This window comes from Salvelinus fontinalis, chromosome 2 (assembly GCF_029448725.1).
Source record: "Salvelinus fontinalis isolate EN_2023a chromosome 2, ASM2944872v1, whole genome shotgun sequence".
In the NCBI taxonomy this organism is placed as follows: Eukaryota; Metazoa; Chordata; class Actinopteri; order Salmoniformes; family Salmonidae; genus Salvelinus; species Salvelinus fontinalis.
This window is the reverse complement of record NC_074666.1, coordinates 36,757,492-37,045,849: the sequence shown is the minus strand read 5'-3', so window position 1 is coordinate 37,045,849 and position 288,358 is coordinate 36,757,492. Positions and strand designations below refer to the sequence as shown.

At 42.2% G+C, this 288,358-nt stretch overlaps 3 protein-coding genes across 5 annotated transcripts; 2 read left to right on the top strand and 1 right to left on the bottom strand.

The window, feature by feature from the left end:
- The first annotated feature begins 66,155 nt into the window (after positions 1–66,155).
- Positions 66,156–176,833, top strand: LOC129818091 (polypeptide N-acetylgalactosaminyltransferase 10-like). The gene is made up of 12 exons (XM_055873658.1): positions 66,156–66,663; positions 100,318–100,423; positions 100,822–100,960; positions 109,791–109,957; positions 152,332–152,517; positions 152,713–152,896; positions 158,106–158,223; positions 165,193–165,300; positions 171,274–171,495; positions 171,863–171,979; positions 173,028–173,177; positions 173,562–176,833. Exons 1-12 carry the CDS (start codon positions 66,505–66,507, stop codon positions 173,724–173,726), a joined length of 1,821 nt encoding a protein of 606 aa, XP_055729633.1. The 5' UTR covers positions 66,156–66,504; the 3' UTR covers positions 173,727–176,833.
- Positions 176,834–183,402: 6,569 nt separating this feature from the next.
- Positions 183,403–233,841, top strand: LOC129818076 (dehydrogenase/reductase SDR family member 11-like). 3 transcript variants are annotated; one of them, XM_055873647.1, is made up of 9 exons: positions 215,679–215,683; positions 215,796–215,834; positions 215,954–216,006; positions 220,199–220,408; positions 231,294–231,388; positions 231,605–231,734; positions 231,921–232,013; positions 232,127–232,192; positions 232,932–233,841. In XM_055873647.1, exons 2-9 carry the CDS (start codon positions 215,810–215,812, stop codon positions 232,971–232,973), a joined length of 714 nt encoding a protein of 237 aa, XP_055729622.1. In that variant the 5' UTR covers positions 215,679–215,683; positions 215,796–215,809; the 3' UTR covers positions 232,974–233,841. The 3 variants fall into 3 exon arrangements, with proteins under 3 accessions (XP_055729606.1, XP_055729614.1, XP_055729622.1); XM_055873639.1 differs by having other exon boundaries at positions 213,438–215,888; XM_055873631.1 differs by lacking the exons at positions 215,679–215,683; positions 215,796–215,834; positions 215,954–216,006 and adding an exon at positions 183,403–183,761.
- A 1,908-nt stretch (positions 233,842–235,749) lies between these two features.
- si:ch211-283g2.1 (sodium- and chloride-dependent GABA transporter ine) lies at positions 235,750–264,275 on the bottom strand. Its single transcript, XM_055873618.1, has 13 exons — positions 264,070–264,275; positions 262,572–262,706; positions 262,040–262,250; positions 249,040–249,172; positions 248,644–248,778; positions 247,545–247,648; positions 247,278–247,402; positions 246,942–247,054; positions 243,653–243,793; positions 242,976–243,075; positions 242,802–242,902; positions 242,543–242,710; positions 235,750–236,860 (listed from the first exon to the last, which is right to left on the bottom strand). The coding sequence occupies exons 1-13, from the start codon at positions 264,215–264,217 to the stop codon at positions 236,732–236,734; spliced, it is 1,743 nt and encodes a 580-aa protein (XP_055729593.1). The 5' UTR covers positions 264,218–264,275; the 3' UTR covers positions 235,750–236,731.
- Positions 264,276–288,358: the final 24,083 nt, after the last annotated feature.

Sequence of the window (288,358 nt, the reverse complement as noted above, 5' to 3'; positions counted from 1 at the left end):
AATTCAGAGTGTGACTACTGCCTACTGAAAATGGAAAAATACTGGAAGTCAAATATTGGCGTTTTCTTTTTTAAATGTGCTGAACTGTCTGTCACGGTGACTCGGTTGCGGAGTAGTTGACGCATTTACACTGCAGACAACTTTCACGTTTCTCCCACCGGAGAGAAGCCACTGAGAGTTTACCAATGAGAGTCAAAACTAGTCCAACTGTGGGGTAACTCAACAGTTTGAGGGAGGTTTTGTGAGTTGAGCAAGGTCAACAGTGCCATGCAGCACTCCCCGTGCTTCTCCAAGGTAGTAATGAAGCGTGGGGTTGGGTGAGAGGCTGCTATGACAGCTCCTGCTGCTGCCTGTAGCAGTGCCCCTGCTACCGCACGAGACACACACCCACGCATGACTGCACAACACACACATACACACGCACAGACGGACGCGCTCGCTTACACACATACATACACAGCCCTCAAGATCAGCCCTGGTGACACTGAAGCAAATACATATTCAACACACTCCATGTATGACTCTATAAAGATGCATGCACAACTTTGGGATAGGGGTAGCCAATGAGGGGGTATGCATATGTAATGAAGGCATATGTAATTATCGCTGTTCTAAATGGCACATTGTTCTGTATATGGTGGCATTCTGGAATGTCACAATGAATATGGAGACCCCTGTAAAACAGGTTACCTGAAGTACATGCATCATTACAGGATTTTTTCTCTGGATGTTTTCAAAAGGGTTCCATTAAATATTGTTGATACACTTCAATAAGGAACAATATGAAGATACTCAGTGCTATGGTAGGCCGTCATTGTAAATAAGAATTTGTTCTTAACTGACTTGCCTAGTTAAATAAAGGTTAAATAAAAAAACATTTAAAAATGTGGACTGCCTTAACATCTACCACTAAATCCATGTGACCTTGAAGTGTATCTGGCCATGACAGACTCACATATATAAAGTCTCCCACCTGAATCGCAGAGAGGTGCGAGTAAACAACTTGAGTTGTTGGCGTTTCCAGGAAATTGAAGGTCAGCAGCCATTGCTTTCATTGCAATCTGTCCATCAGCTAAATGCAAATTTTTACAGAGCAGTTAAAGTCAGCGAAAATATATGCTTTCAAATCCTCCAATCTGTTGACAGGTACGTCTATTAAATTACACCTTGACCTTATTGCCGCCACACTGGCAGTCAAAAGTCATGACAGCAGGCAAATTCCACCTGACCATTGAGTCACAGTAACTAGGTTTCTCCAAAACTGCCTCTGATGCAGCTGATGGTCATTTGTAGCCTATCAAACTTGCTAACAACCAGTCACTAACGTCTGATACTCAGTGCTTTATTGTCCCTCAAATCATTCTGACATCAATGCAAATGTCATTGAAAATCAAATTAAACACTTGATTAGAGCCCTGGCATTCAGAGTTTGAGTGGAATAGGATCACCTGTTGTGCAGCAAAAGCCAGCTCCTCATAGCTGGTTGATGCATGGAATTAAATAAGTGTTCATATAAGCAATGGTGTAAAGTACTTCTGTAAAAATAGCCTACTTTAAAGTATTACTTAAGTCGTTTTTGGGGGTATCTGTACATTACTGTAAAACTTTTTATTTTACTCCACTACATTCCCAAAGAAAATAATGTACTTTTTACACCATACACTTTTCCTGACACCCAAAAGTACGTGTTACATTTTGAATGCTTAGCAAGACAGGAAAATTGTCCAATTCACACAAGTGAACATCTCTGGTCATCCCTACTGCCCATGATCTTCCGGACTCATTAAACACAAATGCTTTGTTTGGAAATTATGTCTGTGTTGGAGTGTGCCCTTGCCTATCTGTAAAAAAAGTAAAACATTTGTGAGGTCTGGTTTGCTTAATATAAGGAATGTGAAATGACGTTTCCCTTTACTTTTGATACTTAAGTATATTTAAAACCAAATGCTTTTAGAATTTTACTCAAGTGGTATTTTACTGGGTGACTTTCACTTTTACTTTAGTCATTTCTATTAAGGTATCTTTACTTTTACTCAAGTATGACAATTAGGCCCTTTTTAGAATACAGTGCATTCAGAAAATATTCAGACCCCTTGACCTTTTCCACATTTTGTTACCTTACAGCCTTATTATAAAATGGATTAAAAAAAAACATTTCCTCATCAATCTACACTCAAAACTCCATAATGACAAAGCGAAAACAGATTTTTTGAATTTTTGCAAATGTTTTTTTTTGTGGGCCAATCAAAGAAATACATTTTTTTCACACGTACAGTAGATTAGTAGGCTATATTTAAAGGCCATATTAACTTGAGAATCATCGCAGTGCTTGAGGCGTCACTACAGACCTGGGTTTGACCCGGGGCTGTGTCGCAGCCGGCTGCGATTGGGAGACCCATGAGATGGCGCACAAAAAATGTAATAATAATTTACAAATTGAGAATCGTCTGATGAGTGAGCATATTGTCAAGTGCTTGTCAAATTGTGAATGAGTGACTGATGAAGTATGTGCAGCATGCACAAGAAGCATAGCAGTGCTTGCCTTTCATTTGACTTTTTTCAAATCATCATTAGAGTTGCATCATGCAGCCTTACAATCTAGTAGAAATCAAAACATATAGCCTAACATTTCTATCACAACTAAAGTTGCATAAATAACTTTAATTAAGAATATAGGAGGATCTATTAGTTGTTAACCGCTCAACACAGAATAGTCATATGTACACACTCCCTCAGAAACTGTTTGGGAAAAAGATTCTTTCTATTTTATTCAGTTATTACTATAAATTATTATGGCATAGCCAAATCAGGGCCAAACATAAGGATGACTCAGATGATGGAATTATATTCTTCTGAATAGGCCTAATTTTCTTCATACCATAATGTTTCTTAAGACCTGCCTTAAATAAAAAATTGATTTATTGTGAGGCTATTAGACTTTTAAAATGTATCTGTTCCAAAGGTCCACCTCAGTGGCTTGTAGGCTATGCGTGGACCTGGAGATACTAAAAGTGTTTATGTTAATTAACAGTCAATTACCATGAGACCTGCAGCTATTTGCATGACAATCAAAAGTGTCATTACTTCCACAGCCCTACACCAACCAGCCGCACACGCCCACACACAACCTTTTCACCATGGACCAAGTTGGAGAAGTATGTGGTCAAAAATGCTGCACTACAGTGAAGAACTTTGCTGGTACTTCACTATGTCATGTTGCAGAGATGGATGGAAACACATGAAAACGCATTTGCATTCGCCACTGTCTGTTTTATATAACGCCATTTCATGACTTCATGACACACATTTCAGATAAACTATTTAGGATTCATCGTGCATTCTTGTAAGTGCTTGTCTCTGAGATCCAGATACTGTATGAAAAGGCCATTGTTTAGAATTTTTTAAGATCTGAAGTGATGGCACAGCCATAGAGCTGCAGACACAATAATATTTACAGTTGAAGTCGGAGGTTTACATACACCTTAGTCTAATACATTTAAACTCAGTTTTTCACAATTCCTGACATTTAATCCTAGTAAAAATTCCCTGTTTTAGGTCAATTAGGATCACCACTTTATTTTAATTGGCGCACAGATCCCTTTAGCGGGATCATTTTCGTCAACATCCGGTGAATTGCAGAGCACCAAATTCAAATTAAATTACTAAAAATATTTAATTTTCATGAAATCACAAGTGCAATATACCAAAACACAGCTTAACTTGTTGTTAATACACCTGGCGTGTCAGATTTCAAAAAGGCTTTACGGTGAAAGCAAACCATGCGATTATGTGAGGACAGCTCTCAGCAGACAAAACATTACAAACAGCTAGCAGCAAAGTAGATTGGTCACGAAAGTCAGAAAAGCAATAAAATTAACCGCTTACCTTTGTTGATCTTTGTATGTTTGCACTCACGAGACTCCCAGTTACACAATAAATGTTCATTTTGTTCGATAAAGATTCTCTTTATATCCAAAAACCTCCATTTAGTTGGCGCGTTTTGTTCAGTAATCCACAGGCTCGTGCGGTCACGACGGGCAGACGAAAATTCCAAATAGTATCCGTAAAGTTCGTAGAAAAATGTCAAACGTTTTTTATAATCAATCCTCAGGTTGTTTTTACAATAAATAATCGATAATATTTCAACCGGACGGTAGCCTTTTCAATAGAAGAGAGAAAAAAGTTCTCGCTCCCGGCACGCGCGCAAGCACATCTGAGGACATCTGGCTATCCACTGACGCAATGTGATCATTCTCGCTAATTTTTCAGAATAAAAGCCTGAAACTATGTCTAAAGACTGTTCACACCTTGTGGAAGCCATAGGGAAAGGAATCTGGTTGATATCCCTTTAAATGGAGGATTGCAATGGAAAAGAGTAGTTTCAGAAAAACAGCGCTTCCTGGATGGATTTTCCTCAGTTTTTTGCCTTCAATATCAGTTCTGTTATACTCACAGACAATATTTTGACCGTTTTGGAAACTTTAGAGTTTTTTCTATCCTAATCTGCCAATTATATGCATATTCTAGCTTCTGGACCTGAGAAATAGGCAGTTTACTTTGGGCACATTTTTCATCCAAACATCAAAATACTGCCCCCTAGCTTTAAGAGGTTTAAGAATGTGAAATGTCAGAATAATAGTAGAGGGAATGATTTATTTCAGCTTTTATTTCTTTCATCACATTCCCAGTGGCTCAGAAGTTTACATACACTCAATTAGTATTTGGTAGCATTGCCTTTAAATTGTTTAACTTGGGTCAAACTTTTCGGGTAGCCTTCCACAAGCTTCCCACAATAAGTTGGGTGAATTTTGGCCCATTCCTCCTGACAGAGCTGGTGTAACTGAGTCAGGTTTGGAGCCCTCCTTGCACGCACACACTTTTTCAGTTCTGCCCACACAATTTCTATAGGATTGAGGTCAGGGCTTTGTGATGGCCATTCCAATACCTTGACTTTGTTGTCCTTCAGCCATTTTGCCACAACTTTGGAAGTATGCTTGGGGTCATTGTCCATTTGGAAGACCCATTTGCGACCAAGCTTTAACTTCCTGACTGATGTCTGGAGATGTTGCTTCAATATATCCACATACGTTTCCTACCTCATGATGCCATCTATTTTGTGAAGTGCACCAGTACCTCCAGCACCAAAGCACCCCCACAACATGATGCTGCCACCCCCGTGCTTCACGGCTGGGATGGTGTTCTTCGGCTTGCAAGCCTCCCCCTTTTCCTCCAAACATAACAATGGCCATTATGGATAAAACAGTTCTATTTTTTTGTTTCATCAGACCAGAGGACATTTCTCCAAAATGTACGATCTTTGTCCCCATTTGCAGTTGCAAACCGTAGTCTGGCTTTTTTATGGTGGTTTTGGAGCAGTGGCTTCTTCCTTGCTGAGCGGCCTTTCAGGTTATGTCAATATAAAACTTGTTTTACTGTGGATATAGATACTTTTGTACCTGTTTTCTCCAGCATCTTCACAAGGTCCTTTGCTGTTGTTCTGGGATTGATTTGCACTTTTCACACCAAATTACGTTCATCTCTAGGAGACAGAACTCCTTCCTGAGTGGTATAACGGCTGCATGGTACCATGGTGTCATGACTTCCACCGAAGGTGGCTCCTCTTCCTGTTCAGGTGGCGCTCGGCGGTCGTCGTCACGGGTCTACTAGCTGCCACCGATCCCCTTTTCCTTTTCTGTTGGTTTTGTCTTATTGGTTACACCTGTTTCTTGTTTGGGGTTTGTTTAGGGCTATTTAAGCTGGTTATGCCCACCTGCTTTTGTGCGGACTTGTCTCTCTGTTCGGTTTTGTGGATGTGTTATTTTGTATTTCTCCGGACTGTTTGTGTCCTGTTTTTGGGCCTGTCATTTTATGCGCCTGGTGTTTTGGCGTGACCTTTCTTTCACCGGAATAAATACAGTTGTCCTTAACCTTCTGCTCTCTGCGCCTGACTCCGCACCCACTTCTCCTAGTCACGGAACACATGGTGTTTATACTTGCGCACTATTGTTTGTACAGATGAACATGGTACGTTCAGGCGTTTGGAAATTGCTCCCAAGGATGAACCAGATTTGTGGAGGTCTACAATTTTTTCTGAGGTCTTGGCAGATTTCTTTTGATTTTACCATGATGTCAAGCAATGAGGCACTGAGTTTGAAGGTAGGCCTTGAAATACATCCACAGGTACACCTCCAATTGACTCAAATTATGTCAATTAGCCTATCAGAAAATTCTAAAGCCATAACATCGTTTTCTGGAATGTTCCAAGCTGTTTAAAAGGCACAGTCAACTTAGTGTATGTAAACTTCTGACCCACTGGAATTGTGATACTGTGAATTATAAGTGAAATAATCTGGCTGTAAACAATTGTTGGAAAAATGTATTGTGTCATGCACAAAGTAGATGTCCTAACCGACTTGCCAAAACAATAGTTTGTTAACAAGAAATTTGTGGAGTGGTTAAAAAACTAGTTTTAATGACTCCAACCTAAGTGTATGTAAACTTCCGACTTCAACTGTATATTATAAGATACTCCTGCTAAACCCTGAGGACTGAACTCCGTTTTCTCTCTCTCTCGCTCTTTTCCCCTTCTCTCTCTCCCTGACTGTGGCTTATCAAGACAGTCGTGAAGAGGGCACGACAACACCTTTTCCCTCTCAGGAGACTGAAAAGATTTGGCATGGGTCCTCAGATCCTCAAAAAGTTATACAGCTGCACCATCGAGAGCATCCTGACCGGTAGGCGCTACAGAGGGTAGTGCGTACGGCCCAGTACATCACTGGGGCCAAGCTTCCTGCCATCCAGGACCTATATACTAGGCGGTGTCAGAGGAAAGCCCAAAAAATTGTCAAAGACTCCAGTCACCCAAGTCATAGACTGTTCTCCCTGCTACCGCATGGCAAGCGGTACAGGAGCACCAAGTCTAGGACCAAAAGGTTCCTTAACAGCTTCTACCCCAAGCCATAAGACTGCTAAACAATTAATCAAATGGACATTTTACATTGACCCCGATATTTGTTTTTACACTGCTGCTACTCACTGTTTATTGCCTATGCATAGTCACTTTACCCCTACCTACATGTACAAATGACCTCGACTAACCTGTACCCCCGCACATTGACTCTGTACCCGCACCCCCTGTATATAGCCTCGTTATTGTTATTTTATTGGGTTACTTTTTTATTCTTTTTTTACTTTAGTTAATTTGTCAAATATTTTCTTAACTCTTTCTTCAACTGCATTGCTTGTAAGTAAGCAATTCACGGTAAGGTCTACACCTGTTGTATTCAGCGCATGTGACAAATAAAGTTTGATTTAATTTGATCTCTGTGTGTGTTTCCAGTCGCCCAGCCTCTCCCTCCCCTCTCCTACCTCTCCCTGTCCTGGCCAATGATTCAGCACTCCAGTCACAAAGCCTTCTACTGCCTCCTAGTTATCAGTAATTGCTTCCATAATCTTCACATCCAGGCCACAATTTGGCTGGCTCCATATTGCCTAGCGCTAGGTTGGCAGCTGTCCCTTTATCAGCATCCAGATCCCGCCCTCCTCCAGTGCCCCGCCAGGTGACACAGTAGTGACACAGTCACACACACAGATCTGAATGGACAATGAGGTGTTAACCAGGCTCTGTGCTGGGCCGGGCTGGACTGTCCTCTGACCATGTACCAGCATGAAAGTTTGATGAGCTGTAGGATAATATGTCTTTGATGGTACAGAATTCAGGTATAGCTGCAGACACACACATCCATACACTGAGTATACAAAACATTAAGAACACCTGCTCTTTCCATGACATAGACTGACCAGGTGAATCCAGGTGAAAGTTATGATCCCTTATTGATGTCACCTGATAAATCCACTTCAATCAGTGTAGATTTGTATTTGTATTTATTATGGATCCCCAATAGCTGCAGCCAAGGCATCAGCTACTCTTCCTGGGGTCCAGCAAAATTAAGTCAGTTATACAATTTTAAAAGCATTACAACACATTCACAGATTTCACAACACACTGTGTGCCCTCAGGCCCCTACTCCACCACTACCACATATCTACAATACAAAATCCATGTGTACGTGTATGTATAGTGCGTATGTTATTGTGTGTGTGTGTATGCATGTGTCTGTGCCTATGTTTGTGTTGCTTCACAGTTCCTGCTGTTCCATAAGGTGAATTTGTATCTGTTTTTTAAATCTAGTTTTACTGCTTGCATCGGTTACTTGATGTGGAATAGAGTTCCATGTAATTATGGCTCCTCCCATAGTCTGTTCTGGACTTGGAGACTGTGAAGAGACCTCTTGTGGCATGTCTTGTGGGGTATGCATGGGTGCATTCAACATGTCAATACAAGTAGTGATGAAGTCAATCTCTCCTACACTTTGAACCAGGAGAGATTGACATGCATATTATTAACGTAAGCTCTCTGTGTACATCCAAGAGCCAGCTGTGCTGCCCTGTTCTGAGCCAAATGCAATATTCCAAATGCAAAGTCCCTTTTTATGGCACTTGACCACACGACTGAACAGTAGTCCAATGTCATGACTGACCACGAGAATCCAAATAGGTCAGATCAGGTTTGCAATGAATAACTTAAAATCAGACCTCTTTCACTCGTGGAGAGGGGAGGAAAGAACTAGTGGAGGAAAGAACTCACGTCATGGTGTAAATCAAGGGAGAAGATTTAGGCCTGTGCTCTCTAAATTCACCAAAGGAATGTGCTTTGTCTCAACAGACCTTTTCGCCGCTGAAACTCTAACACGTTCAAAAGCAAACACTGGGATATATATATCAAACGTAAAATGTGGGGAATGTTCAGAGGCGATCTCTAGAACACTAATGTCATTTTGTTTGTTATTTTATGATGTCATTAATAATGTTATAAAGGAAATAATGTAACTTGGAAAGTACACACACAACATAGATGACGTTTCCATACTATGGGTTGTGCATGTAATATTTTTATTTTTTTATTTTTTTATTTTACCGTTATTTTACCGTTATTTTACCAGGTAAGTTGACTGAGAACACGTTCTCATTTGCACGACCTGGGGAATAGTTACAGGGGAGAGGAGGGGGATGAATGAGCCAATTGTAAACTGGGGATTATTAGGTGACCATGATGGATGGTATGAAACATGATTAAAGTGTTTTTGTTAAGAGAGGGATGTGATTTGAGAAGTTATAAGAGATCATTGTTTTCCATAACTTTGCAGAGTGAGAAATCACCGCCCCGAAATGAGGTCAGGGAGCGTGCCAGCCTGCCGGAACCTCTCCTTTTGAACAAAAGGTATAAATGATGGGTTCAGCAATTAACACATTAGACCAGAAAAGTGTGAAGCTGCAGCTGCGCGTTTAAAATAGTTTGAATCTCAACACGAGGTGGAGACGATAAACTCACCATCAGGACAATCACTTGTACGGTTGATTATCTGTCCTAAGTAAAGTATCTTCGAAAGCAAATTTAAGTAGGACCATCCTGTTGCTCTGCTCAAACCATCATAATATGTTACTCTCATCACCCCACTGGGGAACCATCGATACGGCTGGCTAGCCTATCTTCAAAGAAGCATCTTCAAGAGCGAATGGAAGGAAAATCAACTCTGTCGTTCTGTTCAGGACTACACGACAAGTCACCAAATACCGGACAACTACGAAGAAGGACAACAGGAGTTGTTTGAAGCATTTCGGACAATCAGGGCCTTACAAGTGTGCCACGGAAAGGCCCAACTCCCTTCCCAAGGCTGCCCCATTCACCAAGAGATCTCCGGCGAACCCAGTCATTTCATGCAAATACATTCATGATTTCTTGCTCAAAGCGGGCGGCGGTTCGTGTGCAAAGTATTTGGTTATTGTAGGTGAGAGTAGTTTCTGAATGTGGCATTGTTAAGTGTCTCCGTCCTTCTCTCTCTCCCTCTCCATCTCTTCTTTAACAAGCATCCATGTTGTTGTCATTCCGCTGGGGATCTGTTTTCAGCGTATTACGTCTCTGGTCAATAACCGGTGCAGAGTGTGTGTGTTTATTCTGTGTTCCCATTTAATTAGCTAGTAAATAAATAATTAAACCAATTTGTGTAGTTGTGAATCATAAGTAAGGCTAGGGTTTTTGCAGATGCAAGGACGTTATGACTGTTCAGAATGGTGATATGATACGAGGTTATGATGAATAAGTTGACTGTTAATAAATGTGATAGGTAAAGACCTTTTAAAGTTCAATTCGGAGGAATTCCTGATTCTACCTGGATTATGTTGGAGAGGCTTCCTTAAAGAACACCCTCTGTGTTTTATCCACAATATAACAGGAGGTGTAAAGCCAAAACACATACGTTTTTCCAGCAGCAGACTACGATCGATAATATCAAAAGCTGAGCTGAAGTCTAACAAAACAGCCCCCACAATCTTTTTATCATCAATTTCTCTCAGCCAATCAGCATGAATTTCTGTAAGTGCTGTGCTTGTTGCATGTCCTTCTCTATAAGCGTGATGAAAGTCTGTTGTATGGCTGTTTACTGTAAAATAGCATTGTATCTGGTCGAACACAATTTTTTCCAAAAGTTTACTAAGGGTTGGTAACAGGCTGATTGGTTGGCTATTTGAGCTAGTAAAGGAGGCTTTACTATTCTTAGGTAGCGGAATGACTTTTGCTTCCCTCCAAGCCTGGGGGAACACACTTTGTAGTAGGCTTAAATTGAAAATAGGAGTAGGAATATCGTCCACTATTATCCTTAGTAACTTTTCATCCAAGTTGTCAGACCCCGGTGGCTTGTCATTGTTGATAGACAACAATAATTTTTTCACCTCTTCCACACTCAGTGGCCTCCCGAGTGGCGCGGTGGTCTAAGGCACCACATCGCAGTGCTAGCTGTGCCACTAGAGATCCTGGTTTGAGACCCATGGGGCGGCGCACAATTGGCCCAGCATCGTCCGGGTTAGGGGAGGGTTTGACCGGCAGGGATGTTCTCGTCCCATCGCGCACTAGCGACTCCTGTGGCGGGCCGGGCGCAATGCACGCTGACATGGTTGCCAGGTGTACGGTGTTTCCTCCGACACATTGGTGTGGCTGCCTTCTGGGTTAATCGGGCATTGTGTCAAGAAGCATTGCGGCTTGGCTGGGTTGTGTTTTGGGGGACGCACGGCTCTCGACCTTCGCCTCTACTGAGTCTGTACAGGAGTTGCAGCGATGGGACAAGACTAACTACCATTTGGATTCTACAAAATTGAGTAGAAAAAGGGGTAAAAAAAATGTATGTGTCAAGTGTAGCATCTGTTTGCTCCTCATTACACACCACGGACCAACACATTATTTACATCAACAACATAGGAATCACTACAAAACGTATATACTATATTAGGCACAGCCTTTGGAACTTTGGTTTTTCTAGATATGGCTACGCTACTATATTGTGATCACTACATCCAATAGATATGGATGCTGTTTTCAAGCTAATTTCTGCTGTATTAGTAAAGATGTGAGGATTTCATTCCTGTGCTGTTTGTAACTACCCTGGTAGGTTCACTGAACCAGGTTGCCGGCACTGGTTACAGTTTGAAGCTTTTTCTTGAATGGGCAGCTTGATGAAAGCCAGTCAATATTTAAATCACCCAGAAAATATACCTCTCTGTTGATATCACATACATTATCAAGCATTTCACACGTTATTTAGATACTGACTGTCAGCACTTGGTGGTCTATAGCAGCTTCCCTCAAGAATGGGCTTTAGGTGAGGCAGATGAACCTGTAGCCATATTACTTCAACAGTATTTATCATGAGATCCTCTCTAAGCTTTACAGGTGTCACGTTCCTGACCTGTTTTCCTTTGTCTTGTATTTATTTTAGTTGGTCAGGGCGTGAGTTGGGTGGGTTTGTCTATGGTTGATTTTCTATGTTGGGATTTTTGTGTTCGGCCTGGTATGATTCTCAGAGGCAGCTGTCAATCGTTGTCCCTGATTGAGAATCATACTTAGGCAGACTGGGTTTCACGTGTGTTGGGTGGGTGTTTGTTTCCATGTTTGTGTTTTTCACCACACGGTACTGTATAGGTTTCTGCACTTCGTTTATTTGTTTTGTAATTCAGTGTTCAGTTTTGTTATATTAAATCATTATGAACACTAACCACTCCGCGTATTGGTCCGATCCGTCTCGCCTTTCCTCGTCCGAGGAGGAGGACGAATGTGAAAGCCGTTACAACAGGAATGTGGTTCTGAATATATAATATTTAATACAGCAACACCTCCACCATTTGTCTTTTCTGTAAAAGTTATAACCTTGTATTGCTACCACTGTATCATCAAAGGTATTATCTAAGTGAGTTTCAGAGATAGTCATAATATGAATATCATCTGTTACTAGCAAATAATTGATTTCATGAACCTTGTTTCTTAAGCTTAACGTCGGCTATTTTGAGCAATTTTCTTCTGGAATGCTTACTTGATTTCACTGCTTTACTGGGAAGCTTAGCAGAAGTATATATGCTCATGTTATTTATGTAAGTGCGGGGTGAGCTTCCTACTAGGGCACACCGCCTCAGTGCTAACAGTAAGAATCTGGTTCATAGGCACATGATTACTGCATACAATAGCTGTAGGATCAGCAGAGGTATTCAGTTAGAGGGACATAAATTAGGTTATTTACATAGTGTCTACCGACACCCCTGTTATAATGTACATTTGATGAAGCATTATGACAACTCAGCATCATGGTAGAGATTAACTGAGCTGGGCTTGGGTCATTGATAAGTGATTGTCTCAACGCAGCCTTATAATGCTGTCAAAGGATCCAGGAACCCAAATGATTTGGGTGGATTCCATCCTCCTTTTAAAACGTGTTTGTTTCCAACAGGTATCGAAATTGTCAACAAAAGTTACACCCATTGAGCTGCAATAATCACTTCGCCAGTTGTGAAGAGAAATAAACATGCTAAGGGGTTCATTGCCACGATTCTGAGATGGCACAGGGTCAGATATGATGGGTCTTTTATTAGTGTCTAGCAGAGACTCAATCAGCTCTTTAAAATCCAGTTTCAACTGTTCAGAGCTGCCCTTCATAATGTCATTAAAACCCACATGGACTAGGATAGAATCCTTTTCCATGTCCTGACATCGTACATTCGGGAGCAGCTTAGTAATGTCATTTACTCGAGCTCCGGGATAGGACATTGTTTTTGCACCAGGAACAGTCACATTTCTTACCATGGAGCTGCCCAAAATCCTGGCTGGCCAGAAGGACGAGGATATTCGCTCACTCCCACGCTTCACAGGATTCTGAGAACCATTTATGGATGGACGAGAGACAGGATGACTTGAGCCCGTTGCTCCCGGCGCCTGGTGCAGGAGAAGCCCCGCTCGTTCCAGAGCAGGGACGGAAGGTTGCCGACGTCGACTTCGAAATCGTAGGAGTAGGTACTGCAGCCGCAGACACAGGTACACCAGTGACGAAGGTGCAGGAAGATCAGGCTCCAGAGAAGCTAAACTATTTTTTGTTTGTATCCACTCCGGGCCTCTCGTTGGGAGTGTAGACTGATTTGCGGTAGCCGCTGTCTTCAGCTTCCACGGCTCATGACATGCGACCACCATTGATTGCCTTGTTCCTCTTGCTGTGCTCCTTCGACTCCGCTATCAGATGGGGGAACTCCGGGCAACACCGGCCAGTCGGATAACGACAAACGAGAAGGCGGAGATGCATCCAACAAGCGTCCAGCCACCAGTGTAGAAAAGGTCAACATTCCACTGAGAGTTTTCCACAGTTTCTTACGTAGGCTGGTGACCTGCGTGATCAAGGAAGCCACCTCAAGCCTATATTCCTCGGCAAGCAAACAATTGCCGCATTGGAACTTTGAGTGATCCGGTTTGTCCCGAAACAAAGCGTAGTAGACACATCTCCTACAGCGCGGGAACCGTTAATTTATTTCTCCAGACAAAGAGGGCTCCATTGCAAAACTCATCTGGGAGTAGGACTAACTTCATTAGCTTGATGAGCTTAGCCGCTCTGTCAAGCAGGCTTTAACCTGTCTGTTCAGCGGGATTCCTGGACAAGAAATAGTGGTCCTAGCTGTTAAAAACAAACCGCGTTGCGGAATCCACGCAAAGCAAGTTTGGTAGATGAAGAGGGGGAACCAGGTTAAAGAATGATTTTTAAGTCTTGAGACATGGATTGTGTATGTGTGCCATTCAGAGGGTTTGAAGTGCCTTTGAACGGGGTATGATAGTAGGTACCAGGCGCACCAGTTTCTGTCAAGAACTGCAACGCTGCTGGGGTTTTCACGCTCATCAGTTTCCCGTGTGTATCAAGAATGGTCCACCACCCAAAGGACATCCAGTCAACTTGACACACCTGTGGAAAGCAATGGAGTCAACATCACCAGCATCACTGTGGAACGCTTTGGACACCTTGTAGAGTTCATGCCCCGACAAATTGTGTATTGTTTAATGCATTGTTTAATGGGTTTCAGAACAAAACATTCCAAGCATTCCAATGTATATTTTTTATTTATTTATTTATTTAACCTTTATTTAACCAGGTAGGCAAATTGAGAACACGTTCTCATTTACAATATCAGCAGGAGGGCGTTACAGGTGCCCTAAAGGGACAAACTAGAAAATCAATACACCTTTGACTGCTCTCTGTGTGTAGATCCTGGCCAGCACAGAGACACTTTGTTAAAGAACCATTCTAAGAACCACCTTATTCTGCCCCTTTTGCCAGAGACACAATGTGAGGATTGATGATGACACATGTTGGAAAGGGGATTGGTGGTTGAGCATAAAGAAAGATCATGAAGTTCATTGAAGATGGGAGGGCCTCCCTCAGAAATCCTGTTGGCACGCATTATTTTACTTAACTGCCACATCAGCCTTTACAAATGCCTGTCTTTATGTACGGCCCGCATTATCAGAGCCACATTGTGATCGCATATATGCTAATCTCAGGATTTCCAGATACAGCAACAATATCCACTGTGTGAGCCATTCATAAGAATTGGAGGGAGATTTAATAAATATGGTCTCTAATCCACATTGGAAGAGAAGATACAATACAACAGTAATGCTGAGCTATAATGACTAGTTCTGAATGACACAGGAAAAATGAAAAACTCTCCTTATCTAGATTTGACGGTTTGGGCCTGAGCACAGCTGTAGAGGATAGAGGCCAATATCACAGTAGAAAACCACAGGTCACTAAATTAAGCTAATCAGTGTCCCTGTTGTGTACGCCCCAACACATCTATTTAGAATCTCTGGACCAAACCACATAGAATGCCTTGCATATTATATGGTGAGGTATAATCACATCAATGAGAAATCCAATGCTCCAACTTCACTGTAACAACTTTATCGGAGCCAAAACTATATTGTATGATGCTGCGACATTCCAAGTGGTTTTTGTGGGAGTGGTGATAATAGCGAAAATATGCTGGAATACATGCACCCACACGCACGCACACACACACACAGACACCTGTCACTACAATGGAGCACAGACTGAGCACTGAGGAGAGCAGCTGACACCGTCACAGAGTTAAGAGTCAAAAGCCACAGGGATATAATTTTAATGATTCATTAGTTGATTAACATATCTTTTCACCTAAGATTCATCCAGATGTTGAATACATTAGTTATCTTTGATAATAACCAATCAAAAAACCTGTGCATACAGGTAATAACTTCACAACAAATGCACTGTAACGGCACATTTTGTAAACTATCAACATAAATTGCTGCACGCACGCACGCACACACACGCGCACTCACACACACACACACACACACAGCAGAGCTTGACACTGGGAGATCTGGGTAGAGTTGGAGGTGGGCCGGCATCACATGGCTTTGATGAATAATAGATTGAAGTTCAATTTAAAACATGTTATATTTACAGTGTATCCCTTTTCCCGGTGGAATAGACAAGCAGGTAGGAGGGGGATATGTGCAAGAAGGCGCTGGAGTGTTATTTATCTTCTATTCTTCTCCCCCCCCCCCCCCCCCCCCCCCTTCTCTCACTTTCCCTCTCTCTGGGTTCTCTCTCAGTGCATAATTACATGCCTGCAGACTGATGTTTACAGAGGATGATGGCCGGAACAGAAGGGAGAGTATCGGGTGAGAACCCAAACTCTCGGCGTCAGCAGAAAAAAAAGAGCTTGAAAGAGTAGAACTGGATGAGGAAATGTATTTTACATTTTTGTAATTTCACCTCATTCAGAAATGTCAGGCAATATTTTGATGGCAGCCTGACTTTGTGGGTTAATCAGTACCAAATCCACTACTGCAAAACAAATTTACTCTGAAATCATCTTGCAGGAGTAGCAAAGCTTATTACAATGTGTGAACAGGTGAAAACCAACTCTTATGCAGTAATTCTGTAGCGTGACGGTGAGTGGACTGTTTTGATCAATAAAGAAAATTTGACTGTATGAAGGTGGGTATTAAAATGACGTATAGTCATATCAAGGCACATTTCTAACAAATGGGTATCAACCCTGTACTATTTCCTGTGATGAATGTCCAATGGACAGTGTTTCTGGGGAACATCAATCTAACATCAATCTTAGCATTCAGGTTGATGTTTGATTGTTTCCTGGCCTCAACAAGTCCTGAAATCAATATTAACCACGACATGAAAGATTCATATTTTATATGCTTGCATTTAACAACATGTTTTATGTTATATGTACAATATGTATATTTCAATAGACTACACCTAATATAGAATAGAAGAGGCATTTGAATTTCATTGAATTTTACTGAATTCAATAACATTTCCTTTAATTCAAATTTGAATAGCAATTCTGTATCCTGTTTACTACTTAAAATTCAAGAATTGAATTGGAATTTATGAGGCATTCTCAATTCAATTCCCAATTGAGCACAACCCTTGTAAGAATGCTAAATCCTATCATGTTTTATAGTCAATATATTATGACTTCACCCATTTTCAAATTATTGTTTCCCTTTCTGCCCTTTGTAGCTGTACAGTGCCCACAGGTCATCGTCACCCACTACACTCATAGCCTTTTTTTGTTATTTTTTGTTGTTGTTGATTTTATTTCCACAGTCCTCCCCCGGAAGAAAAAAATAAATAATAAAATGAATTCCATTCCCACCCCCAAGAAGCCCCCAACAACCAAGAGAATGAACTAAAGAGAAAAAAGGAAAAGACTGAAGAAAACAGCAAACAACAAAGCAAAAAAAATTCAACAAAATAATACATTTAAAACAAAGGACATCAAGGACAACTGAAATCATTACAGCAATGCCTACTTGATATGTTAGTGTGCATGTCTGGCATTATTACATGAATGTGTGTGTTTTTGTATGTGTTTATTTGAATGAGAGTGTGTGTATATGCATGTGTACAAACACCTGCACAGCATCAGCCTCAGGCAAACCGGCATTAGTTGTAAAAACACTGCCACTTAGTGTCATTCAAATGTACTTTTATTATGCTTTATTTGGACTTTTTTCCCCCTTTATCTTTTGACTATCAGTCTGTCTCTCACACAGCAACTCCACTCCCACTTGTCTCCAATTCCACATACAAACCCTCAGCTTCCCTCAGCCCATCCCATCTATCTCTGCTGGCCACACACTTCGTGTTTCTATGCAACACATATCTTTCAACTTTGCTATGATGTTTAACGTATATTTTCAATATATCTAATCGAGTAGAATCTACAGATTGCGTGTTGAAGATAAATACTTTTACTAAGAGTATTAGTATATTAATAATTGACTGACCCGGTCTCTCCAGATCTCCTAACAGTACTATTTCTAGGGTCAATTTTAGATCAATGCTATGCATTTTCAGCCATTCCTGAACCTGAGACCAGAAACAGGCTACCTGAGGGCAATACCAAAATAAATGGTCTATTGATTCTGTATCCTCACAACAAAATCTGCAGAGCTTCGATGATTTTATGCCCCAAATATTCAACATTTTGTTGGTGGCAAGATTTCTATATAATAATTTTAGCTGAAAAACACGAAGTCTTGAATCTTGCGTTGTTTTATATATAACTCACACACCCTGTACCATGGAATCGGTACATCAAAAATCTCTTTCCAACTATTTTACAATCTGTATGGCACAGTTGTTGACATCCTGGTCCTCAAATGAAACTGGTATACTTTCCTATTTATGCTATTTTTATTCCTCCGCCAGTTTTGATCCTTTATATTGGGCAGACAGACCAGTTCCCTACCTCCTCCTCCATTTTTGGGGCAATTCTATAATCAATTGGTTGTAGTCTTGGATTGAGCAGACCTTCCCGTACAATTCTGATGACTTCATGAAGGACACAACTCTACCATTACAATATCATTTAAAAACAAAATACCCTTTTCAAACATCTTTCCCATAAATACAGGTATTTTATCAACCAGCACATTTGAGTTCAGCCATAATATTTGTTGTAATATTTGTTCTATATTTTCAGGGGGATAAAATTGAAATTGTAGCCAGCTCTGCAATGCTTGTTTGAAAAAGACGGATACTTTGAAAAAACTATCATTTTCAATTAATCGAAAATGAGACATGGCAATCTGCACAAAGGCAAAAAGGCCATTTTTAAACAATGGATGAGCTTTTCTTATTAATCTACTTGAGAACCATTTAGGGTTGAAATAAAACTTTTGAATAAGTGAAGCTTTTAGAGAGAGGTTTAGTGCTTTTATATTTAATCATCTCAACCCACCCAATTCATATTGTCACGACTTCAACCGAGGCAGGCTCTCCTTCTCGTTCGGGTGGCGCTCGGCGGTCGTCGTCACCGGCCTACTAGCTGCCACTGACTCTTTTTCCTCCCCCTCCTTATGTGTTTATTTGTATCACCTGTGTTCAGTTAATTGTTAATTAGTGTGGCTTTATTAGTCAGCCAGCCCGTACGCTTCTTTGTGCGGGATTGTTTCATTGTGGCTTTTGGATTTCGGGAGTGGATATTATTATTGTGGACTGGGTTCGTTTATTCGTGTCGTTAGACCGTTGTGTGTGACACCCAGTATGTCCGTGTTGGACATTGTGTTTGCAAGTTGAGTATTAAAAGACTCAACATATTGAAGCTCTGCTGTTCCTGCGTCTGACTTCGCACCTCCCGACACTCAGATCGTTAAACATATTCATTATATAGATAGGCTCGTTTTATTTTGTCTTGTTTAGCGTCCCAGATAAAGCGAAATATTTTTTGCTCATGTGATTTGAAAAATGTATCATCAGGAGTAGGCAGCGCCATAAGTAAGTGAGTAAACTGAAATGACTAAGGAGGTAATCAGGGCAATTTTCCCATAAATAGACAGGTATTTACCTCTCCATGGTTGCAGGATTGTAAAGGGTCGATGTGCAGCAGGTGGAACGGAGTCAGGCGCATGACACAGAGGATGAGTAATAACGGACTTTTACTCAAGACGACAACAAAATAAATTCCACGCAGGGAAAACAATCCAGCTCACAAAATAGTAGCGACAGCTAAACACAGAACAAACACGCACAAAACCATGTGGGAACCAGAGGGTTAAATAGAGAATAAATAATGGAAACCAGGTGTGTACAATAAAAACAAAACAAATGGACAATGAAACGTAGATCGTGGCGGCTAGAAAACCGGTGACGTCGACCACCGAACGCCGCCTGAACAAGGAGGCATCAACTTCGACGGAAGTCGTGACAAGGATCTTGCTATACATTATTTTTACCCATTTTATAAGAGAATTACCGAAATTGAAAAAAATCAAGGCATTTATAAATAAAATACAGTCTTTATCAAATGCCTTTTCAAAATCCGCTATAAATACCATTCCTGGCTTCTTATATGTTTCATGATCTATTATTTCTAGTAGTTGTCGTATATTATCTCCAATGTATCGTCCATGGAAAAAACCTGTCTGATCAGGATGAACAATACCTGGTAAAACCCTTTTAATTCTGAGTGCTATGCACTTTGCTAGTATTTTAGCATCACAACATTGAAGTGTAAGAGGCCTCCAGTTTTTTAGATAGACCGGGTCTTTATATTTGCCACCTGGGTCTTGTTTTAATAATAGAGAAATCAGACCTTACTGCTGAGTACCTAACAGACTACCATTTCTATAGGAGTAGTTAAAACAATCTGATAATGTAGCTTTTAGGATATAAAAAAATACTTGATATACAGTGGGGAGAACAAGTATTTGATAACCTGCAAAATCGGCAGTGTTTCCTACTTACAAAGCATGCAGAGGTCTGTAATTTTTATCATAGGTACACTTCAACTGTGAGAGATGGAATCTAAAACAAAAATCCAGAAAATCACATTGTATGATTTTTAAGTAATTCATTTTCATTTTATTGCATGACATAAGTATTTGATCACCTACCAACCAGTAAGAATTACCGTCTACAATTTTATCCCTGATGTCCTTACACAGCTCTCTGGTCTTGGCCATTGTGGAGAGGTTGGAGTCTGTTTGAGTGTGTGGACAGGTGTCTTTTATACAGGTAACGAGTTCAAACAGGTCCAGTTAATACAGATAATGAGTGGAGAACAGGAGGGCTTCTTAAAGAAAAACTAACAGGTCTGTGAGAGCCGGAATTCTTACCGGTTGGTAGGTGATCAAATACTTATGTCATGCAATAAAATGAAAATGAATTACTTAAAAATCATACAATGTGATTTTCTGGATTTTGGTTTCAGATTCCATCTCTCAAGTGTACCTATGATAAAAATTACAGACCTCTACATGCTTTGTAAGTAGGAAAACTTGCAAAATCGGCAGTGTATCAAATACTTGTTCTCCCCACTGTATATCAAGTATTTTTTTATATCCTAAAAGCTACATTATCAGATTGTTTTAACTACTCCTATAGAAATGGTAGTCTGTCAGGTACTCAGCAGTAAGGTCTGATTTCTCTATTATTAAAACAAGACCCAGATGGCAAATATAAAGACAAGGTCTATCTAAAAAACTGAAAGAGACCTTGCATTACTCTAGAGACGGCTTCACTACAATACAAATGTACTCCGTACAATATGTTATTATTCCCCAATGCCCCTATTTTGATATCTTCCCCTTGCTTGTTGTAAACATATATAAACTTGTAGACAAATACATAAAAAATTTAGACAAACAATAAACACATTAAATTATAAATAAGTTCTCGACAATAGAGAGAAAAGAGCGAGATTGTGTGTGTATGTATAAGCAAGCATGTAGTTGATTACGTGTGTGTTCATATCCACTTCATAATGTTCAGATATTTTAAACAGTTCCCATACCTTCTTTTTTTCCGTAACCGGAAGTCCTTGTAGAATTTAGTACAGCCACAGTGTTATGGATGCTGTCTCGGAATAGCTGTTCATCTATAAAGAGTTTGTCCACAATGATAAAGGGACACCTACCATCCATCCTTTGTTGTCTTTGTACCGGATACAGTCTCTTACGACGTTCATTTATCTCCTTTGGAAATTGAGACCGAATTTGGTCCTTTTTAGCTCCCTTCCTCTGCTTTTGATCAGCTCCTTTTGTTGGTAGTGTTCAAATTTTGCGATGATCGGTGGAAAGCCACCTTGTTTACAGTCTCTATAGGAAGTTTCAATGCGGATTTCATGAATTCTCTGATCGCGCCCTCTGGATTATTGAATGTGTCCCCAGGAATACCAGAAAAAAATGGATTTTCACGCATGCTACGACTTTGTATGTCTAGTAGCGTCTCCTTCATCACCCTGTTTTCCCTGAGTAGACAATCCATGTTGGAATCGTGGATTTTTACCTTGGCTGTGAGTGTCTTGTTTTCTCTTTGGAGCTTGAGAATTTCACTCTGGCTGAACTCCAAACTCACCCTCAGCCCTGCTACCTTCTCACACAACTTTTCCATTGTTGCATGGATTCCAGCCAGAGCACTAGCCTCTACCTCAATGTTAAGTAAATCGTCCGTGTCTGTAGATTAATCTGTTTTTCTTTTCTTTGTCGGGTTAAAGTTATTTTGTGAGGTGGTCGGATCTTTCCACGAAGGAGTATGCCACGAAGGAGTAACGTAAAGCTGTTGGTACTCGTCAATTTCCCTCAGGATCTCCTTGGTATCCAGATTGGCTCTATACTGCAACCAGTTGTTTTACGAAAAGATAACAATGAGTCTTTCCCACGACGACGACATGTGTCTGTAGTACAGCCAGCTAGCACTCGCGGAATCCACGCAACAACAAAAAAAGGAACATAAACTTGCAGTCCCAGCTGTAAAGGCTAACCGCGTTGTGGAATCCTTAGTAACAAAACTTTAGTTTGGATTAAAATCGATTTAATGAAAAAGTTTTAATGTAAACATCAAACCGAGTGTAGACAGTACAGTGTCCTGTTGCGCGCTCTGACGTCTCTCTCTTGTCTCGTAACATAATTATATTCCTACACTCATAACCTGTCGGACACTTTCCCCGGGAAACATTATTTAAAGGAATACAAGTTATTTAATGGAACACAAGTTATTTAAAGGAAGTGTATAAATAACTATCCAACTAAAATTACATTTCATAAAACTTTCAACACGTGATAAAGAAAACTTTTAAAGAACATAAAAATGTGTTCTATGAATGTTCTTGTAACATCAGGTATTTTTCACCCTAAAATAAACATTGTTTAATCATCTGCACAACTTTTGAGATGTACCCACAATGTTCACACCAGACTGTTCCCATAACCTAATGAAACACTCAGGGAACCTTTAAAGAACAGACGAAATGTGTTCTGGGAACATTCTTGCAACATCAGTGTCACGGCTCTCGTCATAATGCGGATCGGACCAAAGCGCAGCGTGGTAAGTGTTCATGATTTTATTAGATCACAAAACACTCGAACAAAATAAACAAGAGGGAAAACCGAAACAGTTCTGTAAGGTGCATAAACTATACAGAAAACAACTACCCACAAAACACAGGTGGGAAAAAGGCTGCCTAAGTGTGATTCCCAATTAGAGACAATGATAGACAGCTGTCCCCGGCCAAAACATAGAAACAGAAAACATAGAAATAAAGAAACTAGAATGCCCACCCTAGTCACACCCTGGCCTACCCAAAATAGAGAATAAAAGCCTCTCTATGGCCAGGGCGTGACAATCAGGTGAATGCTTTTTACAAAACATTGTATAAGGATCAGCACGACTGGACATGTTTGTGCTATGAGAAGATATGTTGCAACCTGTTGAATGTTCTGGAACTTTCACAGAACCCGTTTTTGTTTGCTGGGAACATTTTTGTGAATTTTAGGAGAATATAGAACATCTTGGATTTCGAATGTGATGTTTGAGGGAATTATTTAAGTGATAATGCCTGAGAAGCTGGTGTTTGGAGCATATATCGCAACGGGTATTGTTAGTCCCGAGACGAATTCGAGGGCCGACAAACCGTGCCAATATATCCTTCAAACACAGGCTTTGAGGGCATTAACAGTTTTATTCAACGGTTTACCAAAATATTCCAATAATGATTGACATATTTTAATTAAAAACGTTATTTTTATTAATTTATTCATACTATTTCATCCGTCCACAAGTTATGGTTCCGACACAAATCTAGGGTTGCAAGAGACATGACCCAGTTGTTCAGTCTTTTTGTTCTGTATCTATGGACGTGACCCAGTCGTTCGTTCTAAATGTTCCATTGCCATACTGGCTGGCAACGTTCTTATCCCTTGCTTGCTAGCTAGCCAACTACAGCTAATTTACAGTCACGTCAAAAAGTGCAGCCAGAATAGCAGCAAAGTATCTGCATTTGCATTTGTTTAAGCTGTTTTCTTGTGACATTTATTTGGATACATCCATAACAATGAGGTAATAAGGCGCGATTTCACCTGGCATAGAAAATGTACTCACTCATCAGGACACTGTTGTTCAGAGGAGCTAGCCAACCACACAGCTACAGTAACACAATCATTTCAAAACTGAAGTTGCGTTTTGTTTTACCTTTTTTCAATATATATATATATTTTTTTATCCATAAAAATTATGCCAGCTGATTCATGATTTCGACTGGCTGAGAAATGCTGCCTGCCTATCTGTCTTGGCCCGACTCCCAACACATTCATTACTATGGGACAGCAGGAGATCGAATTTGAATATTAAAACAATGAAGCAAATGTCAGAGAGACAGACAGCAAGTTTTATACAAATCTCCACTGTTGAAAACGAAATGTTAGTCTAAAAGAAATGTGAAATAATGTCAAGATGCTTTTTATAGTGGAGATCAAGTTTATAAATTGCCTGGCTGGGCTGATGAGACAGTGGATTACGCAGTCAGATGGAACAGAGTACATAGGTATTTGACGCCATAGATCTAGCCGAAATGCGGTTTCAACCAATCAGCATTCAGGATTAGACCCACCCGTTGTATAATAATCACTATCACTCCGTTACTTCCTCCACCTGATATTTGTTTTTGCATCAGAAGCTGTTTATGTTGACTGAGTACAAGACAGCATCATTTCCCCTGTGTCATGCTCTTTCAGAGAGCTCATAGGAGGAGGATAAATAAAATAAAAATGAACTTTCTTTTCCATATTGGTAAAGTTCAGGAGTAGCTTGCCTAAACATAGTCTCTTTATTCAGAATGCTTTAACGTTGCAAGAACATTTCTGTGTATCAGTTGTTAGGACTTCACCTGATGGAACCAAAGAAACGTCCCCTCACCCCAAAACATTTTTTCATTACACATCACGCCTTGGTACTTGTTGCCGAGCCAGTCAAGGCCCTGATTGGCGAACCACTGATCCAGTCATAGCTCTTTGTCTATTGGCAAGGTTAGAGATGCTTTAAACATATAGTGTATTCAACTATTTGACATACATTATTATATTATGCATGTACATTTATAAAGCAATTATTCTTTAACTGTCCTCACCTGGGATTTGAATTCACAACCTTCACGGTATTCCAATTTTCCTGCTACGCCAACATGTCCATGTCATGTATCGGTTAATCTGACTATTCTCATCATTGATTTGATTGACTTATTTCAGCAATTTAACGGCTTTCAGTATAGTTGTCTAATGTTGGTGAGGTGAGGCATGTTAACCTGTTTTAACGGTACTCCTGAATCACTATGTATTTTAAACAGAGCTGAAATTGACTTTGTTCTGTGTATGTTTGGTGGGAAGTTGATGGAATATTATTCTAGCCCTCAGAAAATTGGACACATGAATGTTCTTGCAATGTTCCCATGAAACATGTCTAGAACATTAATATCTTATGTTCTGAGAACTTGGCAACCATGTTCTGTGTATGTTTTGGGGGGAAGTTGATGTAATATTATCCTAACTCACAGAAAAGTAGACACGTGAATGTTCTTGTAATGTTCCCATGAAACATGTCTAGAACATTCATATCTTTAAATTCTGAGAACATGGCAACCACGTTCTAGGTATGTTCTATTTGACATTAAGGTAATGGTCTCTTGCATAGCCACGGGAAGTAAGAGTGCTGAGGGTGCTGCAGCACACCCTGAAAAATCAGATTTAAAAAAATCGGAATAAAAATATATATATATTGTTTTGTTTTTTTACAAAAGTAGTGCGCTGGGCCTTTACTAGTCATGTATTAGTGGACCACTATAGTTGTCTGTAAAGCGGGCCACACTTTTTTTGCCTAATGTCTTGTACACCCCACTATATCCCCAGCAGCAGCATTAGGTAGAAATGCAGACCCAGTGTGATAACCTCGAATCAGAGCTCCATCTGAAAGAAATGGACATTTGCCAAGAGGAGTTAATTAGGGTAAATAATAAGATGCAATCAAGCAAGTACTTCAGTTGTATAGCTTTAGGAGGAAAGGATGAAGGAGGGTGTCATTTGCTACCTCTAAGTGCATGGTAACTGAAGTGCTCCAGACAGAGTATTTTTCATGGAAATAATTCCATTGCTTCCTTTAATTTATTTATTTGTTATTTCACCTTTATTTAACCTGTACTGCTCTGGCGTTCCGCCAGCGGAACTCCTCCCACATTCCACTGAAAAGGCAGAGCGCGAAATTCAAAATATATTTTTTAGAAATATTTAACTTTCACATATTAACAAGTCCAATACAGCAAATGAAAGGTACACATCTTGTGAATCCAGCCAACATGTCCGATTTTTAAAATGTTTTACAGCGAAAACCGCACATATATTTATGTTAGCTCACCACCAAATACAAAAAAGGACAGACATTTTTCACAGCACAGGTAGCATGCACAAAGCCAACCAAACTAACCAAGAACCAACTTCATCAGATGACAGTCTTATAACATGTTATTCAATAAATCTATGTGTTGTTCGAAAAATTTGCATATTTCAGGTATAAATCATAGTTTACATTGCAGCTACAATCAGAAATTGCACCGAAAGCAGACAGAATAATTACAGACACCAACGTCAAATACCTAAATACTCATCATAAAACATTTCTGAAAAATACATAGTGAACAGCAAATGAAAGACAGGCATCTTGTAATTCCAGACAGTATTTCCAATTTCTTAAGTGTTTTACAGCAAAAACACAATATAGCGTTATATTAGCTTACCACAATAGCCAGAAACACAAGCCATTTCCCAGCAGCAAAAGTTAGCGATCGTAACAAACCAGCAAAAGATATATCATTTTTGACTAACCTTGATATGCTTCATCAGATGACAGTCCTATAACATCAGGTTATACATACACTTATGTTTTGTTCGAAAATGTGCATATTTAGAGCTGAAATCAGTGGTTATACATTGTGCTAACGTAGCTACTTTTTCCCACAACGTCCGGATATTTTTCTGACACTTTTTCTGACACACATATTCTGACCAAATAGCTATTCATAAACATAACTAAAAAATACATGTTGTATAGGAAATGATAGATACACTAGTTCTTATTGCAATCACCGTGTTAGAATTCTAAAAATAACTTCATTACGACATAAGGCTTACGTTATGGCGAGCGAGTGCCCAAAACCTGGGAGCAAAACTAATAGTACACAGTTCGACAGATATATGAAATAGAATCATAAAATGGGTCCTACTTTTGATGAGCTTCCATCAGAATGTTGTACAAAAGGTCCTTTGTCAAGAACAATCGTTGTTTGGATTTAGAATGTCCTTTTTCCCTCTTGAATTAGCAAGCGCACTAGCCAAGTGGCGCGAAGCTCTCCTTCCTGAACAAAGGCACACAACGCAACACGCCTAACGTCCCGAATAAATTTCAATAGTCTAATAAAACTATATTGAAAAAACATACTTTACGATGATATTGTCACATGTATCAAATAAAATCAAAGCCGGAGATAGTAGTCGCCTATAACGAAAGCTTTTCAGAAGGGAATTCCAGGTCCAACCTCGCGCTTTCCAGAAAACAGAAAATGGGTGACACGTCATTCCAAGAGGATTTATTCCATCTCAGACCAAGATAAACACTCCATTTCTTCTCTCACTGCCTCTTGACATCTAGGGGAAGGTGTATGACGTGCATGTATACTAATACGTTTCATGCCCATTTATAGGCAGGACCTAGAACAGAGCATCGATTTCTTATTTTCCACTTCCTGGTCAGGAAGTTTGTGCCAAATGAGTTCTGTTTTACTCACAGATATAATTCAAACGGTTTTAGAAACTAGAGAGTGTTCTCTATCCAATAATAATAATAATATGCATATAGTACGAGCAAGTATTGAGTACGAGGCCGTTTAAATTGGGCACGATTTTCCCCCAAAGTGAAAACAGCGCCCTCTGTCCTCAACAGGTTTTAACCAGGTAGGCCAGTTGAGAACAAGTTCTCATTTACAACTGCGACCTTGCCAAGATAAAGCAAAGCAGTGCGACAAAAACAACAACACAGAGTTACACATAAACAAACATACAGTCAAAAACACAAAAGAAAAGAAAAATAGAAAAATCTATGTACAGTGTGTGCAAATGTAAAAGAATAGGGAGGTAGGCAATAAATAGGCCCGAGAGGCGAAAATAATTACAATTTAGTATTAATACTGGAGTGATAGATGTGCAGATGATGATGTGCAAGGAGAGATACTGGGGTGCAAAACTGCAAGAGGGTATGTAATAATATGGGGATGAGGTAGTTGGGTGTGCTATTTACAGATTGGCTGTGTACAGGTACAGTGATCATTAACCTGCTCAGACAGCTGATGTTTAAAGTTCGAGAGGGAGATATAAGACTCCAGCTTCAGAGATTGTTGCAATTCGTTCCAGTCATTGGCAGCAGAGAACTGGAAGGAAAGTCGGCCAAAGGAAGTGTTAGCTTTGGGGATGACCAGTGCAATATACCTGCTGGAGTGTGTGCTACGGGTGAGTGTTGCTATGGTGACCAGTGAACCGAGATAAGGCGGGGCTTTACCTAGCAAAAACCTATAGATGACCTGGAGCCAAATCAAATCAAATCAATTAAATGTTTATTTGTCACATACTCATGGTTAGCAGATGTTAATGCGAGTGTAGCGAAATGCTTGTGCTTCTAGTTCCGACAGTGCAGTAATAACCAATGAGTAATCTAACCTAACAATTTCACAACAACTACCTTACTACCTAACAAGTGTAAAGGGATGAAGAATATGTACATAAAAATATATGAATGAGTGATGGTACAGAACGGCATAGGCAAGACGCAGTAGATGGTATAGAGTACAGTATATACATATGAGATGAGTAATGTAGGGTATGTAAACATTATATTAAGTGGCATTGTTTAAAGTGGCTAGTGATACATTTTTCACATCAATTTTTCCATTATTAAAGTGGCTGGAGTTGAGTCAGTATGTTGGCAGCAGCCACTCAATGTTAGTGGTGGCTGTTTAACAGTCTGATGTCCTTGAGATAGAAGCTGTTTTTCAGTCTCTCGGTCCCTGCTTTGATGCACCTGTACTGACCTCGCCTTCTGGATGATAGCGGGGTGAACAGGCAGTGGCTCGGGTGGTTGTTGTCCTTGATGATCTTTATGGCCTTCCTGTGACATCGGGTGGTGTAGGTGTCCTGGAGGGCAGATAGTTTGCCCCCGGTGATGCGTTGCGTTTTGCAGACCTCACTACGGTCATGACGTTGGCCTGGGGGTAGGTTTATGACAGTCATAAATACCTCTCCCCCCCTTTTTCCTCTCTCTATCCTACTGATGTGACATTTGAAAACCCTTTGGTTAACATAGAGATTCTGGGAACATCAGAAGGTGGGGGGAAATTAACTATATTCTGGTAATCCGAGCAATTGAACGTATGCGGTGGTACTTAATGAATATGTTGTCAGTTCGGTTGTCATCTGAGACATTCTCATCAATGATAGGATGACATAAACTCTACAGTGGAAAGTCTGCACATTGTAGTTATCGGAGTCACATGGAATTGTTGTTCAATTTAAATGTTTGAATATAAAATTATTGGTGAAGAGATGAAATGTAATTTTAGCTTCCAAATGAGAGATTTGGGTTTTCATAATGTAAGGGCTCTGCTCAATCAGTGGCCCGCCCCTGTGAAGAGACACGGGTTATAAAACTTTTCAAACACGCCCTCCTCTCCCTTCCTATATAAAGCCTTGACGACAATATAACCTCCTGTTCCAAGTCCGTGAGGTCTGCAGCCTCTGCATTAAAAGGACTAACATGTCAACTACAGAACTAAGCCAACCTCAGAGTGAGCTTTGGTTGCGAATGGTATGAACTTTGAACTCTTATTCACTACAGAAGTGATACCTCCTAGCCGTTGAGTTAGCAACAGCAGCTGCAAACGTGGGCTAGGAAAGAACAGACAGAGTATTCCGTCTACCACACAACGACGTTACTACAACGTATCCAAATTACCACCAGAGACATTCTTCAAAGGACAAAGGACTCGGTTGGGCAACACGGCCTTCCATCTACCACCAACCTACCGAAGCGCAGCTCAGAGTATATATTTATTGCATTTTCCTTTTCCAAATGGGCGGTAATTTAGAATGCATAAGATACTGTATTTACGATAGCATGGCTTCTCCCTTTGTTCCTCAAGTCTTCCCGCTCTTTCACTCAAACCCAGTCCTCTTTTCTTTTGTGTAAACAGCTGTCATATCTGTTCCATCCACTAGGGATGTTTTCCTTTATGACGTAATTTGTATGATTCATTCTGTGTATATGTAATTCTGTGTGATTAGTTAGGTATTTAGTAAATAAATAATTTAACCCAATTTTGTATTGCTGATTCAACTTGTTAGCCAGGGTTCGTGAAGATAACTGTCACGTTCCTGACCTATTTATGTTAGTTGTTATGTGTGTTAGCTGGTCAGGACGTGAGGTTGGGTGGGCATTCTATGTTTTCTGTTTCTGTGTTGGTTTTGGGTTACCTGGTATGGCTCTTAATTAGAGGCAGGTGTTTGGCGTTCCTCTAATTAAGAGTCATATTTAGGTAGGCGTTGTCACAGTGTTCGTTGTGGGTGATTGTCTCCTGTGTCCGTATGTATGTTCGTACCACATGGGACTGTAGCGTTTGTTTGTTTCGTTTCGTTTCGATGTCGTCTGTTTCCTGTACGTAAGTTTATGTTTAGTTATGTAAGTTTATGTTCAGGTTTTCGTCAACGTCGTTTTCTTGTTTTGTAGTTTGGAAAGTGTTTTGTTTCGTTTCGTGTTGCCGTCGCATTTATAATAAAGATGGCTTATTTCCCAAATGCTGCGTATTGGTCTGAAGATCCTTCTCTCCTCACCTCATCCGAGGATGAGGAGAGCGTCAGCCGTTACAATAACCAAGAATTTACAACTTTCAGATGAGACTGAATTAAGGTGACGATTAATATTGACTGCTATTGATGTAAAATATTACTAGGTCTTTTAAGAGTTTATTCGGAAGATAACAGCTCTATAAATATTATTTTGTGGTGCCCCGACTTCTAGTTAATTACATTTACATGATTAGCTCAATCAGGTAATATTAATTACGGAGAAAGGATTTTATAGAATAGCATGTCATATCACTTAATGCGGCATAGCTAAAGACACGACACTACCTAGCCAGTGGGTTTGGCGACGGATATGTAGTGAGGGCCAGCGAACGAGAGCATACAGGTCGCAGTGGTGGATAGTACAGCGGAAGTCGGAAGTTTACATACACATAGGTTGGAGTCATTAAAACTTGTTTTTCAACCACTCCACAAATTTCTTGTTAACAAACTACAGTTTTGGCAAGTCGGTTAGGACACCAACTTTGTGCATGACACAAGTCATTTTTCCAACAATTGTTTACAGACGGATTATTTCACTTATAGTTCACTGTATCACAATTCTAGTGGGTCAGAAGTATACATACACTAAGTTGACTGTATTTCAAGGCCTACCTTCAAACTCAGTGCCTCTTTGCTTGACATCATGGGAAAATCAAAAGAAATCAGCCAAGACCTCAGAAAACAAAATGTAGACCTCTACAAGTTTGGTTCATACTTGGAAGCAATTTCCAAACACCTGAAGGTACCAAGTTCATCTGTACAAACAATAGTACGCAACAATAAACACCATGGGACCACGCAGCCGTCATACCACTCAGGAAGGAGACGCGTTCTGTCTCCTAGAGATGAACGTACTTTGGTGCGAAAAATGCAAATCAATCCCAGAATAACAGCAAAGGACCTTGTGAAGATGCTGGAGGAAAGAGGTACAAAATTATCTATATCCACAGTAAAACGAGTCCTATCTCGACATACCTGAAAAGCCGCTCAGCAAGGAAGAAGCCACTGCTCCAAAATCACCATAAAAAACGCCAGACTACGGTTTGCAACTGCACATGGGACAAATATTGAACTTTTTGAAGAATTGTCCTCTGATCTGATGAAACAAAAATAGAACTGTTTGACCATAATGAACATTGTTATGTTTGGATGAAAAAGGGGGAGGCTTGCAAGCTGAAGAACACCATCCCAACCGTGAAGAACGGGGGTGGCAGCATCATGTTGTGGGGGTGCTTTGGTGCAGGAAGGACTGGTGCACTTCACAAAATAGATGGCATCATGAGGCAGGAAAGGTATGAGGATATATTGAAGCAACATCTCAAGACATCAGTCAGGAAGTTAAAGCTTGGTCGCAAATGGGTCTTCCAAATGGACAATGACCCCAAGTATACTTCCAAAGTTGTGGCAAAATGGCTTAAGGACAACAAAGTCAAGGTATTGGAGTGGCCATCACAAAGCCCTGACCTCAATCCTATAGAAAATATGTGGGCAGAACTGAACAAGTGTGTGCGAGCAAGGAGGCCTACCTACCTGACTCAGTTACACAAGCTCTGTCAGGAGGAATGGGCCAAAATTCACCCAACGTATTGTGGGAAGCTTGTGGAACGCTACCCGAAACATTTGAGCCAAGTAAACAATTGAAAGGCATTGCTACCAAATACTAATTGAGTGTATGTAAACTTCTGACCCACTGGGAATGCGATGAAAGAAATAAAAGCTGAAATAAGTCATTCTCTCTTATTATTTTGACATTTCACATTCTTCAAATAAAGTGGTGATCTTAACTGACCTAAGACAGTGAATTTTTACTAGGATTAAATGTCAGGAATTGTGAAAGACCGAGTTTAAATGTATTTGGCTAAGGGGTATGTAAACTTCTGACTCCAACTGTATATGGGGCTTTGGTGATAAAACGGATGGCACTGTGATAGACTACATCCAGTTTGCTGAGTAGAGTGTTGGGGGCTATTTTGTAAAGGACATCGCTGAAGTCAAGGATTGGTAGGATAGTCGGTTTTACGAGGGCAAGTTTGGCGGCATGAGTGAGGGAGGCTTTGTTGCGAATTTGGAAGCCGATTCTAGATTTAATTTTGGATTAGAGATGCTTAATGTGAGTCTGGAAGGAGAGTTTACAGTCTAACCAGACACCTAGGTACTTGTAGTTGTCCACATATTCTAGGTCAGAACCGTCCAGAGTAGTGATGTTAGTCGGGCGGTCGGGTGCGGGCAGCAATTGGTTGAAGAGCATGCACTTAGTTTTACTAGCACTTAAAAGCAGGTGGAGGCCACGGAAGGAGTGTTGTATGGCGTTGAAGCTCGTTTGGAGGTTTGTTAGCACAGTGTCCAAACTGTGACTCAGTTCAGACAACCAGTCAAAGTTAGAACGGTTATTGTAAGCCCTTTTGCTCCTGCATCTGTACTGCGGTACTGCATCCAGGCTGGCCAAAATGAACGTGGGACAACTTGGATGCAGGTTCTGCAGTGAAATATTTATTCCCGTCCATTCACTCTCCTCGGGACAGTGTGATTTTAATGAGAGCACTGTCTCAATGGGCTTAACCAACCTTTGTTTTCTTGCTCTTAGACCCAGACACACACACAAACTGACACCTTGTATTATTGTCTTTTCTCAGCCCTGAAAATGATCAGTGTGCAATGATTAATGTTGCTGTCCTTTTGCTTTAGAGCTGATGCCCGGGCAGGAGAGAATCAATGCAAAATCATTTGAGAGAGATTATTTTTTCATTCATTGCAGAATAGCCACATTAAGCAATGACAAGAGGGAACTGGACTTGGTGGAACAAAATTTGAAATTCAAAGAAATCTATGACATGGTAAACCGGGCGTCTGGGCAAATAACTTTGTTTATTTGGCAAAAGTGCTAGACTTGTGTACAATCAAAATCAGCATGTCTTTTGGTTTACCCAATTAATCATTGTCTCAGTAATATAAGATACTTATTTAAACATTTAACATTCATTCAAGTTAACATTTGTTGTAATCTAGATATGATTGAATTCTAGCTGTTGTCTTCAACTTCAATTAAATTAACTATTTGGATAGTTGCTTGTTTGTTTGGTATTCATCTGTGTTTGTCTGTTCTTTCTCTGACAAAGTTTCTGAAATCCTTCACTGACCAAAGTTCTGCTAACAAGACCCTGGAGCAGACTCAGCAGAGGACTCTGACTGGTCCACCATATATATTGTCTGGGTTGCTGCTGTTGTTTATTGCTTAGGATCTCATGCACAGAATGTTTGACTCATTCTTGTGTAACAGCCTTTTGTTTTCAAAGGTCAGTTGGCAGCTTGTGTATAATAAGGTGGATTATTCATGTTCACCTTGTCTAGGGCTTCTAAATGTTCCCAATTACAATACCCACTGCACTGGGGGTTTTGGATTGCCTGCGGCGTCATATTCAGCTGGCAACACTATATGGATTCTGTTTTACCATTCCTGTTGTGCCCTTGTCAAACTGCCCCCAATATACAAACACACTGGCGGGCAAACTATTGGAAATATTGATAATCACTTCTTTACCTGGATTTATTAAATTTGGAGGGATGGGGAGAGAGAAAGAGGGAAGGGCAAGGGAGGGAGAGAGAGTGACCATTGTATAGCCAATCCCCTCTAAAATGACGCTGAGATCGATTAATAAAATGGAATGGAACATGCTGGGGATTGACAGTGCCTTCAGAATGTATTCACACCCCTTGACTTTTTCCACATTTTGTTGTGTTACAGCCTGAATTTAAAATTGATTACATTTAGATGTTGTCTCACTGACCAACCTACACACAATACCCCATAATGTCAAAGTGGAATTATGTTTTTAGAATTATTTTTTACAAATGAATTAAAAATGAAAAGCTGAAATGTCTTGAGTCAATAAGTATTCAACCCCTTTGTTATGGCAAGTCTAAATAAGTTCAGGAGTAAAAATATGCTTAACAAGTCACATAATAAGTTGCATGGACTCACTCTGTGTGCAAGAATAGTGTTTAACATGATTGAATGACTACCTCATCACTGTACCTCAGTTGAGCAGTGAATTTCAAACACAAATTCAACCACAAAGACATGGGAGGTTTTCCGCAAAGAAGGGCACCTACGGTATTGGTAGATGTGTAAAAGTAAAAAAGCAGACATTGAATATCCCTTTGAGCATGGTGAAGTTATTAATTACACTTTGGATGGTGTATCAGTACACCCAGTCACTACAAAGATACAGGTGCCCTTCCTAACTCAGTTGCCGGAGAGGAAGGAAACCGCTCAGGGATATCACCATGAGACCAATGGTGACTTTAAAATAGTTACAGAGTTTAATGGCTGTGATAGGAGAAAACTGCGGATGGATCAACAACAGTTACTGCACAATACTAGCCAAAATGACAAAGTGAAAAGAAGAAAGCCTGTACAGAATAAAAATATTCCAAAACATGCATCCTGTTTACAATAAGGCACTAAAGTAAAACTGCAAAAAAATTGGCAAAGAAATTAACTTTATGTTCTCAATACAAATTGTTATGTTTGGGGAAAACACAACACATCACTGAGTAGCACTCTTCATGTTTTTAAAATACATGGAATCGAGCTAAGCACAGACCAAATCCTAGAGGAAAATCTCTGTCTGCTTTTTAACAGACACTGGGAGACAAATTCACATTTCAGCTGGACAATAACCTGAAATTCAAGGCCAAATATACACTGCAGTTGCTTACCAAGACGACATTGAATGTTCTTGATAGTCCTAGTTACAGTTTTGACTTAAATCGGCTTGAAATCTATGGCAAGAATTGAAAATGGCTGTCTAGCAATGACCAACAACCAACTTGACAGAGCTGCTACTCTCTGTCTATTATTTATGCATGGTTACTTTACCCCTACCTGCATGTACAAATTACCTCGACTAAGCTTTACCCTCGCACATTGACTCTGTACCGGTATCCCCTGTATATAGCCTCGTTATTGTTATTTTATTATGTAACTTTTTAAATATTTTTTAAAACTTTAGTTAATTTAGTAAATATTTTCTAAACTCTATTTCTTGAACTACATTGTTGGTTAAGAGCTTGTAAGTAAGCATTTCATGGTAAGGTCTACACCTGTTGTATTCGGAACATGTGATAAATAAAATTTGATTTGAAATAATTTGATTTCAAAATAAAAAAATTAAGTGCAAATATTGTACAATTCATGTGTGCAAAGCTCTTAGAGACTTACCCAGAAAGACTCACAGCTGTAATTGCTGCCAAATGTGTTTCTAACATGTATTGATTGACCCAGGGGTGTGAATACTAAGGTAAATTAGATATTTCTGTATTTGATTTTCAATAAATTTGCCAAAATATCTAAACATGTTTTCACTTTGTCATTATGGGGTATTGTGTGTACACGGGTGAAGAAGAAAAAAATATTAAATAAATGTAACACAATAAAATTTGAAATAAGTCTGAAAGTATGTGTAACGACTGACGCTCTCCTCATCCTCGGACGAGGTGAGGAGAGAAGGATCTTCAGACCAAAACGCAGCATTTGTGAAATAAGCCATCTTTATTATAAAATAAGATGGCAACACGAAACGAAACAAAACACTTTCAAAACTACAAAACAAGAAAACGACGTTGACGAAACCTGAACATAAACTTACATAACTAAACATAAACTCACGTACAGGAAACAGACGACATCGAAACGAAACGAAACGAAACAAACAAACGCTACAGTCCCATGTGGTACGAACATACATACGGACACAGGAGACAATCACCCACAAACAAACAGTGAGAAATGCCCTACCTAAATATGACTCTTGATTAGAGGAAAACGCAAACCACCTGCCTCTAATCAAGAGCCATACCAGGCAAACCAAAACCAACATAGAAACAGAAAACATAGAATGCCCACCCAACCTCACGTCCTGACCAACTAACACACATAACAACTAACATAAATAGGTCAGGAACGTGACAGTATGAATACTTTCTGAAAGCACTGTAATAGACTGCGCTTTCTCTGAGGTAAAAATAAAAACTCTTCAGAGCAAGAATCACTGTAGGAGAAAATCTATGTCTTGGCCTGAAACCAGCTGAAAGGGAAAAATACGTTTGAAGATGAAAAGGAATGCAAAGAGAAACCACACTTGATGGTTCATTGAGTACTAAAACATTGATGTCTTTTGACCTTTGCATTTGTGCGTTTGAATCGACTGGGAAATATGTTCCCCTCAATGTTTTACTATAATTATACTCTACATTTTTGTTCTGTATCCCTATGTGTTGGTGTGACATGCCGAACAGTCAATGACATCTCATGAGTTGAAAAGCAATATAATTTCGGGCCATGAATAAATAACGGATTTCTAAAAGCCAGCCCAGGGAAACGATTTGGGATTCATGTTTTGGGAAAGTGTATTTTAAGACTCAGTCAGCGAGACGATTAAAGTCCTTAAAAAAACACAACAAGGAGTGACAAGGGAAGGAAATTAGAAAGCTCAGGGCGGTGGACATTCCCACAGAGCTTATTTATAAGAGACACTCATTGCGGTAATGAACAGTTCATCCTTCTGCCTGCTACTGATGAGAGACAGCGAGAGAGTGACAAAAAAGTAACAAACTGTACAATGTGAATCTGGACCCTCACACTAGCATGCAAACAGCTTAGTTTGTTGACAAATCTGTCAGTGTTGTCAAAACATATATTATTTCACTGACAATATCACTTTCAGCTTCTCATAGGTTGTCATCATGGCTCATGTGTTTCTAAGGACACGATCCCTTCCAAAGTCATTACCATCGCTTGCAGCATATTTATACTGTATGGTTGGCTCCCCAACAGCTGGGGGGTTGAAGTCAATGCAAAGGATCTATTAAGATGTACTTCAAATATAAAATGAAGACAAATGATGAAATACATTGAGCATATTTTCCAATGAAACTTGTTTCCTAGCGCAACCCTAAAAGGCGCTGCATGGTCAATCTGTAGTCTGCACTGGCCGTGCAGCATTTACGGTGCTACGGCATCTGCAGAAGTCAAGGCATTCATAGTTCTTGCGCATCAAAAGCAGCGCAGAGCTGTTGTTAAGGAAGTTGTCAAGGAAGTGAGTCTGTGTTCATACAGGATCTCCCGCCCCCGCCTACCGTCACCCATTCATGTCGATGCAGAGCTGTACAGAGCTATATGGAGCCCTCCGCATTGTTACAAAATTTGGGAGGCGCACGGCAATGCGGTACAAGCTCAATTTGGCCTCTGCATGCCCCAGGAGACTCAGCAATTGCGTCACACCCGTCATACGTCACACCCTCCATACGGACCCTCCAACAACATTTTTGGATCAAGCAAAAACGGGCTTTCATCCTTGAGAAATTATATTGTCCCTACATGCTATATCTCCTGATGTCTTTAGATTGCTCCCAGATGTGTGAGCATTAAATGCACATCACACCTGGGCAAGAAACAAGCTTCCGCATAAGAGACAGACTGATAGGCTTTTGAATTCTCTCCTACAGAGTAATCTATATGTAATAAATGGCCACACCCTTACTATAGACTGAATTTTATTGATGCTAGGTCTGGAAGTAGGTGAACCTCAATGGATAGTGAAACACAGTAATGAGCAAAGATGAGATGAACAAGATGAGAGCAAAGCAACATTGCTGAAAAATACACATTTTCACTCCCAGTGTCCTATTCCCTTACCTTAAGCCAATGATAATGAAATTAAATCTGTTCGATAAGACAGGAATCAGCAATCCCAGTATTTGGGCAAGAGATAGAGAAGCTAGGAAAGTAGGAAGGCTCTCCAAAACATACCATTAATTTTTTATCAAGCACTGATCAAACACCACCCCATTCAATGTCATAGCCCTGCCTGAGACGAGAGTTATGAAATGTGAAGACTTTGAGGTATGGAAAGAGAAATATGTCACTATTGTATTCTGTACGGTATTTGATCTGGGGGTAGAGGGGAACAGGAGAAGGATAGACTGAGGGAAACGAGAGAACAATTTAGTGAGTGACTCACAAAGGGACAATCCAGCCACAAGGATTGCGTTCAATCGATCACCATGACGACTCTAGCGAACAAAAGATAAGAGCCTGTCAGTCCAACAGCTCACCTTCACCTGCTTGAGCTCCGTGAAAGACCTCCAAAATCCTTGAAGCATTAGCATAGCACTTCTTAACTCTGTGTTTGTACCTGTTATGACGCATAATAAAATCTATTTTAAAGATGCACTATGCCGAAATCGCTCCGTCATTTCCTGATAGCAAAAATTTGAATACTTTTGCCTAATTTCAGTTTTTGTGACAAAATAAGCAAGTAGAATGCATTCGGAAAGTATTCAGAACCTTTGACTTTTTACACATTCTGTTACTTTACAGCATTACACACAACACCCCATAAAGACAAAGCAAAAACAGGTTTTTAGAAATGAAAATTATAAAAATAAAAAACTGAAATATCACATCTGCATAAGTATTCAGACCCTCTGCTCAGTACTTTGTTGAAGCAACTAAAGTCTTCTTGGGTATGACAATACAAGCATGGCACACTTGTATTTTAGGAATTTCTTCCATTCTTCTCTGCAGATCCTCTCAAGCTCTGTCAGGTCGGATGGGGAGCGTTGCTGCACAGCAATTTTTAGGTCTCTCCAGATATGTTCGATCGGGTTCAAGTCCGGGCTCTGGCTGGGCCACTCAAGGATATTCAGAGGCTTGTCCCGAAGCCACTCTTGCGTTGTCTTGGCTGTGTACTTATGTTGTTGTCTTGTTGGAAGGTGAACCTTGGCCCCAGTCTGAGATCTGGAGCAGGTTTTCATAAAGGATATATCTGTACTTTGCTCCATTCATCTTTCCATCGATCCTGACTAGTCTCCCAGTCCCTGCCACTGAAAAACATCCCCACAGCATGATGCTGCCACCACCATACTTCACCGTAGGGTCTGTGGCGTTCTGCATTAGTATCGAATAGCCCCCGTGATATGCAACTTTTCAGGGAAGTTAGGAACAAATATACCCAGGCAGTTAGGAAAGCTAAGGCTAGCTTTTTCAAACATAAATTTGCATCCTGTAGTACTAACTCCAAAAAGTTCTGGGACACTGTAAAGTCCATGGAGAATAAGAGCACCTTCTCCCAGCTGCCCACTGCTCTGAGGCTAGGAAAAACTGTCACCACCGATAAATCCACTATAATTGAGAATTTCAATAAGCATTTCTCTACGGCTGGCCATGCTTTCCACCTGGCTACCCCTACCCGGGACAACAGCACTGCCCTCCCCTCTGCTACTCGCCCAAGCCTTCCCCATTTCTCTTTCTCCCAAATACAGTCAGCTGATGTTCTTAATGAGCTGCAAAATCTGGACCCTTACAAATCAGCCGGGCTAGATAATCTGGACCCTTTCTTTCTAAAACTATCTGCTGAAATTGTTGCCACCCCTATTACTAGCCTCTTCAACCTCTCTTTCGTGTCGTCTGAGATCCCCAAAGATTGGAAAGCAGCTGCGGTTATCCCCCTCTTCAAAGGGGGGGACACCCTTGACCCTAACTGCTACAGACCTATATCTATCCTACCCTGCCTTTCTAAGGTCTTCGAAAGCCAAGTCAACAAACAGATTACCGACCATTTCGAATCACAACACACCTTCTCCGCTATGCAATCTGGTTTCAGAGCTGGTCATGGGTGCACCTCAGCCACGCTCAAGGTCATAAACGATATCGTAACCGCCATCGATAGGAAACAATACTGTGCAGCCGTATTCATTGACCTGGCCAAGGCTTTTGACTCTGTCAATCACCACATCCTCATTGGCAGACTCGACAGCCTTGGTTTCTCTAATGATTGCCTCGCCTGGTTCACCAACTACTTCTCTGATAGAGTTCAGTGTGTCAAATCGGAGGGTCTGTTGTCCGGGCCTCTGGCAGTCTCTATGGGGGTGCCACAGGGTTCAATTCTTGGACCGACTCTCTTCTCTGTTTACATCAATGATGTCGCTCTTGCTGCTGGTGATTCTCTGATCCACCTCTACGCAGACGACACTATTCTGTATACTTCTGGCCCTTCTTTTGACACTGTGTTAACAACCCTCCAGGCGAGCTTCAATGCCATACAACTCTCCTTCCGTGGCCTCCAACTGCTCTTTGTCACGACTTCGACCGAGGCAGGCTCTCCTTCCTGTTCGGGTGGCGTTCGGCGGTCGTCGTCACCGGCCTATTAGCTGCCACTGATCCTTTTCTCCCCCTCCCTATGTGTTTATTGGGCGCACCTGTTTTGTATGAGGGTTAATTAGTTGGGCTTATTTAATCAGCCGGCATACACGTTTCTTTGTGCGGGATTGTTTGTTTGTAAGTGGTGGTGTTTGTTTCGTGCATCGTGTTTGCTGTACTGTTTTCGTATTCCCCGTGTCTGGGGGTTGTTTAAGTGGTCACCCAGTGTGTTAGTTGGGTGGCCTAGTTTTCTACATGTTCATTAAAGAACATTTGGTTATTGCACCTGCTGTTGCCTGCGCTTGACTTCCACTCCGACACCCAGGCCTTACACTCTTAAATACAAGTAAAACCAAATGCATGCTCTTCAACCGATCGCTGCCTGCCCCTGCCCGCCTGTCCAACATCACTACTTTGGACGGCTCTGACTTAGAATATGTGGACAACTACAAATACCTAGGTGTCTGGTTAGACTGTAAACTCTCCTTCCAGACCCACATCAAACATCTCCAATCCAAAGTCAAATCTAGAATTGGCTTCCTATTCCGCAACAAAGCATCCTTTACTCATGCTGCCAAACATACCCTTGTAAAACTGACCATCCTACCAATCCTCGACTTCGGTGATGTCATTTACAAAATAGCCTCCAAAACCCTACTCAATAAATTGGATGCAGTCTATCACAGTGCCATCCGTTTTGTCACCAAAGCCCCATATACTACCCACCACTGCGACCTGTACACTCTCGTTGGCTGGCCCTCGCTTCATACTCGTCGCCAAACCCATTGGTTCCAGGTCATCTACAAGACCCTGCTAGGTAAAGTCCCCCCTTATCTCAGCTCGCTGGTCACCATAGCAGCACCTACCCGTAGCACGCGCTCCAGCAGGTATATCTCTCTAGTCACCCCCAAAACCAATTCTTCCTTTGGACGCCTCTCCTTCCAGTTCTCTGCTGCCAATGACTGGAACGAACTACAAAAATCTCTGAAACTGGAAACACCTATCTCCCTCACTAGCTTTAAGCACCAGCTGTCAGAGCAGCTCATAGATTACTGCACCTGTACATAACCCATCTACAATTTAGCCCAAACAACTACCTCTTTACCTACTGTATTTATTTATTAATTTATTTTGCTCCTTTGCACCCCATTATTTCTGTCTCTACTTTGCACTTTCTTCCAATGCAAACCAACCATTCCAGTGTTTTTTTTTTAGTTTTTATTTTACTTGCTGTGTTGTACTCACTTCGCCTCCATGGCCTTTTTATATTTTTATTTATTTATACATATATCTGTTTGCCTTCACCTCCCTTATCTCACCTCACTTGCTCACATTGTATATAGACTTATTTTTTATCTTTTTCACTGTATTATTGACTATATGTTTGTTTTTACTCCATGTGTAACTATGTGTTGTTGTATGTGTCGAACTGCTTTGCTTTATCTTGGCCAGGTCGCAATTGTAAATGAGAACGTGTTCTCAATTTGCCTACCTGGTTAAATAAAGGTTAAATAAATAAAATTTAAAAAAAAACCGCCAAAGCCCCCACCATTTCTCCTTCACCCAAATCCAGATAGCTGATGTTCTGAAAGAACTGCAAAATCTGGACCCCTACAAATCAGCCAGGCTAGACAATCTGGACCCTCTCTTTTTAAAATTATCTGCCGAAATTGTTGCAACCCCTATTACTAGCCTGTTCAACCTCTCTTTCGTATCGTCTGAGATTCCCAAAGATTGGAAAGCTGCCGCGGTCATCCCCCTCTTCAAAGGGTGTGACACTCTAGACCCAAACTGCTACAGACCTATATCTATCCTACCCTGTCTTTCTAAGGTCTTCAAAAGCCAAGTTAACAAACAGATTACCAACCATTTCGAATCCCACCGTACCTTCTCCGCTATGCAATCTGTTTTCCGAGCTGGTCATGGGTGCACCTCAGCCACGCTCAAGGTCCTAAACGACATCATAACCACCATCGATAAGAGACATTACTGCGCAGCCGTATTCATCGACCTGGCCAAGGCTTTTGACTCTGTCAACCACCACATTCTTATTGGCAGACTCGACAGCCTTGGTTTCTCAAATGATTGCCTCGCCTGGTTTACCAACGACTTCTCAGACAGAGTTCAGTGTGTCAAATCGGAGGGCCTGCTGTCCGGACCTCTGGCAGTCTCTATGGGGGTGCCACAGGATTCAATTCTCGGGCCGACTCTCTTCTCTGTATACATCAATGATGTTGCTATTGCTGCTGGTGATTCTCTGATACACCTCTACGCAGACGACACCATTCTGTATACTTCTGGCCCCTCTTTGGACACTGTGTTAACTAACCTCCAGACGAGTTTCAATGCCATACAACTCTCCTTCCGTGGCCTCCAATTGCTCTTAAAAACAAGTAAAACTAAATGCATGCTATTCAACCGATCACTGCCCGCACCTGCTCGCCCGTCCAGCATCACTACTCTGGACGGCTCTGACTTAGAATACGTGGACAACTACAAATACCTAGGTGTCTGGTTAGACTGTAAACTCTCCTTCCAGACTCACATTAAGCATCTCCAATCCCAAATTAAATCTAGAATCGGCTTCCTATTTCGCAACAAAGCATCCTTCACTCATGCTGCCAAACATATCCTCATAAAACTGACCATCCTACCGATCCTTGTCTTCGGTGATGTCATCTATAAAATAGCCTCCAACACTCTACTCAATAAATTGGATGCAGTCTATCCCAGTGCCATCCGTTTTGTCACCAAAGCCCCATACACTACCCACCATCGCAACCTGTACGCTCTCGTTGGTTGGCCCTCGCTTCATACTCGTCACCAAACCCACTGGCTACAGGTTATCTACAAGTCTCTGCTAGGTAAAGCCCCGCCTTATCTCAGCTCATTGGTCACCATAGCAGCACGCACTCGTAGCACGCGCTCCAGCAGGTTTATCCCACTGGTCACCCCCAAAGCCAATTCCTCCTTTGGTCGTCTTTCCTTCCAGTTCTCTGCTGCCAATGACTGGAACGAACTGCAAAAATCTCTGAAGCTGGAAACACTTATCTCCCTCACTAGCTTTAAGCACCAGCTGTCAGAGTAGCTCACAGATTATTACACCTGTACATAGCCTATCTATAATTTATCCCAAACAACTACCTCTTCCCCTACTGTATTTATTTATTTATTTAGCTCCTTTGCACCCCTTTATTTCTATTTCTACTTTGCACATTCTTCCACTGCAAATCTACCATTCCATTGTTTTACTTGCTATATTGTATTTACCTCGCCACCATGGCCTTTTTTTTGCCTTTACCTCCCTTATCTCACCTCATTTGCTCACATTGTATATAGACTTATTTTTCTACTGTATTATTGACTGTATGTTTGTTTTACTCCATGTGTAACTCTGTGTTGTTGTGTGTCGAATTGCTCCGCTTTATCTTTGCCAGGTTGCAGTTGCAAATTAGAACTTTTTCTCAACTAGCCTACCTGGTGAAATAAAAAAATAGTAAAGTGCCAGGTTTCCTCCAGACGTGACGCTTGGCATTCAGGCCAAAGAGTTCAATCTTGGTTTCATCAGACCAGAGAATCTTGTTTCTCATGGTCTGAGAGTCCTTTAGGTGCCGTTTGGCAAGCTCCAAGTGGGCTGTCATGTGCCTTTTACTGAGGAGTGGCTTCCGTCTGGCCAGTCTACCGTAAAGGCCTGATTGGTAGAGTGCTGCAGAGATGGTTGTCCTTCTGGAATGTTCTCCCATCTCCACAAAGGAACTCTGGAGCTCTGTCAGAGTGACCATCGGGTTCTTATATAGACAGGTGTGTGCCTTTCCAAATCATGTCCAATCAATTTAATTTACCACAGGTGGACTCCAAGTTGTAGAAACATCTCAAGGACAATGGAAACAGGATGCACTTGAGATCAATTTCAAGTCTCATAGCAAAGGGTCTGAATACATATGTAAATAAGATTTTTCTGTTTTTAATTTTAATAGATGGGCAAACATTTCTAAAAAACTATTTTTTTTTCGCTTTGTGATTATGGGGTATTGTGTGTAGATGGATTAAATAAAAAACATTCTCATATATTTTAGAATAAGGCTGTAACGTAATAAAATGTACTTTCCGAATGCACTGTATAGTGTAGAGAATCCTTGTACCATCTAAACCACTGTTAAATATATTTTCCATAAACAAAAATATTGTGTTTTCAGCTGTTTGAAGCGGTGTACAAAACTGAAGAACGGGAGGCATAGAAATAGCAGATCTATCACTTCCTAGACATGAGAATGGTGTGGTCGCCCAAATAGTTATATGTTCCAGATTTTAGTGAAGAAAGGTTAAGAAGTTGAGAAGGTTTAAACTCTTAGTTATGCATAAGAACACCAAGAGAATACATAACCAAAAGTTTCTCTGTCTCAAAAGCTTCTCTACTTTTCACAACACGAGGTACTTGAGAGATAACTCCATTCCTCAAAATCTCACAAAAGCCTTTTAGAGTCTCTCCTGCACTGCTGGTGGGAGAATAATAACCAAGTAGTAGTGCTATAAAACGAAGCTCTCTCACACAGAAGCATACATAATACATCAGCCTGCATGGCCAAGTTCATCCAGCAATTTCATCAGCCATTTCCCTGTTGATCACGACTCCATTACAACACTTTCAGAGTATAAGGACAGCCTGAGGCCTTGTATGGATATTTAACTATCACAGTAGAGAGTTTAGAGATTGTAGGCTAGTGCTAGTCCATCTACCAAGAAGAAAGTGCAGCGAAGTAATGGGATGCAATTATGTCCCCTCTCCTCCTGGGATGCATCACTCAAGTGGAACATGGCACCGTATTGATTTAGACATAAAAACGAAACAATGAGCATCAATATTCATGACGAGGCCTGTACATACTGTCAACCCACTGCTGTTTAAAATGCTGTATGTTTAAATGTCAGGCTGGTTTTTAATGGCTACCTTACAGTTTGGTTCTCAAATAAAAAAATACAGAAAAGCAATTTCTCATTAAATGTCATAAACTATGTAAAAACCTACCTTGTTCACAACAATGAGATCCACTCTTTCTCAATTTGTTTTATGTTCAACCAAAAGACACTCCATTGTAAAGGTAACTGACAAAATAAAGGAAACACCAACATAAAGTGTCCCTTAGAGTTGACCCCGCAGAAATTCAATTAGCATAATAGAAACATCCACATAAAAATATGTCTGTTTAAGCTTGAGAACTGTTTTTGCATGGGCTGCATCTCAATCCACCGATGTCGGCCAAGAGCAGTGTTGTCAGACCAGGATACATCACAAAAATCGGTCTTCTCACGAAAATGCCTGTAGCGTCCAAACGGTTTGGCCTACAAACTAATCCCCTCTACGGAAAGATGAGACTCACGAACACAATAGTGTTCTCCGTTTTGCTCTTCGACCCCTACGACTCCCACAAGCGTCACAGGACTTGTCTGAAGTTAGTACCGCCGATCTGCAAACTTCTGTCTGTAGCATCTGAACAGTTTGGGCTACACACTAATATTACCCACCATTGAAAGGTCAGACTCTCACGAACATTTGCTCTAGGACACCCACAAGCCTTGTCTGAAAGTAGCCTGATACCAGTTAAAGAAATTAATGTAAGTATACAGTATATGGAAGTGTTCTAAAAAAAAGTGATTAAAAATGAGTTCAAAAATATATTATACTTTCTTGACATTTCTTATATCTCTCTATTTAGGACAGACACTTACTTCCTTTTGATTTATTTACTGTTTTGCATGTATGAATTTATTATTCAATGCGCTTCTATGGGCTAATAGCCAAACTCAACGTTTAATTAATAATTTTGTTATAAAAAAAAATTATACTTACATGAGTTCTAAAATTCAAAATAAAATAGCTATATGAGCCTTGGTATAGCCATGTTAAAACAACTCCCTATGTGAGCTTAGTAGAAACACAGCCCCGGGCCCTTAGACCTTTTAATAAGGTGCTGGGTCACCATGAGCCAGAACAGCTTCATTGTACCTTAGCATAGATTCTACAAGCTGGAACTCTATTGGACGGATGTGACACCATTCTTCCACAATAAATTACATAATTTGGTGTTTTGTTGATGGTAGTCAAAACGCTGTCTCAGGCGTCACTCCACAATCTCCCAAAAGTCTTCAATTGGGTTGAGATCTGGTGACTGAAACAGCCATGGCATGTGGTTTACATCGTTTTCATGCTCATCAAACCATTCAGCCAAAATAATGGTAATCATGGTAACCAAAATAATGACCTGCCCAGCATTTTTATACATGACCCTAAGCATGATGGGATGTTAATTGTTTAATTCATTCAGGAACCACTACTGTGTGGAAGCACCTGCTTTCAATATACACTGCTCAAAAAAATAAAGGGAACACTAAAATAACACATCCTAGATCTGAATGAATGAAATATTCTTATTAAATACTTTTTTCTTTACATAGTTGAAAGTGCTGACAACAAAATCACACAAACATTATCAATGGAAATCAAATTTATCAACCCATGGAGGTCTGGATTTGGAGTCACACTCAAAATTAAAGTGGAAAACCACACTACAGGCTGATCCAACTTTGATGTAATGTCCTTAAATCAAAATGAGGCTCAGTAGTGTGTGTGGCCTCCACGTGCCTGTATGACCTCCCTACAACGCCTGGGCATGCTCCTGATGAGGTGGCGGATGGTCTCCTGAGGGATCTCCTCCCAGACCTGGACTAAAGAATCCGCCAACTCCTGGACAGTCTGTGGTGCAACGTGGCGTTGGTGGATGGAGTGAGACATGATGTCCCAGATGTGCTCAATTGGATTCAGGTCTGGGGAACGGGTGGGCCAGTCCATAGCATCAATGCCTTCCTCTTGCAGGAACTGCTGACACACTCCAGCCACATGAGGTCTAGCATTGTCTTGCATTAGGAGGAACCCAGGGCCAACCGCACCAGCATATGGTATCACAAGGGGTCTGAGGATCTCATCTCGGTACCTAATGGCAGTCAGGCTACCTCTGGCGAGCACATGGAGGGCTGTGCGGCCCCCCAAAGAAATGCCACCCCACACCATGACTGACCCACCGCCAAACCGGTCATGCTGGAGGATGTTGCAGGCAGCAGAACGTTCTCCACGGCGTCTCCAGACTCTGTCACGTCTGTCACATGTGCTCAGTGTGAACCTGCTTTCATCTGTGAAGAGCACAGGGCGCCAGTGGCGAACTTGACAATCTTGGTGTTCTCTGGCAAATGCCAAACGTCCTGCACAGTGTTGGGCTGTAAGCACAACCCCCACCTGTGGACCCTCATACCACCCTCATGGAGTCTGTTTCTGACCATTTGAGCAGACACATGCACATTTGTGGCCTGCTGGAGGTCATTTTGCAGGGCTCTGGCAGTGCTCCTCCTGCTCCTCCTTGCACAAAGGCGGAGGTAGCGGTCCTGCTGCTGGGTTGTTGCCCTCCTACGGCCTCCTCCACGTCTCCTGATGTACTGGCCTGTCGCCTGGTAGCGCCTCCATGCTCTGGACACTACGCTGACAGACACAGCAAACGTTCTTGCCACAGCTCGCATTGATGTGCCATCCTGGATGAGCTGCACTACCTGAGCCACTTGTGTGGGTTGTAGACTCCGTCTCATGCTACCACTAGAGTGAAAGCACCGCCAGCATTCAAAAGTGACCAAAACATCAGCCAGGAAGCATAGGAACTGAGAAGTGGTCTGTGGTCACCACCTGCAGAACCACTCCTTTATCGGGGGTGTCTTGCTAATTGGCTATAATTTCCACCTTTTGTCTATTCCATTTGCACAACAGCATGTGGAATTTATTGTCAATCAGTGTTGCTTCCTAAGTGGACAGTTTGATTTCACAGAAGTGTGATTGACTTGAAGTTACATTGTGTTGTTTAAGTGTTCCCTTTATTTTTTTGAGCAGTGTACTTTGTATCCCTCATTTGCGCACGTGTTTCCATTATTTTGGCAGTTACCTGTATTTCTGAGTATCAAAAAAGGCAAAGAGCTGGGCCATGTTCAGGTGCCAAACGTTGTGTAATGTTGCAGATAGGAATGTAATGAATAGAGCCAATGTGAATACTTTTTCTGCATAGTCTATTTCTATCTACATGTTCCAAAACATAACATCCTGCTGAACGAGCCCCTGGAGTAGCCTTCCAAAGCTGTGACCATGCGCAATGGAGAGCACCCGTCAATATGGACATTCCACATGCTATCCCCTCATTAGTGCCAGACACAGTTTGCAAGTGTTTGCTTATGTTTGTTCATGTTGCTATCGCTAAACAAACTCCACAGTTGTTTTACAAAAGACCAGATGTGAGTAGAAATGTTAATAGCCTATTGTTTTTAGAGTTTACATTAAAGTTACATTGTATCGCCAACCTGTACTCACCGCCGCAGATTGTTTGTGGACTGATTTAAGATTGTCTTTGTTGAGGGGTATTTTCCTATTATCATAATTCGATGAATGTGATATTATGTCCTGATATGTTGACATTTATTATTTTTGGCCCTTTAAATTATAACTATTAAAGAGCATTGATTATAGAGTGAGATATTCATTTTAATTTATAAAATACCTGTTAGGTGCATTTTGGAATATTCCAGTGTTAGAGGTTGTGCTTTTACTTCATCTGAGCGTAGTGACATGCTGTCCCAGGGATCTCTTTTAACTTTAGCTGTGTAAGGAATTGTTAACACTGTGTCCCACTACTCCTGATGCTTCACACCCGTTGACAAGACTGCCTAGGGTCCACTATCTTACAAAAGTCTAATTCCAGTCTATCCTTAAACCATTTTTAGACCATCCAAGTCTGTCTTCATCTGAAACAGATCTGTCCAGATGTCTCCAGTAAATTCCAATCACCTGCTTAATTACATTTTCGCTCTCATTTTACATGAGTGTGGATAGTGTCCATGCATGTCCATATGGTCCAGATGTTCCACTCTAGTATAGCCTCTTCCACGCATGAATATCTATTTGGTTATGGGGATAATGGGCAAGTGCCCAGTATGACATTTGGGAGGTTTTATAACACTGTCTGATATATTTGTTGTTACTTTAAGTAAGGAACCTCTCTCTGGCTTGAGGGGTATAAGATGATAGGAGAGTGAACAGAAGTGGGATACTGTAACTCATGTGTAGGGCCAGTCCAGGACAGGAGTTTTTCCTGGTCAGATCATGTGGTTAGGAAACATTTCTGTGTCTCTCTATCCTGTCTCTACCACATACCGTTGGAAATACACTTTGAAATAATCCTGAAATCAATTCAAAATCAGTCAACTGTGACCCTCTCCACATACATAGCACTTATACTTGACTGGCAGACATATTTTGGGGGTGAGCCCAGGTTAAACAAAGATTATTCACTCTGCTCAACTGAGTGGACTCCTAAGCCATAGCATGTTTGATGTTTCCCCCACTTTTCTATTTCCGTCAGGGCATACATTCCACTCACATCCACTGACGTGCCAGTCAGAGTTGTGACAAATCAATCTGTGTAATGTCTTATTACATGGATGAACTCTTGAACCACAGAATACGAATGATTTACATGGATACAGCAGCATCCCCTCTCTTCTGCCCATGTCAAAAGCTCACAGTGGATTTCAGCAAGGCCCTGGGAATCAAGGTAATTTGCTGAACATCAAAGCAGGGGAAATGTTAGCATCATTATCCCCAAGTGGCAGTTACATCTGATTGAGTCATGTACACTAAAATCCATTACCAGTGTTAATTCTGTGACGGGCGGGAATTGAGCCCCCTCTAATAACCAATTAGTCAGAACCATTCCTGTCTCAATGGATAGTCCTGCAATTGACCAGGGGTCAAGTAAACAAACCAATGCTTTGTTTGAGATATATTCATTTGATTAGGACTCAAACACAGTCAAGGTAAATTGAACCAGCGTCAGCTAAACTAACATTGAACGGATACATGACAGTCTGGTCTGTGCAGCGTACAGGGTGTTCTTGAGGTGTCCTCTAATCACTGATCCTCATGCAATGGGTAAGATAAGGAAACATGAATAATCAAAGGTGAAGGACTTACATATGTCAGTCAGATCTTGAAGTGTATATTTGAATCCCCATCTTCTGGAGAGACCATATTCTGTGTGCTGCACTCATAGGTTACACTAAGCATGTTCCATAGCTGGCTGATGTACACAACAATGATGTAATTACATGTTCCTCCTCCCTTCATGCTTGATATTTCATGGTTTCTGTGCATGTTGTATGTTTGAGTAAGTATGTATAAATAACCAAACAATATTGCAAATGTGTGTTTCTTCCTCAATGAAGTAAAGACATGTAATCAACACATGCAATTTAGTTGAATCAGCAATTGAAAATCCCCTTGAACCAACACTGGAATCTGATTACTACCCATATATAACTGCCATCTTTATAATACACAGCAATGTGGGGCTGCTGAAATTATCCTAACCCATTGAACCTATTCCATAAAAGACACAGCCCTGCATGATTGCAAAGAAATACATATACACAAATACACACAGAGCAGCAGATGTTCTCTTTTGTCTCCTATGCTTACAAAATAGACGTGATGCCTGATGCCTTGCTTTCAATCTGATCCTTAGCCCCTAACATTGACTTGAGCACAGCTGCCTAGTCCCTGACTGGATATTGGACACTGCACTGTTGTTGTATTATAGTGAAATGCCTGTTGTTTGGACCGTGGATTGGAAATAGACTACTTTCTTTTGCAAACTGCATCTGTTATTGCTCAGTTTATGGCATGATGCCAAATGTGTGGATTTAAAAAATATATATTATTATCCTCTTAATCATTAATAATAGCCTCCAACATCACGTGCTGGGGATTTGAGAAATATGGCACATGTTAGTGCTGCCCCTTCATCTGAAAAACACAGAGTAGGCAAATAGATTTCTGATGTTTACAAAGAAAAAGATAATTCTATCTCACTAACCACATTTCCATCCACAGTTCTTATGCGAGTGAAGTAATACTGTATGAAAAAATCACGACAGCTGTGATAGAAACAGGAAGTGTCGGTACAATTTCATAAATGTCCACAGACAATTTGTTTGTTCGACATGGTGTATCGGTAAAATTAATTATGAGACAAATTGAGGTGGAAACGATTTCTTGGGCAATTGTTGATAGAATAGCCATGATATTGTTGAGGTAAATTTGCAGTCACGTGATGCTATATTGTGTGGTCCTCCCACTAAAACATGAAAAAGCATGCACAGTGTATTAGGCTACAGAGCAAATAAGTAAGAATGAACTTTACATTGTGGTGAAAGTGGAGGGTGACGAGCTTGATGCTCCTTTCCAATAAATATCAAGGGTCATAATTTGTATGCTAGTAGTGACATGATGATCGGTGCTTAGATGCCAATTAACTAATAAAAATGATCTTACTCTATCCTTCTCATCATATAACCTAACCTGTCCACTTTATCAGCAAACTGTTGTCAAGAGAGCATGCTCCAAGTTCCCCATTCATAGCAACAGTTTGTGTGACAAAACCATCAATTGAGTGGAAAATGCAATGGAAAAACATTAAACTTCTGGTTTTTATTCGGTACATAAGAACTTTAGCGCACAAATGTTTTTTATGTGCACTGTCATCACACACAACCTTTAATCTCCAACATGTCAGTTTGATGGAAACAAACCTCTAGTGGGAAAATGTGCAGATTCTTTTCTGCAGATTTTATAATATTTGCATGACAATCTATCGCAAATTGGATGAAAACCTAGCTATTGACTTAGGCTACAAATGTTGGCGCAAATGTTGTAAAAAAAATGGCAAAGTTGAATTTATATCCCTCTTTTGATTAGGCGACATTTTGTGGTCATTTTAAGGTCACAGTCTTCTTTTCACCACATTAAACACTTGATTTACTTAACAAAGGCATATCTTAATAGGTCCTACATACTCGACTGGCGGACCACGGATCAGATCCGGACCCAGAACGGGGTGAATACGTTTTTGTTATTATTAATCGTTTTATTCGGTTGGGCTTCGACGCCTGGTATCATATAAACACACATAAGACATTGAAGAATTTATAGAATTGCAGGAAATTAGCTTTAAAACAGAAAATGTGTCACACCCTGATTTGTTTCACCTGTCTTTGTGATTGTCTCCACCTACCTCCAGGTGTCTTCTGTTTTCCCCATTAGTCCCCGGTGTATTTATCCCTGTGTTTCCTGTCTCTCTGTGCCAGTTCGTCTTGTTTTGCCAAGTTTCTCCTAGCTCCTATTTTTCCCAGTCTCTGTTTGTTCCTAGCCCTCCTGGTTTTGACCCTTGCCTGTCCTGACGCCGTATCCGCCTGCCTGACCATTCTGCCTGTTTTGACCTCGAGCCTGCCTATCCCCTCGTACTGTTTGGACTCGGACCTGTTCACTGAACCCCTGCCTGTCTTGACCTCGAGCCTGCTTATCGCCTGGTACTGTTTGGACTCTAACCTGGTTTATGAACTCTCGCCTGTCCCCGACCTGCCTTTTGCCTACCCCTTTTGGCATAATAAATATCGGAGCTCAACCATCTGCCTCCTGTGTCTGCATTTGGGTCTCGCCTTGTGCCCTTATAAAATGTTCTCTCCGCCAACAAGAGGGTTGTGAACAGTTTGCGGTCGCATGGGTTGTGAAGTTGGGGTTTGTTAAACGCCGATAAATTACATTATCCACTTTTTCAAATAGTTATTGAGTACCCAAGTAAAACGTGGTCCAGGTAGGTCATGGCATAGCCCAAGTGAGAGGGGAGGTGGGCCTTTTGTATTTTGTTCTCTATTGCTCCTCTATTGTTCCTCAAGCAAGGGGGTAGGCCAGTGACATCACGGATTCTCATCAGACCAACTTTTGAATGTCCTACTTCTTGAAGTTTGCAGTTGTGTCTAAAAAACATATTTAGTTCAAAACGTACCCTTTAGTGTGTACTTTACTGTATTTATATTTGGGATATCGCTTTTCAACAGTAAAAGTTCAAAGGTTCAAAGGTTCAAAGGTTGGTCTTTAAGGTCTTCTGCCATTCATGAGGCAGATCAGAGGGATGAGAGAGGATAATGATAGGCTACTCATGACAACATTTACAGTTGTTTAACTTTTGTTTTGACACATTTGCCCAGGAAAAAACAACCACATGATTCTTTACGTAGTTTACAATTACCAAAATAAATGCTTGAATTACAATGTAACATTATCAGTAGCCTTCTAATGTTTATAAATTGCAATGAAGTGGCTACAGAAATGCAATGACAACCTGTTAAAGGCCCAATGCAGTCTTGTGTTTTTGTCATATTTGTACAATAGCTGATGAAACATGGTCAGTGTTATTTCTTGATAGTTGCTGGTTGAAAATACAATCTACACAGGACCTTCTAATTACCAGGTTTTGCATGGGTTGGGTTATGGCCTGCCTGGTGACATCACCATAAATTTAACTTCTCTAGGGTATGGGGCAGCATTCGGAATTCCCAAATTAAACTGCCTGCTTCTCGGGCCCAGAAGATATGATATGCATATAACTGGTAGATTTGGATAGAAAACACTCTAACATTTCCAAAACGGTTAGTGTCTGTGAGTATAACAGAACTGATTTGGCAGGCGAAAACCTGAGAAATTCATTCAGGAAGTAGGATTTTTTGGGGTTTTGTAGTTTTCTATTCAATGCCATTATCCATTGACTTAGGACTCAAATTGCAGTTCCTATGCCTTCCACTAGATGTCAACAGTCTTTAGAAATTGTTTCAGGCTTGTATTCTGAAAAATTAGAGCGTAAGAGCAGTCTGAATGAGTGGACCCTGCCGTGTCACAGAGCTTTTTTATGCGCGCGACCGAGAGAGTGCCTTTCATGTTTACCTTTTATATTGACGACGTTATTGTCCGGTTGAAATATTATCGATTATGTAGGCTAATAACAACCTGGGGGTTGAATATAAACATCGTTTGACATGTTTCTATGAACTTTACGGATACAATTTGGATTTTTTGTCTGCCTGTTGTGACTGCGTATGAGCAAGTGGATTACTGAAGAAAACACGCGACCAAAACAGAGGTTGTTGGATATAAAGTGACTTTATCGAACAAAAGGAACATTTATTGAGTAAATGAATGTCTTCTGAGTGCAACCATATAAAGATCATCAAAGGTAAGGGATTAATTTTATCTCTATTTCTGACTTGTGTAACTCTTCTTCTTGGCTGGTTACTGTTTGTAATGATTTGTCTGCTGGGCTATGTTCTCAAATAATCGCAAGGTATGCTTTCACCGTAAAGCATTTTTAAAATCTGACACTGTGGTTGGATTCACAAGAAGTTAATCTTTAAATCTTTAAATGTGAAATATGTTTTGTTTTCTGAATTTTTATAATGAGTATTTCTGTATTTGAATTTGGCTCCCAGCAGTTTCACTGGCTGTTGAAGAGGTGGGATGCTAATGTCTCACGTACCCTAGACCAATAACAAAGACAGTTCCAAACCTCTGACAATAACAGCTAGTTTTCATGTTACATATTCCTCTCACTCTGGGCCCGGTCTCCCAAAAGCATCTCAAGGCTAAATGTATATAGTTCAAACGATGAACTTAGCTCTTAGCCTTTTGGGAAACCGGGCCCTGGTAGATTGATCCAGACTGTGGTTAATGCACTGCTTTGGTGCCCTTCCCCTCCCCACTCAGACCGCTCCCAGACAGTCTTAGCAAAATTATTGGTTGAGAAATGTTTTTAGCTAAAAAGCAATTTTTGTTTATTTTTGGCCATTTTAATGGAGAACAGTAAGGCATTTTTTAATTGTTACCTAGAAATGATTTGATATCGATATACAAATGGCTGCATCGGGCCTTTTAAAGGTATAGTTCGAGATTTTGTCAATGAAGCCCTTTATCTACTTCCCCAGAGTCAGATGAACTCATGGATACCATTTTATGTCTCTGCGTTCAATTTCAAATTAAATCAAATAAAAATTATATTTCTCACATGCGTCAAATACAACTGGTGTAGACTTTACCATGAAATGCTTGTTTGCGAACCTTTCCCAACGATGCAGTTAAAAAATAATGATGAAGATAAAATAGTAACAGAAGAGGAGTAAGATCAAATACACAAGAATGGAGCTATATACAAGGAGTACCAGATCAATGTGCAGCGGTATGAGGTATTTAAGGTAGATACACTACATTCAGGCAGGTAGCGTTCTCCTGGCAGCCGCTAAACCCAGATTCGTCCTTTGGACTGCCAGATGGTGAAGCATGTCTAATTACTCCAGAGTCCAACGGCAGCGAGCTTTACACCACTCCAGTTGTCACTTGGCATTGTGCATGGTGATCTGAGGCATGTGTGTGGCTACTCGACCATGGAAACCCATTTCATGAAGCTCTCGACGAACAGTTCTTATGCTGACGTTGCTTCCAGAAGCAGTTTGAAACTTGGTAGTGTGTTGCAACCAAAGACAAACAATTTTTACTCGCTACGCGCTTTAGCACTCGGCGGTCGGGTTCTGTGAGCTTGTGTGGCCTACCACTTCATAGCTGAGCCATTGTTGCTCCAAGACGTTTCCACTTCACAATAACAGCACTTACAGTTGACCGGGGAAGCTCTAGCAGGGCAGAAATTTGACGAACTGACTTGTTGGAAAGGTGGCATCCTATGACAGTGCCATGTTGAAAGTCACTGAGCTTTTCAGAAAAGGCCATTCTACTGCTAATGTTTGTCTTTGGAGATTACATGGCTGTATGCTCGATTTTATACACCTGTCACCTGTGGCTAAAATAACAGAATCCACTAATTTGAAGGGCTGTCCACATACTTCTGTATATACAGTGCATTCGGAAAGTATTCAGACCCCTTCCTTTTTCCACATTTTGTTATGTTACCTTATTCTAAAATGGATTAAACATTTTTTCTCATCAATCTACACACAATACCCCATAATGACAAAGCAAAAAGAGTTTTTTAGAAATGTATGCAAATGTATTAAATATAGGGCCTCAAGAGAGGCGCAGTGGTCTAAGGCACTGCACCGCAGTGCTAGCTCTGCCCCTAGAGATCATGGTTCGAGTCCAGGCCCTGTTGCAGCCGGCTGCGACTGGGAGACCCATGGGGCAGCGATCAATTAGCCCAGCGTTGTCCGGGTTGGGGAGGGTTTGGATGGCAGGGATGTTCTTGTCCCATCGCGCTCTAGTGACTCCTGTGGCGGGCTGGGCGCAATCTAAGCTGACACAGTCGCCAGGTGTACGGTGTTTCCTCCGACACATTGGTGCGGCTGGCTTCCGGGTTAAGCGGGCATTGTGTCGAGAAGCAGTGCGGCTCGGCTGGGTTGTGTTTCGGAGGACGCACAGCTCCCAAGTCCGTACTGGAGTTGCAGCGATGGGACAAGACTGCAACTACCAATTGGATACCACGAAATTGGGGAGAAAAGAGGGGAAAAAAATATATAAACTCAGCAAAAAAGAAATGTCCCTTTTTCAGGACCCTGTCTTTCAAAGATAATTCGTAAAAATCAAAATAACTTCACAGATCTTCATTATAAAGGGTTTGTACACGGTTTCCAATGCTTGTTCAATGAACCATAAACAATTAATGAACTTGCACCTGTGGAACTGTCATTTAGACACTAACAGCTTACAGACCGTAGGCAATTAAAGTCACAGTAATGAAAACTTAGGACACTAAAGAGGCCTTTCTACGGACTCTGAAAAACACCAAAAGAAAGATGCCCAGGGTCCCTGCTCATCTGCGTGAACGTGCCTTAGGCATGCTGCAAGGAGGAATGAGGACTGCAGATGTGGCCAGGGCAATAAATTGCAATGTCCGTACTGCGAGACGCCTAAGACAGACCTACAGCGAGACAGGACGGACTGCTGATCGTCCTCGCAGTGGCAGACCACGTGTAACACCTGCATAGGATCGGTACATCCGAACATCACACCTGCGGGACAGGTACAAGATGGAAACAACAACTGCCCGAGTTACACCAGGAACGCACAATCCCTCCGTCAGTGCTCAGACTGTTCGCAATAAGCTGAGAGGGGCTGGACTGAGGGCTTGTAGGCCTGTTGTAAGGCAGGTCCTCACCATACATCACTGGCAACAACTTTGCCTATGGGCAAAACCCACTGTCACTGGACCAGACAGGACTGGCAAAAAGTGCTCTTCACTGACAAGTCGCGGTTTTGTCTCAAGAGGGGTGATGGTTGGATTCACATTTATCGTCGAATGAATGAGCATTACACCGAGGCCTGTACTCTGGAGCGGGATTGATTCGGAGGTGGAGGGTGAGTCATGGTCTGGGGCAATGTGTCACAGCATCTTCAGACTGAACTTGTCATTGCAAGCAATCTCAACACTGTGCGTTACAGGGAAGACAACCTCCTCCCTCATGTGGTACCCTTCCTGCAGGCTCATCCTGACATGACCCTCCAGCATGACAATGCCACCAGCCATACTGCTCGTTCTGTGCGTGATATCCTGCAAGACAGGAATGGCAGTGTTCTGCCATGGCCAACGAAGAGCCCGGATCTCAATCCCATTGAGCACGCCTGGGACCCTGTTGGATTGAAGGGTGAGGGCTAGGGCCCTTCCCCTCAGAAATGTCTGGGAACTTGCAGGTGCCTTTGTGGAAGAGTGGGGTAACATCTCACAGCAAGAACTGGCAAATCTGGTGCAGTCCATGAGGAGGAGATGCACTGCAGTACTTAATACAGCTGGTGGCCACACCAGATACTTTTGTTATGTTCGTTCAAATATTTACACATGTTAAGTTTGCTGAAAATAAACGCAGTTGATAGTGAGACGACGTTTACTTTTTTGCTGAGTTTATATAATATAATTTATATCATTTTATTAAAAATAAAAAACAGAAATATCTTATTTACATAAGTATTCAGACCCTTTGCTATGAGACTCGAAACTGACCTCAGGTGCATCCTGTTTCCATTGATCATCCCTGAGATGTTTCTACAACTTGATTTGAGTCCACCTGTGGTAAATTCAAATAATTGGAGATGATTTGGAAAGATCCCACCGTTGACAGTGCATGTCAGACAAAAAAAACAAGCCATGAGGTTGAAGGAATTGTCCGTAAAGCTCCGAGACAGGATTAGGTCGAGGCACCGATCTGGGGAAGGATTGGAGGAGCATTGAAGGTCCCCAAGAACACAGCGGCCTCCATCATTCTTAAATGGAAGAAGTTTGGAACCACCAAGGCTATTGGCCGCCTGGCCAGGGAGGTGGAAGGGCCATGGTCAGAGAGGTGACCAAGAATGTGATGATCACTCTGACAGAGCTCCAGAGTTCCTCTGTGGAGATGGGAGAACCTTCCAGAAGGACAACCATCTTGCAGCGCTCCGCCAATCAGGCCTTTATGGTAGAGTGGCCAGATGGAAGCCCCTCCTCAGTAAAAGGCACATGACAGCCCACTTGGAGTTTGCCAGAAGGCACATAAAGGACTCTCAGACCATGAGAAACAAGATTCTCTGGCCTGATGAAATCAAGATTAAACTCTTTGGCCTGAATGCCAAGCGTCACGTCTGGTGGAAACCTGGCACCATCCCTATCAGGAAATATGTTGGTGGCAGCATCATGCTGTGGGGATGTTTTTCAGTGACAGGGACTGGAAGACAAATCAGGATCGAGGGAAAGATGAACAGACAAAGTACAGAGAGACCCTTGATGAAAACCTGCTCCAGAGCCCTCAGGACCTCGGGCTGGGGCGAAGGTTCACCTTCCAATAGGACAATGTCCCTAAGCACACAACCAAGACAGTCTCTGATTGTCCTTGAGTGGCCCAGCCTGATCCTGGACTTGATCCTGATCGAATATCTCTGGAGAAACCTTAAAATAGCTGTGCAGCGACGCTCCCCATCCAACCTGACAGAGCTTGAGAGGATCTGTAATCGCTGCCAAAGGTGCTTTAACAAAGTACTGAGTAAAGGGTCTGAATACTTATGTAAATGTGATATTTCCGGGTTTTCTTTTTACAAAAAAAACTATTCTTGCTTTGTCATTATGGGGTATTGTGTGTAGATTTATGTGGGGGGAAAAAACGATGTAATCCTTTTTAGAATAAGGCTGTAACAAAATGTGTAAAAAGTCAAGGGGTCTGCATACTTTCCGAATTCACTGTATAATGTATGTACATGAAGGCAGTGTAAAGTGACTAGGCTTCAGGATAGATATTTAAGAGTAAAAGAAAAAATATTAAGAACAGAGTAGCAGCAGCAAATGATGAGTCTATTAATGTGTGTATGCAGTTGTGGAAAAAGTACTCAATTGTCCTACTTGAGTCATTTTAAGTTTTACTCAAGTAAAAGTGAAAGTCACCCAGTAGAATATTAAAAGTATTTTGTTTTAAATATAATTAACTATCAAAAGTAAATGTAATGCTAAAATATATTTAAGTATCAAAAGTGAAAGTATAAATCTTTTCATATTCCTTATATAAAGCAAACCAGACGGCACCATTGTCTTGTTTTTTAAATTTACGGATAGCCAGGGTCATGCTCCAACACTCAGACATAATTCTTTAGTGAGTCCACAAGATCAGAGGCATTAGGGATGACCAGGGATGTTCTCTTGAATTGTTCTGTCCTGCTAACAATAAAAAATGTAACAAGTACTTTTGGGTGTCAGGGAAAATGTATGGAGTAAAAAGTACATTATTTTCTTTGGGACTGTAGTGAAGTAAAAGTAGACAAATATAAATATTATAGATACCCCAAAAATCTGCTTATGTAGTACTTTCAAGTATTTTTTACTTAGGTACTTTACACCACTGTGTGTGTGTGTGAGTCTACGTATGTGTGTTTGTGTTGTGCCGGTATGCATATGTGTGTTGTGTGTGTGTGTGTGTGTGCGTATGTAGTGAATGTGTGTGGGGTTTGTGTTGGAGTGACAATGTAGTGTGTGTGAGTGAGTGTGTATACTGTATGGTGTATATATAACATCTAGTGAGTGTGAGTAGGGTCAGTGCAAGATAGAGTCAGTGCAGATGGTTTTATAACCATAAATTGACTCTTTAGCGGTCTGGCTATTTAGCAGTCTTATGGCTGCTTAACCCTAGGGGGGTTAAGGATTGGTGTCCCGCTAGTTTCCGGTGAAACTGGAGGGCGCGTAATTCAAATAAATTCAAATAGTTATTATGGATTTGAAACATTTAGGTACATATAAGTGTCTTATATCGGCTGAAAGCTTACATTCTTGTTAATCTAACTACACTGTCCGATTTACAGTGGCTTTTATAGCAAAAACATGCCATGCGATTGTTTGAGGACGGCGCCCCGCATCAAAATATTTTTCCATCGGCACAAGTTTCATACATTCACAAATAACGATTAAATATTCACTTACTTTTTGAAAATCTTCTTCTGATTTGTCATCCAAACAGACCCAGCTATAACATGTAGTGTCGTTTTGTTAGATAAAATCCTTCTTTATATCCCAAAAAGTCTGTTTAGTTGGCGCCATCAATTTGAGTAATACACTGGTTCAACATGCAGAGAAAGGAATTCTAAAATCTACCCCTAAACTTTGTTTCAACAAGTCAAAATAAGTTTCTATTTACTCCTCAGATACCCTAAAATGTAATCAAAGGAAAATAATATTTCTTATGGAAAGAAGTATGTTCAATAGTAAACCGATTTTAACAGGTGCGTAATGTCTTCATGGTGCGCGCAAACACGAATTTCCAAGACTGTGTCCTTCTGCTAAAACTGATATTTCTTATAAATTTTTTAAGTTACAAGCCTGAGAACTTGAACATGGCTTCCACAGGATGTCAGCAGTCTATGTGAATTGCATCCAGGGAGCTAATTTTCAATATGACCTTTCTCTTGAACTTCTAAGAGGATGGTCTCTCAAAAAACAAACATTTCCAGTTGGTCTTTCTTTGGATTTTCTCCTACCATATCTATTGTGTTATATTTTCCTACATTATTTAAACATTTCTTTAAACTTCAAAGTGTTTTCTTTCCAATGGTACCAATTATATGCATATCCTGGCTTCAGGCCTGAGCTACAGCCAGTTTACTTTGGGCATGTTATTCAGACAGGACGTGGAGAAAAAAGGAGAAAAAAAGTCAATTTGTCCATTTTCTTTCCTTCTTAATGTGTTTGAGCCAATGAGTTGTGTTGTGACAAGGTAGGGGTGGTATACAGAAGATAGCCCTATTTGGTAAAAGACCAAGTCCATATTATGGCAAGAACAGCTCAAATAAGCAAACAGAAACGACAGTCCATCATTACTTTAAAACATTTTCTATAACTTTGAATGTTTCTTCAAGTGCAGTCGCAAAAACCGTCAAGCACGATGATGATACTGGCTCTCATGAGGACCGCCACAGGAAAGGAGGATAAGGATACGTTCATTAAAGTTACCAGCCTCAGAAATTCCAGCCCAAATAAATGCTTCACAGAGTTCAAGTTACAGACATATCTCAACATCAACTTTTCAGAGGACACTGTGTGAATCAGGCCTTCATGGTCGAATCACTGCAAAGAAACCACTACTAAAGGACACCAATTAGAAGGAAAGACTTGCTTGGGCCAAGAAACACGAGCAATGGGTGCTTTGATGGTGACACGGTCTGTGATTTATATAGAATTCAAGGCACACTTAACCAGCATGGCTACCACAGCATTCTGCAGCGATACCCATGTGGTTTGTGCTTAGTGGGACTATAATTTGTTTTTCAACAGGACAATGACCCAAAACACAACTCCAGGCTGTGTAAGGGCTATTTGACCAAGACGGAGAGTGGTGGAGTGCTGCATCAGATGACCTGGCCTCCACAACCCAATTGAGATGGTTTGGGATGAGTTGGACCACAGAGTGAAGGAAAAGCAGCCAACAAGTGCTCAGCATATATGGGAAGTCCTTCAAGACGGTTGGAAAAGCATTCCTCCTGAATCTGGTTGAGAGAATGCCAAGAGTGTGCAAAGCTATCCTCAAGGCAAAGGGTGGCTACTTTGAAGAATCTAAAATATATTTTGATTTGTTTCACACTTTTTTGGTTACAACATGATTCTATATGTGTTATTTCATATTTTTGATGTCTTCATATTATTCTACAATGTAGAAAATAGTAAAACAAAGAAAAACCCTTGAAAGAGTGGGTGTGTCCAAACTTTTAACTGGTACTCTATATCACATTGATTCTTGAAGAATATAACTTAAAAATGCCTCATGAGCTTAGTTTAACTGTCACACTCCATGAGAACCTAAAATATAAGCTTGTTTTTCTCTAATGTTTGTAAACATTGTAAATGTAAACACACCTGTATATCCTCATAGCATGGTTAAAACAATCATTTTGATATCATGGTTGGTCAGTCCTTGCATCTATAGCTCTGTCTATTAATCTGAGAGTGGTTAAATTTCTCCAGGCCCATCCCTCAGCTCTTTACCAAAACAGAGGCTGGTGCGGCCGATTTGTTATTGTTTCATCTGTGGATTTTCCCTTTAAACAGCTTCATTTTATCAAGATATCAAAGTGTCACCAACAAAAAGGTAAACAATAGGCCTGTAGAAAATGCAGCATATGGCATTCATTTTTTCACATGTAAATAGCACTTTTCCGTAGTGCTCAAAGCATGCCATTCCATTAGCGCAGCATTTATTTTTCAAATCAATGAGCCCAATCAGTCCTCATGACTAATAAGTTATTAGTTTCGGGGTTATGCTCAGGTAAAACAACTTGGCTAATCTATACTTCCATATTTCCAAGTCCTATTCTTAAAGATCAAGGGGTATAACATTTATTGGAATGACTGGAATTCTGATAAACTTTGTTTTTTAATGTAAATATATAATTTAATTGTATTATTATATGTAGTAGAAAGTAATGGGTTAGAAGAAGCCTACATAACCAACCCATAAAGTAAAATTTAACATCCATATATGGCCAGATATGTAAACTTTAACATTGATTTATCCTGCAATAGATGTTGTTCAATTGGTAATATACATGTTTGTCTTCCTCTAATGCCTCTTAAGTAATCCAAAAGTAACGGAATGTAATCAGATTACGTTACCACATTTGGGTAATCCAAAAGTTACTGATTACAATTTTGGACAGTTTACTAGTAACTGTAACGGATTACATTTATAAAGTAACCTACCAAACCCTGCCCACGTATCCCAAACACAGAAAATAATCACAAATTAACTTCGAGCTACATTCACAGATTTAACATTACCCAAATTTTTATTTATTTTATTTATTTTACCGTTATTTTACCAGGTAAGTTGACTGAGAACACGTTCTCATTTGCAGCAACGACCTGGGGAATAGTTACAGGGGAGAGGAGGGGGATGAATGAGCCAATTGTAAACTGGGGATTATTAGGTGACCATGATGGTTTGAGGGCCAGATTGGGAATTTAGCCAGGACACCGGGGTTAACACCCCTACTCTTACGATAAGTGCCATGGGATTTTTAATGACCTCAGAGAGTCAGGACACCCGTTTAACGTCCCATCCGAAAGACGGCACCCTACACAGGGCAGTGTCCCCAATCACTGCCCTGGGGCATTGGGATATTTTTTAGACCAGAGGAAAGAGTGCCTCCTACTGGCCCTCCAACACCACTTCCAGCAGCATCTGGTCTCCCATCCAGGGACTGACCAGGACCAACCCTGCTTAGCTTCAGAAGCAAGCCAGCAGTGGTATGCAGGGTGGTATGCTGCTGGCAAATGATGTTCTATCCAGCCTGAGTCTACACATGGGTCAGTCAAAAGGCAGGGATCCCCTTTCTCTCTCCAATGTCACTCCCACTGGGCCAGAATCATAATTTGCATGACCATCAGGGTGAGGCTTGGACTCTGAGGTCTTCACCACACCTGCTACCACAGGTAATTCATCCTCACACTCGTCAGGTTAAATTTCTGAGCCATCAGAGACGGCACAGTACGGTTTGTATTACCACCATTTCTCCTCAACACACATCTTACCTCTGCACTTGGCTCTTCTTCGCTGTTCATAACCACGTACATACATTCACCACGCTCATGCCGGGCCTTCATCCGCTGTATTGTTTGCAGAACACACACTGATGGCCTTTCTCCAATACCCAACTTCTGTTCCAATGTACTTGTCTGGCTTTCTCTGGCTTCTTCATGCTTGCAAAACATGGCTACTCTGTATCTTAGAGCAATGTCCTTCCTGCACAACCATTAGAATGAAAACAATCACTTGATCCGGAGAAAGCAAGCTGCTCTATCCGCACTGATTGGTAAAGTAATTTAATGTTGATTTCAGAGAATTAACAATATAAACTGTTACTTTTTTGGGGTTCAAACTGGTTCAGAGTTTATTTTGCTAGTCGGAACAGTGGAACTGGAGAAAAAAATTATGGTTCTGTTCAGAATGAAACGATTGGAAAATAACTTTGGTTCCCTCCCGATTCCTGTAGTCTATTCCTGTAGAATTCCAGTCTTTACGCTAATGCTAGTTAGCATTGATCTCGAAACTACCTCTAACTTCCTTCATACTGGACACAGATACATAAAAAATATTCCACAAGTTTATCTGACTCTGGGGAAGTAGACCAAGGGCTTCATTGCCAATATCCCGTTAGGGAGCTTTGTGAAGACATCCATTTTAATGTCATAAAGGAGCCAGGGTAAGTGACCTTTTTTATTTCTGCAGGTCTGTAGGTGATTTAATATAATCATTGTGTTGTTGCACAGTTATGGTTCGGTTGGAATTCAAATATTGATTATTGGGACTCCCTAAAAACACACCACTTTGATACAGGTTTGACCAGAAGTGACTTTTCCTAGCAGATTAGGAGAGGCGAAGCAGAGGTTTTACTCAACTGAAAAATGTCCACAAAAATAAACCCACAAAGTTAGGAATTTTTGTAGAGGTGTCAAATGTGGTCAACAAATTTAGCTAATTTGCTATGTGAGGATTGATCAAACAGACGTTTTGTAATGGTTAGGTTGTTACAAATGCACTGACATACGTGGATGCACGTGGCATTTCAGCAACTTTATATTTGAGTTATGCCTGTTGTCATAGAGATAGATAGAGGACTCATGGATATAACCTGTTTTAGCATGGACGTTGCCATTGAGGGCTTCCACCCTTGTAAAGTAGTCAAATGGGTGGGGATTCCTTGGGAGCAATCAGCCAATGAAGAACGCTCATGCTGTCAAACAGACTATAGTAGCTCGGAGTCCTCTATATCTATCTCTATTGTACGTTATCATGCGTATCTACCCTTTCATTGGCTAGAATGGTCCCACCTGATCTCGCCTGCCTTCCATATTTGTATTTCCATTGTTAGAGCGGTCACTTGACTATCTTGTCAATATAATATACCATCTTTGTTACTAGTCGCCAACATTCCGGAGCATGTCTTTATTAACTTCATTATCGTAACCTGCTACGAAAAAGTAACTTCCACTCGTAGCTGTATTGAAGTAGTTTGTTTTTATGGAATCTCATCATTTTAACTACAAAGAATGCAAAAGTCTCCTTCCGTTTTGTGATCCCCCAACCAGGATATTGATGAACTCCCCCTAGCGGAAGTGCCCGCAGCTCAATAAGCTACATCGTTCGTTTGATCAGAGTGAATTTGTGAAAGTTGTTTCCACTGGGAAGGAGCTGCCTGGGAATACACTGTCGACAGCTTTCTCGCATTTATTCTGGAGAAATGAGGCGGAAAGAAAAACGTCTACTGCAGTTCGCAGGGTTGCTTATAGCGGCTCTTCTTTTCCTGCCGAACGTTGGTCTGTGGTCATTGTATCGAGACCGAGTCTTTGAGAACTCGCCAGAAATAGTGGAGGGACCGGGTGGCATCCTTCAAATACAGGTAAGGTTGTCTAGTACACGGTTTGGCTGGCTCGCGCTGTTAGTGAAAACACTTCTTGACTTGGTGTCACTGACTGTCTGATCACGTTGGAAATGTACGTAGCTAGTTAGCTGCACGCATGTAAAATATTTGCTATTGTGCGACAACATTAACTGTCTAACGTTAGCTAGCTTGTTAAACATGTTGACAATGTGAGGCTTTTTGGCAGCAGGTTCTTAAATTGTCAATTGGCTAGCAAGTTTCTACATGACTTAATGTGTTCTTGCTAACGTTACGTGTGACACTGCTTGTCACCTCCTTTTCAATGACATTAGCTAGTTTGCTAGCTAACTAGTTACGCTACTTTACCAATACAGCTCTTCTTTAGGAAAAGGGGCATGTTGTCGCCAAAGTCGAGCTTTTCAGAAGAATGTGGGAGGATAATGCCAGGTAGGTACGCTGATGGATTGTGAAAAGGCCACGTAGCAGTCAGGAAATAGCTGTGTTACAAGTTACAAAGTCTAACGTTCGTTATACGAAAGGAAGTTGTGATATGCAGCAGACAGTAGTTCACATTGGTTGTTGAGACCTAGCACAAAGATGCTGTTTTGAAAGAATATATTTCTGCGTGGTTCTGTAAGCTATTTTTACTTGTATTCTACAGGCTGCACAAATGATGTCACGTTCGTATGGTAATGAGGAAACCTTCAAAATAAAAGCCCACACTTCATTGTGGATTAGTCATTCAAAAGATGATTAATTTTAATCAATGGGCACTTATTGTGCCCTCAAGAAAAGGCAATAAGTAACCCAAATCTAACTGGCTGTAGCTCAGGACCTGAAGCAAGGAAATGCATATTATTGATACCATTTGAAAGGAAACACTGAAGTTTGTGGAAATGTGAAATTAATGTAGGAGAATATAACACATTAGAGCTGGTAATATTTATTATTATTTTTTTTTACCGTCTTTGAAATGCAAGAGAAAATCCATAATGTATTATTACAGCTCAGGCACAACTTAGATTTTGGCCTCTAGAGGGCAGCAGTGAATGTGCAAAGTTTAAACTGATCCAATGAACCATTGCATAGCTGTTAAAAATATTTTTATCAAAACTGCCCAAATGTGCCTAATTGGTTTGTAATAACTTTTCAGGTGAATAATTGTACACTCTCCTCAAACAATAACATGGTTTTCTTTCACTGTAAAAACTACTGTAAATTGGACAGTGCAGATAGATTAACAAGAATTTAAGCTTTCTGCCCATATCACATAAGTCTGTTTCCTGGGAAATGTTTTGTTTGTTACTTACAACCTCATGCTAATCACATTAGCCTACGTTAGCTCAACCATCCCGTGGGGGACACACACCGGTCCCGTAGAGGTTAAAGTTGGGTAGGAAATAGTCAGTAGGGTCTCTACTAGCACAGCATGTACTTTCAAGGAGCCTACCATTACTCCTAAAGGTCAATTGTGATACACAATCATAAAGCCCTTTACTTTCATATCACATCAAAATAATTTCATAACGGAAAAATATACACTTACTGTACACTGTTTTAACCAGCTTTATCACAGTTGCTGCCGACAGTATTTTTCAGTGACACATTCTGGTGGCCTTCTTCCTTTACACACTAGTGTTCGGAGCATACTAGATAGCTAATTAGCACAGTTGGTGCCTCTGTTTAACGCAAACACTCGCTGTAACATGGAGGAATGGCTGTGTGGGAACACTAACACTATAAAGGTGTGTATCAATTTAAACTTTTGGTTTTAGAAAATTATTTCTTGTCGATATGAAAGAGAAGGTCCTTATGCTTCCAAAACTGTACAGCAAGTGATGGGTGCTAATGTTCAGACTGAGAGTTGTGACTCTTAACAAAACACACCCGTACAGAAGAAGCCTTTGTCCAATGACTTTTATGTGTAATATAATGGACCTGAGAATCATCAAGGGCTAGGTCTCTACTAACCAAATTTGTTCTCCACCCCTTCGATAGCCCCCAATGCAAAACACAAATATACTCTACATGGAATAGAACTTTTCTACCTGTTTCCGCTACAGTGCGGTGTAAAATATTCAGTAGGGTTTCTGCTAACCAAATATGTATCGTTTTGGAGGGAGACTGTCTAATAGACATGCATTTAGTCCTGCATGTTATATTAATTCCAAAACAGTAAATTAATATACTGTTGTTTTGAAACTGCTAATTTTTTTGGGGGGGTGGTTGCTTACCCTGTTTGCTTCCAGTGTGAAATAAAATGTAATTAAATTCTAGATCTCAAATAATCTTGTCTTGCCCTATTGGAGGTGCCAGATGTGATTTGTTTCAGGAAACTTGCGGGACACTACTTGTTTAGTTAGCTACATGTCTAAGCAAAAGACTTAACTATGCAAGTAACCGTTTCAATAGAATGTTCATGATGTCACTGCAACAACTATCAATAGCCAGAGTGAATATACCAGCTACGTCTATCTATTCCTATTTCAGAGCACTCTTGTCTGTGTGCCAGAGCGCAGAATAACTGACGAATTTACAAATGCTCAATACCTGTTGAATATGGCTGGTGTCAGAAATACATTTCTAAAAAAGCTTAATTAATTTGTTGCCAGCAGCACAGTTAGTCACCAACGCTCTAGATAACATAAAAACAGCCTTACCGGCTCTGCTCAGGCGAGTAAAATGGTCAGTGATCTGTTCTCTCATTTGTGTCTGGAAGTCGCTAGCAAGCTAATCACCAGCAGTCTATATTAAACCTGTTGCCCAGCACAATAGACCAATTTAAGTTTAGCAGACTATTGAGTAATTTGAAAAACATGTTTTATTAAAATTGTATTTCTTTAAGTATAGCCTATGCAATAGCGTTCAACATATCAGTATTTGTTTAAACTTTCAAAAGAAATGCTGGTATAAATAATATAATATCCCAAATAAAATACATCAAGTGATTCCCCCCCCCCCCCCCAAAAAATAAAACAATTCAAAGGTGGTTGCAATGCTGGGGGAAAAAACAGTTGCACTGCATATATTCCCAAAGTTTAGCTTGTTTTTGCAGGGGGACTCTTATTTTGAGTGAAAAAATATCAGTGATCGTGCTGCCAGAATAATATCCTGCTGCTTGGTGAACGGTAATGTTTTTCTTGCCCTGTTGCAGGGTTATTTGGGTTTTTGTGTGAAACAGCTGACATTATTCATGCAATTCTACATTTTAAATCGGTGCACAGTCGTTTCACAAATTACATTCAGATGTGCTAAGGACTCTCTGCCAGCAAACGCTAGTGGTGTGCCTGAGCCTTTAAATTTGTCCAGGAGGTTATTCAGCCACCAGGCCCTGTCTTGTTTCTGTGTGTATTAGAGCTCAATAGGAGTTAACACGGCCCATGGAGAGCATCACAAGACCGGCACCAAAGTGCTACCTATCCGAGGGTACAGTATATTGTTTGAGAGCCAGTTAGTGCAGAAAGTCTGGTACCCGGGCTATAGGCCGTACGTCTGCTCTGCTGTACTTCAGATTCTGTGGTTGTAAATCACGCCTGCCTCACAATGAAAGTGATGCAAATCAGAACTTTTTGTGACCCCCTTCCTCTCATGTGTTAGGTTTAGTAAAGTGAGTCTAGTTGACCTGGAGGCCTTTTCTCTTTGTCCTGATGTGCCATTTTATTACATTAAGGGTGAGTAAGAGTTTAGCCTCTGGTTCAATGAAATATTCTCCATTTGACTCTCTTGAAATGTGAGTGAGAGGGAAAAAGTTTTATGCTATTATTTCAAGGCTGCAGTAACCTTGGGTTACATAATTATTTGTTTCAGCTTTTATTTCTTTCATCACATTCCCAGAGGATCAGAAGTTTACATACTCAATTAATATTTGTTAGCATTGCCTTTAAATTGTTTAACTTGGGTCAAACCTTTTGTGTAGCTTCCCACAATAAATTGGGTGAATTTTGGCCCATTCCTCCTGACAGAGCTGGTTTAACTGAGTCAGGTTTGTAGACCTCCTTACTCGCACACGCTTTTTCAGTTCTGCCCACAAATGTTCTATGGGATTAAGGGCAGGGCTTTGTGATGGCCACTTATTTAACTTGACTTTGTTGTCCTTAAGCCATTTTGCCACGTGTCTGTCTCATCAAAAATGTTTGGAGTGGGATGGCTCTGACAGTGAGCAGACGGTGTGTCACCAGTTGAGCTATAAAAGAACAGCGTGAACAGATTTTCTCCCTGGGAGAATCTCAATTGCATACTCCTTTTGTCCTCGCCTCCTTCTCAAAACCCAGGAGGTAGGAGGGGAGGGACCTCTGGCTTTCTCATCCAATGGGTTTTGAGTAGAGGATGCGAGGAGTACGCAATTGAGATTCTCCCACTGTGTGCTCACTAACGTTACATTTTCTGGCTGCTGTGTCATCACTCTGTCAACGCAACAGACTGACTGGGAAATTTGGAATATAACTCGAGATAACCAACCTGTGTTTGAAATAATGCTGTGGTTATAGTTGACAGGAAGCAAATAATAGTATCATGTATGTTTCGTAGCACAAATTATTACACCCAAAGTAATTAACGTTAGCTAGCTACGTTAGCGTCATATTGAAATTAATGACTAAACACAGAATGCATCCTACAAATAGAATATCCGAGTTCAGAGCATGATGTCAGATATGTCATATCAGAATGAGTGCTTCATCCAATACCATGTGTGACAGCTGTGAGCAGCCAACCACATCCCCTAACCAGCCATTAATCTACTAGTCTGCTTCTCTCCATCCCAGCACTAGGATAAAGTGACTAAGAGGACAGTTGAAATTGGTGTGGTGGCACATTTGTTGGGGTTTCTTGCATTGGAATTATATTGAATTTGGCTTATCACGCTATACCAAAAACATAAAGTTAAAATGCCGAGACTCTGAGACCATTGAGTGCTTTTGAAGTTACTGAATCAAGGCTGTTTTGGTAATGAATATAGGCTACAAGATTGATAGGGTAATTCACCTATTGCAGCTGTCTTACCAAGATAATGCAAACTAAATGCTGAAAGTAGTAACCTAGTTATTCATGCATGCAACAAAAATACTGAATAGCAGTTTGGCTTAGAATATTGACACTTCTGCAAATTCAAACAAATTAATGCAAACAGACCAAAACTGCGGCAACAAGTAGGCCAAGTAAACAATATATCAGCTCGATAAAGGCACGACACAATCTATATTTAGGCTAGTTACATTAACAGGAAGCAAACACCGTAAACAAAAGGCGAATGGCGACCCAAAATACGGTGTAAAGGGAGATGCTGCTATGCATGGCTCTCTTGCCAAACAAATAGACCTATAGGCCCGCTTCGGACATGGAAAATCATGCCGCTCATGAGTACAGCGACACGTTGGGATACGGCACAATACACTTCTGGATTAAATTCGACCCACTCAATGAATTAAGCAATGCCAGCCTACAATAAACATTGTTCAAATATGTATTATGTACTTGTTATTCTCTGAAAATATGAAAAGTATATGCACATTTCAACACCTTGTTGGACCCTCACCAGTTTGCATCCCTGTTGAATAGAGCAGTGCTTCTCCTGAGCGAATGCAACTTTGAACCAGGGAGATAATAGAAAAACTAACCTATATGAGTGGTGTGGAAAATAGACAGTTTAAACTGTGTTATGATTCATTATCCTATGCACAGTCACTGTCTCCAGTAAGGACGAACCCCCCCCCCCCCCCCCCCCCCCCCCCCCCCGCAACCTTTAGAAGTTGATGTTAGCCGAGGTAAAATGTTAACACAGCAACCTCAGACAGTACATTCACAGAATCTGAAATGTTATTTTGTTTTGAATGTGTTAATACCTTGGAAGATTAGAAGATTGGAGGGAGCAAGTTGGATGCAGTGAGAGCAGAGTCACTCATTAAAGGCTCATACATTACACATTATGGCGGGGAGGAAAATACCTTTTGGAGTAAAGGCAGAGATGTTTGTTCACTTTGTTGTAAAGCGTTTCCTCCCGTCATTTCCCAGACAAGGCGAGCGTTGACCGCTGCTGGCGGAGGCTGTGCGCCTGCTGCTGCCTACTCTGTATGCCTCGGCGAGCTCCTCAGCCCTGCTAAGAACAAGGGGCCAAATGAGAGGCAGGTGCAGGAAATGTGCAGCCATGGGTTATGATGATGAAAAATGTGGACTCCATCAACTTGCCTGGTAAAATAATGAAATGAAGGCAGTGAATGTTGTGGTGATGTTTTTGTATAATTGTAGAGTTACTTTTTATGCAGGGTCTGGTGTTGCGCTATCACATTTGTCTCCTACACTGCATATACTGCATGTGTTGTTAGACAAGGAATCACCAGCATCCCTAGTCATCTTGATGTGTATCTGTAAGGATGCAGTAAGGGCATTTCTCAGCTGATAAAATATATTTTTATCAACCATTTGATATCAGTGATGTTTGGTTCTTGTTGGAGGCCAACTCTGATTCACTCTTCAGCAGTGAAACTTGAGTTTAAGGCTGGCACAATTACCGTATAATCGTGTAACTGACGGGTATGGATGAAGACCGTCATTAAAATAAAATAACTGTCTTAACTGTAAAAAAAAAAATATATATATATATGTATTGTTTTGTTGTGTGGAACAAACAGCTGACTGAAGATGGGACGGCTGGGCATTCCTGTGGTTGAGTCCATTTCTGAGGTAACATGGACTCTTAACGTGATGAAACTGTTGCTCCTTGCTGAAACAACCAAGGTGTTGTAGCAAAGTCTGTGGTTTCCTAGGCAATGCCCTGCTCCAGCAGCACACATAGAAATAGAATGAATAAAATGGACTTGGAACCTCTAACCCTGGTAGACTCACAATGGCTGCCTGGGATTGTCAGTATTTCCCCTATCAATTTAGCGGTGGCCCACTGCTGCTCAATAGTTGCAACCACTGCAAAGATGATACAAAAAAAAAATAGCTGTAATGAGTTGAATCAACAAATCACAGCACATCTTCAGGTGGGCCTTCGCGCTTCAGCAAACAAAGGACAGGAGGGGTGCTCATGTTCAGTAGCCTAATTTTCTCTTTTGTTGGGCATACAAGATCAATTGGATGTATGTGTGGTCTCTGTTAAATAGCCTGTAGAAATAGGCTATATGGGCTGAGAAGCACAGCGCAGTTATCTTTAACTTCCAGAATATGATAGGCAATAGTTTACTCTGACATTGACTGGAAATAAGTATTGATAACACATGTATCTTACTCTGTTTGCAAATTGCCTTGCAGCTAAAAGTTATGCAAAATTTAGCTTAAGTCAAGTAAGTGTCCAATCTCCTATATTTCCCCCCAACTGTGTTCTTTTATACTACGTCTACCCTATTGGTTGATGTAGCCTAATTAACTCAGCAAAAAAAGAAATGTCCTCTCACTGTCAACTGCGTTTTATTTTCAGCAAACTTAACATGTGTTAATATTTGTATGAACATAACAAGATTCAACAACGGAGACATAAACTGAACAAGATCCACAGACATGTGACTAACAGAAATGGAATAATGTGTCCCAGAACAAAGGGGGGTGTCAAAATCAAAGGTAAGTCAGTATCTGGTGTGGCCACCAGCTGCATTAAGTACTGCAGTGCATCTCCTCCTCATGGACTGCACCAGATTTGCCAGGTCTTGCAGTGAGATATTACCCCACTCTTCCACCAAGGCACCTGCAAGTTCCCGGACATTTCTGGGGGGAATGGCCCTAGCCCTCACCCTCCGATCCAACAGATCCCAGACGTGCTCAATGGAATTCAGATCCGGGCTCTTCGCTGGCCGTGGCAGAACACTGACATTCCTGTCTTGTAGGAAATCGCTCACAGAACGAGCAGTATGACTGGTGGCATTGTCATGTCAGAATGAGCCTGCAGGAAGGGTACCACATGAGGGAGGAGGTTGTCTTCCCTGTAACGCACAGCGTTGAGATTGCCTGCAATGACAACAAGCTCAGTCCGATGATGCTGTAACACACCGCCCCAGACCATGACAGACCCTCTACCTCCAAATCGATCCTGCTCCAGAGTACAGGCCTCGGTGTAACGCTCATTCCTTCGACGATAAACCCAAATCTGACCATCACCCCTGGTGAGACAAAACCGCGACTCGTCATTGAAGAGCACTTTTTGCCAGTCCTGTCTGGTCTAGCGACGGTGGGTTTGTGCCCATTGACGACGTTGCTTGTGATGTCTGGTGAGGACCTGCTTTACAACAGGCCTACAAGCCCTCAGTCCAGCCTCTCTCAGCCTATTGCGGACAGTCTGAGCACTGACGGAGGGATTGTGCGTTCCAGGTATAACTCGGGCAGTTGTTGTTGCCATCCTGTACCTGTCCCGCAGGTGTGATGTTCGGATGTACCGATCCTGTGCAGGTGTTACACGTGGTCTGCCACTGCGAGGAAGATCAGCAGTCCGTCCTGTCTCCCTGTAGCGCTGTCTTAGGCGTCTCGCAGTACGGACATTGCAATTTATTGCACTGGCCACATCTGCAGTCTTCATGACTCCTTGCAGCATGCCTAAGGCACGTTCATGCGGATGAGCAGGGACCCTGGCCATCTTTCTTTTGGCGAGTCAGTAGAAAGGCCTCTTTAGTGTCCTAAGTTTTCATAACTGTGACCTTAATTGCCTAAGCTGTTAGTGTCTTAATGACCATTCCACAGGTGCATGTTCATTATTTGTTTATGGTTCATTGAACAAGCATGGGAAACAGTGTTTAAACCCTTTATAATGAAGATCTGTGAAGTTATTTGGATTTTTACACATTTTCTTTGAAAGACGGGGTCCTGAAAAAGGACGTTTCTTTTTTTGCTGAGTTTTTATATTGGGCCAGTTGAGGATCTCTGGTATTTTAACCTAATTCTTAGGCAATTTGAGCAACTTTTGATCCTGACTAGGGTGGAGAATTTGCTGGCACCAGGGCTGCAACGCGAGCTGTGTCGCATACACATAAAATAAGATTGCAGGACTGCAGTCGGGTACGGGACCAGTCTTTGCGGGAGCAGGTGGGACAAGAAGTCAGCGGGAGCGAGCGTAATGAAGAAATTAGTCCCATGCAGGTAGGGCCCTAAAAATCCGTGTTGCAGACGGAATCCAGACATTAAAACGGAAATCAACAATAATAATTAAGAAATTCAACAAAGTATCAGTGATTTTGTATTTTTCTGTAACTTTATGAAACGGCATTCCCCTCAGCCTACGCACACACCGGCACAGACAAAGCATATGTCGACACTTTGTGTTGCCGGTAGCAATTATGCTAATGATAACGTTATTTTGGTAGAGATGGACAGGCTTTCCCTAAAACCTTCTCAATTAAATGTTAACCACAAAGTAGCCTACCTGGCAGAATATCATGATTATTTGCATCGACCCAGTGGACATTTTGTTTAGCCAACTCTGCAATCACATGCGCAAAACAGAAACCTCACTAACCAAACAACTCTCACACTAGAGGTTGACACAGGAGTGAAAATTAATTCCTGTCTTGTCAACAAAAAAAATCCTGTTCTGTGCTGATCCCACAACCCTGGAACTTTACTGTCCCTTCCCGATTTTAAAATCACTCCCGTCCTGTCCCGTACTCATTTTTGCACGCAGAAATATGTAGGCTATTGTGTTTGTTCAGTAAGCATTCAAAATAATTCCAGTTATGCAATATGTGACTGTGGTTGTCTACTTGGTTAAATGCACTGGCTGTAGGCATACTTTTGAATGCAAAATGCAACTATTTCAAATATTTTACTGCATTACAGTTCATCTAAGGAAATCGGTCAATTTCAAATTTCATTAGGACATCATCTATGAATTTCACATGACTGGGCAGGGTTGCAGCCATGGGTGGGCCTGGGAGGGCATGGGCCCACCCACTGGTGAGCCAGGCCTACCACTGGGCTGGAATGGTTACACGTGGTCTGCGGTTGTGATGCCGGTTGGACGTAGTGCCAAATTCTCTAAAATGGCGTTGGAGGCGGCTGACTTGCCTACTAGTTATTTTTTTTTAAAGTAAAATGGTAGAGAGAACTAACATTTCAATTTTCTGGCAACAGCTCTGGTGGACATTCCTGCAGTCAACATACCAATTGCATGCCCCCTCAACTTGAGACCTCTGTGGTGTTGTGTGACAACTGCACATTTTTGTGTGTGTGTGTGTATATATATGATTTATAAAGCCAGGCACATTTAATAGTTAGGCTATTGATTTATAGACCTAATTAAGTTGGTTTCTTCACTTTTCTTAGACAATTAAGGCAAGGGCTGTATTCTCTTAACTCCGCAGCTGCCTCCGCCGCGTTGTTCTCAACACCAATATGCTGTTTAACTTTGCTATTATGCACATAGCAACATGGTCTAGGAAAAGGCGCCAATTCAACAGCGCACTGATGTTTCAGAATCATGGACAGTGATCACTGACCAACACGGGAGAAAGCGCATTTGTTATAATTTTATTTTTGTTGTTGTTGGTCTTACATAATGTAACCATACAATTTCAGTAGCCTGTCTTAAACTGATGGACTGTGTCGCCTCCACAATCGATCAGTCCACTCAGACTGGCGCGAATCAGAAAGGTGTTTTATACACCATGATTTAAAAATATATATATTTTAGCTAGTTTTCGACTTAAATCTTGGTCGACCAACAGCATATCGACCGAACAATCGACCAGTTGACTAAATGGGGTCAGCCCCAACTTTCTGTGAAGGGAAACAAAGTTGCACGTCGCTGATTTCTATTGAAGCAAAAAAATCGACTTTCAATATCAAACGCGACCCACCCATACACAGCTGGACTCACCAGCTCCCGCTTTCACCCTTTGTGCTATTTACAAAGGAAAACGTGACTGGCTCAACCTTCCTGTGGAACTATAAGCTTCATAATGTGAAGGGGGAATGAAGAATGTGCTTTATCTCCTAATGCATTGCACAAATTGACTGCAAGTATTTATTTAAAAAGTAGCTACAAATATAACATTTATTGGAAAAACTTCAAAGAAATAGTTTTGACGGTATTGAAAAACCATCCCGTGGCTATTTCCAAATACCCCAGTATACGGTATACCGGCCAAGCCTACCCTACACCCTCAGTTTTCACTCCCCCAGCTTTGGGACACTTGTACATATGGCAGAAGTGCACATGGAGTTCCAAGGGGAAGGGAGTGATTTGGGATTCACCCTTTGACTTTTCTCAAATACTTCTAAATCATAGAGGCAAATGTCTTCTTCTAGCACTTCAGAGGAAGAATTTAAGAGGCAATCCTATTCTTAAAGCACTTTCACAGACACTGAACCAGCAGTTCAGAACAGCTGTTTGAAGATTGAGATGCTGTCTTTGTCAGAATTCCTGCATTTCTTGCTCCATTAGACCACGGCTTCTCTGCAAACTACCGGTGGGCGGCAAAGCTGTGTTTTGATTCCTTATTTCACACATTTCTGTTTTCCCATTTTTATATTTCAGTCACTGGAGGACAATTTTTTTTTTTATCTGCTAAATCATTTAACTTTTGACCTTTTTATTACCACGAAGGCACAGCGAGGAGAGGAGTATATCGCTGGTAGTCTCTCTCTCTCTCGCTCGCTCTCAATTCAATTTGCTTTATTGGCATGACGTAACAATGTACATATTGCCAAAGCTTATTTACAATATAAAAATGAGAATCAAAATGGTCAACGGGACAATTTCCAAATATTTTTCTCTCTGTCGCTGGTAGTCTCTCTCTCGCTGGTAGTCTCTCTCTTTCTCTCGCTCTCTGTCGCTGGTAGTCTCTCTCGCTCTCTCTCTCTCTTTTTCTCTCTGACGCTGGTAGTCTCGCTCTCTCTCTCTGTCGCTGGTAGTCTCGCTCTCTCTCTCTGTCGCTGGTAGTCTCGCTCTCTCTCTCTGTCGCTGGTAGTCTCGCTCTCTCTCTCTGTCGCTGGTAGTCTCGCTCTCTCTCTCTGTCGCTGGTAGTCTCTCTCTCGCTCTCTCTCTCTCTGTCGCTGGTAGTCTCTCTCTCTCTGTCGCTGGTAGTCTCTCGCTCTCTCGCTCTCTCTGTCGCTGGTAGTCTCTCTCTCTCTGTCGCTGGTAGTCTCTCTCTCTCTCTTTCTGCCGCTCTCTGTCGCTGGTAGTCTCTGTCGCTGGTAGTCTCTCTGTCGCTGGTAGTCTCTCTGTCGCTGGTAGTCTCTCTGTCGCTGGTAGTCTCTCTCGCTCTCTCTCTTTCTCTCTATCGCTGGTAGTCTCTCTCGCTCTCTCTGTCGCTGGTAGTCTCTCTGTCGCTGGTAGTCTCTCTCTCTCTCTCTCTCTCTCTGTCGCTGGTAGTCTCTCTCTCTCTCTCTCTCTCTCTCTCTCTCTCTCTCTGCCGCTGGTAGTCTCTCACTCTTTCTGCCGCTCTCTGTCGCTGGTAGTCTCTCTCGCTCTCTCTTTTTCTCTCTCTTTCGCTGGTAGTCTCTCTCTCGCTCTCTCTCTCTGTCGCTGGTAGTCTCTCTCTCTCGCTCTCTCTCTCTGTCGCTGGTAGTCTCTGTCGCTGGTAGTCTCTGTCGCTGGTAGTCTCTGTCGCTGGTAGTCTCTGTCGCTGGTAGTCTCTGTCGCTGGTAGTCTCTCTGTCGCTGGTAGTCTCTCTGTCGCTGGTAGTCTCTCTGTCGCTGGTAGTCTCTCTGTCGCTGGTAGTCTCTCTGTCGCTGGTAGTCTCTCTGTCGCTGGTAGTCTCTCTGTCGCTGGTAGTCTCTCTGTCGCTGGTAGTCTCTCTGTCGCTGGTAGTCTCTCTGTCGCTGGTAGTCTCTGTCGCTGGTAGTCTCTGTCGCTGGTAGTCTCTGTCGCTGGTAGTCTCTCTCTCTCTCTCTCTCTCTGTCGCTGGTAGTCTCTCTCTCTCTCTCTCTCTCTGTCGCTGGTAGTCTCTCGCTCTCTCTCTCTGTCGCTGGTAGTCTCTCGCTCTCTCTCTCTGTTGCTGGTAGTCTCTCGCTCTCTCTCTCTGTCGCTGGTAGTCTCTCGCTCTCTCTCTCTGTCGCTGGTAGTCTCTCGCTCTCTCTCTCGCTCTCTCTCTCTGTCGCTGGTAGTCTCTCTCTCTCTCGCTGGTAGTCTCTCTCTCTCTGTCGCTGGTAGTCTCTCTCTCTCGCTCTCTCTCTCGCTGGTAGTCTCTGTCGCTGGTAGTCTCTGTCGCTGGTAGTCTCTGTCGCTGGTAGTCTCTGTCGCTGGTAGTCTCTCTCGCTCTCTCTCTCTGTCACTGGTAGTCTCTCTCTCTCGCTCTCTCTGTCACTGGTAGTCTCTCTCTCTGTCGCTGGTAGTCTCTCTGTCGCTGGTAGTCTCTGTCTCTGTCTCTCTCGCTCTCTCTGTCGCTGGTAGTCTCTCTCTCTCTCGCTCTCTCTGTCGCTGGTAGTCTCTCTCTCTCTCGCTCTCTCTGTCGCTGGTAGTCTCTCTCTCTCTCGCTCTCTCTGTCGCTGGTAGTCTCTCTCTCTCTCTGTCGCTGGTAGTCTCTCTGTCGCTGGTAGTCTCTCTCTGTCTCTCTGTCTCTCTGTCTCTCTGTCTCTCTGTCTCTCTGTCTCTCTGTCTCTCTGTCTCTCTGTCTCTCTGTCTCTCTCTCTCTCTCTCTGTCGCTGGTAGTCTCTCTCTCTCTCTCGCTCTCTCTGTCGCTGGTAGTCTCTCTCTCTCTCTCTCTCTCTCTCTCTCTCTCTCACTCACTCACTCACTCACTCACTCACTCACTCGCTGGTAGTCTCTCTCTCTCTCTGTCGCTGGTAGTCTCTCTCTCTCTCTGTCGCTGGTAGTCTCTCTCTCTCTCTGTCGCTGGTAGTCTCTCTCGCTCTCTGTCGCTGGTAGTCTCTCTCGCTCTCTGTCGCTGGTAGTCTCTCTCGCTCTCTGTCGCTGGTAGTCTCTCTCGCTCTCTCTCTCTCTTTTTCTCTCTGTCGCTGGTAGTCTCTCTCGCTCTCTCTCTCTCTCTGTTACTCAGTGCTTGCTTGACTGAAATCCAAAACAATATCGCGCATGTTAATGAGGAAAATTGTCTGTATGAAATTGTGCAGTTGCTGGATGAGTTCGAAGTTGGCAACTTTTTTGAAAGCACTACTTTTAGTATTAATCAAACAAATCAGTTCTTCAACATACAGAATTTTTAAATCATTCATGTATAATGATTTCTGTCCACTTTGCCGTTTCAGAGACACAGGTAAGTGCTTTCCTGCAGAGTCATAAAAACTCCCTTGCCTAGTGAGCCGACCGTTGGTTTCCTCTCAACCAAACTGCTCATTGATTGCGCCATTATGAGTGACCTGCTGTAGGCTGGCCTTTCCTGCACGGCGGTGGCAAACCTGTCCATCACGAGGGGAACTTCAGGAGGATTAAGACTCAGTGAGACATTGATTACCTGGAGGAGAGTGGACTGAAATGGCTTTTTAGCCAGACACTTGTGCTGATGTGCATGAAGGAAGCTGTGAAATGACAGGGCACAGAGGGTACTGGGTAGGGGGATACTGACTGCAGTTATAGCCGGTATTACCTTGCATCAGCAGTTAATGTTCTACCATATTTCTCTACTTTTATTAACCTTCTGCCTCTCCTCCAGACATGATGATGATAAGACGCTTATTTGAACAGCACTTCTCTCCGATGGGATTGGGGTGGTGCCAGGGAGTACTCTGATCAGGCCAGTGCCAGCAGAGCTCTAAGTTATGGCTGTGCCCAAGACACTGACTGCACCATGTCACTCACATTGTAATTCTTTCTTGACCTGGCAACATGGTGGTCTGGGCAGAGGATGAGTAGGCCTTCCAGTTGTCATTGGCCTAATGACCAGACCTAGATAAACAAGTCTTCTCCAAGTCTATGGTCATGGAAAACAGGCATGTAGCAAGACATTTTGATGAGACATCTGGTGAGCACAGGATCAAAGTTCAGAGGTTATAGCTGGTCAATATTTCTATTGAATGACAATGCTGGAAGTCCATTCCCCCCCCCCCATACCCTACTCGGATTGTCCTATTCTGAAGTGGCCTCCTTCGTATGATAGAGATAGTGGAGAGGCTGGTTGCCAAATAATGTCATTTTAGGATATCCTTAGGAGGAGATGATATGAGGGGGACAGCTGTGTGGGTTTATGGTTCACTTATCTGTTTTTATTGTTCTGCATGCGTGTACAGAAATAAAACTGGCGGTCAAATGATCGTAACAGGCAGCCATTTGCACAGAGCCCAGGTCCTGCTGTGCTGTTTGAGTCAACCGGGCTGGGCAGTGGATTGCAGCAGAGATGGGAGAAGAGAGTTGAGAGGAGCGAGACATTCTGATCTGGCCAGGATGATACTGACTGACTGCAGGCGTAGCTGTCAGTGTGAAGCTGAATAATTACTCTAATGATACAAAAACATGTAGTTAAGCCTGTATGTGAGGTAATAGGAATTGGAACCTGCGTAAGTACAGTAGAAAGAACTTTGTTTTTCAATTGGCTTCCAAACCCTTAGGGCAGTTCAGCTCAACAGTCCTGTTATTTAAAAAAAACATTTGGTGTACTTTTCTCCCTTTTCTCCCCCAATTTTGTGATATTCAATTGGTAGGTATAGTCCCATCGCTGCAACTCACGTATGGACTCGGGAGAGGCGAAGGTCGAGAGCCATGCATCCTCTGAAACGCTACCCTGCCAAGCTGCACTGCTTCTTGACACACTGCTTGCTTAACCTGGAAGTCAGCTGCACCAATATGTCGGAGTGAACACTGTACAACTGGCGACTGATGTCAGCGTGAATGCGCCCGGCCCGCCGCAAGGAGTCGCTAGAGTGAAATGGGACAAGGACATCCCGGCTGGCCAAACCCTCCCCTAACCCGGAAGATGCTGGGCCAATTGTGCAGACCATATTTTTGGGGATTTTTCACAAAATGTAATCCATAAAGGGTCCTTTTTGAGGGAAGGCTTGTTGACATATATTTGACATTTGTATCTTAAAGCATAATTAAGAAATATATTGATTCCACCCTCTTTACCTATCTGGAACCATTCTTGATGTTATTCTTGGGAGTTTTTCATGAGCTTAGTGGACCACCTCCACAACACCTCCCTGCAAGTCTGTGTGTGTCTTAATGCGTTTAAGTATGTGACTTGCCTTCAGGAGTATGGTGGCAACAACTCCTCCAACCCCTATTCTGACTTTCAACAGACTAGAGCAGAGTGAGAAAGAGACCGAGAGGGCCTGTGGAAGGTCTGGCTGTGGCAGCTGCCCCATTCTGCCTGTGTTACTCTGTAGACACAGCCCAGCAAGGGCGGGCATGCGTAATGACTCCTACTTGGGAGCCTTGCTAGGATGAAAGGACCTATGTGCCTCACTGTAGGCCCCTGCCTATGGAATATAAGTTACTAGACTTGGAACAACCTCTCTCCCTCCGGTCACTGTCCTCTGGGCTGAGCTGGTTTGACCTCACTTTGGGCCAAAAGTTCACTGTGCCACACACTGAGAGAGTACTGTAGCTGGAGATCTTGTTAACTTCAGGAAGCGAGTACAGTGCACGGTACTGTGTTGGCAGGGTTTTATATCGCGTTAACTACCAGGGAGGTGATCTGCAGAGTGCAGACTTCCCTGGTCGGTTTCTTTGTCCCTGAACCTGGGGAGGGGAAGCAGCTGATTTGTATCTCAGTAGGGCATGGCTAGACTGCGTATGATCCGGCTTCATGTTTGAAAGCAGGGCTCACCCAGCAGGTGTAATGGAAACGGAAAAACAAGTATTGACCAACTGTCCTCTGATTCTCTACCTCATTGTGAATGCATGGACAGTTCTTTTATCAGGCCTCTGGTAATAAGTTATCTTCCAAAAAAAGACAATCCAATAACACTTTTCCTCTCAGCCCCAGGGATCTGGCTGAGCAACTCCATTCATTTACTAATCCATGCATCCCAGTGAGGGTTTTAATTAGGGCTGGGCAATAGGGATGCACGATATATTGGAGAACATATCGCAATTGTACGATATTAGCTAAAAATGCCAACGTCAGTATCGGCCGATGTCTAGTTTAAGTCCCCGATGTGCAAAACCGATGTCAAAGCTGACGTGCATACCTCCAGTTGAAGTTGGACGTTTACATACACCTTAGTCAAATACATTTAAACTCAGTATTTCACAATTCCTGACATTTAATCCTAGCAAAGATTCCCTGATTTAGGTCAGTGAGGATCACCACTTTATTTTAAGAATGTGAAATGTCAGAATAATAGTAGAGAATGATTTATTTCCGTTATTATTTCTTTCATCACATTCCCAGTGGGTCAGAAGTTTACATACACTCAATTAGTATTTGTAGCATTGCCTTTAAATTGTTTAATTTGTGTCAAATGTTTCGGGTAGCCTTCCACAAGCTTTCCACAATACATTGGGTGAATTTTGGCCCATTCCTCCTGACAGAGCTGGTGTAACTAAGTCAGGTTTGTAGGCCTCCTTGCTCACACATGCTTTTTCAGTTCAGCCCACACATTTTCAATAGGATTGAGGTCAGGGCTTTGTGATGGCCACAACAAAACCTTGGCTTTGTTGTCCTTAAGCCATTTTGCCACAACTTTGGAAGTATGCTTGGGGTCATTGTCCATTTGGAAGACCCATTTGCGACCAAGCTTTAACTTGCTGACTGATGTCTGGAGATATTGCTTCAATATATCCTCATACTTTTCCTGCCTCATGATGCCATCTATTTTGTGAAGTGCACCAGTCCCTTCTGCAGCAAAGCACCCCCCACAACATGATTCTGCCACCCCCGTGCTTCACAGTTGGGATGTTGTTCTTTAGCTTGCAAGCCTCCCCCTTTTTCCTCCTAACATAACGATGGTCATTATGGCCAAAGAGTTCTATTTTTTTGTTTCATCTGAACAGAGGACAATTCTCCAAAAAGTACAATCTTTGTCCCCATGTGCAGTTGCAAACCGTAGTCTGGCTTTTTTTTGGCGGTTTTGGAGCAGTGGCTTCTTCCTTGCTGAGCGGCCTTTCAGGTTATGTCAATATAAGACTCGTTTTACTGTGGATATAGATACTTTTGTACCTGTTTCCTCCAGCATCTTCACAAGGTCCTTTGCTGTTGTTCTGGGATTGATTTGCACTTTTCGCACCAAAGTACGTTCATCTCTAGGAGACAGAATGCATCTCCTTCCTGAGTGGTATGGGCGGTACTATTGTTTGTATAGATGAATGTGGTACCTTCAGGCATTTGGAAATTGCTCCCAAGGATGTACCAGACTTGTAGAGGTCTGAGGTCTTGGCTGATTTTCTTTTGATTTTCCCATGATGTCATGCAAAGAGACTCATACTTAAGTGTATGTAAACTTCTGGCTTCAAACGTATATAACGTAGATACATGATGTAATGACTCCACGTAAAATGTTGCGCTCTGTGCAACACAGCATTCCTCAGCTAGTCCACAATGTCAGCTGTGTGCATCGAGCAGTCAACAAGTCGAGCAGTCATTTGAAACAGTAAGAACATTTCAGCGAGACAACTCAAAGGCAAAATCCATTAACGCCAAGATAATGGAATTCATTGCCCTTGACAATCAACCGTTCTCTGTCGTGGATGATGTTGGCTTTCGACTGGTCGAGCACCACGAGCCCCGGTACACACTACCAAGTGCGCTTTTTTTTATTTTTTTCAGATGTTGCCCTACCGGAGTTACACACTAATAGCGTCACTGCTATTAGCTTCACGACATACATACTATGGAATGCCGTTTGTGTCTTTGTGTCAAAAAGGTACAGTAGCACTGTCAAAGCGGTACAAAAAAAGTCTGCAAACACCGGCCACGAACAATGTGTTTACAATACCGCGTTGGTAATAAAGCATAATTTTTTTCGACCCCAACTTCTGGGGTAGCTAGCTTACACCAATACAACCAGCCTGAAAATAATGACCAGTAGAACCTGCAGTCATTTTCATTATTCTTAGCAATGATTTAGGAATCCTTTTGAGTAAGTATTAGCTAGGTTGCCACTTGTTGTTCGCCTATTGAACTTCAGTTTATAAAAATAAATAGCTTGCCAGCAATTTAACCCTGTTGCCCAAAGCTAACGTTATAAGCAGCCAGCTAGCTTCATCTGGCTAGTGAGGCTTCGCCGCACCGGGTTATGTGTTGTGAAGCTAGCCACAATAAGGATTAGCCACAATAGTGGACTTTGTGATTTGTCTTCAAAATAAAAGTATGTCATTGACGGTGATTCAAATGAATACAAATAGTAGAATTATGCCATACTTTTATTTTGAAGGCTAACCGCAAAGTCCACTATTGGGCTAGCGTCACAGATGGGTCTGACCACCAATCAAATAATAACTGTCTTTTGAATTAGGGTTATTTTAGATGATGACAGTGAGCTATATAGTTAGCTAGCGAACTATAGCTACTGAAACAGATTGTCGTTTTGCTATGTTTTTGGGGAAGAACATTGTTTGCATCCATGAGCTAGCTAGCTTTTTTTATGACCGGCACTGTAGGTGCGCGAGACAACTTTACCAGCATCATAGCATACGTATCGTTGAATTGTTGTTACATATCAAATATCAGTGATAGTGTAATCAATGTGTAATAATTACGTAAAAAAATGTATGAACCTGTTCAATTATTATGTGACGAGGAGTCATGTTCAGGTCCTGATTGGCCAACAGGCTTATTTGACACGTCAAATAGTGTTAAATAGTATATTTTTTTTGACAAGCAAAGACCCTACCGGCTTTCCATAGAAATCCTAGTTGAGAATGAAACGGCTGAACAAATGAACAACGAAACAGCACAGCAAGTAAGTGAAAAAAGTAGGTTTTGATTGTTTTTACTGGTAATGGGGACATATGTAAATGCCAACAAAATAACTTTTTGGTCAATGTGTGTGTAACTTTTATTTAACTAGGCAAGTCAGAACAAATTCTTATTTACAATGACTGCCTACCCTAGCCATACCCGGACGGCGCTGGGCCAATTGTGCGCCGCCATATGGGACTCCCAATTACGGCCAGTTGTGATACAGCCTGGATTCAAACCAGGGTGTCTGTAGTGACACTTCTAGCACTGAGATGAAGTGCCTTAAACCGCTGCGCCACTCGGAAGCCTGTCTTAGACTGATTGACTGTTCCGTCCCCATGGCCTCCACAAGGGATCAGTCCATGCAGACAGGCGTTAATCAGACGGGTGTCTTGTCTTTTTTTGTTGCTACTTGCCGACTAAAGAGATCTTTGTCGAACAAACAGCCGACTAAATGGTGTAAGCCCTAATTTATATAATTGGTTGATGTCATTGGGAAGGAACACTTCTATCTTTTTTACCTCAACATAGGAACGGGCCATTTTCACATGCTGATGTTGGGATGGTGCTGGAGATGAGGAATTAGACATTTTTGTTACATTTCCGTTAAATTTTCTATAATGAAAATTAGTTAGTCATTATTAGTGAATCTGGATTATGCATGGTTCTGGTTAAATTTGTAACAAAAATGGCATTTTCATCCACTTAAATGCCAAAAAAAGCAGGTTAATAAACTATTTTAATAAAATAATTACAATTATTAGTGGGTCTTATGTTTTGGAAGGCTTCTATTTAGCCTAGGTATAATTTCACAACACTGAATTCATTAGATTATTGCTGTCAGCTTGAAATGCAGTGAATTTAATATTTTTAATTGTGCAACAAAGCTTATTTAGAGACATTTTTAAAAAATCTAGATATAATGTCAATCAACCATATGTTAATTTTTTGTTGTTGCCCATATCGCCCTAGTTTTAGTTATTGGGATGCTAGCCTGATTCTTCCACTACATAATAGATTTGATTCCAACTCAAGGATAGGCAAGTGTTTTATACCAGATACTTACCCATCATCCTTGCATGCAGGGCCAGAACTCAACAAAAGTCATTATTGCATTGAAAACCTCTGCATAATGATTGAATTTCCATTCAAGGTTGCCAAATATCTTTTAGTTTCACTGTGCTTGCTTTTAGTTCCATTGTGCAAGCTAATGCTTAATGTCAGAACCTTGTTTTGATGTGTAAAAAGTTCTAAAACCTGAGGCTAATTTCTTGTACTTGTTTTTGAATTGTGATTGACACATTTGTGGTGTCCTTCAACATTATTTTCTTCAGAACTCAGGTTGAAGACCAATTCCAACACACTGTTCAGATTCTCACAGAAAATGTTTGCAAAGTTTACACCACTGCAGGTCTTCTCTAGACTTTTGCGCTTCACCTGCTAGATGTAAATTGGTTTAGTACAAATTGACAAATACAGAAATAGTGCCTTTAAATTGTTGTGGAATCGTGGATGTGTGTACAATACCTTGAACTCTGGGTAAAGACCCATGACCCACTTTGGGCTGAGGACAAAGCTCTATTCTGGGGACTTGCTTTGCCAATCATGAAGGTGTCTCAAACAGGAGTTGGTTGGGCAGTAGCTTTGTTTGACAGGCATTAGATGTAGAGAGTTATTCAGTTAAGTGACCATATCTGTTGTCCAATTTTAGTGTCTTCTGCAGTTTTGCACATTTTATTAAAGACTACGGAGGTCCAGCTCTCCGAGCTCCATCTGAACATAGTTCTGTACTCTCCTTAGATGTATACCCCTTTAGCTAAGCTCAAGGCTTAGTCCTCATCCTTCTGGCTTGTGTGTTTGTTTGGACATCGATAGGAAAGCCAGTAACGCCAGTCCCATGCCATGCATCACATTATCTGATAGAGTAACCAGAAGAAGCAGGATACCCAGAGCAGACACAGAGCTAAAGTGTGTGCGTCTGCGTTGGCATGTGTGTATTAGGCCAGACTGTGTCGCACATCCAAAATCTGGAACTCTGAAATATTAGGTTGTATAATGAGAACTCAAGCAGAGGAGGATGCAACATCAATCCCAGCCCTCCTCAATGCCATACATAATCTGGTGTTTGTGAGATTAACGATGGACCAGAGCTGGATGGAAATGAGTTTAGAGAGTGATCGTGATTCAGAGAGGGCTCTCCATAATCTTCAAATCCCTCCATTTACAGACCTGGCTGAGGTCACTGGGACCAGCTTTCTGGCGCTCATCCAGAGAGCAGCCTCTGGCATCCAGCCATACCATGTCATGCCACGAAGCCTTTCTGTCCGTCTGTCTGCCTGACCGGCCATTTGTTTTGCTACTTATTTCAGCCCTCAAATGTTATTTGCTTGTTGCAAGTTATAGGCCATCGCTGCTGCTGCCTTACCATTTTCTCATTTAATGACAGGGTGCAGTCGACACACACACACTTTCATATACATACTTCTGCTCTTTCACACAGACTAGGTACAGCCATCAGATCAGCAGACCTGATTTAGAGCACATTGAAGTTAATGATCACTCATTTGGTTAAAATGGGATAATATTTTTTCACCTCTGCCAAATTTGTGCTTGATTGCAGATGCTTTGTGGGCAGTCACTTAGACTCGGGGCATCCGCGAGACAAAACAAGAGATGCGTCTAAGCGTTGCACTATTAGTGTGTTTGTGTCGTGCCCTGAATACCGATGGAGCGGAAAAGAGCCTCTGGTGAAATAAGTTTCAGCCAGTGTGGAGCCATCTGATGGTGTTGATTATGAAGGTAGTGGGCAGTACTCTGATCAGCGGTGGAAAGGATGTTTGTACAGTAAGTCTGGGCCATAGCACGGATGGTCGTATGACTAATGTGTCTGTGAAAAAAGAAGATCCGATTAATTTTGTTGGGTTAATGTAATTGTCGGTTTCATTTAGTGGTTACAACAGCTTTTCTGGATATGAATATGCCATTGCTGGCGTGTTTGTTTTCTTCTTGTAGGTCCATAGTGGAGCTCTATTTTGTTCAGCTGACACTGAGTAAAGGCGTCATCATGCTTCGGTTCGGCTGGCGCCTAGCCGAACCAAACTAGTGTGCTTGATAGACAACGAGTGTGCTTGATAGACAACGAGTGTGCTTGATAGACAACGAGTGTGCTTGATAGACAACGAGTGTGCTTGATAGACAACGAGTGTGCTTGATAGACAACGAGTGTGCTTGATAGACAACGAGTGTGCTTGATAGACAACGAGTGTGCTTGATAGACAACGAGTGTGCTTGATAGACAACGAGTGTGCTTGATAGACAACGAGTGTGCTTGATAGACAACGAGTGTGCTTGATAGACAACGAGTGTGCTTGATAGACAACGAGTGTGCTTGATAGACAACGAGTGTGCTTGATAGACAACGAGTGTGCTTGATAGACAACGAGTGTGCTTGATAGACAACGAGTGTGCTTGATAGAGCTGGGCCATATGGACAAAAATGTATGTTGTGATGATAAATTGCCCGAAATAATTTTTTATATTTTTTATCCTTTAAACTACTTATAGTTTGTTAATGGGATGGCTACAACCATCAATCAACCATATTTGCAAACGTATTTCATTTCAAACTTCACATTTCTCTAGGTAAGGCAACTTATCGTAATGAACAATATCAGCAAAATGCCTGCTATAAGTGATCGGTATGGTCGGTGTCAAGCATTTTCGGTTTATTGTCCCAGCTCTAGTGCTTGCATACTCCCTTAAAAGACCTTCGTTTGAAAAACAAGAAAAAAGCAGCAATAGCACTTTGTCCATTTTGAGATGCCATAGCCAGTCAGAATTAATCTAAGGTAACTCAAATCTGTCATTAATTTTGACATTTCTTGCCGAGGAGGTCTTAGTCACACAATTTTGAATATAATTAAGATGTTTGGTGCAGTATTTCTTAAGTGATATAAAAATGAAAACGATTAGTCTCTCGTTGAATGACAGTTATTTGAAGAATCCCTACTGTTGACCAATCATCGACAAAGGGGCTTGGGCTACTAACTAAACTTTGCCTTGAGGAAAAAATGTGTGCAGAAACAACAACAAAAAATGACAAAAAGGGAAGCATGTGTAACCGGTGTGAAATGGCTAGCTAGTTAGCAGGGTGTGCGCTAATAGTGTTTCAATTGGTGACGTCGCTCGCTCGGAGACCTTGAAGTAGTTGTTCCCCTTGCTCTGCAAGGTCCGCGTCTTTTTTGGAGCGATAGGTAATGATGCTTTGGGGGTGATTGTTGTCTGTGTGCAGAGGGTCCCTGGTTCGAGTCCAGGTTGGGGCGAGGAGAGGGACGGAAGCTATACTGTTATACATGCGGATGCCTTAAGATGGAATAGGAGGTAAGGCTGGGAATTGACAGGGACCTCATGATACAATATCACTATACTTAGGTGCCAATACAATATGTATTGCGATTCTCATGATTCGATATGGTGATTTGATGTTCCCAACATATTGCTCACTATGTCTGCTGCAGAGATGTTTTGATCGGTCATGGAAATAAAATTGCTGATAACATGTTAGCTCGCTATTTAAAAAGACTGAACAAGCTATAGGATGAAAAAATACTGGAGTTTTGGCGCAGCTACATCCAATTTGTATTTTATTTTTTACAAGTTGATACTTGGAGTCAAAGTATAGACTATAATAATGTCATCCAAAAATATTGCGATATGCAACTATCGATTCCTCCCCCACATCACTAATAAAAGATCCAACCATTCTCTCTCTTTCTGTCTATCGGCTACGATCGTATAGCTTCTTTCAGCTTTCTGTTATTCCCTATCCCTTCTTTCTTGCCCTATTCTTCTGTCTACCCCCCACATAAACACTCTTTCTCTCTCTCTCCAATCTTATCGCTCCTTTCAGCTCTCTGTTATTCCCTATCCCCTCTCTTTCTCGCCCTATTCATCTGTCTACCCCCCCGCTTGCTCTCTCTTCTCATTTCTCTTCTGTCACTAGAAACACCGACACACGCAGAGAAAAGTTTTCCGAAGCTCCTTGTCTTGTTTCCCAAGGTCTTGTTAGAGCAGCAAAGCCCCAGCGGAATATCATAGCTCCGTGTGTTGAAATTTTAATCAAAAGGAAATGGGGCGGCACAATCTTGCTTCCTCTTAGCAGGATCTGCACAGATGGACTCGTCGGTCCTCGTCAGTGCAGAGGGGAAAGGCTCTCACCGTGACATTTTGAGAGCAGCTCTCTTGAACTGAGGCTTGATCTTGGCGCCTGGCTCAGTACAGGAAGTGTGGCAGCGAGTCTAAGCTGGTGAATAATAAGGTTACCTGTCTGTCAAAGATGATTTTCTCAGCTTGCTTTGTGTCTGTCAGGATAAAGTAAATCTCAACATACAGCAGCAGAAGGATCATCAGATGCACAGTGAGAAATTCAGAGCTTTTGAAATGAGGATTTGTAGTGAAATACTTTGACTGAGCGTTTTAATTGGTTTTTGTGCCAATTAACAAGTCTGTTCTGCATGTATTGTAGGCTTGCTGTTTTCAACCTGCTTATTTAGCAAAGAAAACTGATACAATGTCTCTGACAGGGATAAAAGCAATATATAGAAATGTAGACCTTACCCTGTAACATTAGGCTAAGTATACAAAACGTTAGGAACGCCTAGGGATTTTGCGGTGACCGTATTACCGCCATACCGACGGTCACGAGTCATGAAGGCAGTCAAATTCCACGTGACTGCTTAGTCACGGTAATTAGGCTTTTCCAAGCTCTGATGCTGCTGATTGATGGTCATAAGTCACCTACTAAACGTGTGAACTGCCTGGTGCTCGGCACTCTATCTTTCTAATCACTCTGACGCCAATGGAAATGTAAAGTGAAAATCAATCAAATACTTGAGAGCTCATGTTGCACAACATTTCTATAGGCTATGCAATTGTGTGAAAAACAGTGATGGCATCGATTAAAAAGAGGATCCCATCAGCTTTCTGTAGGCTAGGCCAACTATTTATTTCTCAACTTTCCTAATATTTAGCACAATGCTTCTCTTTACAACAGGAGGAGTATAGCCTACCTGGCTGGCATGAAAATGAACCACGGGAAATGCGTCCACCATTCGCTATTTAAGTGCATAGATGACACTTTTTTTTTTTGTGCCCTGCCCCGGTTTTGACACAGGTGCATGATAATGGTCCATTCTAAATAAAAATCACATATCTTATTTAGTATATGTAAAAACGAGATTAAATCAAGAATAGTCTGATGGGTAACTATTAACCTATCACTTGTGAATGATATACACCGCTCAAAAAAAATAATCCTTTGTGCAAGGAGGAGCACTGCCAGAGCCCTGCAAAATGACCTCCAGCAGGCCACAAATGTGCATGTGTCTGCTCAAACGGTCAGAAACAGACTCCATGAGGGTGGTATGAGGGCCCGACGTCCACAGGTGGGGGTTGTGCTTACAGCCCAACACCGTGCAGGACGTTTGGCATTTGCCAGAGAACACCAAGATTGGCAAATTCGCCACTGGCGCCCTGTGATCTTCACAGATGAAAGCAGGTTCACACTGAGCACATGTGACAGACGTGACGAGTCTGGAGAACGTGGAGAATGTTCTGCTGCCTGCAACATCCTCCGGCATGACCGGTTTGGCGGTGGGTCAGTCATGGTGTGGGGTTGCATTTCTTTGTGGGGCCGCACAGCCCTCCATGTGCTCGCCAGAGGTAGCCTGACTGCCATTAGGTACCGAGATGAGATCCTCAGACCCTTTGTGAGACCATATGCTGACACATGCACATTTGTGGCCTGCTGGAGGTCATTTTGCAGGGCTCTGGCAGTGCTCCTCCTTGCACAAAGGCGGAGGTAGCGGTCCTGCTGCTGGGTTGTTGCCCTCCTACGGCCTCCTCCACGTCTCCTGATGTACTGGCCTGTCTCCTGGTAGCGCCTCCATGCTCTGGACACTACGCTGACAGACACAGCAAACCTTGCCACAGCTCGCATTGATGTGCCATCCTGGATGAGCTGCACTACCTGAGCCCCTTGTGTGGGTTGTAGACTCCGTCTCATGCTACCACTAGAGTGAAAGCACCGCCAGCATTCAAAAGTGACCAAAACATCAGCCAGGAACACATCAGCCAGGAAGCATAGGAACTGAGAAGTGGTCTGTGATCACCACCTGCAGAATCACTCCTTTTTTGGGGGTGTCTTGCTAATTGCCTATAATTTCCACCTTTTGTCAATTCCATTTGCACAACAGCATGTGAAATTTATTGTCAATCAGTGTTGCTTCCTAAGTGGACAGTTTGATTTCACAGAAGTGTGATTGACTTGGAGTTATATTGTGTTGTTTAAGTGTTCCCTTTATTTTTTGAGCAGTGTATATCGGTGAATGTATCAGAATCGGCTGATATTAGCTAAAAATGGCAACATCGGTATCGGCCCGATGTCTGTCTAGTTTAACACATATGTTAAAAACCGATGTCAAAGCTACCGTGCATACCTATACAACTTAGGTACATGACGTAATGAAGCCACGTAAAATTTTATATGTGCAACACAGCATTCCTGACCTATCCCACACAATGTCTGCTGTGTGGATCAAGCAGTCAACAAGTCGAGCAGTCATTTGAAAGAGTAAGAACATTTCAGCGAGACAACGCAAAGGAAAAATCCATTAACTTCTCTTGGGTACGTGAGACGTTAGCATCCCACCTCTTCAACAGCCAGTGAAACTGCTGGGCGTCAAATTCAAATACAGAAATACTCATTATAAAAATTCAGAAAACAAAACACATTTTACATAGGTTTAAATATTCACTTTTTGTGAATCCAACTACGGTGTCAGATTTAAAAAATGCTTTACGGCGAAGCATACCTTACGATTATTTGAGAACATAGCCCAGTGGACAAATCATTACAAACAGTAACCAGCCAACTAGAAGAGTTACACAAGTCAGAAATAGACATACAATTAATCCCTTTGATCTTCATATGGTTGCACTCAGCAGACATTCATTTACTCAATAAATGTTCCTTTTGTTCGATAACACGATATATTGGATATAAAGAGACTTTCTTCAGTAATCCAAAGGCTCAAACGCAGTCAAAACAGGCAGACAAAAAATCCAAATTGTATCCGTAAAGTTCATAGAAACATGTCAAACGATGTTTATATTCCATCCTCAGGTTGTTTTTAGCATAAATCATCGATAATATTTCAACCGGACAATAACGTAGTCAATATAAAAGGTAAACAAAGGCACTTTCTCGGTCTCGTGCATGAAAAAGCTCTGACACTTTAGGGTCCACTCATTCAAACTGCTGTTACTTCCTCATTTTTCAGAATGCAAGCCTGAAACAATTTCTAAATCAATCAATCAATCAATTTTATTTTATATAGCCCTTCGTACATCAGCTGATAACTCAAAGTGCTGTACAGAAACCCAGCCTAAAACCCCAAACAGCTAGTAATGCGGGTGTAGAAGCACGGTGGCTAGGAAAAACTCCCTAGAAAGGCCAAAACCTAGGAAGAAACCTAGAGAGGAACCAGGCTATGAGGGGTGGCCAGTCCTCTTCTGGCTGTGCCGGGTGGAGATTATAACAGAACTATGCCAAGATGTTCAAAAATGTTCATAAGTGACAAGCATGGTCAAATAATAATCAGGAATAAATCTGTTGGCTTTTCATAGCCGATCATTAATAGTTGAAAACAGCAGGTCTGGGACAGGTAGGGGTTCCATAACCGCAGGCAGAAGAGTTGAAACTGGAATAGCAGCAAGGCCAGGCGGACTGGGGACAGCAAGGAGTCACCACGGGCGGCAGTCCCGACGCATGGTCCTAGGGCCCAGGTCCTCCGAGAGAAAGAAAGAGAGAAGGAGAAAATTAGAGAGAGCCAAGATTTTCAAAATGTTCATAAATGACAAGCATGGTCAAATAATAATCAGGAATAAATCTGTTGGCTTTTTATAGCCGATCATTAAGAGTTGAAAACAGCAGGTCTGGGACAGGTAGGGGTTTCGTAACCGCAGGTAGAACAGTTGAAACTGGAATAGCAGCAAGGCCGGGCGGACTGGGGACAGCAAGGTGTCAGCATGCCCGGTAGTCCTGACGTATGGTCCTAGGGCTCAGGTTCTCAGAGAGAATGAGAGAATTAGAGAGAGCATACTTAAATTCACACAGGACACTGGATAAGACAGGAGAAGTACTCCAGGTATAACCAACTGACCCTAGCCCCCCGACACATAAACTACTGCAGCATAAATACTGGAGGCTGAGACAGGAGCGGTCAGGAGACACTGTGGCCCCATCCGAAGAAACCCCCGGACAGGGCCAAACAGGAAGGATATAACCCCACCCACTCTGCCAAAGCACAGCCCCCACACCACTAGAGGGATATCTTCAACCACCAACTTACAATCCTGAGACAAGGCCGAGTATAGCCCACAAAGGTCTCCACCACAGCACAACCAAGGGGGGGCGCCAACCCAGACAGGAAGTCCACGTCAGTAACTCAACCCACTCAAGTGACGCACCCCTCCTAGGGACGGCATGAAAGAGCACCAGCAAGCCAGTGACTCAGCCCCAGTAACAGGGTTAGAGGCAGAGAATCCCAGTGGAGAGAGGGGAACCGGCCCGGCAGAGACAGCAAGGGCGGTTCGTTGCTCCAGAGCCTTTCCGTTCACCTTCACACTCCTGGGCCAGACTACACTCAATCATATGACCTACTGAAGAGATAAGTCTTCAGTAAAGACTTAAAGGTTGAGACCGAGTCTGCGTCTCTCACATGGGTAGGCAGACTGTTCCATAAAAATGGAGATCTATAGGAGAAAGCCCTGCCTCCTGCTGTTTGCTTAGAAATTTTAGGGACAATTAGGAGGCCTGCGTCTTGTGACCGTAGCGTACGTATTGGTATGTACGGCAGGACCAACTCGGAAAGATAGGTAGGAGCAAGCCCATGTAACGCTTTATAGGTTAACAGTAAAACCTTGAAATCAGCCCTTGCCTTAACAGGAAGCCAGTGTAGGGAAGCTAGCACTGGAGTAATATGATCAAATTTCTTGGTTCTAGTCAGGATTCTAGCAGCCGTATTTAGCACTAACTGAAGTTTATTTAGTGCTTTATCCGGGTAGCCGGAAAGCAGAGCATTGCAGTAGTCTAACCTAGAAGTAACAAATGCATGGATTAATTTTTCTGCATCATTTTTGGACAGAAAATTTCTGATTTTTGCAATGTTACGTAGATGGAAAAAAGCTGTCCTTGAAACAGTCTTGATATGTTCGTCAAAAGAGAGATCAGGGTCAAGAGTAACGCCGAGGTCCTTCACAGTTTTATTTGAGACGACTTTACAACCATCAAGATGAATTGTCAGATTTAACAGAAGATCTATTTGTTTCTTGGGACCTAGAACAAGCATCTCTGTTTTGTCCGAGTTTAAAAGTAGAAAGTTTTCAGCCATCCACTTCCTTATGTCTGAGACACAGGCTTCTAGCGAGGGCAATTTTGGGGCTTCACCATGTTTCATTGAAATGTACAGCTGTGTGTCATCCGCATAGCAGTGAAAGTTAACATTATGTTTTCGAATAACATCCCCAAGAGGTAAAATATATAGTGAAAACAATAATGGTCCTAAAACGGAACCTTGAATATTGTTGACATCTAGTGGAAGGCATAGGAACTGCAAGCATAGGAACTTTGAGTCCTAAGTCAATGGATACTGTAATGGCATTGAATAGAATACTAAAAAAACAACAAAAAATACTACTTCCCGACTGGATTTTTCTCAGGTTTTTGCATGCCAAATTTTTCTGTTATACTCACACTATTTTAACAGTTTTGGAAATGTTAGAGTGTTTTCTATCCAAATCTACCAGTTATATGCATATCATATCATCTGGACCTCGAGAAGCAGGCTGTTTAATTTGGGCATGCTTTTCATCCAAAATTCCGAATGCTGCCCCCTACCCTAGAGAAGTTAACAACAAGATAATGGAGTTCATTGCCCTTGAAAATCAACCGTTCTCTGTCGTGGGTGATGTTGGATTTTGCCGGCTGGTCGAGCACTGGTACACACTACGAAGTGTATTTTTTTTTCAGATGTTGCCCTACCGGAGTTACACAGTAATAATGTCACTGCTATTAGCTTCACGGCATACATACTATGGAACGCCGTTTGGGTCTTTGCGTGTCAAAAAAGATACAGTAGCTCTGTCAAAGCTGTACAAAAAAAGTCTGCAAACACCAGCCACGAACGATGTGGTTACAATACCGCGTTGGTAATAAAGCATCATTTGTTTGACCGCAAAGTCCACTTTTGTGCCTAATCTTTGTGGCTAGCTTCACATAGGTGGGTCCGACCACCATTAATCAAATTAGAGCTGTCTTATAAATTAGGGTTATTTTAGATGACAACTATAATAATACATATAAGCTAGCTAACTATAGCTTCTAAAACAAATGGTCGTTTTGCTATGTTTTTGGGGAAGAACATTGTTTGCATCCATGAGCTAGGTAGCTTTAAAAATAAAAAAATGTATGACCAGCACTGTAACCACGCGAGACAACTTTACCAGCATCATAGCATACGTATCGATGAATCATTGTGACATGAGTGAGAGTGTAATAACTACTTTAAAAAATGATGAACGCGTTAAATTAATCTGACGTGCAGTCATTCGTGTCCTGATTGGTCAACAAGCTTATTTGACATGTCAAATAGTGTTATTTGACACGCAAAGACCCAAACGGCGTTCCATAGAAATCCTGGTTGAGAATGAAACGACTGAACAAAGAAACAGCACAGCAAGTAAGTGAAAGAAATAGGTTTTGAATATGTTTTACCGGTAATGGGGACATGCGTAAATGCCAACAAAATAACTTTTGTGTGTGTGTAACCTTTATTTAACTAGGCAAGTCGTTTAAGAACAAATTCTTATTTACAATGACGGCCCGGATGACGCTGGGCCAATTGTGCGCCGCCTTATGGGAGTTCCAATCACGGCCGGATTTGAAACAGGGAGTGTTTTTACGCCTCTTGCACTGAGATGCAGTGCCTTAGACCACAGCGTCCATGTGTGTGTTAACTATTTAAGAAAGCATGAGGTTGATATGTGATTTTCCACAACAGCCAAGACAACGCAGGAGTGGCTTTGGGACATGTCTCTGAATGTCCTTGACTGGCCCAGCCAGAGCCCAGACTTGAATTCGAGCAAACATCTCTGGAGAGAACTTAAAATAGTTGTGCAGCAACGCTCTCCATCCAACCTTACAGAGCTTGAGAGGATCTGCAGAGAATGGGAGAAACTCCACAAATGCAGGTGTGCAAAGCTTGTAGCATCATACCTAAGAGTCAAAGGTGCTTCAACAAACTATAGTAAAGTGTCTGATTATGTAAATGTGATATTTCAGTTTATTCGTAATACATTTTCCCAAAATAAAAAAGTTTTTGCGTTGTCATTATGGGGTATTGTGTGTAGATGGATGAGGGGGAAAAACAAATTAATACATTTTAGAATAAGGTGGCAACTAGTGATGGACCGATATGACATTTTGGGCTGATACCGATATTTTCCTTGCAAAAAAAAAGATACCAATATCAGATATTAAACATTTTTAGCGACCTTTAAAGCATCATACTACAGTTAAATCTGCACAGCCAACTAATTGCCGTCTACACACTATCTGTTGACTGCCACGTATACAAAAAGGATGTGCTTCTCTATAAAAGCTGAGAACCGACACTGTTCGTTGAGCTTTTCAAATATGCACTGTTGAGTGGATGGTTGATAATCAATTTTTGCAAATCTTTATAATATACTTTTTTAAGTATCTGCAGTTTCTCTCATCTTATAGAATTGCTACCATAGTGCTTAGGGTCGTTGTCCTGTTGGAAGGTGAACTTTTTCCCCAGTCTGAGTTTCTGAGCGCTCTGGAGCAGGTTTTAAGGAGGTTTTAAGGTTTGAGGATCTCTCTGTATTTTGCTCTGTTCATCTTTCCGTTGATCCTTACTAGTCTCCCAGTCCCTGCCGCTGAAAAACATCCACACAGCATGAGGCTGCCACCCATGCTTCACCATAGTGATGGTATTGGACAGGTGATGAGGTGCATGGTTTCCTCCAGACATGACACTTGGCAGTCAGGCCAAAGAGTTCATTCTTGGTTTCATCAGACCAGAGAATCTTGTTTCTCATTGTCTGAGAGTCTTAGGTGCATTTTGGCAAGCTCCAAGCGGTCTGTTGTGTGCCTTTTATTGAGGAGTGGCTTCCGTCTGGCCACTCTATCATAAATACCTGATTGGTGGAGTTCTGCAAAGATGGTTGTCCTTCTGGAAGGTTCTCCCATCTCCACAGAGGAACTCAAGAGCTCTGTCAGAGTGACCATCGCATTCTTGGTCACCTCCCTGACCAAGGCTCTTCTCCCCCAATTGCTTAGTTTGGCCTAGGCGGCCAGCTCTAGAAAGAGTCTTGGTGGTTCCATACTAATGTAAATAAGGTATTTCTGTTTATTTTTAAATTTCTAATACATTTGCAAAAATGTCAACCTTTTTTTGGTTTGTTATTATGGGGTATTGTGTGTAGATTGAGTGTCAATGTATTTAATCCATTTTCGACATAATAAAAAGTGAAGGGGTCTGAATACTTTCCAAATGCACTGTAGTGACAATCAGTAGACTAAATGTATATATTTTTTTTTTTGCCAGGTTCTCTGCAGTTGGATAATGGACAACTGTTTTTCATTATCTGGTTGTTTCTGGTATGCTTTCAGAATGTGATAATGTTAGCTACTTGAGCATCAAGCCTGACAGGCTCTGGGCAGAAGGGTTGCTGGTTTGTTAGATGCCTTGATGTGCGACCCTTTGTTCCCGTGTGTCGGTGTGTATGTGTGTCGGTATGTGTATGTGTGCATTTTACCCTCTGTGTGATACCCTCATGTGTGACTCCCTGTTGCTGTGTGTTTTGGCAGGGATTGAACGTCAGGCCTCGGAATAATGCCCAGCTGGGGCGGGACGGCGTGCGGCGGAAAGACTGGCACGACTACGATGCAATTAGGAGAGACGCTACTCGCTCTGGTAGGACAGAACTTCAGGAAGTCCCTCCCCCATATTCCCTTTTAGTTTGAGGTTTGAAGCCCACAACTAATATACTACGATAACAAATGATTCCTCACAAGACACGTGTGTAGGAACATGAGCTTTTCGGAAGAAAAGTGCTGAATATAGCACAAAGCCATTAAAATTGATGTGCTCGACAGACTGCAAGACATTTCCAAGTTCCTTATGGTTCATTCAGCAGGTACTGTACTTAAGACCAAAGAGATTTTACCTGACATTAAGTCCAGGTACTTTCACGGTCTGTCAGAGAAAAGCAGATCGTTGGCGCAAGGCATTTTGTCCCTAGTCTTCCTCAAACACCATCGTTGCACTCTTGTCTGTTCTCTCGGTGTGTGTGTGTGTGTGTGTGTGTGTAGGTAACGGCGAGCAGGGAAAGCCTTTTCCGCTGACCGACGCTGACCGGGTGGACCAGGCCTACAGGGAGAATGGGTTCAACATCTACGTCAGCGATAGGATCTCCCTCAATCGCTCTGTCGCAGACATCCGGCACCCAAAGTGAGTGTCTTTTTCGCTTTTAAATTACCCCACTTGTCAACTCACACGTTCCTCCCAAAAGATAAGTATAGTTTAGTCAGTTGTTTCACATTCTCCTGATGATCCATAAGCAAAATAACTATGAGCATTAGGTGTAAGGTGTTTTTCTCCTAATGGCTTGGTGTAATTTGTATTTCATTCCTATTTGAAGAAAGGAGCTGTCAATTGGGACCTTGAGTTGCCTTTACCTTAACAATGCAGCAGTAGTCCAATCTTCGATTCCTCTTTCCCTGCTCTTTCCTTTCCCTGTTCTATGTCTATGAGGACAATTACAAAACCCTAAGCAATACTCTGACCTTCTATTCCCCAGCTCTGTTTTCAATGGGGAATCAATTGTGACCGACCGGCTCGATTCGGTTTTATATGGCAAAATTAGAAATTGTGTTTTTTTTAACTTGGGATAGAAGTAGAGACTTGTAGCTAAAAAATGGTATATCATACACTACATTTGAGGAACAATGGGAAAGTAATTCTGCTTTGAGAGTTTATAAACTTGTAACCCCATGTTTGAGAAAATGGCAATTTAATATTTTGGTACACGTACTGGAGAACTCTTCTTTGTCCATTCAGCATGTTCACACCTGCTTAAGCCTTAGCTGCACCCATCTTTGTAAGGATTCACACACATGACGTCAGAAGCCTGGTGGTCCAAAATAGCATAAATAAACCCATCTGTTGGAAAATGTATTTAGTGTATGTCAATCTAGCAACTAAAAGCAACTTTCTAAAACATTTTTGGTTCATTTCTAGCTAATGTTAAGCTAGTTGGCTAGCCAGCTCAAATAATGACCACAACATATAGCTAACAACGTCTTAACTTGAGCTAATTTGTATTCATTATTACAGGAAAATAAACATGCATCAAGATTACAAGTCAATGGCAAGCTAATTATAGTAAATAGCTTACGTGTGACTTGAGTTTGAGTGTGAGTGTGACAAAATAAAATCAGGGCATTCTACCGGAGATTTTTAGAACTTGGACACTGTCTTGTTGGCCTAACGTTATATCATAATTTGACTTTGGTTCAGGTCATGTTCTTCACATTACTGTCTCTGTTAAACACACACTACATCAAATAAAATCAAAGTTTATTTGTCACATGCACAGGATAAAGATGGTGTACATAGTACAGTGAAATGGTATCTGCATAGTGGAGTCTTTTGTTTAGACATCTAGCTAGCTAAACAATGACCCATAATCCCAACTCATGATGTTACTGCCTAGCATGAATCTGCAGGTAGCTAACCAACTAGGTTCAATGTGTTAGCTAGCTAACATTAGGCTATAACAAGCCATGCAAATGGCTCTGAGATACGAATAATATTACTACACAGATTGTACACAACTTTAGCTAGAGAGCTAGCTAACAGCACACTTACTTGCAATGAAATTAATTTGCTGACAAAATTGGAAACATATCTGAAAATGTTGCTAGCTAGACTAACCTGTATACATGAATGAATGCTTCTCCCTCTGTCACGGATGCCATGGTTACTCTTAGTTTGAAGATGTAATCCGTTATACAACGGCCTTCTGTTTGTTCTCTTTTCGACTCCCTCCATATTTGAAATCAAATGCCTGATTTTTCTCCATATCCTTAGCTATAAAAACATCCCCGTAGCATAGTGCTGCCACCACCATGCTTCACTGTAGGGATGGTACCATGTTTCCTCCAGACGTGACGCTTGGCATTCAGGCCAGAGTTCAATCTCGGTTTCATCAGACCAGGAATCTTGTTTCTCATGGTCTGAGAGTCCTTTAAGTGCCTTTTGGCAAACTCGAAGTGGGGGGGGGGTGCTTTTTACTGAGTGGCTTCTGTCTGGCCACTCTACCATAAAGGCCTGATTTAGTTGTGCTGTAGAGATGGTTGTACTTCTGGAAGGTTCTCCCATCTCCACAGAGGAGCTCTGTCAGTGACCATCAGGTTCTTGGACATATTCCTGATCAAGGCCCTTCTCCCCCGATTGCTCAGTTTGGCTGTGCGGCCAGCTCTAGGAAGAGTCTTGGTGGTTTCAAACTTCTTCCATTTCAGAATGAGCCCACTGTTTTCTTGGGGACCTTCAATGCCTCGACACAATCCTGTCTCGGAGCTCTACGGACAATTCCTTCGACTTGATGGCTTGGTTTTTGCTCTGACATGCACTGTCAACAGTGGGACCTTATATAGACAGGTGTGTGCCTTTCCAAATCATATCCAATCAATTGAATTTAACACAGGTGGACTGCTAGTTGTAGAAGCAAAGTGTCTCAATACTTCTGTAAATAAGGTACCGTAATTTCCGGACTATAAGCCGCTACTTTTTTCCCACGCTATGAACCTTGCGCTTTATACAATGACGCGGCTAATTTATGGATTTTTCCCGCTTTCACAAATTCATGCCGCCAAAAAACTGAGCACCGTCACATAATGTGAAGTAAATCGAGCGCGCTCAAACTTTCCATCATTCTGATTACGGTAGTCATTTTGTCACCCTCATCATGGCAAAGACACGGAGAAATGCATATGATGCAGCTTTCAATTTGAAGGCGATCGATCTGGCTGTTGGAAAAGGAAATAGTGCTGCTGCACGGGAGCCTTAATGAGTCGATGATAAGACGTTGGAAACAGCAGCGTGAGAAACTGACTTAGTGCAAAAAGACAACAAAAGTTTTCAGAGGAAAGAAAAGCAGATGGCCCGAACTAGAAAATGAGGCTTGGATGAGTTTGCCTCCGGATGAAAGTGAGGAGAGCGCAATGAAAAGGATCCAACATCGGATGAAGCAATTCTGAGGCTATTCAACTCCGACACCAAAGGAGATGACTTCAGTGGTTTCAGTGCACAGGAGGAAGATAGTGACCAAGGACTTTCTTGGTAGGCTATTGTTTACTGCTATTTAAAAAAAAAAAAAAATGTTACAAGCCTGTTTCGTTAAAGCCTATTTATTTTTGTTACAAGCCGTGTTTCGTTTAAAGGCTGTGTAAAGTTCATTTGTTTCAATGTACCGGTAGGCACCTGCAGCTTATAGACACGTGCGGCTTATTTATGTACAAAATAAAATAAAAAATTAAATTCAGTGGGTGCGGCTTATATTCAGGTGCGCTTAATAGTCCAGCAATTACGGTATTTGTTTTTTTGTTTTTCATAAATTTTCTAAAAAGCTGTTTTTCAGTTTGTAATTATGGGGTATTGTGTGTTGATGGATGAGGATAAAAATATTGAATCCATTTTAGAATGAGGCTGTAATGTACCAAAATGTGGAAAAAGGGCAGGGGTTGGAATACTTTCCGAACACACTGTATAATGAATTGTCACTGCCAGTAGAGAATAGCATGTTCCCTAAGCTGTTCCAGGGTGTGTGTTGTCTGGGTCTTAGTATCCAGGGCCTTGTGGTTTCCTCTGGGTACATTTCCCCGAGCCTTTTTTCAGTGAATAGAGCCTCTGAGGAACAGGCTGTTGCTATTCAGTGCTCTAGCAGTCTCCCTTGGAGAAGCCCGTTGATGTTCCTACAGCTATGGGAATCACAGGTTGGCCACATGGGTCCCTTAACTCCCTCCGATCTGCCTAATTTGTTTAATAAAGTGTAATGAAGCGGCAGCTTATTGCCGGCCCGCCTTCGCTGTCACTCTTCCGGGCTCTTTGTGCTTTGTGGCTGGCATCTCACTTTTACTATTTAAAAAAAGATATATTTATAAAAAAAATCCCCTCTTCTACTCCCTCTCTCAATCCTTTGTAGCCCTGCTAAGGAGCCTGCGTATTCTGGTTAGGGAGTAATTGGTTTATTTCGCTCGCTCTCTCAGCTCTGTCTGTCTACGTGAAAAAGTGAGGGATGATGAAGAGGCTGTGGCAGAAGCTTGGCCTTCCAACGACTGAAGTGACACCCAACTGTCACAGTCCCTGTCGTTCTGTGTCAGTTAGACCAATCAGCCGGCCACATCTGCTCTCCAATACCCAATCGGTGGCCCTGTCTGCCCTGGAGGCCCGCACTCGCCTGGTGATTGGCATGTTGTCACCGCCAGAGGCGTGGAGCGGATATCTGATCTTGACACATTCAATTTGTTGATGTTTGCGCTGCGACAGAATTCCAATGAAGGAAGCCACATAATTCCACAGGGTGTAGTACAATGCCAGGAAATGTGGGTGGGTTGGAAATTGGTTTGAGCAACACTGTCTGTCTCAGTTGTCTCTGTTTTACGACAAATTAGATTTGGGCTAGTGCTCTGCTCTAGCACTCATTTCACTCATGAACCAGAGACTGGCGGTGCTCATTCTGCCCCATCAAAGCGCTTTCATTATCGGCAATGATTACTTCAATATACAGTAATCATATTATATAATATCGCAATATACTTACTGTTTATCATTGTCCAGTGACAATTATGGGTCATGAATAATAGGCCTACATGATAATACTAAAGTCTGTCATAAAGCATCTGAGTAGGAGTGCTGATCTAGGATCAGTTCCCATTTGTCCATATAATGTTAGTCATTGTGATATCAAATCAAACTTTATTTCAAAGTGCTTAGCAAATAAAATAATACAATTTGAGAAAGCACACTTTGCTATAAATGGACAAGAATAAAATTTTGAAACCACTTAAAATTGTAAAACAATAGTACATGAGAGGTTATTGTATAAAAATACCAAAATAAATAAATACTGAACAAGTTAAGTGTTGGTCCCATGTTTCATGAGCTGAAATTAAAGATCCCAGAAATGTTCCATACTCACAAAAGCTTATTTCTCTCAAATTCTGTGCACAATTTTGTTTATATCCCTGTTAGTAAGCATTTCTCCTTTGCCAAGATAATCCATCCACCTGACAGGTGTGGCATATCAAGAAGCTGATTTAAACAGCATGATCATTACACAGGTGCACCTTGTGCCGGGAACAATAAAAGGCCACTCTAAAATGTGCAGATTTGTCACAACACAATGCCACACGTTTTGAAGGAGTGTGCAATTGGCATGCTGCAGGAATTTCCACCAGAGCTGTTGCCAGAGAATTGAATGTTAATTTCTCTACCATACGCTGCTTCCAATGTCATTTTAGAGAATTTGGCAGTATGTCCAACTGGCCTCACAACCGCAGACCATACTTAACCACGCCAGCCCAGGACCTCCACATCCGGCTTCTTTACCTGAGGGATCATCTGAGACCAGCCACCCGGACAGCTGATGAAATTGTGGGTTTGCACACCTGAAGAATTTCTGCACAAACTGCCTCAGTGAAGCTCGTCGTCCTCACCAGGGTCTTGACTGCATTTTGGCATCGTAACCGACTTCATTTGGCAAATGCTGACCTTCGATGGCGACTGGCACGCTGGAGAAGTGGGCTCTTCACAGATGAATCCCGGTTTCAACTGTACCGGGCAGATGGAGGATGGTGTGTGAATGGCGTAATGTTGGTGAGTGGTTTGCTGATGTAATCGTTGTGAACAGTGCCCCATGGTGCTGGTGGGGTTATGGTATGGACAGGCATAAGCTATGGACAACGAATACAATTGCATTTTATCGATGGCAATTTGAATGCACAGAGATACCGTAACGAGATCCTGAGGCCCATTGTTGTGCCATTCATCCGCTGCCATCACCTCATGTTTCAGCATAATGCACAGCCCCATGTTGCAAGGATCTGTACACAATTCATGGAAGTTGAAAATATCTCAGTTCTTCCATGGCCTGCATTCTGTTAGGTTCTTATTTTTCAGAGTAAATAACTCACGGACACTAGAGAAGCTTTAACCAAGTTTAATTATTCTCAAAGGTTCTGTTCAGCTGTAATTCAGACAACCCAACACTTCTCCAATCCAGATACAGTGGGGCAAGGAAGTATTTAGTCAAAATACCAGCAACAGTGTGTGTGAACCTTGTGAACACTTATAGAAAACATTTGACCTCTGTCATTGCCTACAAAGGGTATATAACAAAGTATTGAGAAACTTTTGTTATTGACCAAATAGTTATTTTCCTCCATAATTTGCAAATAAATTCATTAAAAATCCTACAATGTGATTTTCTGGAGGAGAAAAAATCTCATTTTGTCTGTCATAGTTGAAGTGTACCTATGATGAAAATTACAGGCCTCATCTTTTTAAGTGGGAGAACTTGCACAATTGGTGGCTGACTAAATACTTCTTTGCCCCACTGTACATACCCCAACCAGAAGCCATGGATTACAGGCAACATTAGCATTGAGCTAAAGAGCCGCCGCTTTCAAGGTGCGGGACTCTAACCCGGAAGCTTACAAGAAATCCATTGCAGGGCATAGCAGAACCATCAAACAGGCAAAGCGTCAATACAGGGCTAAGATTGAATCATACTACACAGGCTCCGATGCTCGTCTTTTGTGGCAGGGCTTGCAAACTATTACAGACTACAAAGGGAAGCACAGCCGCGAGCTGCCCAGTGACACGAGCCTACCAGACGAGCTAAATCACTTCTATGCTCGCTTTGAGACAAGCAACACTGAGACATGCATGAGAGCATCAGCTGTTCCGGACGACTGTGTGGTCACGCTCTCCGTAGCCGCCATGAGTAAGACCTTTAAACAGGTCAACATACACAAGGCTGCGGGGCCAGACGTGTGCCCCGGGCATGTGCTGACCAACTGGCAGGTGTCTTCACTGACATTTTCAACACGCCCCTGATTGAGTCTGTATTACCAACATGTTTCAAGCAGACCACCATAGTCCCTGTGCCCAAGGCAACCTGCCTAAATGACTACAGACCCGTAGCACTCACGTCCGTAGCCATTAAGTGCTTTGAAAGGTTGGTAATGGCTCACATCAACACCATTATCCCAGAAACCCTAGACCCACTCCAATTTGCATACCGCCCAAACAGATCCACAGATGATGCTATCTCTATTGCACTCCACACTGCCCTTTCCCACCTGGACAAAAGGAACACTTATGTGAGAATGCTATTCATTGACTACAGCTCAGCGTTCAACACCATAGTACCCTCAAAGCTCATCACTAAGCTAAGGATCCTGGGACTAAACACCTCCCTCTGCAACTGGATCCTGGACTTCCTGACGGGCTGCCCCCAGGTGGTGAGGGTAGGTAGCAACACCTCTGCCATGCTGATCCTCAACGCTAGCTCTCCACAGGGGTGCGTGCTCAGTCCCGTCCTGTACTCCCTGTTCACCCACAACTGCATGGCCGGGCACGACTCCAACACCATCATTAAGTTTGTAGACGACACAACAGTGGTAGGCTTGATCACCGAAAACAATGAGACAGCGTATAGAGAGGAGGTCAGAGACCTGGCTGGGTGGTGCCAGAATAACAACCTATCCCTCAACGTAACCAAGACAAAAGGAGATAATTGTGGACTACAGTAAAAGGAGGACCGAGCACGCCCCCATTCTCATTGACGGGGCTGTAGTGGAGCAGGTTGAGAGCTTCAAGTTCCTTGGTGTCCACATTAACAACAAACTAGAATGGTACAGACACACCAAGACAGTCGTGAAGAGGGCACGACAAAGCCTATTCCCCCTCAGGAAGCTAAAAAGATTTGGCATGGGTCCTGAGATCCTCAAAAGGTTCTACAGCTGCAACATCGAGAGCATCCTGACTGGTTGCATCACTGCCTGGTACGGCAATTGTTCGGCCTCTGACCGCAAGGCACTACAGAGGGTAGTGCGTACCGCCCAGTACTTCACTGGGGCTAAGCTGCCTGCCATCCAGGACCTCTACACCAGGCGGTGTCAGAGGAAGGCCCTAAAAATTGTCAAATACCCCAGCCACCCCAGTCATAGACTGTTCTCTCTACTACCGCATGGCAAGCGGTACCGGAGCGCCAAGTCTAGGACAAAATGGCGTCTCAACAGTTTTTACTCCCAAGCCATAAGACTCCTGAACAGGTAATCAAATGGCTACCTGGACTATTTGCATTGTGCCCCCCCCCCCCCCCCCCAACCCCTCTTTTTCGCTGCTGCTACTCTCTGTTTATCATATATGCATAGTCACTTTAACTATACATTCATGTACATACAACCTCAATTGGGCCGACCAACCAGTGCTCCCGCATGTTGGCTAACCGGGCTATCTGCATTGTGTCCCGCTACCTACAACCCCCCACCCACCAACCCCTCTTTTACGCTACTGCTGTTCTGTTCATCATATATGCGTAGTCACTTTAACCATATCTACTTGTACAAACTACCTCAATCAGCCTGACTAACCGGTGTCTGTATGTAGCCTCGCTACTTTTATAGCCTCGCTACTGTATATAGCCTATCTTTTTACTGTTGTTTTATTTCTTTACTTACCTATTGTTCACCTAATACATTTTTTGCACTATTGGTTAAGTAAGCATTTCACTGTAAGGTCTACACATGTTGTATTCGGTGCACGTGACAAATAAACTTTGATTTGATATACTGTATTCTAGTCATACTCGTCCTATATAACTACTGCTGTACAGACCTTTTCTATTAATATGTCTATACACCAGTATTTATTTATTTAATAACATTGCACGTTCTGATATAGGATGTAAATAAATCAAATGTAATGTTTTGCTGGGTGTTACTGCACTTTTGGAGCTGGAAACACAAGCATTTTGCTGCATCTGTGATAACATTTACATTACATTTAAGTCATTTAGCAGACGTTCTTATCCAGAGTGACTTACAAATTGGTGACATCTGTGTACGCAACAAATAAACTTTGATTTGATCCTAGATCAGCAATAATAATCTTGAGAAACTATGAACACCAGCTCTGCACTGTAGTCTCTCTCTTCACTTCTTTGGTAAATTGTGTTTGCCTTATTTGTTTAGTTGCTTGTTTGTGTGTTTAGCTGTAAACAGAAGCTGTATGCGGAGAAGTTGCCCAACACCAGCATCATCATACCATTCCACAACGAGGGTTGGTCATCCCTGCTCAGGACTGTACACAGCGTGCTCAACCGGTCCCCCCCTGAGCTCATTGCTGAGGTCATACTGGTGGACGACTTCAGCGACAAAGGTACACTGAGACATGCATGGATCCACACACACACACAAAGTGTTCCCTCAGTGTATAAGTGAGTCATTTGTTTACCAGCTTGTTTGCTGAGGGTTGTCCCGCAGTCATTTATTAACAAGGCCTAGACCAAGACTGCAGCTCTAGAGCCTCCGTCAGCAGCTGAATTCTTCTCTTCCCAGCCCCTCTCAGCCCAGCCTTCACCATGCAGTGTTTAAGTAATCTTTAACTAGCTCCACTGCCACCCCAACCCCATTGATGGATGTGTTTTCCATCTCCATCACCTCTTAAGGAATTAATTGTTCAGTGGCTTTAAGTTAGGTGCAAAGACATGGCATACATTTGTACAAGTCACTAGTCCTTTGAGTTTGTATAAGTCATGTTCTTCAAAACCTTTACTGCATTCATTTTAATTACTGTGTGTGTGTGTGTGTCACCGTTCAAAAGTTTGGGGTCACTTAGAAATGTCCTTGTTTTTGAAAGAAAAACACATTTTTTTGTCCATTTAAAAAAACATCAAATTGGTCAGAAATACAGTGTAGACATTGTTAATGTTGTAAATTACTATTGTAGCTGGAAACGGCAGATTTTTAATGGAATATCTACGTAGGCGTACAGAGGCCCATTTATTAGCAACCATCACTCCTGTGTTCCAATGGCACGTGTTAGCTAATCCAAGTTGATAATTTTGAAAGGCTAATTGATCATTAGAAAATCCTTTTACAATTGTGTTAGCAGAGCTGAAATCTGTTGTCCTGATTAAATAAGCAATAAAACTGGCCTTTAGACTAGTTGAGTATCTGGAGCATCAGCACAAGTCCTCAGCTTCATTAAGTAGTACCCGCAAAACACCAGTCTCAACGTCAACAGTGAAGAGGCGACTCCGGGATGCTGGCCTTCTAGGCAGAGTTGCCAATAAAAAAGAAAAGATTAAGATGGGTAAAGGAAAACAGATATTGGACAGAGGAACTCTGCCTAGAGGCCAGCATCCCGGCGTTGCTTCTTCACTGTTGACTTTGAGACTGGTGTTTTGCGGGTATTATTTAATGAAGCTGCCAGTTGAGGACTTGTGAGCCGTCTGTTTCTCAAACTAAACACTCTAATGTACTTGTCCTCTTGCTCAGTTGTGCACCGGGGCCTCACACTTTTTCTATTCTGGTTAGAGCCAGTTTGCGCTGTTCTGTGAAGGGAGTAGTACACATTGTTGTACCAGATCTTCAGTTTCTTGGCAATTTCTCGCATGGAATGGCCTTCATTTCTCAGAAAAAGAATAGAGTGACGAGTTTCAGAAGAAAGTTATTTGTTTCTGGCCATTTTGAGCCTGTAATCGAACCCACAAATGCTGATGGCCCAGATACTCAACTACTAACTTAAGAAGGTCAGTTTATTGCTTCTTTAATCAGGATAACAGTTTTCAGCTGTGCTAACATAATTGCAAAGGGGTTTTCTAATGATCAATTAGCCTTTTATAATGATAAACTTGGATTAGCTAACACAACACACGATGTTTGCTGATGATGGGCCTCTGAACGCCTATGTAGATATTCCATTATAAATCAGCCGTTTCCAGCTACAATAGTAATTTACAACATTAACAAAGTCTACACTGTGTTTCTGATCAATTTGATGTTATTTTAATTAACAAAAAAAACGTGCTTTTCTTTCAAAAACAAGAATTTCTAAGTGACCCCAAACTTTTGAATGTGTGTGTGGGTGGGTGGGTATAGGGACAGTTGAGAAAAGATTGGAAAGGTAGGAGGAGGATTCAAACCCATGCCGACTCTGGCATATTAAACGTGTGCCGGGGTCAGTTAGCGGCTCTAACCGCTGGACCACACAAGCCACAAATTACTGGAAATCTTATACAGATCTTGACTTTAATGTCAGTGAGGAGGAAAATCACCTGTTGTCAGGACTGAATCAGCCGCTGGTTAGATGTGGAAGGATTAAAACCAGCAGTGATGCTGTCTGGACATTGAAGACTAGTGTTTGATTAGGCCTGTTTAAGAAGAATCCTACAGTCTGTGGGTTTGTGTTCCCAAACACGATTTAATCAGTTTGAACTATGGAGTCAATGCATGACTCTGAACTCTTACATAATGAATCGGAGGTGTATAAATTCTTGCCCACACTTTCTCCCAGAATATTTAATAATGCAAAGAGAGAATATTAATCATGTCTTAGGTATAGCGGTGCAGAATATGTCAGGCCATCATGTGATCTACACACTGCTGTTCAATGTACAAAGACTGTAAATGCTATAGGTCACATACTATAGACTTTAGCGTGGGGTCGCATAGAGCCTACAGTGCTGCTGAATCACGCACACCGTACTGTGTAGCTCCTTCTGACACAGCTTTGGACGAGTCATATTTGCTCAGGGAAAATGAACAAATGATTATGCTAATGCTGTCCAGGGTCTGATTGCTATTCGGTCCTCTTTAAGAAAAAAAAAACTTTGGGCTATAATCAATCCCCAGGTCCTGTGCCAGCCCTGGGTGACTCATTTGCAGCAGTGAGGCCAGGGCATTCTTTATACGCCTCCTCCCACCACCAAGTGAAACCACCTCATTTGTTATTTGGTGGTGATTAGCCTTTCCTACTTTCATATCTTCTGTGTTAGCTAGGTAGCCTGTGGTAATGCAGATTATATTATTCGGATGAATGCACATTGGGGCTCCCGAGTGGCGCAGCAGTCTTAGGCACTGCATCTCAGTGCTATTGGTGTCACTACAGACCCTGGTTCGATTACAGGCTGTATTAGAACCAGCTGTGATTGGGAGTCCCATAGGGCAGTGCACAATTGGCCCAGCATCGTCCGGGTAAGGGGTTGGCCGTCATTGTAAATAAGAATTTGTTCTTAACTGACTTGACAAGTTAAATTAATAAATATGAATGTTTTCCGTATCTCCTATGACCAGCAAAAGCCAATTGTAACCAAACCAATGTAGTACTATTGATGAAACACATGGTAGGTAGGTGTTTGTAATCACTAACTAACCTCCCGGTAGCTATGCTCTAGTGTACATATCAGTACACAACAAACTGCTGCGTCATCTGCAAAATGTTTTCAGGCTTTTGTATCATAAGCAATGTTTGATCATTTGTCTTCTTACCTGTGAGCTTCATTTTTGTATTATTCAACCAAACTTTTCTCTTCCACTTCATTAAGTCACTGCAAGGTCAGTCTTTTGTTGTTGGGCTTTTCAGTATAACTTCCATTCAGCGTATGTTTTCAGTATCGAACCGTTTCCCTTGCCCCATCACAGTATCTTCATTTTGAGCATAGTGCAGAAAGCATTAACTCATGAATAAGGGATGCAATGTATATGTTCTTCTGTTCATGTTCCAGACCGAATAAACCATCTGTCTTTCAGTGAATTTAAGGAAATGTTGTATCACAGGATTCGTCATGACGATTCATTGCATTTTCACATGACATTTGCCATACCAAATTATTCGTCAGTGCACGTTAGGTGCATATGGAATTGATGTGCAGTATTTGTCTGAGTGGTTCAAATGAAGAGGTTTTTGAACAACATCAAATGTTATTGGTCACATACTCATGGTTAGCAGATGTTAATGCAAGTGTAGTGAAATGCTTGTGCTTCTAGTTCCAACATTGCAGAATTATCTAACAAGTAATCTAACAATTCCCCAACTACCTAATACACACATCTAACAAGTAATCTAACAATTCCCCAACTACCTAATACACACATCTAACAATTCCCCAACTACCTAATACACACATCTAACAAGTAATCTAACAATTCCCCAACTACCTAATACACACATCTAACAAGTAATCTAACAATTCCCCAACTACCTAATACATTACATTACATTTAAGTCATTTAGCAGACGCTCTTATCCAGAGCGACTTACAAATTGGTGCATTCACCTTATGATATCCAGTGGAACAACCACTTTACAATAGTGCATCTAACTCTTTTAAGGGGGGGGGGGGGGGGGGTTAGAAGGATTACTTTATCCTATCCTAGGTATTCCTTAAAGAGGTGGGGTTTCAGGTGTCTCCGGAAGGTGGTGATTGACTCCGCTGACCTGGCGTCGTGAGGGAGTTTGTTCCACCATTGGGGTGCCAGAGCAGCGAACAGTTTTGACTGGGCTGATTCCCCAACTACCTAATACACACATCTAACAAGTAATCTAACAATTCCCCAACTACCTAATACACACATCTAACAAGTAATCTAACAATTCCCCAACTACCTAATACACACATCTAACAAGTAATCTAACAATTCCCCAGCTACCTAATACACACATCTAAAGGGGTGGATGAGAATATGTACATACAAATATATGGATTAGCGATGGTCGAACAGTAGATGGTATAAAATACAGTATATACATGTGATATGAGTAATGTAAGATATGTACACATTATTAAAGTGGCATTATTTAGAGTAGCATTCTTTAGTGACTAGTGATTGGGTCTCAATGTGGGTAGCAGCCTCTTGAGTTAGTGATTGCTGTTTAGCAGTCTGATGGCCTTGAGATGGCTGTTTCTCAATCTCTCGGTCCCAGCTTTGATGCACCTGTACTGACCTCGCCTTCTGGATGATAGCGGTGTGAACAGGCAGTGGCTCAGTTGTTGTCCTTGATGATCTTTTTGGTCTTCCTGTGACATCGGGTGGTGTAGGTGTCATGGAGGGCAGGTAGTTTGCCCCCGGTGATGTTGTGCAGACCGCACCACCCTCTGGAGAGCCTTGCGGTTGGGGGCGGTGCAGTTGCCTTACCAGGCTCTCGATTGTGCATCTGTAAAAGTTTGTCAGGATTTTGGTTGACGAGACAAATTTCTTCAGCCTCCTGAGGTTGAAGAGGCGCTGTTGCACCTTCTTCACCACACTGTCTGTGTGCGTGGACCATTTCAGTTTGTATGTGATGTGTATGCCCAGGAACTTAACACTTCACACCTTCTCCACTACTGACCCTTCGATGTGGATAGGGGGGTGCTCCCTCTGCTGTTTCCTGAAGTCCACGATCATCTCCTTTGTTTTGTTGACTGAGTGAGAGGTTGTTTTCCTGACACCACACTCCGAGTGCACTCACCTCCTCCCTATAGGCTCTCTCATCGCTGTTGGTGATCAAGCCCACCACTGTTGTCGTCTGCAAACTTGATGATTTGAGTTGGAGGTGTGCATGGCCATGCAGTCATGGGTGAACAGGGAGTACAGGAGAGGGCTAAGCACACACCCTTGTGGGACCCCAGTGTTGAGGGTCATTGAAGTGAAGATGTTGTTTCCTACCTTCACCACCTGGTGGCAGCCCGCCAAAGTCCAGGACCCAGTTGCACAGGGAGGGGTTGAGACCCAGGGCCTCCAGCTTGATGATGAGCTTGGAGGTTACTATGGTGTTGAATGCTGAGCTGTAGTCAATGAACAGAATTCTTAAATAGCTTTATTTTTGTCCAGATGGGATAGGGCAGTGTGCAGTGCCATGGAAATTGTGTCATCTGTGGACCTGTTGGGGTGGTATGCAAACTGAAGTGGGTCTCGGGTGGCCGGTAAGGAGGCGGTGATATGATCCTTGACTAGTCTCTCAAAGCACCTCATGATGACAGAAGTAAGTGCTACGGGGCGGTAGTCATTTAGTATAGTTCTTTGCCTTCTTGGGTACAGGAACAATGGTAGCCATCTTGAAGCATATGGGGACAACAGACTGGGATAGGGAGCAATTAAATATGCACGTAAACACACTAGCCAGCTGGTTTGCGCATGCTGTAAGGACTCGGCTAAGTATGCCGTCTTGGCCAGCAGCCTTGTGAGGGTTTCACTCAAGTCAGCCACTGAGAAGGAGAGGGGGGGGGGGGGGGGGGGGGGGGCTGTGTCTTCGTTAGCGAGCCGCAACAGTTGCACTGTATTATCCTCAAAGTGGGCAAAGAATGTGTTTGTTTGTCTGGAAGCGTGACGTTGGTATCCGTGATGTGCCTGTTTTTGTAGTCCGTGATTTCCTGTGGACCCTGCCACATCCGTCTCGTGTCTGAGCTGTTGAGTTACGACTCCACCTTGTCCCTGTACTGGCATTTTGCTTGTTTGATTGCCTTGCGGAGTGAATAACTACACTGTTTATATTCAGCCATATCACCAGACCTCTATCCATGCTTAAATGCGGTGGATCGCACTTTCAGTTTTTCGCGAATGCCGCCATTTCTGGTTAGGGTAGGTTTTAATAGTCACAGTGGGTACGACATCTCCAATGCACTTATTTATAAATGCACTCACCAAGTCAGCGTATAGATCAATGTCATTCTCTGAGGCTGACTGGAACATATTCCAGTCTGCATGATCAAAACAATCTTGGAGCGTGGCTTCCGATTGGTCAGACCAGCATTGAATGGTTTCTCGTCACTGGTACATTCTCGTCACTTGTACCATGGGCCTCCAAGGTACATATCAGCAAGTTGCTATAATCAACAAACCTATTCATTATTTATGGTTAATCTGTTTTTTCCTTTTGTGTAAGAGGCCTGTACATCTACTCATTGTGCCTGCTGTAGGAACACAGATAGTTCCCCTTCGTTTATCATCATCATCTCAAAAGACGCGTGCAGAGTACTTTACAGCCAGACTCATTTTCCTATTCTGTTCAGCATGTTCTTAATCTCTCCAATCTCCCTCCCATTACGCTTGCTTTCAGGTGGGGTGTTGTCTCTTTTAAGACGGTGTCTCAGAGAACATGAGAATCACCCGGGGCTCATCAGCTCCAGTTTTAGTCTGTCTGAGTGCAGACTTTTCTAAAAGAGACAGACTGTGCAATCAGGGACAGATGACAGGCCGTCAGATGGGGCCTCAAACCAGCATTAAAATATGCGGTGCACTAAAGCAATTATCGTCAGAAGCCAAATGACGCACATTGTCAGACAAAGCCAGGTCAACTTTGGATGCTTTTAAGCTGCTGTTTTTACTCGTATGCCAATTGTTGCCTTTGTGGTACATTTACAGTGCGTTCAGAAAATATTCAGACACTTAACTTTTTCCACATTTTGTTACGTTATAGCCTTATTCTAAAATGGATTAAATTGTTATTTTTCTTCATCAATCTACACACAATACCCCATAATGACAAAGCAAAAACAGGTTTTTAGAAATTTGTGCAAATGTATTAAAGTAAAATATGGAAATATCACATTCTCACGTAAGTATTCAGATCTTTTACTCAGTACTTTTGTTGATGCACGTTTGGCAGCGATCACAGCCTCGAGTCTTCTTGGGTATGGCGCTACAAGCTTGACACAACTGTATTTGGGGAGTTTCTTCCATTCTTCTCTGCAGATCCTCTCAAGCTCTCAGATTGGATGGGGAGCGTCGCTGCACAGCTATTTTCAGGTCTCCAGAGATGTTCGATCGGGTTCAAGTCAGGGGTCTGGCTGGGCCACTCAAGGACATTCAATGACTTTTTGAATTCATTTTTTAACCTTTATTTAACTAGGCAAGTCAGTGAAGAACAAATTCTTGTCATAACTGTCCGAAGCCACTCCTGTGTTGTCTTGGGGTGTGTGCTTAGGGTCGTTGTCATGTTGGAAGATGAACCATCACCCCAGTCTGAGGTTCTGAGCACTCTGGAGCAGATGTTCATCAAGGGTCTCTCTCTACATTGCTCTGTTCATCTTTCCCTCGATCTTGACTAGTCTCCCAGTCCCTGCCACTGAAAAACATCCCCACAGCATGATGCTGCCACCACTATGCTTCACCGTAGGGATGGTGCCTGGTTTCCTCCAGACGTAACAATTGGCTTTCAGGCCAAAGAGTTCAATCTTGGTTTCATCAGACCAGAAAATCTTGTTTCTCATGGTCTGAGTCCTTTAGGTGCCTTTTTGGCAAACTCCAAGCTGGGGGTCATGTACCTTTTTACTGAGGATTGGCATCCGTCTGGCCACTCTACCATAAAGCACTGATTTGGTGGAGCGCTGCAGAGATGGATGTCCTTCTGGAAGGTTCTTCCATCTCCACAAAGGAACTCTAGAGCTCTGTCAGAGTGACCATCGGATTCTTGGTCACCTCCCTGACCAAGCTCTAGGATGAGTCTTGGTGGTTCCAAACTAATTCCATTTTAAGAATGACGGAGGCCACTGTGTTCTTGGGGACCTTCAATGCTGCAGACATTTTTTTGGTACCATTCTCGGAGCTCTACGGACAATTCCTTCAACCTCATGGCTTGGCTTTTGCTCTGACATGCACTGTCAACTTTGGGACCTTAAAAAGACCAGGTGTGTGCCTTTCCAAATCTTGTCCAATCTATTGAATTTACCACAGGTGAACTTCAATCAAGTTTTAGAAACAGCTCAAAGATGATCAATGGAAACAGGATGCACCTAGGGTTGCAAAGGGTTGGAAACTTACCCAGGGGAAATTAAGCCCAGGAATTTGGGGAATTTTGCTTAAATTCATCAAAAAAGTTAGCTTATAACAGTGAACCTTTTTTGTGGGATACACAAGGCAATTCTAGGTCGTGGCATATTTTGGATAAACTATCCCCAATTCAATGGAATTGCAACCCTCTGCATGCACAGTGCATTCTTCCATCACATGTGGTGTGCACTCCATAACATGTACAGCTGATTCTCAAGGACTACATACTTTCTGGTAAGTTTCGATTACAATACTGGGTGGGGTGAATATATATATATTTTTTTTTGTTAACTAGTAAATAGTAGCCTACAGCAAAGTGTGTTTTAAATCATTTTTAACTTGTTAACAATTTCTGCTAGCTAGTTTTTGCTACCATGTGGTGTTTAGCTTGCTTGAGCCTGCTAACTGTTTCCAGTTAATTTTCAAACATTTATCTTACAAAGGAGTTTAATTTAACTGCTTAACTATTTATCTGTACATGGAACTGTATTTTTTATTTATTCTTTTCCTCTTTTCCCCCCTAATCTTTACAGGAAAAGGCCGTGGGCACTATCTGATGTATGGAAACATTTCACTGCAGCTAATGTATAAGGACAAGCTGTGTACATTTGCAAATACTGTGCCAAGTCATATGTGAAGAATGCAACAAAGATGCAGAATCATCTGGCCAAGTTCCCTCAGCGCTCACAATAAGCAACCTCTGACAAAAGTCCCTCTACTTCTATTTGAGGTTAAAATGATGAATCGGACACCTTATTGATAGCAACAGCTCATGGTCCTCCTGGAATCAGAAGTTTTTTTGTCTCAATGGAGGAACGTAGTCAGAGAAATGCTGATGAATGTCTGTGTATGCAACTGGTTCACCTCTGATGCGCACAGGCAATGTGTATTGAAAGAGACTTCTGATTTTATTATCATACACCCCTCCAACCAGACATGCTTTATCTACTCATTTGCTGGATACAGAGTTCCAGTAAAGGTCAAGCAAATCATAGAGAAAGCAGACTGTATTGCAATCATCTCTCATGGGTGGTCGAATGTTTGTGGGCAAGGAATAATTAACTACATAATCTCCACCCCTCAACCAGTATTCTACACGAGCACAGACACAAGGGACAACAGACACAAATATGAATTTTCACAAAGTCTGCTGCCTCAGTTTGTATGATGGCAATTTGCATATACTCCTATATAATGTTATGAAGAGTGATCAGATGAATTGCAATTAATTGCAAAGTCTCTCTTTGCCATGCAAATTAACTGAATCCCCAAAAAACATTTCCACTGCATTTCAGCCCTGCCACAAAAGGACCAGCTGACATGTCAGTGATTCTCTCGTTAACACAGGTGTGAGTGTTGACGAGGACAAGGCTGGAGATCACTCTGTCATGCTGATTGAGTTCGAATAACAGACTGGAAGCTTCAAAAGGAGGGTGGTGCTTGGAATCATTGTTCTTCCTCTGTCAACCATAGTTACCTGCAAGGAAACACGTGCCATCATTGCTTTGCACAAAAAGGGCTTCACATGCAAGGATATTGCTGCCAGTAAGATTGCACCTAAATCAACCATTTACCGGAGCATCAAGAACTTGAAGGAGAGCGGTTCAATTGTTGTGAAGAAGGCTTCAGGGCGCCCAAGAAAGTCCAGCAAGCGCCAGGACCGTCTCCTTTAATTTGATTCAGCTGCGGGATCGGGGCACCACCAGTACAAAACTTAATCAGGAATGGCAGCAGGCAGGTGTGAGTGCATCTGCACGCACAATGAGGCGAAGACTTTTGGAGGATAGCCTGGTATCAAGAAAAGCAGCAAAGAAGCCACTCTCTCCAGGAAAAACATGAGGGACAGACTGATATTCTGCAAAAGGTACAGGGGTTGGATTGTTGAGGTCTGGGATCAAGTCATTGTCTCTGAATCCCCTTTCCGGTTTGTGGCATTCGGAAAAAAGCTTGTCCGGAGAAGACGAGGTAAGCGCTACCATCAGTCCTGTGTCATGCCAACAGTAAAGCATCCTGAGACCATGTGTGGGGTTGCTTTTCAGCCAAGGGAGTGGGCTCACTCACAATTTTGCCATGAATAGAACACAGCCATGAATAAAGAATGGTACCAACACATCCTCCGAGAGCAACTTCTCCCAACCTTCCAGGAACAGTTTGGTGACGAACAATGCCTTTTCCAGCATGATGGAGCACCTTGCCAAAAGGCAAAAGTGATAACTAAGTGGCTCGGGGAACAAAACATTGATATTTGGGTCCATGGCCAGGAAACTCCCCAGACCTTAATCCCATTGAGAACTTGTGGTCAAACCTCAAGTGCTGGGTGGACAAACAAAAACCCACAAATTCTGACAAACTCCAAGCATTGATTATGCAAGAATGGGCTGCCATCAGTCAGGGTGTGGCCCAGAAGTTAATTGACAGCATGCCAGGGTGAATTGCAGAGGTCTTGAAAAATAATTGTCAACGTTGCAAATATTGACTCTTTGCATCAACTTCATGTAATTGTCAATAAAAGCCTTTGACACAAATGCTTGTAATTATACTTCAGTATTCTATAGTAACATCTGACACTAATATCTAAAGACACTGAGGCAGCACACTTTGTGAAAATTTTTATTTGTGTCATTCTCAAAACTTTTGGCCACGACTGTACATTTCAGAGGAGCTGAAGGCAGTCATTAATGACCTTGGACCACAGAAGGTATTTGCACTGGTGACAGACAATGCTGCGAACATGAAGGCTGCTTGGTCTAAAGTGGAGGAGTCCTACCCTCACATCACACCCATTGGCTGTGCTACTCATGCATTGAATCTGCACTGAAAACAATGGATACACTCTACAAGAGAGCCAAGGAAATGGTTAGGTATGTGAAGGGTCATCAAGTTATAGCAAGGTGAGAAGAATAAGCCAAGGTGAGAAGAATAAGAGCACCACATTGAAGCTGCCCAGCAACACCCGTTGGGGTGGTGTTGTCATCATGTTTGACAGTCTCCTGGAGGGAAAGGAGTCTCTCCAAGAAATTGCCATATCACAGTCTGCCAAATATGGACACCCCCATCAAGAGGATCCTCCTGGATGATGTGTTTTTGGTGAGAGTGGTAAGCTGCCTGAAACTCCTGAAACCTATAGCAGTAGCCATTGGACGGATTGAGGGAGACGGTGCCATCCTGTCTGATGTTCAGATTCTGCTTGCAGATGTAAGAGAAGAAATCCGTACTGCCCCGCCCACTTCAATGTTGCTCCAAGCAGAGGAAACTGCTGTTCTGAAATGCATCAAAAAGTGGGAAGACTTCTGCCTGAAACCCATACCCGCTGCAGCGTACATGTTGGACCTCAAGTATGCTTGCAAGAGCATCCTGTCTGGTGCGAGATCAACAAGGCCTATGGTGTCATCACTACCGTGTCTCGCCACCTTGGCCTGGATGAGGGCAAGGTTCTTGGCAGTCTAGCGAAGTACATTTCCAAGCAAGGGCTTTGGCATGGAGATGCAATATGGCATTCGTGCCAACATATCTCATCAGCCACCTGGTGGAAGGGACTTTGTGGATCTGAGGCGCTTTCCCCTGTTGCCTCCAACATCTTCCAAATCCCACCGACTTCAACCGCCTCGGTTTGCAACTGGTCCTTGTTTGGGAACACACACACCAAAGCATGCAACAGGCTGACCAATACAAGGGTTGAAAAATTGGTGGCCATCCGGGCAAATTTGTTGCTTTTTGAGCCTGACAACGAGCCGCCATCAACAAGGTTGAAAAGTGACAGTGAAGATGAGATGAGGCCTTAGAGTCTGATGTTCAAGAGGTGGACATTGAGGAGGTCCAGGGAGAAGACATGGAAGCCTGAGAGGAAGACAACCAAAGGTTTAGTTTCTAGACTATCATTTTACAGATGTATGTTAAACGTTTTTGGGAGATGCGATGGATCATTCAATATTCCCTTTCTTTTGTTGTTCAGTGAAATCATCCCATGTGAAGAGTCAACTCATTTAATTAAATGTCGATTCTTAACTAAATCTTTTTTTCAAATTTATTTAGGAAGGATTTAATGATTTGAAATTGTTTACTTAGGATAAGGTAAAATGTTTGTCTCCATATGATATGGTTATGTGCAATCCAAAAAACATTTACATTTTAAATTGTATTAATATCAATTTGCATGTATTTCCATTAATTCCCACGGATAGTTTCCACCTCCTGAATATTCCCCAAAATGTGCAACCGTAGATGCACCTGAGCTCAATTTCGAGTCTCATAGCAAAGGGTCTGAATACTTACAGTACCAGTCAAAGGTTTGGACACACCTACTAATTCCAGGGTTTTCCTTTATTTTTACTTCATTGTAGAATAATGGTGAAGACATCAAAACTATGAAATACCAGAATCATGTAGCAACCAAAAAGGTGTTAAACAAATCAAAATATATTTGAGATTCTTTAAAGCAGCCACCCTTTGCCTTGATGACAGCTTTGCACACTCTTGGCATTCTCTCAACCTGCTTCATGAGGTAGTCACCAGGAATGCATTTCAATTAACAGGAGAAACGACAGTCCGTCACTTTAAGACATGATGGTCAGTCAATCAGGAACATTTCAAGTCGCAAAAACCATCAAGCGCTATGATGAAACTGGCTTTCATGAGGACCGCCACAGTGAAGGAACCCCAGTTACCTCTGCTGCAGAGGATAAATTCATTAGAGTTAACTGCACCTCAGATTGCAGCCCAAATAAATTATTCACAGAGTTCAAGTAACAGACACATCTCAACATCAACTGTTCAGAGGAGACTGCGTGAATCAGGCCTTCGTGGTCGAATTGCTGCAAAGAAACCACTACTAAAGGACACCAATAAGAAGAGACTTGTTTGGGCCAAGAAACACAAGTGATGGACATTAGACTGGTGTAAATCTGTTCTTTGGTCTGGTGAGTCCAAATTTTAGATTTTTAGTGCCAACCGCCGTATTTTTTTGAGACGCGAAGTAGGTGAACGGATGACCGCCGCATGTGTGGTTCCCACCGTGAAGCATGGAGGAGTAGGTGTGGGGGTGCTTTGCTGGTGACACTGCGATTTTTATTTAGAATTCAAGGCACACTTAACCAGCATGGCTAGCACAGCATTCTGCAGCTATACGCCATCCCATCTGGTTTGCACTCAATGGAACTATCATTTGTTTGTCAACAGAACAATGACCCAACACACCTCTAGGCTATGTAAGTGCTATTTGACCAAGGAGAGTAATGGAGTGCTGCATCAGATGACCTGGCTTCCACAATCACCCGACCTCAACCCAATTGAGATGGTTTAGGATGAGTTAGACCGCAGAGTGAAGAAAAAGCAGCCAACAAGTGCTCAGCATATGTGGGAACTCCTTCAAGACTGTTGAAAAAGCATTCCAGGTGAAGCTGGTTGAGAGATTGCCAAGAGTGTGCAAAGCTATCCTCAATGCAAAGGGTGGCTTCTACACCTACATTGCTTGCTGTTTGGGGTTTTAGGCTGGTTTTCTGTACAGCACTTTGAGATCAGCTGATGTAAGAAGGGATTTATAAATACATTTGATTTGATTTGGCTACTTTGTAGATTATAAAATACATTTTGAATTGGTTAACACTTTTTTTTGGTATTACATGATTCCATATGTGTAATTTTATAGTTTTGATATCTTCACTATTATTCTACAATATAGAAAAACTGTTTGTTTTGTGGAAAAAGTCAAGGGGTCTGAATACTTTCTAAATACACTGTATTGACTTATTTTCCCACTAGTATGACACAGCCTAGCCTGCTCTTCATTCCGATTGCACAGTCCCCTCTCATTTCACTTCTCCCTGCCTGTATCGGGCTCATCTCCCCTCTCACTCCTATCTGTCTGTCTGTCTCTTCCGCCCACGCGTACATTGTGTTGCCAGCTCTGTCTTGTGGGCAACTCTGATTTTCACTGAGCTGCTGAGGCGGAAGGTTGGAGTCAAAGCAGCACAAGCAGCACTGACACTTTCTCTCTTTTCCTATCTTTTCCTCTCCACTCTCCCTCCTGGACACCCAGGTGGGTGGACACCTGAGGTGGAAGGGGGCTGTTACTGCGGTGGAACGGCTGTGCCAATGTCAGACTGTCACCTCAGGAATGGGGAGGTTAAATGCCAGGGACTTTTGCAGCCTGGCATTAAAGGCCTGTGCTTGAGCTCCGTGCCCACTGTTGTCAAGCAGCGTTGGTCACGGAGTTCAGGTGATTTCACAGTGCAGACAGGACAGCGCTCAGCACAGGAGGTTGTTCTGCCTGTCAGATCCTATGCAGTAAGTTGTCTAGTGGGTTGTTGGGGCTGTACAGAGAGGATGACAGACAGTGCCAAGGGCGATGACCAAAATCTTTGTGTGAGGTCGATCAGCTGATCTTTTCCCCTGTCCCGTATTGCATCATCATGTTCTGCTTTTGTAGGGATCAGATTTGCAAAGCCCCTTAATCTACGCGTCATGAATCAGAGCGCTCAAGGTTTTATTTTCTCTTACAATTTCACACATTTTAAACTGTTGCTCTACTTCTCGTCATTCCCCGCAGCTCCTGTCAGAAAGGTGGGCTTGGCTTTTTCTCCAGGTTGAAATGGCCACCAGGCAGGTCCAGACTACTGAATTTGGGGCCCCGGGGAACCTAGCTCCAGGGGGCCCCCCCAACACATTTAAAAAAAAGAATATATCTTATAATTAAGAAACCATTTTTTGGGGGGGGGTGTGCATTTTAACATTTTGCCGTAGAGCAGAGGGAAACGTAGTTTTATAATGCTATTCTACACATTGTGTTGAGGCAGAGACAATTTAGCAGTTTTAAAGCTAATATCTTGCAATTCTACAGTTTGCCATGACGCAGAGAACAATGTGCTGTTTCTATTGCTGATCTTCACATTTTGCCATAAGGATGAGAGAAAATGTTGCCATTTTAAGCTAATTTACTACAGTTCTTCGTTTTCCCATTGCTAATGACGTGTTCGTATGTAATCTGGGGGCCCCATGACCTCCAAGTGTTTGTATTTTTTATTTTTGTGGTAGGGGACCACCTGGAGGTCAAGGGGCACGTGCCCAATTGGTAACCTGGTCCTGCCACCAGGCTGCCACACTATATTCTCCCATGATGGATACTGTCACGCAGGTGTTTGACTGACGCCGCCGTCTGGCCCTCTACCACTAGCCATTTTCATGGAGATTTCAACCTAATTGATTTAATCTGTCCATTGTTCCATGCCACAACGTGAGCTCATACCGGGACTCGCAATGCCACTAAAATGGCCCTCTGTCTAAATGGGGCTTTATTTTATTGGGGAGTGTTTGACAACGTGGCACCTGGTGTTTCAATCATTGATGGGGGTTTGTGACAGCCCCATCCGTCTAGGCGGGACTGCTGCGTGCATCGAGCAGCGCTCTGTGATGGAGGCCTGTCATTGGCAGATTGATCGTCCAATTACTCGCTCACTCTCGAGCCCCTGATGGGATCAATTGAGTGAACGGCTGCAATGCATCAGACCCCCCCGACCCCCTACCCGATTACACTCTTCCCTGTCCTGTCACATGCACCTCTCTCTCTTCCTTTCATCCTCTCTCTTGAGCCTCTTTCGCTCCCGTTCTTCGCTCCACTGGCACTCAATCACTTGTCATTGCTCTCTGTCAGCGGAGCCAGAGCACCTGATACCCTAGTTGTAGCTTTCTGTCTTGGAACTGCAGTGTTCCCTGAACCATTACATTTAGATAACATTATGGGTTGAATTTGTAGATATTTCAAAATATTTACTGACCTTCCGCAATCACTTTTTTTTTTTTTTTAAGTATTCATTTGGCAGAAGGAAGTATGGAGGCTAGTTCGAAACAATCTTCAGTACGAGAAGTAATTCAGAAGATTTATCTAGCGGTCATAGCAGGGTTGTTGTGGCTAAGACGGTATAGGACATTCCCTTCTGCGTTGTCTAATAGTACATTGCATCTAAACTTCCTGTCTAATCCACAGCAGTGTACACAGTCTAGTAGCATCTATCTGCCTTCCATCTCCCTGCTTCACAATCAGTGTGTTTAGGTAGTCGGTAGAAACACTGTCCGACCTGCACTAACACATACATGTCTGGGAAGATGGCCTCCATATTGCTTTGTGGCCTCCCTGTTCTGTCAACACCCTGTTGTCTTATCTGTGTCACCATCAGTCATAACCAACCCCACATAAGGCTCAGGGGCGTCGTTTTGAACTTGTTTCTCTCCCCCGACGTAACACTGCTGCGTTGTTCTCAACATGTTTCTCTCCTCCGATGCAACACCACTGCTGCTGTGTCGTCTGATGACTTAAACCCCGGCGGGTCCTATTTTTAATCATCATTAAGCAACAGTGAATTAAGGGGAGGTTATATAATCTTTGTGTGCCCTCTTTACCAGAGACAGCTGGCAGTAGGGGTGGAGGCACTTTGAAGGACTTGGAGATGAGACTTGGAGATGGAGTGAGAAACTTTGCAAACCCGATGGAGAGAATTTAAAGAGAGAGATGGATTGCATTTGAGTTGAAAAAAAGACTAACTGCAAGGGGAGGTGATGGACCTTAAAGAGAGGACAACAGGCAGTCTATAAATGACGATAATAGATATAGACTGAGTGTACAAAATCCACCAACATGCTCTTTCCATGACAGACTGACCAGGTGAAAGCTATGTTCCTTTCTTGATGTCACTTGTTAAATCCTCTTCAATCAGTGTAGATGAAGGGGAGGAGGCAGGTTGAAGAAGGATCTTTAAGCCTCGAGACAATTGATACATGGATTGTGTATGTGTGCCATTCAGAGGGTGAATGGGCAAGACAAAATATTCAAGTGCCTTTGAATAGGGTATGGTAGTAGGTGCCAGGCGCAACGGTTTCCTGTGTGTATCAAGAATGGTCCACCACCCAAAGGACATCCAGCCAACTTGAGACAGCTGTGGGAAGCATTGGAGTCAACATGGGCCAGCATCCCTCTGGAAAGCTTTTGACACCTTGTTGAGTCCATGCCCCAACGAATTGAGGCTGTTCTGATGGTGGCGGCGGGGGGGGGGGCACACACAACTCAATATTAGGAAGGTCTCCTTAATGTTTTGTACACTCAGTGTATAGAGCGAGAGAGAGACCAGAGGTGATGGAGAGAACAGAGGGCTGCCATGCTTTGTGATGAGTGATAAACAGGCCAGGCTGCATTAATCCACACTGTGGTGATGTTGTGAGCAGATGCACTGAAGATGGGCAGCCCAGCTCCTCCCGCCCAGCATTATTAAAACCCCTTCACCTGTCTGTCTGATGCTTGCCTCATGCCTCCTTGCGTTGGCTAATTATCGGGCTTAGTCGCTCGCTTGGGGGGAGGATTGTCTCGCTCTTCATTAGGCTGTAATTGAATTTTCCCCAGCACATACTGTTGATGTGACCGACATCCCACACTCAATGCACAGTAGCTGTACCTTACCTATAGCTACAACTTCTATCCTTCTCTTAACCTTCTCTATTCCCTCTATCCTTCCGTATACCCTCTATCCTTGCCTTTCCCTCTATCCTTCCGTATACCCTCTATCCTTGCCTTTCCCTCTTTTTCCAAATACCCTCTATTATTCCTTCTTTCTACCCTAAACAAGGTCACTGTTTGTCTGGCCCAGACACGGCAAGGGAGGTGGTGGAGCCTGTTTGCTAGATGGAATGAAACAGTATTCATTCCTGCCTTTTTACGGACAGTTGTCTTTAAAGCAGTTAACCGCATATTATCTCATTAATCTCAAGTTGTGTGAAGGAATGAATGCTTTTTACTAGAGATCGACCGATTTTAATCGGCATGGCCAATTTCAAGTTTTCATAGCAATCCTGCCTTTTTGGATGCCGATTTACATTGCAGTCCACGAGGGGACTGCGTGGCAGGCTGACCACCTGCTCACGAGTGCAGCATCAACAGGACCTTGTGACTGCAAGGAGCCACGGTAAGTTGCTAGCTAGCATTAAACTTGTCTTATAAAAAACAATCAATCTTACATAATCAGTAGTTAACTAGACATGTTTGATGATATTACTAGGTTAACTAGCTTGTTCTGCGTTGCTTATCATCAATGCGGGGCCTGTTAATTTATCATCGAATTACAGCCTACTTTGCCAAATGGGTGATGATTTAACAAAAGCGCGTTTGCAAAAAAAGCACAGTCGTTGCACAAATGTGCCTAACCATAAGCATCAATGCCTTTCTTAAAATCAATACACAAGTATATTATTTTTAACCTACATATGTAGTTAATAGAAATTCATGTTAGCAGGCAATTAACTCGGGGAATTGTGTCACTTCTCTTGCGTTCAGTGCAAGCAGAGTCAGGGTATATGCAGCAGTTTGGGCTGCCTGCCTCGTTGCGAACTGTGTGAAGACCATTTATTCCTAACAAAGACCGTAATTAATTTGCTAGAATTTTACATAATTATGACATAACATTGAAGGTTGTGCAATATAAGAGTAATATTTAGACTTTGGGTTGCCACCGTTCGATAAAATACGAAACGGTTCCGTATTTCACTGAAAAAATCTATATATATGTTTTTCTAAATGATCGTTTCCAGATTTGACCATATTAATGACCAAAGGCTTGTGTTTTTGTGTGTTTATTATAAATAAGTATATGATTTGATAGAGCAGTCTGACAGTGGTGGTATGCAGCAGCAGGCTTGTAAGCATTCATTCAAACAGCACTTTACTGCGTTTGCCAGCAGCTCTTAGCAATGCTTGAGGCACAGCGCTGTTTATGACTTCAAGCCTATCAACTCCCGAGATTAGGCTGGCAATACTATAGTGCCTATAAGAACATCCAATAGCCAAAGGTATATGAAATAAAAATGGTATAGAGAGAAATAGTCCTATAATTCCTATAATAACTACAACCTAAAACTTCTTACCTGGGAATATTGAAGACTCATGTTAAAAGAAACCACCAGCTTTCATATGTTCTCAGCAAGGAACTGAAACGTTAGCTTTCTTACATGGCACATATTGCACTTTTACTTTCTTCTCCAACACTGTTTTTGCATTATTTAAACCAAATTGAATATGTTTCATTATTTATTTGAGACTAAATTGATTTTATTCATGTATTATATCAAGCTAAAATAAGTGTTCATTCAGTATTGTTGTAATTGTCAATATTACAAATATATATATATGTAAAAACCGGCCGATTTTAATCAGTATCGGCTTTTTTTGGTCCTCCAATAATCGGTATCGGCGTTGAAAAATCATAATCAGTCTACCTCTACTTTTTACCATCGGGTTATTCATTAGCCCCTTTTGTTTTTTTGAAGAGCTCTTTCAGGGGGCTGGGAGCCTCGGCTGCTGTGTTTATGCAGGCCATCTGTAGTCGATGGCATGAGCATGTTTTCACTGAGCAGTTATTTTTTTCTTTCATTTTAGTTTATTCTGGGGCAGGGCTCATTCGCCGCGGCTCATTAAGATCTGTAATGGTAGAAATAAGTGTTTGCGTTAGATTGGCTTAATGGGGGCATTGTTATCATCATCCTAACTAACCATTATGCACCTTGCATAAAGAGCGAACGAGTGAGAGAGAGAGAGCAAGTTTTTATTTTTTAAATTCTATTTTAATAGCCCTACCCTGGGGAGCAGAAGGCCCATTTCCTGCTGTTCTGCTAATGGGAGCAGCTCTGGGTAGAGGGAGGCTTCAATCAGAGGACCAGCCGAGTGGTTAGAGCAGCCCACTGGTGACCTGAAGGATATTGGCTTCACTGTTCACTCTTTGCTGTAGGGGTAGGACAGCTGTTCCCCACCAAAGTGCTTTGCCTCAAATGCCCCAATTTAAAAACTCTCACTTCGTAATGAGTTTGGATGGAAACAGGGTGTTTGTTTTTTTAAGTGCTAAGGAGGCTGATAAGTCGCCCTGGAAGAAGGGAGGCAGATCCCTGCTAAACAAATAAATGATAGCTGCGTTCTAGTGCATTATATCTTACCCACTACTCCGCTCAGTATGGGCTCATGAATATTTCATAGACACATTTTTCTCTTAGCAGGAAATTATATTTAGAAAATGAACAAACAGGGATTTGATTATCTCAACTAGTTTGAACTCTGAGCACCAGCGGAGCTCCAAAACTTTACTCTGCAGCTTCAGAGGCTCAGAATTGTGGAGCTCACCATCCGTACTCAGACGTTTTAGCCATGCGTGAGACTGAAAATGTAGGAATGTATGTGTGAATGATATTATCGATGTTTCAAAAGTGTCCGACTGTTAAGGTCAGGAAATGTTTTGGTTCCTACGCAACCATTTGCCATTTAACTCCATTCCAGTTAGAAATGCAGCTCATCACTGATCAGCCTGTTTTCAAAAATGTATTGTATGTCTGTGTGCAGTCAGTGCTCATTAGTAAAATATCTTATCATGCCCCACTACCTGTTTACTCCTGGTGTATTTCCCTCAGTACAGGGGTCATCCAAATCCATTGGACAAAAAATAGGAAGCTTTCAGTCTCCCAAGCCAATCATCTTTGTATAACTTTTAATGTTAGCCACACAAAAAATCCTTCAAATACTTGCAGCGTGCCCAGGGAGAGGAGAGTGTGATTTAAGTTCGAGGGATGGGCATTGGACATTTTTGGGCTGTTTGAGTACGTCGTGATTTCTTTGAGTGCTCCAATTAATTTTTTACCCAAGACACAGACTGGAAATAAATATGTACGCATTAATCTATAGGCCTATGCCAACAGTGCCTAACAATGCTTAATTTATCAAATCCTAATTTCTAAATTGCCCCATATAGTGCATTCGGAAAGAATTCAGACCCCTTGACCTTTTCCACATTTTGTTACGTTACAGCCGTATTCTAAAATGTATTTAAATAGTTTTCCCTCATCAATCTACACACAATACCTCATAATGAAATTTAAAAAATGTATTTCAAATTTTAAAAAAAAACACATTTCACATAAGTATTCAGACCCTTTACTCAGTACTTTGTTGAAACACCTTTGGCAGCGATTCTCGCCTCAAGTCTTCTTGGGTATGACACTACAAGCTTGGCTACAACCTGTATTTGGGGAGTTTCTCCCTTCTCTGCAGATACACTCAAGCTTTGGCAGGTTGGATGGGGAGCATTGCTGCACAGCTATTTTCAGGTCTCTCCAGAGATTTTCGATCGGGTTCAAGTCCGGGCTCTGGCTGGGACACTCAAGGACATTCAGAGACTTGTCCCGATTCCACTCCTGCTTTGTCTTGGCTGTGTGCTTAGGGTTGTTGTCCTTTTGGAAGGTGAACTTTCACACCAGTCTGAGGTCCTGAGCACTCTGGAGTGGGTGTTCATCAAGAATCTCTCTCTACATTGCTCTGTTCATCTTTCCCTCGATCCTGACTAGTCTCCCAGTCCCTGCCACTGAAAAACACCCCCACAGCATGATGCTGCCACCACCATGCTTCACCGTAGGGATGGTATTAGTCAGGTTATGAGTGGTGCTTGGTTTTCTCCTGACGTGATGCTTAGCATTCAGGCCAAGGAGTTCAATCTTGGTTTCTCAGACCAGAGAATCTTGGCAAATTCCAAGTGGGCTGTCGTGCATTTTTTACTGAGGAGTGGCCTCCATCTGGCCACTCTACCATGAAGGCCTATTTGGTGGAGTGCTGCAGAGATGGTTGTCCTTCTGGAACGTTCTCCCGTCTCTACAGAGGTGCTCTGTCAGTGACCATCAGGTTCTTGTTCACCTCCCTGACCAAGGCCCTTCTCCCCCGATTGCTCAGTTTGGCCAGGCGGACAGCTCTAGGACGTATCTTGGTGGTTCCAAACTTCTTCCATTTAAGAATGATGGAGGCCACTGTGTTCTTTGGGACCTTCAATGCCGCAGAATTGTTTTGGTACCCTTCCCCAGATCTGTGCCTCGACACAATCCTCTCTCGGAGCTCTACGGACAATTCGATCAACCTCATGGCTTGGTTTTTGCTCTGACATGCACTCTCAACTGTGGGAACTTATATAGACAGGTGTGTGTGTGCCTTTCCAAATCATGTTCAATCAATTTAATTTATAAGCTATAAAAATAGTCGCACACTCAAATTAAATTTTATTGGGCACATACACGTTAACAGATGTTATTGCGGGTGTAGCGAAGTGCTTCTAGCTCTGACAGTGCATTAATATCTAACAAATTAAACAACATATACCCAATACACACGCATCTAAGTGGGAATGAATTAAGACTATATCCACATGGACGAGCGATGTCGGAGTGGAACGGGTATAGAATACAGTATATACATATGAGAAGTAATGCCAGATATGTAAACATTATTAAGTGAATGAGATACCGTAGAATAGTATTGAAAACAGTATACACATATGAGATGAGTACAGTGGTTGCTCCACTAAAAGTTTTGTGATTATGCTGCGGGACTTAGAGGTTATTTGTGGTTTAGTATGGTACCTTGCGTCACCACTTCATTGCTCCAGACCAGCGCAATGGGGGGTTATTGCACTGATTATGCTTTTTGGTCCTACTGTGTCTCTAACTGACAATGAATGGGTGACATAAACCTAAATGGAAACTGATAATTGTGCACGACTTCAGTATTACTTACTGAAACACTAAAGTTTATTATTTTATTTTGGTAGGATTATTTTGCCCACTGTGTTGCTACAGATGCTGATTCAATACCTGCGGCGACCTCGAATGGGAGATTCATACTGCTCGTTCTGTGCGTGATTTCCTGCAAGACATGAATGTCAGTGTTCTGTTATGGCCAGCGAAGAGCCCAGATCGCATTCCCATTGAGCACATCTGGGACCTGTTGGATCGGAGGGTGAGGGCAAGGGCCATTCCCCCCAGAAATGTCCGGGAACTTGCAGGTGCTTTCGTGGAAGAGTGGGGTAATATCCCACTGCAAGACCTGGCAAATCTGGTGTAGTCCATGAGGAGGAGATGCAGTACTCTCAGCAGTACTTAATGCAGTTGGTGGTCACACCAGATACTGACTGTTACTTTTGATTTTGACCCTCCTTTGTTTCAGGGACACATTATTCCATTTCTGTTAGTCACATGTCTGTGGAACTTGTTCAGTTTGTCTCAGTTGTTGAATCTTATGTTCATACAAATATTTACAAATGTTAAGTTAGCTGAAAATAAATGCAGTTGACAGTGAGAAGGTGTTTCTTTTTTTGCTGTTTATGATCCTTGACTAGTCTCAAAGCACTTCATGATGACAGGTGAGTGTTACGGTGCAATAGTCATTAAGTTCAGCTACCTTTGCCTTCTTGGGTACAGGCTCAATTGTGGCCAGCTTGAAGCATGTGGGGACAGCAGACTGGGATAGGGAGAGATTGAATATGCCTGTTAACACCAGCCAGCCCGCTGGTCTGTGCATGCTCTGTGGACTCGGCTAAGGATGCTCTCTGGGCCGGCAGCCTTGCGAGGGTTAACATATTAAATGTTTTACTCATGTCGGCCACGGCGGAGGAGAGCCCACAGTCCTTGATAGCGGGCCGTGTTGGTGGCACTGTGTCATCTTCAAAGCTTACGAAGAATGTGTTTAGCCTGTCCGTAAGCAAGATGTCAGTCTCGCGACGTGGCTGGTTTTACTTTTGTAGTCTGTAGTCCCTGCCACATGTCTCTTGTCTGAGCCGTTGAATTGCAACTCCACTTTCTTTATACTGATGTTTAGCTTGTTTGATTGCCTTGCGGAGTGAATAACTAAACTGTTTATATTCTGCCATATTACCAGTCACCTTGCCATAGTTAAATGCGGTGGTTTGCGTTTTCAGTTTCAAGCGAATGCTACCGTCCACGGTTTCTGGTTAGGTTTTGATAGTCACAGTGGGTACTACGTCTCCTCTACACTTCCTTATAAACTCAGTCACCGTATCCGGGTGAGCGTCTAGATTATTCTCGCAAGCTACCTGGAACATATCCCAGTCCACGTGATCAAAACAATCCTGAAGCGTAGATTCCGATTGGTCAGACCAGCATTGAAGAGAAGAGTTCGAAGCACGGGTACCTGTTTAAGCAGAAACTCATAGGACAGGAGGGAGCAAGATTGAGTCGTGGTCAGATTTGCCGAAACTCCCAGTAATTTATTGGGTAAATCACCAACGTTTCGTTATTTTTTCCCCCCATTAAATACAATTTACCAAAGGTGCACTCCAAGTTGTAGAAACATCTCAGGCATGATCAATGGAAACAGGATGCACCTGAGCTCAATTTTGAGTCTCATAGCAAAGGTTCTGAATACTTATGTAAATATGGTATTTATGTTTATTTTGTTTTAATTTGAAAAACGTTTGAAAAAACCTGTTCACTTTGTCATTATGGGGTATTGTGTGTAGAGTGCCAAGTGCCATTTAAAATTAATTCATTGAAATCGTAGTATCAACTGGTTATATTATGGAACACAATCTACAAAAAGGCAGTAACCTTGGCAGTGGTACTTTCTTGTAAAACCCAATGGCATAGCCTTGCTATGTTAATTTAGCAGACAAGACACTTATTTCCCTAGCCCTTATCACAGTCAAGATACCTATTTTGTAGTAAAATAACACATATATAATAAAATATAGCTGAATATTTTTCCAAATATGCCATTTTTGTAAATTGGATTACCGCTGAGTTTGACACAATGGAGGAATGTTGGTCTTTGGAAGCCATGTATGACACAACCAAAGGTGATAACTTGTTTGAGAGACATGTCCGGCTATGAGCAAATTTGAGCTACGGTTTGAAAAATTAAGTAGCCTACAGATGGAGAACCAGCCATGGTTGGCTCGAAAAAGGGTTTAACCGCATTAGTGACAGAAGAAATTAGTTGTCTGTCTTGATCCATGTGATTTAATTGTATGCAACTTAATCATACATCAAGAAAGTCAGTGTGCACAGTCCTTGAAGCCAAACAACGCAATGGCAACTGTAGTGTCGACCATCAATTTTATCAAAAGCAAAGGGCTGAACAACCACCAATTTATGGAGCTATTGAGTGATCTTGAATCGGAGTATGGTGATCTGGTTTACCTCTGTGAGGTGCGATGGTTGAGCCGTGGAAACATGCTCGCTGAGTTTTACGGACTGAAGGGTTAAGAAGAACAGTTCATGGAGATGAAGGGGAAACCTTCAAGATAAAGCAAAGCAGTGCGACACACAACAGAGTTCCACATGGAATACACAAACATACAAAAAATAACACAATCGAAAAGTCTATACAGTGTGTGCAAATGAGGTAAGATAAGGGAGGCAAGGCAATAAATAGTACATAGTGGCGAAATTACAATTTAGCAATTAAACACTGGAGTGATAGATGTGCAGAAGATGCATGTTCAAGTAGGGATACTGGGGTGCAAAGGAGCAACAAAACAAATAACAGTATGGGGATGAGGTAGTTGGATGGGCTCTGTACAGGTGCAGTGATCTGGGAGCTGCTCTGACGGTTGGTGCTTAAAGTTAGAGAGGGAGATATGAGTCTCCAGCTTCAGTGATTTTTGCAGTTCGTTCCTGTCATTGGCAGCAGAGAACTGGAAGGAAAGGCGGCCAAAGGAGGAATAGGCTTTGGGGGTGACCAGTGAAATATACCTGCTGGAGTGCGTGCTACGGGTGGGTGCTGCTGTGGTGACCAGTGAGCTAAAGCGGGGCTTTACCTAGCAAAGACTTATAGATCACCTGGGGCCAGTGGGTTTGTTGATGAATATGAAGCGAGGGCCAGCCAACAAGAGCATACAGGTCGCAGTGGTGGGTAGTATATGGGGCTTTGGTGACAAACAGATGGCACAGTGATAGACTCCATCCAATTGTCTGAGTAGAGTGTTGGAGGCTATTTTATAAATGACATCGCCGATGTCTAGGATCGGTAGGATCGTCAGTTTTACGTGGGTATGTTTGGAAGCATGAGTGAAGGATGCTTTGTTGTGAAATAGGAAGCAGATTCTAGATTTAATTTTGGTTTGGAGATGCTTAATGTGAGTCGAAGGAGAGTTTACAGTCTAACCAGACACCTAGGTATTTGTAGTTGTCCACATTCTAAGTCAGAACCGTACAGAGTAGTGATGTTGGACGGGCGGGCAGCGATTGGTTGAAGAGTATGCATTTAGTTTTACTTGCATTTAAGAGCAGTTGGAGGCCATGGATGGAGAGTTGTATGGCATTGAAGCGGTTTGTTAACAGTGTCCAAAGAAGGGCCAGAAGTATACAGAATGGTGTCGTCTGCGTAGAGGTGGATCAGAGAATCACCAGCCGCAAGAGCGATGTCATTGATGTATACAGAGAAGAGTCTGCACGAGAATTTAACCCTGTGACACCCCCATAGATTGCCAGAGGTCCGGACAACAGGCCCTCAGATTTGACACACTGAACTCTGTCTGAGAAGTAGTTGGTGAACCAGGCGAGGCAGTCATTTGAGAAGCCAAGGCTATTGAGTCTGCGATAAGAATGTGGTGATTGACAGTCGAAATCCTTGGCCAGGTTGATGAATACAGCTGCACAGTCTCTTATCGATGAACGTTATGATATCGTTTAGGACCTTGAGCGTGGCTGAGGTGCACCCATGACCAGCTCGGAAACCAGATTGCATAGTGGAGAAAGTACGGTGGGATTCGAAATGGTCGGTGATCGAACAGTTTGGGTCTAGAGTGTCTCCCCCTTTGAAGAAGGGGATGACCGCGGCAGCTTTCCAATCTTTGGGGATCTCAGATGATATGAAAGAGGTTGAACAGACTAATAATAGGGGTTGCAACAATTGCGGCAGATAATTTTAGAAAGTGATAAGAGGATGTGTGATTTGGCCTTCACGGTGGACATAAACAAGTATCTGTTTGACTTGAATGTCAAGCACCAAGGGCCGAACCAGCAACTCAGCGATCTGCTGTCAAACGTGAAGTCGTTCGAAGTGAAATTAAAGGTGTGGCAAATCCAACTAGAAAGGGGTGACACGGTGCATTTTCCTACTCTGCAAGAACAAGAGCCTGAGATTACATCGGAATATGCTGGTGAGTGTGGAAAGCTCGCAAAGGCATTTTGTGAGCGGTCAAGGATGTGAAAACTGGAGATGAACATATTTGCAACCCCGTTTAACGTCGAACCAACGGATGTGCCGGATGACCTACAACACAAGGTCATTGAGCTGCAAAGCAATGACGAGCTCAAAGCCAGGAACAACAACATCCCTCTCCTTGAGTTCACCAAAATGTACATTAGTGCTGAGAATTTTCCTGTTCTGAGGAGACATTCACTTAAATTTGCATCTGTGTTCGGGACGACCTACTGCTGTGGGCAGTTCTTTTCCAAACTGACTCTTGCGAAGACTCTATTCTGCTCAAGACTGACTGGAACCTGGAAAACAGCTGCGAGTAGCGTAATCTTCACTGCCAGCTGACATCAAACGCCTCGTCAAAGATAAGCAGTTTCAGCCATCGCATTAGAGGTGAGTTTGATCAAGTAATCGTAATAACATTATTTACAAAACTAATATTTATTTAAATAGGACTAGCACATTTCTAAATACTCAAGGACACAAGAAACATAAGTCATAAGCTATAAAACCAATATCGGTGATTCAAGTCACATTAAAACATGAATAAAGCAAAAAAAGCACATTTTAATAATATGGCCCCCGAATGTATTTATAAATATCCAAATGGCCCTTGATGGCAAAAAGGTACCCCACCCCTGCCCTAGGCTAACCAATTCTAAATGGCACTAGCAGCAGCCTAGGAGGAAAATATATGGGACACAATTATTCCAAAACTGCAGCTTGTTGTTTTGAACACATATTTTCCAACTTCAATCAATCAATCCTTTTTGAATTTGCAAAGAATAAAGTTCATGTATACCGTCAGTTGGATATGTTTTTATAGGCATTTATTTATGTAGGCCTAATGGGAGCATGTGTGCACTCTCAGAGTGTGTGTGTGTACGGAGCGGTTGTAACGCAATTGACGCAAGGGTGCGTTCTCAGCACTCTCCTGTACTCCCTGTTCACCCATGACTGCATGGCCACACTTCCCACTTGCGCACTTCCAACTCAATCAAGTTTGCAGACCACACTACAGCTGTAGGCTTGATTACCAACAACAATGAGACAGCCTACAGGGAGAAGGTGAGGGCCCTCGGAGTGTGGTGTCAGTAAAATAACCTCTCACTCAACGTCAACTTAACAAAGGGGATGATCGTGGACTTCATGAAACAGCAGAGGGTGCACCCACCTATCCACATCGACAGGGCAGTCGTGAAGAAGGTGGAAAGTTTTATGTTCCTCGGCGTACACATCACGGACAAACTGAAAGGAGGCTGAAGAAATTTCGCTTGTCACCTAAAACCCTGACACACTTTTACAGATGCACTATCGAGAGCATCCTGTCGGGCTGTATCACCGCCTGGTAAGGCAACTGTATCAACCTCAACCGCAAGGCTCTCCAGAGGGTAGTGCCATCTGCACAACGCATCATCGGGGGCAAACTACCTGTTCTCAAGAACAACAACCACCTGAGCCACTGCCTGTTCATCCTGCTTCCATCCAGAAGGCGAGGTCAGTACAGATGCATCAAAGCTGGGACCGAGAGACTGAAAAACAGCTTCTATCTCAAGGCCTTCAGACTGTTAAACAGCCATCACTAACATTTAATTAATGGATTTATTAAAGGCATCACTAGTCACTTTAAATAATGCCACTTCAATAATGCTTACATATCCATCATTACTCATCTCATGTGTATACTGTATTTTATAACATTTATTGCATCTTGTCTATGCTGCGCATCCATACATTTATATGTACATATTCTTATTACATCATTTTACATTTGTGTGTATAAGGTAGTCCATTGTACATTTGTTAGATTACTTGTTAGATATTACTGCACTGTCGGAACTAGAAGCACAAGCATTTCTCTACACTCACAATAACATCTGCTAACCATGTTTACGTGACCAATAAGATTTGATTTGAGTGAATGAGACGGAGGGAATTTGGGGAGAAGATTGTGATGTTTGTGTGATTGGCTTGGTTTATTTCTTTGTTGTGCCCCGCAAATGCACATGTACAAATGGAACACTAGAGTCAAAGCAAATGAACGTGGTCTTAAAGACAATTTTTTTTTGTCTCTGGTAAAGATCGAGCTTTGACGTCCGTTCGAGTACTTGATTACACATGGCCATTCCTATGAATTTCACAAGAGCACTTGAATATTTTGCCGGAGGAATAAATTCTCGGGCCCCGCTACAGTCTTTGGTGTGCTGCCAAGCATCTGGGAATGAATCCACCACCTCGGACAGATCCTCCCTGGGCCTTATTGCCTTCACTATAATTGGAGGCTAATTGAATAAAGAAGTGCATTAGGACGACATGGCTGTGGGACCCAGAGGTTGTCTCTGCTACTCATCAAGTGTCCCCAAATGTACTGTACCATCCCTCGGTCTCTCCTATTCCGAGACGCATTGTCTCCAGCCCACAGCAGTTTACATCCAAACACTCAGTTGCTTTACACTGCAAACTCACTGGAGTTACTGTACTTTGAGTTAATGGAACTACTATATTTGTTTTTGTTAGTAAATGCTCATGGTCATGAACTTGTTAATTTATTTTAAAGGAAAGACTTACCCATTTTTAAATGTTATATTGTTTTTGTGCATCTCTCGGGGCTCAGTGGTCTAAGACACTGCAGTACCTGGTTTGAATCCAGGCTGCATCACATCTGGCCGTGATTGGGAGGCCCATAGACCATAGGGCGGCGGAAATTTGGCCCAGCGTCATCTGGGTTTGGCCGGGGTTTGCCGTCATTGTAAATAAGAATTTGTCTTAACTGACTTGCCTTGTTAAATAAAGGGTGAATAAACATTTACAAAAATAGAAAAATCTCTGAGCGATGTACCATCGATTCCCGACGTCGTTTGATGTTTTCATGGGTATTTGAGCTATTGCTGTTCAAGGCAGAAATTGCCCAGTATGACATAGCATTACGATTAAGCTGCTCTCACTACACTAGAAGTTAAAAGGAATACGTCTTATCATACATGTCAGATTTCAATGCTGCCTATTGTCATAACGCGGGAAAGTTGTCTTCTCTCGAATTAGCCATTGATTATATCTGCGATATTCCAACCTGGAGAAATGTGGGTCCACCTCATTTCTCCTAGTTGTCTGCCTCTTCAGACCAGGGTGCAATGCATGGTGCTGTTGCGAATGTCAGACTCCACTCTGCAAGGCACATCGATCTGCCGGTTGAACGTGGTGAGATTGTAGACTCCTAAATTGATAGTGCTGTTTGTTTAGGCAATTTTTACAGCTAACGAGCTACTTCACATGCTGATATTGACTTCGTTAGTGTGTAGTACATTTGCTAGCTTGCTACCTAGCAAGCTAGCCAGCCAGCCCATGTAGAGATCATTGAATTATGGGTTTAGTTGTCGACTTAAGCTGCAACAGATTTCCACAACGATTTTCACGTTGCTACCAACCTTATAACGACAAAATTTAAGATTTGTTCACCCAAAAAATTCTGTGTTATTTAACACTGTACATTTATAGGAATTTGTGGTTCTGGGTGGATTTTTCCTTTAAGTTACTGGGTAAGAGTTTACGGATTTTGTCACTTCAGGTAATCAGCACACAATGCACATTGCTACTGTGTATTGAAAAGTTATTTTAAAAAGGGTAGGTCGGTTTAAATGCGCCAGGCATATCAAGGTTGTTTGTGACTGTTGTAGCTGAAGCTGCACTTGAGTCAAGGGGTTCTTTTACAGACTTGAAATTACATTACCGACCTTTGATACAATATGCTGAAAGAAACCAATAGAAAAACTTAATTAGCAATATATTAATCAATGTGACTGTTTTGCCGTTTGGAACTTTACATAGTTGCTGCTGCTTGCGTGACTCGCTTCTCTTTTTGTTTTCATTCAATTAGGCCTAAAGTTTTGGAAAATGTGATATGTTCCCCCAAGCAGAAATGTTTTTGAGGCGCCTGGTTGTAAACGCCTCTTCTGTACCGTAAAATGATTACCGTTGATGATGTCACAGCCCCAATCATCTCCCTTGTCCCACATTTAATAAAGACTAATGTGTTTGCAGAGCGTGGTGCTGCTCATTCCACTGATTAATTGCCGTCCCTGTTTGAGTAAACCGGATGAGTCGTCGGGATAAATTATGCAGGTGAAATTAACCAGTCATAATTTGACGCCATAACCTTTTCCCTCGCATTCACTTCACAATGCAAATGTTCCGCTGTTTAATCACAGGACATCCAGGGGACCATGATGTAATGTTCCTGTCAGCGCGCTTCAGTCGGAATTAGCCAAAATTTCATAATGGTCAATTCATTACCTGTGATTTATTGCCGGTGCGTATGGGGGACCTGCCTTTGCCTTCCTGAGTGACGCAAGCCCCATAGCCCTTGTTCCAATGTCAAAGCAGAGCTCAATCTGGAATATTCTAACAGCCTAGAAGATAGTTAAACCAAATGTAAATGTCGTGGAGAATTGAGTGTTGACCTCTAACTGTAAGATGTTGCTGTGCCCACCATATGGTGTTATTCTTTCTCCCTGACCTTTTTATCTGTTGTGGTGTTTTTCTACCACAGCCAGGGCATTTCATCGTGGGGGTTGTGTAACAGATGTGGGGGTGGGGGTTGTGTAACTTGAGGTTATTTGTGTTTCAGATTTTTTAATACTGTGATCCAGGGAGATGGTTTTTAATTTGGTCAGTGCATGTTCCCTAAAGAGCCGGCAGCGGACAGTCTACTCACTAGCCACGACACATCCTGCCAAAGAGAGTGCGGGGGAGGTAAAGCGAGTGAGTGAGCGAGAATGAGTGACAGTGAAAGATTGCGAGATGGCAAGAGAGGGGTAGAGGGAGAAAGACGGAGGGAGGGAAAGAGAGCAAAACGAAAGGGAGAGACAGACAGACTGAGAAACTGGCCTCAGGTTGGTAGCCATTGGACCATTCAGGAAATGTTTTTAGTGACCCAGCTGTCACTTTGGGGCAGCCAGAAAGACAAGCCCCGACCATTGCGAAATCAGACCGAGAGGGTTAAGCACATTTTGTGAGCCACTTTTAGTAGCCCAGCAACAGCTTTAGAAAAAGTTTTGAATGGGTCATTGCTTTTCCCCCGCTCATCAGAATCCAATTTGTGGCTGCCAAGGAAGGGAGGCCAGTGACAGACTCCTATTTGTAACTCATGGCCCCTGTTGCCTAGTGTCTGGGAGGAGCAGCAGCCCAGGTTATATTTTAATGCTCGGTCATTTTTTGAGGAGACACTCGTTTTGTTCCACAGGCTCCCAATATGAGATTGTTCTGTTGGGCTGGTCCATTTATCAGGCAGCGGCGAGGCATTGGAAACAGTCCCCCGGGCATTGCATTTCCCTCTGCAATTCTTTACATTGTATTACTATTCTATTAGAAATTATTCGGTGGCCCTTCTTCCAATTCCAGCCTGATGGCCGACACAAATACCTGATGTCGTGCATGATCATTTTCCCCCTAATGCTGTTACCGCTGCGTTTTGAATGCATCTTGCTTTATTTTTTTATTTCACCTTTATTTAACCAGGTAGGCCAGTTGAGAACAAATTCTCATTTACAACTGCGACCTGGCCAAGATAAAGCAAAGCAGTGAGCAACAACACAGAGCGACAATAAGCAACAAATAAAAGTAAAAGTACAGTCAATAACAGTACAGTCAATAACACAATAGAAAAATCTATATACAATGTGTGCAAATGAGGTAAGGCAATAAATAGGCCATAGTGGCGAAGTAATTACAATTTAGCAATTAACACGAGTGATAATGTGCAGATGAGGATGTGTAAGTAAAAATACTGGTGTGAAAAGAGCAGAAAAACAAACATATGGGGATGAGGTAGGTAGTTGGATGGGCTATTTACGATCGGTAAGCTTCTCTGACAGCTGACGCTTGAAGTTAGTAAGGGAAATAAGTCTCCAACTTCAGTGATTTTTGCAATTAGTTCCAGTCATTGGCAGCAGGGAACTGGAAGGAAAGGCGGCCAAAGGAGGTGTTGGCTTTGGGGATGACCAGTGAAATATACCTGCTGGAGCGCGTGCTACAGGTGGGTGTTGCTATGGTGACCAGTAAGCTGAGATAAGGCGGAGCTTTACCTAGGAAAGACTTATCGATTACCTGGAGCCAGTGGGTTTGGCGATGAATATGTAGCGAGGACCAGCCAACGAAAGCATACAGGTCGCAGTGGTGGGTAGTATATGGGGCTTTGGTGACAAACGGATGGCTGCAGCCAATTTGCTGAGTAGAGTGTTGGAGGCTTATTTGTAAATGACATCGCCGAAGTCAAGGATCGGCAGGATAGTCAGTTTTACGAGGTTATGTTTGACAGCATGAGTGAAGGAGGCTTTGTTGCGAAATAGGAAGCCGATTTTAGATTTTATTTTGGATTTGAGATGCTTAACTTGAAGAATCACCCGCAGCAAGAGTGACATCATTGATATATACAGAGAAAAGAGTCGGCCCGAGAATTGAACCCTGTGCACCCCCATAGACTGCCAGAGATCCGAACAACAGGCCCTCCGATTTGACACACGGAACTCTGTCTGAGAAGTAGTTGGTGAACCAGGCAAGCAGTCATTACAGTAACCAAGGCTGTTGAGTCTGCCGATAAGAATGTGGTGATTGACAGTCGAAAGCCTTGTCCAGGTCAATGAAGACGGCTGCACAGTACTGTCTTTTACCGGTGGCAGTTATGATATCGTTTAGGACCTTGAGCATGGCTGAGGTGCACACGTGACCAGCTCGGAAACCGGATTGCATAGCGGAAACGGTACAGTGGGATTCGAAATGGTCAGTGATCTGTTTGTTAAATTGGCTTTTGAAGACTTTAGAAAGGCAGGGCAGAATGGATATAGGTCTGAAACAGTTTGGGTCTAGAGTGTCTCCCCCTTAGAGAGGGATGACTGCGGCCGCTTTCCAATCTTTAGGAGTCTCAGATGATACGAAAGAGGTTGAACAGGTTAGTGATAGGGGTTGCAAAAATGGCGGCGGATCATTTTAGGAAGAGAGGGTCCAGATTGTCTAGCCCAGCTGACTTGTAGGGATCCAGATTTTGCCGGGGGGGGGGGGGTGCTTGGGCCTGTTGCTTCGGGTGGTGCAGAGCTGTTGGCCGAGTTTGGGGATGCCAGGTGAAAAGCATGGCCAGCCGTTGAGAAATGCTTATTGAAATTCTCATTTATCATGGATTTATCGGTGGTGACAGTGTTTCCTAGCCTCAGTCCAGTGGGCAGTTGGGAGAAGGTGCTCTTATTCTCCACGGACTTGTGTCCCAAACATTTTTGGAATTAGTGCTGCAGGAAACATTTCTGTTTGATAAAGTTAGTCTTTGCTTTCTTAACTGACTGTATATATTGGTTCCTGACTTCCCTGAAAAGTTCAATATCGCAGGGACTATTAGATGCTAGTGCAGTATGCCACAGGATGTTTTTGTGATGGTCAAGGGCAGTCAAGTCTGGAGTGAACCAAAGGCTATATCTGTTCTTAGTTCAATTCTTTTTGAAAGTGGCATGCTTATTTAAGATGGCAGTTAAAATGTCATTCACTTGATTGTGGGAAGTTTGGTGGTGAGCAGCCATTGTGTCCTGCTGTAAAAGGGGCCTTTTGCTTTGTGCTTATATTGTACATATCCAAAGGTAAGGCCATTTAATGAAAGGTGTGTGTTCCGTACACAGAGTGATTACTAGGTCTCCCCCCCCAAAAAAAAAAATAAAGTCATGGTCGACCGAGAGTCGTCTGAAATTGATTGATCAAAAAGAACAATCAAAATTGAAAAACAAGTATTTTACAATGTAGACAGCCCTATGTTTTGAATAAAATCAACTATATGCACTGAGCTTGTTTGATGCTTTAAATGCACTGTTTGATTAAGTAATTAAGACACAGGTGACTCAAGGGAGCCCAATGGCCAAGCTGTGTTATTTACAGCAAGTGCCTGTGTAACTGGCTCACGTTGTCTCTCTCCTCCCTGCTGCAGCAGAAAAACACCACAGCACTGCAAGTGTTTTTTCAGAGTTGTCCATGCTGAAGCTGCAACAATTTCAGCCATTTTGTTTTTTACTTGTTTCTCTGACTGAAAAGTCCTATTACCAAAATCCCTAATTTGTTTAGGAAAAACATTCCCAACTCTTGCTCTCTTTATGTGAAACATGTCAGCATTGCATGCATGTGACCAATAAGGTCATACCTACAGAATATCATAATCACATCAATATATTAGTGTCAAGTTGTCTAGGTGTTATAATTATTTCAGCTCTGCCCAAACTTGAAAACGGCTTGCTCAACACGTGAAGGATGCAAAGGGACAACAATTCCTTTCCAGTGTTTTATTATGGTTTTGATGCCATTTGTTGAATATGTTGAAACAGTTGATTTGTTGAATAGAGTAGTTGAATGACAGAGGAATAAGGAATAGGGAATAGGAATAGGTTGATAACCTTAAACAGAGAATAAACATGCATTATTTTACACAATAAACAATGCATGACACAGCAACAAAGCATGGATTTGAATAAAGTAACCGTTTAAACAATTCAATCTAGCACTTCAAGCAATTACTTCTGCAGTCAGAAAATATCCACAACAAAAGAAGTCACCACTCCTACCAGAGTTAAACATGTAAATTGTGCTAAGCACTGGATGCAACATTAATAAATAATTCCAAACATTACATACCAGTTGAGTTTTTAGGGTTGAACAATGAGCTGTTTGTATGTTGAGGACCCAAGCAAAGCTAAGCCCAAACATTTTATACCCATGCTTATCTGCCAGGTGCGCATGTAAAAGTAGTCCCTCCAGAAATCCTGGCTCAATTATTTAGTTCCACCTGTGTTTTTGGGTTATCTGCCCTCTTGAGGCCTGGAGTTCTCTAAAGGAAGAGCTGCCATTGTGCTCATGTTTTGAGTGTTCTGTTTTTGACGCAACAATTAGATATAACAAACTCCGAACACCGTAACACGTTACAGCAAAATGGAGGTGGACGATGTGAAATAGAAACTCGAAACGGGTAAATGTTTACCGATTGCTCAGGGTGGAAGGGGAAGCCAGGTCTGTAGAAGACATTTGACTTACGGTGCTGTGATAAAGTATTTGTCCCCTTTCTGATTTTCTCTATTTTTGCATATTTTGATTGGCCGATCTGATTGGCCGAAGTGGGGACGGGATGGCTATGTATGTGTCACAGATGTTTGTGTATACATTGTCAAGCACGCTGGATCCTCTTGTGGGGCTGGATAAATGTTGGGGATATTTTGGGAAAATGCGTTTTAGACGGACTTGGTTGAAGTCACGTGTGACGGTAAGGACTGTTTCCGGCTGTCTAATGATCTTGTACAGTTCGCTGAGTGACGCAATGGCGTTTGCTTGTGGTGGTTTGTACACATCTGTGATAATAACACACTTGAATTCCCTCTTCATATAGTGGGGTCGGCATTTTAGCATCAGAAACTCCAGGTCAAGTGAACAGGAGCCTTAGATCATCTCGGCCAGGAGCAACAGGCAAGCCTGCTGTGCGGGGAACAATAGAGTGAAAGTAGTATTCCGGTTCTGGGAGGCTGAGAGGTGTGTAGTTTCCGATAAATGATCCGGACGTTTTTTTTATCGTAGGAAATTATTGCATAAACATTCTGATCAAACAAAGTAGTAATTAACGCAAAATTAGCCATAGAAAAAATTTGAGCAGGGACCGAAAAGACGCGCGCCCTCTTAAGCGACACTGTCAGAAATTAGGTACTGTGGGCATCATAAGTATTCACCCCCCCCCCCCCCCTTGGATTTCTTCACATTTTGTGACAAAGTCGGATAAAACTGTATTTAATTGGTTTTTGTCGATGATCTACACAAAATACTCTGTCCATGTGAAGGTTCTTTTTTATTTAAAGATTAGTTGGGAACACCTTTTGGCAGCAAGAGTCTTCTTGGGTATGTCTCTAAGAGCCATTATTATTTTCAATATTCTTTTTCAAGCTCTGTCAAGGTGTTGGTCATTTCTAGACAGCTATTTTCAAGTCTTGCCATAGATTGTCAAGCAGATTTAAGTCAAAACTGTAACTTGGCCACTCAGGAACATTCACTTTTCTTGGTAAGCAACTCCAATGTAGATTTCGCTTTGTGTTGTAGGTTATTATCCTGCTGAAAGGTGAATTTCTAGTGTAAAGTAGACTGAAGCAGGTTTTCCTCTAGGAGTTTGCCTGTGCTTAGCTCCATCTCATTTATTTTATCCTGGGGGAAAAACTCCCCAGTCTTTGAGGATTTCAAGCATAGCTATGCCATGATGCAGTCGCCACCATGCTTGAAAATAAGCAGGCAGTTAGCCAATGTTGTGTTGGATTTGCCTGAAACATAAGGCTTTCCATTTAGGACAAAGTGTATTCCTTTGTCGTGTTTTTGTTGTTGCAGTATTACTTTAGTGACTTGTTGCATACAGGATGCATGTTTTGGATTTTTAAAAATCTGTATGTTTGTATTATTCTTTTCACTCTGTCATTTAGGTCATTATTGTAGAGTGTTATTGATCCATCCTCAGTTTTCTCCCATCATAACCATTCAATTCTGTAGCTATTTTAAAATCACCAATGGCCTCATGGTAACATCCCTGACAGTTTCCTTCCTGTCTTGCAGCTCAGTCCAGAAGGACGACTGTGTCTTTGTCCAGGTGGTTTAATACCTCATCCACAGCAAAATTATTAACTTGACTATGCCTAAAGAGATATTCAATGTCTGTTATTGTTACCCATCTACCAATCACTGCCCTTTGTGGCTTTCGAAAAGCTCCCAGGTCTTCGTAGTTGAGTCGGTGCTTGAAATGTAATACTTGACTGAGGGACCTTACAGATATTGTATGTATGGGGGACAGAGGAAGGGGTAGTGAATTAAATCACGTCAACCCATATTATTTCAGTCCATTTAACTTATGTAATTTGTTAACCCATATTTTACTCCTGAACTTATTTAACGGGTGAATAGTTATGCAACAACTAAATTTTAGTTGTACTTTTTTTTTTTTTAGTTGTAGAATTTGCTCTTCACTTTGACATTGGAGTATTTTGTGTAGCCCAATGACAACAAAAAACAATTACATCTATTTCAGTCCCACAAAATGTGTAAAGATCCAAGGTGAGTGAATACTTATAATACCCACTGTATGTACTCATGTTTTCACCCTAAGTTTTTTACTGTGGTGTCGGATAGAATAACTCGGTAATGTGCCTGCATCTGGGCACTTCTGCGAGAGAGGGAATGAGGAAGAGGGAACACAGGAGAGTGGGAGAATTGGATGGATTTCATTACTGGCTTGCTCACGTATATTGAAGAGACAGGATATGGGTCTCTCCTCTGTGGCTGGAATAGGGAGGTGATGGTTAGTGTGAGGGGGGCAGGAGAGGTTTGATGGAAATTTGCCTTCAATCGCCTTAATCCATTATGAGGGCCTTAATGTGAATTTGATGTAATCAGTGTTGAGTTCATTCGGTTGCACATAGATGGTGTTTGTCTTTCTGTTACACACTGACCTTGAAGCATGAGGCGAACGGAGAACAACCAAGTCCATATACGACATGTTATATTATCCAGTCAGAATGGCCAGGTGGTTATTGTGAAAGAGAATGTTCTCTGTGAACTGAATGTAGGCTTACGTTTAACTCGCTTGGATTGATTAAGCGGTGTTGCTACTGCTCTGAAAATATATTTGAGATTGGGAGAAACGTGTTGAAAAAAACACCGCTACCAATAACTCATTTTCTTCCATCTATGCGAGAGTAGTTCTAGCCGCTATTTATCTACGCTATGAATTACATTTCTAAAGGAATGCTTAAATACCTTTTGTCATAATTTAACCCGTCCTCTTGTTCTTATAACATTGCCAAAATGTTAATTGTCTTGCTAAAGATACTCACTGAAGAGTGAAGACTACAAATGAAGTGAAGTGAGTCCTGTGCTGTAAAAGTCTTTTTTAAGCATTGACAGTAAAATAATAAGGTCTCGAGGGATTAGTGTGGCCATTGACACAGGGCTCTAGAGTGCTACCATTTTGGTCGCATATGCTCATAAATTTCCCTGTGGAAATCTAATTAGCATAATGAAAAACTCCCCATAAAAATCCATCAGTTTAAGCTAGAGGTATCTGTTTTTTTAGATTGGATGCGTCTCTGCACCGTATCCGCCGATGTCGCACTTCCGCATCTGCGTTGAAAGAGCTAGAGTGGTGTTTGTCAGACCATGAGACATCCTGAAAATCAGTCTTCTTACAAAATCGTCTGTAGCGTTTCTTCTATGGAAAGATGAGACAATCAAGAGCATAATGGTGTTCTCCATTTTGCTCTACGACGCCCACAAGTGTCTTGGGGATCGTCTGAAGTTTGTATAGTCGATCTGCCAACTTCTGTCTGTAGGGTCCGAAAGTTTGGGCTACACACTAATAGACTCTCACAAACACGTTGGTTGTTTTGCTCTAGGATGCTGTTTTCATGACTCATCTGAAAAAAATATATGAAAGCATATAGAAAGTATTCATTCCCTTTCGCTTTTTCCATATTTTGGTACGTTACAGCCTTATTCTAAAAGGGGTCTGAATATTTTCTGAATGCACTGCAGCTTAGTAGGACCCCCCCCCCCCCCCCCCCCCCCCTCGGCTTTGACTGTTTAGGGACAAAAATAACGGGTTAGATACATGTAAAAAAATATATATTATATACAGTGGCAAGAAAAACTGTGAACCCTTTGGAAATGCCTGGATTTCTGCATAAATTGGTCATAAAATTTGATCTGATCATCATCTAGGTCACAACAATAGACAAACACAGTTTTCTTAAACTAATAACACACAAACAAATATATGTTTTCATGTCTTTATTGAACACACTGTGTAAACATTCACAGTGCAAGGTGGTAAAGTATGTGACCTGTTGGATTTAATAACTGGTTGACCCTCCTTTGGCAGCAATAACCTCAACCAAACGTTTTCTGTAGTTGCAGATCAGACCTGCACAACGGTCAGGTGGAATTTTGGACCATTCCTCTTTACAAAACTTTTTCAGTTAAGCAATATTCTTGGGGTGTCTGGTGTGAACTGCTCTCTTGAGGTCATGCCACAGCATCTCAATCGGGTTGAGGGTCAGGACTCTGACTGGGCCACTCCAGAAGGTGTATTTTCTTCTGTTGAAGCCATTCTGTTGTTGATTTACTTCTGTGTTTTGGGTCGTTGTCCTGTTGAGCTTCAATTGGCGGACAGATAGCCTAACATTATTTTGCTAAATGTATTGATAAACTTGGGAATTCATTTTTCTGTCGATGATAGCCAGCTGTCCAGGCCCTGAGGCAGCAAAGCAGCCCCAAACCATGATGCTCCCTCCACCATACTTTACAGTTGGGATGAGGTTTTGATGGTGTGCTGTGCCTTTGTTTTCTCCACACAGTGTGTTCCTTCCAAATAACTCAACTGTAGTTTCATCTGTCCACAGAATATTTTGCCAGTAGCGCTGTGGAACATCCAGGTGCACTTTTGCAAACTTCAGAAGTGCAGCAATGTTTTTTTTTTGGACAGCAGTGGCTTCTTCCGTGGTGTCCTCCCATGAACACCATTCTTGTTTAGTGTTTTACGTATTGTAGACTCATCAGAGATGTTAACATGTTCCAGAGATTTCTGTAAGTCTTTAGCTGACACTCAAGGTTTCTTCTTAACTTCATTGAGCATTCTGTGCTGTGCTCTTGCAGTCATCTTTGCAGGATGGCCACTCCTAGGGAGAGTAGCAACAGTGCTGAACTTTCTCCATTTATAGACAATTTATCTTACCGTGGACTGATGAACATCAAGGCTTTTAGAGATCCTTTTGTAACCCTTTCCAGCTTTATGCAAATAAACAATAATCTTAGGTCTTCTGATATCCAGCTTTATGCAAATAAACAATAATCTTAGGTCTTCTGATATCTCTTTCGTTTGAAGCATGGTTAACATCAAGCAATGGTTCTTGTGAATAGCAAACTCAAATTTTGTGAGTGAAGCTCTAACCAACATCTCCAATCTCATCTCATTGATGATTGGACTCCAGGTTAGCTGACTCCTGACTCCAATTAGCTTTTGGAGAAGTCATTAGACTAGGGGTTCACATACTTTTTCCAACCTACACTGTGAATCTTTAAATGATGTATTCAATATATCAGATAAAATTTGATGACCAATTTATGCAGAAATCCAGGTAATTCCAAAGGGTTCACATACACTTTTTCTTGCCACTGTGTATGTGGATATGGATATAGATGTAGATATATCTATATAGATATATATAGATCAATAGATATCTATATCCTGATATTTTTTATCACTCAGATATAGGACACACACTTAAGAACAAACTTCCTTTAGATTTTTTTAGGGGACTATCTGTTGGTCCATGTTGTGAATCTGTTATTTAATGCGTTTCTATGGCCTAATAGCAGTAAAGCCAAAATAAATGTTTCATCAAAAAAAATGATTTATTTTATTTTGATACTTCAAGGGGTATTAAAATTCAAAATCAAATAGCAAAATGAGCCTTGGTAGAACCCTTTCCCCCGGCTTAGACTGTAATGGATTAATACCTAGAATATTTTTCATTGTACTCCTACATTTCTGTATGTGCTCCTACATTTTCCGACTTAGGAGCACATGTGCTCTTTGTAAAAAATGTCAGCGTCAGAGCCCTTTGACATGTTTGTTGAAGCAGCTGCCCATGTCTGTTATGCCTGTAGACTTTTTCTTCATATTCATGTGGGGAAGCCTGCTTTTGTAAGCACTCACTGCAGCAGTCGAGGGTCTTCTTTGGCCATGTCTTTATGCGCACCGTTCCTCATTAACCACTCTCCATGCGCATTTTAATCTCTCCTTGTCCACAAAGCACCTGAAAAAAATCTGTTTTCATATGTGTTTGTCCTTTTGTGTGGATGGGTCTGTCCTCCAGAGCTCCTGGAGTCCTTACTAAAGCGATGCAGTGTGCATATGTGTGTCTGCATGCATGTTCTGTGTGTGTTGTAACTCGTCTCTCTCCCTGTAGAGCACCTTAAGACGTCTCTGGAAGAGTACATGGTGCGGATGCCCAAGGTGAGGATCTTGCGCACCAAGAAGAGGGAGGGGCTCATCAGGACACGTCTGCTGGGGGCGGCAGCCGCCAAGGGAGAGGTCATCACTTTCCTCGACTCGCACTGTGAAGCCAACGTCAACTGGCTGCCCCCGCTGCTGGGTAAGTCATTCTGTTAGAACACACTGAGCTTTGCTATGGAGTTGCTTTCTGGTCATTCTGTGGTAGATGAATATACTAGAATATAATTACTGATCTGTACAATGTGCCCATTACCTTTTCCAAAGGGGGGACATTTCACGGTAACACTGTTTGTTTGACTTTGGCCGTGTACCTCTTTCTCTCTCGCTCTCTCAGACCGTATCGCCACAAACAGGAAGTCCATTGTCTGTCCAATGATCGACGTGATCGACCATGACAACTTTGGTTACGAGACACAGGCCGGTGACGCCATGCGAGGAGCGTTTGACTGGGAGATGTACTACAAACGCATCCCCATCCCCTCTGAGCTGTCAAAAGAGGACTCTAGTGAACCCTTCGAGTGAGTATTACTGGACCAGACAACACATCAGGGCCCAGCAAATCAGCACATGGGGGGGGGGGGGGGGAGTCAAGTCCATGCTAGTGTGAAGGACTCCATGGCTACTGGCCTGTTAGACAATATGCTCCCCTCTTTCATTGCAAGATGAGGCAAGGCTTCCCTGGGCTCCACGCTTCTGTGAGCGCTCCCTTGGAGGTCAATAGACAGAAATTGGGAATATCAACTAAATTGTGACTCTGAATATTCATGGTCGATTAAATGGGATTCTAATTCTTACAGTGATACAGGATAGCATGATGGAAATCTGAGGGGTGGAATAGGAACGACATGGCACCAGTGAGGGAGTAACGTCGGACGAGCAGACCTATTTTGATAAGTGCTTTGCAAAAAACATCACTGTCTCCACGGTTACCTTCCTTCCTTATCTGTGCGGTGCAGCCTGCGGGTTCACGGCTGTTGACTGCCAAAGACGTCTGCCTTTTTGAATGCTCCAAAACCATTTGCCCTTGTTAGATTTAAAAAAAACTGAACTTGACTGTTACCGTTCTAGCTACTTCAGGATTTTTCCTAATTCTTGGGAAGCCCCGGAATGCTCTGAGCTTCCAGCCTCCCACTATCTGCCCTGTTTCCTTAATTGATCATCCTAACGGAGAGGCTTAGGACCCAGATGTGTGCCTGCCTGTCTTCCTCCCTGTCCGGCTCTCTCATGAGTCAGAGTGAAATGTCAAACTTTTCTCCCACTCTCCAATATCAATCCAGTGAGGGTTCATCTCTGCCTCCAATTTAGAGATGGAGGGGACCACTGGTATCCATGACAGCCCATGGCGTTCATGCGGGACGTGTGTGTGTTGCCAGGGCCTGTTCTTTTGGGAGGGCCTGTAATCTGAGACGGAGACCGTAGTGTGTCTCATTTGGACACCTTGTTTTCTGTTTAATTGTCTCCCTCTGACAGCCCTTCCAGTCAGGGACACCTCTCCAGTGTGTCCCTTCAAATCCTGTCTGCCTTTACGGGCCGTCGGTAAACACTACATTCATCATTACCTGTCTGCCACTCTGTTTTATTAGAACCCGTCAGATGAGTTTGAATGTCCAGAGAGTGACGGCTCATCAAATCACTGAGGTGCAAATGACTATCCTTTTTGCCCCAAATGGATACACACATAATTAATACTTAGCCAAATGTGTATCTCTGACACACACACACACACACACACACACACGTTTTGACATGACTATGTACACAGAGTGTACAAAACATTAAGAACACCTTCCTAATACTGAGCAGCACCCCCTTTTGCACTCAGAACAGCCTCAATCCGTCGGGGCATGGACAGTAGCACGTCCGTTGTTCTACACAATTGTCACCCTCCTTTGTCCTCTCATCAATTACCCGTTTTTGACCACTGGCCTGACGTTAACTGGATGTCCTTTGGGTGGCGGACGATTCTCGACACACATGGGGAAACTGTTGAGCGTGAAAAACTCAGCAATGTTGCAGTTCTTGACGCACTCAAACCGTTGCACCTGGCACCTACTACCATACCCTGTTCAAATGCACCTTTTGTCTTTCCCATTCACCCTCTGAATGGCACACATACATAATCCATGTCTCAATTGTAACCAACCGCCTTGATTCAGTCTTATGTATCAAAATTTGAAATTGTGTTTTTTTTACATTGGATAAAAGCAGACAGAGCTGGTATATCATGCACTGCATTTGAGGAACAATGGGAAAGTAATTCTGCTTTGAAAGTTCATAAACTTGTTAGCTCACTTTTAAGAAACGGGCCTTTTTAATGTTTTGGTACCAGCTGGAGAGCTCTTTGTCTGAATGCTGTCATTCAGCATCGTTCACACCCTCTTAAGTTTTAGCCCAAACCATGTCTTTAAGGGTTGATCCGAACGTTCTGACCTCACAACAGCAATCAAGCACCCAAGCTGACATTGACTAGCTTGCTAGCGACTTCCAGACACAAATGAGCGAACTCCCCACTCTGACCATTTTACTCGCCCTAGCAGAGCTGGTTAGGCAGTTTTCATGTTATCCGGAGCGTTGGTGGCTTTAACTGTACCGCTGGCAACAATTTAATTATACTTTTTTGCCAACGTTTACTGACACCGGCCATATTCAACGGGTATTGAGCGTTTGTAAATTGTTCAGTTATTCTGCGCTCTGGCACACTCAGACGAGAGTGCTTTGAAATCGGAGTAGATGGCCAGACTGTATTTATAAATGCACACGAAATGGTTACTTGCATAGTGGAATCTTTTGTTAAGACATGTAGCTAGCTAGCTAGGTAAACAATGAACCATAATCCCAACTCATGACGTTGCTACCCTGCATGAATCGGCAGTTAACCAACCGGGTTAAATTTTAGCTAGCTAACATTAGGCTATAACTAGCCAAGCAAATGGCTCTGGGATACAAATAATAAGATCATACACGTAACGTTAGGTAGCGAGCCAACTGTTAGCTAGCTAACAGTACACTTTAACTTGAAATGAAAATGACTTTGTCAAAATGAGAAATGTGTAATATCTGAAAATTTTGCTAGCTAGACTATCTTACCTGTGGTCTGAAATCGGAGTAGATAGCCAGAGCGAATTTACTAGCTAAGTCTATCAACAGTTGTCACAGTGACATTCTATTGAAATGGATACTTGCTTTTTGGTAGGCTGGACACATTACATTTTTAACAACGCTTTTTGCTGATAACTACTTAATTACATCCGCCGTGGAGCCCAGTTTCATAATATGACCATATTTCTCAGCTGCTTGTCGTTGTTTTGAAGTAATCACGATAAAACAGGCCTTATTTTAGGGCATTTTTAACCCTGCCAGTTCCTATTAACCTAAACTCACCCCATTCTGTACAAATGTGCGCAACCGCAACATTCATACGAGGCTACAAAGAACTAATGGGACTGTAGCGACTGTGTTGACTTCAAAATCAGGCGTGTGAACTACGTTTCTATTCAAGCGTTGATCGACATGTTAATGTATTGGAGAAAAGTTGAAAAAACGGACCCTCCGTTACATTGTGACGTGTCATGTCGTAACGTACAGCACGCATAAAGCAACTATTTCTGTCTTACAATCTCTCTCCACCAGGTGTAGCACTTCTCTCATCGTTTAAAAACAAGAAATGGACAGTGACGGGGTAAGGGGGGATACCTAGTCATTTTTTGCATCATCATTGCATGCGATCACGATTCTCAAAGCCGCTGTTTACTTCTAAGATCACTTTAGCACATGATTTAAATTCGACACACATTCAAATAGGTATGTAATGACACATTATATAAACTCTATAGTGTTTTATTTACATTTTAGAGGCGATAAGGTGATAAGTTGGACAGATCGAGTGGGAAAAAAGCTATTTTCCCACACAACATCTCTCCTTCTCACTATCACACATTTGTTTCGCTTCCCCACCCGCCATTTTTTTAAAGACCCGACTGAGCTCATTGCCTTTTTGAATTATGCAGAAACAGGCAGTGTGGGGGTCATGTAATTGATTATGTTGGAAAGGGGGGAAATTGTGCTTTACAATGGTATTGACAATTACAGTTGATCTGGAAGTATTAATAAGGTCAAGCTAAAATAAGGTCAAATGTACGGACCAAGGCGATGTACAAAAGTGAGTGAGTTTACGTTAGTTCATTAGGCTATTTGAAATACTATTATCGCCACCCCGCTAACTAGCTATTCATTTCACACCGGTTACATAGGCATGTCTGTCTATTTCGCAAAAAATCTCGCAATGTGTAAATTTTGATTTTTTTTAAAGGTCTGATGCCGTTTTAGTTATGAGAATCTCCTCTCTAATTTTGTAAGTCTGGGCAGCGAGCTCGGTTGTCATCAAATGCTAGCTCCAAAATATTTTTTGCCCTTGGAACGCTGTGCTCTCCCAATTGTCTTCCTATGGAGAGGCATGCCGGTCTATTTCGCCAAATATCTCACAATGTGTATATTTAGATCTTTTTCAGGACGGGCACCATTTTAATCAGGAGAATCTCCTCTTTGTAATTATGTACGTCTGGGCAGCGAGCACGTTTGTCATCGATCACTAAACCAGAAATAGTCTGAAGTCTATCTTACCCGTATACATCATGGTTGGACACTTCTCCCTGTCACGGATGCCATGGTTGCCCAGTTTGAAGAATGTAATCCGGAGACCGGTGTTTTCTCCATCTCCTTACCTATCATACTCTAATTCCACTGATTTCAAAACTCAGTCCTCCAGAAGGTGGAGAGCAACACTTATGCAGTTCTACTAAACAACATATTTTTGAAAAAGCCCCGTTAGACAGGTTTACCTACACATACTAACCAGCTCAAATAAACAGAAGCATGCTAATATGGCAGACCAATCTGAACTCATCTCTCGGCAGCCCACTCATTATCTCAGCCAATCATTGGTAGCAGGAAGGTTGCTGTTTTTTTCTGTGGCTAAACCAACTAGGCTCGTAATTTTGATATTTTTATTCGTAATTACAGATGGCATACAAGTTTGTTATTAAGGCACATGAATTACATAGATTACGTTCAAGTGGCGATCGTGTGAAGTAGTGACCTTCGACATACGCCTAGTTTCCTGAAACGGGTCACAATTGTCTCGAGGCTTAAAAATCCTTCTTTAACCTGTCTACTCCCCTTCATCTACACTGATTGAAATGGATTGTGACATCAATAAGGGATCATAGCTTTCACCAGGATTCACCTGGTCAGTCTTTTGTACACGGTGTACATCCTTGGGGTTCACAGCAAGACTTAGGCCCTGATTTTCATTCAAAGCCACTTGAGGGAAGCGATCCTACAGTGGAGCTGGAGTGTCATTATGTGTTTCCCATTATGCATTGAGTATGACACCTATTATGCCAGTCAGGTTCAGCCGTGGTTGATGGTTTAATTGTTTCTGTGTTGTTCAGAGAACCCCCGGGAAAAGCTGAGCCGGGTGCACATAACTCTCAAATTGAGTCTAGTTGCGTTCTAAAGCCTTCGTCTGGCACAGTCTATAAAGATGACTGTAATCCGCGGGCCTGCCATTGCCGCCACCTTGATTTCCACACTTTTGATTTGTATGAATATCTTCCTGTCCTTTTGGCTGGTCTGAAACCAGTGATTTGATTTAAAGGACAGTGTCATCATGTTGGGGTATGAGTGTGACCGGTATTGGCATTGTATACCCCCCCTCTTGTCCTTGAGGTCTCCTGTGATGGCTGGTGGACTCTTCGCCGTGGACAGAAAGTGGTTCTGGGAGTTGGGAGGATATGACACAGGACTGGAGATCTGGGGAGGAGAGCAGTACGAGATCTCTTTCAAGGTAAAACGCCACAATGACACTGGACATTAAGACGGCTTTGTTGTTTTTGGGAAGATTACCTTATTGACTTACAGCTGTGTTCTTGTATTTTTTGTCCTGGAGATGCACAGGGTGTGCAGGCTTCTGTTCCAACCCTAGTAGAACTGTAACACTTCATAATAAGGGCCTTCATAATAAGTTGGTCCCGTGTGGCTCAGTTGGTAAAGCATACGCTTGCAAGTCTCAAGTCTCACCGGGGACAAGTACAAAAATGTATGCACTCACTACTGTAAGTTGCTCTGGAGTATCTGCTAAATGGCAAATGGATAAGATGCCTAGTTGAGTCAGGTAGGTCAGTGCTTGGCTGGAACAAATGCTTGCACATCCTGTAGTTCCCCAGGACCAGGGTTGAAGAACACCAAATCTCACCACCAACAAGCTGAAGCCCCCGCTGCCTAGTTTTATCAGAAGCCCATTAACTAACGAGCTCTAAGGCAATGGTGGAAGTTGGCATTTAGATTTCACCTCATGGTCCAAATCTGCTCTGCTTCTCCGAGAGCTCCTACATCCATTATACTCAGAAACCATATTAGATTATGCTTTAGAGTTCTGCCTCACTATGAATTACTCCATAGGATAGCCATTTATTATGTGGACTCGTACACATGTCAGTGGCACACTAGTCTCTCCATTGTCTCCAATCCCCAGCCCTCCTCTTCCCCTTTGGAGCTAAAGTGTTTTGGAAAGCTCATCAAAATAATTTAATTGTGGTTTTAAAGCAAGGCTCTTGCAGACTCACTTATATTCAGCTCAGTGGTACTGCCAGTGTACGTAAAGTCTGCAGAAAGTCAGTGGCACTCCTCTGCTTGGCCGAAAGACTGCATTAGAACATGAAACCCTGGGTAAAGTGTGGAGAGGGTGCATCGCAACCCATCCTCTTATCCTTCCTCTCATCAAATGAAAGAGGTTGATTCGCCGTCTAGTCTCTTGACAGATCTCAGGCCTGGTCGGGGAATAGGACGGAGACCAAAATGTTAAAAGCGGCCCAGAATTCACTCAGATCATTCTGTAGCCTTTTACCAATGTAATGCTGTGACTCCACTGTTGGAATGCAGAGAGAAACTGATATAAAAGGATAATAATACCATGGCAGAGACAAGAGAATATTCTCTTTGTTGCTGTCAGATGATACTTTGGTAATATAGCCAATGAAAATACATGCACTTGTCCTGGCCGACTTGCACTGATTTTGCTGCTAAACACTTTGAGGGAAAATGTACTTGCTACAATTATGATATGTTGTCTCACCTAGCTATCTTAAGGCGAATGCATAAGAGTATCTGCTAAAGTATTATTTTAATGTAAATGTAACCACAAACATTAAATAACTCTAAATAGCACTTTACATTTGCCAAAACCCACCCCTCAGTTGACAAATGCATATGTTAGGCCCCATTGTGGGCAGAGAGAAAGAGGTTCTGGAGTGCTGCTTTGGTAACTGTCATTGGCTGTAGAGTGTTATAGGTTCTCTATTGTAGACTGCCCACCCTGCTCCGTACCACAGTGGTTTTAGAGGTCGTCAAGCGGTGGAGGGATTAGCAGCGCTGCACACTAATCCACAGAATGCACTCTGCTAGAACTTTTGATCCCACTTTCTCATTAAATATATATGTTTTTAGAGAAGACATAACATGCCAAGTGGAGTGTGGTGGTCAGGGAGGGCACAGGGTTCAAAGGTCAGGCAAAGTGACCCTGCCTTGGATGCTAAAGTGATAGGAGTTGGATGAAGTTACCCCTAACTTCTGTTGTAGGGTCAGATATGTTGTATTCCCCGAATGCAGGGATCATCAACTAGATTCAGCCAATGGTCAGAGGGCCGAAACATAATTACAAATCATTTGTAGACTGCAAATTGACCTCAAGAAGCCCAAACCGATTTAACATTTGACTAAAACATAATCACTTCAAACCTTGCTTACATTTCTATACGAACACATATACCCTAAAACTTAAATTAAACGCTGAGTCTCAAATAGCCGCCTGTCCCTTTTTAATAGCTGGGCAGTGGCACACACTTCAGCAAATAAGTGCCCGATTCAAATAGATGCCATGACTGAAATGAATTGTTTGCGAGGTTACCATGCATTACCATGAATTGATAACAAGGGTTAATGTTTGATTTGTTACATGAAATTATTCAGTAATGACTCAAAACAATTATGGCAATCATCTGTTTTTATCGGCAGTAAGAAACTGCTTAGAACTGCTAGCTTAACTGGCAAGCACAAAAACAGTTAGCTTTGTGAGTACAGACCAGACTATGTGAGAGGAGCGAGGAGCGGAGTGTGCCCAATTTGACTGGAGTGTGGATTGAGTTTCCAGAAGTCTGGAGCGTAGGCCTTCTCGCCCGCTCCAATTTCGCCCCGGTACCGTTAGCGCTCACTTCATGATTTATTTGGTTGTTTTTTAGGGGGTAGATCAGCTTTAATATTGCAGATTGTGGCTTTTATCAATGTAATTGTCTGCATCATTTCCAACCCCCCATATAGTTTTTGTATTTTATTTAAAAAAACACACCTACTCATTCAAGGGTTTTTCTACATTGCAGAATAATAGTGAAGACATCAACACTATGAAATAACACATATGGAATCATGTAGTAACCCAAAAAAGTGTTAAACAAATCGAAATATATTTTATATATACATAGAGGTCCTCCGAGGTCCTCTCTCGGAGGACCTGAGCCCTAGGACCATACGTTAGGACTACCGGGCATGATGACTCCTTGCTGTCCCCAGTCTACCTGGCCTTGCTGCTATTCCAGTTTCAACTGTTCTACCTGCGGTTATGGAACCGCCACCTGTCCCAGACCTGCTGTTTTCAACTCTTAATGATCGGCTATGAAAAGCCAACTGAAAATTATTCATGATTATTATTTGACCATGCTTGTCACTTATGAACATTTTGAACATCTTGGCATAGTTCTGTTATAATCTCCACCCGGCAAAGCCAGAAGAGGACTGGCCACCCCTCATAGCCTGGATTTCTGGCCACCCCTCCTCTCTAGGTTTCTTCCTAGGTTTTGGCCTTTCTAGGGAGTTTTTCCTAGCCACCGTGCTTCTACACCTGCATTGCTTGCTGTTTGGGGTTTTAGGCTGGGTTTCTGTACAGCACTTCGAGATATTAGCTGATGTACGAAGGGCTATATAAAATAAACTTGATATATACACTGCTCAAAAAAATAAAGGGAACACTTAAACAACACAATGTAACTCCAAGTCAATCACACTTCTGTGAAACCAAACTGTCCACTTAGGAAGCAACACTGATTGACAATAAATTTCACATGCTGTTGTGCAAATGGAATAGACAAAAGGTGGAAATTATAGGCAATTAGCAAGACACCCCCAAAAAAGTAGTGATTCTGCAGGTGTTGACCACAGACCACTTCTCAGTTCCTATGCTTCCTGGCTGATGTTTTGGTCACTTTTGAATGCTGGCGATGCTTTCACTCTAGTGGTAGCATGAGACGGAGTCTACAACCCACACAAGTGGCTCAGGTAGTGCAGTTCATCCAGGATGGCACATCAATGCGAGCTGTGGCAAAAAGGTTTGCTGTGTCTGTCAGCGTAGTGTCCAGAGCATGGAGGCGCTACCAGGAGACAGGCCAGTACATCAGGAGACGTGGAGGAGGCCGTAGGAGGGCAACAACCCAGCAGCAGGACCGCTACCTCCGCCTTTGTGCAAGGAGGTGCACTGCTAGAGCCCTGCAAAATGACCTCCAGCAGGCCACAAATGTGCATGTGTCAGCATATGGTCTCACAAGGGGTCTGAGGATCTCATCTCGGTACCTAATGGCAGTCAGGCTACCTCTGGCGAGCACATGGAGGGCTGTGCGGCCCCACAAAAAAATGCCACCCCACACCATGACTGACCCACCGCCAAACCGGTCATGCTGGAGGATGTTGCAGGCAGCAGAACGTTCTCCACGGCGTCTCCAGACTCTGTCACGTCTGTCACATGTGCTCAGTGTGAACCTGCTTTCATCTGTGAAGAGCACAGGGCGCCAGTGGCGAATTTGCCAATCTTGGTGTTCTCTGGCAAATGCCAAACGTCCTGCACGGTGTTGGGCTGTAAGCACAACCCCCACCTGTGGACGTTGGGCCCTCATACCACCCTCATGGAGTCTGTTTCTGACAGTTTGAGCAGACACATGCACATTTGTGGCCTGCTGGAGGTCATTTTGCAGGGGTCTGGCAGTGCACCTCCTTGCACAAAGGTGGAGGTAGCGGTCCTGCTGCTGGGTTGTTGCCCTCCTACAGCCTCCTCCACGTCTCCTGATGTACTGGCCTGTCTCCTGGTAGCGCCTCCATGCTCTGGACACTACGCTGACAGACACAGCAAACCTTTTTGCCACAGCTCGCATTGATGTGCCATCCTGGATGAACTGCACTACCTTAGCCACTTGTGTGGGTTGTAGACTCCGTCTCATGCTACCACTAGAGTGAGAACACCGCCAGCATTCAAAAGTGACCAAAACATCAGCCAGGAAGCATAGGAACTGAGAAGTGGTCTGTGGTCACCACCTGCAGAATCACTCCTTTTTTGGGGGTGTCTTGCTAATTGCCTATAATTTCCACCTTTTATCTATTCCATTTGCACAACAGCATGTGAAATTTATTGTCAATCAGTGTTGCTTCCTAAGTGGACAGTTTGATTTCACAGAAGTGTGATTGACTTGGAGTTACATTGTGTTGTTTAAGTGTTCCCTTTATTTTTTCTGAGCAGTGTATATAAGTAGCCATACGTTGCCTTGATGACAGCTTTGCACATTGTTTGTGTGTGCGTGCCTCCTTCCATGCCTCTACAGCCTGGCAACACAAGTTGTTGAAGTATATTTCATGCTCGGTTGGCCTCCAAGAACGCCAAGGCTTGCCAGCCCCAGCCGCTATTAAACATTCATAAGGCCCATCTAACAATGGATCTTATGCTGCGTTCATAACCAAGTGGGAAGGTGGTAATTTCCAGTTGTAAATACCAGTTGGATGTGTTCACATGCTTTGAACTTGTTGAGAAACGCTGATTGGGCTAATTGCCAACAAGCTGCGTCAACCATAAACTAAAAGTACAGCTATCATGCTTATAAACAAATTAGTGTTTTTAAAAAATCATTTTAATAGATTGCTTTCTATAAATAATGTTTTGTTACATTTAACTGCTGAAAATGCTATTATCAAGGCCATGTCCTTAGTAGGTGACGTTAGAGGTCAACATGTAGGACAAATCTGAGTTCGGGCATGATAGACGAGTTTTACACTAGTAATTACCAGTTGGAGGGGTGTGCAAGTCGATTTTTCCCAGTCGTACACTACTGGTCAAAAGTTTTAGAACACCTACTCATTCAAGGGTTTTTCTTTATTTTTACCATTTTCTACATTATAGAATAATAGTGAAGACATCAAAACTATGAAATAACACCATATGGATCATGTAGTAACCAAAAAAGTGTGGAACAAATCAAAATATATTTGAGATTCTTCAAATAGCTACCCTTTGCCTTGATGACAGCTTTGCATGCTCTCGGCATACTCTCAACCAGCTTCACCTGGAATGCTTTTCCAACGACATTGAATGAGTTCCCACATGCTGAGCAATTGTAGGCTACTTTTCCTTCACTCTGCAGACCGACCAAATAGGGCCATCTTCTGTATACCCCCCCCCCCCCCCCCGCCCTTCCATGTCACAACATGTCACAACACAACTGATTTTCTCAAATGCATTAAATTGTGTAATTTCTTTACTTCTTAACTTAACACCTGTTAATTAAAATGCATTCCAGGTGACTACCTCATGAAGCTGGATGAGAGAATTCCAAGTGTTTGCAAAGCTGTCGTCAAGGCAAAGGGTGGCTATTTGAAGAATCTCAACTATAACATATATTTTGATTTAACACTTTCTTTGGGTTACTACATTATTCAATGTGTTATTTCATAGTTTTGATGTCTTCACTGTTATTCTACAATGTAGAAAATAGTAAAAATAAAGAAAAACCCTTGAATGAGTAGGCGTTCTGAAACTAGACTGGTAGTGTATGTGGTAAATACCCCCTTCCCACTTGGTTATGAATGCAGGGTTAGCCAGCCAAAACTATACAAAGTATAGATACAAAGTATCGTCTATCTTTATTGCTCCTCCCGTCATTTAATCGATCTCTCTGTTATTCCCTCCTATCTCTTAATTTGTCATTCTTTTTCTCTGCCCTTTTGTCCAGTTTCTTTCTCAGTTTAGTGAGCATGCTTATGAAGCACACACACATGCTGGAGGATTACAAATCAGTATCAGGAGCTACCACGCGATGGCGCTTCCGACAGCCTCTCGTCCCCTTCAGGCCTGCAGCACACAAAGTTTACAGTAGACTTGTTTTGGCCTGTGACTCAAAGCTTTCACCTGACTCAGGAGAGTCAACCTGAAGTATGTCACATTCAAACTGTGACATTTCAGTCCTGCGTTCGGCAACATGCAGTCTTATAGTTCTACTGTACATATTTCTACACATTTTCTGACTTGTCAGGTTTTCCTTCAGTCTTAGCCAGGACTGCTCTAAATATGTCATAATTGATGTGTTGGTCCAAAGAGCCCCAGGAGGCATTTGTAATAGTCTCACTCTCTTGTCAGTATGGTGATGATATCACTGTATAGCTAATCGTACCTCCTGCCTGCCTCCCTCCCTCCCTGCTACCTCTATCTTCCCTCCAATCCCTCCCTCTGGAACCACTCTCTCTTTTCTCCCTCCCTGCTCGCCTAGTACCTGTCAGCCTCTCATGTCCTCACACTGTTCACAGCTACACACCAAGGGCACACGAAGACACAGGAGACACACAAACTAACACACCAGTGATGCCATGATTCCCACACAGCTGTCTGTGTTAAGCCTCTCTCTCTTTCTACCCTCTCCTCACTCGCTTGCTCTCTCTTTCTCGTCCCCCTCAGGTGTGGATGTGTGGTGGGCGTATGGAGGACATCCCATGCTCCAGGGTGGGTCACATCTACAGGAAGTATGTTCCCTACAAGGTCCCCGGCGGGGTCAGCCTGGCCAGAGTGAGTGTTGGATTGGTTCCGAGACCCACCTTTTCCTCTCACTTCTCCTCTTTATAAGGGATCTACAAAGATAAAAATGCCACAGAATGTGGAACATATGTTGCAGAATTTGTTGTCTAAAGTGTCTAGTGAAGAGCGCATTCATCTCTGCTGAGTTTCTCTGCAATAGTTGGACTCCTTTATATTGCCGCCACAAACCCACCCACTCTCGTCACACCCATCAGAAATGCTGTGGAGTGTTTGAAGTGAATGTTGATTGTGTTCCACAGTCAGGCCCGCAAGTGGGAATGAACGAGTGAGAAACTCGTTTTTTTCTGGTGGTGAATTGATTTAACCTGCACCTGCCTCGCCTGGCGCTGTGTTTTAACAACGTAAGCGTTCAGAAAAAAGAGACATAACAAATGCCTTTGTTTCCCCCCCCCCCCGCTTTTCTTCCTGTAAGGTTTCTTTGTCCTTGTGATACGGCCCCCTATTGGTTTTGTCCCCAAAATACACAAAGCTAGATAACTTCTCACGAGTCACCATCCCGGATCCGGGAGCACACTCATCAGTAAAAAAGCTGACTAGCATAGCCTAGCATAACGCCACAAGTAAATACTAGCATCTAAATATCATTAAATCACAAGTCCAAGACACCAGATGAAAGATACACATCTTGTGAATCCAGCCATCATTTCTGATTTTTTTAAATGTTTTACAGGGAAGACACTATGTATTTCTATTAGCTAACCACGATAGCAAAAGACACAGCTTTTTTTTTCACCATTTTTTTCCTGCATAGGTAGCTATCACAAATTCGACCAAATAAAGATAAATAGTCACTAACCAAGAAACAACTTCATCAGATGACAGTCTGATAACATATTTATTGTATAGCATATGTTTTGTTAGAAAAATGTGCATATTTCAGCTATAAATCATAGTTTTACATTGCAGCCACCATCACAACTCTCACCAAAGCAACTAGAATAACTAGAGACCAACGTGAATTACCTAAATACTAATCATAAAACATTTATGAAAAATACACAGCGTACAGCAAATGAAAGACAAAGATCTTGTGAATCCAGCCAATATTTCAGATTTTTTTAAGTGTTTTCCAGCGAAAACACAATATAGCATTATATTAGCTTACTACAATAGCCAACCACACAACAGCATTGATTCAAGCCAACAATAGCGATAACGAATAAACCAGCAAAATATATTAATTTTTTCACTAACCTTCTCAAACTTCTTCAGATGACAGTCCTATAACATCATATTACACAATGCATATAGAGTTTGTTCGAAAATTTGCATATTTAGCGGCACAAATCGTGGTTATACAATGAAAATAGTAGCCAAGCTGCCAAAAAAATGTCGGGAGAAATCTTGGGAGAGGCACCTAATCTAATCAATAACTAATCATAAACTTGACAAAAAAATACAGGTTGGACAGCAAATGAAAGATACATTAGTTCTTAATGCAACCGCTGTGTTAGATTTTTTAAATTAACGTTACTACGACATACAGCGTGCGTTAAAGCCAGACCGCACCGAAATTAATGGCGGAATAGTAGTTTGACATTTTTCAATTTTTCAATTTTTCAATTAACATCATAAATAGTTCTTACTTTTTGATGAGCTTCCATCAGAATCTTGGGCAAGTTGTCCTTTGTCCAGAAGAATCGTTGCTCGGTTGTAGATTGTCACCTTCAACTTTGGAATTAGCAGTAAACATTAGCCATGTGGTGAAGACGTGCCCAACTCACTATAACGCAGCACTAAGAAAATTCCAAAAATCGCAATATACTAATATAAAATGATATAACTTGGTTTAAAATAACTACATTATGACGTTTTTAACACCTATATCGAATAAAATCAGAGCCGGATATATCTAAGGCCTATAACGAGAGCTTTCCAGAACGCCATCCTGAGGTCTGTCTTGCGTCTTGGCGAATGTTGAAAAGAGTGTACCCCACGTACAAAGACCCTTTATATGGCCTCAGATCTGCCTAGCAACTCCATTCCAATTCTCACTGCTTGCTGACATCTAGGGGAAGGCGTATGCAGTGCATGTCGACCAATAGAATACATGCAAATTAATAAACTGACCCTAGAACAGAGTGCCTGATTTCAGATTTCTCACTTCCTGACAGGAAGTTTGCTCCAACTTGAGTTCTGTTTTACTCACAGATATAATTCAAACGGTTTTAGAAACTAGAGAGTGTTTTCTATCCAATAATTTGGGAATTAATTTTTACAAAGTGAAAACAGCACCCCCTATTGAGAAAAGGATAACTGACCTTGATGAGGAATACGTTGTAAAGACACTTTAAGAACAAGTGTATCTTTAATTCTATGTAAAACATGTATCTTTCATCAAAGTTTATGATGAATATTTCTGTTCTTTGACGTGGCTCTCTGCAATTTCTCCGGATATTTTGGAGGCATTTCTGAACATGGCGCCAATGTAAACTGAGGTTTTTGGATATAAATATGAACTTTATCGAACAAAACTTTAATGTATTGTGTAACATGAAGTCCTATGAGTGTCATCTGATGAAGATCATCAAAGGTTAGTGATTCATTTTATTTCTATTTCTGCTTTTTGTGACTCCTATCTTTAGCTGGAAAAATGGTTGTGTTTCTGTGAATTTGCGGTGACCTAACATAATCGTTTGTGGTGCTTTTGCTGTAAAGCCTTTTTGAAATCTGACACTGTGGTGGGATTAACAAGAAATGTATCTTTAAAATGGTGTGAAATACTTGTATGCTTGAGGAATTTTAATTGAGATTTCTGTTGTTTGAATTTGGCGCCCTGCACTTTCACTGGCTGTTGTCATATCGATCCCGTTAACGGGGTTGCAGCCATAAGAACAGGTTTGCAGGTATGGAATCTTTAGATTAGAAAAATAAGTTCTATGCTTTGTTTTTCTTGTGGTCATGTAGTGTATGTGGACACCTGCTCATCGAACGTCTCATTCCAAAATCATAGGCATTAATATGGAGTTGGTCCCCCTTTGCTCCTATTACAGCCTCCACTCTTCTGGGAAGGCTTTTCACTAGATGTTGGAACAGTGCTGCTGAGACTTGCTTCCATTCAGCCACAATAGCATTAGTGAAGTCGGACACGGATGTTGGGCGATTAGATCTGGCTCGCAGTCGGCGTTCCATTGGCTTTGAGGTCAGGGCTCTGTGCAGGCCAGTCAAGTTTTTCCACGCAGATCTCGAAATACCATTTCTGTATGGACCTCACTTTGTGCACGAGGGAATTGTCATGCTGAAACAGGAAAGGGCCTCACCCAAACTGTTGCCACAAAGTTGGAAGCACAGAATCATCCAGAATGTCATTGTATGCTGTAGCGATACGATTTCCCTTCACTGGAACTAAGGGGCCTAGCCCGAACCATGAAAAGCAGCCCCAGACCATTATTCATCATCCACCAAACTTTACAGTTTGCACTATGCTTTCGGGCAGGTAGCGTTCTCCTGGCATCCGCCAAACCCAGATTCTTTTGTTGGATTGTCAGATGGTGAAGCGTGACTCATCACTCCAGAGAATGCATTTCTACTGCTCCAGAGTCCAATGGCAGCGAGCTATACACCACTCCAGCCGACGCGTGGCATTGCACATGGTGATCTTAGGCTTCTGGTGCAGCTGCTCAGCCATGGAAACCCATTTCATGAAGCTCCGAACGAACAGTTCTTGTGCTGACGTTGCTTCCAGAGGCAGTTTGGATCTCGGTAGTGAGTGTTGCAACCGAAGACTGATTTTTACGCACTATGCACTTCAGCACTCGGCGGTCCCATTCTGTGAGATTGTGTGGCCCACCACTTTGCGTCTGAGCCATTGTTGCTCCTTGACGTTTCCACTTCACAATAACAGCACTTACAGTTGACCGGGGCAGCTCTAGCAGGGAAGAAATTTGACCAACTGACTTGTTGGAAAGGTGGCATCCTATGACAGTGCCAGATTGAAAGTCACTGAGCTCTTCAGTAATGCGATTCTACTTCCAATGTTTGTCTATGGCGATTGCATGGCTGTGTGCTCGATGTTATACACCTGTCAGCAACGAGTGTGGCGAAATGGCCAAATACACTAATTGGAAGGGGTGTCCACATACTTTTGTGTATATATAGTGCATTTCCACATTCTTTTGAAACCTTTGGAATGCAGCTGAAACAATCCATTATGTATGCTGATCCTTGCCCAAACCATTGGCTTGGTCGGATGTGTAAGTGAAAACTATTGGCCTGTTTTTTGGGGTTCATTTTTGGGTTGTGTTCCCCCACCATGGGGAATAGTCTCTCAGATGAGGAAGGCCTGTTCTGTCTGAATGAGGAATGTTAATGACTGAGGAGTGGGGTCAATTGTTCATGTATTTCTTCAGAAAGGAGACGCACCAACAAAGACTTAAGCACCTTAGAAAAGGCCTCCAGTTAGAAATGGCCGCCTGTGCAATAGTTCAAATACATGCATAATATGTACATTCATATTGATTGATTTTCCTTAACATGATGCAGAATGAATGAAATCTGTGAATGATCGTGGGGTGAATATTGTACCTAAAATAGAAAGTGCCTATTAAGCACAGCTTTGTGATTAGCATCATCCTGGTTTCCTTGTGTTCCTTTTTGAAGTGAGCTCAGAGAAAAGGGTGTAATCCAGAGTCACAGAGACATTAATTGCTGGCCTGCGGCGCATCTTTTTTTTGCTACCCCAAAACGTGACTGCAGCTGCCTCTCCTAGACACCGCCATCAGCACCACCCCACAGTAGTTGGGACAATAAACCAAAAATTATCGACACTTATCGCACGCATTTTTCTGATAATGTTCAGTGGCCTATACTAGAGAAATGTGTTGAAGTTTGAAATGAAATAAGTTTGCTAATATTGGTGATTTGTTAATGGAACAATTGATGGCTACAAACTTCAAACTAGTAGTTTAAAGGATCATTTTAAACTGTGGTGCACATTAATGCTAGAAATGTATCCTTCTATTTATCTCATCAATTCAGGCAATTTATTGCAGTATGTATTTTCTTCCATATTGCCCAACTCTACCCCACAGGCACATCCCCCACATCCCCCATCCCCTCCTCAACCTGGCTTTGACTGAAATAAATGACGTATTATACTGAACAATAATATAAAACGGAACATGTAAAGTGTTGGTCCCATGTTATAAAATAAAAGATCCCAGAAATTTTCCCTAGGTCCAAAAAGCTTTATTCCCTAATGTTGTTTTAGTGAGCATTTCTCCTTTGCCATGGTAATCCATCCACCTGACAGGTGTGGCATACCAAGAAGCTGAATAAACAGCATGGGGACAATTGAAAGCCTCTCTAAAATGGACAGTTTTGTCACACAACACAATGCAACAGATGTCTCACATTTTGTAGGAGCGTGCAATTGGAATGCTGACTGCAGGAATGTCCACCAGAGCTGTTGCCAGAGAATTTAATATGAATTTCTCTACCATAAGCCGCCAACGTCGTTTTAGAGAATTTGGCAGTACTTCCAAACGGCCTTACAACGGCAAACCATGTGTAACCACGCCAGCCCAGGACCTCCACATCCGGCTTCTTCACCTGCAGGATCGTCTGAGACCAGCCACCCTAACAGCTGATGAAACTGAGGAGTATTTCTGTCTGTAATAAAGCCCGTTTGTGGGGAACAACTCATTCTGATTGGCTGGGCTTGGCTCCCCAGTGGGTTGGCCTGTGCCCGCCCAGGCCCACCCATGGCTGCACCCCTGTCCAGTCATGTGAAATCCATAGAATTGAATGATTTCCTCATATGAACTGTAACTCGTTGAAATTGTTGTGTGTTGCGCTTATATTTTTGTTCAGTATATTATTGTTCAGCCATCCAGTAGTCAACGAGACCCCAGAAGACTGGCACCATGCATCCATCCCTCTCCTACAGTCATTGTGGAGCAACAATGTTTTAACCCTTTCTCTTCTCCCTTGGTCTCTGTACAGAACCTAAAGCGAGTGGCAGAGGTGTGGATGGATGAGTATGCCGAGTATATCTACCAGCGAAGGCCAGAGTACAGGCACCTATCAGCAGGAGACATGACTGTGCAGAAGGACTTGAGGAGTAGCCTCAACTGTAAGAGCTTCAAGTGGTTCATGACAGAGGTGGCCTGGGACCTGCCCAAGCACTACCCACCTGTGGAGCCCCCTGCTGCCGCCTGGGGAGAGGTACACATTCATTTACTAGTTTCTTTAGAGAGAGAGACCGAAAGCTAGAAAGAGAAAAAGTTAGAAGATTGAGATAAGTGCAAGCGAGACAGTAGATGGAAAGGAAGAAAGTTAGAAGAGAAAGAGAGAGGGTGTCTGTCCTGTGACAGCCCGGTGTCACTTCGTCACATCAGCCGTCAGAGGGCCAAGCTCCTGCCACAGCCTCGTCTTCATTACTCATCACACTTTTTCACTAAAGAGGAGAACTGACAGATAGTGCTGAGAGATCCAGACAGAGCTCTAGTCAGTGGTTAATACACTGACTAGTATTGAATGATGACATTTGTCTTTCTCTGTTAACTGGTTTGTCTGCTTCTGTGTGTTCTAGCTGCGCAACGTAGGCAGTGGCATGTGCATGGAGAACAAACATTTTTCGTCTGGGTCGCCCATCCGCCTGGAGACATGTCTTAAGGGGCGGGGCGAGGCCGGGTGGAGCCATGGACAGGTGAGGAGCTTAGTACACACAACTAAATACAGACATCTGTCTGCTGTAACGTGCTAGTTTTCCTCTAGTTTTGCATACACTTAACCTTCATTTTGTACTGTGTACAGACAGCTTTCTGCCTTCATAAGTACTACCGACACACACACGTTATGTTTTTCTGTTCTCGTGGGGACCTAAACTGCATTTCAGTAACCCTTAACTTAACCCTAATTCTAACTCTAAACCTAACCCCTATTCTTAAAGTAGCCATCGTCCTCACAGGGACATGGGAAATGTTCCCACGGAGGTGAATGTTCCTTATTTTACTATCCTTGTGGGGAATTTTGTGCATTTTAGGTCCCCACAAGGTTAGAAGAACCAACCCCCACACACACTCACTAGTGCACACACTCTCTCTCTCACTCAGACACACACACACACACACCTTCATTATCTCTTCTGTTCTAATGTAGTCCCTTTTTTTTTTCTTTTTTTTTGTCATCCCAAATAATTTTTAGAAGAGCTCATAACCGAATGTTGATGGATGGCCATGTTTTCGCTTTATTTTCTAAGTTACCTGCTCTGGCTCTGTGCTTTGACAGTTTAATTACAGTAATTTAAAAGGCTGTTGTAGTTTAATCTCTGTCATGGTTGCAATTTGTATTCAATGCTGGGACGACAAACAGCATCAGTGCAAATCAAAGAGCTCTTTCTGGCTACAGTCCAAGTCGGGGCCTTTTGAATGTTACAGCAGAGGAGCCTCTTCCAAACAACTATTTTGTTCCCTATGAGTGAACATCCCGGGGCGGTGACCGATGTTGGAACTCCCAGGGCGGTTCTCTTCAACCCTAGTTCTGAAGACTCACAAGGTGTGCAGGCTTTTGTTCCAGCTTAATACTAACACATCTCAAAAGCTTGATGAGTTAAATCAGATGTTAGTACTGGGCTAGAACAAATGCCTGCCCTGTGGACTCCAGGATCAGGAGTGACACTGGCTCCAAGAGGCGAGCTGGAAGTTGGGGCCCCACTCCTGAGGTGTTCTGATCCAGGTTGTCTCTGCCCTCTCCAGGTGTTCACGTTTGGCTGGAGGGAGGACATCCGCGTGGGGGACCCCATGCACACTAAGAAGGTGTGCTTTGATGCCATCTCCCACAACAGCCCCGTCACCCTGTACGACTGCCACGGCATGAAGGGCAACCAGCTGTGGCGCTACAGGAAGGTAAGGTCTCTTTCTCACACACATACCCACACACACAATCTTTTTCCAAGTATGAAAAAGGCATGTTTGTGAGTTGTTTATGGTGCACTTTTTTTGCTCGAGCTGAGCAAGCTTCAAGATGTATTTTTGATCCTTTGTATTTCCTTCTCCTTTTGATGAAATGACACAGCTGCTACTCATTGATAAGGCAGTTTTCTCCTAGATAGACTCCTAGACATTCACCTTTTAAGTTTGGTGTACCCTGTTAGAAAACTCCTAGTTTTCCATGCAGGCTAATAAATATGTATTTTTAAAAGTAACTATTTTGGAAAATATTTTCAGTTAAATGCACTGTAATTAAATAATCATTGCCATCTCGCTCGCCTCTTTTCTCTCCGTCTGTAGGATAAAAGTTTATACCACCACATCAGTAACAGCTGTATCGACAGCAACCCCACAGAGAGAAAGGTGTTTATGAACATGTGTGACCCCAGCGTCCCCAGCCAGCAGTGGGTGTTTGAGAAGACCAACACCACAGTGCTGGAGACATTCAACCGCAGTAACAACTGAGACCAGTAGGGGTCAGCACTGAACCTGAATACCACTCACCCAGGGACTGTGTTGTTTTACTAAGACAGAAGTGGGCTGTTGTTTCTCTAAAAGGGTCTGGGGGGGAAAGGGGGGTTAGCATTGGCAAGCCAGTCTAGACACATCAGTTATTGGGAGATGGAGAAAGTATGGCGCCTGAGAGGCTCGCTGTCTGTGGTGGCGGGGACTTCCTACGTCAAGGGGATTAGGTCTGGCACGGCCATTCTGATGTTGCCCGTCTCACTTCCTTATTCACGTTCCGCTCTGCTGCTCCGTGCATCTCCCAGGTGTCTCTGCCCATATGTCCATCTCCATCACCCTGCGTGAGTGCGCCTCTTACTCAGTCACTCTTTCCATTCTCCTCATTTGAAGCCACTGCTCTGACAACCCCCCTGAGACTCTCACTGAACCAAACCCAGACTGACACTTGGGTAAAGCCAGCCAGAAACAACCACTCTCTGAAAAGCACCGTGTTGTTTCTTGTTTTTGTTTTCTTGGTGTGCTCATTTGGCTAGCAGTTTCTCAATCTTGGTTTCCTCTTTATTGCGTTGATCAAAAATGGAGTTGGGCAAACTATCCAAATGTAGAGGGGAAAGAAAAGCCCCCCCATCTTTTAGGAAGTTAATTTTTAGATCTGAATGAATAATACTATAGTAGCAGAACTTTGTCTATTCGAAGAGCTGTAATTAGATGCCAATGATGGATCTCTTCCAGGTGATTTGTCCAGAGAGGGAACTGTAAGGGCTCTAACTACTGTTGTTAGTTTCTTTCTGTCCTATCCCCTGAACAGAGGCTCCATCTGCCCTCTGGGATAAACCCAGGCAGTCTCTGGAACGACCTCATTACGAAAACACTAAACCGTGTGGCAGAAAAACATACTGAGGTCAGCAGCACAGAGACAGTAGAGAGACCATGGTGGCTTCCCAAACTCATCAGTAGTGTCTCTAGACTGGTTTGCCCAGGGGGAGGGGTTGGTGATGGGTATTATAGGTGTTTTAAATGCATTAAGCACTTGCAATGATAAACTTGAATGAAAATCTTAGTGCCTTGCTGGATGAGAAAAAAAGTATACAGCCTGGTCTGACTTGGCCTGGCGCGGTGCCCTATTCCAGTCCTCCAACTCTGTCTCAGACTGACTGAGATGGTGGAGAGAGAGGCCATCTGAGGTGACACTGGCTCTTAACCATGGATGGGTTTCTACAACACTAATGTATATGTAATGATAGTGAATAGCTGAAGAGACTAGCAAACAACTATGTGTTCTCCTGCCTTTAAAAGTGAACAGCTTCCCTGCAAAGACCCTCTTTATGTTTGTGAAATGTCACCATCATACCATGTTGTTATCATCAAAACCAAGTTGGACATGCAAGCATTTATTAAATATTGATTTCCTTTGTTTAGGTTTTGTTGCGTTATTACTTTCTTAGCGTTTCATATTTTCTTTAAGTGTTTTGTCTTAGTTTAATGCAAAGTTTTGACTTGGATGTTGTTCAGAAAGACTGCTTACATTGCCTGCTGTGTAGTTAAGTTTTTGTTCCCCTCTTCTCCTCAGGAATAATTCCAAAGCAGAGTGCATGTAATATGCATGATGCAAAGATCACACCCTTCCTTAATCTAACCATCTTCCTTACCTTTTCGGAAATCGATATAAATCCAGTACACTAGTATGTGTTGTAGATTTTAACTCTTGGTCAGCAGTTTAAACTTAAAGTGTACCTTCCATGCTTTGTGAAGAAAATTTGGAGAAGTTCTATAAGAGAAAATCTACGTGGAACATTGGTAAGAGATGCTGAACGATATGGCTTTGTGCAACTTTACTTATGAAGGATCTTTATTACAAAATCATGTAATAATGTTGTATGTGTCCCTTCTTATTAAACTGAAATGTAGGACTGGCTGGGGAATGCCAAATTGCTCACTTTCTTTGGTTTCACTTTCTATAAATGTTCATAGTTTTACCCAGGCAAGTAAGCAGCATGTATGGAATACCAAAGCTGTTCAAAATTGACAAATCTAAGTTAACACTTTTTTTTAAGGACATTGAACAAGGTTTCTTGTTTATTTGTTTTTTATCCCTGTCTTTGAGTTTTGCGTGTTCTTTTTGCAATCCAAAATATAGAATGTCTGGCTATTCCAGCTAAATAGATTTCACAATTATGCTAACATAAGTATTATATCTGTACTAGAACTATAAATTAAGTTGATGAATTGTCCCTTCTCTTTTACACTAATATTATTAGTGAAGTAGCAAAATAACTTCACATGGTTTAAATTACTATAATAGAACTAAGGCTGGAATTCAATCAAACCGTCACTGCGGGGAGAAAAAATTAGACCATGTCCATTGAGGGAAACTTTAAAACCCCCATTTTGATTTATGCTTTTTCTCTTGTGATACATTGATCTATGTTCTCTTAAAATGCTCCACCAGTCAGTCCAGGACTGCAATGCCAGAATGATTGGTTGAAACATGTTTACTTTAAAGCATTGGCGTTTATGTAGTAATGCTATGTTTGTGTCTTGAGGGAGTAAACAGGGTTGTTATACCTGTTGACAAATAATCATCTTGCAAAGGTGGTAAGACTCCCCCAAATCCATGGCAGTTTATTGAATACTTAATAGACTGTTTAGTTTATGGAACAAGGATATTTGCAGTACATTGACCCTGTCCATTGCACATGTAAAGAGCATTTTATTTTGATTATGTTATGATTTATAACTTGGGTTGGAAGTCGTAAAAAAAAAAATATTGTGGTTTTAAGCGACATTTTATACAGTGCAATCTTTTCATGATCTTGTGTTGGAATTAAATATTGAGCTAAAATGTGAAGACAATACTACTTTTTTTAAATAAAAGTCTGTAATGTTTAAGACCATTGTTGGTCATTCACACAATGCTATGTACATGTGTATGCAATTTTTATTTGTAGGGAAGTGTACATTTTGTATCATGAATATCCAATATTTTTTTCTACTGACATAATGACTGTAAAAGTGTATTTAGGTGTTTTAACACACTGTGTACAACTAAACTGGAATTGTGTAATATTTTTTGCTGAAATTGTAAAATAAATGTTTCTATATTTGAATTATTTGTTGTATACTAAACTGAGAGAATGTTGTTCTTGAATAACTAATTTTTATGTAGTGTCGTGTCTTTGCTATCGTTAAATTGAAGACTTATAGTTTTTATCAAAGATTCCTGTAATTAGGGATTACGCGATCACTTGAGTAATAACGTAACTAATTAACTATGAATTCGAGGGAACCAGGGAAAGTTATTAGATGACAAAGTTATAATTTCCCAATATAACCTTTCAGATATTTTCATATCTGATCAATAGTCTTCTGATTAATGATTTATTTACTTTACCTCACGTTAGTCTCATTCCAAACGTCGTAAATTGTTGATTATCTACACGAACCCAGTCTTCACTATGAGTCATCCATACATCAATTGTCTTAAATAATTTATTTATTACTAACTAATTAATTCACAGAAATGCACAAACAAACAAACTTAAAATAGTTACATGAAATGATAGGAGAAATATGCCCTAGTGGGCTGAACCGGCATAGCTTGTTAGACAAAGGGAAAATGGCGGTTCGACTAAGAATTCACTACAGAGTCCATAATTATAACAATTGACATGCTAATACTTACACATGAACGCTCACTCATTCGGGAACAATTGCAATCAATATATATATATAGTTACGCTCGGTGTGTGTCGTCCTGATCGTTGGAGCGAAGTTAGTTTCTGTTGGAGTGAAGTAATGTCTCGGTTATTGTGGATTGTTCAGAGTGACATTCGTTATAGAATGGATGTTTCTGCGGTTCTTTCTTCGTGTCCAATGATACCGAATTCCTAGCTGCAGACTAGTAGTCAATATCAAAACTTGTTCTTAATAGTATAAGAGTTTAACCACGTGGTATGGTTAAAGATTCAGCAATGGTACTCAACCTTCGTTCTCCTCCTAATGGAGAAAAACATAGTTTAATGGTAATTTCTTAGAGTTGGCTTTTATTCAGATAGCAGAGAGAGGCTATCCCATGGTCTCTGACCCGTACTGGGCTCATGGCGGTCCTTGGATTTAGTTCAAATACAACAGGGATTTGTATTTTTCTTCATTAAACAGTTCAAAATCATATTACACAATTATACAAACAGTATCATACTCACTCATTCATTTTATACAACAAACAGATGTAAACCTCATATCTGAGGTTATTATATAAACAGCGGTATGGTAATGTAGTCTCACATGAGTTTCCCACATGGTGACAAATGGACCGGTTCATAGCTGGACTCGCCACCGATCTTTTATACTTTTGCAGGAAAATGAAATATGTTCGTACCTCAAGTTCTGTGAGGTGGGAGAAAATTCCTTTGTCCTGAAAGTTTACCCTCTGTCTAATACTGTTGGGCCATGAGGAGATTCTCAGGAATTTATGAACTCTGTGACCACAGCATGGGTTGAAGAGGCAGGGAGAGGGGGTGGTGAGGTTTGCAATACCCAAGCAGGTGACGTCATGACAGTAGCAATAGTCAAATCCCATCTCAAATTTGAAGAAACAAGGACATGCAGATCATGGAAATAATATATTTTTATTTCCAATTTCATTTAGTAATTTAATAATACTTAAACAACTTCACCATATGTGGGTCATGGTTGGTTGTATTTGGAACAACACAAAACATAATTGTAACAACAAACAAAACAAATAGTTTTTAGTTTGGTCGACTATAGTTGAGACGAGTCACTGTCCTCACTGGACCCTCTGTCTATTCAGACTTCATTCGGACTCTTGAGTTTCCCGGGCCACTAACTGACTCCCATCCCAGGTCCTCTTCCGAGAGATCGAAAGTGCACTTGGGACTAGCACGTTGGAAATGCCACTGTCCTCATACTTCCTATTTTTCTTCAGAGGGTTGCCCTCTAGCTGGCAGCAGCCTGGGCTTCTTGAAGGGCTGGACTCCCTGCTCCTCTTACAGGTGACCATAGAGGTGAGGAAACTGGCAGACTCATCTGATGCTCTCTTCCTCTTTCAGGGTGTGACCACTGACTGAAAGCTTCCTGGGCAATTAGAAGTGGCCAATTCTGTAGCTGTCCTATGGCAGCCTTGGCACTACTGTTCACAATTTAAAAAAATATAAACACAATATGTAAAGTGTTGGTCCCATGTTTCATGAGCTGAAATTAAAGATCCCAGAAATGTTCCATACACACAAAAAGCTAATTTCATGCACAAATAGGTTTACATCCCTGTTAGTGAGCATTTCTCCTTTGCAGAGATCCTCCATCCACCTGGCAGGTGTGGCATATCAAGAAGCTGATTGAACAGCATGATCATTACACAGGTGCACCTTGTGCTGAGGACAAAAAAGTCCACTAAAATGTGCAGTTTGTCACATAACACAATGCCACAGATGTCATGCTGTCCACTAGAGTGGTTGCCAGAGAATTGAATAAGCTGCCTTCAACGTTACTTTAGAGAATTTGGCAGTACGTCCAACCGGCCTCACTACCGCAGACCGACCACATGTATGGCATCGTGGGCGAGCAGTTTGCTGATGTCAGCATTGTGAACAGAGAGCCCTATGGTGGGGTTATGGTATGGGCTGGTAAAAGCTACAGACAATGAACACAATTACATTTTATCAATGGCAATTTGAATGCACAGAGATACCGTGATGAGATCCTGAGGCCCATTATCGTGCCATTCATCCGTCGCCATTACCTCATGTTTCAACATGATAATGCTCGGCCCCATGTTGCAAGGATCTGTACACTATTCCTGGAAGCTGAAAATGTTCTTCCATGGTCTGCATACTCACCAGACATGTCACCCATTGAGCATGTTTGGGATGCTCTGCATCTACGTGTATGACAGCCTGTTTCAGTTCCCGTCAATATCCAGATACTTCGCACAGCCATTGAAGAGGAGTGAGACAACATTCCACAGGCAACAATCAACAGCCTGATCAACTCTATGCGAAGAAAATGCCGCACTGCCTGAGGCAAATGGTGGTCACACCAGATACTGACTGGTTTTCTGATCTACGCCGCTACCTTTTTTTTTTAAGGTATCTGTGACCAACAGATGCATATCTGTATTTCCAGTCATGTGAAATCCATAGATTAGAGCATAATGAATGTATTTCAGTTGACTGATGTCCTTATGAACTGTAACTCAGTAAAATATTTGAAATTGTTGCGTTTATGGTTATGTTCAGTATAAAGTAGATTAGTACTTTAATGTTCAACTTGCGAAGGACATTTGAATGAAAGTTAAAAACATTATATATACAAAAGTATGTGGTGACCCCTTCAAATTTGTGGATTTGCCTATTTCAGCCACACCCGTTGCTGACCGGTGTATAATATTGAGCACACAGCCATACAATCTCCATAAACAAACATTGGCAGTAGAATGGCCTTACTGAAGAACTTAGTGACTTTCAATCTGGCACGGTCATAGGACGCCACCTTTCCAACAAGTCAATTGGTCAAATTTCTGCCCTGCTAGAACTGCCCCAGTCAACTGTAAGTGCTATTTTTGTGAAGTGGAAACCGATTAAATAAATACAATAATCTTCACAGGATGGTGAAAGTGCAAGGTGATGAGCTTGATGCTCTTTTCCAATAAATATCAGTGGACTTATTCTGGTGACAGTACGATACTTGGCTGCAGTTTGACAAATTTAAATATTTGCTCATGTGTACCAGAGAGCTGTTGCTAGAGCACACCTGCCAATACCAGAGTATGCACATTTTTTGTGACAAAACCATCAGAGTTGAAAATGCAATGGAAACCCATTTAACTTGTCTTTTTATATGGTACATTGGAATTTAAACCCAAAAGTTATTTTTATGTGCGCTATGTCATCACGCACAGACTTTTATCCGCAACAAGTTAATTTGACTGAAACACATCTCTGTGGGAGAATGTGCATATTTTATTATTGTGGATTTTAGAATATTTACATGAAAATCTGTCACCAACTGGAAGACTACCGTAGGTAGTGACATCTTCACAAAGTAACTATTGCAAAACAGGAAACCCTCGTCACACCACCAGGATGTGGCATTATTTTGCCACCGAGGGGAGCCAAAGTTTCGTAGGTGAATCAGTACGGTTACACGCACACAGTAATGCGATTATTCTGGATAGTCAGATTAATATAATAGTTCGATTAAAACGTTTACATGCTTTGCAAGAGTAAATATTTCCTAGTAATTTTGTTTACGTGGACACATCTGAAAACAATCATCAATTAAAATAAACATAACAGCGACCATGTTATTTTTGAGAACTATATTTGATTCTGAGTTCGGACATATCAAGTGAAAACTATTTCTAAAACGCATATGTTAAATTGTTCACAACTCGCGCTAAAGAACGAGGCATGCGCTACTGGTGTTGGCACATGCGCAGATCAACTACACTGCTGGAACTCCAAATAAGGTGTTTACCTGTCCTAATAATTCGAAAGATTGCTCAGAAAACCAGGTATTTTAATCGGCCTATGCTTACTTTGATTTTGACTTTACACTGATTTAAGATTAACAGAGTAAGGTGTTTACATGACTATTGCATAATCTGCCTACTGCCATAATCAATTTAATATACGATTATTCCTGTGCATGTAAACATGGCTAATATTTCACTCAGGAAAGGAGGAATATGGAGAGAAATGATCTAGTAAATCATTCAGTTCCCCTAAAACAGACAAAGACAGACAAACAAACAAGCTAAAGTGTTTTATCATGCTCACATAGAAATACATGGATATTGCATTGATAAATGATAACAAAACATTCAAGATAAAATACATGTGAAAAACATGACAATTTTTGCATTAACGTTTGGAGATACTCAGAGTTGTGTTGATTAGTTGGCAAAAGTAAGGTATGGATGAATGTTTATCTTACAGACAGACAGACAGATGCACACATACATATGAACACACATACACACAAACATAAAACTAGAGAGTGACAGCGTACAGCAACATTTATATTTAAATATTCAAATTCAGGTAGCTTTTTTAATCAGGTAAGTGCCATTTCTGAACTGTTAACCCTCACAAGTCTGCCGGCCCTGGAGGCTCCCTAGCCGTACCCTCAGAGCATGTGCAGACCAGCTAGCTGTTGTGTTCTCTGACATTTTCTTTGTTCTGTTCATCTTTCCCTCCATCATGACTAGTCTCCCAATCCCTGCCACTGAAAAACATCCCGACAGCATGATGCTGCCACCACCATGCTTCACCGTAAGGGTGGTGCCAGGTTTCCTCCCGATGTGACGCTTGGCATTCATCTTGGTTTCATCAGACCAGATAATCTTGTTTCTCATGGTCTGAGAGTCCTTTAGGTGCCTTTTTGGCCAACTCCAAGCGGTCATGTGCCTTTTACTGAGGGAGTGGCTTCCGTCTGGTCACTATACCATAAAGGCCTGATTGGTGGAGTGCTGCAGAGATATTTGTCCTTCTGAAAGGTTCTCCCATCTCCACAGATGATCTCTTGAGTTCTGTCGAGTTCTTGGTCACTTCCCTGACCAAGGTCCTTCTCCCCTGATTACTCAGTTTGGCCGGGCGGCCAGCTCTAGGAAGAATCTTGGTGGTTCCAAACTTCTTCCCTTTGAGAATGATGGAGGCCACTGTGTTCTTGGGGACCTTCAATGCTGCAGACATTTTTTAGTACCCTTCCCCAGATCTATGGACAATTCCTTCGTCCTCATAGCTTTGTTTTTGCTCTGACATGCACTGCCAACGTTGGGACCTTATATAGACAGGTTTGTGCCTTTCCAAATCATGTCCAATAAATAGAATTTACCACAGGTGGACTCCAATCAAGATGTAGAAACATCTCAGGGATGATCAATGGAAACAGGATGTGCCTGAGCTCAATTTCTAGTCTCATATTAAAGGGTCAGAATACTTATGTAAATAAGGCATTTGTGTTTTTTACACATTTGCAAAAAATTCTAAAAACCTGTTTTCCCTTCGTCATTATGGGGTATTGTGTGTAGATTGATGAGGATTTTGTTTTATTTAATCAATTTTAGATTAAGGCTGTAACATAATAAAATGTGGAAAAAGTCAAGGGGTCTAAATACTTTCTGAATGCACTGTACACGTAAGTATGAAACGTAAAAGTAGAAATGTCAAATTCCTTATTAAGAAAATCAAACAGCAGGATGTTCATGTTTTTATTTATTTATGGCTACCCAGAGCCACACTCAGGCGTAATACACAAACAAAGCATTTGTGTTTAGTGACTTCGCCAGATCAGAGGGATGATCAGGGATGATCAGGGATGTTCTCTTGATAAGTGTGTGAATTGGACCATTTTCCTGTCCTGCTGAACACAAAAAATTTGGGTGGCAGGGAAAATGTATGGAGTAAAAAGTACATTATTTTCTTTAGGAATGTAGTGGAGTAAAATAAAAAATTGTCCAAAATATAAATAGTAAAATACAGATACCCCCGAAAAAACTACTTATAGTATTTTAAAGTAGTTTTAGTTAAGTACTTTACACCACTGATGAGGGCAAGGGAGTTTGAAGACTGCAAATGTAAATGTCGTAAAATAAACAAGCGGGAGGGGACGTCAACCAAACAAATACACATAGCGCAATGTTTGTCATTTAATATTTAATCCCGAGCGCAGGGATTTCGGTTTCCGCACGGTGCATTTTCCTGGATGCTGCGAAAACAGGATTAGGGAGGGTTGAACGGTGTAACAGCACGCCCTATATAACACAAGTAACTGTTATGTATATTGTCACTATTGAACCGACATAGCTAGGTAAACGAAATTTATCGTCCTATTACACCAGTTGTAAAACTAGTCTTTGTAATAGCTAAATATTTAATTGAAATGGAGCGCTGGAAAGGCAGAGTAGCTCTAGTGACTGGAGCCTCGGTCGGGATTGGAGCGGCTGTTGCACGGGCACTTGTTCAACACGGCATGAAGGTTGTCGGATGTGCCAGGAATGTTGACAAAATAGAGGTGAGCAAATATAAAACAATGTAAAAGTGAGAACTGTCGCAATCACTTATAGTAAGTAGTACGCTACAACAGTTCCTCGAATGTTTGATGTGCGCCAAATGACCAGTTTGCAGCTAGTTGACAGTGGCTAGCTAGCTATTTTTTCCCACTGGATTATCTATGATACAGTAGCTAGCGTTGGCTAGCCTTGAGTAAAAAATACACATTTGTGATTGACTTTGTTGGACTAGCAAATTGAAATAAATGTCACCGATTAAACATATTTTACGCAATCCTTACATGCGAGTTGCATTAATGTAATGCAATTTGCTGTCATATTTCTTGGTGTTTTTTTTGTTTAATCACAGCGATTGCTCACTGCACTTAATGTAGCCTAAAGGCTGCTATCCAGTCCTGGCATTTCCTATGAAATCTCCATGCACCTTTTTAAAGAACATTTTCAATACATTTCCCAGTTTTTAACTACATAGCTAGTAGTCACTAGTATTTATATCTTGTTCAGTTATACACGGTCTCTCTTTCCTCAGATTTAAACAGATGTGGCATATCTTGTCAACATTGTATCACTCTCTTCTAAAACAAATGAATATTTTGTAAAACTACTGAAGTGTTGTTTGCAGTGTTACAAACACACACAGTACTATCCAGATTGTGCAACAGGCTTCTTTAGCCCTCCACCCATTTTGCTGATCACATGGCCTTCTGGTCATGTCAATCGTAACTGATCCAGGTTAGGGCAGAATGGTCCCCAATCCATGACATTTGTAAAACTGCACAGACACTTAGCCTAGTTCCTCAGATTAATCAGAAACTAGTGCAGTGACTGAGCCATTACAGGGAGTTGCAACCTATAGCCTAGACCAGCCCTACCTTCCTCCATTCATAAGGAAGACCCTCCACTATGAAAAGTTTGGAGTTGTTCCATTGCTTAGCTACAACAAATTATAATTCTATTGCATCTTATTAGTCTACAAGTCACTACCTTTTGATGGTTTTGTTGATTGACAAGTTTTGACACCTTGCTTGACCACAAAACAAATTGTTAAAAATACATTACTCAATAGGCTATTTGTTCTGTATTAGAATAGGCTTGGTTTTAGACAAGATTCCATTGGCACTTTTACAACCACAGGCCAGCTCTAGTTGGCCAAATATTTGGCCAAGTGAGGGAAAGATGTCAGATTGTGTGGAGGCTGGAGGGTGAAGACGGAGCGACAAGCGTTCAACTCCCCCTCTCTGGGACAGACTGCGTCACTTTTATGAGGCCTCTGAGCGTTGTCTGTGTTTGAGCTGAAGGGAAGGTGGGACAAAGCTGGCATTGTACCCCCTCTACGATGCCCACACTGGGGACTGGCTGTAACAGTGCCAAGAAAGGTATGCCCTGACTTAGTCGGGCTTGTAAATTAGGGCTCTTTCACATATCTCTGTATGGTCTGGATCCTAGAGTGTTTGGTACCCAGATCTGCGCTATAAAGGATGTGTGAAATGCAAACGAACCCTAGCTGAAACGAATCCTGGATCTGTGTGAGTAGCGAGCCCAAGATCCAGAACCAGAGTACCAGGTATTGTGAAGCAGCAGTGTGAGTTGCGTTGGAACTTTTTGCCAGTTGTAAACAAGCTAGCTTGCTAACGTCATGTAGAATGTGCATCTCGTAAATCACATCCTTAAACGGTTATTTTCAGGTCTTCTGAAAGCAAAACTCATTTTGTAAGTTTCACAAACGTTCTTGAAAACTGAACTCGGGGACTGAATTTCATGTGTCCATCGCCATTCAATTTTTCTCTACTTCCTCCTTTGGTGCTCTTTTTTCTGCTAGGGTAAAATGGTGTGATGAGTACAATGTAGGCTCCATATCCCAAGAGTGCTACATTCTTTGAAGCCTGAATGAGTAAAGTTGACACAGGCAGAGAGAGCAATAAAGGAACATTTTTCTGAGAGGGTAGAAAAGGGGTTGAAAACAGAAAAGGACAGTATAATGAGATGGAGGGAGATGTGTGGTCGCCAAGGGCTGCCTGCAGGAATGGAGAGATGGTATAGGAGCAACTTGGCTTCCAAGAAGCAGCAGCCAGGCCAATACTGAAATCATTGACATTTAACAACCCGTACTCGCATTGAACCCCCCCCCCGTGACATGATATCAGTGACGTGATGTGCAAATGAGCGATAGAAAACCGATCGCGCAAATGTCACCATTCCGATTTTTTTTGGTGCGGGTGCCAAGTTGGCTGCCCATGTCGCCTATCCCTAAATCTGCCACTGGGTAAGTTAGGCTATATGGAGCACAGACTGATACTAGCTGCAAGTAGAACTCATAAGACTCAGGCACAGATCTTCAAGTAGCCTAATCATGTTTTTTTTAGCCCTCTATCTGTTCCTGGCCCACATACATTCAGGAGCTCTTTGACTGTCTCACAAAAGCAATGTGCCGTGGGCTACATTGAGGCCCGTGCATTTAGATAAGTTGTGTCACAGGCAGGGTGATGGGTTCATTTTGTTGTTGCCCAGTCCTCTTTGGGTGTTACACAGAACGACAATTGTGATTTATTTCTTAGACCAGGGGTAAGCAACTATACTGAACAAAAATATAAACGCAACGTGGAAAGGAGTGGGACAACATTCCACAGGCCACAATCAACAGCCTGATGAACTCTATGTGAAGGAGATGTGTCGCACTGCCTGAGGCAAATGAATGTCACATCAGATACTGACTGTTTTTCTGATCCACGCCCCTACTTTTAAAAAATATATATATTTAAGGTATCTGTGACTAACAGATGCATATCTGTATTCCCAGTCAAGTGAAGTCGATAGGTTAGGGCCTAATTTATTTATTTCAATTGACTGATTTCCTTATATGAACTGTAACTCAGTAAAATCTTTGAAATTGTTGCATGTTGAGTTTTATATTTTTGTTCAGTGTAGATTCAGTCGCGGGCCGATTTACTAAGCCCAAGAAGAGATTTTCAAATACAATCATTTCATATCTTGATTGCATTGACACACGAGCACATATCTCTTTTTTTATTTGTGGGAATACTTGTGTAAAGATTTCCTAAATTAAACTCTTTCCTTTTTATTTTTATAAACTTTGGGGCGTTGAATGTTAAGAATACATTTGTTTTTTACTCTCAGTCAGTTTGATTGGTAAATAATGAGAATAGATTCAGCCTAAGCAACAAAGATTGATGCATTTGTCCTGCTTTGCCCTGCCATGTTTCAGCAGTAGGTTTTAGTTTGCAGTTGCACCCACAGATGTCATACAGTGCACTCTAATGCAATACTGTATATGCCATTTAGCATACTAACTTATCCAAAGCAACTAAAGCTGAATTTATAAAAATCTGTGTTGGAACAAAAGCCTCAGCTCTTGACACCTTGTCATTTTCCCCACACGGCCTGACAAGCAATTTATACCGGTAAGATTACTTTTGGTCCTCCGTGGCATGCGCAAACTTAGCATGATAGCAGGTTGGGCCAAAGAGGATTCAAAATTCAGCAGACAAATTGTGTAAAAAGGCATCCAACTCGCAGTCATGACAATATAAATGGACCTTTACTGTACAGTGAGGGCATACATTTTTAGCGCCACACTCTTACCAACAGTACCACGAACCACACAGGGCTTAACCTATGCACTGAGACTGGTTTCAGTGTGGCTCAGGGCAGGGGGAGGTTGGGAGGTCAGTGAGGGTGTCTGTCATTTAATCTATGAGTGGCTGCACTTTAGGCTCAGCCGATTCCTAGAAAATGTGTGAGTGGCGGTCTGGGCATGATGCAGGTCCAGCAGGAGGATCATGGTGTCATCCTTGGATCTAGTGTGAAATAATTCAGATGGAATATTCCACTGACCTTGGCTTGAAGGGGGTGGGGGGGAGGGAATAACAGAGAGGGAGGGGCCCCAGCCCCTTGTCTCAGTTGATGAGATGCAAATTATATGCAAATCTAATTGATATAAGGCCAATATCAGATTTTCCTAAACAGTCCCCCCCCAGCCCAGTCTGTCATATTTGCCAAAGATGGTCCAGTGTACAGTATGTAAAGGTATAATTGGCTTTGCTCTGCTTGTGAAGGGTAGGATCTGATAGGAAGCTGAGGTTCGGTCTGGCCCTGGCCTGCTGTGATAGGAGTAGTATTCTATGCTGCTGTGCCTGGCCTGCATCTTAAATCTGAAGTTCTCTGTGAGGTGTTAAAGGGTAGAAATCTAGGCTATTTACTGGGGTTGCCCAACTTGCCATGAGGGAACATGGGTCTACAAATCACACAGGCAAAATGCATTTGATATGACAGCCAATTTTTTTTAGCCTTTTACAGCACCGTAAGGCTCCAGGAGTATGTGGTTGAATCCTTTGATTAGCTCTGTGTTAATGTCAGCCTGTCAGCAGAGCTTTTGTGGTACATGGCCCTGGTCAGTCCAGACCACTGGTTCACTGTACCAGGGTTAAAATGCCATGTCCAACAACATTGTTAACTTGAGTTATAGATTGTTCCTTTGGGAAGGGATTGGTTCATTTTCTCCCTCTTTCTCTCTGTTTGACTCTTCTACAAGAAAGCAATCAAAGAGGAGCTATTTACCTCAAAAATATATTTGATTACTCAGAATGGCCTCAGAAGACTCCAGAAGAGAAACCAATGACAGGTTATTTTGGTCTCAGAGCTATCAGAAAATTGATGTCTCCTTTCCACAAAGAGATTCCACCTGAATCACCTGTGGATTATCTTGACAAACAAATCAGTGTATTTTCTGCTGTCTGTAATGTCAGTGCTCAGAAATAGACTCAGCAGCAATGTGGATGGATTGTGAATGGCCCTCCAATGGGTCACGTAGACAGGGATAGTGGGATGTTTTTCAGGCTTAGGTTTAGTGCCAGTTCGGTCCGGGGGTGTAAAAAGGTGCTCAATCATGTTTCAAAGGACTGTAGCTGACACTGTAGGGAAGTTGGTCAGTCTTTTCCCTGCTCTGGCTCCTCATTCCTGTGGTGTTAGATGGGGCTCAGTAGCCTGCTCCCAGATCTGTTTGTGCTGGCTTACCAAATCCTATGGTCATTGTCATTTTTTAATTTATTTTATTTCACCTTTATTTAACCAGGTAGGCAAATTGAGAACACGTTCTCATTTACAATTGCGACCTGGCCAAGATAAAGCAAAGCAGTTCGACACATACAACAACACATAGTTACACATGGAGTAAAACAAACATACAGTCAATAATACAGTGAAAAATAAGTCTATATACAATGTGAGCAAGTGAGGTGAGAAGGCAAACAAAATATATAATATATATATATATATATATAAATAAATAAAAATATAAAAAAGGCCATGGTGGCGAAGTAAATACAATATAGCAAGTAAAAAAACACTGGAATGGTTGGTTTGCAGTGGAAGAAAGTGTAAAGTAGAGATAGAAATAATGGGGTGCAAAGGAGCAAAATAAATAAATAAATACAGTAGGTAAAGAGGTAGTTGTTTGGGCTAAATTATAGATGGGCTATGTACAGGTGCAGTAATCTATGAGCTGCTCTGACAGCTGGTGCTTAAAGCTAGTGAGGGAGATAAGTGTTTCCAGTTTCAGAGATTTTTGTAGTTCGTTCCAGTCATTGGCAGCAGAGAACTGGAAGGAGAGGCGGCCAAAGGAAGAATTCATGCCAAATGAGCAATCGACCATAGTAGTTGGCAAGACAACACAAACAATCTCTGACAATGCTTGGGGCTCAGTTAGTGGATTGTGAATAGTGTCATCTCTTTGCCCGGCCCCAGTCCACTACCCAATGTTGTATGTGACCCCCCCGCCCAAAACGCCCCTCTTTTGTACTGTGTTTTCTGGGCAGTTAGCCAGTCTGAAGTTCACTTTGCTCAGTGAGTAGTTTTCACCCACTTTGAAGTGGGTCAGGCCAGTGAGGGGTGACTTCACTCTTTTACTCACTCTGTCTTTCTTTCTCTCTCTTTCTATTGCTCTCCCTCTCCGTTAATTTAACACTCTAGCTCCTTATCAAGTTTGCTTTCATTCATTTTTAAAAGCCTTTTTGGTTTTGATATCAATAAAAAGCTAGGGTTTTAGTTGAGTAGCAAAGGTCCAACAAATACAAAATCTTCTGACCCTTTTGTCCTACATTTTACTGTATGCCAAAACTACACGACATTATCATATTCTTGACATAACAAATCTTTCAATGTGACCAATGTATCATCATTTTATCATCCCACATGTAATATTTCATGGACAGATTCTTGTGGACAGATGAAATGGTGAGAATCTGTCAAGGCTCACGTAGAATTATGTTATTTCGAGCAGCAGTAGTTTCTGATGGTGGCTTTTCATCATAGATTTATTTGGACGAATCAGGATTGGGCGAAGCTGGTGCCTAAACTGGTGCAGTGATTTTTAGGCCTGCGTGTGGATGATAAAGCCATAGATTCCACAGCCACAAAGTCAAATTGGCTATATCGTAAAAATGTATGTTTATAAAAAAAAAAAAATACAAATGTGGCATCATAAAAAATAAGTAAAACAGGATATGATAAACTTTTGAGAGAGAATTACTTCTGGGTAACTGATACAATTTTACCTGTTGGGGAAAAGGTTTATTATTAAGACTTGAACAAACAGCTTCCACGTGTCAGCAAGTTGAGGTACCTGCAGTGCAGGTAGGGTGCTCATCACTAATTCAATGACAGCAGTTTGTCTGACCCACAGCACTTTTCTACTGACTTACGATTTTCCATTGGGCTCTGAGCGGTTAGACTAGATGCAGTGGTTTATCTGATAATGGGGCGATTTCCCCGTGGTGAGATCTGCAATGGAAACACGTTCACAGTACACAACAACATCCTCATACACAAAGTGGAATTGACAGCATTTTAGCAACATTAAATCTTATTAGAATCTGTTCATATACACCCCTAGGAAGAATATTTTCTAAAAAGTGAGCAGCTTTTGCAGTGGTCCGGACTGACCATATGGTCATTTTCATAAATTCATAGAATCTTTGGGAATGACCTACAGTGCATGATTCAGACCCCTTGACTTTTTCCACACTTTGTTACGTTACATACAGCCTTATTCTAAAATTGATTAATTAAATAAAAATCCTCATCAATATACACACAATACCCCATAATGACAAAGCGAAAACAGGTTTTTAGACATTTATGCTAATTTATTAAAAACAGATACCTAATTTACATAAGTATTCAGACCCTTTTCTATGAGACTAGAAGTTGAGCTCAGGTGCATCCTGTTTCCATTGATCATCCTTGATGTTTCTACAAGTTGATTGGAGTCCACCTGTGGTAAATTCAATTGATTGGACATGATTACAATAGTCATTTACCACATTAACAATATCTACACTGTATTTCTGATCAATTTGATGTTATTTTAATGGACAATGTTTTTTTGCTTTTCTTTCAAAACAAGGACATTTCTAAGTGACCCCAAACTTTTGAACGGTAGTGTACGAATGTTATGCTACAGTAGAAATGACAACACGATATACAGAAAATACGCTACTTACTTTGATTGGAACGCCAGGAAAACAACAATGAAGGCAATGTAAGCACCAGACAGAAAATGTGCTGTGGGGGAAAGGTTTGTGCAAATCTGTGCAAATGTCTGCATACTTGATATGCGCAAACACTGAGAAGGTGCTTGGGCTCTCGTTAAAGAGAGAAGTTTGTCCGGCTCAGTAAAGCGTCAAACATAAATTTCCCACCATAATGAAATGGGCTACTTCTATGTGAGGAGGAACACACCTCAATTCCAACTGTTGTTAGAAAATAAAACTTTGACATATTATTTTGAAATTGACACGTTGAAACAGCCTATAGATTATTAGCAGGCAGCGTGTCTTGGTTTGAGGGCAGCACGGATTAACGGTCCTCTTGCGTAAACGATCACGTTTTGGAACAGTAAGTGCATTCTGACATCACGCGCATAAAAAAAACTCACGCTGGGTGCGACCGTTAGAGATATTTGGAACTCACGGGTGAAAAGGTTAAAGTTTGTTTTGATGCATAAACTGGCAATTTTATTTTGATGTTGTGACTGTTTGTTTCATATCTGCAAAGTAGTTAAAATGCTGTCAGTTCCACTTTAACAGCAAATACATTAAAACCAATAGATAGTCGACTTCATCCACATGTTCCTATGTAAAACTCTCGATGAAGCCAGAAGTATTTGAATTTGAAGCTCGCCATGTTGCTGAATGGGGCTGAATGGCACAAAAAAATCCCTAAGAAACATGGTGAAAGTGAATGTAACTAGCAAAGGATTATGGTCGATGTAGTCATTTTCATCCTGCCTGAGAGAGTCAACCTTAATGTCTATGGAGCCTCCTCGTAGCCTGTCAGCCCGTGATTGGTTTTTGTCAGCACGTGGTCCTGTGCGCACACATTTTTCTATGTGTGTGTGTGTGTGTATATATATATATATATATATATTTTTAGTTTATATTAGTAAATACTTTCTTAACTGCTTTGTTGGTTAAGGGCTTGTAAGTAACCATTTCACTGTTGTATTCGGTGCATGTGACATACAATTTTATTTGTAGCTGACTTTAAAATAATTCAATGTGGGGATCAAACTTGATCATAATAAACTAATTGTAGCACACAAAACGGTAGTCTAAAAATATTTAGGCTTTCTAGGGCAGACCAGGGCTTTTGGTACGGTTAGGTTGCTTCACAGTAGATGACCAGCAGAGCTGGTGACTTCACTTTCCAGACTGGTCACTGGGGGCCTGAACATCTTCATACACCTTATCATGACATTTGAAACTCTTCCCCAAAACCACATGCTAAGCATATCCTTCATACACATCACATGTGTTGTCGGGTGTCTTCCGGATCTAGGCTACCTTTTTCATTGAACAATAAAGTGTCATTATTTTATCTGCTTGGTAAAACATCATACAAAGGTATTATTTTGCTTGCAACCTTTTCCTCATGATCTGCAGAATTATAGTCGAAAGCAGAAAAACTTTCAGTTCTGTTACACACACAAACACACTCACCACTGGGACCAACCAAAACATCACAGTTGGATATTTAGCTGACCTGCCATAATTACAGTGATGACAGGATATGCTGTGGATGCGGTTGACCAGAAGGCCCACCCACTGTCATACTGGAGGTCACTGGGATCTGAGACAGCAACACCCTGATTGTCTCAGACAGCTCACTGACCCGTTCTGTGTGACCTCTGATTGGTCCAGACAGCTCAGTTCCCTCACTGTGCCGCGTCCTTCCTGTGGTAGTGGCACTAGTCATCTTTTGGGGAGGAGATTTTACCAACATTGACATGTCCTGCTGGAGATCTGGGTCTTGTTCATTGGCACCAAATGGAAGATGTTTTTCAACAGAAAATGAAAACAAGTGTTTTTATTTATCAATTTCAGATGGAAGGCTACCAGATGGAGCCGTATATATCTCTCTTTCTCGCTCGTCCACATGCAAGGCCTACATCATTCTCTTTTTTGATATATATATTTATTTAGGGTAATCTTGTGATTTGCTCATTTTGTAGTATGCTTTTCTATCCTTATTCCATTCTTAACTCCCCCTCTCTCTTTTCAGTACCTGGCCTGGCTCTGTGTCTGTTGGCCCTCAGGCCGGCACATCCTTTCACACTGCTGTGGCTTCAGCAGACGGGATCACTGTCTGCATGGGCTCTCTCCTTCTGAAGTCACTCAGGCCTGGTTTCAAATAGTGTTTGTTTTCTTTCAAATGCTTTAGATGTGCTTGATTGAGCTTGCCTGTCGCAATGGAACCAATTTAAATAGTCCCAAAACCACTCCAAGCAAATGCTCAAAATACTATTTGATCCCAGGTCTGCTCTGAAATGCTCTTTGTGGGGAAGGTTGAGAGGAAAAAGTGGTGAGAAAAATGGTGAAGACGAAGCACCTAAGTGCCACTGAGGCTGGTATGGAGAGAGAGATCGAGAGTGAGAAAGAGAGAGCGCGTTATGCGGTGCACAGACTGAACTAGGATGCATCACAAACGCAGTGATACAACTGCTAGCTTAATTTAGTTAATATTTTTGATTGAAAGGGCGGGAGAAGACAGCCGTTTGAAAATGAATATAGCTACAGTACAAATTGAATTTCTGCTTTGCTTTCTATAACTGGACCTCGGCCTAGCGTATGCTTTTTACTCCAGCAAGCCATCACAGCTAAGTGTATTGAGTAGACATAAATCCAGTTAGTCAGGTCTTTTCTGTGATAAATTAGCCTGTGATCATCACTCAAGTTAAAGACTAAAAGAGAGCAGATTCCATACCGCCATCAGACATTAATCATAGTACATTATTCAGAGCTGAATCACACTCCTTGTGTAAGGAAGGAAAGGAGTGTACACAGCTTCACGCCAGGGCATATTCTTTTACTATCCTGTTCACTAGTGTATTTTAGTGTAGACATTGTGTGCTTGGCTCCAGGCAGGAGTGCTGCAGAGGGAATACAACCGTGATGGGACAGTCATGAGGTTTGGGGGCACGCTGGTCTACTGGAGTAGGTGGGTCTTCAACTCTCTTCAGCCACAGTGATGTAGGCTACATATAGTTCCCGGTCTTTAAAAGACAGCCCTTACCAGTAGTCATACTACAGAACCATAAAAACATGACATAATACTTGCCATGATTTCCCTATGCCAGATCTGTATTACATAGGCCTAGACTGAGCTATTTTATCGGTGGTTGTCATGAATGCAATTCTGTGCAAGACAAATTGATATGTTTGGACATCATATTAATCTCATGGTAAGATGTGATTAATGTAGCCTAAGCAAATTGACTGCAGTAAACATACAACATGCCAGCCAGCCTGGCTCTGTTGCGTTGCCTTTCCAGGCCCGCCATTATTTATAGTAAACCTCTGCTCATATCTGTAGCGTCCTGTGCTTAGTCAGTCAGCAGGTAGAATGAAATCCCACCATACTGGTTAGCCTGCTCCAGTGAGTGAGTTACACAACACCTGGCGGTAGACTGTACTGTCTCTGTCGTTAACCTACTCCACCCCCACCGTGTCATCAGTGTGACACAGCCATTCACAATATCAATGGGCTGTTACTTTCCAGTCAGAGACTACTTTTTATACTTATTATTTACCATGCTTTGTTTAATTTACCTTAATTCTTGCACAGAATCCAGCCTAGCTGACGAGATGCAATTTTCCAGTTTTTTTTTTACCATAACTTAATCAATGGCCAGAGAGAAAATTATCCTAATTCTGGCTATCCTACAAGGGTAAAAAAAAACTCAAAACTTTTGAGCAGATTATGATAGAGACATGAGGTTTGGACTGTTGGTTTTCTTAGAGGTTTTAAGTTGTATTTGTTTGTTCCAAAGTGTCTATAGCAATGCCTTGACAGTGTAATAGGTGTGTTTAGTGGGCTTAATCTGACTGCCCATATAGTGACTAACGAAAGATAGTGATGTTGTTTTATAGCCTAATATTGATTATCCCTAGGATGAAAGGCAATAAAAGCCTACTCCCTCCCCAACCTTTAGACCCTTCTGTGGGTGGCTGCTCTTGGATTGTGCTCTATGGCGATAACAGGGGTTAAAGTTCTCCGTCTCATATGATTTCTGTCAAATGGATTCTGGCGAGGTCGTTTTTGAGATCAGTGTAGATCTGCAATAAAAAATCTCTGGAGGGATGGGAGATGACATGACCTAATGTCTGGTCTACAAAATATATTCCCCAAAATTTATGCACTGACATGCATGATTGTTGCTGACACGCCGATGTTCAGATGAAGGGAATTAAGTAGTCTATAATGTGCACCACAGCAGCGCTCAACTCAAACAGCGGTGTGTAGCCTACTGTAGCTGCTGGCAAAGTTGAAGATACAGACCCTACCATTATGCTTCTTTACGCTGATCTGCTCGGAGGTCAGAACGCATCATGGTTACATTAAGACACCGTGGAGCCGGCGCAAGATATGGTTCAGAAAACTTACCTCAATGCAAGGATGGGATATGCCACTGTACTCCAAGTGTTATCTTTATCCACACTGCTCCATAGAGAAAATTGAAATACTGCTTGTTTCTTTTCTTCGGAAAACTACCCTTTTTCGTGGCTACTGACAGCTAATGTAGCATGAGAACGAAAGTTGTTTCTGCAGGTTGCAAAAATAGCATGACACGAGCTGAATTAAATGTGTATATATAAGCTTTGAAAATAAAAACTTTGGTATACACTCAGTGCTCCATTGACATTTCAGAGATACGCTTGTTTTTGTGAGAAATCTTTGAAAAAGAACAGGAATGTAGAGTTAATGTGAAAGCATATACTAAAATATGAAAATTCTACATGTCATGTCTCAAAATCGATATCTACACTGAGTGTACAAAACCTTAAGGGCACCTGGTCTTTCCATGACATAGACTGACCAGGTAAATCCAGGTGAAAGCTATGATCCCTTATTGATGTCACTTTTTTAAATCCACTTCAATTAGTGTAGATGAAGGGGAGGAGACAGGTTAAAGAATGATTTTTAAACCTTGACATGGGTTGTGTATGTGTGCCATTGAGGGTGAATGGGAAAGACAAAAGATTTAAGTCCCTTTGAACGGGGTATGGTAGTAGGTGCCAGGCGCACCGGTTCGAGTGTGTCAAGAACTGCAACGCTGCTGCGTTTTTCACGCTCAACGGTTTCCCGTTTGTGTCAAGACTGGTCCACCACCCAAAGGACATCCAGCCAACTTGACACAAATGGGTCAGCATTCCTGTGGAATGCTTTTGACACATTGTAGTCGATGCACCGACGAATTGAGGCTGTTTTGAGGGCAAAGGGTGGTGCAACTCAATATTAGGAAGGTGTTTTATTTTTTTTACCACTTATTTTTCTCTGGCCTCCATTGATTATAGACGCAAATACCTTTTTTAGGAAGTGTATATACCATATATATACACTGCTCAAAAAAATGAAGGGAACACTTAAATAACACAATGTAACTCCAAGTCAATCACACTTCTGTGAAATCAAACTGTCCACTTAGGAAGCAACACTGATTGACAATAAATTTCACATGCTGTTGTGCAAATGGAATAGACAAAAGGTGGAAATTATAGGCAATTAGCAAGACACCCCCCAAAACAGGAGTGATTCTGCAGGTGGTGACCACAGACCACTTCTCAGTTCCTATGCTTCCTGGCTGATGTTTTGGTCATAGAGTGAGAGCGGTGCTCTCACTCTAGTGGTAGCATGTGGTAGCATGAGACGGTGGTAGCAGTGGTAGCATGAGACGGAGTCTACAACCCACACAAGTGCCCTCATACCACCCTCATGGAGTCTGTTTCTGACCGTTTGAGCAGACACATGCACATTTGTGGCCTGCTGGAGGTCATTTTGCAGGGCTCTGGCAGTGCACCTCCTTGCACTAAGGTGGAGGTACCGGTCCTGCTGCTGGGTTGTTGCCCTCCTATGGCCTCCTCCACGTCTCCTGATGTACTGGCCTGTCTCCTGGTAGGGCCTCCATGCTCTGGACACTACGCTGACAGACACAGCAAACCTTTTTGCCACAGTTTTGCATTGATGTGCCATCCTGGATGAACTGCACTACCTGAGCCACTTGTGTGGGTTGTAGACTCCGTCTCATGCTACCACTAGAGTGAGAGCACCGCCAGCATTCAAAAGTGACCAAAACATCAGCCAGGAAGCATAGGAACTGAGAAGTGGTCTGTGGTCACTACCTGCAGAATCACTCCTGTTTTGGGGGGTGTCTTGCTAATTGCCTATAATTTCCACCTTTTGTCTATTCCATTTGCACAACAGCATGTGAAATTTATTGTCAATCAGTGTTGCTTCCTAAGTGGACAGTTTGATTTCACAGAAGTGTGATTGACTTGGAGTTACATTGTGTTGTTTAAGTGTTCCCTTTATTTTTTTGAGCAGTGTATATATATATATATATATATATATATATATATATATATATATATATATATATATATATATATATATATATATATCGTTTGCAGAGCGTCTCCTCAACCCCAGGTACTGGTTTACCAGCCAGCCAGACCATCTAACGTTATCTCTGTGCTCCCCATAATGTACTGTCTTTAGTCGTCCTATTTAGCTAGGGTAGCCTGCGTAAGTATGCTGCAGAGCTGTCTGAAATAATAATAATAAATAATTGTACTAGTTCTTCAAAGTAGTTAAACTGTCTATCTCTCTCGTCGTTGTGCACACTCCTCTCTCGTGGTCTTTGCGGTCTGTGTGTATCTAACCTAATTTAGCAGGCGTAAAGTGTTTCTGTCTGAGCCGGAAACAACAGGCGCAATGGATTATGGTCATTGTAGTTAATCATTGCGCTGAACAAGGTTGCCATGCAGAGTTAGGTAACCTGAGACAAATCTAATTTCAGAGCTCTTCCTGCATTTCCTGGCTGTTAATGCAAAAAGGGTCAATGCAGGCAGTCCGGGTAGCCATTTGATTAGCTATTTAACAGTCTCATGACTTTAGGGTAGAAGCTTTTCACAGTCCTTTTGGTTTAAGACTTGGTGCACTGGTACCGCTTGCCATACTGTAGCAGAGAGAACATTCTATGGCTTGGGTGGCTGGAGTCTTTTGGCCCTTCCTCTGACACCGCCTGATATAGTGGTCCTGGATGGCAGAGAGCTCGGCTCCAGTGATGTACTGGGCCATACTCACCACCCTCTGTAGAGCCTTGCGGTCGGGGTCGTTGCAGTTGCCATACCAAGCGGTGATGCAGCCAGTCAAGATGCTTTCAATAGTGTAGCTGTAGAACATTTTTAGGATCTGAGGGCCCATGCCAAATCTTTTCAGACTCCTGAAGGGGAAGAGGCGCTGTCGTACCCTCTTCACAACTGTGTGGGTTTATGTGGACCATGTTAATTCCTTAGTGATATGGACACCGAGGAACTTGAAGCTCTCGACCCGCTCCACTACAGTCCCATCGATGTGGACGTGCTTGTACCTCCCTTTCCTATAGTCCACGATAAGCTCCTTTTGTATTGCTGATGTTGATGGAGAGGTTGTTGTCCTGGCACCACACCTGTTTTTTATTTTTTTATTTTTTTTATTTTTTTTACTTTGTTTTTATTGAGGAACACAAAGATAACAAATAAAGTAAAAGAACAACAAAAAAAATCTGGCGGTTACAGCGCACATCATACGTTCATCAGATTAGTTACATTGATATCATCTTTGAATTGAATAATTTTCAAGTACGAAACCCATTTTTTCTACTATTCCTGACCTCTCTCCTCTTGAGTTCTTAAAGCAAAGGTCGTACGGAGCGTATATTGTATTTCTTTAATAATATCTATCCATTGTGTCATGGTGGGAGGGTCTTTTTGTAGCCATTTCCTAGTGATATCCTTTTTACTGGCTGCCAGTAGGACCTTCAACAGGTACTTTTAGTGTAGTGTATAAGTTATCAGGTATTTCACCCAAGTACAAAGAAATTAATGTTTGTTCTATGTAAAATCCCATTATTTTTCCAATGTTGGATCTTATTTCTCCCCAGTAAGTTTTGATTGCGGGACAGGACCAAAAGATATGAGAGTGATCCACCCTTGATAGGCCACATTCTCTCCAACAAGGGTGTAGTGAGCCAGTCTCTTTTGATTTCAGTTTAGGTGTTATGAAGAAGCGTATAACATTCTTCCAACAGGATTCTCTCCATGAACTTGAGTTGGTGGAGCTTTGTTGAGTCTCTAATATGTTCAACCATGTTTCATCAGTTATTTCAATGTTAAGTTCCTCCTCCCATTTCTTTTTAATATAGTTTGTAGATTGTTTCTTTGAGAATTGAATACCAAAGTAAAGATTTTAAATAGTTTTTTTGTTACTCCTCACGTATGCGTTAGTGAATACTTGGATACATTTTTGAGGTGCTCGAGGGTCAATCACTTTTATCTCCCTTAAGAAATAGTTTCGAACTTGTAGGTATCTGTAAAAATCTTGTTTATCCAAGCCATGTTTTTTACTTAGGTCCTGTAAGTTCTCTAGGTCCCCATTCCTTATAATTGTACTGAATGATCTGATGCCTTTCTGTGTCCACTGTTTAAATCTGCTGTCCTGAGTTGCAGGGATGAAGCTGAGGTTGTATGCGGGCCAACTCAGCAGTTTGACCTCTGTCTAAATGAATTTGCTTAACTACCCTAAACCATGTATTAACAAAGAAATTAATCAACTGATTTTGTCTATTGTATATTTCTATTACTATGTCATTATTTACCAAAACTGACTGTATGGGTATCTCTGTCAAAGTAGTCTTGATGTCTTTCCATTTGGATTCGTATTCTGAATTGCACCAACACACCAGAGGTCTCAATTGAGCTGACGCATAACAATCTTTTAGGTTTGGTAAGGCCATACCCCCACTTTTTTTTATTAATTGTAATGTTGTATATCTAATTATTGGTCTCTTACTGTTCCAGATAAACCTTGATATCCGTTTATCCCATTCCCTAAACTGTTTAGGCGGGATTTCTATGGGGTAGTGATTGGAACAAACACAGTAACCTCGGCAGGATGTTCATTTTGATTGTTTCAATTCTACTACTGAGATCCAAGGGAAGTAAATTCCACCTGTCCAGGTCATCATATATTTTCTTGTTGATGTGATCGTAATTCATGTCATAAATTTTGGGTGTATCTATTGGTAAATTTACTCCACGATATTTAATGGATGAAGAGGTCCACTGGAAGTTAAATTTACTCTTCAGCTCTTCCTGTGGGGTATAATTATATACTATGGCTTAGGTCTTGTGTACGTTAAGCACATACCCTGAATATGTTCCAAATGTTTGTAAAACATCCATCAATCTTGGTGCACTTGAGCCTGGGTCTTTAAAGAATAACAGAATGTCATCAGCATACATGCATATCTTATGTTCACTGCCTCTTATTGTTATTCCCTCTAAGGTTGGGTCCCGTCTTATTGCCTGTGCTAATGGCTCAATGTACAAGGAGAAGAGCGTGGGTGAAAGATTACAGGATTGTCTTGCCCCTCCCACTAATTTTATAGTTCGTGACAAATGTCCATTTATCTTTATTCTATCAGTCGGACATGAATACAGTGTTTTGATGCACTGTATCACTTCTTTGTTGAAACCATATCTTTCCATAACTTACATATATATAGTCCCATCCCACTGAATGAAATGATTTTTCAGCATCTAGACTGATTTAATATAGCACTTGTCTTATTCTGAGTAATGTGGTCCATGAAATGTAGTGTTGTCCTGTGTCTGCCTATTTCGTATGAAACCAGTTTGATCCCCGTCAATCAATCCTAGGATTATGTCTTCCATTCTTTTGGCTATTATTGACGCATATAGTTTATAATCCGTGTTAAGAATTGCAATAGGTCTATAGGAACTGCATTCCTTCTTATCTTTACCCTCTTTTGAGATTACAGATATGATATATCTCAACAATGGTGGAAGTCCCCCCTTCCAGAGTCCAGTTAAAACAGGCCTTAAGTAGAGTTGTTAGTTGTTCTCTGAAGGCTTTGAACCAGTCTGAAGGGAAGCCATCAGTGCCTGGAGACTTGTTTACTTTTAGATTAGATATTGCATTATTGATTTCTTCAGTAGTCATTTCTGAAGTAAGTCTATAATTTTGCTCTGTCCCAATTGAGGGGAGATCAAGTGAGTTCAAAAAATTCTCTATTGTCTGTGCATCTGCCTTCTCTGGTTGCTTGTACAGATGTGTAATATTATTCAAATGTATTCTGTATTTCATCCAATTTGCATGTAATCTTCTTTGTTTTGGAGTCTTTTATTTATAAAATTGTATTCTGTGCTTGTTGTTTACTGAGTCTCCATGCAAATAATTGTGTTGCCTTTTGAGTCTGCTTCCTAATATCGTTGTTTCAGGAACCTGAGCTTTTTCTCTACTTCTTCAACATAAATCAATTTCCTGTTTTACCTTTTGAATTACTCGTGGGTCTTTGAGAGTCTTTGTAATGACTATGAGATCGTTCTAAGTTTCTTATGTTTCCTGTAATTTCAGCAGTTTATGTGCTTTTCTTGAGAGATGATGTGGCTATGGTCTTTCCTCTAATAATCGCCTTAGCTGCATCCCACAATGTAGCAGGAGATACTTCCCCGTTATCATTATTCTCCAGATAGACGTTCAATTCTGTCTTAATTGATTCCTTGAATGCAGGATCATTCCGCATGCTTGTATTAATCCTCCATAGAGTATTTATTGGTTTGCTATCAAGGTGTAGAGTAAGGTAAACTCCATTAGGATCTGATAAATCGCTCTGCCCGATCCTACAATCCTTAAGCCTGTGAAAAAGTTTTTTAAAAAGAAAGAAAAGGAAAGAAAAAAAAGTAGTCTAACCTTGAGTATTCAGTGTGGCAGGCTGAGTAAAAAGTATATTCCCTATCTGTCGTGTGGATGTCATGCCATACATCAAGCAGTCCTAAATCCTGCAGTATCCTATTGATCTTTTTAACAACTATGCTAATTTTCCTATTTTGATTTGTGCTGTCCAATTTTGAATCGGTTAATGTCCTTCTTGTACAAAAATAGTTAATCTTCTCAAAGTTCCTCTCGTAAGCCTGTGAGCGCCTCGCGCAATTCCTCATTTATCACCTCATGAAATGAGGGTTCTTTTGCTGCTGCTAGCTTATTTGCGCTAGCATTAGCCATCTCTGTTTCGTCTACAATTTATATTTTCTGCTGTCTTGTTACGGGCTATTGTTGAAGCCCCATAACCTTTTCCTATTTTCCCCTTTTCCATTTTGTGTAAGAAATTATAATGCTCAGAGTAAATACTTGAATTTAGGGGGGAAATACCCAACCGGTGTGCTGTATGAAAAACTAGGCAGCTATTTCCTAAATGGCGACACCGGAAGTCCGGCACCACACTTGTTTGATGGCTCGTCTGAGGTCATATCGGGATTTCTTACAAGTGTCCCCCTCTTTGAAAGCGGCAGCTCTAGCCTTTGGCTCAGTGCGGATGTTGACTGTAATCAATGGCTTCTAGTTGGGGTATGTACGTACGGTCACTGTGGGGAAGACATCATCGATGCACTTATTAATGATGCCGGTGACTGATGTGGTAAACTCGTCAATGTTATCGGATGAATCCATGAACATATTCCAGTCTGTTTTAGCTAAACATTCCTGTAGCTTAGCATCCGCTTCATCAGACCACTTCTGTATTGAGCGCGTCACTGGTACTTCCTGTGTGTTTTTGTTTGTAAGCAGGAAGATCGAGTTATAGTCTGATTTGCTAAGGGTGAGGGAGGGCCTTGTATGTGTTTCTGTGTGTGGAATAAAAGTTATCTAGCATTTTGTCACCTCTAGTTGCGCAGATGACATGATGGCAAAACGGATTTCCGTTTCCCTGCATTAAAATCAAGGCCATGAGAAACGCCGCCTCTGGATGTGCAATTTCTTGTTTGCTTATGGCCCTATTTTGTGTGCGTGTGTTGCATGGTATCAGTACTTTTTCAATACTAGAACATGAAAAACGGTTTGGTACTTAGTGCTGATTAACCAACATTTCTTTTACATTTTTGGGGTTATTTAACAATTCAATTACTTGAATTCCATTTAGTTTGTATTTTTTGTGAGCACAACGCGTCGTTTCGCTAGAGAGAAATCATTCACTAGAGAAATTAAGTCAACTATATGGGACGCTGGTCTGAAGGGAGTTGTAATTTTTCATTTTTAAGCGAATATTTCACCTAGTTCAGTGCAGAAACGTGGTAATTAACTACTATGACCATAATCAATTGCACCTGTTTTTTTCATGTTTGGACAGAGATGGATACACATTTACACCTGCTATGTTAGGTTAGATGCACACAGACCACATAGAGAAATGTACATAGCACAATGATGAGAGGGATAGAGACAGTTCTTTAAAGTATGCCTTATCTTTGAAGAACTAGTCAAATTATTTTGTCAGACAGCTCTGCAGCATGCTTAGCAGTCTAGCCTATCAAAATAGAATGACTAAAGACCGTAGCACAGAGATAATGTTGTTTGGCTGCTACTGCCTGAGCAGAGATGATGACTTTAAGAAATTAAAAATAATATTCATCAAATAAAAACAAAGTAATATACACAACTGAAATATTGTATTATTTCATAGTAATTTCAAATGTTTCTATTGATGTCTAACCAATGTTGACCTAACAGAGACAATGGAATATTTTGGCAATTTAATGTTCACTGTTTTTGGCTTTGGAATTTCCATTTTTAAAAGCTCTAAAATCATTTTACTGTCGTTATTCATAATGCATTTAATTTTTTTTTTTAAATAATCAAAATCGAAAACCGTGACATTTGAATAAAAGCAGTAATCTCTCAATGTTACTGGAATTTTTGTTACTTTCCGTACTTCTGTCAAATGTGTTATGTCATCTGCTGTTTGAGAGGATCAAGTCTGTCTATCAGCACAGCCGATGTACCCTTATAGCGCGAGAGCACCGTGCCTTCTCCACTTACTCATCGCTAGCTTTAGCCTGTCCCGAGGAACCACTGCACTCACAGGGAGTCTGAGCTGCATCACCATTTACGCTGCGCAGAAGTTAACACACTTGAATCATGCAACACAGAATGTAGAAATGTTGAAACTATTCGCAAATTTTTTTCCATTTACAGGCTAGAACACTTTACAATTCAATGAGATACTGGTAGCTCACAGCTTTATAGGCTAACTTTCAGTTCACTATTCTCGTACCTTGTTTGATAATATGCAAACCATATCGTAAAATATTGCTGATTTCAAAATTGATTGTTATGAAAAAAGTTATACATTGTCAAGATCATCTTTGCTCAAGCATCAAACTGTGTGTGTGAGAATGATGTCATGGGTATTAGAGACAGTGCACACTTTTATAAAAGACGAGATTGCTCCTATGTAATTGTTGTTGATCAGTACAACAAAATAAGTCCCAAATTGAAGGGAAACCCATGAAATCAGGCAAAACAAGCTCAATAACTTAATGCATCCACACTCCTTTTGAATATGCATTCACCTTTACTGTGAATAGGCCTAGGTTACATCTTCATTGACCCAGTTTATCAATAGATTAGAGATATACCATTCAAATGAATGATTGCCGTTATGTAATTTGATTGTATTATTTATTCATTAATGCATACATATAAAACATTTAAAAAATGATATTCAACTCAAAAGATCAAGTGCCATTCTGTGACTTTGGCTAATACGCCTTCTTTTTTTGCTGTGGTATCGTTTTAGTATTGAGTATTGTGATGGTATTAAGTATTGTGATACTAAACCTGGTATCGATATTGTAGTCAAAATTCTGTTATCTTGACAACCCTAGTGTGTGTGTGTGTGTGTGTGCGTGCTTTATGAAACTGACCTGTAGTCCTACTCTATTTGCTCCATTTAGTGTTTTTAGCAATGCAGCCTGTATCTACAACACTGAAGCATAACTAGGATGATGTTCTTCCCTCCTACTGTTTTAATATCATGTCCGTGAGTGCATGGAGGTGAAGTCATAATCACACACAGACGTTATGTTCTTCTATCCTCGTGTGGACCTAAAATTCATTTCAATTCTTTCCTTAACCCATAACTCTAGCCCTAAACTCCTAAACCCTTACCGTACCCTAATTTTAACTCTAACCCCAAAGCTTAAAATAGCCTTTGTCCTCATGGGGTGTGGGAAATGTCCCCACGAGGGAGAATTATTCTTGTTTGGACGTTTTTATTTTTTTTAATTTAGATCCCCTCAAGGATCGAATAACCAACCCACACACTGCCCTGAAAATGTATGATCAGCCTGCTATATCCAAGTTGTTAGGAGAATAGATGTGGCCCCCTAGAGGGAGATGGTGTTGATTATGTAATTTTGTGTATCTGTGTCATGAAGGGATTGAGTTGTTCTGCTCACCTGCCCAGAGGGAAGGCAGACACAAATCACTGTGAATAATTTTGCCCACAGTGTACTGCCGGCTCACTCCACTGAGAGGGTTTGTGTTGAGTGACAGTCACAGACAGACATTTGTGCATCATTTGTTTACAGATGTCCTATCATGACCTCAGGTAAATCAGGAATTTAATTTCTATTTTTATCTGCATAGTATCATTCAAATGGACTTGTGTCCATTACTCCTGATTTTCTATGTTGTGTGGGTGTTATCATGGATGAATGTGTGTGTGAAGGGACAATGGTGTGCATACTTGTGTCGCATTGCATCCTTAGCACAGAATGCCCCAGTGCTGCAGCAGTTCACAATGTGTGGGTATTACACACAGGCCTGTAAAAAAGTGCCTGCATGCACGTACACACACTACACACTGTGTGAGACTTCCTGTCCCTAGCCCCTGATCCCATCTCGTCTACCGCTGCTCTGCTCATTCACATCACCCCCTCTTTTCTCCTGGCCAAGGCTGTGCTTCAGTTCACTGCTCCTTCCTCATCCACACTACCCTCGCCCACTGTGCTTCTCCCTCCGTAAGAGTTGGTGTCCATTACAGGCAGCCCAGGTACACACACAAAAAAAACTTCTATGGGGTGGGGGATCAGGGTAGGGTAAAGAGGGGAGCCCCTGTTAGGATGCTGAGGCTGTAATTCCCGATTTTATTTAATTGCTTGTATTTGTGCCATTGAATTGGAATTCAGTTCACCCCAGTGTTTCCCACATATTAATTTAGCAGCAGCGTTTCAATCGTTGCTGGCACTCCAAAAAAATATGATTTCATAATTTTTTTTATATGTAATTAGTATGGCAAATTGTTTTCAGTAGGGGTGTAACTGTTCACCAAACTTAGTTTGGTACGTATTGCGGTTTTGGGGTAATTTTTTGGCACATTTTCACAGCGGGAAAATGTAAATGCCAACAGTTACTGAAGAAAATGTTTGTTTTTTTAAAGATGCAATATGTCACTTTCTGGGCGATCTGACCAAATTCACATATACTGAACAAAAATATAAATGCAACATGTATGTTTCATGATCTGAAATAAAACATCCCAGAAATGTACCACAAAAAGCTTATTTCTCTGAAATGTTGTGCACAAATTTCTCCTTTGCCAAGATAATCCATACACTTGACAGTTGTGGCATATCAATAAGCTGATTTAAATAGCATGATCATTACACAGGTACACCTTGTGCTGGGGACAATAAAAGGCTGCTATAAAATGTGCAGTTTTGTCACACAACACAATGCCACAAATGTCTCAAATTTGAGGGAGCGTGCAATTGGCATGGAGGAATGTCCACCAGAGCCATTGCCAGATAATTGAATGTTCATTTCTCCACCATAAGCCACCTCAAACGTTGTTTTAGAGAATTTGGCAGTACGTCCAAACGCAGACCACGGGTAACCACACCAGCCTAGGACCTCCACAACCGGCTTCTTTACCTGCGGTATCGTCTCAGACCAGTCACCCAAACAGCTAATGAAATTGTGCCTTTATACAATCAAAGAATTTCTGCACAAACTGTCTCAGGGAAGCTCATCTGCGTGCTCATCGTCCTCACCAGGGTCTTGACCAGTTCGGCATTGTAACTGACTTCAGTGAGCAAATGCTCACCTTTATTGGCCACTGGCACGCCCGAGAAGTGTACTCTTCACTGATGAATCCCGATTTCAACTGTACCGGGCAGATGGTATTGTGTGGGCGAGCGGTTTGCTGATGTCAACGTTGTGAACAGAGTGCCCCATGGTGGGGTTATGGTATGTGCAGGCATAAACTACTGACAATGAACACAATTGCATTTTATCGATGGCAATTTGAATGCACAGAGATACCGGGATGAGATCGTTGTCATGCCATTCATCCGCCGCCATCACCTCATGTTTCAGCATGATAATGCACGGCCCCATGTCGCAAGGATCTGTACTTTATTCCTGGAAGCTGTAAATGTCCCAGTTCTTCCATGGCCTGCATACTCACCAGACATCTCAACGATTTTGAGCATGTTTGGGTGCTCTGGATCAATGTCGACAGATCAATGACGACAGTGTGTTCCAGTTCCTGCCAGTATCAAGAAACTTTGCTCAGTCATTGAAGAGACATGAGACAACATTCCACAGGCCACAATCAACAGCCTGATCAACTCTATGTGAAGGAGATGTCGCGCTACATGAGCCGAATGCTGGTCACACCAGATACTGACTGGTTTTCTGATCCACGCCCCTGCCTTCTTTTTTTTTTTGGTATATGTGACCAACCGATGCATATCTGTATTCCCAGTTGTGTGAAATCCATAGATTAGGGCCTAATTTATTTATCTTAATTGACTGATTTCCTTACTTGAACTGTAACTCAGTAAAATATGTGAAATTGTTGTATTTTTGTTCAGTGTAGAAATGTGTTAGATCTGTCATTTTCATTGAAAGTAAGTCTAAGAAGCGATAGATCTGTGCAGTAAACTCAGCAAAAAAAGAAACATCACTGTCAACTGTGTTTATTTTCAACAAACTTAACATGTGTAAATATTTGTATGAACATAACAATATTCAACAACAGACATTAACAACAGACATAGTTTCACAGACCATGTGACTAACAGAAATGGAATAATGTGTCCATGAACAAAGGGGGGTCAAAATCAAAAGTAACAGTCAGTTTCTAGTGTGACCACCAGCTGCATTAAGTATTGCAGTGGATCTCCTCCTCATGGACTGCATCAGATTTGACAGTTCTTGCTGTGAGATGTTACCCCACTCTTCCACCAAGGGACCTGCAAGTTCCTGGACATTTCTGGGGTGAATGGCCCTAGCCCTCACCCTCCAATCCAACAGCTCCCAGACGTGCTCAATGGAATTCAGATCCGGGCTCTTTGCTGGCCATGGCAGAACACTGACATTCCTGTCTTGCAGGATATCACGCACAGAACGAGCAGTATGGCTGGTGTTATTGTCGTGCTGGAGGGTCATGTCAGGATGAGCCTGCAGGAAGGGTACCACATGAGGGAGGAGGTTGTCTTCCCTGTAACGCACAGGGTGGAGATTGCCTGCAATGACAACAAGCTCAGTCCGATGATGCTGTGACACACCGCCCTAGACCATGACGAACCCTCCACCTCCAAATCGCTCCAGAATACAGGCCTCAGGTGTAACAATCATTCCTTCGACGATAAACGCGAATCCGACCATCACCCCTGGTGAGACAAAACCGCGACTCGTCAGTGAAGAGCCCTTTTTGCCAGTCCTGTCTGGTCCAGCGACGGTGGGTTTGTGCCCATAGGCGAAGTTGTTGCCGGTGATGTCTGGTGAGGACCTGCCTTACAACAGGCCTACAAGCCCTCAGTCCAGCCTCTCTCAGCCTATTGCGGACAGTCTGAGCACTGATGGAGGGATTGTGCATTCCTGGTGTAACTTGGGCAGTTGTTGATGTCATCCTGTACCTGTCCCGCAGGTGTGATGTACCGATCCTGTGTTGTTACGTGGTCTGCCACTGCAAGAACGATCAGCTGTCCATCCTGTCTCCCTGTAGCGCTGTCTTAGCCGTCTTACAGTACGACATTGCAATTTATTGCCCTGGCCACATCTGCAGTCCTCATGCCTTCTCTTCTTGCAGCATGCCTAAGGCACGTTCACGCAGATTTATTTATTTATTTATTTATTTACCGTTATTTTACCAGGTAAGTTGACGAGAACACGTTCTCATTTGCAGCAACAACCTGGGGAATAGTTACAGGGGAGAGGAGGGGGATGAATGAGCCAATTGTAAACTGGGGATTATTAGGTGACCATGATGGTTTGAGGGCCAGATTGGGAATTTAGCCAGGACACCGGGGTTAACACCCCTACTCTTACGATAAGTGCCATGGGATCTTTAATGACCACAGAGAGTCAGGACACCCGTTTAACGTCCCATCCGAAAGACGGCACCCTACACAGGGCAGTGTCCCCAATCACTGCCCTGGGGCATTGGGATATTTTTTAGACCAGAGGAAAGAGTGCCTCCTACTGGCCCTCCAACACCACTTCCAGCAGCATCTGGTCTCCCATCCAGGGACTGACCAGGACCAACCCTGCTTAGCTTCAGAAGCAAGCCAGTAGTGATATGCAGGGTGGTATGCTGCTGGCTGGGACCCTGGGCATCTTTCTTTTGGTGTTTTTCAGAGTCAGTAGAAAGACCTCTTTCTTGTCCTAAGTTTTCATAACTGTGACTGACCTTAATTGCCTACGGTCTGTAAGCTGTTAGTGTCTTAACCTGTCTAGGATCAGCGTGGCGCTAGCGGCACCCCCCCCCCCCCCCCCCCCCCACTGAAAAACCAGTGCCGCGAAATTCAAAAAAAATATTTTTTTTAAATATTTAACTTTCACACATTAAAGTCCAATACAGCTAATGAAAGACACAGATCTTATGAATCCAGTCAACATTTCCGATTTTTAAAATGTTTTACAGGGAAGACACAATATGTAAAGATGTACATCTATTACCTAAAAACACATTAGCATAATCCACCATCTTTTATTTGTCCACCAACACCAGTAGCCATCACCAATTCGGCTAAACTAAGATATTTATAGCCCCTAACCAACAAAAAAACTCATTAGATGACAGTCTGATAACATATTTATGGTATGGGATAGGTTTTGTTAGAAAAAAGTGCATATTTCAGGTATATGGCATAGTTTACAATTGCACCCACCATCACAAATGGACTAGAATAATTACAATGAGCAACGTGTTTACCTAACTACTAATCATCAAACATTTCGTAAAAATACACAGCATACACGAATCGAAAGACACAGATCCTGTGAATACAGACAATATTTCAGATTTTCTAAGTGTCTTACAGCGAAAACACAATAAATCGTTATATTAGCTTAGCACATAGCAATTAGCAGCCCAGCATTGATTCTAGCCAAAGTGAGCGATAAAAGTCAACATCGCCAAAAGATATTAATTTTTTCACTAACCTTCTCAGAATTCTTCCGATGACACTCCTGTAACATCACATTACAACATGCATATACAGTTTGATCGAAAATGTTTATATTTAGCCACCAAAATCATGGTTAGACAATGTGAAATGTAGACAAGCTGGTAAAGAAAACGTCCTTGCGCCACTTAGACAGTGATCTACTCTTATACATAAATACTCATAAACGTGACTAAAAAATATAGGGTGGACAGGGATTGATAGACAATTTAATTCTTAATACAATTGCGTTATTACATTTTTTAATTTATCCTTACTTTTCAATACAGTTTGCGCCAAGCGAAGCTACGTCAAAAAACATGGCGTCCTAAGCCACTAAAATGTTTCGACAGAAACACGATTTATCATAATAAAAATGTCCTACCTTGAGCTGTTCTTCCATCAGTATCTTGGGCAAAGGATCCTTTCTTGGGAGAAATCGTCTTTTGGTGGAAAGCTGTCCTCTTGCCATGTGGAAATGTCAACTACGTTCGGGATGAACTGAAAAGCGTGCCCAACTTTTCACATCGTTGCAAAAATAAATGTCCCAAAATCGCACTAAACGGATATAAATTGCTATAAAACGCTTTAAATTAACTACTTTGTGATGTTTGTAACTCCTATAACGAGTGAAAAGATGACCGGAGAAATATAACAGGCTAAACTAACGCTTGGAACAGGAGAGGGTCGGTGTCTTCCACGCGCGTTACGCAGCAAGAAAAGACTTGCTAGCTAAAGGTTTTTTTCATTTGTAGGGCCTGTGAACGAGCAATCGAGCCCGTTGGAATCGTCATCACGTAAAGGCATCCAGGGGAAGACGTAAGAAGTGTCCGTATAGTCATAGCAACGACAGAGCCCTTTTAAATGACTTCAGAAAAGTGGCCAACGTTTCTCAAATCTGACTCCATGTCAGGGAAATTGCTGTAGAATGGGCTCTGTTCCACTTAGAGACAAAATTTCAACTCCTATAGAAACTATAGACTGTTTTCTATCCAATAATAATAATAATATGCATATTGTACGATCAAGGATTTTGTGGGAAGCCGTTTAAAAAATTTGCCACATTAGCATAAATAGTCTAAACAGCGCCCCCATCCCCAACAGGTTAACGACCGTTCCACAGGTGCATGTTCATTAATTGTTTATGGTTCATTGAACAAGCATGGGAAACAGTGTTTAAACCCTTTACAATTAAGATCTGTGGATTTTTACGAATTATCTTTGAAAGACAGGATCCTGAAAAAGGGACCTTTCTATTTATTTCTATTCTTCGCGTTTTTATGTTTAATTTTTGCATCTTTAACTTGTAAACCAGCTGAAAATACAATATTTTGGGTTATTGAAAATATTTCAGTGGTTTAGATGGTACAATGATTCTCTACGCTGCTTGTTTTGTCACAAACTGAAATGCAACCAGGAAATGGGTTTAAGAAAATATAGTGTATAAACTGATTCCATATAATGCCTGATGAGAGCACAATCAGGAATTTCCAACACCATTTTGTTAAATGAAAACACATGCTTACTCTAGAAGAAGACTAAAATAAAGTGCAATATGCGTGTGAAATCAATATGTAAACATGGTTCAGACATTATTTAGGCCTATGCTATAAGGTTTTCTTATCTTGAGAAAAATATGTGCGCTTGTGACTCATAAAAGGGGGCATGTCTGTAGCACGGTATTTCTCGTTTCCAAGGCTGTCACTGTTAAGTAGCTCTCTGTAGCCCTGGAGGTTTGTTTGCTAAAATGGGTGCCTGTTTGCTAAAATGGGTGCAAGCAGGCAATTTGTAATGTGGCTCAAGCACTTTCACCAGGTGCTGAAACCCCTATTCTTCTCAACCATTGAGAATGGGCGCATATCCACGGCTATAAAAACATACCTATCGTTCTTGTAATTTCTTTGGCCGTGTCAGGATCAGCTGCGAAGGGCTGTTTGAATACAGAGGGGAGATAAAGTTTTTTTGTTTCTCTCTTGCTCCGGTAGTTGGAATACTGGGGTGACGTCAGCGTAAATGTGTCAACATGTTTGATGTGTTGGCAGCTGCATAGGCTATTCTTGTTGAGCAGTGTCAAGTGTCCACATACTTTCTCTGTCCATTGCCGTTGTAATCTACTGGAAACTATACATGTTCCCCCACCACTCACCACCGTAGAGAAATCGTTAACGGCTGCGCCTCACAAAAGGAGAGCTTGAAATACGCCAATTAAGATTTACATTTTGATTACAACGTGCGTTTAGTCTAATGCACAGGTGTCAAACTCATTCCACGGGGGGCCGAGTGTCTGCGGGTTTTCGCTCCTCCCTTGTCTTTGATTGATGAATTAACATCAATAATTAGTTAGGAACTCCCCACACCTGGTTGTTTAGGGCTTTATTGAAAGGAAAAACCAAAAACCTGCAGACACTAGGCCCTCCGTGGAATGAGTTTGACACCCCTGGTCTAATGTATTAGCCTGAAAAAAAGTTTGCTCATATTTCCTCAAGGCACAGGCATAGCCTATAGGCCTCGTGTTTTTATTTTTGTTCAATATTTGTTTTCTGTATTGATTCGGGATCACAGTGCGGACTGAACCGAGGTCCCCGCGAATACCTGTAGGGTTGCACCCCTAGTTTTCAGTGTAAACTTAAACGACTAAAACCAGATCTAAAATATGTATTTTTCAATGGTGGAAAAAGTACCCAATTGTCATACTTAAGTAAAGATACCTTCATAGAAAATGACTCAAGTGAAAGTCACCCAGTAAAATAATACTTTAGTAAAAGTCTAAAAGTATTTGGTTTAAAATATACTTAAGTATCAAAAGTAAATGCAATTGCTCAAATATACTTAAGTATCAAACGTAATAGTATAAATCCTTTCAAATTCCTTATATTAAGCCAACCAGATAGCACAATTTTCTTTGTTTTTTTTAATTTATGGATAGCCAGGAGCATGCTCCAACACTCAGACATCATTTACAAATGAAGCATTCGTGTTTCGTGAGTCTGCTAGATGAGGCAGTAGCAATGACCAGGGATTTTCTCTTGATTGGTGCTTGAATTGGACCAGGTTTCTGTCCTGCTAAGCATAAAAAATGTAGTACTTTTGGGTGTCAGGGAAAATGTATGGAGTAAAAAGTAAATTTTCTTTAGGAATGTAGTAAAGTAAAAGTAGTCAAAAATATAAATAAACCACAGATACCCCAAAAAACTACTTATGTAGTACTTTAAAGTATTTTTACACCACTGGTATTTTTCAATAAGATCATCTTTGAGAACTAACAATCACCAAAATAAAAACTGGACAGTCAGGGAGAATCTAAAATTCCCCAAATATGTGGACAACCACCATTGATTTTGTTATATTGTTTGAGTCACTGAGATCGCATAAGAACATGATAAAAGCCATGGCAAAATGAGTAGAGTTGCAGGAAATGAGCTTTTTTTAAAAAAATATCTTCTCCCCATGACACGTTTTGTGAAAGTAGTGCGTACAGGGATGCTAGCTAATTAGCTCACTATCACTACCTGAGTGACGCTAGCTAGCTAGCCAAGTGAGCGCGTGAAATAACAATTGCTGACTTGGTGTCTAAACCAAGTAACTTGAGGTAGAAACGCATTGCTAGTTTGAACTTTTCCAGGGGAATGTAAAATGGATGTTGTTTCAATGATGGGTGTCTTGTTTTGCACGCTTTGTACAAAATAATAAAATGCAGTACTACAGGATATTTCTTAACGTCGCTCTTTATTAGCTAGCTATAACTGGCATGTTCACATATCGTCAACCAATGATCAAACTGACCATGACCTAACCATTTGGGTGGTCTTAACCAATCATAGCACAGTATGATATGGCGGTAAAATGCATCCAATTACAATTCAGTATGTTTACACATATGAACATTACATCCCCCTTTTAAAACAAAATAAAAATGTTTACATATTCTAAGTGTTTCATTTGAATACATGCTCTGTAGTTTGAACTCAAGGTAAGTAACCATTTATATTGCATACTATACCAACTGAATCAACATAGACTCTGAAACAATAATCCAACATACTGTTACTTTTCAAACAAGGGATTCTCAGCAACTCAGCTTTCACTGTAGAAATTACATCTTAACATTTCAAACAAATACAATACCAAAGCATTTCAAGTGAACTTTCAAAAACAAGTTAGTCTGGAACTCTTTTAGGGCAGCGATCCGCCTACACCCTTTGACATTTCACAGGTCTAGGACAACTCTGGGCTTGACCTCTCTTCCTGACCTTGTGCAATATGATGCTGAGCATGCTTCTGTGTCAGTCAACAGTTCTTGTGGTGTTGCAGGTAAGTGTGTGTGTGTGTGTGTGTGTGTTTAGTCCATCACATTCTCTTTCAGTGGAACAGTTCATCTCATCAGTGTGTTGTTCTCTTGTGTTCAGTAGGTGACAACGATTGCGGCGGTACACCGCTCCTTCTGCGGTGCGGACGTGAAATGAACGTTCAATGTCAGCTGGCTGGATGACGACTGCTGGCTTCCAGAGGCCATGCTCTTGGATTCTAACTGACTCTCCGTCGATCAGTGGTGGCAGTGGTCTAGCTGACCTGTCGTAGTATCGCTTTTGTTGTTGTTGCCTCTGTGCACGTTTTCCACGCATTTCCTTGTAGCTGACGACCTCAGGTTGCAGCTGCTGGTTGGTGCTGGGAAGGATTGAGCGAAGTCTACAGCTCATCAACAGCTGGGCTGGTGATTTGAAGTTGTCAACTGGAGCGTTGCGGTATTCAAGGAGACTGAGGTAGGGGTCTCTCTTGTCTGCTTTTGCTTTATCCATGAGGGATTTAGCAATCTGCACAGATTTTTCAGCAAGGCCATTACTTTGAGGGTAATGTGGGCTTGTAGTGACAGGGATACAGTGAGGTAACATTGGCTCTTTGGTGTTTGAGGGGCGTCGTTCAAGACATATTTACCAACAATGTCCTCTATTTGTTTGCACATTCCGGGCCAAAACAAAATGTTCCGTGCTCTCTGTTTGCACTTTTCCATGCCCATGTGTCCAGCATGGATCTTTGTCAAAATCTCTTCTCAGAGACTGGTAGGAATAATGATTTTCTCTCCTTTGAAAATTATTCCGTTGATCTGTGATAGTTCATCACGATGGTTCCAGAATTCTGAGACGCTCTGAGGGTATTTTCTCCTCTCCTCAGGCCATCCATCCTGTATGACTTTCCTCAGCTGTGCAAGTTGTGAGTCCTTTTCTGTTTCTGCTTGGATCTCCTTCAGTTTTGTGTCACTAACTGGTAAGTTGCTGTACACAGTGTGCTCTTGCATGTCCATGCCTTCACTGAGGTTGCTGTCCTTATAGGTAAGAAACTTGATGGAGAGCGTGTCTGCGACAGGGATGTCTTTGCCTGGACGGTGAGTGATTGTGAAGTCGTATTTTTGTAGTTGAAGGATCATTCTCTGTTGCCTTGGCGGGGCTGCGGCTAGTGGTTTCCTCATAATTGACTCAAGGGGCTTGTGGTCGGATTCCACAATGACTTGTCGTCCATATATGTACTGATGGAAACGTTTACATCAGAACAGAATGGCGTAGAGCTCCTTTTCAATTTGAGCGTAGTTGATTTCACAGTCTGTGAGAGATTTGGAAGTGCTTCGTGCTACTGCAAGAAGATTTCCTTCTTGCAGTAGCACTGCACCTAGTCCATACTTCGACGCGTCCACTTGGAGTCTGAGCTCTTTGTCGGGGTCGTAGTAGGCAAGGATTGGTCCTGGTTCTCTCGTGATCAAGTCTTTCACATTCTGGAAAGCAATGTTGTGTTGCTTGTCCCAGAGAAACTCACTGGACTGCTTTAGCAGTTGACGCAGGGGTGCATTAGCATTGGAGAGGCTGGGTGCGAACTTGGCTAAGTAGTTGACCATGCCAAGCACTGTTTCCAGCTCTGCACGGTTCTTTGGTGGCTCCACTTCTTTTATGGCTAAGATCTTCTGTGGATCTGGCTTGATTCCAGTCGCTGTAAGAAGATGTCCGAAGTAGCTGACCTCTGTAGCGCCGACTGTGCTCTTCTCGGTGTTGAGCCGGACTCCTCTCTCTCGTGGGACCTTTGCAGCATCGGGCGGAGGTTTTGGTCGTACTCCTCTTTGGTTCGACCATAGACAAGGATGTTGTCCACAATTGCCACAACTCCGTCGAGGCCTTCGTACACTTTGTCGATCTTTCGCTGAAACTCGTCTTGGGCTGAGATAATCCCAAAAGGCAGGCGACGGAACCTGTAGCGTCCAAACGGTGTGTTGAATGTTGTGAGATTAGATGACTCTTCTGTGAGCTTGATAACCCAGTAGCCTGATCTAGCGTCCATGACACTGAAGTAGTGTGCTTCCGCTAGCTTGTGTGTGATGCCATCTAGCGTTGGTAAAGGATAATGGGGGCGTTTTGATAGCCTTGTTCAAGTGTCTTGGGTCGAGACATACTCGGAGCTTGCCTGTGCGTGGTTTCTCCACCACCACTAACGTGTTTACCCAGTCAGTCGGTTCTGTAACCTTGGTGACTATGTCAGATTGCTCCATGCTCTCCAACTCTTTCTTCAGACGGGCACGGAGAGCAAGGGTAATCTTTCTCGGTGGGTAGACCACAGTGATTGCATCTGGGTCAAGATGAATGGTACATTCTCCTGGGAATAATCCTATTCCTGTAAAAACATCAGCAAACTCCTCCAGTACATTTTCTGTCTCTACTGGTGCTGTCACTGATAAAACTAGCTTGATGAGGTCCATGTCTAAACATGCTTTAAGACCTAGCACTGCAGGTGCTCTAGTGTCAACAACGTAAAAGTCCAACATGTCACTTTCCTTGTATTTGCATTTGAAAGTGCATGGGCCTTTTACTGGGAGCTGTTCACCACCATAACCAGTCACTCTGCGTGTGGTGGGCTGTAGCTCGCACTCAGATGTCAAGCTGCGGTAATGTTTACTTGTGCACCAGTGTCTAGTTTGAACTTTAGCTTTGTGCCTTGTGTTCCTATCTCAATGTCAGCAAAGGCTTGCTCTGTCTCTGATATTTAACTTTTCTGTGTCACTGAATCAATAAACAGTTCATCAGCGTTTGACTCTTTGTTTGACATTTCATCTTCACTCACTGTGTGTAGCACAGTATGATTTGGCGGTAAAATGCATCCAATTACAATTCAGTATGTTTACACATATGAATATTACAATGGGGTGAAGAAACAGCACCGCTTGTGTTATTCTAGACAAACCGAATAGGGGTTTAGCTCAGAGGTTGCTAGGTGGCGTTAGCCCACTAGCTAGCTAAGACACTCGACAGTTCAGCTAGCCAACTCCGAACAGTGGGAACCGATGGAGAGCTAGAGACCACGAGTAGAAGTAACTAACAGCACTAATTGTGTGTAGGCCAGACAACAGCTATACTCTAGCTATCCGACAACAAAAAAGTGCTGCTAACTGAGGTAACTTCACTCGGTAAAGTGAAGCCGAATCCCTGAAAATAGAAAGGAAGCCACTCAACGCTCCGTGGGGGAGTGGTAACCCACATTGAAAAGGAGCAGTTCAGTTAAGAGGTAGTTTTCTGAACTGCTTAATGTGTTAGTAACCAAATAGACTCACGAAGAGACGAAGAATGAGGAAACCAGAGCATTGTGGGTTGCTATATAGGCAAGCAGTGCTTACCCCCAGGGCTTACCACCCTGGAGTGACGAGTTGCCTCAAATGCTACAAATATATATTGTAAGTCTTTTGGGGTTTATCAGTGAGTTAAATCCAGATGGACAAATCCATGCTTCAGCCTATTTATTTAAAGCCGCTATTCAGCGTCAGTTGAGATACGGGTTATAATGCTATTTAAGGGGAAATTATATTTCAGATGGTGTCAACATAATACAAATGTAATTATTTTTGGAGTAGAATGTCCTTTTTCAAAAGTCACCAGAAGTGAACTTCTCAGTCGTTAAAAAAAAACTGAAACATGGGGTGCACCCCCGTTAACTTTGTCACCGCTACTGTAAAAATCCTAGGGGATACACTGCACCCTCATATGATGCTATTTGTTAACTCTGTTGTGACATGTCTTTGTAAAACTAGAGAAATTATTCAATGTTCTATTCAAAGCTTACAAAAACCTTTTAAATCCTGGGTTATGTGTTGAGAATGCCTTATCTATATATAATCCCAGTTAAATCACTGCATCCCAGTCTTTGGCTCTCTAGGCCAGGGTTCCACAACTAGCGGCCCATGGGCCGAATTTGGCCTGCGGGTCATTTTTATTTCCCCCACCCAAGTTTTCGGAGCAAAAAAATGTAGTATTTTAATAATTTATTGTTGGACATAAAAGATTGTAAAAACACCAGCAAATCAGCTCCAGGTGATTTTAATTTTGGAAATCTGTTCCAAGGTATTCCCATGCATAATAGAGATACTGTATATGTGATCGTATACAAATGTAAGCAAGGTTTGAAATGATTGTTTTAGTCAAATATATCTGTCTGTGCTTCTTGCAGTCAATTTGCATTCTACAACTTATTTGTAATTATATTCCGGTCCCCTGACCATCCACTCAAGAAAAAAATCAGCCCGCGGCTGAATCTAGTTGATGATCTCTGCTCTAGGCTATATAGAATATTAGTGTGTGTGTGTACATGCGTGTCCCCACGTTGCTCCATCCCTGCCCTGTCCTCATGAGACTGAGTGCTCTCGTCCCAAATGTCACAGCACTTTGGCTCGCAAAGAGAGAGAGAGAGAGGCTGAGAATGCCATGTAGTCCTTGGCAACATTCCTGCCTGCCACTAACCCCTCCCTCCCTAGACACACACACACACTCTTCCCTCATCCCTCCCCTATCGTTCTGTACTGAGAGCAGTCCAGACAGGGACAACATGTGATGGGTGGTTCTGTGCCCGGTAGGGAGATCTATGTCCAGTCGCATCAGACAGACAGACCCTCCATCCTAGAAGCCTGCATTGAGGGAGGCTGACCTGGGAGACAGGGACTGTGGCTCTCCATTGCTCCATGTTTAGTGGAGGAATAAGGGTCATGGGTCACTTTTAGTTTTATAAGGGTCATCATGGTTAATAAGGGTCATTAACATATTGCTTATTTCCTTTAGCCAGACACTGTCTAAACAGACATGTGTTCCTAAATGAAACTGGTAGAATACCAATAATTTCTTAACAACAAGATTGCAGATGTTATGGTCTTTCTATAATTGAAAAATTAAAGTGTTCTTTGTTGATAAACTTCAGACAAGACTAGAGAATTTGTAATAGGAGTGCTGCTGCTGACTTGCCTGGGTTTTCCCTGGCTATCTTCCTTTTATGGGATATACCAGGATTGATTGTATGGTTGTGGTTCCTTTCGGCCCAGAGAATGGGTAGGGCTCTAATTTGTTTGTGGTGTTTTCTCGTGTCTTCCTTATTACAGCTCAAATCAGTGTAACAGACCAAATGTATTAGGCCTATTACTAATCATTTTAATTTCTGAAATTGTCAATCTAGAAAGTCCAACACATGTTATAGTCTGGAGTTTCTTTAAATTCTCACATCAAGTGTTTACCTGATTTGTGATCGAAGTCTTATCCCTATTTGTGTGACGTTTGTAGAAGCTGGCAGCCGAGTGCCAGAGCGCGGGCTACAGCGGCACGCTGATCCCCTATAAGTGTGACCTGTCCTGTGAGGAGGACATCCTGTCCATGTTCTCTGCCATCAAGACACTGCACCAGGGGGTGGATGTGTGTATCAACAACGCAGGCCTAGCCCACAACGAACCTCTGCTCAGTGGCAAGACCGACGGCTGGAGGAACATGATCGATGTGAGTGGACAACACACACACAATGTACATGGCTTTTCAAAAAAAGTATGAATGTATGTACTTGTAAGTCGCTCTGGATAGGAGCGTTTTTCAGACTTTTTCAGTATGGGGCGTTGTGTGTAGATTGATGGGGGAAAAAATGAATTTTAGAATAAGGCTATAACGTGGAAAAAGGGAAAGGGTCTGAATACTTTCGGAATTTGCCCTAGTGAGAAGGTTCTGCCAGTGATAGACACTTTACAAACTGAATACAGAATATACAAAATTGGAACGGTAACATAAAACTATAGTCTGATTACAGTGGGACTATACAATTTACAGAGGGGAGATATATATATAAGCAGAGGGAAGGATGCTGCCGTGGCGAATAAATACAGTGTTATGCGTCGGTGGTGTGATGCGTCGTACAAAGGGTTTAACAAACCCACAACCACACAAACTTCCAGTGTGTGGGTACTTCAACATGATAGGCCTGTTAGATGCAGTGCCAACACACACACTCCCCCTCACAAGGAGTCGTCCCATTGCCTGGCATGGTGCTACTACACAGAGGCCCACTTGTAGAATAACCCAGGCATTATTTCCCTCCGTCTATTATGTTGGGCCTTTTCTTTACACAAATTCATCGAACTCAAGACCATTCCATTCAAGCCCCTCAGGCTGAGCCCTCCGGCTCAAAAAGTAGTCCCATCCCTACAGAGGAGCTGAGCATTTCTTACGCCTGTCCCATCTGTTGGCATGGTGGCCAAGATGAATGTGTACGCTGTGTATATTTTTAGACAGTGTAATCTGTGTGCTATCCTTGTTTTGCCATGCCACTTCCCACTATTTCCTTAGTTACGCCGTTGGCGTCACTCTCAAAGTCACATGATGGAGGAGACCGGTCAGGTTCAGATGACACAATTTGACACAGTGACACACAATGACACGATCTCTACCTGTGTGACCAGCCAGAAACCAAACAGTATGTTATCTGAGGTCATTTTTGGTCTGTTGTCATTTTTTAAATGTATTTCACCTTTATTTAACCAGGTAGGCCAGTTGAGAACATGTTCTCATTTACAACTGCGACCTGGCCAAGATAAAGCAAAGCAGTGCAGGACAAACAACAACACAGAGTTACACATGGAATAAACAAACATTTTTTATTTTTTTATTTTTTTATTTCACCTTTATTTAACCAGGTAGGCTAGTTGAGAACAAGTTCTCATTTGCAACTGCGACCTGGCCAAGATAAAGCATAGCAGTGTGAACAGACAACACAGAGTTACACATGGAGTAAACAATAAACAAGTCAATAACATGGTAGAAAAAAGAGAATCTATATACAATGTGTGCAAAAGGCATGAGGTAGGCAATAAATCGAATAATTACAATTTAGCAGATTAACACTGGAGTGATAAATCATCAGATGAACATGTGCAAGAAGAGATACTGGTGTGCAAAAGAGCAGAAAAGTAAATAAATAAAAGCAGTATGGGGGGTGAGGTAGGTAAATTGGGTGGGTAGTTTACAGATGGACTATGTACAGCTGCAGTGATCGGTTAGCTGCTCGGATAGCAGATTTTTAAAGTTGTTGAGGGAGATAAAAGTCTCCAACTTCAGAGATTTTTGCAATTCGTTCCAGTCGCAGGCAGCAGAGAACTGGAAGGAAAGGCGTCCAAATGAGGTTTTAGCTTTAGGGATGATCAGTGAGATACACCTGCTGGAGCGCGTGCTGCGGGTGGGTGTAGCCATCGTGACCAGTGAACTGAGATAAGGCGGCACTTTACCTAGCATAGCCTTGTAGATGACCTGGAGCCAGTGGGTCTGACGACGAACATGTAGCGAGGGCCAGCCGACTAGGGCATACAGGTTGCAGTGGTGGGTCGTATAAGGTGCTTTAGTAACAAAACGAATGGCACTGTGATAAACTGCGTCCAGTTTGCTGAGTAGAGTGTTGGAAGCTATTTTGTAGATGACATCGCCGAAGTCGAGGATCGGTAGGATAGTCAGTTTTACTAGGGTAAGTTTGGCGGCGTGAGTGAAGGAGGCTTTGTTGCGGAATAGAAAGCCGATTCTTGATTTGATTTTGGATTGGAGATGTTTGATATGAGTCTGGAAGGAGAGTTTGCAGTCTAGCCAGACACCTAGGTACTTATAGATGTCCACATATTCTAGGTCGGAACCGTCCAGGGTGGTGATGCTAGTCGGGCGTGCGGGTGCAGGCAGCGAACGGTTGAAAAGCATGCATTTGGTTTTACTAGCGTTTAAGAGCAGTTGGAGGCCACGGAAGGAGTGTTGTATGGCATTGAAGCTCGTTTGGAGGTTAGATAGCACAGTGTCCAAGGAAGGGCCGGAAGTATATAGAATGGTGTCGTCTGCGTAGAGGTGGATTAGGGAATCGCCCGCAGCAAGAGCAACATCATTGATGTATACAGAGAAAAGAGTCGGCCCGAGAATTGAACCCTGTGGTACCCCCATAGAGACTGCCAGAGGACCGGACAACATGCCCTCCGATTTGACACACTGAACTCTGTCTGCAAAGTAGTTGGTGAACCAGGCAAGGCAGTCATTAGAAAAACCGAGGCTACCGAGTCTGCCGATAAGAATATGGTGATTGACAGAGTCGAAAGCCTTGGCCAGGTCGATGAAGACGGCTGCACAGTAATGTCTTTTATCGATGGCGGTTATGATGTCGTTTAGTACCTTGAGCGTGGCTGAGGTGCACCCGTGACCGGCTCGGAAACCGGATTGCACAGCGGAGAAGGTACGGTGGGATTCGAGATGGTCAGTGATCTGTTTGTTGACTTGGCTTTCGAAGACCTTAGATAGGCAGGGCAGGATGGATATAGGTCTGTAACAGTTTGGGTCCAGGGTGTCTCCCCCTTTGAAGAGGGGGATGACCGCGGCAGCTTTCCAATCCTTGGGGATCTCAGATGATACGAAGGAGAGGTTGAACAGGCTGGTGATAGGGGGTGCGACAATGGCGGCGGACAGTTTCAGGAATAGGGGGTCCAGATTGTCAAGCCCAGCTGATTTGTATGGGTCCAGGTTTTCCAGCTCTTTCAGAACATCTGCTATCTGGATTTGGGTAAAGGAGAAGCTGGGGAGGCTTGGGCGAGTAGCAGCGGGGGGGGCGGGGCTGTTGGCCAAGGTTGGAGTCGCCAGGAGGAAGGCATGGCCAGCCATTGAGAAATGCTTGTTGAAGTCTTCGATTATCACGGATTTATCGGTGGTGACCGTGTTACCTAGCCTCAGTGCAGTGGGCAGCTGGGAGGAGGTGCTCTTGTTCTCCATGGACTTTACAGTATCCCAGAACTTTTTGGAGTTAGAGCTACAGGATGCGAATTTCTGCTTGAAAAAGCTGGCCTTTGCTTTCCTGACTGACTGCGTGTATTGGTTCCTGACTTCCCTGAACAGTTGCATATCGCGGGGGCTCTTCGATGCTATTGCAGTTCGCCACAGGATGTTTTTGTGCTGGTCGAGGGCAGTCAGGTCTGGAGTGAACCAAGGGCTATATCTGTTTTTGGTTCTGCATTTTTTGAACGGAGCATGCTTGTCTAATATGGTGAGGAAGTAACATTTAAAGAATGACCAGGCATCCTCAACTGACGGGATGAGGTCAATATCCTTCCAGGGTACCCGGGCCAGGTCGATTAGAAAGGCCTGCTCGCTGAAGTGTTTTAGGGAGCGTTTGACAGTGATGAGGGGTGGTCGTTTGACCGCGGACCCGTGGCGGATACAGGCAATGAGGCAGTGATCGCTGAGATCTTGATTGAAGACAGCAGAGGTGTATTTGGAGGGCAGGTTGGTCAGGATAATGTCTATTAGGGTGCCCGTGTTTACGGATTTAGGGTTGTACCTGGTGGGTTCCTTGATGATTTGTGTGAGATTGAGGGCATCAAGCTTGGATTGTAGGACTGCCGGGGTGTTAAGCATATCCCAGTTTAGGTCACCTAACAGAACAAACTCTGAAGCTAGATGGGGAGCGATCAATTCACAGATGGTGTCCAGGGCACAGCTGGGAGCTGAGGGGGGTCGGTAGCAGGCGGCAACAGTGAGAGACTTATTTCTGGAGAGATTAATTTTTAAAATTAGAAGTTCGAACTGTTTGGGCATAGACCTGGAAAGTATGACAGAACTTTGCAGGCTATCTCTGCAGTAGATTGCAACTCCTCCCCCTTTGGCAGTTCTATCTTGACGGAAAGTGTTATAGTTGGGTATGGAAATCTCAGAATTTTTGGTGGCCTTCCTAAGCCAGGATTCGGACACGGCAAGGACATCAGGATTGGCAGAGTGTGCTAAAGCGGTGAGTAAGGCAAACTTAGGGAGGAGGCTTCTGATGTTGACATGCATGAGGCCAAGGCTTTTTCGATCGCAGAAGTCAACAAATGAGGGTGACTGGGGACATGCAGGGCCTGGGTTTACCTCCACATCACCCGAGGAACAGAGGAGTAGTAGGATGAGGGTGCGGCTAAAGGCTATCAAAACTGGTCGCCTAGAGCGTTGGGGACAAAGAATAAAAGGAGCAGATTTATGGGCGTGGTAGAATAGATTCTGGGCATAATGTGCAGACAGGGGTATGGAGGGGCGCGGGTACAGCGGAGGCAAGCCCAGGCACTGGGTGATGATAAGAGAGGTTGTATCTCTGGACATGCTGGTCTCAATGGGTGAGGTCACCGCATGTGTGGGGGGTGGGACAAAGGGGGTATCAGAGGTACGGAGAGTGGAACTACAGGGTCCATTGCAAACCAAAACAATGATAATGAAAACTAGCCTGAACAACAGTATGCAAGGCATATTGATATTTGAGAGAGACATACAATAAGGCATAAAGTGATTGCAGGTCTTGATTGGGAGAGCTAGCTAAAACAACAGGTAAGATAACAGCAGCAATAACAGGGTGTTAGTCTAACACAGCAACAACAGGTAAAAATGGCGACGACTAGGCAGAGAGGGTCGGATTAACTACACACAGATCCTGAGTTAAAGTACAGAGCCGACAGGTAAAGCACAAATAAACAGAATGGAGTACCGTGAATTAATGGACAGTCAAGCATGCATCAGCTATGTAGCCAAGTGATCATAGTGTCCAGGGGGCAGCCGTAGATGGAGCAGAGGAGGCCTCCACTAAGCTAGCACGCGGCGTATAAAGTTAGTAGCCCGGGGGGTGGTCTGCTCAGACGGAGGGGGTCTGGCGCAGTGGCGCTAGCGCTAGCTCTTCAGCTAGCCGGCAGATGGGCCTAGCTCGAGGCTAGCTCAAGGCTAACTGGTGCTTGCTTCGGGACAGTGGTGTTAGCCAGTAGTAGCCACTCGGTTGCAGCTAGCTAGCTGTGATGATACGGTGTAATTGTCCAGAGCTTGCGTCAGGAATCCGGTGATGTGGTAGAGAGAAAGCCGTCCTATATGCTCTGGGTTGATATCGCGCTTGCAGCTAGCCGGCAGATGGGCCTAGCTCGAGGCTAGCTCAAGGCTAACTGGTGCTTGCTTCGGGACAGAGGTGTTAGCCAGTAGTAGCCACTCGGTTGCAGCTAGCTAGCTGTGATGATACGGTGTAATTGTCCAGAGCTTGCGTCAGGAATCCGGTGATGTGGTAGAGAAAAAGCAGTCCTATATGCTCTCGGTTGATATCGCGCTTGCAGACTGGTATGTATTGGCCCGGTATTGAAGCTGGCTGTGTCCGAGTTGAGGGTGAAGACCGCAGCAGTGGCTAACTGACTACTAGCTAGTAGCTAGTTATCTGGCTAGCTTCAGCTTGGGGTTACGGTTCTAAAGTATAAAAAAAAAATAGCAGGTCCGTACCACATTGGGTGAGGCGGAATGTAGGAATGTATATTCAGTTCCTAGATGGAAAGTGAAATTAAAATATATACGAAATGTATACGAAAAATACGAAGACTATTTACTATTTACTATTTACACGCTACAGGACAATACAGGACAATACAAACACACGTCCGACTGCTACGCCATCTTGGAACACTTGGAACAACATACAGTCAATAGCACAATAGAAAAGTCTATATACATTGTGTGCAAATTAATATAGTGGCCATAGTGGCAAAATAATTACAATTTAGCAAATAAACACTGGAGTGATGGATGTGCAGAAGATGAATGTGCAAATAGAGATACTGGGGTGCAATGGAGCAAAAACATTTTTTTTAAATAACTATGGGAGATGAGGTAGTTGGATGGGCTATGTACAGGTGCAATGATCTGTAAGCTGCTCTGATAGCTGATGCTTAAAGTTAGTGAAGGAGATATGAGTCTCCAGCTTCAGTGATTTTTGCAATTCGATTCAGTTATTGGCAGCAGAGAACTGGAAGGAATTTCGGCCAAATGAGGAATTGGCTTTGGGGGTGAGCAGTGAAATATACCTGCTGGAGCGCATGCTACCGGTGGGTGCTGCTATGGTGACCAGTGAGCTGAGATAAGACGGGGCTTTACCTAGCAAAGACTTATAGATGACCAGGATCCAGTGGGTTTGGCGACGAATATGAAGCGAGGGCCAGCCAACGAGAGCATACAGGTCGCAGTGGTGGGTTGTATATGTGGCTTTGGTGACGAAACAGATGGCACTGTGATAGACTGCATCCAATTTGCTGAGTAGAGTGTTGGAGGCTATTTTGTAATTGACATCGCCGAAGTCAAGGATAGTCAGTTTTACGAGCGTATGTTTGGCCGCATGAGTGAAGGACGCTTTGTTGCGAAATAGGAAGCCGATTCTAGATTTAATTTTGGATTGGAGATGCTTAATATGAGTCTGGAAGGAGAGTTTATAGTCTAACCAGACACCTAGAATATGTGGACAACTACAAATATCTAAGTCAGAACCGTCCAGAGTAGTGATGCTAGGCGGGCGGGCAGGTGCGGGCAGCGATCGGTTGAAGAGCATGCATTTAGTTTTACTTGCATTTAAGAGCAGTTGGAGGCCATGGAAGGAGAGTTGTATGGCATTGAAGCTTGTCTGGAGGTTAGTTAACACAGTGTCCAAAGAAGGGCCAGAAGTATACAGAATGGTGTCGTCTGCTAGAGGTGGATCAGAGAATCACCAGCCGCAAGGAGCGACATCATCGATGTATACAGAAAAAAGAGTCGGCCTGAGAATTGAACCCTGTGGCGCCCCCATAGAGACTGCCAGAGGTCCGGACAACAGGCCCTCCGATTTGACATTCTGAACTCTGTCTGAGAAGTAGTTGGTGAACCAGGCGAGGCAGTCATTTGAGAAACCAAGGCTGTCGAGTCTGCTGATAAGAATGTGGCGATTGACAGAGTCGAAAGCCTTGGCCAGGTCGATGAATACGGCTGCACAGTATTGTCTTTTGTCGATGGCAGTTATGATATCGTTTAGGACCTTGCACGTGGCTGAGGTGCACCCATGACCAGCTCGGGAACCAGATTGCATAGCGGAGAAGGTACGGTGGCGCAGTGGTCTAGGGCACTGCATCGCAGTGCTAGCTGCGCCACCAGAGTCTCTGGGTTCACGCCCAGGCTCTGTCGCAGCCGGCCGCAACCGGGAGGTCTGTGGGGCGACGCACAATTGGCATAGCGTCGTCCGGGTTAGGGAGGGTTTGGCCGGTAGGGATATCCTTGTCTCAGTATGTAAATGTAATAAAATGTATGCACTCTACTGTAAGTCGCTCTGGATAAGAGCGTCTGCTAAATGACTAAAATGTAAATGTAAAATGAAATGGTCGGTGATCTGTTTGTTAACTTGGCTTAGGAAGACCTTAGAAAGGCAGGGTAGGATAGATATAGGTCTGTAACAGTTTGGATCTAGAGTGTCTGCCCCTTTGAAGAGGGGGATGAGAGCGGCAGCTTTCCAGTCTTTGGGGATCTCAGACGAAATGAGAGGTTGAACAGGCTAGTAATAGGGGTTGGAACAATTGCGGTGGATAATTTTAGAAAGACAGGGTCCAGATTGTCTAGCCCAGCTGATTTGTAGGGGTCCAGAATTTGCAGCTCTTTCAGAACATCCGGGCAGCTGGGAGGAGGTGCTCTTATTCTCCATGGACTTTAGTGTCCCAGAACTTTTTGGAGTTTGTGCTACAGGATGCAAATTTCTGTTAGGAAAGCAAAGGCTATCTTTTTCAAACTGCCTGAGGTCAATATCTTTCCAGGATCCCCGGGCCAGGTCGATTAGAAAGGCCTGCTCGCTGAAGTGTTTTAGGGAGTGTTTGACTGTGATGAGGGTTGGTTGTTTAACCGCGGACCCATTACGGATGCAGGCAACGAGGCAGTGATCGCTAAGATCCTGGTTGAAGACAGCAGAGGTGTATTTAGCGGGCAGGTTTTTCAGGATGATTTCTATGAGGGTGCCCGAGTTTACAGATTTAGGGTTGTACCTGGTAGGTTCCATGATAATTTGAGTGAGATTGAGGACATCTAGCTTAGATTGTAGGACGGTCGGGGTGTTAAGCATATCCGAGTTTAGGTCACCTAACAGTACAATCTCTGAAGATTAAAGGGGGGGCAATTAATTCACATATGGTGTCCAGAGCGCAGTTGGGGGCTGAGGGCGGTCTGTAACAAGCGGCAACAGTGAGATACTTATTTCTGGAAAGATGGATTTTTAAAAGTATTTTATTTTATTTCACCTTTTTTAATTAACCAGGTAGGCTAGTTGAGAACAAGTTCTCATTTACAACTGGGACCTGGCCAACATAAAGCAAAGCGGTGCGACACAAACAACAACACAGAGTTACACATGGAATAAACAAGCGTACAGTCAATAACACAATAGAAAAAAGGGAAATCTATATACAGTGTGTGCAAATGTTGTGAGGAGGTAAGGCAATAAATAGGCCATAGTAGCGGAGTAATTACAATTTAGCAAATTAACACTGGATTTTTAAAAGTAGAAGCTCAAACTGTTTGGGCACAGACCTGGATAGCATGACAGAACTCTGCAGTAGATTGCAACTCCACCCCCTTTGGCAGTTCTATCTTGGTGGTGTAAAATGTTATAGTTGGATAGAAATTTCAGTATTTTTGGTGGACTTCCTAAGCCAGGATTCAGACACGGCTAGGACATCAGGGTTGGCGGAGTGTGCTAAAGCAGTGGGGGAAAAACTTAGGGAGGAGGCTTCTAATGTTAACATGCATGAAACCAAAGCTTTTACGGTTACAGAAGTCAACAAATGATAGCACCTTGGGAATAGGAGTGGAACTGGGGGCTAAAGGGCCTGGGTTAACCTCTACATCACCAGAAGAACAGAGGAGGAGTAGGATAAGGGTACGGCTTAAGGCTATAAGAACTGGTCGTCTAGTGCGTAGGGACAGAGAATAAAAGGAGCAGATTTCTGGGTGTGGTAGAATAGATTCAAGGCATAATGTACAGACAAGGGTATGGTAGGATGTGAGTTCAGTGGAGGTAAACCTATGCGTTGCGTGATGATGAGAGAGGTTTTGTCTCTGGAGGCATCAATTAACGTAGGTGATGTCTCCGCATGTGTGTGAGATGGGACTAAGGAGCTATCTAAGGTATGTTTGAGCGGGACTGTGTGCTCTACAGTGAAATAAAGCAATAAAAACAAGCCAAGACAGCAGTAGCCAAAGCATATTGACATTAGAGAGAGGCATAAAGCAATCACAGGTGTTGATCAGGAGAGCTAAGACAACAACGGCTAAATGGCAAAGAAAGGGCAGAGCGGGTCAGTTAGATACATACAGAACCTGAGTTCGAGGCTGGGGCCGACATGTAAACAAAATGAGGTACCGTGTTATTGAAACAGTCCAGGGGGCATCAGTAGTGTAGCCAACTGATCATAGGGTCAAAAGAGTAGCAATAGGTGAGTCAGGGTGCTGTACGGTATTCACTACTACGCTGGGCGAGTAGGGGACACAGCATTCAGAAAAAGCTAACGGGCTGGGGCTAGTAGATGGTTCTGCTGCGATATCGTAACAGAATAGCCTGTTGAGACCACATCGGGCGATCACGTCGGCAGTCCAGTCGTGATGGATTGGCGGGGCTCCGTGTCGACAATAAAGGGTCCAGGCCAATTGGCAAAAGGAGGTCATTGTAGCCCTAGAATTAGTTGGTATATGGGGCTACCTGGTGCTTGCTTCGGTACAGAGGCGTTAGCTAACAGTAGCCACGTTTGCAGGTAGTTAGCTAGCTAGCAGCTAGCTAGGAGTAATGATCCAGTGTAATGATCCAGAGCGGCAGGAATCCGGTGATATGGTAGAGAGAAGCAGTCCGATATGCTCTGGGTTGATATCGCGCTGTGCAGACTGGCATGTGATTGTCCAAGCTAAGGCTGGCTGATTCCGGGGGAAAAAGGCAAGGACAGCTAGCCGTGGCTAACCAACACTAGTAGCTACTGTCTAGCTCCTGATGGAAGTTCCAGTTATAAGGAATAAAAATAACAGATCCGTACCACATTGGGTGAGGTGGGTTGCAGGAATCCGGTGATATAGCAGACAGAAGCAGTCCGATGTGCTCTGGGTTGATATCGCACTGTGCAAGACTGGCAGGTGTTGTCCGAACTAAGGCTGTCTGATGCCGGGGGGGGGGCGAGGACCGCTAGCTGTGGCTAACAAAGACTAATAGCTAGTTAGCTGGCTAGCTCCTGATGGAACTTCCAGTTATAAGGAATAAAAATAGCAGATCCGTACCACATTTGGTGAGGCGGGTTGTAGGAAAGTATATTTAGTTCATAGATAGAAGTGAGATTAAGATATATACGAAAAAAGACTGGCTATTTACAAGGGATAAGACAAAGACAGATATACACGTCCTACTGCGCCGCCATCTTGGATATGAGGTGTAATTTCACAAGGGGCATTGGCATTGACACTGTGGAGGACAATAACTACAGTCTTATACACCTAGACAGAATGTATTTTTGTTTGTGAAGGCAGATACAAGTGCAAGTTTTTGACAGAACCTCTCCTATAGGTGAATGTCCTGGCCCTGTCTATTTGTACCCGCGAGGCCTACCAGTCAATGAAAGAGCGGAATGTGGACGATGGCCACATCATCAATATTAACAGGTAGTCTACAGCTTCTTTTCAGCCTGTTAAATGCCTGTTATAACTGACATTTTATATGATTTAAGACTCTCTCAGAAGATACAGTAAAGAGGGCCTACAATTTTACTCTTGGTTTTAGACAGAAGAGTTGTCCGTGGGATACAGGATGGAGGATGTATCACATACATGCCATTCTCACTTTCTCTCCTTTTCTCCCTCCCTCGCTTACTGCTATAGTATGGGGGGACATAGAATGGTACCTAGTGCAGATGAACACTTCTACTGTGCCACTAAATATGCTGTTACTGCTCTAACCGAGGGGCTACGGCAAGAGCTGCGGGAAGCAAAGACTCACATCAGAGCCACGGTGAGAAGAGCAGTATTATTATTCTCTTTTTCATGTGAATCTGACAACTGTCTTGTACAATTATTAGATAGAAAGTTGATTGTTTTGTGGGTGTGTACTTACGTATGCATGCTTGTGGTGTGTCTGTCTGTGTATGTGTACATAAACATCAATAACGAGCACGTCTTGTGCCTTCCTCTTCCATAGTGTATATCCCCTGGAATAGTGGAGACTGAGTTTGCCTTCCGGCACCACAACAGTGATCCAGAGAAAGCAGCTGCTGTGTATGAGAGTATAAAAGTAAGGCAGCTAGACTAGGAGTGTGTGGGTGGGTGGATGGATGGGCCTACCTCTTCTCTCAATACAAATACATTAAGAAATGATTGACTAATTAGCATTTTTTTCCTCTGCAGTGTTTGAAAGCACAAGACATAGCCAGTGCAGTCACATACGTTCTGGGCACCCCGCCTCACGTCCAGGTAATGTAGTGCTCTGTCTGTCGCTTCTGTCAATACTTGGCTTACTTATATCCTGCCTCTTTCTCAAGTCAAGACTAACTCCTCTTAGATAGACCAATGGTACTATACACAGAGTGTCACAAACATTTGGCTCTTTCCATGACAGACTGACCAGGTGAATCCAGTTGAAGGCTATGATCCCTTATTGATGTCACTTGTTAAATCCACTTCAATCAGTGTAGATGAAGGGGAGGAGACGGGTTAAAGAGTGATTTTTAAGCCTTGGGACAATTGAGACATGGATTGTGTGTGTGTGTGCCAATCAGAGGGTGAATGAGCAAGACAAAGATTTAAGTCCCTTTGAGCGGGGTATGGTAGTAGGTGCCAGGAGCACAGGTTTGAGTGTGTCAAGATTTGCAACTATGCTGGGTTTCACGCTAAACAGTTTCCTGTATCAAGAATGGTCCACCACCGAAAGGACATTCAGCCAACTTGACACAACTGTGGGAAGCATTGACGTCAACATGGGCCAGTATCTCTGTGGAACGCTTTCGACACCTTGTAGAGTTCATGCCCTGACGAATTCAGGCTGTTCTGAGGGCAAAAGGGGTGCAACTCAATATTAGGAAGGTGTTCCTAATGTTTTGTGCACTCAGTGTACATTGTCAATGGTCCTGGCCTGCATAGTCTGAAACACCTATTTTATAGAGGATATTCATGCAGTTTGTTTGTGTATGTAACCCTGCTTGTCGGCCTCTAGATCGGAGAAGTGCAGATGAGGCCGGTGGAACAGGTGTCATAGCAACCGAGCAGGAAGGAATCGGCTGAAGGAGCAGATAGAGCCATGGTGACGACTCCTTAGCGACCCCTGCCGGGCAACGACGAAAACAAACTAGTATTCAACTGGATTTGGAGTGAAGGGATCTGTTTGTGGAGGTGGCTGTGTGTGTGTGGGGGGGGGGGGGATCTCTGGAGAGGAGGAGAGGTAGGTACTCTTAACCACTACTGAATTACTATGAGTGCTGCAACATGGTCTTTGGTGTATTGCTCTTAAGCCACTGCAAACTTAGGAGAGGAGGGTTGTTGCTCCTGTGGTCATATATTCTACCTGACCATCCTGACAGAGGGAAGAGTATGCCATCAATTGCACATGAATGTTTTTTTTGTTTTTGTGAGTCATAATACATATCTGTTTAAAATGATGGAAGACAACACTGCTGTTCATAAAATTATGATAATTATATATCTTTTTTTTGTATAGGTATTTTAACTTTGATTATTGGTAGATGTGGCTGATATACTGTACTCCCTAACCATAGATGCTCAATCCATTTCTACGGTCTTATGTTTTTAATAACAAGCAGATTTGGTTATCCTGGTATTAAGTCTGCTCGTATGTTTTTCAAAACCCATGTCAACCATCACTAATCAGAAAATGTCTATAAGGGACATTCAAGCATGATTACGCAACCCCATCACTTTGGAGCAAGTGTATTTCCCCACTCCCATATGATTTAAATTGTTTTGCACTTTGGATCCATTTGGAGGAGTATAAAGAAAACACTGTCATCTTGTGTAGAGGAAGTAACTGACTTGTATACTCTCCCCAAGTGTGTACTTGTATGATATAGTAGATGTTTATCAATAAAAATGATTTAGGAATTGTCAAAGGTGGCTCCTTTTTGTGCACCATTATTTACTTGGATCATGTGTTAAATCTTTTCATCTTTTGATAGCAATTTACTGTCAATCTAAATAACCCTACAGTGTTAGAGTTATTCTGTTAATTGAACAAATATAAACTAGATGGCATAATCTGACAGGTTTGTAAACAAAACCCCTCAGAATATAGTCACCACCAACTGATGATCATAAAAACTTGGCACACCCTTTGGCTCTTGAGTCAGTTGGCTTTTTATTTTGCCTTGCATAACATGGCAGAGTTGTACAGTATGATTATCTTGCCTACAATGACAATATTTACTGATTTTATTCTTATAATACTTATTTTAATAAGTATTATACCTATTTTAATCAGGCATAATTTCCTTTCAAACATACATGTTTTGTTTAAAATGTTATGTAAAATTCTCATGACTTTTCCAATAAATTGAGTCACGGAAAGTGACCATTTGTCAAATTGCAATGGATATAATACATAATATATAGCCTATAGGTCGTTTTCAATAAAACGTCACAATAACATTGTGCGACAGGTAGCCTAGTAGTTAGTGTTGGGCCAGCTAGTTCAAATCCCCGAGCTGACAAGGTAAAAATCTGTCGTTCTGCCCCTGAACAAGGCAGTTATCCCACTGTTCCTAGGCCATCATTGTAAATAAGAAATTGTTCTTAACTGACTTGCCCAGTTAAATAAAAAAACATCAAATTTTCAACAGTGTTTTTAAGAGTGTGTAACCTCTATGGGATTGGTGTCCCTATTACTAATGTGCGCTAATGTGACTAGAATTACGTAAGTTACAGCAAACTTTCCAGGACATAGACATGTCTTATATGGGCAGAAAGCTTAAATTCTTGTTAATCAAACTGCACTGACCAATTTACAGTAGCTATTACAATGAAAAAATACCATGCTATTTGGGAAGAGTGCACAACAACCAAAACTCACGTCAACTGGTTTGATACATTCACCTCTGAAGGTAAATTGTGCCTAAACGCCTACATGATATGGCTTTTCTCTTGCATTTCAAAGATGATTTTTTTTTAAATAGAAAATGCATGTTTTTTTGTTTGTATTAACTTTTACCAGATCTAATGTATTATTCTAGACATTAATTTCACATTTCCACAAACTTAAGTCTTTCCTTTCAAATGGTATCAATAATAGGCATATCCTTGCTTCGGGTCCTGAGCTACATGCAGTTGGATTTGGTTTTGTCATTTTAGGGGAAAATTGAAAAAAGGGTCTGATCCTTTTATTTAGGATTACTGCTGACAGACATGATATAGGCTACATTGATTGATGGACCACATAAATTTGGCTAGCTAGCTAATAACAGATCATGTCAATATGGCTAGATAACAAGCAAACTTTCAAGGGATAAACTAGATGACTATATCCAAATGTTGTTTGATTTACTTGCCATCTATAGTGGTGATGACAGTTGTCCGACTGACAATTGACCAGGACATGGACATGGACTGTCAAGGTCTTTCCAAAAGCCTAATCTCTGATGATGCAAGCTAATGATGATGTTTGCTTACCTAGCTACATGTCAAATCGATAGGCACCTTCATGTATCTGAAATTACATGATCATTGATGTTTACGGATCATGAAAAGCATGCAGTTACTTGCTTTATAACTCTGATGATAGAGGTAAATGTGCACAATTGTTTTGCATGGAATAATGGGGTATTTGTAGTTCTGACTATTAAAACTAAATAGTCGTAACATTTATGTAACAATCCCTTAAACAGCATGTAGTTGTCAATGGTTTTAGCGGAGCTGTGGGTCTCCTTGCCCCCTGACCCGCAGCAGCCAAATCAAACACTGTGGCATTTTATTGTAAACAACATATTACATCAGGAATATTTCAAGAAGACGTTCCAAATGCTGCATTTGGTAGATTATTTTATTAACTGCTGTGCTGATCCATAGCTACTGCATCATACTGTACATGTTTTATTAATATATAGCCCCACGGTGGTGGTGTCATAATACCCATAAAACCTAGCGGTAAACCGGAAATGGTTCCAATAATTTTACCACCATTCATTTTTCCCACAGGGAATTTTAGAAACACTTAAAATAAGGGCTGTGTTTTGTGTAGGATTACTCTGACGTGAAGTTTTGATAACCATGTAAAACCTCTCTCGGACAAGGTTACTTTTATCAATATATTCGCAAGTATTACCCCCCCAAAATGAAATGCCTTTTCCGCTATTGGAAAAATGAACGGTGGAAAAACAATTTGAACCATTTCCTTGTTTGACTGCTAGGTTTTATGGGTATTATGACTCATACTGTGGTACTCTAGAAATACATGTAATACCTCCTCAGTTGTGTTAACCACAAGGTGCTGCTCAAGTGAAAGCTAACATGCTTGAAGGGCAGAACAACAACATCTATAACTAACAGTTCTCAGACCGTTGTACTTTGGTTATCCATGGCTACATGTAAAAAACATCATACCAAAGTTCAGACAGTGCAACATATGGACAGGTTAAGTCTATTCATCATGTACCAGTACCCACTCATGACCAATTCTGATCTTTCAAAGCAGAGATAGGTAATCTTCTTGGGTCCAGGTCCATTTCTTCTATTTGTTATTACATAATTGACTATAACAGTGTTTTAAAAATATCTGTCATTCACTCCATGAAGGAGAACAACCCACTTCCCCATGAGCAGAAGTCCCAAACAACACCAATAGGAATGTTGTTGGACGGTTTTTGTCACGTCATCCACAGACAGTGTGGTTCCCAGTGCCAATGTGAATCAGGATTGACATCCTTAGTGAACCCTCGCCTGGCTCTCCAAGCCTAGCATAGTCACAGAATCCCAGGCTGGTGCAGAGGCCATCAGGAGGGAGAGTCAGTATCAGAGGTTTGTCTGAATGTGAGGCTTCTCTGTTTCTCTACCTAAGGAGCTGATGACTGCTATGTTTGGGTATGTGTCTCCTCCCCTCTCGTTCTCCAGTGCATAGGGGGTGATTGACTTTACTAATCTCTGGGGGGAGGAAGACAAGACATTATTAGAAGTCTTTAACAACATATGGATTTGGACTAATTCTGTCCAACAACATTACACCAGAACTAGGCTTGGGCGGTAGACCATATATACCATAAACTGGGGCATTTGGAAATAGCCCCGGGATGGTTTTTCAATACCATCAATACCATTGAAACTATTTCTTTGAAGTGTTTCGATAAATGTTCATATCTGTAGCTCATTTTTAAGTGAATACCTGCAGTAAACTTGTGCAATACATTAGGAGATAAAGCAGATCGCTTTCTTCATTTCACCTGTCACATTGTGAAGCTTACCGTAGTTCCCCAGAGCAGTTGAGTCCAGCTGTGTATTGACAGGAGTCCCGTTTTATATTGAAAGTCAGTGTTTTTTAGCTTCAATAGAGTGATCAGGGGCATGCAACTTCACCGAAAATTAATTAGTGCAACACATTCGGCAGAAAATAGCTTCATTTTCATCAGATGACAACAGAAATGCAACGCTATTTGGTAGGCAGCCACACAAGTAAATGAGGTTACCATGAAAAAGCTGGTATTTTTTGCAAAAACGATGGATGGCCATCATATTTCTAATGTTTATCATAGAAAGAATGTAGCCAGCTACATTTCCTGTTGTTAATCTTGCGTTTTACCAGAGAAATGCAGGCTACACCGAAAGTGCTGGAGAAAAGTAACTACTGTGAGAGCAAAATTGCAAGATTATGTTATAATACTGTAATTGCATCAAATGGTTGTTTTATGCAACAGAATAGAGGGTTATTATAACTCTATTGTGTCTGTGTGAACTGAAAGTGGGCCTCTGGGAGATTGAACAATGACATTTACAATGTCTACACAATGAGAACAGTTTTTACAGCAGATACTATCTGCTGTGAATTATAAGTAACTTTCATACAAATCTTAACCTTGTGACCCATTCCATACATCTGTTGTTTGTAATGTAGACTAAAGGGGGTGTTTGTCATGTAGACTGAAGGGGGTGTATCTTGGCTATAAATGGCCTTTGTACCTTTGTCTCAGGGCTCTCAACGAATCATCTGAGGGTGATTCATTGACCAGCCATTATTATCGTAGAGCACTCAATCGATTCACTTTATATGTGTGTGTTGTATTGACCTGCTCCCGTATTAATAAGTGAATAAAGATTTAGTTTAAGTATAACTCTGACTTGTGTGATAAGTTTGTCTCTCCTCATTTGATAGTAAAGAAATTAACCACCACACTACACATGAGTCAGAACGCTGTCTGCTGATAGAATACATTGGTGAATTCTCATCCAAGTGGAGATGAGCAACTAAAGCACAAAATTAGTCTGATGCCAAGCAGAAATTACAATAACGCATTTTAGATCATGCGTTTACAAAATGCAGCAAGATATTTCTTATGCGTTCTATCTTTTTTTCTGCGTAAATAACACAGAATTCTGCATTAACGCGTCCCTTAAGTTTAACTTGCTAGTTATTCAAGTAAGTGGCTGAATTAATAAGGAGACGGGTCATCATATAGTGTTAGCTTTCTGCCATGTTTGAGAAATCTGTACAGCTTCCACTGCTATCTTGATTTCCTTGAGTTTTTTTCTCCTCTCCGTTGTCGACCCATATAAACTTCCGGCGCCGACCGAGATGGCCACCTCACTTCGCGTTCCTAGGAAAATATGCAGTATTTTGTTTTTTTATGTGTTATTCCTTACATTGGAACCCCAGGTAATCTTAGGTTTCATTACATACAGTCGGGAGGAACTACTGAATATAAGAGCAACGTCAACTCACCATCGTTACAACCAGGAATATGACTTTCCCGAAGAGGATCCAGTGTTTTGCCTTCCACCCAATACAATGGATCTGATCCCAGCCGGCGACCCTAAGCGATGCCGTAAAAGGGGCAAACGAAGCGGTCTCCTGGTCAGGCTTCAGAGACGGGCACATCGCGCTCCACTCCATAGCATACTACTCGCCAATGTCCAGTCTCTTGACAATAAGGTTGATGAAACCCGAGCACGGGTAACATTCCAGAGAGACATCAGAGATTGTAACGTTCTCTGCTTCACGGAAACATGGCTCACTCAAGAGACGCTAACGGAGTCGGTGCAGCCAGCTGGTTTCTTCACGCATCGCGCCGACAGAAACAAACATCTTTCTGGTAAGAAGAGGGACGGGGGTGTATGCCTTATGATTAACGAGACGTGGTGTGATCATAACAACATACAGGAACTCAAGTCATTCTGTTCACCTGATCTAGAATTCCTCACAATCAAATGTCGACCGCATTATCTACCAAGGGAATTCTCTTCGATTATAATCACAGCCGTATATATTCCCCCCCAAGCAGACATATTGATGGCCCTGAACGAACTTTATCTGACTCTTTGTAAACTGGAAACCACACACCCTGAGGCTGCATTCATCGTAGATGGGGATTTTAACAAGGCTAATCTGAAAACAAAACTCCCTAAATTCTATCAGCATATCGATTGTGCTACCAGGGCTGGTAAAACCTTGGATCATTGTTATACTAACTTCCGCGACGCATATAAGGCCCTCCCCCGCCCTCCTTTCGGAAAAGCTGACCACGACTACATTTTGTTGCTTCCAGCCTACAAACAGAAACTAAAACAACAAGCTCCCTCGCTCAGGTCTGTTCAACGCTGGTCCGACCAATCTGATTCCACGCTTCAAGACTGCTTCGATCACGTGGATTGAGATATGTTCCGCATTGCGTCCAACAACAATGTTGACGAATACGCTGATTCGGTGAGCGAGTTCATTAGAAAGTGCATTGACGATGTCGTACCCACAGCAACGATTAAAACATTCCCAAACCAGAAAACGTGGATTGATGGCAGCATTCACGTGAAACTGAAAGCGCGAACACTGCTTTTAACCAGGGCAAGGTGACCGAAACATGACCGAATACAAACAGTGTAACTATTCTCTCCGCAAGGCAATCAAACAAGCTAAGTCCCAGTATAGAGACAAAGTAGAGTCGCAGTTCAACAGCTCAGACACAAGAGGTATGTGGCAGGGTCTACAGTCAATCACAGATTACAAAAAGAAAACCAGCCCCGTCGCGGACCAGGATGTCTTGCTCCTAGACAGGCTAAATAACGTTTTAAATAACACGGCCCGCTACCTTAACCTGCGGGCTCTCCTTCACTGCAGCCGAGGTGAGTAAAACATTTAAACGTGTTAACCCTCGCAAGGCTGCAGGCCCAGACGGCATTCCCAGCCGCGTCCTCAGAGCATGCGCAGACCAGCTGGCTGGTGTGTTTAAGGACATATTCAATCAATCCTTATCCCAGTCTGCTGTTCCCACATGCTTCAAGAGGGCCACCATTGTTCCTGTTCCCAAGAAAGCTAAGGTAACTGAGCTAAACGACTACCGCCCCGTAGCACTCACTTCCGTCATCATGAAGTGCTTTGAGAGACTAGTCAAGGACCATATCACCTCCACCCTACCTGACACCCTAGACCCACTCCAATTTGCTTACCGACCCAATAGGTCCACAGACGACGCAATCGCAACCACACTGCACACTGCCCTAACCCATCTGGACAAGAGGAATACCTATGTGAGAATGCTGTTCATCGACTACAGCTCAGCATTTAACACCATAGTACCCTCCAAACTCGTCATCAAGCTCGAGACCCTGGGTCTCGACCCCGCCCTGTGCAACTGGGTCCTGGACTTCCTGACTGGCCGTCCCCAGGTTGTGAGGGTAGGTTAAAACATCTCCACCCCGCTGATCCTCAACATTAAATGCTGAGCTGTAGCCCCACAAGGGTGCGTTCTGAGCCCTCTCCTGTACTCCCTGTTCACCCACGACTGCGTGGCCATGCACGCCTCCAACTCAATCATTAAGTTTGCGGACGACACTACAGTGGTAGGCTTGATTACCAACAACGACGAGACGGCCTACAGGGAGGAGGTGAGGGCCCTCGGAGTGTGGTGTCAGGAAAATAACCTCACACTCAACGTCAACAAAACAAAGGAGATGATTGTGGACTTCAGGAAACAGCAGAGGGAGCACCCCCCTATCCACATCGACGGGACAGTAGTGGAGAAGGTGGAAAGTTTTAAGTTCCTCGGTGTACACATCACGGACAAACTGAATTGGTCCATCCTCACAGACAGCGTTGTGAAGAAGGCGCAGCAGCGCCTCTTCAACCTCAGGAGGCTGAAGAAATACGGCTTGTCACCAAAAGCACTCACAAACTCCTACAGATGCACAATCGAGAGCATCCTGTCGGGCTGTATCACCGCCTGGTACGGCAACTGCTCCGCCCACAACCGTAAGGCTCTCCAGAGGGTAGTGAGGTCTGCACAACGCATCACCGGGGGCATACTACCTGCCCTACAGGACACCTACACCACCCGATGTCACAGGAAGGCCATAAAGATCATCAAGGACAACAACCACCCGAGCCACTGCCTGTTCACCCCGCTATCATCCAGAAGGCGAGGTCAGTACAGGTGCATCAAAGCAGGGACCGAGAGACTGAAAAACAGCTTCTATCTCAAGTCCATCAGACTGTTAAACAGCCACCACTAACATTTAGTGGCCGCTGCCAACATACTGACTCCAGCCACTTTAATAATGGGAATTGATGGACTCCAGCCACTTTAATAATGGGAATTGATGGAAATTATGTAAAAATGTACCACTAGCCACTTTAAACAATGCCACTTAATATAATGTTTACATACCCTACATTACTCATCTCATATGTATATGTATATACTGTACTCTATATCATCTACTGCATCTTGCCATCTTTATGTAATACATGTATCACTAGCCACTTTAAACTATGCCACTTTATGTTTACATACCCTACATTACTCATCTCATATGTATATACTGTACTCTATACCATCTACTGCATCTTGCCTATGCCGTTCTGTACCATCACTAATTCATATATCTTTATGTACATATTCTTTATCCCTTTACACTTGTGTGTATAAGGCCATAGTTGTGGAATTGTTAGGTTAGATTACTTGTTGGTTATTACTGCATTGTCGGAACTAGAAGCACAAGCATTTCGCTACACTCGCATTAACATCTGCTAACCATGTGTATGTGACAAATAAGATTTGATTTGATTTGATCTGGTCCACCCCTCCTCTTCTCCGAGCAGAGCAGGCAGGCCCATTGCCCTAGCGACTCCAGACTCCACACAGACTCAGCGTGTATACATGCTTCTCCAGAACCACTACTTGTCTTCCTTCAGACAAGCATTCCTCAAAACTGTTCATTTACAAGCGAATGTGAATGAGAGCAAAAATTACATTCGGTAGCGCCTACCTATATATGTATAATTTTATGAGCTGGATTGCCTGTCTTTGCAATTAGTTTATTTTCGTTTGTGTTTGTTAGCATATTTAGCTAGCAGCTTCCATGGAAATTCTCCATTATTGTGCTAATTCTGCATTCTGGTAATTGACGCCCAATGGGTTTTTTTGCATTTTTTGACGCCCCCAAGTGTACTAAGCTGGTAATACCGTAAGTCCCGGGATGAGAGAAGGACGGTATGACAATATGAAAATCTGGATACCGCCCCACCCTATCCAGAACCTCTTGACAAGGTTGCTAGGTGTTGTACTAAGGTCAAAATAATGCTATAGGTAGAGAGAGAGAGATTGATGTATAGTAATACAGTACCTCAGTGAAGGAGCCTGGCAGAACCCACAGTGTGTGAAGAGCTCCGAGTGGGATCCAGATGATGGACGCCATAGCGATGACCCAGCCAATCCCCTGAGCCCACGGGGGATACACGTAGTCCTCATAGCGAGCTGGTTTAAACTGGATGATTGTGAACACCAGGATAATCTGTTGCACCAGAGGAGAGAGACAATGTCAACTGTATGGCGATTTATTTGTAGACACTATAGTTCTGTTAGGGTGAATGAGGATGACTCACAGTGATCAGAAGAGGAGCCACAAACATCCAGCACACTCTGAAGAAGATATTAGGCCTATTTCCTGTCATCTCCTTTAAGTTTGCCGAAAGCCTCCTCACACCTGTCAGAATGAATTTATTAATTTCATTCCTGTAATGACTAACACGCATATGTTAGACACACACTGGTCTCACCATAAAGCCCGCAGATGGCCAGCACCTCAAAGAAGGCCAGGAACATGAGAGACACTATGGCCGTGTAGTGGTCCATCAGCTGGAATACATAGATCCCCACCTGGTCAAAGAGAGAGAGTATTTAATACCAGCTGTAAGAAAGAACTAATCTCTCGTGGACAGAACGTTACATCAGTGATGTAACATATGCTAAAATAATCTGGGATGCAACGACTAATGAGTAAAAGTAGTTCCAGTGCTTTGGCATTCCGTCACTGATTATTTAGAAGTATCAGGATTGGGTGAATGTGGTGCTTAAAGTGTGGGTAAGGTTTTCAAGTGGAACGTTTTTGGAAGGAGGGGGGGCTTTGGCTGAGATTTAGCATTTAAAAAGGTGGAGACTAAGCTAGTCTTGTTAGTACCTTTTCTCATACATCTCCACCTAGAAACTAATCAAGCAACTGATGCAATTATATACGATTTTAATTCTGAGTTTCTGAGATTAATAAAGAATTAACCACACTACATTATTAAAATATAACCCTTTTTTGGTTCATCTAACAGTGTACATTTGGGTAGAGTATAATTATATTACCCTAAGTGCACTTTATTACTAGTCTAGTCCACTACTTGTCCTGGATTATTGCTGTGCTGGAGTTGTCTGATGAGTGTAGGTCTAGGCGTACACTCCAGGGTACCTGCATGACATGGGGTATCCCCAGCAGAAAGGCAGTGCTGCAGACTGCCAGAACCAGCATCTCCTTGTGTCTCAGGAACTTCATCAGGGGCCCTCCAAACCCATCCATTAGGCTGGTCACCATCACCTCCACCATAGCAAACTGAGAAATATATATACTTTTTAAAGTCATAACATGGTAACATTCCGGCATGGAGATACCAATATAATAACGTATTTTTGCATATTTATTTTTTGTTCATATACAGTACACACCAGATACAAACATACACATACAAACAACAAATTACAGACGGACACAGACAACGACATCTCATCTGCTCAGATCCACATACTCACAACCCCATCCCTAGTGCCTGCAATATTGTTTGCCACATGGCCTTAAATTGTGCCTATTTGTTTTTCTCAGTCGCCCATGCTATTTCAATATTTCCATTTTTCCATTGTGTTAATGATGGCGAATTGATTGATGTCTACATTTTCAGGATACGTTTTTTTCAAGTTGAGTGATCAAAAGAGAATTGTCCAGCCCATTGGGTATCTCACTACACTCCCATATTCCATGTCTGGAAATATGCAGATAAACGGATTACATGTAAATTTACATTGTAATACTTCTGACAGCCAACTTTCTAGCTCCGCCCATAACTTTATTGCATTCCCAGAAAGCATGGATTGTTGAGTCCTTGTTAGTTTTACACTTATAATAAAGGCTTTCTTACTGCAACTATCTGGTAACAATGACTTGGCATTTTTACATTTGTGTCAAAAATACATAATGCACTTCAGTTAGAATCTTGACATTCTCTTCTCATCGTTTAATGGCTGTTTTATGAGGCCATTCGGCAGATGGCGATGAGTCTTGTGACTGTCCTTTCAACCTGGTAGGTAGGACAAACCTAAACAAACTGAAAACCAAGCATCACTATCTGCATGTGAAGGATAGGCTGTCAAGTTATTATAAAGGCACAGACATCATTTCTTTGGGGGTATTATTATTATTTATTTTTTTGCTGCTGGTCCTCACTGTTATTATCTATGCATAGTCACTTTACCCCTACCTACATGTACATATTACTAGGGATGCACGGTATATCGGTGAGCATATCGGAATCGGACGATATTAGCTAAAAATGGCCCGATGTTGGCAAAACCAATGTCAAAGCTGACGTGCATGCCTATATAACGTAGGTTGATGACGTAATGACACCACAGAAAATACAGCGCCACACAGAAGAAATGCAGAAAAATACTAAGCGTACACATCCAACAACTAAACAAGTTCAAGTCGGGCAGTCATTTGAAAGAGTAAGAACATTTCAGTGAGTCAACTCAAAGGCGAAATCCATTAACGCCAAAATAATGGAATTCATTGCCCTTGACAATCAACCGTTTTCTGTCGTGTATGATGTTGGTTTCGCCGACTGGTCGAGCATCTTGAGCCCCGGTACACATTACCAAGTAGGCGCTATTTTTCAGATGTTTCCCTACCGGAGTTAAACAGTATTGTTGAAACGTACATCTATGAGCTACTTGCTATGGGCGTCACTGCTATTAACTTCATGACTGACATTTTGACCAGCGATGTCAGCTCCATGAGCATGCCGGGTCTGACAGCACAGTGGGTTGACAAGGATTTCGTACTGAGGAAAGCTTAATTGCATGCTCAAGAATGTGCTGGTTCTCATACCGCTACTGCCATTTCAATGGCATTTGAAAACATGTTTGAAACTTGGAAACATGAACACACTCTTAGAGCCATTCGAACAACTGACTCGAGAAATAAGCTCATCAACTGCGTATGCAGCAGACATGATACCCTCTGTCATGGAATTCAAACGCCTGCTCAACAAAACTGCAGACCGTGGGGTTAAAACTTACAACGTACTTGAGGCTGTGAACAAGCGATTCGGTGGCATTCTCTCTGAGCTTCTTTACTGTGTCGCCACCATGATCGATGCTAGGTACAAGGACCACTACTTTGATGCAGACAAGAAACAGGGTTTACGTGAAATGTTACAGACATGGCTGGACAAGATGGAAACGGACACAGTGACAGTGCGCACCAAGGAAGAGAGGCCACGGACAGACAGGGCTGAAACTTCACTGCTTGACATGTATGATGAAATCCTGAAACGACTGAACACCGAAACAGCACAAGTAAGTGAAAGAAATAGGTTTTGGTTATGTTTTACTGGTGACAATGGCGACATACGTAAATGCCAACAAAATACCTTTTGGTCAGTGTGGTGTGGTGTGGTGTGTGTGTAACCTTTATTTAACTAGGCAAGTCAGTTAAGAACAAATTATTACTTTCAATGACGGCCTAGCAACAGTGGGTTAACTGTCTTGTTCAGGGGCAGAACCTTGTCAGCTCGGGGATTCAATCTTGCAACCTTTTGGTTACTAGTCCAACGCTCTAACCACTAGGCTACCTGCTGCCCCGGTCACGTTCTCTTTGTTTGGCCACATGGTTAAATGATGGTAATTACAACAAATCTATGAATACAATATCCAGTAAAATGTATAATCTTCTTTCACAAATGATTCCAGGAACCAAAAATCAATATTTTTCTACAGCAGTTCCAGTTCCAATAGAAAGTAATGCAATATCAAATCATGTGCCGAACACAACCTTACCGTGAAATGCTTACTTACAAGCCGAACTTACAACCCGAACCAACAATGCTGTTAAGAAAAATAAGATTTAAGAAAATATTTACTAAATAAAATATTTACTAAATAAAAATGTAAATTAAAAAAGGAGTAAAATAACAATAGGAGGCTATATACAGGGGTACCGGTACCGAGTCAATGTGTGGGGGTACAGGTTAGCCGAGGTAATTGAGGTAATATGTAGGGATACACCGATATGACATTTTTGCCCGATATCGATAGCCGATATTTAACATTTTAGCAGCCTTTTAAGCATTATAGTACAGTTAAATAGTTAACACACACACATGGACGCAGCGGTCTAAGGCACTGCATCTCAATGCAAGAGTCGTCACTACAGTCCCTTCGAATCCAGGCTGTATCACATCTGGCAGTGATTGGGAGTCCCATAGGTCAGCGCACAATTGGCCTAGCGTCGTCTGGGTTTGGCCAGGGTAGGCCGACATTGTAAATAAGAATTTGTTCTTAACTGACTTGCCTAGTTAAATAAAGGTAAAAATTAAATTAAATAAAAAAAGACAACGTGAGGACAAATGCATCTGTTTCAAGTAAAGAAAAGTGTATTTAGTATCATGTGACAGTGGGTTTAGGTTAGGTAAAGTACAGTTAGATACCTGGCTGTCCAGCCCAAGGCACAGGAGCATGAAGAAGAACAGAATTGCCCACAGCGGAGCCACTGGCATTGTTGCAAAGGCTTGTGGGTAAACAACAAAAACCAGTCCTGGACCTAGATGCAAAATAATTCAGAACAAACATGCATTGTTATTATGACTTTGGTGTCTAAACTCTTTTATGGAACGATCTTGGTGAAATTAGTATGCTTTGCCTCAAATACATGCACTGTAACTAGAAATGGTACATTTCCTAAATGAAAATGTGTGGTCTTGCGTCAGCTGTCCAAAATTATTTCCCCTCCCTAAATTATCTTTAGTTTGCTTACACAAACTCACCATCTACAGCCAGCTCGCTGACAGGTATGTCCTGGAGATGTGACATGTAGCCGAATGCCGAGAAGATGACAAAACCTGCCAGAATACTGGTCAGGGAGTTGGTGATGGAGATAACCAGGGTGTCTCTGTGGGGGAAAAAAGGGATGGATGAATCAATCCAGCACGCAGTACTGTGTCCATATTAGGACAGCACCTGCTGAGATTGACCTAATATGGACACTGTAACAATGTGAAAATATATTTGAACTGACTACAAACTCTCCTCACTTTAATATGTTGTTGTTGAAGTTGTTATAGCTGGACATGGCCATGAGGGAGCCAAAGCCTATCCCAATGGAGTTAAAGATCTGAGCTGCAGCGTTGACCCAAACCTGGAACAAAACACAAGGAATTCCGTCTAATATTGTACTGTACCTCCAATAGCACCATAAAGCTCATCCACACTGATAGAATAACAGTGTTATCCTAACAATCACCCTAGCTGGCAGTTAACCATAACACATCCAAGCTCTTTACCAGCAGCACCCGACCTCGACATGTCTTCACAAAAACTCCTCCCGAACCCCTCTTCTCCTGAAATGATTTAGATCCTTATCTATGGCTTATTTAAAATCAAATCAAAGTTTACTGGAAATGCTTGCAAAATGCTAGTGTTTCTAACTCCAACAGTGCAGTAATACCTAGCAATAAAAAAGCAACACAAATAGTCCCCAAAAATAAAATGTAAATAAAGAAATGTATAAATATCAGAAAAAGCTATGTCTGGAATATATATACTGAACAACAATATAAACGCAACATGCAACAATTTCAAAGATTTTGCTGTGTTACAGTTCAAATAATAAATTCATCAGGCCCTAATCTATGGATTTCACATGACTGGGTAGGGGCGCAGCCCAGGCATAGGCCCACCCACTTGGGAGCCAGGCCCACCCACTGGGGACCCAGGCCCAGAAAATCAGAATGAGTGGCCAGGTGTACGGCATTTCCTCCGACACTTTGGTGCGGCTAGCTTCCGGCTGAAGCGGACATTGTGTCAAGAAACAGTGCAGCTTGGCTGGGTTGTGTTTCGGAGGACGCACAGCTCTCAACCTTCGCCTCTCCCCTAGTCCTTCCTGTCGTTGTAGTGATGGGACAAGACTGTAACTACCAATTGGATATGATGAAAAAGGGGGTAAAACAATATATATAATAAAAAAGGGAAAAGGTATTTTTTAAAGTTTCTCAAAAACAAGTGAAATCGAGAGAAAAAATATTCTGGACCCTTCTATAACATATCATTTACATCAAAAAGAGAGATTTGGTTGTAAAAAAGCAAACTTTGCCTTTAAGGTTAGGGATCGGGTCTGTACCTCCGTCCTCTTACCTCCAACTCCAGGAGTTTCTCCCAGTTTGGTATGATGAAAAAGCGGATGCCTTCCATAGCTCCTGGGAGCTGGACATTGTTAATCAACAGAGCTAACAGGATGACATATGGGAAGAGAGCCGTGAAGTATACCACCTGGAGGAGACACACACAAACAGTGTATAAATATGATATTATAAAATGTTCACAATGGCCAAAAATCAACAAAAACGTGGACTAACTCTGAATCAATGTAAAAGAGCCAAATGTTATGTCGACGTAAGAGTAAAAAATTACTGAACAGAGATAAGAACATTTACTCACTCCTCTTTTTTTACTTGGAGAGTATATTATAGAACTAGTCCTGATCTCTCTCTCTGTCTCTCTCTCATGTCTATCTGTCTCTCTCTCTTTTACCTTCCCTGTTGACTTGACCCCCTTGAAGATGCAGAAGTAGAGGAGGATCCAGGCCAAAAGGAGCAGGAGAAAGAGTTCCCATCGCAGCACCCCGCTCTCCTCCACTCCCCCTGTCCGCTCCAGCATCCTATAACTACAACACAATTGCTTTATTTTTTTGTTGTCATAGTACCCAAGGCTGCCAGCTCACTCCCTGCAGATCTCCTCGCAAGCATCCCGGGGGTTCAAACCGGCAACCCTCCAGCTCCCAGTCTGCTTCTTTAACCTCAAGCCTACCGCCACACCCATAACACACACAGAGACACAAACAACAGCTCTGATGCCAATAATCTAAGTTATATTGATCACAAAACTGCTGCTCAGCCATAAACATTTCACTTGATTCAGGTTGGATTGTTTATTTGAGTAATAATGACCTTTAACTTGATTATTAAGTGATCCCCCCCCCCCCCCCCCCCCCCCCCCCCCCGCCCGCCCCAATGGTCCCCATAGGTCAGGTAGTTTTACCTAATTAATCAAATCACTGATTGTGTCTGCACATTTATGTGTTGTGGACCAAGATTATGTCATAGGTCAAATTCACCTGGAATACTGTAACGCTCGTCTTGTGGTGAATGAGTAGACCAAGGCGCAGCGGGTGATGAATACATAATGACTTTAATTAAATGAAGACGAAACACGAAGAACACTTGAATAAACTACAAAACAATAAACGACGTGACCAAACCTGAACTAGAGAACATATATCATGAACACACAAACAGGAAGGAACACACGAAAAGAAATGACAGAACGAGCGAATGAAACGAAACGAACGAAACGAAACCGTGTGGTGCGACATACACAGACACAGCAACAATCACCCACAAATAAACAGTGAGAACAGCCTACCTTAATATGGTTCTCAATCAGAGGAAACGTCAAACACCTGCCTCTAATTGAGAACCATATCAGGCAACACATTAACCCCAACATAGAAACACAAAACATAGAATGCCCACCCCAACTCACACCCTGACCAACTAAACACATACAAAACAACAGAAAACAGGTCAGGAACGTGACAAATACAGTGAATAAAAAACTTTTCATTGGCTCGTTATATTCCAGCACTTGGGATTTGACATCAAATGTTTATATGAGGAGACAGTACAGAATATCATATTTTGTTTGAGGGTATTTTCATACAGTGCCTTCAGAAAGTATTCACACCCCTTGAATGTTTCCACATGTTTTGTTACAGCCTACACACAATACCTCTTAATGTCAAAGTGGAATGATGTTTTTAGAATTTTTTACAAATTAATAAGAAATGAAAAGCTGAAATGTCTAGAGTCAATAATTATTCAACCCTTTGTTATGGCAAGCCTAAATAAGTTCAGGAGTACACATTTGCAGTCTATGTGCATTAATAATGTCTGTGTACCATAATAGTGTTGAACATGATTTTTGAATGACTTCCTAATCTCTCTACCCAACACATACAATTAGCTGTAAGGTCCCTCAGTAGAGCAGTACATTTAAAACACAGATTCAACCACAAAGACCAGGGCGGTTTTACAATGTCTCGTAAAGAAGGGCATCTATTGTTGGATGTGTAAAAATAAAAAAGCAGACACTGAATATCCCTTTGAACATGGTGAATCACATATTGGATGGTGTATCAATACACCCTGTCACTACAAAGATACAGGTGTCCTTCCTAGCTCAGTTGCCGGAGAAGGAAGGAAACCGCTCAGGGATTTCACCATGAGGCCAATGGGAATTTTAAAACAGTTACAGAGTTTAATGGCTGTGATAGGAGAAAACTGAGGATGGATCAACAACATTGTAGATACTCCACAAAACTAACCTAAATGACAGAGTGAAAAGAAGGAAGCATGTGCAGAAGAAAAATATTCCCATGCATCCTGCTTGCAACAGCGCAAGTAAAACTAAACAAAATGGGGCACAGAAATGAACTTTATGTCCTGAATACAAAGTGTTATGTTTGTGGCAAATCCAACACAACACATCACTGAGTACCATTCTTCATATTTTCAAGCATGGTGGTGCCTGCATCATGTCATGGGTATGCTTGTCATCGTCAAGTACTAGGGAGTTTTTTAAATAAAAAGAAACTGAATAAAGCTAAGCACAGGCAAAATCCTAGAGGAAAACCTGGTTCAGTCTGCTTTCCAATTGACACTGGGAGAGAAATTGTAACGATACTCTAAATCCTCCTCCTCCTCAGACGAGGAGAGGAGAGAGGGATCTGAAGACCAATGTGCAGCGAGGTATGATGACATGATTTATTTAAGACACGACAAAACAACAAACACGACGTAGACAGAAAACGAACTATACTTGAATCAACTACAAAACAAATAAACGATGAAAACAGACCTGGACACGAACTTACATATAACGTGAAGAACGCACGAACAGGTACACGACTACAAACAAACGCTACAGTCCCGTGTGGCACGAACATACATACTGACACAAGAGACAACCACCCACAAACAAACAGTGTGAAAACACCTACCTTAATATGGCTCTCAATCAGAGGAAATGAAAACCACCTGCCTCTAATTGAGAGCCATATCAGGTCACCCTTAAACCAACATAGAAACAGAAAACATAGACTGCCCACCCAAACTCACGTCCTGACCAGCTAACACATACACAAACTAACAGAAAACAGGTCAGGAACGTGACAGAAATGTACCTTTCAGGAGGACAATAACCTAAAACACATGGCCAAATATACACTGGAGTTGCATACCAAGATTACATTGAATGTTCCTTAGTGGCCTAGTTACAGTTCTTACTTAATCGGCATGAAAAACGATGTCAAGATTTGAAAATGGCTGTCTAGCAATGATCAACAACCAACTTGCTGTCACGTTCCTGACCGGTTTTCTGTTATTTTGTATGTGTTTGACGGTCAGGGCGTGAGTTTGGGTGGGTAGTCTATGTTGTGTGTTTCTATGTTTGTTAAGGGTGACCTGATATGGCTCTCAATTAGAGGCAGGTGGTTTTCATTTCCTCTGATTGAGAGCCATATTAAGGTAGGTGTTTTCACACTGTTTGTTTGTGGGTGGTTGTCTCCTGTGTCTGTGTCAGTGTATGTTACGCCACACGGGACTGTTTTCGGTTTTGTTTGTTTGTTTGTTTGTTTGTTTGTTTGTTTGTTTGTTTGTTTGTTTGTTTGTTTGTAGTCTGTTTCCTGTTCATGCGTTCTTCGTGTCATGTAAGTTCTTATGTTCAGGTGCGTCTACGTCGTTTGTTGTTTTGTAGTTTGTTAAAGTGTTTTCGTGTTTTTTCGTCTTGTTTAATAAATCATTATGTCACATAACCACGCTGCATTTTGGTCGAATCACTACTCCTCCTCTTCGTATGAAGAGGAGGAGGAATTCCGTTACACTTGCGTGAAAAGCAGAGTGTGCAAAGTTGTCATCAAGGCAAATGGTGGCTACTTTGAAGAATATCAAATATAAAATATATTTTGATTTATTTAATACTTTTTTTGGTTACTACATGATTCCATTTGTGTTATTTCATAGTTGTGATGTCTTCACTATTATTCTACAATGTAGAAAATAGTACAAATAAAGAAAAACCCTTGAATGAGTTGGTGTGTCCAAACTTTTGACTGGTACTGTATATGTTGTGGTCAATGAAGGGTAGATGGGAACTAGGAATATGGAAAGTTACTGAGAGTAGAAGCTTCATATTCTGTTCCATGTTTCTGAGGAGAGAGGTGAAACGCCAGTGTTATTCTCTGATAAGGCAGGTCGGCTGCAGAACTAGGGAGTAAGGAATGAGACCAGAGAGGCCCACCACAATTTTTATGTTTTTATTTTTTATTTCACCTTTATTTAACCAGGTAAGCTAGTTGAGAACAAGTTCTCATTTACAACTGCGACCTGGCCAAGATAAAGCAAATTACTCTCCTACTGCAGTACTATCTGACACATACACTTCCAAACCCACAAAGGTTTTAGTAACAGGCAGCGCAATGACGACACCAGTGAGAGGAACCAATTAAATTCCTGCCTAGCAACAGAGATGTATTGGTTGTCTAGATGTGTAAGGAGTTGACAACACCTATTAGAATGCCTATTACAATCTGGAATTAAAATAGATTTTGGGGGGTTTGTATCATTCGATTTACACAACATGCCTACCACTTTGAAGATGCAAAATATATATTTTTTTAATGTTATTTTTATAAATAACAAGAAATAAGACAAAAAACAGAAAACTTAAGTGTGCATAACTATTCACCTCCGTACCAGTCTCAAATCCCTGGAAGACTGAAACAGGTTTCCTCAATAATTTCCCTGTATATAGCGCCATCCATCATTCCTTCAATTCTGACCAGTTTCCCAGTCCCTGCTGATGAAAAACATGCCCACAGCATGATGCTGCCACCATCATGCTTCACGGTGGGGATGGTTTTCTTGGGGTGATGAGAGGTGTTGGGTTTGCGCCAGACATAGCATTTTCCTTGATGGCCAAAAGCTACATTTTAGTCTGACCAGAGTATCTTTTTCCATATGTTTGGGTAGTCTCTCATATGCCTTTTGGCGAACACCAAATGTGTTTGCTTATTTTTTTCTTTAAGCAATGACTTTTTTCTGGCCACTCTTCCGTAAAGCCCAGCCCTGTGGAGTGTACAACTTAAAGTGGTCTTATGGACAGATACTCCAAACTCCACTGTGGAACTTTGCAGCTCCTTCATGGTTATCTTTGGTCTCTTTGTTGCCTCTCTGATTAATGCCCTCCACGCCTGGTCCATGAGTTTTGGTGGGCGGCCCTCTCTTGGCAGGTTTGTTGTGGTGCCATATTCTTTCAATTTCATGGTGCCGGTTAGATTAGAGGTTGGAGTCTGTTTAAGTGTCTGTAGTCTATGTGGTATTCAAAGAAATTAGCACATCCATATACTATATGTTTGGTTGTAGAAAAGTAGTCCATGCCAAAAGTCTCTGTCGTTTGGTAATACCTGATAAATGAATACCCGGAGTGGGGTAGAGGCGATTTCTGGCATTAGTGTCTGTCAAGGATGAGACTGTCAGTATGATGACTGTACAAGAACCGTGGCATTAAGAAGTTATTAGAACCGATTGTGTTAATAGTGGGCGTGTAATAGAGCCGTGAGTGAAGAAATCTAAAACACCCTATACACCGCCAAGAGAGGCGCAGAAATAACCACCATTGAAATGGCATCCATGGTGTCTCACACTCCCGTAAAAGGGGGAATAGAAGAGGAAAACTTTAGCAAAGCCATGGATGCGCTAAAAGAAGCTCACAAACAACCAACCAATTCGGCTCGAGTATAGGAAAATTTTGCCAATTGGATAAAATTGGTCATCATTTCCATGTTGATGGAAAATTCCAATCAGATAAAGAAATCAGAGATGCTGTTGTGGAATGGCACAATGGCATCAATGACAAATCACAAGCTCAATAAACAAGCGTTTTGATGTTGGCGTTTTATCAACAGAAAAGTAGAACCGATAAAGCTCAAAATAAAGATATGCAGGGTCATATGCAGGGACATAGTTGTCCTGGACTGGATCATAGATCCAAGGGACCCTGGAAACCATAGAGAGGTGCGCCCGGTTCGTACTCATGCATTTGCGATGACTCATTACCCCGGGCTGATACTCCCAGAGGGAGGGAACCCCATACTGCCAGATAGCCAACCTATAACACGACTCCAAATTAAACACCAACACCAGCCGCTCAGTATTGTTGAAATGCTTAGCATTATGAAAGAAGCACCTGTCCCGGTTAAAGAGGGTCAGGAATTTATCAGTTTCCTAAGGAATCAGGGCCGAATTTTTGGATTCCACGCTGGTGATTATGATCATGTTGTCCGTTCCCTATTGCCAAGAGCAATGTTAGCACAATTAGTCGGAAACTACCCTGCTCCCGCCTAGTCGTCCGCTTGTGTAGCATGTGACCAAGCAACCTTGCAAGAACAAATGTAATTATTTGTGACAGATATTGGAAATATTTTGTTTCCGCCCTGACCTTAGCAAAATTAGTAGATGCACTCAGAGTCAAAATGAGGGGGTACGTTAGTACGTTGATAGGATGGAAGACGCGTTGCGAACTAATCTGGCACTAGCAGATGATTTTAATGAAGATGCGGGAATTTGTACCTCCACTTTGATGGCAGGGTTGAAACCCACCGCCAAAACTGGTATTGCAGGGGTGGTGGGCCAACACTCCACATGGTGGAGATAGTTCAAGCCGCATTGAGAGTGGAATCTAATTCCGCTCACTTAGCAGTGCGTGTTGTCGCTGCTAAACATACTCTTGAACTCATTACCGGTGCCTAGGGTAAGAAAAATTAAATCAAGCGGAGAGGTAAATCTGACAACAAATACATTCTGCAGCGAAAAGCCACCGATGCGGTGCATTTGGCCATTGGGTGAGAGACTGTACAGTGGTGTCTGAGCACTCTGTGCCAGCTCATTGCGGCTGTGCAGACATTTTATTCACTGACTAGTGAGCAACAACAAGCTTTCCTGAAAGCGGCCGCAGTTGCGAGTAATGCATAGGGGAATGTGGCCTATGAGCGGTCATCAAATTGGCAAAGTTTACGATGAAAAAGTATTGCATTTAGCGAGGCAACAGGGACAGAATCTAAAGCTATGCAATTACTAGCCATGCTGTTTACAATAGGTCCAGTAATAATACCGGGCTCATTCTTTATGGTAGCGAGGGTAGAATCGATTTTGGGTTTGGATCATCTTTGCGAAATACCAGGGCAATTTTTGTATTTGTATTTGTTATGGATCCTCGTTAGCTACTCTTCCTGGGATCTGGCAGCTATACAATTTTAGCAACATTACAATTCATTCATTACAGAATTCACAACACACTAAGTGTGTGCCCTCAGGCCTATACTCCACTACCACAAATATACAACGCAAAATGTGTACGTGTGTGTTTAGTGCGTATGTTATCATGTGTGTGTATGCATGTGTCTGTGCCTATGTTTGTGTTACTTCACAGTCCCCACTGTTCCATAAGGTGTATTTTTACCTGCTTTTTAAATCTGATTCTACTCCTTGCATCAGTTACCTGACGTGGAATAAAGTTCCATGTAGTCATGGCTTTATGTAGTACCCATAGTCTGTTCTGGATTTGGGGACTGTGAAGAGACCTCTGGTAGCATGTCTTGTGGGGTGTGCATGGGTGTCCGAGCTGTGTGCTAGTATTTTAACTTCACTAGGGTAGGGGGCAGCATTCGGAATTTTGGATGAAAAGCTTGCCCACATTAACCTCTCTGGGCTACGGATCCCTTTAGCGGGATCATTTTCCTAAACAACCGCTGAATTGCAGGGCGCAAAATATTACAAAAAATATTTATAATCATGCAATCACAAGTGAAATATACCAAAACACAGCTTAGCTTGTTGTTAATCCACCTATCGTGTCAGATTTTGAAAATATGCTTTGCAGCGAAAGCAATCCAAGCTTTTGTGAGTGTATCAATCAATGCTAGAACAGCTAGCCCCAAATTAGCATGGTCACGAAAGTCAGAAAAGCAATAAAATTAATCGCTTACCGTTGATAATCTTCGGATGTTTGCACTCACGAGACTCCCAGTTACACAATAAATGTTATTTTTGTACAAAAAATATTACTTTTATAACAAAAAATGCCATTTGGGTTGCGCGTTATGTTCAGAAAACTACAGCCTCGTTCCTTCGACGAAAATTCCAAAAAGTATCTGTAATGTTTGTAGAAACATGTCAAATGTTTTTTATAATCAATCCTCAGGTTGTTTTTAACATACATAATCGATAATATTTAAACCGGACCGTAACCTATTCAATAAAAGAGAGAAAGAAAATGGAGAGCTACCCCTCTCGCGCGCAGGAACTAATCAAAGGACACCTGACTAGTTTTTTCAAAATAAAAGCCTGAAACTATGTCTAAAGCCTGGTCACAGCCTGAGGAAGCCATTGGAAAAGGAACCTGGTTGATACCCCTTTAAATGGTAGAAAGACGGGAAATGAAACACATAAAAATAAAAATAAATCACTTCCGGGTTAGATTTCCTCAGGTTTCGCCTGCAAAATAGGTTTTGTTATACTCACAGACAATATTTTGACAGTTTTGGAAACTTTGGAGTGTTTTCCATCCTAATCTGTAAATTATATGCATATTCTACGATCTGGACCTGAGAAATAGTCTGTTTACCTTGGGAACGTTATTTAAAAAATAAATAAAAATCTGACCCCTAGCGTCAAGAAGTTAAACTGCCTGCTACTCAGGCCCAGAAGCTAGGATATGCATATAATTAGTAGATTTGAATAGAAAATGCTCTAAAGTTTCCAAAACTGTTAAGATAATGTCTGTGAGTATAACAGAACTGATATGGTAGGCAAAAACCTGAGGAAATCCATCCAGGAAGTACTATTATTTTGAAAGGCTGTTTTTCCATTTAAAGCCTATCCACCATACAAAGACTTAGGACCCAGTTCGCGATCTCTTTGGCTTCCTCTACATGTGGCCAGTCTTTAGGCATTGTTTCAGGCTTTTACTCTGAAAAATGAGGGAGATACAGCACTTTCAATGAGAGGACAGTGGAAATTTCCAGACATGAGTCGAGCGTGTGATCGGGAGCACGCCTTTCTTGTTTCTCCTTTTCTATTGACGAAGCTTTTGTCCAGTTGAAATATTATTGATTATTTATGATTGATTTTAAACATCGTTTGACATGTTTCTACAAACTTTTATTGTACTATTTTGACTTTTCGTCTGGATGTTGAGAGCGCGCATTGTGCTTTTGGATTACTGAACTAAACGCACCAACAAAACAGAGGTTTTTGGACATAAAGAGCAACATTATCGAACAAAACAAACATTTATTGTCTAACATGGAGACCTGGGAGTGCCACCAGATGAAGATCATCAAAGGTAAGTGATTCATTTTAACGCTATTTCTGACTTTTGTGACACCGCTCCTTGGTTGGAAAATGGCTGTATGGTTTTCTGTGGCTAGGCGCTGACCTAACATAATCGTGTGGTGTGCTTTCGCCGTAAAGCCTTTTGGAAATCTGACACAGCGGTTGCATTAAGGAGAAGTTTATCTTTAATCCTATGTATAAAACTCATATTTTTCGTCAATGTTTATGAAGAGTATTTCTGTAATTTGATGTGGCTCTCTGAAATTTCACCAGATGTTTGTTTGAGACAATGATTACTGTACATAACGCGCCAATTTCAACTGAGATTTTTGGACATAAAGATGAACTTTATCGAACAAAAAACAAATTTATTGTGTAACATGAAGTCCTGTGAGTGCCATCTGATGAAGATCAAAGGTTAGTGATTCATTTAATCGCTATTTCTGACTTTTGTGAGCCCTCTCCTTGGCTGGAAAATGGCTGTATGGTTTTCTTTGACTAGGCGCTGACCTAACATAATCGCGTGGTGTGCTTTCACCGTAAAGCCTTTTTGAAATCGGACACTGTGGTTGGATTTACAAGAAGTTTATCTTTAAAATGGTGTGTAATACTTGTATGTTTGAGGAATTTTCATTATGAGATTTCTGTTGTTTTGAATTTGGCGCCCTGCAATTTCACTGGCTGTTGTCGAGGTTGGACACTACCGTCCCACTGATACCAGAGAGGTTAAACAGACAGCTCGGTACCTTCAGCTTGTCAACCGCTTACAAAAACAAGGAATGAGGTAGTCAATCTCTCTTCCACTTTGAGCCTTGAGAGATTTACATACATGCCATTAATGTTAGCTCTCCATTTACTTTTAAGGGCCAGCTGTGCTGCCATGTTCTGAGCCAACTGCAATTTTCCCAAGTCCCTCTTTATGGCACCTGACCACATGACTGAACAGTAGTCCAGGTGCGACAAAACCAGGGCCTGTAGGACCTGCCCTGTTGGTCCTATGAAGGCAGAGCAATGCTTTATTATGGACAGACTTCTCCCCATTTTAGCTACTGTTGTTTCAATATGTTTTGATCCTGACAGTTTACAATCCAGAGTTACTCCAAGCAGTTTAGTCACCTCAACTTGCTACAGTCCCAAAGTACTGTCACAACTTCCGCATGAAGTTGATCCCTCTCCTTGTTCGGGCGGCGTTGGGCGGTCGAAGTCACCGACCTTCTAGCCATCGCTGATCCTCTTTTCATTTTCCTTTGGTTTTGTCTTGTCTTCCATCACACATGGTTCCAATCCCATCAATTACAGGTTGTGTATTTAACCCTCTGTTCTCGCTCATGTCCTTGTCGGTGATTGTTTATTGTAAGTGCTTGTGCACGGCTGTCCTGGTGTGCGTTGGGTTATGTACCCATTTATTTTTATTATTATGTTTTCCGGTGGGTTTTTGTTAATAAACTGCGCCGTTGGAAACAGTTATTTCTCTCCTGCTTCTGACTTCTCTGCCGCCATTTCGCACCCCTTACAAATATTCATTACTAGATGTAGTTGAGGTTTAGGGTTTAGTGAATGATTTGTCCCAAATACATATATGGCTACCCTGGGGAATTCCGGCTTCTACCTGTATTATGTTTGAGAGGCTTCCATTATAGACCACCCTGTGTGTTCTGTTAGACAAGTAACTCTTTATCCACATTATAGCAAGGGGTGTAAAGCCATAACACATGTGTTTTTCCAGCAGCAGACTTTGATCGAGAATGTCAAAAGCTGCACTGAAGTCAAGACAGCCCCCACAATCATTGTATCATCAATTTCTCTCAGCCAATCATTAGTCATTTGTGTAAGTGCCGTGCTTGTTGAGTGTCCTTCCCTATATGCGTGCTGAAAGTCTGTCAATTTGTTTACTGTGAAATAGCACTGTATCTGGTCAAACACAATTTTTCCAGAAGTTTACTAAGGGTTGGTAACAGGCTGATTGGTTGGCTATTTGAGCCAATAAAGGGGGCTTTACCATTCTTGGGTAGCGGAATGACTTTAGCTTCCCTCCAGGCCTGAGGGTATACACTTACTAGTAGGATTAAATTGAAGATGTGGCAAATAGGAGTGGGAATATCGTCCGCTATTATCCTCAGTAATTTTCCATTCAGGTTGTCAGATCCCGGGGGCTTGTCATTGTTGATAGACAACAATACTTTTTTAACCTCTTCCACACTGACTTTACGGAATTCAAAAGTAACATTTTTGTCTTTCATAATTTGGTCAGATATACTTGGATGTGCAGTGTCAGCGTTTGTTGCTGGCATGTCATCCCTAAGTTAGTTTATCTTGCCAATGAAAAAGTCATTAAAGTAGTTGGCAATATCAGTGGGTTTTGTGATGAATGAGCCATCTGATTCAATGAATGACGGAGCCGAGTTGGCTTTTTCCCCAAAATGTCCTTTAAGGTGCTCCAAAGCTTGTTACTATCGTTCTTTATATAATTTATCTTTGTTTCATAGTAATAGTTTATTTTTATTTCGCTTAGTCAGATGATTTTTTAATTTGCAGTACGTTTGCCAATCAGTTGGGCTGCCAGACTTATTTGCCATGCCTTTTGCCTCATCCCTCTCTACCATACAATTTTTCAATTCCTCATCAATCCAATGGGATTTAACAGTTTTTACAGTCATTTTCTTAATGGGTGTATGCTTATTAGTAACTGGAATAAACATCAATGTGCAAGCGCAGCGTCTGGTTGCTCCTCATTACACACCACAGACCAGCAAATATTCTTTACATCATCAACATATGAATCACTACAAAACTTCTTCTATGACCTCTTATATTAGGCCTAGCCTTTTAGAACTTTGGTTTTCCTAGAAATGGCTATTATATTGTGATCACTACATCCTATGGATTTGGATACTGCTTTAAAGCAAATTGTATTTCTGCAGCGTTAGTAAAGATGTGATCAATACATGTTGATGATTTCATTCCTGTGCTGTTTGTAAATACCCTGGTAGGTTGACTGACAACCTGAACCATGTTGCAGGCACTGGTTACAGCTAGCATTTTTTTCTTGAGTGGGCAGCTTGATGAGAGCCAGTCAATATTTAAATCACCCAGAAAATATACTTCTCTGTATTTCTGTTTTTTTATTTGTAATAAATGTGAAAACATTTTTAAAAACTTGTTTTCGCTTTGTCATTATGGAGTAATGTGTGTAGATTGACAAGGAACATTTGTTATTTAATCAATTTTAGAATTAGGCTGTAACGTAACAAAATGTGGAAAAAGTCAAAGGGTCTGAATACTTTCTGAATGCACTGTATATAACCACAGTTTTGTTGATACGTAATGGAGCTACTCACTCTCCGTGCATCCTATTGGTAAGCGCATGCGCCTCATGCATCTTTCCCACTCACCATTATTTACGATTCATTCATGATTATCTGTAGTCCACATTCATGTAGAAGTGTTCAACAACATATTCTTATATACAATAAAAGTGGGGCACAACATAATTCCGAAACACAACCAAAACAAACCGCAAATGCATCCAACAAGTTTGTAGTCACAAGTTTGATGTAGTCATTGCATGCTAGGAATATAGGACCAAGTGCTAAACTTTTGACTAAACTTTTATACGCTACAAATGAATTTGTCCAAATACTCACAACACCTTCAAATGAGGGGACTAGATACATCAAGCCGGGCGGCAGGTAGCCTACTGGTTAGAGGATTGGACTAGTAACCGAAAGGATCGAATCCCTGAGATGACAAGGTAAAAATCTGTTGTTCTGCCTCTGAACAAGGCAGTTAACCCACTGTTCCTAGGCCGTCATTGAAAATAAGAATTTGTTCTTAACTGACTTGCCTAGTTAAATCAAAGGTTTAAAAAAAGTGCATTCACTTCTAAACGGTAAAACAGGCGTTTGAACATACCTTCAAATAAAAGGTGACATTCTGTACTGTCGCATCATTCAGTATACAACATTTGATCTAAAATGCTAGAGTATAGAGCCAAATGAACAGTTTTAGCTTCACTGTCCAAATAAATACAGTACATAGGGGAGTATGGCTCTGGGCTAGACCACATTGAGAGTGAGACCTACTTGAAGAACTGCTGGCTGGCGGTAGAGGAGTGTGAGCTGGTGTTCGGGTTTATGTGATCGGTGCAGTTGGGGGTGTTCCATGTGTTGTTGCAGCTCTGCCAGGGCAGCGGGCTCTGGAAGGAGCTGAACAGGTAGTACAGACCCCATGTGATGATGATGTTGTAGTAAGTACACATAATGAAGGAGATGGCCACGGTCGCCAGGCCCACTCCTAAGGGACGGGCAAATAACATTGTCACTTTTGTCATTTACAACTTACATGAATCTTAAAATACTTAGTTAGTTACAACCTTATGCATAGACTAGAGTTATAACTGAACTGCAGGGACGAGGAAAGCCTGGTTTAGCCTTTGCTCCAGTTGTGAGTCAGCAAAATGTTTATGACCCTGTTGGACACCAGCGCCATTTCATAGGTTTAAGTTTGACTGACGGTTTTAGTTTGACTATGTCATTTTTAGTTTGACTATGTAAAAACTCGACACTAAAATGATGCTCCAGTAGAGGGGGGGACAGATAACGTATGCTTCAGTACCTTTGAGCAGCGGGCAGGCTTTAGCCAGGGCATGAACAGGCCCTCTTCTCATGTACTGTCCCAGAATCAGCTCCATGTAGAGCAGAGGAATTCCCATCACCAGCAGCATCAGCAGGTAGGGAACCAGGAATGCACCTGACCAGGACATAAAGCAGCAATATATCAGCAACACAATAACTTTAGTGGGACTGAAGTATGTTTCTTGAAATTGCCTACAGGGAGAGGATTGAGGTTGCTTATTTAAATAAATAAAAATGACCCCCTTTTTTATGATATCCAATTGCAATCCAATTACGAACTTGTCTCACTGCTGCAACTCCCCAACGGGCTCGGGAGAGGCGATGGTTGAGTCATCTGTCCTCCAAAACATGACCTGCCAAGCTGTGCTTCTTAACACCCACTCGCTTAACCCAGAAGCCAGCTGCACCAATGTGTCGGAGGAAACAACATTCAACTGAACACCGAAGTCAGCTTACAGGCACCCGGCCCACCACATGGAGTTGCTAGAGCGTGATGAGCCAAGTAAAGCCCCCCAGCCAAACCCTACCCTAACCCGAATGACGCTGGGCCAATTGTGCACCACCCTATGGGACTCACAGTCACGGCCGGTTGTAACACAGCCTGGGATCAAACCCCAGGCTGAAGTGATGCCGCAACACTGCAATGCAGTGCTTTAGACCGCTGCGCCACTTGGGAGGCCATATTATTTTATTTTAAACTAAAATTTGAACACATACCCTTCTCATCATTGAAAACAGGGAGACATGGAAATGTTTTGACTAGCGTGTCAACGTGCTCCCAAGTTATATTTTCACAGCAAGTTTAACAATGCCATGCATTGGTGAGTCAGTGGTGCATATCTGACCTGGTCTAATCTTTAATAAAGTCATTCACCCCCCCAGCCAAACTCATTGCCTCTCACGTGCAGAATGAACTGTGCTTTATTAACTTCCAGACGAGGAGTTAGGTTGTGTTTTTGTAGCTGTGTAAAGAAAGGATTGCTTGTTAGGTTCTCATGGTTCAAGGTCATTTTAATTGAAACATTACATGTTGTTGTTATGACATTCTGAATTAATTCTGATCATTGGACAAAATGTAATACCTGGTAAAATTCTTAATTCTCTCTCCATGATAACTACAACTCAATAAAATCGTATTCATAACCAATGACAGTGACAAGTGGCATGTCATTGTGGAATTATTCAAGAATCTCACTATAAAATGTGGTGGATCATCATCTTATGTCATAGCACAAAACTCTACTCTAAGATGATGCTTTCCTCGACAGTACTAACCATTAATATCACCCTGACATTTTCTATCAACATGACAACAGGAAACATGCTATCATATACCCAGACAAATGTAAAACTTTCATTCACAAACATATGTATTCTCAACAATATAAATTAATAAGGTGACGTAAGTCTGGTTATGCTATATAGTCATTGGATTTTAGTCTTCTATCAGGGATGACTCATCAGAAATTTCCTCTCACCTCCTCCACTCCTGTAGCACAGATGAGGGAACCGCCATATGTTCCCCAGCCCCACAGCACAGCCGATCCCAGCCAGGGTGAATTCTATCTGCCTGTTCCATGTGGGCCTGCCTGGCTCCTGATCCATCTTGCCTTGGTTCAGCTCCATCTCAAAGGTTGGGTCTTTCTGTCTGTGTCTTCTCTGTGACTTGACTGACTGGGCCCAAACGTCATGGGAGGCTTGGTTTGAAATAAATGAAAGACAGTCACATAATCGTCTTTTATGACTCATCAATGATTAGCTGAGTGCAAAGGAACTACTGTAAGGTAAAACGCATATTTTCCAAAGTTTCCCAGCAGCGCCATTCAAATAGTTCAACATAGCAAGTGAATTTCCACTGAGAACATTGTGAGTGTACATATTGTATAAAGAAACTCCCGTTTTAGGAAGCTAATTTGAATAATTGTGGGTCAGTGTGTACTAGTGTTTTAGAAGGTTCCATGAAATGCAGTCCAAACATGTTGTGACATTCTGCTAAACATTGTAGTACACATGGAACCAAGAGGCTTTGTCATTTTATATTTATAGTTCAGATATGATATAACTCTACTAGAGTGGTAATAGTAAGCCTATGATATTAAGCTATACAAGAATGCAAGCTTGTCCTTCAAAAAGTCCATTACTGGGGTCGTTGCTGGGATCGTTGGTCGGGCAATTTGTTTCTGATAACCATATTGTTTACTGCAGTTTTCTTTGATAACAAATGTCAACAGGGCAGGCAAAGGTTAACCAGGACTCTGCTTTTCATGTGTCATTATTATGCAAGCTGTCAACATATCTCTATAGCCTACACATAACAGCCTACAGTGCAATCGGAAAATATTCAGACCTTTTGACTTCTTCCACATTTTGTTACGTTACAGCCTTATTCTAAAATTGATTAAATTATATATTTTCCTCCTCATCAATCTACACACAATACCCCATAATGACAAAGCAAAAACAGGGTTAGACATTTTTGCAAATTCATTCATTCATTCATTCATTCAAGTAACTTATTTACATAAGCATTCAGACCCTTTGCTATGAGACTCGAAATTGAGCTCAGGTGCATCTTGTTTCCATTGATCATCCTTGAGATGTTTCTACAAGTTGATTGGAGTCCACCTGTGGTAAATTCAATTGACTGTACATGATTTGGAAAGGTACACACCTGTCTATATAAGGTCCAATAGTTGACGGTGCATGTCAGAGCATCAACAAAGCCAACAAAGCGAAGGAATTGTCCGTGGAGCTCTGAGACAGGATTGTATCAAGGCACAGATCTGGGGAAGTGGTAGCAAAACCCTTCTGCAGCATTGACGGTCCCCAAGAACCCAGTGGCCTCCATCATTCTTAAATGGAAGAAGTTTGGAACCACCAAGACTTCCTAGAGCTGGGCAATCAGGGGAGAAGGACCTTGGTCAGGGAGGTGACCGAGAAGCCGATGGTCACTCTGACAGAGCTCCAGAGTTCCTCTGTGGAGATGGGTGAACCTTCCAGAAGGACAACCTTCTGGAAGGTTCTGCAGCACTCCATGAATTAGGCCTTTATGGTAGTGTGGCCAGACAGAAGCCACTCCTCAGTAAAAGGCACATGACAGCCCGCTAGGAATTTGCCAAAAGGCATCTAAAGGACTCTCAGACCATGAGAAACAAGATTCTCTGGTCTGATGAAACCAAGATTGAACTCTTTAGCCTGAATGCCATGCGTCACGTCTGGAGGAAACCTCGCACCATCCATGTGGTGAAGCATGGTGGTGGCAGCATCATGCTGTGGGGATGTTTTTCAACGGCAGGGACTGGGAGACTAGTCAGGATTTAGGGAAAGATGAACAGAGCAAAGTACAAAGAGATCCTTGATGATAACCTGCTCCAGAGCGCATAGTTATGGGACGAAGGTTCACCTTCCAACAGGACAACGACCCTAAGCACACAGCCAAGACAATGCAGGAGTGTTTTTTTTATTTTTATTTCATCTTTATTTAACCAAGTAGGCTAGTTGAGAACAAGTTTTCATTTACAACTGCGACCGGGCCAAGATAAAACAAAGCTGTGCGACACAAACAACAACACAGAGTTAAACATTGAAAACAAACATACAGTCAATTACACAATTGAAAAAAAGTATATGTACAGTGTGTGCAAATGAGGTAAGATAAGGGAGGTAAGGCAATAAATAGCGAAATAATTACAATTTAGCAAATAAACACTGGAGTGATAGATGTGCAGAAAATGAATGTTGGGCTTTGGTGACAAAACGGATGGCACTGTGATAGACCGCATCTAATTTGCTGAGTAGAGTGTTGGAGGCTATTTTGTAAATGACATCGCCGAAGTAGAGATACTGGGGTGCAAAGGAGCAAAAATAAATAACAGTATGGGGATGAGGTGGTTGGATGGGCTATTTACGGATGGGCTATGTACAGGTGCAGTGATCTGTGAGCTGCTCTGACAGCTGGTGCTTAACGTTAGTGAGGGAGATATGAGTCTCCTGCTTCAGTGATTTTTGCAATTTGTTCCAGTCATTGGCAGCAGAGAACTGGAAGGAAAGGCGGCCAAAGGAGGAATTGGCTTTGAAATATACCTGCTGGAACGCATGCTACGGGTGGGTGCTGCAATGGTGACCAGGGAGCTGAAATAAGGCAGGGCTTTACCTAGCAAAGACTTATAGATGACCTGGGGCCAGTGGGTTTGGTGATGAATATGAAGCGATGGCCAACCAACGAGAGCGTACAGGTTGCAGTGGTGGGTAGTATATGGGGCTTTGGTGACAAAACGGATGGCACTGTGATAGACTGCATCCAATTTGCTGAGTAGAGTGTTGGAGGCTATTTTGTAAATTACATCGCCGAAGTCAAGGATCGGCAGGATCGGCAGTTTTACGAGGGTATGTTTGGCAGCATGAGTGAAGGATGCTTTGTTGCAAAATAGGAAGCCGATTCTAGATTTAATTTTGGATTGGAGATGCTTAATGTGAGTCTGGAAGGAGAGTTTACAGTCTAACCAGACACCTAGGTATTTGTAGTTGTCCACATATTCTAACTCAGAAACGTCCAGAGTAGTGATGCTGGACAGGCGGGCAGGTGCGAGCAGCGATCAGTTGAAGAGCATGCATTTAGTTTAATTTGCATTTAAGAGCAGTTGGAGGCCATGGAAGGAGAGTTGTATGGCATTGACGCTTTTCTGGAGGTTAGTTAACACAGTGTCCAAAGAAGGGCCAGCAGTATACAGAATGGTGTCGTCTGCGTAGAGGTGGATCAGAGAATCACCAGCAGCAAGAGCGACATCATTGATGTATACAGAGAAAAGAGTCGGCCCGGGAATGGAACCCTGTGGCACCCCCATAGAGACTGCCAGAGGTCCGGACATCAGGCCCTCCGATTTGACACACTGAACTCTGTCTGAGAAGTAGTTGGTGAACCAGGCGAGGCAGTCATTTGAGAAACCAAGGCTGCCGATAAGATTGTGGTGATTGACAGAGTCGAAAGCCGTGGCCAGGTCGATGAACACAGCTGCACAGTATTGTCTCTTATCGATGGCGGTTATTATATCATTTAGAACCTTGAGCGTAGCTGAGGTGCACCCATGACCAGCTCGGAAACAGATTGCATAGCGGAGAAGGTACGGTGGGATTCGAAATGGTCGGTGATCTGTTTGTATACTTGGCTTTCGAAGACCTTAGTAAGGCAGGGTAGGATAGATATAGGTCTGTAGCAGTTTGTGTATAGAGTGTCTCCCCCTTTGAAGAGGGGGATGACCGCGGCAGCTTTCCAATCTTTGGGGATCTCAGACGAAACGAAAGAGAGGTTGAACAGGCTAGTAATAGGGGTTGCAACAATTTCAGCTGATAATTTTAGAAAGAGAGGTTCCAGATTGTCTAGCCCTGCTGATTTATAGAGGTCCAGATTTTACAGCTCTTTCAGAACATCAGCTATCTGGATTTGGGTGAAGGAGAAATGGGGAAGGCTTGGGCAAGTTGCTGTGGGGGTTGCAGGGCTGTTGACCAGGGTAGGGGTGGCCAGGAGGAAAGCATGGCCAGCCGTAGAAAAATGTTTATTGAAATTCTCAATTTTTGTGGATGTTACCTAGCCTCAGTGCAGTGGGTAGGTGGGAGGAGGTGCTCTTATTTTCCATGGACATTACAGTGTCCCAGAACTTTGTGGAGTTTGTGCTGCAGGATGCAAATTTCTGTTTGAATCGGCAATAAAAGGGGTCAAGGCAAATTGGCAAAATGGGTATTGTAGCCCAAGGAGTTGCTGATGGACCTCTTCAGGTAGCCGGGAGATGGGCCTAGCATAGGCTAGCTCCAGGCTAATTGGTGCTTGCTTCAGGACAGGGACATTAGCCAGGAGAAGCCAATCAGGATAGCAGCTAGCTAGCTGCGATTATCCAGGTGAAGAGGTTCAAAGCTTGCGGTAGGAATCCCGGAGAGAAGGAGTCCAGAGAAAAGGAGTCCGTTAAGCTCTGGGTTGAATCACGCTGTGCAGACTGGCAGGAGATGTCTGGGCTAAAGGTTAGCTGATGACCACTAGCAGTGGCTAGCTGACTACTAGCTAGTAGCTAGTTAGCTGGCTAGCTTCTGTTGGGGGATCCGGTTCTAAAGTAAAGAAAATAGCAGATCCATACCACATTGGGTGAGGCGGGTTGCAGGAGAGTATGTTGAAGTTGGGGTTAAGAAAAATATAAAAAAGATATGCGAAGAAAAAAGATATAAAAAGATATATATAAAGATAAATACACGGGATGCGACAAGACGAAGACAAAAGACATCTGACTGCTACGCCATCTTGGATTGGCTTTGGGACAAGCCTCTGAATATCCTTCAGTGGCCCAGCCAGCCTGGACTTGAACCCAATCGAACATCAGGAGAGACCTGAAAATAGCTGTGCAGCGTCGCTCCCCATCCAACCTGACAGAGCTTGAGAGGATCTGCAGAGAAGAATGGGAGAAACTCCCCCAAATATCATCAAATCAAATCAAATTTATTTATATAGCCCTTCTTACATCAGCTGATATCTCAAAGTGTTGTACAGAAACCCAGCCTAAAACCCCAAACAGCAAGCGATGCAGGTGTAGAAGCACGGTGGCTAGGAAAAACTCCCTGGAAAGGCTAAAACCTAGGAAGAAACCTAGAGAGGAACCAGACTATGAGGGGTGGCCAGTCCTCTTCTGGCTGTGCCGGGTGGAGATTATAACAGAACATGGCCAAGATGTTCAAATGTTCATAAACGACCAGCATGGTCAAATAATAATAATCACAGTAGTTGTCAAGGGTGTAGCAAGTCAGCACCTCAGGAGTAAATGTCAGTTGGCTTTTCATAGCCGATCATTAAGAGTATCTCTACCGCTCCTGCGGTCTCAATAGAGTTGAAAACAGCAGGTCTGGGACAGGTAGCACGTCCGGTGAACAGGTCAGGGTTCCATAGCCGCAGGCAGAACAGTTGAAACTGGAGCAGCAGCACGGCCAGGTGGACTGGGGACAGCAAGGAGTCATCATGCCAGATTGTCCTGAGGCATGGTCCTAGGGCTCAGGTCCTCCGAGAGAGAGAAAGAGAGAATTAGAGAGAGCATACTTAAATTCACACAGGACACCGGATAAGACAGGAGAAGTACTCCAGATATAACAAACTGACCCTAGCCCCCCGACACATAAACTACTGCAGGTTAAATACTGGAGGCTGAGACAGGAGGGGTCAGGAGACACGGTGGCCCCATCCGATGATACCCCCAGACAGGGCCAAACAGGAAGGATATAACCCCATCCACTTTGCCAAAGCACAGCCCCCACACCACTAGAGGGATAACTTCAACCACCAACTTACCATCCTGAGACAAGGCCGAGTATAGCCCACAAAGATCTCCGCCACGGCACAACCCAAGGGGGGGCGCCAACCCAGACAAGAAGATCATGTCAGTGACTCAACCCACTCAAGTGACGCACCCCTCCTAGGGACGGCATGAAAGAGCACCAGTAAGCCAGTGACTCAGCCCCTGTAATAGTGTTAGAGGCAGAGAATCCCAGTGGATAGAGGGGAACCGGCCGGTTGCTCCAGAGCCTTTCCGTTCACCTTCACACTCCTGGGCCAGACTACACTCAACCATATGACCAACTGAAGAGATGAGTCTTCAGTAAAGACTTATAAGTTGAGACCGAGTCTGTGTCTCTCACATGGGAAGGCATACCAAGGCAGACCATTCCATAAAAATGGAGATCTATAGGAGAAAGCCCTGCCTCCAGCTGTTTGCTAGGGACAATTAGGAGGCCGGCGTCTTGTGACCGTAGCGTACGGGTAGGTATGTACGGCAGGACCAAATCGGAAAGATAGGTAGGAGCAAGCCCATGTAATGCTTTGTAGGTTAGCAGTAGAACCTTGAAATCAGCCCTTGCCTTAACAGGAAGGGAGGGAGGCTAGCACTGGAGTAATATGATCAAATTTTCTGGTTCTAGTCAGGATTCTAGCAGCCGTATTTAGCACTAACTGAAGTTTATTTAGTGCTTTATCTGGGTAGCCGGAAAGTAGAGCATTGCAGTAGTCTAACCTAGAAGTAACAAAACCATGGATTAATTTTTCTGCTTCATTTTTGGACAGAAGGTTTCTGATTTTTGCAATGTAACGTAGATGGAAAAAAGCTGTCCTTGAAACAGTCTTGATATGTTCGTCAAAAGAGAGATCAGGGTCCAGATTAACGCCGAGGTCCTTCACAGTTTTATTTGAGACGACTTTACAACCATCAAGATTAATTGTCAGATTCAACAGAAGATCTCTTTGTTTCTTGGGACCTAGAACAAGCATCTCTGTTTTGTCTGAGTTTAAAGGTAGAAAGTTTGCAGCCATCCACTTCCTTATGTCTGAAACACAGGCTTCTAGCGAGGGCAATTTTGGGGTTTCACCATGTTTCATTGAAATGTACAGCTGTGTGTCGTCCGCATAGCAGTGAAAGTTAACATTATGTTTTCGAATGACATCCCCAAGAGGTAAAATATATAGTGAAAACAATAGTGGTCCTAAAACAGAACCTTGAGGAACACCAAAATGTACAGTTGATTTGTCAGAGGACATACCATTCACAGAGACAACCTGATATCTTTCCGACAGATAAGATCTAAACCAGGCCAGAACTTGTCCGTGTAGACCAATTTGGGTTTCCAATCTCTCCAAAAGAATGTGGTGATCGATGGTATAAAAGGTCTAGGAGCACGAGTACAGATGCAGAGCCTCGGTCTGACGCCATTAAAAGGTAATTTACCACCTTCACAAGTGCAGTCTCAGTGCTATGATGGGGTCTAAAACCAGACTGAAGCATTTCGTATACATTGTTTGTCTTCAGGAAGGCAGTGAGTTGCTGCGCAACAGCTTTTTCAAAAAAAATTGAGAGGAATGGAAGATTCGATATAGGCCGATAGTTTTTTATATTTTCTGGGTCAAGGTTTGGCTTTTTCAAGAGAGGCTTTATTACTGCCACTTTTAGTGAGTTTGGTACACATCTGGTGGATAGAGAGCCGTTTATTATGTTCAACATAGGAGGGCCAAGCACAGGAAGCAGCTCTTTCAGTAGTTTAGTTGGAATAGGGTCCAGTATGCAGCTTGAAGGTTTACAGGCCATGATTATTTTCATCATTGTGTCAAGAGATATAGTACTAAAACCCTTGAGTGTCTCTCTTGATCCTAGGTCCTGGCAGAGTTGTGCAGACTCAGGACAGCTGAGCTTTGGAGGAATACGCAGATTTAAAGAGGAGTCCGTAATTTGCTTTCTAATGATCATGATCTTTTCCTAAAAGAAGTTCATGAATTTATTACTGCTGAAGTGAAAGCCATCCTCACTTGGGGAATGCTGCTTTTTAGTTAGCTTTTGACAGTATCAAAAATGAATGTTGGATTGTTCTTATTTTCCTCAATTAAGTTGGAAAAATAGGATGATCGAGCAGCAGTGAGGGCTCTTCGATACTGCACGCTACTGTCTTTCCAAGCTAGTCGGAAGACTTCCAGTTTGGTGTGGCGCCATTTCCGTTCCAATTTTCTGGAAGCTTGCTTCAGAGCTCGGTTATTTTCTGTATACTGTAGGAGTAGGTGACATATGTGGGTAGATATCACACTGTTGGACAGTAGATGTAGTGGTGTGGTGGTAACATAAGATACATGGATAACATATGGAGATGGAGGATGGTTGAGCATTGGAGTGACGAACCACATGTTGACATGGGTCATGGGACCGTGGTGATGGAGGTCTACTGGGGGACGTTCTGGCCCTCTGACCCTTTGACCCTTGTATATTCTCCATTGTGCTGACAGATTGACCAGACAAAGCGCTTACTAGGCGCTTTGACACACTAGATTTATAGTCTATTCATTCCACTAAAGAAAAACATACATACCAGAGAAATATGCCTATAAGCAATTGGATACCCTAGGGATAGCGGGGACAGAACAAAGAGTGCATTGATTTAGTGGTGAGGGGAAGGAAAAGGAGTTTGTTGACACACTAAGATAGAGAGTCTGACCACTATTATAATTGAACTGAAAGCAGATGATGGGCGTTAGTATGTGTGAACAAGCAGGAAGCCTGAACTAAAAAGATAATGATGTTGAAGAATTAGGGGAAGTATGTTTATTTGCATATGGGGTGGACTCATATGCTATTTGGGTATAAAGAGCGAACCAGTGCTCTGGGAGTGGGTGTGTTCGGTGGGACATTCGAGATGGTTATACTATTGTAAATAAAAGCATGTTTTGATTTCACAAGTTCTGATAAAGCGTTATATTTCTGAGATGATTTTCCACGACAGATTTGGCGAGCTTGCCAGGAGGGACAGGGACTGAGGAATGGCGTCCAGGGCTGGAGATAGTTTCTTTGGACAATCTTGCAAACACTATGGCCACAACTATAAAAAGGTAAGCTTGTTCTTACATAGTTGAAATGTTTGTATGGATTGCTTCAGAGATCCTGTCTCAGCGAGAGGGGCGCCATGTAAGTCTCTCTTTCAAATTTCCTAAAAAGAAACCAGTAAAAACGAAAGAACTTTTGAATTCAAATAAATTTGCATGTATGTGTAACAGTCCTGACCTGTTTTATGTTGTTTTTTATGTGTTTATGGTCAGGGCATGTGTTTTGGGTGGGCAGTCTATGTTATCTGTTTCTATGTTGGTTTTGGGTTACCTGGTATGGCTCTTGATTAGAGGCAGGTGGTTTGCGTTTTCCTCTAATTAAGAGTCATATTTAGGTAGGGCGTTCTCACTGTTTGTTTGTGGGTGATTGTCTCCTGTGATGTCTTCGTCGTTGTCGATGTATTTTCACATACGGGGCTGTTTGGCTGTTCGTGCGTTTTGATGTAACGTTCCTGTCCGTGAGTTTACGTTTAGTGATGTGAGTTTATGTTCAGGTTTCGTTCTACGTCGTTTTCTTATTTTGTTAGTTTGTTATAGTGTTTGTCTTCGTATTTCCATCTTCATCAGTTTTTCGTTTTTAAATAAAAAGATGGCTTATTTCCCACAAGCTGCATTTTGGTCTGAAGATCCTTCTCTCCTCACCTCGTCCGAGGATGAGGAGAGCGACAGCCTTAACAGAATCACCCACCACGCTAAGACCAAGCGGTATGGGAATGCTCTACGGAGCAACAAGGACTCCTGGACTTGGGAGGAGATCCTGGACGGTAGAGGACCTTGGGCTCAACCAGGGGAATATCGCCGTCCAAAGGAGGAGTTGGAGGCAGCGAAGGCTGAGAGGCGCTGGTATGAGGAGGCAGCGCGACGACGCGGTTGGGAGCCCGTGAGTCAGACCAAAAAATTTCTTGGGGGGGGGAACACGAGGAGCGTGGCAAAGCCGGGTAGGATACCCGAGCCAACTCCCCGTGCTTACCGTGGAGGTAGAAGGCGTCGTACTGGTAAGACACCGTGTTATGCGGTAAAGCGCACGGTGTCCCCAGTACGCGTGCTTAGCCCAGTGCGGGCTATTCCACCTTGCCGCACTGGGAGGGCTAGGTTGGGCATCGAGCCGGATGTCATGAAGCCGGCCCAACGTATCTGGCCTCCAGTACGTCTCCTCGGGCCGGCGTACATGGCACCAGCCTTACAGGTGGTGTCCCCGGTTCGCCTGCATAGGCCAGTGCGGGCTATTCCACCTCGCTGCACTGGCAGGGCTACGGGGATCATTCAACCTGGTGGGGTTGGGGAGGCTCGGTGCTCAAGAGCACGTGTCCTCCTTCACGGTCCGGTAGACCCGGTGCCACCTCCATGTACCAGTCCTCCGGTGGCAGCCCCCCGTACCAGGCTGTCTCTCCGGGTTCTCTCTCCTGCTGTTTCCTCCTCTCCAGCGCAGCCAGTGCCTAGACCACGCACCAGGCTGTCTCTCCTTCTCCTCCTTACAGAGCCATCCGTCTCCCCAGCGCCATCTGAGCCATCCGTCTCCCGAGCGCCATCTGAGCCATCCGTCTCCCCAGCGCCATCTGAGCCATCCGTCTCCCCAGCGCCATCTGAGCCATCCGTCTCCCCAGCGCCGTCTGAGCCATCCGTCTGCCATGAGCCTGCAAAGCCGCCCGTCTGTCATGAGCCTGCAAAGCCGCCCGTCTGCCATGAGCCTACAGAGCCGTCCGCCAGACAGGAGCCGCTAGAGCCGCCCGCCAGACAGGAGCCGCTAGAGCCGCCCGCCAGACAGGATCTGCCAGAGCCGCCAACCAGACAGGATCTGCCAGAGCCGCCAACCAGACAGGATCTGCCAGAGCCGCCAACCAGACAGGATCTGCCAGAGCCGCCAACCAGACAGGATCTGCCAGAGCCGCCAACCAGACAGGATCTGCCAGAGCCGCCAACCAGACAGGATCTGCCAGAGCCGCCAGCGAGCCATGACCAGCCAGAGCCGTCCAGCCAGGACCAGCCAGAGCCGTCCAGCCAGGACCAGCCAGAGCCGTCCAGCCAGGACCAGCCAGAGCCGTCCAGCCAGGACCAGCCAGAGCCGTCCAGCCAGGACCTGCCAGAGCCGTCCAGCCAGGACCTGCCAGAGCCGTCCAGCCAGGACCTGCCAGAGCCGTCCAGCCAGGACCTGCCAGAGCCGTCCAGCCAGGACCTGCCAGAGCCGTCCAGCCAGGACCTGCCAGAGCCGTCCAGCCAGGACCTGCCAGAGCCGTCCAGCCAGGACCTGCCAGAGCCGTCCAAACAGGACCTGCCAGAGTCCCTCAGCCAGGACCTGCCAGAGTCCTTCAGCCGGGATCTGCCCCTTGTCCCGGTGCTGCCCCTTGTCCCGGTGCTGCCCCTTGTCCCGGTGCTGCCCCTTGTCCCGGTGCTGCCCCTTGTCCCGGTGCTGCCCCTTATTCCGGTGCTGGTCCTTATCCTGGTGCTGCCCCTTGTTCCGGTGCTGCCCCTTGTCCCGGTGCTACCCCTTGTCCCGGTGCTGCCCCTTGTCCCGGTGCTGGCCGTTTATTTAGGGGAAGGTAGTTTTAGGGTGGTCATTGGAAGGGGTAGACAGAAGAGGGGAGTGACTATGGTGGTGTGGGGACAGCGTCCAGAGCCGGAGCCACCACCGTGGTCAACTGCCCACCCAGACCCTCCCCTGGACTTTGTGCTGGTGCGCCCGGCGTTCGCACCTTGAGGGGGGGGTTCTGTAACAGTCCTGACCTGTTTTATGTTGTTTTTTATGTGTTTATGGTCAGGGCATGTGTTTTGGGTGGGCAGTCTATGTTATCTGTTTCTATGTTGGTTTTGGGTTACCTGGTATGGCTCTTGATTAGAGGCAGGTGGTTTGCGTTTTCCTCTAATTAAGAGTCATATTTAGGTAGGGCGTTCTCACTGTTTGTTTGTGGGTGATTGTCTCCTGTGATGTCTTCGTCGTTGTCGATGTATTTTCACATACGGGGCTGTTTGGCTGTTCGTGCGTTTTGATGTAACGTTCCTGTCCGTGAGTTTACGTTTAGTGATGTGAGTTTATGTTCAGGTTTCGTTCTACGTCGTTTTCTTATTTTGTTATAGTGTTATAGTGTTTGTCTTCGTATTTCCATCTTCATCAGTTTTTCGTTTTTAAATAAAAAGATGGCTTATTTCCCACAAGCTGCATTTTGGTCTGAAGATCCTTCTCTCCTCACCTCGTCCGAGGATGAGGAGAGCGACAGCCTTAACAGTATGTGTAATTTGGGGAATTGTAAATATAAATGCATGTGCATGTATAGAGAATGAGTGAATAGGCGATGTGAACTTTGCTTGTGTTAGGTGTTTAGTGGAGCATGCGCCCGTTCTGATTAGACCGTTCGAATGTGTAGCTTAAATGATGTGCTTGTTTGTGCCATCTGGCTGAGATGGCTGGCTATAATGTGGGACAGCCCATACGGTAAAAACAGATAATGTAGGTAGAAAATCCTGTGATACCTCTTCAATAAAATTAGTAGAAGGAATGCTTGGACAGGTTACTTATGAATAACGGCTCTAAAGATAACAGAGAACTGCATGAATAAGTAGTTAGAAAGCCACGATACCGCTCGTTAAAAAAGGAACATTTTTAAAGAGGTCTGATTGGGTGGATATTTAGTAAATAAATACTTCATGGATACCGCCCCAGAACGGGGGACTGAACGGATGAATATTTAGAAGGCAGGAAAAACGTTAGCCCGATTGTGCGGCGTTCAACTGCAAAAGTAGCTTATAAATATTAGGTTGTAGAAAAAAACGTTTGCCCGATTGTGCGGCGTTCAACTGCAAAAGTAGCTTATAAATATTAGGTTGTAGGAAAAACGTTTGCCCGATTGTGCGGCGTTCAACTGCACAAGTATTTTATACGGTCAAAACATAAATCAGTAGTTAAATAAATATTTCATGGTTAACGCTCTGAAAGGAGGACTGTACGGATGAATATTAAGAACGTTTGCCCGATTGTGCGGCGTTCAAATGCAAAAGAAATCCTGCGAATAAAAAAAAAACGCTCTGTCTAGCTAACAGGGTTTTGTAATTCAGTAGGTCACGCCCCAATACTACTCTAATAAAAGAAGAAAAGATCAGTATTGGGGGGGTGGGTAGGATATGAAGACAAGCTGATCCGATTAGACAGTAGTCTCTCGTCATATCGTAGAAATCCTATTAGCCTAGGCTTATGTTGAAGAAAGGGATTAAGTCAATAAAGAAAGAACTGAGTTGTTTTGAGGTAAAAACAAAGGGATTGAATGAACGGATGAAACATAAAAGGATGAATGATAATGTTGTAAGAAATGAGTAGATCTGTGTAGAGATAGAACATTAGGAAAAAAGAAAGGACAGGTTGGGTTGTGTGTGTGTCTGTGACCAACTGCTGGTAGGAAGAGGCATGCGCAAGCCTCTCTGACAGTTAATTGAGTGTAATTTGAGAAGGAGAGTGCATCTAACTCTCACAGGGAAGAGGAACAAAATCGGGAAAAAATATTGGGCAAAATAAGTTATAAATAACGATAAAAATTGACGTGATAATGTGTTAAAAGAGCATTGTAAAAATACAATAGGTGTTAAAGGGGTATTAAACTGAGGCACGAATAGTATATAAAAGGAAAGAACGTTTAAAATAAACTGAAATTATACTATAAAGTTAAAAACGAATCTAGGTTAGTTAAGATAAATAGTGATAAATAGTGAAATTCAGGACAGATTAAGGATTCACGAACGGTGTAACAAAGGAAGAGGAAAAAAACAGGCCGTCGATCACTATGTACCCACAGAGACTGCGGTCTAAAAATAGCCTGAAGGACAGAGACCAGAATATGAGAGGTTTGTTTCACTAAAACCGTGAATCGGGAATTAAACAGTAGAATGGGATAAAAGACAATGAAATAATAAGAATATAGGGGAGAGGTAAGAAAGTATAGACAAAATAAATTAATAAAGGTAAAAATAAGACGTTAGATAGAGATCTTAACGGAGCGGGCAGTGGACTGGTGTGACTCAGTTGGTAGAGCATGGTGCTTGCAACGCCTGGGTTGAGGGTTAAATTCCCATGGGGGACCAGGATGAATATGTATGAACTTTCCAATTTGTAAGTCGCTCTGGATAAGAGCAGTTGCTAAATGACTTAAATGTAATGTAAATGTAATCATAAAATTGATTAGAATTATAAAATGAATAAATAATGATATCTGTAAAGGGAAAAACACAGTGATATTTGAAGTATTGTACTAGAATAAGACATTAAGTCATCTGTAGTATTCAGAAATAATGTCTGTACTATATAGAGCGTGGTTTGAGAAGAGAAATTAAGTGATGTGACAAATGCATTTTTAATTGGAAAGGGGATTCGCTCTACCTTGGAAAAATAGTAAATAAAAGGTGTATAATACATGGGAGTATTTAGGAAAAATAAATAAATAAATAATTAGTGGCATGACAACAAAATGACTGTTTCCATAGAATAGGGAGAGAAGGACACTATTACCTGATAAACAGGATAAATAGGACAAGGGAATTAAACAGTCACATGGGCCCAAAATGTGAAGCTCGATTTGCAGGCGTTCTGATGTCAACATTCTATCATCAGAAAATACATTGCGATGGGGGTGTGTGTGTGGTTCCTCTAGTCCTCGCAGACGTGCGGGTGATTGGCAGAACTATTGACAAGATCTAAGAACCAATAAGAAAATAGCTCTCTGTTCTGGATATAGGTATATCGGGTATGGGAAAATTAGTGTAATGTGACATTAGAACTTAGTGCGGTAGTAGGGAATGCCGCTATACAAGAGTTTATATCCTTGTCAAAATAACAAACAACTAATTGGTTTGAGGTTAGTGAGAATGGAATTTTTTACTTGTCGGTGTATAGTCTCTGAGCGAACAATGAGTGTTTCATAGAGATTACAGTTTATATGTGGTCAAGAAGAAGTATTAGATCACGTTTGACTTGACATCTAGTAAAGTAACGATGGAATTTTAATTGTTAGACATTCTATACCACAATTCTCTGGAACTGTTAAAGACGCTTTAGAATAAAATCTATGGATAAGTAAAATTATTGGTTTGCTGACTAAAAGGTAACATTGTGAATATTAACGATATGTACACTTTCTTTTCCAGAAAGAATAAGGGAAAAAAAAGGGTTTTTTAATCTTCTCTGGTCAACAATGTCATTGGAGACTAATTAACTGCTTTCCACAGTAATGCAAAGTCAGCCGCTTTAAAAATAAAAATATCTGGATAAGGCTAAAACATGGAGTTCTGGATGAGTGAGTTCAGTCCCTTTGCTATTATTGGCTTATGATTCACTAGTGAGTACACCATGTACTGGGAATGAATATGCATTAGTAGATTTATTGGAAGGGTTTTTTCCAATTCAGTTTCAAATTGGGTATGCAAAAGGATGAACATGTTTTTGAAAAATGTATTTAAGTTGCTCCTAAAGAAAGGGGGAGTGGAAACATATTAATGGTGTCAAAATGCCCTGAATCCTAGGAATTTCCTGTGAAAGACTGATCACCTTTTACTAGAAATTGTTGGAACAGGTGGGATTTACTTATAAAATGTTTAAGACACCAGACTCTATTCAAACTGTATAATTACTTTGAAAATCTATTATGTCCCTGGGAAAATTATGAAGAGTTGTACCCTTAAATTGAATAAGTTATTCAAATAGGTTTATTTTATTTTTATTTTTGATATAACATGGGTTCATAGGTAAAACTATCAGTTCCTTGGGGTTATGGTCTTTGGGTAAATACACAAATGTGTTTTGTTCATTATGCATATAAAAAGTGTTGAAAGTTATTCCAACGGGTTTATTGGAGTGTGGGTTTGTGAGGGTTTTGTTGATAAATACATCATCTGTAATTCATCTGAGAGAACACTGGTGGAATAAGGGAGTTATCATAAGAAGGTGACGTCAGAATGCTTTAAGGCATGGGAGAGAATATCACCACAAGTGGGTGTGGAGATCAAACCCACCCTAACCGACTGAACAGTGAGGGACAACTGTGTCTGATGACCTGTGAACTGTATCTAAAAAAAGACATGCTGAAATGACATTATATTTGTTGGGAGAATAATGACTTAAAGTTATTGGGGTACTGACTTTTTATTATCAGGCCACAAATGAGAGAAAAACTGAGACAACGGGGCTATTGGAAAATAGATAATACTGGTATTTAAAGTGTTTAGTATAAATGTTAATTATTAAAGGGATGTTGTGTATTGAATAGATAAGGTCAAATTTGAGTTAAAGTAAACACTAAGGACTGTTATCCTGATTATTGGGTTGGAAAATGTATTTAAGAAATAACTGTTTAGTTATTTAGATATAGAACTGTTAAAATTTAATAGGGCTAGGGAAGCTCTGGAAACTAATCCTGAGACAAGGTGGTTGACAAAACTTACAGAATATTAGATTAAAGTTTTTTTTTTTTTATATAATGTCATTGGAATTGGAATGATAAAATCTAATGTTTAATTGAATAAAAAGGTAGTCTGTTGTGCGAAAATACCCAAGAATGAAGAAGAAAGAGACCAATAATAACATGGGCATAGAATGAAACAGATGGCCGTTTTCTCCAGGTTTAATTACATTACGAATAGTGGAAATTTATTGCAAATGTGAAATTATTATAATTTTTTTTTTCTCTTTTTCTCGTTTGGTCAATTTATTTTTGTTTTGAGGAACATAATGTTGTGTATATGTTCCTGAGGAGGGACTGATACTGATATAAATGATATATAAATTGACTTAAGGATGTTTTAAGTATGTATCAAATAATGGCTGTTATGGATTAGGGGACTCATAAATGAAGGTAATGGTAGTGAAGGGGTGTTATTTCTAGAAACTATGTATAATAATAGAGATAATTCACAGAAAAGGAAAGACAGCTGGCTGTGTAAAATATAGGGACAATTCTAAAGTAAATAGAACAATTCACATATCTAAAGATATGGTAAAAAGAATAAGTGGTGGCATTTTGAACACTAGAGCAAAAGTTTAAGAAACTTATTACTTAGTTTTGATAGGATTGGATATTAATCCAACTGGAAGACATTTGACTGATTACATGTTATTGTACAGCAGTTGCTGTAGGGACAATCATTTGACTATCATTGAATATTTCTGTGGCAGGAGGCCAGGTATTTGAGGCAGAATGGTTACATAGGGCTGTTATTAAAAAATTAAGATTTAGTGATCTTGCTAATGTTGTCAGGAAATAACCCATGTGTTAGTGTGTATGTCCTCAGGAAAAAACAGCCAGAAATGGAAGGGCTTGGGCTGCATTCTGGAGACTGAGTGTACATCAAGATACACCAGGCTGGTGGTATACTTCTTACAACACTGCAGTGGTAAAGTTCTTCATGTCTCTCTTTGGTGGGTGCATAAGTCTCACGAGAAGTAAGGTCCAGCTGAATAATGGGTGAGCTTGAAAACACCATGACAGAGGATGTGGAATCAGAGAGAGAAAGAGAGAGAGACTAGATTCCACTATAGACATACTGGGTTGAGTTTGGAGACTACTTGTTTTATTTTTAATACATCATGTGAAAGAGAATGGATGATAGGATATTATACTCTAAACAAACATGTTAAAGGGATTGATATGAAAGCATATACAGTGTTGAATTAATTCAAGAAGAGAGAATGTTAATTGTAGGTTATGCACATGATTATCAGTTGAAATGGAGTAGATGGGAAACTAAGTAAAAATGACATGATTTGGGAACACCTCTCAGAACCTGTGGCCGAAAGGGGAAGACTGGGTGGAAGCATGAGGAAGCTTTTTAGGGCTTTTATTTTTGTGGAGTCCAGCAGAAAAGTATCCTGGAGGCATAGAGTCAGGTAAAGAGAGAGTGGGAATTGTCATGGTCTCAGATTTCAGTTTGCATGAATATATTTATGCATAACACATAACATTGTCAATGCTGTTATGTTTTGTCTGTTGTTTTCCAAGTCTTATGTTTAGGAAACCAGAAGGAGAGGGGTTCGCCAGCTTCAGCTGGAATGTCTGTTTGTTGTGTGATGAGTGATGGAAGTAAGAGGATGTATGGTGCAATCATAGAACAGAGGCCATAAGTCTCTAAGTATGAATGCTTCACAGAAAGTAGGCAGAAACCTGAACCAGGATGAGAGGTTCTGCGTCTGATGATCCAAGGGGACCAGAAGGACCTCTCCCAGTGATACCAGGAGATCTAATCCACGTTGGAGGGATCCGGAGGAAGTGGGATCAACCGAGGAGAGATGGACCTTATGAGGTGGCCAAAGCAACAAGAACGGCCGTCCAAGTGAAAAGAAGCCAGACGTGGTACCATCTGAACCACTGCAGCTGAGTCCCAACAGAGAGAAGGATACAACCACATAGAGATGAGGACACAGAGGATGCTGATTCACCAGGAGGGAGCCTGGAGGGAGCAGGAGCAGCGGAAACGATTGAGACGCCAGGGAGGAGCCAAGAAAACAGCAAATCAAGTGAAAGCCAAAATATGACACGTGCACCGACTAATGCACCCAGAAGAGGAGGAGAGGCCTCACAAGGAACAGAATAAGAACGTTTCTTTCCTAAAATTGAAACCCTTCCAGATGGAAGCTAAGTCCGGCCTGAGGAGGGAGCCTCAGGTGAAGAAATAGGAGGAAAAGTCCCGCAAACTGAAGAAAATGGGGATTACCCCACAATTGACTTTTAAACTTTTGAATGGCCTCCTTTACAGACAATTGATGTTAGAACAACAAAATAATAATGACATTGACATAACAGAAGTAACAGTGAATGCTAGTATAGAAACAACAGACTAATGCACAATCAAGATGTATGGTGGGAGCAGGAAGAGAAGAATGGAATCAGCCGAACAATCCAAAAAGACTGACAAGGTTAGAATCTATGTTCCACCTCAATTTATAACAGAAGCAGGAGAACTGAAGTCTATCTCAATCATAAGGATCAAACCCTTATCGGAGATTGCACTCTGTGGATGGACATATCACCAAACAAAGGGACAAGTCGTTTGGGATCCGAAAGGATGTGACCTGACATTAATCAAAGAAAAAGACGAGAGGGTGCTCATCATGAATCAGATTGAACCAGTTGAAGGTGAAGAATTAATAGTTGAAATAACAAGAACAACAGTGACCGAAGGGAGTAGCACCACTGTCATTAAGATTGATCCTACCCCTGCACATGAACAGGAAGAACCTGTGACAACAACAAGGGTGGCGGCTGCTGTGACGACCACAGTAGCTACCACTAGATGACATCGACTGCCCTTACCAAGCAGACCACCGTGCCAACAAAGCAACCTGAGACATCAGTCAGAGTTTTTACTGATATTTGAAACTTTCTGATAAACTCTAATGATCTACCTCAAGATAAGAACATTGAAAAAGCAACAGAATTAGATATATCAGAATCAGAACCACTCAAGGACACCACATGAGAAGAAGTAGTAAAGAAAGAGTGATACGAATGGGCTAAGTATATGGCAAACAGACACAGAATGGACAATTGTATTTTGTGAAGAAAATCACCTTTGTCTGATCTTTTAATAGTCTCTGAACCAGCATCATGTAAAAACTGTGTAAGTTGGAAAAAATGACTATTGTACCAATAGAAAGTATTCTATTCCCTTGTGTGACATAAAATGTAGGATTGCTCTGGGTAAGGACTAGGGGAAAAATTATGTTGAACGAGACCATGCTGGGAGACAATGATTGTGCTGCCTATAACATTAGAACTGAATTAAATGTACCTTAATTAGACAGAGGTACCGTGGTTAAAGGAAAATATGAATGTTTTTACAGACACCACACCGAAGGAATTGATGTAGGAAACACCACTGTAGAATGTGATACTATTTGGGTGTTAGAGAATGCTGGAGTTCGTAAAAGTAATGATAAAGGGTTGATTATGAATAGAAAAGGGTTGTGTGGTCACATAACTCAGGTTGCGCCATCTCTTACTATGTTGAAAAATCAAGACAGAGGTATTGCTGATAGTTTATGGATGTGTGGAAAACACTAACTGTTGAATGTATTGCCTGATGGATGGATTGGTCCTTGTGCCTTAGAGCAATTAAATAGGTTACGATTATTAAATCACCCCATGATGACTATGTAGAACCTAGAGTTAAAAGGGCTTATGAGAAGGATCCTGAGATATACCTTAATGCAATTGGACTGCTTAGAGGTCTATCTAGGGATTTCAAGGCCAGAGATGAGGTTAAATCAGGATTTGAATCTATATTTCTGTGGATAACACCAAATTAGAACTTAGATTGGATTAATTTTATTGGCTATAACCAACAGGGATTCATTAACTATACTTAATTGGCTCTTAGTGGAGAAGGGTGGAGTTTGTGTCATGTTTGGGGATGACTGTTGCACCTTTATTCACAATATTGCTATGGCCAAACTCAAAGTATTATGAGCAGAAGTAAAGGCTAATGCTGATGTAAATATAATGAAAATGTTTAGACTCTCATGTATGAGTTTGGTTGGATCTAGCGTTAAGAAAGTGGGAAGCCCAGGCAATTATACCAATAAGTATGGAAAGCCTTGCAATGCGGTTGGAGGACCTCTTGACTGCCCCTTTGGTAACCCTAACTGTCTCTATGAAGTGATTGGGGGTGGGGGAGGGGGGGTCATGCGTGTCATGGTTTCCATGTATATGTTCAATTACCCAGTTCAGATTAATGTTTACTCATACATGTCCACAAAAAGTGTAATTTGCGTCACAATTGCAAGTGGTGTACAAAAATTCATGAGGATGGTCATTATCATCACCTAGAACCTTTTTTCTGTCAAAGTGTCAAAGAGGAGATTGTCTTATATGTAAGGATGAGGACTGTGGTCTTATGTAAGGGGGTTTTAGCATATCCATTTTGCCTAATGCTTTGTGTTCTTTGTAACCTCAGGCAGGGATTCATACTACATGCTCATTGCTTCATCAAAATATAATGGTTGATTATTAGTATTTTTTATTTTAACTAGATCTTTCATTCCTATTTTATGTTATTAATTGGAGATGTTTGGTTAAGTTGGGTTTTGTACGTATATTATGTTTCAATTGGATCTTTTCTTCCTGTCTGTGTTTATGTATTGGAGATGTTTGGTACAAGTGATTTGTAAGCTTTATTTTGATAATGTTTTAGTCAATTGTTGGTATTGATATCTACTCTCTATATGTCATTTTTAGTATGGTTTTTGAGGTTAATTACCCTCAAGAGGAGGGATTATGTAGGAGTAGGTGACATATGTGGGTAGATATCACACTGTTGGACAGTAGATGTAGTGGTGTGGTGGTAACATAAGATACATGGATAACATATGGAGATGGAGGATGGTTGAGCATTGGAGTGACGAACCACATGTTGACATGGGTCATGGGACCGTGGTGATGGAGGTCTACTGGGGGACGTTCTGGCCCTCTGACCCTTTGACCCTTGTATATTCTCCATTGTGCTGACAGATTGACCAGACAAAGCGCTTACTAGGCGCTTTGACACACTAGATTTATAGTCTATTCATTCCACTAAAGAAAAACATACATACCAGAGAAATATGCCTATAAGCAATTGGATACCCTAGGGATAGCGGGGACAGAACAAAGAGTGCATTGATTTAGTGGTGAGGGGAAGGAAAAGGAGTTTGTTGACACACTAAGATAGAGAGTCTGACCACTATTATAATTGAACTGAAAGCAGATGATGGGCGTTAGTATGTGTGAACAAGCAGGAAGCCTGAACTAAAAAGATAATGATGTTGAAGAATTAGGGGAAGTATGTTTATTTGCATATGGGGTGGACTCATATGCTATTTGGGTATAAAGAGCGAACCAGTGCTCTGGGAGTGGGTGTGTTCGGTGGGACATTCGAGATGGTTATACTATTGTAAATAAAAGCATGTTTTGATTTCACAAGTTCTGATAAAGCGTTATATTTCTGAGATGATTTTCCACGACAATACCAGGGAGCTAGTTTCTTATGACAAATGTTTTTAGTTTTTAGGGGTGCAACTGCATCTAGGGTATTGCGCAAGGTTAAATTGAGTTCCTCAGTTATGTGGTTAACTGATTTTTGTCCTCTGACGTCCTTGGGTAGGCAGAGGGAGTCTGGAAGGGCATCAAGGAATCTTTGTGTTGTCTGAGAATTTATAGCACGACTTTTGATGCTCCTTGGTTGGGGTCTGAGCAGATTATTTGTTGCGATTGCAAACGTAATAAAATGGTGGTCCGATAGTCCAGGATTATGAGGAAAAACATTAAGATCTACAACATTTATTCCATGGGACAAAACTAGATCCAGAGTATGACTGTGGCAGTGAGTAGGTCCAGAGACATGTTGGACAAAACCCACTGAGTCGATGATGGCTCCGAAAGCCTTTTGGAGTGGGTCTGTGGACTTTTCCATGTGAATATTAAAGTCACCAAAAATGTGAATATTATCTGCTATGACTACAAGGTCCGATAGGAATTCAGGGAACTCAGTGAGGAACGCTGTATATGGCCCAGGAGGCCTGTAAACAGTAGCTATAAAACGTGATTGAGTAGGCTGCATAGATTTCATGACTGGAAGCTCAAAAGACGAAAATGTCATTTTTTGTTTTGTAAATTGAAATTTGCTATCGGAAATGTTAGCAACACCTCCGCCTTTGAGGGATGCACTTGGGATATGGTCACTAGTGTAACCAGGAGGTGAGGCCTCATTTAACACAGTAAATTCATCAGGCTTAAGCCATGTTTCAGTCAGGCCAATCACATCAAGATTATGATCAGTGATTAATTCATTGACTATAACTGCCTTTGACGTGAGGGATCTAACATTAAGTAGGCCTATTTTGAGATGTGAGGTATCACGATCTCTTTCAATAATGGCAGGAATGGAGGAGGTCTTTATTCAAGTGAGATTGCTAAAGCGAATACAGGTGCGCCCAGCTTTTAGCGTAATATCCAAAAGGTATAGAGGCTGTAATCGCTGCCAAAGGTGCTTCAACAAGGTACTGAGTAAAGAGACTGAATACTTATGTTGATGTTATATTTGAAAACCTGTTTTAGCTTTGTTTTTATGGGGTATGGTGTTTGGATTTATGAGGAATATGGAATATGTCTGTAACGTAACAAAATGTGGAAAAACTCAAGGGGTCTGAATACTATACAAAAGCACTGTACATGTAACTTATGTTATATGTTTACAACCAAAACAAAGGTTACAGAAGGTTATTTGCGTAACCCCGGTTCTCTGATCTTATGAGTTAGATATCTCATAATGGGGATTCTCAAAAGCGTCTGTTGGAGACAGGTAGAGTGGCGAATCAGATGAGCCTCTCACCTTCCTTAAAAGGAACCACTCTCCCGTCCTCTAGTTCTTCTCAAGCATGCTTCTCTTCCTAGTGCTCTTACAAGCAGGGGAATGCGGTGAGATATTTCACTCACAATATCAGAGAACCAGGATTACGCAAATTATCTTTTAATTATTTCTTTCAATTTCTCACAATGAGGATATGGCCAACTCCCATATCGCAAAGACATGCTTTCCAAAGCCAGGGTAGTCCCAACATCAGCAACCCTCAGAGGCTCCGAAACTGACGGAGTAGGCACCAAGGATGCAGAAACATCGGGAAAAACCTCATAACAAAGTGAAGGGAACCCCAATACGTTGCACACAATCAACATTTTATTAAATATTTCCCCAAAAACTCCTCTATAGGAGAGGGCCCTTCCAGGCCTCCCTGATATTCTCTAAAAAAGAGAAGGGCCCACCCTCTTCTGAGCATAACACCCTTGCCTGAGCTCTCCTTCAATCCACGTAGATGCAAACCGGGCCTACTGGACAACGTCAGGTGTCACGACTTCCACCGAAGTCGGCTCCTCTCCTTGTTCAGGCAGCGTTCGGCGGTCGACGTCACCGGTCTTCTAGCCATCGCAGCTCCACTTGTCATTGTTCCATTTGTTTTGTCTTGTTTCCCCGCACACCTGGTTTACATTCCCTAATCACACTACATATATAGTCCCTCTGTTTCCTCCATGTCTTTGTGTGGAATTGTTTTGTTACATGTTTCGTGTTACGCGCCAGGCTGGTTCTTCCCCGGGTACCGTGTTGAACCCGAGTGTGTTTATTGTTTAAAACCTCTCTGAACCACCCATCCCGGATCCGGGATCATTGTCATCAGAAACGCTGACTAGCATAGCCTAGCCTAGCGCCACAGGGATATGATATAATATAATTTCATGAAATCACAAGTCCAATACAGCAAATGAAAGATAAACATCTTGTGGGTCCAGCCAACATGTCCGATTTTTAAAATGTTTTACAGCAAAAACACAACATATTTATGTTAGCTCACCACCATATTCCAAAAAACACACCCATTTTTTCAC

Coding starts and splice junctions, on each gene's coding strand:
- LOC129818091 (XM_055873658.1), top strand. CDS start 66,505: ATGAGGCGGAAAGAAAAACGTCTACTGCAGTTCGCAGGGTTGCTTATA. Junction 152,518..152,712: donor CTGGCTGCCCCCGCTGCTGG/GTAAGTCATTCT, acceptor TCGCTCTCTCAG/ACCGTATCGCCACAAACAGG. Junction 173,178..173,561: donor AGCTGTGGCGCTACAGGAAG/GTAAGGTCTCTT, acceptor CTCCGTCTGTAG/GATAAAAGTTTATACCACCA.
- si:ch211-283g2.1 (XM_055873618.1), bottom strand. CDS start 264,217: ATGGAGCTGAACCAAGGCAAGATGGATCAGGAGCCAGGCAGGCCCACA. Junction 249,173..262,039: donor GCCAGCCAGCAGTTCTTCAA/GTAGGTCTCACT, acceptor ATTGTGTTGTAG/TTATAGGATGCTGGAGCGGA. Junction 247,403..247,544: donor TTCAACAACAACATATTAAA/GTGAGGAGAGTT, acceptor TTTCCCCCACAG/AGACACCCTGGTTATCTCCA.
- LOC129818076 (XM_055873631.1), top strand. CDS start 183,630: ATGGAGCGCTGGAAAGGCAGAGTAGCTCTAGTGACTGGAGCCTCGGTC. Junction 231,735..231,920: donor AGACTCACATCAGAGCCACG/GTGAGAAGAGCA, acceptor CCTCTTCCATAG/TGTATATCCCCTGGAATAGT. Junction 232,193..232,931: donor GCACCCCGCCTCACGTCCAG/GTAATGTAGTGC, acceptor GTCGGCCTCTAG/ATCGGAGAAGTGCAGATGAG.